Source organism: Thunnus thynnus, chromosome 5, assembly GCF_963924715.1.
Source record: "Thunnus thynnus chromosome 5, fThuThy2.1, whole genome shotgun sequence".
In the NCBI taxonomy this organism is placed as follows: Eukaryota; Metazoa; Chordata; class Actinopteri; order Scombriformes; family Scombridae; genus Thunnus; species Thunnus thynnus.
In genome coordinates this window covers 26426045-26665519 of record NC_089521.1, presented here as the reverse complement: position 1 = coordinate 26665519, position 239475 = coordinate 26426045, and the positions used below count along the sequence as shown (strand labels likewise).

Sequence of the window (239475 nt, the reverse complement as noted above, 5' to 3'; positions counted from 1 at the left end):
CTCGATGCTACATTACAAATACCTTAATATACCTGTAGATAAAGAAAGAAAAGCCTTTTGAGACAGGTAGGCTATTCATTTCTCTGACTTTGAGTGTTTTTGTAAGAGAAGGTCAGAAATTATATGTACATTCACACGCTGTTTATATATCTTTTTTTCCCCCCACAGAAAAACAAGCTCCTACAATAGGGGAACTGTAAATAATGAGGCGTGAGAAAGTCTGGCTTGAAAACCGAGGGAAAAGGGAGTGGACAACAATAGACTTCCTGTCAAACCAGCTGACATCACGTCATTTGGGAAAATGTGATTGGTAAACCCTAAGCCCTGCCCACGTAATGTCAAAAAAAGAGCTTCCTTTAAGTCTTCTGTGTGCATCAAACATTAAAGAGATGAAATGTTGATTTAACTGCACCGTCAGAGAGGAAAATAAAGGTATTTATAGGTACCAGAAAAAGATCAGCTTGTAAGCTGTTGCATAGTATGTGGATGCTGGTTCAACATGAGCAACTCCAGGCCTCATAAATTAAGTCAGAAGTGACTAATGTTCATGCAGAAGCCGCATGAATATCACATTTAACTGGAATTATTAGTAGCACAAATGTACTGAGGAAATCACTGTGGAACCAGGTCTGTGGCTACCAATGATGACACCGAGGTGATGTCTTCAGCAGAGTTTCTGGGAGTTTGGGGGGGTTTTTAATGACCTGAAGAGGAGTTTACTTTCTACAGTTACACACATTATTACATGAGGAGTTTTTAAGGCTGATTCTGATGGTTTTTAGACTAAAGAGCTTTGAATTTGATTAGCTGATTGTTGGTTTGTTTTACTGCAAAAAACATAAAGTTGAATTAAATTATACAATTAAATTATATTCAATTGAATTACTTCTACTCTTCGAATTATACTGCGGCAGTGTGGAGAAAGCTTTGAACCAGCGTTTAGGAAGATACATTTTACAGATGATATAACTGAACAATTAAAGGAATAGTTCTACATTTGGGGAAGTAAGCACATTCGCTTTCTTGCCGAGTTAGATGAGAACATTGATAGTATCAATTTTCACATCTCTCGACAAGATAGGAAATAAGCTTTTTCCTCCAAATGAACTATTCCTTCAAATTAATGAAAAACAAACAAACAAAACAATTTAAATAATCACAAATGTTTTTTGGTGGCTAGTTAAAACTTTCTTCAGGGGTGAAGAGGTGCCTCTGGGGATCTGTATTTGTAAAAACCTGGCTATAACATTGTGTGAACCCACAGATGAATATGCATATTAGCGTCATTTTTTTTCAGACCCTAATACCCAGGAGGTTTTATCAACCACGTAGGGTACCTACTTCCTCAGAGGTCTTGTGACAGGGTTTTCATAGAGATCAGTGTGTGTGTATGTACATACATGTGTGGGAGACCAACAGCGCTCTGAAATGTGTAACTGTGGACTGGCAGGTGCTCAGTTCCTGGAAAGCGATCTGTGCTGCTGACTAATAGCTGAATTCTTGCAGTAACCGCATGCCTGACTTTGCTGTCTTTGACAGACTTCTCGGTTTAGAGGTGACTGAATGTGAAAGAAAAAACATCCGACTGTACTCAAGGCCAGCATCTGTCAAACATTTTGCTCAGAAATACTGAAGAATAGAAGACGAATCCTAAAACAAATTGGAAGCATTGCTTGTGTTCTTGTTCTTTTTTTCTCCTCTGAAGGAAATTCAGACTAGTTTAAAACCCGATTTATCACAAAACATATGGACGCTGTGATAACCTACATAATTATTTATCTCCCTTGTCTCTGTCTCTGATGAGAATTTGTGATACCCAATCTATAACTTTAAAAAAAAAAGTGCTACAACCAAATACTAATATCTACTATCACACTGTTAGAGATGTTGCTTTCCAGGAGTTATTGCATGATCTGGTATTGTGGTATACCAAGTTTCCCTCAGCAGCATCATGCACCTTCCTCCACTTCAGTCAGTGATCTCCTACGTTTCCCAGAATGAGTTATAACGAGCCCCACAGACGGGATGTGAACATGTTATTTTCACCTGTCAGTGTTCCGTGTAGGTGGTGTGATATCATCATAAAAAGCAAGAAAAGGAGAAAATGAGATTTTTTTTTTTTTTTTTCCAGTGTAGAAAAAATGAGTCGTGGCTCAAACACAAGACACATCATGTCTTTTGGCTGCAGTGCGTGTTGGTTAAGTGAAGGAGCAGTTGGTGAAGATATTAGAGCCTTTTCTAGCATTTACTTCTCTCTGTATGATCACAGTTGATTTTTCAACATATTCTTTGATTCTAAAGGGAAAAAACAAAATCCTGTACTCTTTAGATGACTTAAAATTTTATACTTCATCGATAGCAGTCCTGGAAATAGCCTCAAATGTAGTCATGTCTTATTATCGGACATTGAGACACAAAATATACCACCAAATGACCCAATAAACCAAGTAAATGTGTTAAAAAGCTCTGAGTTTAAAAGGAATCACAATGTTTTGGGGTCAACCAAACTACTACCTCAGCTAAAGTTACACTAACAATTAATTTCAAGAGAAACAGACCACAGTTTGTAAAAGTGGGACACAGAGCCAGGAAGTTTAAAAACTTGAACCTGAAACTTTACTTCGAAATTGTCTTTTAACTAGAACAGGAAAACAAAAGTAAAAGGAAAATCATGTCATCTCTCTTTCCAAGAAATTGTGAATTACTTGCCACAGCCAAGATCTGATAACCTGTAGCTATGAACTTAGGTGCTCTTTTACAGAGGATGTGTTGGCATGCATCGCTCAAAGTTCACAACCCCATAGGGCACTTTCACGTCTTTTCCTGTTGATTTCCGCCAAGCTCTTCAGTGTTACGCAAATGGCACGGTAACCTCAGCGCAGAGGGGAAGATGCTCATGAATACTGCTGATGAGCGCTGGTATCAGCAGTATGAGTCATGTCTTACCATACTGGAACATCAGCTACTTGCAGTCATATTGACAGTGCATGTACAGGCAGGTCTGATGTGCTAGCAGGGGGTTTCAAAATTTGAAGCAGTTATAAAATTGAATCCTTGAGCCTTAAAAACATCCTTTTTTTCTATCAAAATTTTATATATTTATATATATAGTCTTTGTTTTATTACAGAGGCAACACTGTCTAGTAATGCACTTGTAAATCAACAACATGAGCAGGGAAATGACTTTCTACAATTTCTGGTAAAGACTTGTCATGCTAGCCCAGTGAGGCTGTACTTGGAACAAACATGCTCATAAAAACAAAATTAACATGCAGATGTTTAGCAGTGCTTGCCATGTTCACCATCTTACAATAGTGTTATTAGCACGCTAACATTTACTACTTAGTGCTAAACACAAAGTACAGCTGAGGCTTGTGAGTCATAGTGGTGTTACTGAAGAAATGAGGAATCATCGTCCACGCACTAAGGAAATCACTAGACTGACTAAAAATTCCTCTATAAAATAAATCATTTCTGGAGAACTGATCTGACTGGAATATTGTGGTTGTGATTAATCACTTTTCTTAATATTGAAGCTTCAAATAATAGATATTAAAATGTAAAAATTAAAAAAACAGAATTAATGTAGAATCAACACCAAGGAAGTATATTTAAATTCAAATACTATTGTTTAATAGCATCATTTTAAGTTTGAACACAGATTCTCTACTGTGAACTACAGATTTCCAGTAAAACCATCAAGGTCATTGACTGTCAGCTTGAAAGGTATATTTCTATTATGCAGTAACAGATATAAGGACAAAGCCCAGGCCTATATGTTAAAGTGCCAGTTGAATTTAAAACCATCAAGGCCATTAAAATTAGATATCAGCTTAGAAGGCAATCATTTCTTATATGCACTATTATAAATAATTAACAACAATAAATGTGTTCCGTGTTCAAGTGCCAGTTGAATTTCAACAAGGTCCACAATAGTCCATGCAAATATGAACAAATTAACAAGGAAAGATTCAGATTCACACATGGAAGACACAGAGAGAGAGAGAGAGAGAGTTCAAAGGGACACCTTTACCCCTCGCTGAAATTTAATCTAACTTTGGAGCGTTATTCAGCTTCCTGAAAAGCTAGCATGACATGGTTGGTACAAATGGATCCATTAGGTTGTCTAGTTTCATATGATATCAGTATCTTCACTCTAGCTTTGAGCTCGCTACAGCCTCTGAAAGACAGTAAAGGTGTTAAATATTTCAAATTAATGTGTTAATTTTGACAGCACTACTTTCAACAAAACTCTATAAATCCAATGACCAATTACTAACACAGGAGCACAGACAGCCAATAAAAAAACATTTATTTAGGAACATACACTTTAAAACACCTTAGAAGCAATTTTAAATTTAACATTAAATGGTAAAAGTCCACGTCTCTGCTGCTGTTCAGCATGACAGCATCTCACAGGGTCTAACCAGTCGCCTCATCTGTCCAAAACACTACGTGAAAATGCAGTCTGATAGTTGTAGAAGAAAACTGCTGACAACAATGAGGATGAGAAGTTTCTTATGTGAAATCTGTTTTAAAAATGCAAAAAAGACAAAGTGCGCAGAGCAGCAAAATAACACATGACCACAAAATGTACCAAGCTGCACCTTGCTCTAGATCTCACACAGTAAACCTCTCGTCAACATTTTTTGATCGTGTGTGACTACTCATGGTGTTGTGAAAGTAATCTGCATGACAGACTGTGACATAATAATCATAGTGGCTAAATATTGTCCAGTCATTCTCAAAGAACTAAATCAGTTTCTGAGTTTATCAGAAGTTTTAAGATGTAATTGGCAGGCTTGAGTTTTAGCCATAGAGGACACATATACAGCATAGCTCTACTAATCTGCACTCTGAGGGCGTCCTGAGCAGTGCCGGATTAGAATTAGCCATGCTTTGCAATTGGTCAGATCTGCAGAACCATTCAGGAGACATTCTAAAGAGCCATATGTGGGCCGCCATCATTCAGAAACACTGAGTTAGCGATTTGCATTTCTTTAAGCCTCCCACTCAGATCTCCATGTGTGCTTCCCTTATTGGCTTTTGATTCAAGAAGTTCATTGCGTCCCCACCGTCCTGGCTCGGGGTGGACAGGTACTCTAACTCATAGCCTCCACTTCTATTGGCGGGGCGGACTTCACTCGATGTTTTTTTGTGCTCCAGGATCTGCTGCAGCTGGTGGCTGGCGTACTCAGGCTTGGTGGTGAGGGCTCCGGTGGGAACCTCGATACCCAAGATGTCGGTGACCATGTAGGGGCGGAGCCAGCCCACCAGAGGGGTGCTGCCAGGGGTGTAATGGGTCTGCCGGTGGTAGAAGAGGAGACCATCCACCTGCAGCCAGAAATACAGAATTAAACTAATCAAAGTCTGATTAGAGGCAAACAAAATGTGTCCGTATCATATAAAGTTAATGAATAATAACACCTAGCATTTCAAGTATTTATATGACTAAAACTATGTGTAATGTTAACTACAGCAGCAGAGAAAAGGATTTGTGGAAAACGGATAAAGGACTGAAGATCTGTTCTTACGCTGAAGCTGTATTCAGCTGCCAGGGCTTTCTGAATCGATTCTGCTGTGCAGTCTGTGTTTTGGAGGCTCACAAACCGGAACTGTTGGACCAAGCAAAAATCAGTGCACCATGTTGTTACTTCCAAACACAATTTGTCTTCATGTCAAATGTGAGAAATTGCTTTTGCAATGGCAAGTTTACTCTACAAGGACTAAGCCAGATTTAGCCCCAACGAGGCTGTACCACACAAACGCTGAGGATTAGGAAGTGGAACTTGAACTCAAAGTTCGCTCAGATTTCCTCAAAGCACCATAATCTTGAATATTTGTGTGCAATAATCACTTCAGTGCACAATTAGTCCTGAAGACGGTAATGAGTTTGCCTTTAATTTTCCTTTTTCCTCGTTTCCCCCTAGGAGTTCAAGGTTCAAGTTCAGGACTCTATTTCTCCCGTATGGGGAATTCAAGTGCAGCTACGCATAAAGCACAACAAATACAAAAAGCAGAAACGATTGAATAAACATGTTACAGTGTCTCAAATAACAATACTAAGGAAAGAAAGAGCATGAAGTGGAGAGGCTCTGATCCTGGTGCTGTTACTCACAGGGTTGCGTTTGGCGATCTCTGATAGCCCGTCCGTCTCCTGGACTTTGGACTGGAGCCAGTAGAAACGGAACTGGGTCTGTTGATGAGAAAACAAGCACTGTAAACAAAAAACTCCTTTCCCAATCCCGAGCCAATGAGATGGCAACGTGGCAAAAAAGCACATCTGTGGCCCAGACTTTGCTACTTAAGCAATTAGACAAGCATTCCTGGATTGCTGGAGGATTAGAAGCCAGTCTTACCGTGCAGTCATAGACCGGGTGGCCTCTCCAGCACATGACGTCCAGGATGTAGTACGTTCTGTCCACCTCACTATAAATGCAGTCCAGGATTGTGTAGTCTGCATGGAGCAAATACAAAGGCCCAAATTTACAGTTATGTAGCATACACAGGTATAAAACATACAGTGCTGATTTCCATGCAAGTCCTAAAACTAGATAAAGGGACACCAATTAAACAAATGAGACAAAAACCTTATACTTGTTTATTATTGAGGAAAATGATCCAATATTACATATTTGTGCGCGGCAAAAGTATGTGAACCTCTAGGATTATAAATTCATTTGAAGGGGAAATTAGAGTCGGGTGTTTCAACCAATGGGATGACAATCAAGTGTGAGACTGGGCAGCTCTGCCTTATTTAAAGAAGAGAAATCTGGGTCTTCACTATCAAAGTCTGAGCTTCACATTACAGGTATGTGGAAGTGTGTCATGGCTTGAACAAAAGGAGATTTCTGAGGAACTTGGAAGAAGAGTTGTTGATGTTCACTAAGCTGGAAAACCATTTCTAAAGAATTTGGACTCCACCAGTCGGCTGTCAGGCAGATCGTGTACAATTGGAAGACATCCAACACCATTGTTACCCTCCCCAGGAGTAGTCAAACAACAAAGATCACACCATGAGTAAGGCGTGTAATAGTCGGGGAGGTCAAAAGGACCCCAGGGTAACATCTAGGAAACTAAAGGCCTCTCTTGCAGTGTCTACAGTCGATGTTAATGAGTCCACCATCAGGAGAACATTGAATATAAATGGTGTGCATGGCAGAGTTGCAAAGAAAAAAGCCACTTCTCTCCAAAAAGAACATTGCTGCCGTCTATGGTTCACTCAAGACCATGTGGACAAGCCAGAAGGTGATTGGAAAAATGTTTTGTGGTTGGTTGAGACCAAAATCGAACCTTCGGTTTAAATGAGAAGCATTATGTTTGGTGATGAGCAAAGACTGCATTCCAGCATAAAACCTTAACCCATCTGTGAAATGGTGGTGGTAGTATCATGGTTTGGGCTGCTTTGCTGCCTCTGAAGCAGGACAGCTTGCAATCATTGATGGAGCTATGACTTCAGAGCTGTACCAGCAAATTCTACAGGAAAATGTCAAGGTATCTGTCTGTGAACTGAAGCTCAACAAAAAAGTGGGTCATGCAGTAAGACAACGATTCTAAACACACAAGTTGCTCTACCAAAGAATGGTCAGAGCAGAGGAAATTTAAGTTTTGGAATGGCCGAGTCAAAGTCCTGACCTTCATCCTATAGAAATAGGCTGTAGAAGGACCTGAAGCAGGCAGTTCATGACTAGAAGCCCACCAACATCTCTGAGTTGAGACTGTTCTGTAAGGAGGAATGGGCTAAAATTCCTCCAAGCCGATGTGCAGGGCTGATAAACAGTTACTGGAAACGTTTGGTTGACGTTGTTGCTGCAAAAGGGGGTCACACCAGTTACTGAAAGCAAGGGTTCACATACTTTTGCCTCCCACAAACATGTAAGATTGGATAATTTTCCTGAACAAATGAATGAATAAGTTTAATGTTGTTGTCTCATTTATTTAATTGGGTTCCCTTTATCTAGTTTTAGGACTTGTGTAAAATTCTGATCACGTTTTAGGTTATAATAATGCAGAAATAGAGAAAATTCTAAAGGGTTTGCAAACTTTCAAGCAGCACTGTACATTATCATTTATAATCTCAACTACTATATCTTCTGGTATATTTGGCTGTGCAAATTACATTCAGGTTCTGTAAGAAGCTTTTGTAACAAAAAATTCCCAAACCATAGGAATTTCAAGACACTCAACAACCCCCACACACCACCCTGAGGACGGTGCAACAATGAACAACCAGTGCCTCGAGACATTTGAGCTACAAAGGCCAAAAAAACCTTCTTAAGTCAACAAACAGCAAATGACAAAACTGTATCTCTGCTCTAATTAACCCTTTAACACCCAGCTTTTAAGGTTGGAAAAATGTTTTGTGCATGACTTTATACACATTTATCAAAAAGTAATCCTGACATATTTGGTACTTTTGGGAAATTTGAGATCTCCACTAGAATTTAAAATAAAGTTTTATGAATAAATCTTCTAAGTTGGAAGTTCTTTCGATGTTGTTCTACATCTGAGGGAATATAACTTGAAACTGAAATAAATTTGTGTGAATGGGAGCCAGTGGGAGATCCTGCTGTTGGTGGAAAACTTTCTTATGTTGCTAAAATACCTATTGTAGGCGTTCATTTTAGTGAATCAGTGAGTTCCAGATAAAGCGGGTCCACCTACCTTTTCCCATGGCAGAGTTGTGTCTGTTCCCACCGGGCAGCAGGGAGGGGAAACGGTTCACACAGTAGCCGCTTTTAGTGTACGCTGCGGTGGAACCCTTAAAAAACCCAAAACAAAACATTAAAAACAGAGACAATATACGAGCAAGAGACAAATGTTACTAAAAGGTCAGATATTTGTGTATGCATAGCATTATGACATTATGGCACCTACTTTTGAAGCAGCAATACTTAGACATTTTGGGAAATATGCTTATTTGGCTTCTTGCTAAGAGTTAGATGAGAAGATCAATACCACTCTCATATCTGTCCAGTAAATATATTTATCTTAGACTGCAAGCACAAACGAAAAGCCTGGCTCTGTCCAAAGGTAACAAACTTTGAGACTGCCAGGCAACCAGCAGCTCTAAGGCCCCTTTACACTGTGCGACTTTGTGCGGCTGTTTGAGACAAAACTTGACAATTGTGAGAAAAACGTGATAAAATCTTTGGTCTTCGATTTAAAATGGTGATCCTGGATCGCACTGTGAGACAAAAACCAAAACAATGGAGGTGAAACTAAAAAGAAGTTTGTGTGACTTTGCCACATTTTCAAAACCTCTGCAAGAGGATGATGTGCCTCTACTTTCATACACTTTTTTCTGTTTACGTCACAGTGCTAAGATTCACCACATATTCAGCGCACAATCTGATAGCCTGAAATTGATATTGTGCAATCTGACACAGATTATGGCCAAGATTTCATTATAGGTGTCTTGCACATGCAATAAATGTACATTAACGCTGCTTATATTTACCGGACAGACATGAAAGGGATATCAATTCTGAGTTTTTATCAATTTAAAACTGATAAACTGATCTGAACTAAACAAACTGAAATTATTATCCCAATATCAATACAAATATCCTTCTAATAGATACAGTTTATATTACAATTAAACTCAGTTTGTTAGTTTTTAATTAAAATCTGCTTGGAATCATCATTTTAAACAACAGAATTAGATAAAACAGTAACACAATATGATCATAATGTCGTGAAACTATTCCACAATAATACTAAATTATCTCCCAGAAATAATTTATGTACATAATAACTTCTGTATATTCTATAGAGCTCCCTCAATGCAATTAAATATGGTATAAGGTGTAACTCATATTCACACGACAAACTGATGACTGTAATTGCTGGGGTCATGAGAATTATGGGACCTAAAAATGAGGTCATGGTTGAGAAAAAGTTTTTTGGTATAGTCCCAACAGGCATCAAGCCCCCACACAGTCCCAACTGAGCTGCACAGGAGCTTTGATAGATAAAAGAGATAAAAAACTTGGCCAACACTGACAAATAAATCTGAGCGCTTGCACGCACATAAAACTTGTCTCATTCAATTTTCGTCAAGCAACGGAAATCATCTGTTGTCTCCGTTTATCGAAGGATCTTCAGTTCTCCTTTTGTAAAGAGTGCAGAGCTGTGATGTTTTACTGATTTGTCGTCAATGAGGTCAAGATCTGAAATAATACATGAGGAACCAGATGACTGTCGGTGCACAGTCAATATGATATTATAGATGGTTGCATCACAGGGTGTGGAATGTGTGACACTGTTACAACAACAGGTTTGTGTGTGCCAATGGAGAGGAAAACTCTTGTCAAGAGCCAGTGCGACAATAGGATAGACAGTTACCAGTAATTGGTATCTAATGCTGATAAGCATTTTCAAGCCTTTTCATTGCTCATAAACCACAAGACTGATATATGGTGCGAGGTTAAAGAGGCACTTGTTTCACACCTAATGCTTCTGCAGAAAAACAAATGTTGCAATGTTGAAACAAAGTAAATTAGAAAAAAACCTCAAATTCTGACTACATTTCTCTCACAAGAACATAGGGCAGTTGTATTTTATGTCTTGGTGACAAGTTAGAAAATACTGTAGTGGATATTAAGGCTTAAAAGGGGGTGTGTTTGATTTGACTGACATGTCTGCCGTGACTCAACACTGAACTGTGGTGATGGCCACTTGCTTGAACCTCCTCAGCTTCAGTCTGGCCCCAACCTGCCTCTAAAATCTGGATTTTCTGCCTACAACTACTGGCAAGTGTAAATCCAAACTCCAGACTCTGAACATTTTCTGTAAATTGGGGGTTCCCAATACTTTTTTGCTTGGTGGACTGTGCAAAAAACCAATGGAAGCAAAAAAAGAAAGTGGTTGGGGGGGCCACAACCAAAATAATAAGTGAAATGTATGGCTATTATAAATATTATAACACACACAGATCTGGTGTTTCCACTAGTAACATTTTGCCATGGTGAGCTGCCACGGGTATCTTAGTGGGTCTCATTCTTCTCCCACTAAAATGGCACAGCTAGCCAACTGAGGCTGGTAGCCAGTTGAGGTGAAGAGATCCAAAATGTGAAGTTTGTATGGAAATACATCTTATCTTTATGGATTATATTGATGCCAAATAGACAAGAAGACTGTTGACATAGGAATCGAAACATAAGGAATCATTAATATGTCATATTTATTGAAGGGAGTTTGGCGTAATATTTTCCCTGGAGAGTGCAGGGGGCTTCAGTTTAATTCAAACTGCTAACGTATATTTTTTATGTTTTGTCACTACAGAAACACTAACTAACTGCTAAAGTATGATAAGGTTGTCTGACCTTGACTAATGTAAGTTATAGGTTTGATTAATGGTTTACAGTGTACTAATGTGTGTTTATATTTATTACTGACAGTATCTGATCAGGCTAATCATCAGCTTATTGTACTCAGTTTCTAACAGCAGTATGCAGTAAATGGTTGCCCTTTGCGTGTGTGTTTTTAAACTACTTTCCTGATTAAACATGATGTCTTTGATGGTGTTATTAATGACTCCTGATGAAACTTAAAAGCTCAGCATTCTCATTGTTAACATTATTCATCCAGAAAAAGCTAATATTTCTCTCTATAATATGACGTTCTCTTTCTGTCAGCTGCTGTGTCTGCAGTGTACTTAACTGTTTTTTCACACATGATTTCAGGCCAGTTAGAGGAGTTAAACCTGTGACTTTCTGCCTTTGTATAATTATCCAGGCTGCTGCTGTTTCTACTACATTTCATATAGTTTGTGGGGTTTCCAAAACAGAAATACTCCAACATCCAGCAGCTGAATGAAAGTGCTGTGTCCAGATAGTTAATGGTTGAAGGTGGTTTCTGTGGGCAGCTGTATAAACTGTGTAGCTGTTTTAATGTTGTAAAAATACCTCGTTTTTCACACACATCCTGGAAAATCTTAAATAAAATTTTTTTTATTTGTTAAAAAAAAATTGCAAAGTCTTGCAAATAGTGATCCCCAGTCTTTGCAACATCTTATAGTTCGTGACTAAACTCAGTGACTTATGACACATTGTCTTTAGATGTGAGAGGATGTTAGACTTAGTATTTTAAAAAGGCCTTTTCAAAGTCTTCCAGTGTACCGTAGGCATAATCCAACGCCTTGGTGACTTGCCTGGGAAGTACCGCCCCCTCCGGTTCACATTGCCCCACGGCAAACCTCTTGTTCCACAGGAAACACTGAGTCCTTTTATCTTCCTTACCTCTACTGAAGAAACTCTCCAGCAATCTCTAAAACTCTTGATGTTTTTGCTTTTTACTCATGTTAGCAAATAGCAAATGTAATAGAAAAACAGCACAGACAGACTGAGTAGCTAAGTGGGTGATGACTGACTGCTGTTGCGGGTTTGACAGGGAGAGATGAGGACAGTTGCAGAACAGACAGACTGTGCCAAGTTCAAGGAGACGGCACAAATATCCTATAAAGTTTTATTAAACGTATCTTTTCCAGGCAGCCCAGTAGCAAATGTTGTGAGGCCCAGTTACCAGTCCACAACCCGGGGACTGGGAATCACTGCTAGCAATGACACACAAAAGACATTGGTATCTTAGCTAAATATAGCCCAAGATGGAGGAAAAATTTAAGAGATAAAAAAATTTTAAAAGATACCCTCCACACATTATTTAAGACATAAAATGCTTTGATGTGAGTAATAATTTGCATATTTTTGCTTGCTATTTCTTAAATTACATCTCCTCTTTGATAAAGCTTATAGTTAAGGCCGGCCAAGGCTTGCCTTGGACCAGCCCATAGTTATGTTACTATAGACCTAGATTGCCAGGGGACTTCCCATGATGCACTGAGTTCCTCTCTCCTCCTTTCACTCGCCATCTGTACGCATTCATGCCCCATTAGTGCATGTTACTAACTTGGCATCTTCCCCGGAGTTTTTGTTTTCTCTACTATTATTAGTCACATTTCTATTAGTATTATTGTTATTATTGTTGTTGCTGTGCTTCTCTGTGTCTCTCTCTCCCCTCTCCCCCTCCCTCTTTCTCTCTAAACCCAACCGGTCAAGGCAGATGACCGCCCACCTAGAGCCCGGTTCTGCTCAAGGTTTTTTCCAGTTTAAGGGGAGTTTTTCCTCGCCACTGTTGCCACGTACTTGCTCATGGGGGAATATTGGGTCTCTGTAAATTAAAGAGTGCGGTCTGGACCTGCTCTATGTGAAAAGTGCACTGAGATAATTTCTGTTGTGATTTGGGCGCTATATAAATAAAACTGACTTGACTTGAGTTGACTTCCTCATTGAAAACACAGAATCTGTGAATATGCAAATATGGTTTGGTTCAAAAGTTTAACTGGCGGGACACAAGATGTCTCCTACTTCTCAGTGAATATGCACTGGAGGCTTCAAGTTTCCAAATCACACTTGTGAAAGGATTGTTTAGGATTGGCTCTAGACTACTACACGTAATGTCACGAATCCTGCTCATAGATACATGCTTTGAATTTGGATTTAAGGTGAGCACAGAGAAACTTTCCACCTTCAGCAGATGAATGTGAAAACAGCCTTCTAGTGTCAAACACTATACATACATCATTCTGCACGGTAAATCTCAGAAATGTAAAGTGCACTAACAGTAAGCCAAACACTTTTTTTTTTAAAAAAGGGGGACTTTTAAAATTAAAACGTTAACTCCCACGTGTCACGAGAGGCCTTTCCAGCACAAAACCAGACTTCACGTCATTTATTCTTGTACCACAATCTAATGACATAATTCAGGTTTAGATGAGAGTAACCATAACTTCTCTTATTTCAAAATAGGTGAAAAGGCGCAGTGGGGCTCAACACAGTCATTGCAAAACCGGTGTGGCTTGTGTACGTGCATTTGTGTGTGTGTGTGTGTGTGTGTCTAGTGCACACAAACACACGTGCTTTTGGTTCTTCTTGTTTTTCAGTTTTCCTCAACAATACCTCAAGGGTGTCAAACCCCTGTTCTTGTTTGTGGTCATGTAGCAGGTTTACAGTAAGTATTGCAGTATTTATTGATGTTTTTTTAAATGAAATGCCAATAACTACATACACAGCTGCATATTTTGTCCCACAGTCACCATTTTGGTAAAAGGGCTTCACATAATGACTCAGGCTTAAAATGATTCAAATTGTATGATTCATACAGTACTCATATCACACCTTAGATACAAGGATCAACATCTTTATAGTACTATGAAATCACTTCAGCTTTACTGCTTTCGTCATAGATTCAGGAAAGTTTTTATTTTTTCTTAACTCTACGCCCACGTTAATTTATTTTGTGTAGGGTTGCTCAGACTGGTTGATTCATCTTACTCACTCATTCTCCCCAATACCAAGAATGCAGAGTTGAATTTACAAGCAATAAAAGTGAAATACAGTAATCCTCTCAAAGTATTTATTCAGTACAGCCATGATAATGCATTCAAATTAGAAAAAGGTCCTGACTGCTGTTAATCATCAAATTTGGAAAGTGGTAAGACTTTCGATCATGACTGGAAGATGACATATCAGAAACAGCAGAGATAAGAAACTAATTCATCAGTTAATAAGAAAACTCTTAGTTGTCTTTGACTGACGTTGCTACATGTGATGAATTCTTAATGTGGTACCTTTAAAATAATTACCTGCCAACTCCTTGAATTCTGAAATTCGGGAAGAGGAATGAGAGCTCAGGTGAAACAAAAGAAAAGCAGTGAAAGGTTCTTACCTTGGAAGCAACAATGAGAGATCTTTTCCCGACAGGACAGACCACCATCATCCAGTCAGTGTCCAGTTCTGATGGCACATCTACCAGCCACTCTGACAGCATGAGCTGAGGAGGAAGAGGAACCTAGTAAACAAGCTCTGCATTTCATCTTCATTGATACTGCATTCAAGAGTCAAAGACTGATTACGGAAAAGTCTGTCAACATCCAAGAAGCTTGTACAAACAGAAGTACGTGATTTATTAGAAAGTCTCATGCCAGGGTCAGAGGACTGTAATTCTAGAGACTCAAGCGCCCTCTGCTGGCAAAACTGAAGAATGCAGCTGTCAGGAACTTGACGTGCTGTCCTTCACACATGAATAAGAGTGACATCTCTGGGTAATAATACGTCAAACGCTAACCTGGTTAGCATAATGTTTTGGCAGCTTCCTCCTCTCGATCTCCATCTCCTCTTCCTCTGCTTTGCCATCTTGCTCCCGTTCCCCCTCTTCTTTTTTCTCCATGTCCTCCTCCCCATCGCTGTCTGCTCCTGTCCAGTCCCCATCAGCCAGACGCCGTGCATGGTTGACATAGTTTAACCTTTTACTGAGATAAAAAGAAAAGTTCATGCAGACGCTTTCATTGTGGCGTTATTTCAGAAATTAATACATCCGTGCAATATGCCTGTACACAAAACCCCCCCCCAAAAAACATGAAATAACTGAAATTTCATCCTGAACTGACACCAGTAAATCTAAACCTCAACTAATCAAACAACAATTAGGGCAACTGCAGCACATTTTTCAATGAAAGTATCATTTGTAACGGACAAATACTGAAATGTTCAGACATTTACCTTTTCTGTAGGTCAAGGAAGCGCCGGCGTCGCTCGCTCTGCTCCAGCACGCTGTACTTGCTCTTGTACTGGGCCAGCCGAGGGTGGGGGCAGGCCGTACTGTTGGGCTCCTTGGACACAGCAAAGCTGGCCGAGAGGGCTTGGGTCAGGTCATCCATGGGGACTCTGCGAAACAACGCAACAATGAATATGTAATGTGCTTTTTAATGTACTTCCCTTCTTCCACCCACTTATACTGAAAGACAAGGTGGCTGATGAATTCATGACTAAGCACTATGCAGATATGAATATTAAAATAATGTCATTATTAGTGTCACACATTTTATACATTCATTCTAGTTGGAGCAGTTTGCAGTAGTACTAGGCTACTTATTTTAAGCATAGCTCTAAACACCTCAGATATATTATAGACAATGTTTCTGTTATGTTATAATGCATTTTGGGTGGGATTATAATACTGGGATGCAGGCATTTTTTGTGTTCATGTCACTGTATTCTTGTTTTGCACCATTTCATCCCAGCTTGCCTAAAACATCTGAAACTGAAAGCTTTTCATAATGTAGCACATACATTGAGAATATAATCCCTTGTTGCTTCTTCCCTTTCAGGTTATGATTTCTGCTTGAACTATCCAGTCTCTTCTAGATTTGGGCTGACAATTATTTTTATTATCGATTAAACTGTTGCTATTTATTTTTTGGACAGCTTAGTCTATAAAATGTTAGTAAATGGTGAATTTCACAATTCTCACACTCTCACAATTTCCCAGGCCCCAAGGTGACATCAAATGGCTGTGATTCAAATGGGGGTTTTTTTCATCCCCAAAATATTCAATTTACCATATCAAAACAGGCAACAGCAACAAATACTTGAATTTGAGAAGCTGAAACCAGCAAATATTACACATTTTTGATTGATAAATGACTTTTGTTTTGGAGATTGGACAAAATAAAATCATTTTAAGTTGGGCTCAACACTTGAGATAGTTGTTTTCCATAGTTTTGACATTTCATAAACCAGATGATCGATTCATTAAGCAAAAATATAAACGACAGACTGATTAGGGTTGCAACTAAAGATGATTTCCATTATCGATTAATCTGTGGACTATTTTCTCAATAAATCATTATGTCTATAAAATGTCAAATTGTGAAAAGTTTCCCAGAGTCAAAGGTGATGTCTTCGAAAGTCTTGTTTTGTCTGATCAACAGTCCAAAACCCCCAAATATTCACTTTACTATCATGTACAACAAAGAGTATGAAATCCTCACATTTGAGAGGCTGAAACCAGCAAAATTTTTTGCCATTGTTGCTTAAAAGAATGACGAAAACGATTATTCGATTATTAAAACAGTTGCCGATTAATTTTCAGTCGATCAACTAATCGACTAATCATTGCAGCTCTAAAATTGATAATGAAAATAATCAGTGGGTGCAGTCCTGCAGATAGTTTCCTGTAGAGGGATGAGTTACAGATCAATATTCTGTGCAAAATATCGTGATAGTATCATGAAGTAAGCACAAAAACATCTAATTTGACAGTCATTGTCAACATCTGGATATGCCTATTTGCTCCTGTCTGTTTATCCTCAACCAGTGGTTCCCTAAATGACTCCCAGTACAATGTAAGACGCTGAGAGGGCCTCACTTGGTTAGTTAATTTCAATACTTTTCCATAAGTCACACACTGAACTGTGACAAAACTTAGCGAACGTTAACTTAACGTATGTTGACAGCAGCTACGTTTCACCCACATCAACCTTCGCACAAGCTATAAACACATACGACAAACACACTGTAAACGGTTAATAAACCTTCATTTATCTCCTAAGGCTCTAACAGGCTTTTACGTTAAAAAAAGCCCGGGGACTGCTAACGATACATCTAGCCAGCCAGTTAGCGGTTAGCATTGTGCTAAAGCTGCTAGCATACACTGGGCCGAAAATCCCTAGCAACAGTGGTTCTAGAACGTTACGTAACTGCTAACATTTCTACTTCCTAACACATAAATATCAGGTGCAAATGAAGCGCTGGACATGAGTTTTGGGCTGATAATAGTTAATAAATTAGATAAATAGATACCTTGGACATGCAGGGAGGTTGAAGCCGAGGCGTCACGCTGTCATCTTTCCCACCAGTGGCGACTTTTAGTTGGCCGACTAATGGCAACAAACTAACCCGGAGTGTTTTGCAGCAGCAAATGGAAACACTGAAAGTGCAAACTATACATAACAATGAAATAGAAATACATTGTACTAATACCACACTATGAAAATACTCAATTAAAAGCCCTGCATTCAACATTTTACTAAAGTAAAAGTACATAAGTAAGCATTAGCAACAAAATGCACTAAAAGTATCAAAACTAAAAGTACTCATTATGCAGAATGGCCTCAGTAAGTGTCCATTACATGTTATCGGATCATTATTATGAATATATTAACATATAAGCTGTATATTGATGTATGCTAGCCGAGTTGATTTGAACAACTTCATGCACTATTTGGTGATATAATGTATCTGTAACAATATATCATGTTTTATAAACTGATTATATGTTTTGTATGTAAAGTCTAAAACTTAAGCATAGCTGTTAAATAAATGTAGTGGAATAACACGTACAATATTTCTCTCTGAAATACAGTTGAGTAGAAGTATGATGTAGCATAAAGTACAAGTATCTCAAAATTAGTGCTCTACTGCATAATTGACCTTTCCTCTGACTCTGTGTTTGTATGCTTTTATATCAAATGGTGCTATAAAAACTACATTTTATCGTAAACTTGAACATCTTGTGGTTAAGAGATATTTGATCAAAGTGTGAACTAGGGAAACATAACAATACAATGACGGGTTTCGTTAAAAAAAAGTCTGATTGCTCTGTTGTCAGATTATCAAGGCTATAATATACTAATGTATTTAGGAAGCCAAAGTCACCAACACATATTACTACTACTAGTAATTCCATGGGCTTACTACTAGGCCTACTAACCTACAACAACAACAACAACTACTACTACTACTACTACAAATAATAATAATAATAATAATGATAATAATAATAATGATGATGATGATGATGATGATGATGATGATACTAGATAATAGCTATCATTATCATTATTAACTTCATTATAATTCCTACCTACTTTAATCCTCATTACCATAATTTGTAGCCTGATTACATTAACTATGCCCTGGAAGTTGTGTCCTGTGTTGTAGGTTATACTCTGTTTCTTCTGTTGGGGGCGGTGTTGAGCCAGTTTCTCCTCTTTGAAAGACTATAAAGGAGCTGATGAAAAAAAGGCGAACTTGCCTTCAATTGTCCAAGCCTAACGTCATGGAAAGTGTTACTTTGTTGCAGCGGGCACAGGAATAAACCCAAAGAAATAACACCGGCCCGTGATGCGTGTTGATACTCTGTAGACTGAGATTGTTTGGTTGCTGATTCTGCTTTTTGTTTTACTTGGAGGGTCGACTGAAGATGCGCAGGAACCTGTTTACAAGGAAAACGCAGCAAGTTTGTGTCTGAGGGAATGCGGAGCAGGCTCAAAATGCACAGGGATACCATTACTCATCCCTCTGCTTTTCTTCACGTCAGGCCACTTTTTCAAGGAAATATTTTCACCCAGGATCATTTCTAGGCTGAGAAACAAGTGTCCGATAAAGTGAACAACGCGAGGTTTGCAGTCCAGTTTCTGGGGATTAAAACCACCGTCGGTGATTTTGCAGGAGCTTTTTTGGTGAAACCAGCTTTGTTTTTGAACCTGTTTGTGATGCGAAAGGAGGTACATTCTTATTCAGCTAGGAGGGAGTTCATGTGTTATAGAGCATTTATATGCTAAAGTTAATGTTCAAACTTCAAATTGAAATAGTTATTAAGACAATAGAGCGATGCCCTCAAGGGGCTGAGGATGCCTGTGGTATTTTAGGACATTTAGATTGTTTTGGCGGATGTCAGTAATTTTCTTATGTAACTGTTGACTTCTCCTTTGTTCACTGAGTATCGGGTCATAAAATTTTAATAGGCTATCTTGTGCTGTTGCACACCTGATCCAACAGCTGCCATGTAATTTGAGAAAAGTTTAAATATTACAGTGAGCTAGTGTCAGATGTTTCCAAAACAGCATGCATCAAGACAGTAGCATCAGTACAATCTAGGCACTATGTGCATGTAGAAGTTTCTGCTTTAGGACCCACTGGAGTATCAAGATGTCAGTGAAAGCCAAAGCCATCTATACGTTTCAAAGTGAAAACAAAGAGGAGATCAGCATTCAGGAGAATGAGGAACTGGTTATCTTTGATGAGAACTCAGTGGACGGCTGGTTTCAGGGGGAGAACAGCCGAGGGGAGAGGGGTCTCTTCCCAGCATCTTATGTGGAAATTATTCGCACTCGTTCAAATTCTAACGTGACTGACTGCTCCATCAGCCCGGCAGGCTCTTTAGGAAATGACTCCTCCTATTTCCCCTCAACTCCAAACACCACTCTTCACATGCAGCAGAGTTACTATGACGACGACGATGATGACTGGGATGACTGGGACGACAGGTCCACCGTTGTGGATGATACCGACCACAGTAGGAGCCCTGGTGCCAATGGACATCCCCATCAGAGCCCACTGTCCAACAACCCCAATGTATACTACCGGGCTAAACCGCATATGGAGAGACAAGACAGCATCTCCAGCTCAAGGAAAGGCAGCATGGTGGGCAGGAACTTGAACCGATTTTCCAGCTTTGTCCGCTCAGGGGTAGAAGCCTTTGTGCTGGGTGATGTACCCATGATGGCAAAGATAGCTGAATCATACACCATCGAGATGGGTGCCCTGGGGCCCCAGTGGAAGGAGAGCCCACAGCCTTTCTCCTGCTCCGTAGAAGACCCCACAAAACAGACAAAGTTCAAAGGCATCAAGACGTACATTTCGTACCGGGTCACGCCAAGCCACACAGGGCGTCCTGTCTACAGGCGCTACAAACACTTTGACTGGCTGTACAACCGCCTACTGCACAAGTTCACTGTGATCTCCGTGCCTCACCTGCCTGAGAAGCAGGCCACGGGGCGATTTGAGGAAGACTTTATCGAGAAGCGGAAGAGACGACTGATACTGTGGATGAACCACATGACCAGTCACCCTGTCCTCTCCCAGTATGAAGGCTTTGAGCACTTTCTGATGTGTGCTGACGACAAGCAGTGGAAGCTGGGCAAAAGACGAGCTGAAAAGGACGAGATGGTGGGCGCCCATTTCATGCTGACCCTCCAGATCCCTAACGAGCACCAGGACCTTCAGGATGTAGAGGAGAGAGTCGACACCTTCAAGGCCTTTGCTAAGAAAATGGACGACAGCGTCATGCAGCTCACACATGTTGCCTCGGAGCTGGTGCGTAAGCACCTGGGTGGATTCAGGAAGGAGTTCCAGCGGCTGGGGAATGCTTTCCAGTCAATTAGCCAGGCATTCATGCTGGACCCTCCCCATAGCTCAGATACCCTCAACAACGCCATCTCCCATACAGGCCGCACCTATGAGAACATTGGAGAGATGTTTGCAGAGCAACCTAAGTATGACCTCTTCCATATGCTGGACAAGCTGTCTCTCTACCAAGGCCTGCTCGCCAACTTCCCAGATATTATTCATCTACAAAAAGGTAATGAACTCAGCAGTTTAAGTGTGTGAGAGATTTCTCTGTTGTCTTTATTCACGCAAACTCCAGTGAAGTGGAATAACACATATAAAATAGTAAAAAATGATAATAACGATAACATCCTTTGTCAACATGGATGTTCAGATGCAATCTTCTGCTTCCACCGTTGGTTCTCCATCTCCAACCTTCAGACCAAATCATTAGGTTGATCAGAATTTAGGTTTTTATTAGAAGATGTTGCGTTGAAAGAAGAATACTAAATACTGAAACAGCCACAAATGTCTGAAATTCTGTATCAAGATGTTGAGTATGGTGCTGTAGCATCCCTACAGTTGAGACAAGAACAACTATATGGGAAAGTGTAGCGAAAGCTTCAGTCAGTCAGTCCTAGTTTAGAAAAATAGAGAACATGTCTGCCAATAGGAACTGTGAACATGTCAATCTGTGCTCATTATTTTGTTATGGATGACTGATTAGGTCAAGCTTTGCTTCCAGCATCTCAGTTCCTCCCCTCCCCTCTCTACAGACACACACCTTTTGAAATCCATAATGAAACATGGTGTTGGCCTGTTTAATGTGTCAGTCTTGGATGAATATTAGGTCAGCATTTTTGCCTGCAGCATCTCAGGTCATTTGCTCCACCTCCTTGACCCCCATCCACCCAAACACGCACAAAAAAACACACATATTGTGGGTGTGTTTTTTGTTGTTGATCGTAAATTCCTCTGGGCTTTGTTCAAAACTTTAATGAGACAAATGGGATCTAGAGCTCTCCTCCAGTATAATATTACAACCAACAACCATGATGTGACAAGGAAACTTGAGTAACATTGGCAGGGAGTGGTGTATGGACTGAGCAGCCAGAATAAGCGCCAGGTTATCAGGTTGCGTTCATAATCTTTCTCATCTTTATTAAGTTTTTGTATTTATCTGTTATATAACCAATAACCAGTTGAACCCATGAATCAATGGTAAAATTACAGCTCATATTTGAGTGAACAAGAGCAGATTGCAGTTTCTCAGGAACAGACAAAGAAGTAATCCTTCAGATTTATTTTCGTCAGCAGTTAACTTTCCAACTTGCAGAGATGATGTCTCAGTCTTTTTCTTCACAGTTAGTCATGGGTAAGGTTTCTGTAGGAAACATTCATTTCTGTGGTTGTCTGATCAATATACAGTACATATCGATACTGACGCCACTACCCAATTCATCTATTATTTACATCAGATGTAGTTTTGTTGATGCTGCCAGAAATGTAAATGACTTCCTGGTCATGTTTGTTTTAATTGTTAGGTATGTCCAACACACCTAGTCTGATCTGAGTGTCCTCCAATGAAGCCTTGAAGCTGTGCAACATTGCCACTGTTGTACATTTTGTTTGGCAAAAATGTACAACAGCAAAATGATATTGAAAAATTGTTGAATAGTGATAGACAGGAGTTTAAAATGAAATCATTATTTTGTGTCATTTAATTCATAATTCAAATAACTTGGTGTTTGCTTTCTTTAAAGTCTTAATGTACTCTGATTTTGTGTGGAACATCAGTGGATAAAAAAATGTCTTATGGAAAAACATCCACTGTGTTTCCTACATTTCACACACGATTAATCAACCATTGATTGTTAAGGTGGTTGTCTATTGATTAAGGAAATCTGCATCCCTATGTGGGCTCAGCAATCACCACCACTTATTATTCACAGCTGTAAATACCAACACGGGCAGGCAATGCTCTGAGCATTTACTGGACATTGTTGTACTAGTACCACCACTGGAATCAGTGACATATTTTACTCTAACGTGTTAGCATGATGATGTTAGATTAGTAACTTTGTCAACCTTAAATCATAAAGCATGCCTTTGTCCTGTAACTGTAACATTCCTGATTTGAATGTGATGTCACGGTTGTGTGTTTGACAGCTTATTTTCATAAACCACAAGGTACGATATTAGTCCTGGTGAGGTCTGCATCTCAGACGTCATCATCTGTTTACCTCGTAAAGTTTTTGCCCAAGACAGTCAGAGCACTGGCATATCGGCATTCTGTATCATCCCCCAAACAAACAACCATATGTGTTGATTGGGGTTTGTTCAGGAGGAAGGAAAAGGCAGCTACCAGTGAAGAAATATTGCTGCAAGTAAATGTTATTATCTCCTTCAAACAGCTGGCATTCATTATCACAGAGGTCATTTGTGATAAAATTCAGTCACATTTAGTCACTCCACCCTGGAATAAATGAGAAAAACAGACCCATCTGAAAGATATTAAAGGGTCAGACCACTCTAGTACAAAAAAATGCAGCATATTTTATTACTCAACCCTAGTGGTGATAGGACATGCACACAGGTTCAGTTCAGATGTGATTTTTCAAAGCACAGAGCACCACAGAGGAAAATCCTTTCCACCCCCATTACATTGGGTTAAGAGAGGTTGATATCTTGAAAACCTCAGCGCATAAAGCTTATCTCCTTGTGAATAAAAGAAGTAATACAATATTACTTTTTTTGGAGTCATTTATTCTGTAGAATTGATGCCAAATAGAAATTGATCAGGTATGTCCTGTGTAAAAGGCCAAACTTTTACTTTTAAATTAAAGTGATGCTAAAAGTACAGATTATAGAGTGACTGTTTGGAACATCTAATATTTCTGAAGATCTTTAGGAGAGCGGACAGCTGACCTTACATGTAATAACCGTGGCTATTTTGCGGAAGATGATGTCAACATACTCTTGCAGGTCATACATTGCTCCATGTAGTTTTGCTTTTTGCAGGTTATCTATACTCTATTCTTACCTTTTTATTTATTTTCCAAGATGGGTTATGTATTGAACCTCGACACTTGCCTGAAAGTTGGTATTCATTCATTAATTTGGTCCTTTTTAGCACCAACTATAATATGTCTGTACCACTGAGTATTGAAAACTCTAATGTCTTGTTAACTTACTATTTAATCAAATAATTCTTGATTTTAATAATTATTTTTGCCAAGTTCGGGCTATTTTAGGTTGGTTAAGTTCTTGAGATAACATCTAAGAAGTTTGTTACTTTATAAAATGCTTTTATTCTTCGAAGCAAGGTATTAAAAACAGTGTAATTTATGAATCTGTACAGAAACTAGCGAAGAGACCACAAATACTGTATAGGAGGAGGTTGAGCAGCGGTGTTTTTGTGCAGGCAAAGACCTTTTCCCTCTGCTGAGTCTTCCCTGTCGGTCCAGACAACTTTCCTTGATGTGACTTGTGTTCTGCTGAACCAGATACAGCTGTGGCAACACGTAGAACACACAGAACTGAGGTCAACCTTTTCCGGTGCTCTTCTCCTCCTCCTCCTCCTCCTCATCTCCTCATTGCTTCTTTCCTGCCTGACTTTCCCCTTCGCTGAGGTCTATAGGAGCTGGCTTTTAAGTGTGATCCTGGTGAGCCTGTGAACTGCAGGAATGTTAACCATGTTTGAGATGTGGTGTTAGGCAACGACTGCATGTGGCCTCGATAAAAGGGATCAAGAGAGGAGAAGGTTTTGGCTAATGTCAAAAAAATGTCAGAGTGTGTGCAGCTTACATCTCTATCTCCTCTTTTCTCTGTCCAGTTTAGGCTTTTCCTCAACTGATGTTTGAGTCTCTTTCCTTTTGGACTCTGCTGTTACTCAATCTGCAAGTCAGTCTATCACAAATGCTCTACCTCTGTTTCATTATCCCCGTCACGTCTGTCTGCTTCTTTTCATCTTTTACCCCGCTGTTTCCCCCTCAAGACACCCATATCAGAACTGTCAAAGTCTGTCTGTGCAGCTGCCCTGGTTTCAATAAGAGCAGAGAAAATCTAGTCTGGTCCATGGGCTTGTATTCCTGAGAGTGCACTGCTTTGAACCTCTGCCAAAACTCCCCCCATAGTTAGACTTTGATCTCATTTGAATACAATTGAAAATCTTGATCTGAAGGGCTAATTGCATTGTTACAGAATAAAGGGCCTCTGATGCTTTTGTGTGAGGGTACATGTGAACATTACCCGCTGCAACCGCGCTGCCTGTTACAATTACTTGTTTGTTGGTTATCCTGGTGTCTGAAATTTATGGTGCTGTCTCCTCTTGAATGATTAGTATTTATTTTGAGTAATTTTACATAATCATAACCTGAGCATGTGTTGGTTTGGTATCAATCTAGTCTCACAAAACAAATGTGTTGTCTAGAAGTTAGGGTCCATCGATAGCAACTGTTACAGGTATTTGCGTGAGTAAAGCAGGTATCATGTTCTGTAGATTTTGTACCTGGCAACAACTGACGCACTAATCTGAGCTAAAGCTTTGATCCAACACAAAAGAGAGCACAATAGAGTGAAACCAACCCAACCCTTTTGTAGGTATGAGACCGACCTGATCTGATCTGATCACATGTTGCCTAAGAGGAAATCTGAGGCGTTGGAGGATCTGTTTCACCTGTGTCCACAGAATGACATGTTGAGGAAAGTAAGGCAATAGTGACTTCAACTATTTTGGACAAACCAAAAAATATGAATTTATATTGTGGGATTGTTAGAAAAGGCCACACTGGAGTCATTATAGTGAAGAATCCCGAAGCAGAAGGTTATAAATATAAAACCAAAGCAAAAGACAACAGCTGTTTCCTTTTAATCTTTTTTTATTTTTAAATTATACTGCTATAAAGCATTGAAAGTATGGGCCTTTTTTTTCCTATCTTTATTCAAGAGTGTGGTCTTTCAATTTGAGAGCATGGTTTTTTTGATTTCACGTTCAGATTTTGTAATTCTTTCCCTCAAACTGCACAGGATGCTCTTAAGAAGTAAAGCGGCGTATGTGCCCGCAAGGAGGAGGGGATCGTTTCATTGGTCAACTCTACACCTGGCATTTTATTGGTCGGGGCATTTTGACAGGGTTATTGCACAAAAAAAATCCAAGACTAGAGCAGAAATCTGTGAGCAGACATTTCACGAGCACACAGAAGCAGCCTGAGGAGGTGCGAGGAGAAGGGCTGAAGCTGGAGCGCAGGAAATCAAGTAACAATGTGTCTGAGTACAAGCGTACAGATTGAGCAGAAGCAGAGCAAATCTAAGCGTAAGCGGGGACTATTTGAGTGGGTTTTGAGGGGGAAGAATGACAAAATCTGAAAGTGAAATCAGTAAATTATGCTCTCAAATCGAAAGCCCACGCTCTTGAGTAAAGATATGGGGGAAAAAAAGCCCCATAAGAAAAGGTGTTGTTTGCCTTTTCTTTCCTCCGCTGTTGCTGATAGTGGGATAAAACCTACTGTGAATCACACCAGAGCAGAGCATTATTCAGTTTAAGAATGACTTAGCTCCCCCTGGGACGCCTCCAGCGTGCCAGTCAGACTTCTAATCTGGACAAGAAGTGAGTTTTCCGCCATATGGCAACACATTACAAAACCACTTGCAGATTCTATCAGTTTTAAGGAAAAGATATTCTGTTGCCAGTTCTGAAGAAATGTGTGTGCCAAATGCCCCCTTGATCTCGCATTGCAACTTAAAGTTTTGGGATTTTGCCTGCATGCACACATGAATGTCTATTTATGTTTTGTCTATTTAGTTCTCCGTATTGTTTCGTTTTTCAAAGTGCTGACCAGGAGCATATGGCGTGTTTATATGGTCTCACAAACATGTTACGGATTAACATTCCATACGCTGGTTGTAACACACAAGAAAATACCACATTGTCAGCAGGTAGACAAAACCTCAATCCGTGGAACCAGGCTTCGGTTTCAGAGGCGTGCAGTGGCCCAGTTAAGGCACCTTTTGAATGTTGATTGTATGTTATTTTGTTGGCTACAGTCCCCTTAGCTGACTGTGGTGACTATGGAGAGCAAATGTTTTCTCTCTCTCCTGTTTGCGTACTCATAAATCTCGACAAAGGCTAGGCCCTCGTCTTCACTGTCTATCCACATGCTTCTACATTCCTGTCTATGTTGGCCCAGTGCACTGCTGTTTCACACTAAAGGAGATTACAGATGTCTCCAAGAACTCACTGCCACCGCCTCCCTCCTCCTCCTCTCAAAGAACCACAGATTTTGTGGCATTAGAAAAAAGGTGGTAAGAGAGGAGGCAGCTGATATCACAAAGACTAGCACCATGATCTGACCTATGTCATTTTTATATTCTGTTCCGTTCACGTAACTTACTTTAAGTGAACATTCCCAGATAGCGAAATTGCTGTGGCCCACACCCGACACTTTTGGCACCTTCGTACGGCCCACATACCGCGTGGAATGATGGCACTTGGGCGGTCCGCTCCTGTTTCCCAGATCTGAGCCACAAGCAAGCCATAGCAATGCCGTATGTCAACCAAGAAAAACCAGATAGACCAAAACTGGTCCACATCCAGAATACACATAGCCAAGAGCACAGTATCTTTGCCAAAAAAGGCCCACATTCTATTTGGGATATTTTGGCCATATTTGCTATTTTTCAGGCTCACATCCATTTTGTCTGGGACAGAAGAAGGCCAGCAGTGCCACATCATTGCCTGGCGCAGCCCACTTCCGTATGCTATCTGGGTTAGAGGCACCTTTCAGTGCAGTCTGCCACAACACCACCATCGAGTGTGACCTCATTTAAAGTAGAGTTTGGTTATGGCGGGTGATTTTCTGTATTTTTCTTGTCAAAGAATCTCATGTGCAGAGCAAACCGACAATTATTATTATTATACTTATTGTTATTAGTCTTTGTAGCCATTTCTAAAAAAAAAACTACTGTCTTTGTCGTGAAGGAACTTGTCACCCATTGCAACAGTGTAGCTCATTGACATGTTTTTAATTGTTTTTGGACAACAACGGAGGTCTATGGCACAGAGGAATAAGATATATCAGGCTCTGCACATGAGATTTGTTGACAATATAGCCATATCCATAACGTCTCTCTGCCAATGTATCAACAGAAACTGGACATAATGCTTTACAAGGGTTCTGTAAGTCAGTATATCATGGATAGCTACCTAGCCTAGCTGACCTCCTATTTTTAAACTAGTCATAATTCAGCCTCCTCACCTATATCAATGAAAACACTTCATTGGCATCGGCTCTGGCCAAAAAGAGAGGGGTTATCATCATGTACGCACTGTGTTAGCCAATCAAACCTTTGATTGACTGTTTGATTTTACTGTTTGACTCGCAATCGTTGAGAAAGGAGATAAAACAATCGTCACTAGGAGAACATGAGACTTGTAAAATTCTATCTCCTAATTTGATAATTTGAAGGTGACGTGAAGTGTTTTCACATCTGATAAGCCTTCAACTTCTTTACTCAAGCTTGATTTCCTGGATTGTCTCACAGATAGCAACACTAATGCAGCCCTTTGCATTTTTTTTAAAAAGCTACTCTAATGAATGTTTTATACTAAAAATGAATGTCTGCTCGTAGGATCCAGCATTTTTTCTTGGTCTATAAAAGTAAGAATATCTTCGCTATTGCTGTCACAGTGTTGACCATTTTCTAAAAATATGCCTCTTGCAATGTTTCCAACTTCGTGGAAGTACAACGCTAAATGGCTGGAGTGCCCCAGTAATTGGAAAACTTGGAAAGTACAATGCATTTGTCTGTATATTTGTTACTATAACCCTGTGATACACTGGCAGCCTGTCCAGTATTTACATACCTCTCATTCAAGCTGAGTATCACAACCCTGAAAAGGATAAGCTTTTTTAGAAAATGGGTAGATGGATTGCTAGTAAGTTAGCCTGTTGATGCTCCAAGTGCTGGCATGGAAAATAGAAGTTATTGCCATCTGCATTTGTTTATGTTTGGTTCTATTCATTCTTTGGCATCAGGTTCACCTGTTAGCTCACTGATAAATTGTTTTCTTGGCTCTTTCTATTGGGAAAATAAGATTTTTACCTCCAGTGCAGCTAAAATAAAGCTAAGCTAGCCCATACTTATTCTGTCTCTGTCTTGCTAGTAAGATGAAAGATTGTAAATGTCTCATTAGTTTTTAATCTTTTCACTCCCACAACAAGAATTAAGCTTTAAGTGTCAGAAAGACTCTGGGTGACTGCCAACTGTAGCTGCAAGTCCTGGTAACGCTAACATGATGCTTGGGGTTGGCATGGAGACATCATCCCTCTCTGGTCTTTTTATTGTGTCATGATGTTGTTGTGTGTGCATTGCCAAGCAATCTTTAAGGTTGAGACAATGGAAAATCCTAAGTAAAATTCTGATCATCCAAACCTCTTCTTTTTTTTTTCTCAAAGGAACATCTGTTGCATAACCCCCCCCCCAAAAAAAGTCTGATGTTGCAAAATGATTTACCATCACACTCAACCAGAGTCAGATTTCAGGACATCCCAGCTTATAAAAGAAATTAAGAGAAATTAAATTTGACTACACAAAGGAATTATGATGTCACAGTGAATGTTGACACAGGTCATTTGTTTTATGTGATTTTTTGATGACAACTGATTATTATTATTTTCTTTTTTCAACGTTTGAACTTTGTGAGGTCGTTGGCTGACTTTGAAAAGCCTATGTTAAAACTTGTAATAAAGCCAGTCGTTTTGTTCCAAATGGCAGCTGAAAATCCCAAATATTTTTTCTCAATGGGGAGTTCAGCTCATGATTTCAAACTGACAAAAAAACCTTTGTTTTCATTCAAATGTAGGAAACCTGAGCGGAAAAGTGGATGATGTAAATCCTTCTGCAGATGAATATTGTGAGATAAACATGAGTCTGTTATCAGTGGTAATGAATTACACTTCCCTTCAAGTTCAGTGCTCAGCATATCCTACAAAAAAACAGACATGTCTTGATAGCAGCATGTCTGACACAAGCGTTGATTTATAACACCATCTGCGGAAACGTGAAATATAAAACAGTTTTAGATCAGATTCTCCCTACACGTAAAATAAAGAACATCTGTCCAACATCTCTTCGCATAGCTTCAGTTAAGAGCTTCGATGTGAGCTTTGGAGCAGGCGGTTATTGTAAGCGTCATGTCTTATTTCTGTGCATAATAGTTCATTAAAGTCATCAAGTAGTGGATGTGTGCAAAGTAGGATAGAGAGTGCAGAGGAAGTTGTCGGGTCACAGGTTAAGTATTTTTGGTAACTAGTTCTCCGTGCATGCTAGAGAGGGTGGTTCTGTTTTGAATATTCTTCATTTCTTAAGTAATGAAAAAACAAAAAAAATGGAAATATTTGGTTTAGTTTACAATAATCAATCTTCAGAGTAAAAATATTGCCAGAAAATAAATGGACAAAGGATATTTGAGATGTCTAAAATTGGTTGTGAGCACATTCCAGCTCAGGACAGTTCTCTTTTTATCTGTATATCTGATTGGCTGCTGTAAACACTATTACTGTTAGCTTACTCAGCAGTGGGGTTTTTTTCATGTTTGTGTATCCTCAAGGCTTTTAGACCCACTTTAAACACTGGCAGAGTCCTCTTGACCCTGTCATGCATTCTTGAAGCCATGTCTCAGTTCCTCTTCTCTTCTCTTCTCTTCTCTTCTCTTCTCTTCTCTCCTGTCCTCTCCTCTCCTCTCCTCTCCTCTCCTCTCCTCTAGCTTTCCTTTCTTCTACTGTCAGCTCTTTTGCACACTGTTGTTTATGTCTTTCCCTTCCTTTTCTTTTCCTTTCCTCCACTCCATCAAGCTTGACCGGTCAAACCAACATTTAAAAAGGGGAAATTTTGTAAAATGAATCACTTTCAAAGAAATCGCAGCCGTCAGCTGATTCATTTTGATACATGAGCTCGCCTTTGAGAGAACGGAGAACCAGAGAGTCCGAAAGCAAGGATGTTATCGAAGCTAATTAGCTGTGTTGCTCCATCCACTTATATTTAACCCCTTCCTTGTCAGAGTATAAACTGCTTCATACACGAGGAATGGTTTGCAGAGTAATTAGACATGAGTCAATGGTACAAGTACATCTTTTTAATAAAATGTGTGAGCTTATTATAGAGACCGAGCTAACTAGTGATGATACTCAGTTAGCAAGCCAGCTAGCTCAGAGAGGATGAATGATTGTACAGTCGCTGCCAGTGGGGAGTAAATAGCACAGTAGAGTGAAAATAGAAAGAAGCTTGGAGAGCTACTGTGACTGACTAGCGCTAGCATGTTCCTGGCTTGTTTGTGTGGTAGCTGTTAGCTCACTAGCTACAGTGGTTCAACTAACCCAGCAGGTAGTTCCCATGGATGTATTATAGGAGATGGATACTGGACTCTGCTTATTCACTTGAATGAATATTGCTCGCTCAGTGCATAAGCCAAAAAACTTTTCTAGCTTTTGGGTTTGCTTCATGTTGTGCGGCTCACTGCACACGCGTATAATAGTGTTTCTCCTGCTGGTCCCATTGACTTTACATAGGGATATCATCACACAATTCAAAACCACTATCCTAGGCATAAATATATATATATAGCTCCTGGGATAAATAGGCAACAAGGCTGAATGGTGCCCATAGACTGTATATAAAGATGGGCATAGTGAAGTGTGACATCACCCATTGTTTGCACTGGAGCCGGTTTGAAGCCCAGAGTTGCTGCTTATAGTCAGTGCCATACTACCTCAGACCAAAGCGAATGATAGCTCACTGGGGTGCACACTTGAGCTAATGTTAGCTACTTTAGCTCACTTGTGCTAACAGATGCAGGTATCATGATCAACTAATGGCAGAAGTGGGCATCTAAAAAAAAAATGACTTAGTACTTCTAGAGTAGTTGAGCCTTTTTGAATGGGAGTCAAATGGAGCCAGCATCTAGCAGCCGTCGGTAGCATTTCACTTCAAGGTACTTCCGCATTGGCTTCAAGCTGTGGTAGTTGTATCCAGCCGTCTTAATATTCCCTGTGTTCCCACGCTTTTAGGCATGCACATATTTATTTTGCTGTTACACTTTCTGGCATGACAGGGACTCGCCTAAGAGAGTACACATCTTCTAATGAGCCTTTTCCTTTGCTATTTAAAATCACATTTTTTTACAGATCACTAGAGAACAAATATCTCTTCAGTTCACTGTGGTGCATGATACAGACGTCAGCCCCTCTGCAAGCACACTCACACACAAACACACACATCAGAGCCTTCTACTAATGGCCACTGTTTTGTGGTGACAATCCTCATTTGTCCTCAGTTGAAAAATGTTACTGTTTACTCGTCTGCAGATCTAATGTAGGATCTACTAATCCGTCACGTTAGTTCTTTGTGCGTTCTAAGTCTTTGAGGCAAATTAAGAGATTTGTTTATTTTACAGTTCACTCAGGAATCTTTTTCTTGTTTCTCAAATTTGAAATTGAACACTACACCACCTTTTCTAATCTGTATTTTGACATGATGAAAACTGTTTTTTTAGACTTACAGTATCTTAACATCTTCTTCTTCTTCTATACATGAGTAATGGCTGTTTTTGTCAGTTAGTTTACCAAACCACGGCACATTATCTTGGATTTGAACTTGTAATGCCATCATCTGCCAAATATTTTCCTTTTTACTTATGAAAGAGAGAAATTTTGCCAAGTCTTAAAGGAAAAATGGGTGGTGTTGTGTGTTTTGTGGTTTGCACTGAAGCAGTGAAGTCATTACATACTAGTGGCTCTGCTTTCACATATTAGCCCTGTACTGTTTCACTCCCACACACATGCACTCATTGACAGGATTGTGAAGCAATAAACGATTTTCTTTCTTAATTGGAGATTTCATTCAATTTAACCTCAAAAGAGGAAGCGAAAAGTATAACTTTTTGAAGAAAGCATATCTTGATTTTGTGCTGGTCATCTCAGTTCATCCCTAATAGTTTCTTCATGTCTGTGTTTTGGAAATATAAATATGATAGCAAGTACGAGTTGAAAGGGCTTATTTTTTTGTAAGAAAAATGAACTGTAAAACGGTGTGATTTGTCATATAAAAAGACATTTTGACTGTTTCTTCAGCTTATTAGTAGTCCTGATGAATTGAGTGATTCTACATAGGTCCTCCTATAGACAGTCCTTACAGTGCATGCCAAACTGTTGAGTGTCAACCCATGTTACGTTATTTTGATAGACTGTACACAGATTGTAGTGGTCAGCAGATTTACATAAATTGGCCTCGACAGAAGAGGCTCCACTCCACTTTAACGACACTTACACTTAAAGAGAAGGTGAAGCATCATTAAACGGGAAGATAAATTTAAAGAGCTGCGACTGGAACCATGGTCCCCGGTGAGACTGAATTAAAATTCGACATATTTGTCCTCAAAAATGCTGTGTGCAAATGTATGTATGTGTGGATCTTGCATGGTCATTGCAAGCCATAAGGAATAGAGAAATGCCATTAACACTATTACATAAATATAACATTATGACATACATAAGCACCCAAGCAACCCATACTGTAAACACTTCCTACTATCTTAAAGAGGCACTTCAAATGTAATGTTTGCTTCAGATGGCCAGAAGATATAGAGAAGAATTTCAACACTTCCTGATTTAGTCCTGCAGTGACCTCAGGACCCCCCTACCCGGGGGGGGGGGGGGGGGGCTGTGGGAATAGGGAATTTAGCAGATGCCTGAGTTCAGTCGCCCAGAGGATTGTGGTCATAGTTAATCTCGACCGTCCTCATTCTTTTACCGTCTGTCTCATACTCACACATACTGGACTGTAAAGCCTTCACTTTCTCTTTGTTGTTAGCTCTCCTGCACACTGTTGTCCTTTTTTTCCCCCTTTCCTTTCCTCTCCTCTCCTCCCACTATCACCGCCCACGCCTTCTTAATCCCCCACGGAGTACTAATATCCACCCAGCACAGACCCATGAAGCTGTCACATGTGAAATAGTTAAATTCTTTCTTTGGCCCCAGCCATGAAACATGCGGTAGCCAGTCTGGTTGGGTAAGATAAACAAATCTGGTAACTTTCCAGACCACTGGCTATGTATCATAGAGCATTTGTTAACCAGGGAAAAAGAGGCAGAAAGCCTATAGTGAGAAGGAGGGAGGTGGTTTGTTAAATAATGGTTAAACTACACATCTTTGCTTTTTATTCTGTCACAACTGTTCTTTTTGTTGCTTGTATTTTGCAGCTTTAATGGTAGAGTTTTGTGTCAAGTTAGAGGGGAGATGTCGCTGCAAGAAAGAGCACATCAACCTTTCTGCTGATTGAAAAATGTTGAGAGAGGAGTTGGATTTTAGAGTAGGAAACCTAAGCAGCTTTGGTTTTTTATTCTGTCACATTTTTACTTTTTGTAACTTGTATTTTGCAGCTTTAATAGTGTAGTTTTGCATCAAGTCAGATAGCAGATTTCACTGCAAGGAAGAGGACATCATGCTTTCTTTATGATGAGATTTTGTGTCGGTTCATCCAAAAAAATGTGGAATCCGCCCCCATTCTTCCCCCTCTCACAGTACACACACACACACACACACACACACACACACACACACACACACAACCACAACCCTCTTTCCTTTATGTCCTACAGACATGCTATCTGGTGATGCACATTCTCCTCTCATGTGGAAAACAGAATACATGAATGTAGGTCAGAGCCACAGACTTCGGTCTACACGCCTCTTCACTGGAACAGACTGGAAGTGCTGTTCATGCTTTCCCAGACTTCTGCCAGGAATTCCATACGAAATCCAGGACGGCATGAACTCACAGATACATTTAACGGATAAGACCTGTACACTGCAGCAGCAACATTAAAAGGCAGGGCAACTAGCTTGTCCGTACTAGTCTGGTGAGATAGATTATCTACACAATGTCCGACTAAAATCTGTCTGCAGACTGGTTTCAGGTTTTATGTGATTGAGACAGACTTACTAATCTGATGGGAAATGCAGTGTGGCGACATGCCATTGGGCTGCTACAGTATGTTCTGCCGATTGGAAAGTGACGTCATGGCAGTCTGGGTAAATGTGGTTACAACTTGTCCTCATCACACTGAAACTAGACGTTTGGTATGCAATGAAACAAAAAGTAATTGTGTGGTGTGTTCCCTGCTAAGGCGTACAGCTTTACAGTAGTTAACTCCTGGGAGGAAAATTACGATGTTGGCCTTTACTGCTTAACTGTTTTTTCATATAGCACAACATACAGTAATACAGACCCACACAAAGAGCAATAAAGATGTATCTGACTACAATTACCTTAAGTTTTGGGGTTTTATTATGAACTTTTTTATCACAAGCACATATTACAGCTTTCCAATTACTCTATACATCAGCTTGTTGTCATTAACATCAAATTGGGAGGTACTTTGCAAGTTTTTACACTGGTTTAGAATAGTATATGTTGAGCTGATGTAGTAAAATTAAAGGGTTAGTTCACCCAAATTCCAAAAAAAACTCATTTTCTCACTTATCTCTAGATAGTTTTGATGCTTAAAATATTCAACATCCAGTATGAGTGTCCCCATTACTCATGATAATCCCCAGAGCACACTCAATGTTTTTCATAGGGACTATTTTTTGGTAGAGAGTAGTTCCAATGGAAGTGATTAATGGTGAGTTCTGCAGTCACTGTTTTAGGGAAGTCATGTTGCTGTTCAATTTTTTTAATGTAATTTTTCAATATATTGACCACAAATAAAAATTCCCTCCTGTTTTATCTACCGGGAGATACGGACAATGAAATAAAACCGAAACTATGCACTCTGGATTGTTTTAAGACAAAGGTGGACAAGGTTGGAGAACGTGCTAGTGCAGTGTATACGGTCTGTGTGTGCACCTTTGGAGTGTCAAATCATGATTTGACAGATAAAAGTGCCCATAGGGATTTAAATTTTATACCAGGATGGAACAAAAAGATGAAAAATAAAGGTTGACGGTGATGGTGATTGTGATGGTGTTGATAATATAGGCCTGGGGCAATATGCTTATCTCCCAGTTCGATACTATCACGATTCTTTGGTGCCGATTCCATTCAGAATTAATTCTCGATTGAATAAATAGAAAAGGGAGCACTATTTTCAGTCTCTTGCTCCAGTATACTGTGTGCCAAACCATTCACTGGTGTCCTTAGTCCACTGAAATACAATATGAAACAGAGCTGACAGATAAGATAAATGGTGCGCAGCCTCTTTATTTTAAAACAGTTAATTTGTTTGAAAGCATTTTACAGTCTCCTGCCTGTATGACAATAACAAAATAAGGGAGAGGTGGAGTGCTCCGCTGTGTTCTTATTAACGTCATGTCTCCAGCAGTGGAGATCAGCCTCTCTGCTGCACTGTTAGCTCCAGGGAAAGCCATCGCAGTCCAACATGCTTTCTTCACCTCAGAGTTGGTTTGTTTAATGCTGCAGCGTGTGTTGGTCTCATCTGTTACTGCTGGAGTTTGCTACTCCGCTCTGCTAACAATAGTCTCTGAGTGACGGCGTAGAAAGTTTGTCTCGCAAAGGTTATTATTCAGTCATTAAATCAAAGCGTGCTCACAATTACTGCATTTTTTGAGCATGAACTACAAGATAACTCTTGCATGTGCGCGCTGTAGACTGTCCGGGTGCTGCGCTGCCCTCGCAGTTCAGTTCCGCCTTTTTCGTTCCGTCAACACCACGTTTTGTTTGCATTGTACAGCACCTTGTAACTGGTTTTGAAAGGTGCTTTATAAATAAAGTTTGCTTACTTACTTACTTACTTGCATGCCGGAATTTTCCACAAAGGCGGTGGCCAGTAATACAAAGGCAGCTCACCTTTGAGTGAGATAGACAGGTAAAACCCTGGCAAGGCTACATTCCAAGTGGTACGTGTTACGCCCTGCTCTAGGGGAGTGAGGGTGCAACTTAAGGACAAGAAGCAGAAAGCAAGATGCAAAAAGTGAGCAATTTATTGCTACATACAGTGAGTAGTATTTACATTCAGTGGGAAAGACCGTTATTTCTCAGTAACTCATTTAACCCTTGGTCAATGACACTGGATTTCAGGGTAAACCAGAGGCCAAAACATTTAACAAAACCAAACTATCTTACCAAAGCAAGGTCTGACTAATCCCTAAACAAATAAAAGGGAATAAACAAACGCCATTTACTAAACCTAATGCCCTAAACTATACAAAAAGATGAACAAGGAGGAACGGGGCTCCGCTGCCAACACCAACCCCTGGCGTCACCTCAAACCCGGACGTTAAATAGACCGGCATCTTGAACCAGCCAATCCGCAGCGGTTGCGGCACTGGAGTACAGCCAATCCGAGCTGGAACCGGCACCTGTCAATAAGCACACAGATCTTCAGAAGAAAAAAGAGCTCTGACTCTCTTAAAAACAATATTACTCAATACTCAGGGTTACACAATACACAGAAACAACATAACTAAGGCCGGGGCCATTCGTACATAAAATAATGTTTTTGTTGTATTTGGGTGGAGGCAGAAACCACATTAGAGCCCGACCAATACTGGATTTTTGGTGCCAATGCCGATATTAGCGAGTAAATAAAAATTCCAATATTGATAATCTTATATATATATATACAGAATATATACATAAACACACATTTTTTGCAATGATTCCTCAAATTTGGTTATCAAACACTTGTGACAATATGTGACATATGTATGTATATATTAAACTTGCATCAAGAAAAAGGATAAAATATTATTATGATATTTATTATATATATCATAAATATTATTATTATTATTATATAAAAAAAAACATTGGCGCATGTCAGACAACATATACGTTGATACCGATATATCTGTGATAGGCCAAGATCAGCCTTTAATGGCTGACTGACGATATATCGGTCGGGCTGTAGACCACATACTGCACCACAGAGGTAAATGTTTTAGGTCATTTGAGTGAACTGACCCCTAAACTGTCAGTGTAGCTTCTAACCTGATTACTGTTGCAATAAATTGTGCAATGACACAATTTACCAAAAGAGTGGCGTTTTGTGTTTAGAATATCACTTTGTTTTTAGAGTAATTAAACTTTTTTTTTTCTGAACCCAGGTGCCTTTGCCAAGGTGAAGGAGAGCCAGCGGATGACTGATGAAGGGAAGATGGACCAGGACGAGGCTGACGGCATTAGGAAACGCTGCAGGACGGTCGGGTTTGCCCTCCAGGCAGAGATGAGCCACTTCCATCAGCAGCGAGAGGTGGACTTCAGAGACATGATGCAGGCCTACCTCAGGGAGCAGATAGCCTTTTACCAGCGTGTTGTCCAGCAACTGGAGCGCACCCTGCGCATGTACGACTGTCTGTAAAGACATCAAACCGCTACCTGGTGCAAGATGCCAAAAAACACACACACAAGACAAAGGAAGGAAGGTCAACGGCTTGACTCTTTTTATCAAGGCCTTTTGTATTGGTCCTGTTGGGTTCAGTTTGAAAAGACTTGCATAGAAATGAAGCAGTAGTTACTGGAAAGACATTCAAAGCCAGTCATTCTTTCACTTTGATGGATTCAAAGACACGTTTCTTGTTATTTTAAAGACCTACTGTACCTTTTTATTTCTAAAATACACATCACGTCATAGGCAGTGTCACAGCATATTGTTTATTTTACATAATTTAAGGCGTTTGTAACGTTAAAATAAGAGTATAGGTTTCAAATTCATAGCGGTTTCTATAGTTGATTGTTCTATAGTGTAACACATTAAAGCCATGAAACGGGTTCTGTTTTGAAATTGTCCCCTTCTCTCCAACATCATGCACTTTGGCTCCTCCAGGGACTGATTCAACTTACTTCCAAAATGTAAAAAAAAATCAGAATATTCTGGTTTATTTAACAACGTCAAAGAAACATTCCATAACTTTTTTAAAGATTTTTTTTTTTTTTTAATTAAAGTCACTGATTTTTCTTGTTAAACGTGAAAAGGTTGTGTCCAAAAAAAAAGTGCAGCGTATACAGCATAGTAAAGAGAACCGTCACCATCGCCTCTTCCGGTTCATGTCGAGGGCTCGATCTGCTCAGGTGAAACACTGACTTAACTTTGCACCATGTGGAGGACTCACTGATACTGAATGTCATTCAGTTTCATTTCCTTACTTTTTGTCATGAAGTAAGTGCCTTAAAGGATCCGAGGCATTCTGAAGATTGAAATGGACCGTTTGTCTGTAGCGTGGCTTGTTTTACCGAGCAAATTGTTGGAATGAGTTGTGTTTAAGAGACAAGTTTGCACACGTTTTTATATACTAGTGGGTCATAGAGTGTATGTGGTTGTGTTGATGTGTGGGTGAGCGAGTGAAATGAGTCAACTACTGTGCTGATCAATTCCCTTTCCTATGGTGGAAAAACAAAAAAATTTGCATCTTTATATGTAGCAGCAGGTTCAGCTATTATGAAAAATAGGGTTTGTGTGAGGCAGAACATCGACTTGGCATTTCGTTGTTTATATTACATCACTTATTTGACTTCCTAATACCAGAGTTTTTGTTTTCATGTAGTCTGGGTCAAAAAGAACAGAATGTTTTGATGTTAATTATCAAGTATTTTTAAACCACATAGTCATGCACAAAGAAAACTACTTTATATCAATCAGATTGTTTCTACTCTGTAGCTGTAATAACTTCGTAATCCGTAATCCATACTCCTTTCTTTGTGTACTCATTTCTCCACACTGAATGAGATTGAATTGAGGATTCAAATCACTCTTGTCAGCGTTTATTACCAAATGAGTTGTTCCAGTAACATTACTCATCCTGTTTAACAAGAGAACAATTTCATGGCAGCGGTTTGACGAGACTATCTTTAGCGTCGTGTCGACCTTAGAGATTTATGTGGAGCCTGCGCTGCGTTTATAAGCATTACCTCAAGAAGTGTAGGGAATGTTTTTTTGTGAGTTCGACATGCTTTTTTTTTTTTCTTCAAGCCATTCCTAGGTGCGAGACACTGATTCTTCACTGGGATGGAAGAGGGTTTGATCTGTCAGTGGTGTATCTGGGTGTGGATGAAAATTGAAATGAAAATTAGTTTTTGTCAAATCTCTGCCTGGTTCCTGTGAATTTCAGTCTGTTTTAAGTCAGAGCCTTATTATGGTTCTCTCATAACAAAGGAGTGCTGATTCAGAGTCCACGTTTCTCAGTAAACAAATGGTCTGTGTGTGTGTGACTCAGATGAGTGTTGTCTCAGTTACTGGTACTGTTCATTCCACATCTGCAGCCTTTTAACTCTTTGCTGTCTATATGTGGTGGTGTTTTTTGTTTGTTTACTTTTGAACAAACCTTTGCTTTTCATACGTAAGCTTTTTTTTTTTTTTCTGTCAGCATTTGCACTTGCAGTTTCTCCAAGACCAAAGAAGTCAGACATTTTCTACTGGGCTTCCTATTTTTTTTTTTTTTTTTTACTCAGTTCGGTTGTAGTGAATTAAATTTGCTCTCTGGTTTTGTAATTGAATCTGTTCTACTCTGAGGAAAATGTGCAGACAGCATTTGGAAAGACTTAAAAAAAAACATTCCACAAAGAAACTATAAAGGACACCAAAGGCAAAGGCAGATTCTGGGCAAAATGAAAAGTGCAAAAGGAAGAGTAAAAATCCATTCAAAGTGCTTGCTGCTCCAAACAGGTTTCGTAATGACACTTTACTCTCATGTTCCAAAGCTGCATGATGAGTTAAATGTAAGGCATTTCACACAGGTGACTGTTTTTAACATGGATGTGTGACCTGGAGAGTTGCAGGGACTTTATAATTTAGTTTCAGTCTCTGAAATAACAGATGGTGATTGTCAGTGAGTAATTTGTCACTTGATTTAAGGGAAGGGGACATAAAAAATTGAATAAAAATGATGGTGATCGCTGTCTGACTTTGTCATCTTTGTGGATTCATGTGTCTGAAATATCAACCAGCAATCAAGTTTTCACACACACATAATATCTGGACTATTTAGGTATTCTGTTTCATAGTTGGAACATGTGTTATTTTATTTACAATAACCCACATCTCAGATTTCGGAAAACACAAACACTCACGTAAATCCGGGACACCGAATGAACATTTATTCATCACGTCAGGATATTTGTGAACAGGATGTGATGACACATACAAACAGTTTGTGTTGAATATATCCAATACGAAGATAGCTGGGAGCTGTTTAACAAATTCCTGTGTGCATGTAAACACATTGACTCGGTGACACCAACAAAATAAATTAATCACAAAGAAATACGTGCACATCTGATCGGAAGCCTGAATAAAGACAGCAGTTTTCGACAGACACTCACAAGATGAATCATACTTACATATTTCCTCCAGCACAGCCATTTTCAATTTGAATTGTTTTTCCATGAAATTTGCTTCAGATATTCAAGGATAAAGTAATCATTCCGTGTACCCTTAACTTCTTATCTAACACCATCATCAGGTCAAAAATACCAAAAACCTGCAAATTTAATGATATTGCCATCATCCTCCTCTTTACTTTGTGTTTAGTGCTAAATACCAAATGTTAGCATGCTAACAGGCGAAACTAAGATGGAAACCATAGTAAACATTACACCTGCTAAACTTAAGCATGCTAAGTTTGTTATTGCAATCATGTTAGCATGCTAAAGTTAGCATTTAGCTCAAAGCTCCGCTGTGCGTAAGTACAGCCTCACAGCGCCAGTAGCATGGCTGTAAAACTCTACTCTTAAAATATTTGTTCTCTTTTCAGTATGCCAATAAGCAAAAATTAGACTTGACACTGATTTTGGTGGATGCAGAGAAAGCCTTCGACCAACTAGAATGGACTTATCTTTTTAAGGTATTAGAAATGTTGAATTCCCAGAAGTGTTATTACCATAATAAAGATGATTTTTAAGTCATCAACAGCACAGGTTTATGTAAATGGAACATTATCTGAATTATTAAGACTAAAATGAGGCACTAGCTAAAGTTGCCCGACATCTCCCTCTTTATTTGTGTTAGTAATCAAACCTTTGATTCAGAAAATTAGACAGTCGAAGTGAGTTGCATAAATGTAGATAAAGAAGAACTCTTTAAACCTAGGAGACATTATATGTTTGTCACTTTTGTCTAAAAGCCAAGACACATGTTCTTTAGCTGTAAGGATCTGGAGGAAAACCCTCCAGTTGACAATCGCTACACAGAGAGCTTTTTGATTAAGTTTACACTCATACTTATAGAACATTTTATTGAAAGTTTCCCAATGTGAATGAGGCTCTATTGCAGCAGGTTTGATTCTTGGAGACAACTGATGAATACCAAACTGGAGCCTAGTGCAATATGCTGAGGTGAAATCCAGGCTTTTCCCTTAAATTGGTTCCAGATGTTTCGGAAGCAAACATTTCGTTTGGACAGCCCAGATCAGCAGCTCTGTTAAAGTGAATGAGGTGTTGGCATAGACCTTAATATATGGAGTTCCCTCTTCTGTTTCACCTTAACAACAGGTGACTTAAGGATACTATTTAGCACCTATATACTAATAATTCCTTTGTGGTGACACATTGTGATTAAATGCTAAAGAAGAATCACTATTGCTCATTGGTCTGACAAGGACTAAACATATCAGTGTACGTTACAGATACATTCAATGACTTGCAATCTTTTTAACTTAAAAGCCAGATGTTTCTATTTGAGCCCAGTGCCTGGGTCTGATGTTAATGTTTCAGACTCGCAGGTTTTGGAATGCAACTCGAGCGGTGGCATGATGTCATTTTTGTGATATGTGCCAGGAGGAGATGTCATCAAGTTTATTTAGAAACCCAAGATTGACAGAATAATGAAAATCTAAATTGGAAGTATAAAACACTGAACTAATTAAAGTGGTGAAAGCTAATTCACAGAAAGTATTTTCATCAATTAAGTTTGTCTGCCACACGCTCCTAGTATTAGTGAAGCAAAAAGACCTCAATGGCTGTAAAATGACACCTTGGAAAAGTTCTAAAACCTTGAGGTATTGCCAAAGTAATGCTAACAGTGCAGTTCTCCAAAGCAACCCACTTTGTGTGAGCAAGGAAGTGGGGGAGATGAAAACCAGTCAACTTTGCCTTCTTTTAGAATTTTTCCATCAGACACAGCTGAAGCCTGGATGAGCTAACTACCTCTTTTCCAGGATAAGGGAACAGTTGTTGAAACGGCTCCAGTGTGGTGCAAAAATGGAAGTTGTATAATAAAAACAAAAAAAAAAAAATCTTGAAGCAGATCAGCCTCAGTTATCACTGGATAACAGACCTGTTGCTACTGGTCTCGTCATGCCTGGGTGTCATGTTGCAAACCAATCACATTTACATTACTTAGCACATTCTTAACGTCTCTGATTTCTCTTAACTCACAAAGAAAATCACTTGGCTCATCTAATGGGAAAAGTGTGGATTTCTTTCAGGTCTGCAGTGCTGCTGCAGGGGCACATGGTAAAAGCGTTATGGCCCAAAGTGCCAGCAGATGTCTATTAAAAAAAAAACACACACACAAAAAAAAACAAGATGCTGAGTGAAGGAAAGGAGCAGTTTCATGTCTGCATAGTCTGGGGAGGAAAAGTGCACCTCCAGCCCCTCTACAGGATACCTCAGAGGACACGACGTACCCAGAGTCCTCATTTGTTTCCCTTAATGAAAAATCAGTCTGACCTCCAAAGTACTGCAACAAATGTGTTTTGATCCCGGCAGCAGTACAGCTGTCTGCATCAACTGGTAGACTGCAGACATGAATCACACATGACTTCTTCAAACATGTCACGATTCCAAGTTTTTAATCTCAAATTTCCCACTCATTTGTGAGTAACTTCTCTTTGATGTATATGGGCTGCATGTACTGTACAGTGTACTGCAGAGTGCTACTTTGTAATTTTTGTTCTTGCTATCACTTGTGTGGGTGACCAGACAGGATTGTTGTCTCGCTCCTAAACTAACTGGAGTGACATGGACTTGACCTCCACGGTGCAGAGGATTACAGCGTCGTCCTCATCGAGCATCTGAAGGAAACAAAGGCAACAGATGGTCAAATCAACACACACACACATGGTAGGTCTGGTAATCCCTCCTCCTGCTCCTCCTTCTTGCTGCTGGGGCCAACATCACAGCAGAGCCAAAAGCCAACATTCAAACCAGATTTGTGGCTTCATTGAGTAAGTTTGGGAGGGTAATCATGGCACTGGATGTCATTGGGGGCTAGTTATTGTCTCTTCACTGAACTACCAAGAAGAAGAAGAAGAAGAAACTATAAGGTCAATATAAGATTTTTTGCACATGTGGTTTATGCGGAAATAGGAATAGAAATGTGGTTCCTGACTTTTCTGGCTTGTGGCCTTTTCAAATGAAAAAATATTTACTTGTGACCTTGTGACTTGTTAAACACAAATCAAAATAGATCAAAGGTCAGAAAAACACAATTTTGTGCAAAAGAAAAGTTTTATTTCCTGTTTTATCCCTCATGTTGTGCCCTCTTAGATCTATCCTGGGACCTCTTGGTGGATACTGACCCCCAAGTTGGGAGCTACTGCCCAACAGCTACTTTGGATTTAAGTATACATGTGAAGTGCCTCTAATAATCTAATCTGTCACTTTGAGAAGCCAATTTTAATCTGCTTGAGAAAATGTAAACATTTATTTATAAACTGCTCTAAAATGGTGCATGTGTGCAGGAACCGAATCTCGCAACAGACGACAGACTCATTTTTTTTTTAGCATGAACATTTATTCTTCATCCTGAATCAAATCCGTGAAAAACAAAGAGTACACAGTGTACAGAAGTAGACAATATAACTCCTAAACAACCTAAATTTAGCCAGTGTTTGACATGACAGCTACTAGTTTAATTTATAGATGACAACAAGAAGTATACAGGGGCAAAATGGATCTGAAGCTGATGAAAACTCAGCCACTGTAGAGCTGAGATGTGTTTTTAAGACATAGTTTATTTTTGAAACTCTGTGCAGCCTTGATACACACAGTAGGAATCATACCAATTACCCATATGCTGTATCCTAAATGTAAACACTAACCATAACTAACACTAATGTAAACTATTCTGTCTCTCTCTGTCTGATTTCCTTCACATCCCGGTCTCATTGCCCTCCACTCACACTTTGATAAGGAGGGGTGACCCAGACTTGAGCCCGACTGGTTCCAGATGTTTCTTACTGGCCAGATGCATCAGAAAAGTACATTTTAGATGGCTAACTATACAATGAGGTAGACACTTTCATCTGAACTGTACTATGGTAAATGTTAAAACATGCTTGGTCATGGTGAAACGTTAGACTGTATATGAAGATGGACATAGTGAGGTGTGATGTCACCCATTGGCTTGCGTTGGAGCTGGTTTGACGCCCAGAGTTGCAGCTTATGGTCTGTGCTGTCTTTTCTGTTTGGAGCCAGGACCTCCCAAATAAGTAGTGCGGGGTGTTGCCTTTCACGCTCTGGAAACACACCCTGCTACCGAAGCAAATGATAGCTTACTGGGAACACCGGGCGGTGCACTCCTGGGCTACCATTAGCTGCTTTAGCTACTTTAGGTATCTTAATCAGGTAACATTAAACTTACTGAAATATAATATCAACGTCCACATTGCAAACATCAAAGCCTACTATAAGTCTTCAAATCTTATAATAATGACTTGTTGAAAAAAACGTTTGACTTAGTATTTCTAGAGAGAAATTTACACTTTTTGAATGGGAGTCAATAGGAGCCAGGAATTTTTTGGAGCCTGATCTAGCAGCCGCCGGTAGCATTGCACTTGAAAGTACTTCCGCATTGGCTTCAGCTTCAAGCTGTGGTAGTTGCTGCTTGGGTGAAACCAAATGGGACTTTAACCTTGGCAATGTCAGTGTAATTTAGCTGCAAAGAACTGTGACTGTTTGATTCTGCTTTAGATAAATGTTTGTATGATTAAAACTCCAGTCCACGTACACTTCACTTCCATTTGTTCTGCGTAGATCAAAGGCGCCAACATTCTGAGGTTAAAGGTCACATCTCCACTGGCTACACAATCAGAATGTTTTCTCTGATGCTCCTGAAAGTCAGTTTTGATAAAAGCATCCATCAGCGGACATGTGTTACCATTTCTTATCTTATACAGAACCAGCGCATGCAATTTATGCCATATTCCAACCCTGAACCAGGCTGGTCTAACACTTTGCCTGGCTATGAGAAAGGACATTCCAGTGGGTTGGACCCAAAAAGCTTCTACATTTTTCCAGAAAGTCCTAACAAAATGATTTTGCTGGTGGAATTTTTGCTAATAGGCCTTCTGACAACTTAATCAGGTCTCAACTACCTCAATATGGCTGTCCCAGCTGGATGACATCAGTAGTGTCCAGAGGGAACAGGATGTATTGTGAATATCTATTTTCTGTTCTCTCTGCCGCACGCTAGACCCAGGCATTTGAACACTGACTCATCAATTTGTTCGGTAGACCACACAGCATTTCACAACATGAACAATTCTTTGGCAAAATGAAAAACCAGAGAGCAAAGACAACCTGGAGTGGTTCCACAGACAACAGATAGGAAACGTATTTCATGGACTTATCTATCAAATACATGAGCCATTATCAGGTTTTATTTGTGCTAACGGTCAAAGATCAAACCCTTTGAAGCAGTATGTCAATGTGACATCAGAATACAGGGTGTGACAAACTCCTCCAACTGGTTTTTGGTTTTGGAAGACAAATAATCATTACATCAGGTGTCCTGGTCTTGACAAATTAGAGTACATTTCAAGTGCTGAGAACATACTTTGTACATAATGTAATCCTTGTGCTTTTGTTTAACTCTTATGACACATTAATCCTGGTAATTTTACACATTTCTAATTTAGCTGTGAATGCATACATGTGTCTGTACTGGTGCTTTAAAATGATCAAATCTTTTCCTTGCCACAGGTCTGGACAGGCAATACAAGTGTTGCGTGTGAATAGTTTCTCTGCTGAGTGTTTTCAGGACGTCACATGGCAAAGACTTGTTTATCCAGAAGTGAAGCGATTGTGAAAATCCTTGTGAAATCCATTATATAGGGAGCGAGTCAGACATGAGGTAGCTGTGGAAATTTCAGGGGCTGCTAGAAAAATAAAGAGGACAGCTCAGGGTTATATCAGAGAAAATACGAGGCCTGTAAACAATTCTGCTGGGACACAAAATGCTGCTGTTACGTCCGGACCACATTCTCTAACAGAGACTGCTGTGTCATCACATTCAAGCTGCAGTGGTGGTAATACATCTGAGCACATCTGTATCTTTATAAACCTTTCATCTGTGTTGCTTCACATTACCCAGTTTCAAGTTCAGCTGCTTTTTCCCAGACGTGTGTGTAGCTGTAGTTGAAAATGAAATTGATATTGAAAATTCATGTATGTTAACTGTTTCTGATGTAGTTCATCTAATGAAGTGTTGAAGTAACAAAGCATTGCAACGACTGCCAACTTGAGTTTAACATGATGTTCCATCCAAAATCCATTCTTTTAATGTAAACCGACCCCCCCCTCACCCCCCACTAAACCAAACACAAAGTACATCTGAGCCTGCCAAGAGTATTGTTAAGCAGATCTTGGGTTCTAAATGAAAGTATTAGACAAATTAAACTTTTGACTCGATGATGGTGCTAAGGGACATGAATGTCTGTATCAAATTATATCACATCCATCCAGCAGTTGTTGAGACATTTCACTCCCAGTAAAACCCCAAATGTCAACATCATAGAGACACTAGAGGAAAAGTCAGAGGATCAACAAAGTAATTAGGAGTCATGGTCGGGAAACCATAAATATCTGTGACAAATTTCATAGCAAACCATCCAATAGTTGTTGAGATATTTCAGTCTGGACCAAATTAAGTGGTGGGCCGACCGGCAGAGAGAATGACATTGCCATCCCCAGAGACATGCCACTAGTTTCATAAAAACTTCTCAAACCACTCATAATTCACCCCTCTACTGTCCATTCATACGTTTTCTATGTTCCAAACAGATTTTTTACTAATATGTAGTTGACGTCCTCAGTATTCGGTCCAGAGTCATCACAATATTCTTTTGTTCTTGCTTGATCAAGTATGAACTAAATGGTGGAAAAATGAGCATGAAAAAACAAAAGATATATGAGTGTTTTGTCTAGAGCAAAGTAGGGTGAGTACAAGAGGGAAATTTGGGATAAAGGATGATGAGATGTTATTGGGAGTGACTGTCATGTTCAGACTGGAGATGAGGGGTCACTTCACTAAGAGGAATCTTAATGATATCCTTCTTTTTAAATGTCTTTTAACTTGTACTTTTGGAATGATATTTGTCTATGCTTGAAAAGATCATGTCAAGTATATTTCAGTGGGAACTGAGATATAAAAGGCACAATAAAACCACCCAAACATTAAATCTGGAATAAATGAAAGCTTGTTTAAAATAGACCTCAATGAAGGGCCTGAAACCATAAAGAGTTTGGAGTTTTGGGCAGTGTTTGTACTTTTCTGTGCCCACTGAGTTAAATTCAGATCAGAAGAAAATGAAGCATCCTCATAGTCTCTCAAGTCGTTAACTACCCATTAGCTTTGATTTTCTGACCACCTGTTCTCCTCTGCACTCCAACGAGAATGATATGAACGACCAAGCCAGTTAACCAGCATCAATCACAACCATCCATCCTTGAGGATCCGCAGCAGGAGGTTGACGACTGTTGAAATGAGAACCACTTGTTTCCATCACAGAAGCTGGCAAAGCCATCCCACAGTTGGCCATGGGTGGATCTAAGTAGGCTGGACAACAAATGATTGACAGTTATCTTCTTCACTAACACATCAACGCCCTTAACCTCACTGGATGATTGGACCACTCACTGGGCTGTCATTGTGCATTGTTTACGATTTTCAAGCTGGTAAAAACATGTGGATGCTAACAATAAATTTCTCTTCAGCTATCCACCAAATCATTTTCTCAATAAATCTGAGGCAAGATGTCGGTAATAAAGTGACAGACTTATTCCCATTTTATTCTTATTCTTGTCAGTGATTTTTGCAAGATCCCAAAGGCAAGTCATGTTATCATTTAAACACTCACTATTGTTAGGTAATTGGTCTGGTTTTCATCAGACTGTGCTCAAATAATTCTCAGAGGATGTTTCTCAGACATAAATATTGTAATGAAAACTGAACTTGTATTCTGGGTGTGTGAGACTATAAACATGTATATTATCATCACATCATCTTTCACACTGAAAAAAATATTTTACTCATCCTACACATAAGGTTCGTCCCTGTCAACCTTTCTCCTCTGTGACTGCAGCCAGGCTGTAGAAGTTCCCTCTGGAGACAACCATTTCCTCTGAACACAGTCTGCATTCCTGAGACGCTGTCCAATCTCTGTAAACAACATTCCTGCTTTGGGAAACAAAAGCCACAGAAAACCATTATCTCACTTTCCGATCCAAAAGCTACCTCTCTGCCATCTTTCTCTGTGCACATAATATCTGTCTTTTTCTCTCTCTTATGCTATTTTATTGGAAACTGTCAGGAAACTTTCAAACTGAGTCTGACCGAAGATCATATATAAGAACACATAGCTTTATCTTCTTCAGTGCATGTTGACCTAGAAAGACCCCAACTCTCAGGAACTTGACCTTCCCATAGGCTGTAATTTGTACAACAATGAATTACATTTTCACAGTAAAGACAATTTAAATTCCAATATAATTCAATTGAGGTGTTAATCTAAGATTTTTGTCCATTATGACTGATGGTCATGAAAACATTGTTTTTGTTGGAGAGATTTGGGAAAAACTGGCGAGATTCCCGTTGATCAGGGCAAGAAATGTGACCATCTATAGCTTTCTGAAAAACTTAAATCCTACATAAACTGGAGTATCTTATAATGGCAGTCCACTGAATTTTTACAATTCAAAAAACTTGACAGACATGAACAGTCCACTTGCATTTATGCATGAAAGTTAAATGGAAAGTGAGCCAGAGTCTCACATTAACAGTGGTTGGATGCAAACAGAGGTGAATTTGTGTCACAAATTGAGATTAGTTTAAAAAAAAAAGCTGCAGCTTTATGACTCATCTTCATAAGGTGCTGAGGTACTAGCAGAGAGAACTGGAGCTGGAGTCCCTGGTAAGTTTTCATATCACATGCAGTCAGTGCGCATATTACTAGCTAGCCACAGCTAACGTTTGTACAGCTGGTAAATTTTGTGGTGAATAAAATGGACTGCACAACCTTTATGCAAATAAAGCCAGCTGAAAATGTGCTTCCTCTTAACTCTGAACATACCTTACAGAAACAAACATGTGCTCATAAATAATTCAGGTAAGTCAGGCAGCAAGTTGACCAGGAAATGGACCTGTTATGCAGTGCAGTTAACTACGCTACACTATGCAGAGCTACAAAAGCTTCAGTGACCTGCAATGATCTTAAACATCAGTGCAAAGATTCAACAGAAAATTGTTCTCAGGAGGTCTCATATCGCAACTCAAAATAATGTGCAACTAACATATTTGCTTTTTTGCTCATACCTTCATAACTTTAATGTTTTGCATCAGATTTCTTGCTTGTAACATTGTGTTCAGTCAGTGGTGTTACAAATGCGAGCAGCACAAGTGAGAAGAATGTTTTGTTTTTAAACAGGGTACAAGCCAAATAAAACAGAAGAAGAGTTTTCAAATCCAAAAATCCAAGCAACTGGCCAAAAATAAGTAAATAAATAATAATAGTAATAAAAAAATCAGGTCACTGATACTGATCAACAAACCCCCGCTGATATGTTATGGTTACACAGGCCAATAGAAATCCTGACATTCACTTTCAATTTACTGTAAGAGGAGGGGACAAATGCCTGTGTGTTACATTAAACAGACACAAGAATGACTGATGATTTTGAAAGTCTCAACCTTCCGCACAATGTGGTCAGACTGCATCATACCAAACTGCTCCCACCATCATCTCCCCCGGGACAGTATAATCTGTCCGTGAAATGTTCAAAGCAAACAACAACATTGGACAACATCAGACACTAGAAAGTATACAGCCAAGCGTGATTAAAACATTTTTATTCCAACAGCACTTACATCCATGCATAATGATTCCCTGCTCCCTGATGTACAGTATGCATTGCTTCCTATTTCCAAAGAATAGATGAGTTCATACAGTATCACTCATGTTCAGTTAATTGATTTTACTCTCACGTTCACAATGTTTTGGTAAGAGTGTGACTCAGTTTTCAAATGTGGATATCTAATGTTCTGATGGAATTCTGGAATTCCCTCATTGTCAAAACATCCATCAATAAACAAAAAGTCTGGGAAAAACAGTGCCAGTCAGCTGACTTCAGGCTGCTTCAAGACTTTGGCATTAACATTGCACAAGAAATTTCTTCTGTTGCATTATTATTGATGATGAAAGAAAGCCCTGATTGATCTGAGAGGGATTTTTTTTTCAGGCAATGCATTGATTTTGAGGTCAACTTCTTATAAGATCTTGACATCAAATATTCCATTAGTAAAATTACTTCACCAGATAGGATTTACACCCAGACACCAATTTTGGAAACACTACTTGATGAGAGGAAAATCAAAAGAGCTAAAGCCAAACCAAAAAAACCCCAAGGGTTACACAGTAAATTATCCAGCAACCCAGCCTGAAACTGTAATGCCTCTTTATCATTTCAGTGAAGCGAACAGAGTTTAATACGTTGGAAAATAAAACTTCAAATGTGAAATTTAAGGTCATAAAAAAAAACGTCCCACATAGTGTTATCAATGCACAAATAAGAATGTGACATACAATGCAGGTGTGTACGCCCTGACACGCTTTATCTGCTCACATCACACCCTGTGCAAATGTCAGAGCTCAAACACAGAGCAAGGGGAAAAAGATAAGAAAAGTAGTATGCCTGTGGAGGCATACTAAGATTTTTCCCCTCTCGTCTGCAGCTCTGTGATTTCTCTGTGGTTCCAAGCACTCTTGGATGGCTGGAAGTCTAAACTGTGAACAGATATTAACAGTAATTATTCAGATCCCAGTGAATCTTTCACACAAATAGAGAAAATATCTGTAAACACTTTGTGTTCTGCTCTGCTCTGATGGAATACTGTATATTCCAATGAATAGGGTTTCTCTGGAAATATTAATGAGGTGAAACAGCTGCAGCAGTTACATCATATTAGAAATGAAGATGGCTGTTTGATAGACACCACAGAAGTTGAATGTGAGTACTTTCTGGATCTGAAGAACATATGATAACACTTAGCTAGTGACCTTGTTCCAGTAAATCAACCTACAGAAGATAATTCTCACCAATCAGTGAAAAACTTTAAACATTAGTGAAACTTTTACTCCATTATTTTGGCGTGCTGTCCACCTACCTTTTGTGCAGTTTTTAGAATAGCTAATGTTCTTGACATTTTGCAATATTAACATCTTTTCCTCTCAATAAAGTGAAAAAACACGTGACAACTGCAACATGACTCAAAGGACTGGGTAGATGAGATCAATCACATGTTTTTTGTCACTTTAAAATGGATATTTGTACACATTTCATTTCACTTATACAGTGTTATATGCATACTGTTTATACTGTAGTATTTAAAGCTACACTCGTTGCTGCACTACTTCTCATTAACCTTATTTCCAGCTGCAGCGGGCAATGAGCTATTGAACATAGTGGAGCATTTAGCACCAGCTAAAGAGCCAAATATTTCACACAGGTGTTGGTGGAAACCAAAAACAGAGTGAGAAGAGAGTGCGATTGTTGTACATTGCCAATACAAGTTTATAAGTTAGTACTTAGAGTGCTTAGTAAAGTAATCCAGTGATTAAAAAAACAATTAAAATAGTCAAACTCATTGTAAATTGCCATAATTCAAACTGGTAGTCTTTCATCAGCCCCTCCCCTCCTGGTTTACACCTACAGCATGTCTACCATTCCAGATGTTTAATAATATTTGTTTAAAATGTGTAGTTTCCAAGCCCAAGCCAAGAGTAATTATCTCAGACTTGATGTTATACAACTGTTTTTCACAGTACTACTTAATAAATTCAATCAATCAAACAAACTTTATTTACATAGCACAAGCCATACATCAACTGCAACTCCAAGTGCTGAACATAAAAAGGGTTAAAAAAGGACATTTTTGATAGTTTTGTGAGGAAGCCTGACCAGAGTGGCTAGGAAGGTGGTAAGAGGCAGATTCAGACTCTTGTTGAATGAGTAAAAACTGATTTATTCAGTCCAGTGTAACAAAAAAAAGGTGTCCCAAAAACTGAAATGAATACAAGCAAATCAAATTTAATTGGCTCAACTCATAATCATGTGCATTCAGCTAAACTGTCATCCTCTAATTTCTGCTCCCCCCTAAACTTACATCTCTCCCCTTAAACAGGCCCACGAATCTACTAGGCAGAACCAAATTTACTGCAAGGGTGTCCTTTCCCTTATACCAACTGGCATATAACAATGCTACTTGTATCAGTCAACATTGTTAACACAAAACACATCCACAGCATAAACCTCAACATGAGTCAAAACAAGCACAAATCATATAGATGCTAAACCAAACATTTAACTAAGTAAAATAAATCTCCCTATATTTGGTCTAACCCAGTGACATCACTGATGATGTCACCCAGTGTATAAATACAGGAAGTGGTTTGGTGCCTCCTCTTTTTGTCTCTGGTAAGTAAGAAAGAAAGAAAATGATTAACTTATGGAACGCAGAACTAAACCAATAAACAATCACTGAACTTAATACTTGTCTGTGTTTTACTTTAACTAAACATCTTGCTGATATGTAAACTGTAGCCAAACATTAAGTTTTCTTTTAAAGATATCCAACTTGACTTTGACTTGTAATTTTGGTGGAGCATCTCTACACAGTTCTTACATTAAGTACTTGTATATTACTTGTCAACCCACAGTGAACTTTAATTGGTAAACTGAGGTTGTACACATAGTAAAGTATAATTAAACATCTTCTGAAGAACCCAGTGTTTTTCCGTCCACTGTATGACTTCACATTGTTATGTGATGGCCTGCAGAGCAACGACAGTGATGAAAAGCAGTGGAGGCAGACAGCTCTGAGTGAATTTCCAGAAGGGCTCTCCCTTAAAATAACTTCCCAGCCGGGTCCTGCATACCACGTCTCTGTGTGTGCCGAACCCTCAGCCCGCCCCGATCTGACCACCACCTCACCCTAGCTCCTATACCTTCAGGACCACCTCTGACACTTCCTCTGGTCATATTACAGTTTGGTGCCTTCATTTTGCCAACATCAACATGGAGAACTTGCACAACCTTTTGCCTTAATGACAAACCGGCCTTTGAAAAATGATGAGGAATTAAACTTTGGTGAGTTGTATAAACAAATGCCTGTCAGTGTACGGAACTTCATCAGTGTGTGGAACATTTTTCATAGTCTCCAATGAGGAAAAGAAACCAAAACTTGTTTTGCATTTTTCATTCATGTGTGCATTCAGACTGATGCAATTTGTTTCCCTGCTTCATGTAATGACACAATAAACCTTGGAGGGAAGGATCCACCCAATCAGCTGGACGGAGCAACGACACTGCACAGATCTGAAGTCATGACCCCACAGTTTTCAGGGAGGGGTGATGGGGTTCCACCCTGGTGATTTCCTGCCTAATCCAGACTCTTGGCCTCTCTTCATGCTTTTGGAGGGCATAAGGATAGATGGAGAAGGGGTGTAGCGAAGAGGGGATTGTGACCGAGGAGAGAGAGATGAGGTGCAACCGAGGAAGGGATGAAAGGAGGGTGGGAGGCAATATTAGACCAGTGCTGTGTTGTTCTTGGCTCTCTCTGTAGTCTATCCCACCCCACTGCAGGGTATTAAACACACGCACATACACATGCAAAACAAAATAGAGATTTCCATGACAATAGTGTTCCAGCCTGTGGGAGTAACAAAGCAGGGCGACCACAGTGCATTCTCACAGAGGAGGAGAGGGTGAAAGTCTCACTCAGAGCTGTACCCGAGTTATCATCTGCTCCGCTGGCCAGGCCACAAAACCAAATAAGCTGTGCGATGACTTCAGAGGCAAGCTGGCGTCTAGGCAGCCCTCAGGGGAAATTTCTCACTAGTGGGGGTCTGTGGAGGAGCCGAGGAATGGATTGTGTTCGTTTAATTAACTTTCATTCATTAGAAATAACTAGGAATCAGCTGCTGTAGTGTTGGGTGTTGGCAAAAGCTCTGTTGATAGTTACGTAATCGTGTTGTTAACAACAGAAAGCTTCCTGAAAGAAGATGACTGAAACTGCAGTTAATGATTGTCCCTTTCTGACATGGTATCGTTAATGTCAGAAAGTTTAGGAGCTACTATTTAAACCCATATGTAACATTAAGGGAGTATTCCAGTTTATTACCACTTGATTCTTATTTTGTAGTTTTGTCTATTGTTTCTATTGGCAATTATAATAGATATATATATATGTTATATATATATGTATATACCATACTCGCCAAGTTATTTGCTGTGAACTGCTGCATCAGCTACATCACTAAAAAGTCAAATGGGGCAAGAAACATGAGCAATCAAACTTAAATGGAGGAGAAAATGAAGGCAAATGGTAAAATGATTACCTAAACTGTCCATTGTACACATCCACCACAGTTAACAGGTAAATCTTGATGACTTACAGTAGGAGACGTAGTTGTTTGTGCAGTTTTCCTGTAAAATGAGGGTGCAATAGAGACAGATTTCCTGTCTGTCCAGCCTTGAAATCACTGTGTCTGCCTAAGAAGTACTTCCAGCATGTAAACTCCCTGTAAAACCACAACTTGTTATTTTTACCTTTCTGCTTGTGTACAGAATAAACAAAGAAGACACAGCATGTTAATTTATGAGATTTATGGTGCTAGTTACAGGATTTGTTTGGACAGAGTCAAGCTTTGCTAAGTGCTAATCGCCTGCTGGCTGTAGCTGCATGTTTAGCATTCAGACATGAAAGTGGCCTTTATCTTTTTATGTAACTCTCAGCAAGAACGCAAACAACTGTATATTTTTCAAAAATGTCTAACTATTCCTTTAATGAATCCAAAATAAATAGTTTTCCAGCAGAAAACAGTTGAGGGAAGTAGAAAGACTAATTAGTACACATTTAAGGAAGTCAAGATAACCCTGAATTACGACAGAAATGATCTTTAGTTGAGATGTGACATCATTAGGCGCTGCCCTGCCAATGTTTTCTCCAACAACAGCTAGTAAACATGTTTCCTAGATGGTCAGGTTGGTGTGTAAGAGCCTTCCTGCGCAGATTTAATGTAAATCTAATTACATGGTGTAAGTAGCCCACTGTGAATGGAATGTAGCTTGGAGATGTTGTGGGGAATAGTTAAAGGGGAAGCACACATTACAGTGTTTACAGTTGTCATAGCACCAAATAACATGTTGCCTTCAAGGGCGCATTAGCTTTGTCATAGTCTATATTATCCTCTCTTTCCCTCCTTTCTTCTTTCTCTACATGCTGTGTTATTAAAGTTGATGAACTTAAAAGATGACAACATCCTGGCAAACTAGAATTAAAAAACAAATGATCAATGGCTGAGGGGTTAAGGAGCCACAAAGTTCCCAGTTCTAATTCGGCCAGGAACCTTTAACGCATGTCATTCCCTATCCTCATCAACTGACATGATTCAGATCTTCCAGTTCCACGATGCAACACTGACCTTTTCTGTTTGTAGTATCAAATACTCACTTCCTGCAGGCTTGAGAGGCTTTAAGAAGGTCATAATTTTGTTTCTAACACAGAACAACAGCTGTGCTCAGCTTGAATGCATGTCAGACATATGGATTGCAATGGTGACAAGTTTTCACAGCTGAAAAAAAAAAGAACGAAAACATCCACAGAAACTTCTCAAATGACTCCAGAAGCATAAACCACTTCTCTGCTGTCCATCTGTATGTATCACTGTCCTGTCATGACCAGCTCATAGGCCATGGCAAAAAAAAAAATGTGGGCGACACAAACGATGCAATGCTTAAATGAATTTAAAAAAAACAAACAAACAGACTAAAATGTAAAAAGAGATGGGATGTGGAATCAATCAGGTGTTATGTAGATGAGCGAACATGTGTATTTTGGCGAGCACAAATAATAAAGAAGCCAAACACAACACATGGACAAAGCCTCTCTGAGGGGACTGAGGTGGCAGCACTTATTGTGCACAAAGGGATTTGGACCCAGGTGCACCCCATTGCACTAATTAACATCCTCACTTAGCAATTGCCTTCAAGACAACATGAATAAACTGGCAAATGTAGCCCAGCAGTTTCCAAATCATGTTTGTTGATCATTTTAATATTTATATATAATTTTAATACTTCCATGAGCTCAAATCATTACTGCAGAAGCTGTAGTTTGATAGATTTAGATTGGTCTTAGTTTTTCTGCCTTTAAGTCATCTTTAAACCTGAAATAATATTTTTTGGCCACTTGGATGCACCAGAAACAAGCTGTAAAAACAACATTTACATATTATCACCTTATAAAGTTGATATGGTTAATGTTTCAGCAAACAGTTGCCTGCTCATACATTAATAACAACATTTGCATTCATTTGGAGTCATATCTCTGATGAATGTCAGTACAATCATCTTGAAACGATGCCAATGAGAGTGGTGAGAGGTAAAGTAGCGGGTTGAAAAACCAAAACAGTGAGCCGAAAGATGCTAAAACACTTTATAGAGCTGAGAGGAACTGCAGAGTCAGGTGATAATTCTCTGTGGATTCATTACAACAAGCGAGCCCTTTCACATACAAGTAATCATGTTATCCATTGTTAATATAAAAATGGTGATTAGATCATTGTTTCACTGCCTTCTCTGGGTGAAAGTTTCCAGCTTGTTGCATATCCGACCACACACCCAGCGTCCCAGATGATTGTGGCTCTAGTCAAAGGGTGCACGGTGCTGCACCTACATTCCCAACAATGATGTCACAGTGTAGTCACAGTCTGGAGGGCATTTTTAACAAATTCACTGCAGCAAGATGAGAGTTTAAACCACTAAAAGCAAGATTTTCAGCAGTTGTCTGGTGCCATAGGATGTGACGTTTTGTATAGTTCTTACTGGCAATTTGATTTATAATTTTACAATCACTTTTTTATTGTATGTTTTCTGAAAGCAATCACACTATTGTTATCCAAAGCTTTAATATTCTTTTTCTTCTGTATGTTTTTTCGTGTACGTGACAAATTAAAGGAAGAACCGGTACGGGCCTGAATGCTTGACCCATACAGTGATTGGATCTGGTGGCTGTCTTATGCTTTGGGGGGAATTTTGCTGGCATGGTTTGGGTCCACTTGTCCCCTTAGAGGGAAGGATCACTGCTAATCAATACAATGTTGTTCTGAGTTATCACCTTCATCCTATGATTTCTATCCTGATGGGAGTGGTCTCTTCCAGGATGACAATGCCCTAATTTACGGGGCATGTTCATTTTCTAGTTTGCGTTACAGTCCTAATTTCTAATTATTCCAGTTAACAAGGACTTCACAATGAAATGCTTAAATGACTTTTAAAATACAAAATGTAACTATTTATCTGACATACCAACACAATAGCTGCTTTCTGGTGAGTCAGGTGATTGAGGCCTCTTTAGTCCTAGATGTGCACCAAACACATGAATATGAACTTTTGATTAATTTACGGCCAAGTAAAAATGTAACATGGGCAGGGTTTGAAGTAGAGCTACAATGGCAGGTGTGTAGATGGGCAAATCAAGCACAGGAACAAAGCAGGGAACACAGCAAAAAATCCACAACCTATAAAACCCAAAACTCTTTGTAATAAACCGACCTGCATAGAACAGAATAAACATAAATATAACAAATACCCAAGCAACACTACAATCTCTCATCTGCAACAAACAAAACCAAAAAAGTCCAGAAATCCCAAAACACAAAAAGTCCAAAAACACAGAGTCCATGACAGAAAGTCTATGGGAAGATTGTTTGCAAGGTGGTATCTCAATGGACAATCTCTTGGAAAGGTGTCCCATGTGGAAATGTTTAACATCCTTAGACATGGGATCAATAGCACCACCATGTGGTCAGTTATTGCATGTTTTAAATAATTCACGAACCACGAGGTGTATCAAAATAATATTTGCGTAGTGTGTTCCTTGGTGGAAATATTTTCCACCATTTAGGATTTTTTTGCTACTGTTGGCACATATTTCATCTACTCTTCACCAAACTTGGCAAATGCCATATTTAGACCCAGACAAAACTTATGAGTTCATTTCTGGGTATCACTTACCGTTTGTCTGTAATTGGTTGCCAAACTTTTGAAGGTGTGGATGACGCCCTTAACGGACCAGAACTCTTCAATGCTAAATTGGATTGCAACCCAATTTGGGAATGTTGTACATAAAGCCACACTGCACAAGTGTGTAACATTTGATATAGTTCTACCCACAGTAAAGTAACATTATAACATGATATTTCTGCAATTCTGCTGTCTTTAATAAAATGAAACTTGGTACACAAGTTCTCCATGAGAATCTGCATGACATACTGAATCATGGCACCAATAGCCCCACCCTATGGTCATGAGTAAAACAACACCATATTACTTAATAACTGCCATATGTCTTAAATATAAAATTCCATGGTAACCAAAGTTGTACAGATGGGAATGCTGAACAAGTATATTGTATTTGCAGCAATGCTTTGCAAGTTATTTCAGCTGGCAGCGTTCACACTCATTTTCCAAAGGAAATGCATTTCTAGTTTAATTGTGATTTTGTGACTAATTTTGTGTCATGATGTTAGTCTTTCATTCATTGTTATATATACTTTCTTGCCCAGGACACTGAAAAACCCCCAAACTTTTTTTTGTGTGTAAATGATGCAAAAGAAGATAGAAGTTATTGTTCTCTTTTGTGATCATGTGCACACACTCACACGGAAACGCACCCACACCCTGTACAGTGGGCAACAGCCTACAAAACACTATCAGTTATCTCTCTTCCAGCTGTCTCTGTGTGTGAGTGTCTGCTTGACTGAAAGGCCTTTCTTTTCTCCAGGACCGACCGCAGCAGCAGGGCTGTGTTTGACTCTCACCCTGGCCTTGGCCCAGCACATTACACTGCTCTCATGACCCCGACATATGGCCAAGGGGACCCACCTCCAATCCTTTCTGACAGCTGCCTTGAGCTCAGACAGAGTGTTACATGTGTTCAGTGTAGGGGATACTTTTACAGTGCATGCAGAAAATCTCAGTTTTTAACTTGGTTACTAAAATAGCCTAGTTTTAGTTTGGTGCATTTTATTTCATAGCTTGGTTTAAGTTCATTGTAATTTTTACTGGTTATTGTAGCTTGCAAACATTTTATTCCTCTCACTTAGTGCCATTTACTCAAACTAAGACTCCACACAATAAGTACATACCGGATATCTCAAAATAATACATTTATGGGTAACATAACAAAAATAGTGGAAATTCAGCCTCTCTCTAATTTGAGTAAAGAGCTAAATACAGCCATTGAATTAGTGAACCGAGCACAGGTGCCAGCTTTGTGGCTGCTCTTGGGCTTGAGCACTATGATATTTTTGCTGTAATTCCGCGTACCAAAATAATAAATCTAAATTTTTTTTTCAATAAATCTCACAAGGGAAGAAATTTGAGAAAAATAACAGAACCTCAGCTGCTCTCCCTACAATGTTTTGACTACACTCATTTCAGCAAAAGGAAAAAATGCACTTATTCTTACAGACACACAACTTTTCCCTTTTAAAACACTGTTTGGAATAGTCTCTTGAATGCTTATTCATAGTGCATGCAGTATTCAACTACACAACATTTGAAGTTGGTTTAAAAGTTTATCCAGGTCACTCAGTGCAAGTTGATGTAACCAGTGAGTGCTTAGAAGCACAAAAGCTTGCAGCTCTGCTTTCTCTTTCCTGGGAAAAATCCTGCAGTACACACCAAATTGACTTGTTTGATACTTTTGACAAGAGCGGTTTGTTTGGAATAAATACATAAACTCTGTCGACAGAAATTAATCCGCTGAAAATGTGAAGAATAAGACATCATAGTACCACCTACGCTGCTGCTTGATTGAGAAGTGATCTGTGAGAAGTGCAGTACAGCAACTCCACAGTTTAACACCAACTTTGTTGCCAAAATGAGAACAAACAGGAACTTGCGGATAACCGCATTAATTAGAGAAAAGTTGAGTCAGTGGAGGTCTAAATTCAAGAGAAGCAATGCACAAATCAGGCTGAGACGTTTTATTTTCAGGTCTTGACTTCTGCACTGATGTGAGAGATTTCTAAGGAAGGAGGGAACAGCGTGCACAGAAACACATCCAGGTTTGGAGGTTTGTCCTGTTACATGCCACTTACTGCATGTGGAGAGCTGATTGAGTCTGTAGATAATGTAGCAGAGTAAAGTCCAAAGCAAACAGACATGTCTCTTCTACTAAAGGCTGACTCAGAGCCTTTCTGCAAGACCTAATGCCAATGTCAACACAACCCTGCTCAGCCTTACATTGAAGGTTAACAAGCACACAAATGTTCTTAAACTTAAAGAGGCTGGAAATAATGCTGACTTAATTGCTTGTTACTTTGCTTGTAAAGACATTCAGGTTACCTAGAAGAGTTTTTGTCAGACAAGGACAAAAACAAGTATCTACTAGTACAAATATATTGCACCATCCCTTGTGATTCTGGCACTCTTTGTTCACTTTACATCTTCAACTGAAAATCTGTAAACCTCTAACACAACTGTACTTGAATGAGTGTGTTCACTGACATGCCAAGAACTCTAGAAAACTTTGACAACAGCTAAAGAACCAACCAAAAACCATAAAATCTGACACATTCTTTCTCTAGTCCTTTAATTTCGCAATTGAAGAGCACAAGCATTTATCATCATGGCATCTCAAGAATTGTTCCCTCCTCCTTGCCTTATGTGTTTTCATTCCCATTAGTCTTTTGAGAGAAAGGAGTTGGTTTCTTCCAAACTTACACTGGATAATATCTGCCAATCAGCTCAGCTTCTCTGACCAGGTCAAAGACATAAAAGAGAATAAATGAAGCCTGCTTCAAGAAACACTCTCCCGTCCAAATCCTGAATCTGGTGAGAGGCCTGTGGCAACAAAGCAACATCCAGCTTCAATATACAGGCACATCTGTGTGAGTAGACAGTGGGAAGTGTCTACTCAGTAATAGGAAAAAGAAATGATTCCTTTCTCAAACACATACACTGTGTCACTACATGGTTTGCATTTTTGTTAGCAGAGTTGAGTCCCACCAAAACACAAACAACCCAGCGTCAGAACATGAAGTCCTCCTCCTTGTTGGCTCTTCTTAATACATGTTTATAAAGGCTTGACAAAAACAAAAATTATAGTGCTGTGTGTCAGAGTTCTGTTTAATGCTTGACCTTCAGGGCAGGGATTCAGATTAGCAGTGACTTCATATGTTTCATAATAGACAATAACTCTCCTCAAATTGTCTCCTTTTCACAGTTTTCTGTCTGTATCTTTTATCTTGATATTTCTGATGAAGTCAAGGAAAACAACATTGTATTTGAGCTTCTACATACCCCAAGTTACTCTGAAACCTTTAGTATGTCCTTGGTGAAGTATATAAGCACTGTTGCTTAATTTTGTAAGTTGATTTCAATTCCAGTTTCAATTTTGCTAGTTTGTGTCATTTTGATTTCTTTAAATGTGCAGCTTTAGTTTCAGTTAAAGTTTAGGTTTTCAACTGGATGTGCACACAGTGTGCCAATACTGAATTAATGGCTGATCAAGGCTCACCTTTCACTGACTTTTTTTTAAAATCTTCAATAACCGCTGAAGGAGGCAAATGGACTTAATTACACATGTAAGAAAACAAAAACAAAGAGAGGACAATCAACATAGTTGTGAGTTACATCCATTGCACAATGACTGCTGAGAGATCATGACATAAGCAGACACAAGCTGCTTATGAAACCTGCAGGATGAGTGCCGGGAGCCGAGGCAGAGGCACACCAACTGCAGGCAAGTGGCACCGGGAGAAGACAAGAGAGCAGGGAAATGTAAAAAACTTAGAGAAACACTGAGAGTAAAGGCCATTCACTGGAAAGAATGACAGCTGGAGAAAGCCTTGTTAAATGCTGACAAATGGCTGCAGGAACAGTTCTGGTTACTCGAGGGTCTGTTTGAACACTAACGCCACCTGGTGGTGTAAAGCACACATAGCATCTTTAAAAAGCAGATGATAAAAGGTTGACGTAAAACATTTTCCTGGGAAAGACACAGCACATCATAAAAAATGAAATCAAAGACACAGCTGTGTCTTTTTCCAAGAAACTGTTTTAATACAGTTCCTTTATTGAAAGGCTCAGTTCGTTGTTGCTGTTTTCCTGTCTCTGATAAAATTGACCCCAGGCCATCACTGTAAATAACAATATTTGTTTACTGCATTTCCACAGTTAATAATAAAAAAAAGAAACAAATTTAAAAACTGAATACTTTAGTCTTTGCTTAATAATGTGGCATGTTAATTGTACTGGAGTGGGATTATACATGCAAAATTTGCATTTGATTAGACAGACATGTTTAAACTTCCTTATTCATTAGGAACATGTATGTTGTGATTATGCTGTGTGAAACACAGACATGCATTGAAAATAACATGCTAGCAAATAGCACCCACCTTGCACAACTTATAAATGAACTCTTTCTGTAATTAAATAAAATATACAGCGCAACTATGAGCACGCTATAATATTGACCACTGCAGCAACCACAATACTAAAAATGAAACACCAGAAAAGTGAATGCAAAAAAGAAAAAAAAAAAGATTTTTCATTTTAGGGCTAAAAGTAAGCACAATAAGTGATGATTACTTATTTATTCAATACTTTTCAAAGCATAACAATAAAAACATTTAGCACAAAAAACAGGCAGAACAGAAACATGCACGAGAGCAACACAAAACAATAAAGACATAATTAACATAAAATTTAAAAAGCATAATTATTAGTTAAGAAAAGCAACGGAATACAAATTAGTCTTAGGATATTTTTTAATGTCAAATGAATTCAAAGATATAATAGTGAGAGGTAAACCATTCCAAAGTTTAGGAGCAAAAACAGTATTTTAAGCCAGGCTCTTCTAGTAAACACTGGTTGGCCAACATGATAGACGTTTAAACTCCTATATGAACAGAACAACTCAGAAATGTAATCAGCGACTGCACATTGTTATGTCTGATGAGCAATAACTAAAATTTTACATTTAATTCTAAACTTCACTGGTGGCCTGTAGAGAGAGGTGGAAGTGAAGTTCTTTGTGTGCTTTGTCCTTGTAGAAGACGGGCTGCAGCATTTAAAACCATCTGAAAACAAGCTACAGTTCCTTGGCAGAGGCAAGAGTATCATGAATTACAGTAATGTCTTAGAAGTATTTCTCATTTGGGCAAAAAAGCCAATTAAGAAATGGTTAAATGATGAAAGTTGCTTTGTTATGTTATAATACATCATACTAGTATGAAGTCAAAAACAACAGTAGAACATTAAAGTCACTGGAAAAAAAAAGAACAACAGGTTTTGTTGCATGAACGTTTTTATTTCCATTAGTGCCGAGAAAAAGCTCAGAGGTATACTGCAGCTTTGATGGACATTTCTCTTGCTCCAGAAACTAAACATCACTTTCAATTACTGTTATTTTAAAAGGCACCTGTTGTTTACAGATTACAGTTCAATCTCTGACAAAGCACATAACTTGAGTATGACTTGATGTACGGGGAATGACAGAAATAATAAATAACGAATGAAAAAAAGACAGGTGGAGATCTCTGCAATGAACTCGAATCATCAGTAAGCAGAAAATGAAAGAGTGACACACGCACATGCACACACACACACACACACACACGAACACACACACACACACACACACACACACACACACACACACACACACACACACACACAAAGACAGGCATACGCATGCACACACATTGTAATTGATCATTCTCATTAAATGCAGTTACTTGTATTTATACCTTCAACACAAAACATGATATATATATATATATATTTCGAGATGTTATTTAGGCCCCAAAATCTTACTCACAAACAGAATATTTACACATAAAACTGGTAATACGTGAATGTGATATCCTGAAGGAGTAACCTGTCTTTTTATTTCAGCTAAAAGTTAATGTCACTGGAAATACACAGTCTCCTTAAACACATCACTTCCTGAGCTCTGTGCTGTCTATAAGATCTATATGTCCTGCTCTCAAAACACTACAAAAATAGAAGATCAATAGAAGATAAAAAAACTGCGAAGAAACAATTGTATATTCAGTACATGACTAAACGAGAATAAGGTCTCATCGGTATACAGTATGAGAAAGGAAATGTACAGCAAATGGTCAAACGCTTTGCAGAAAGATCAGTTGTTTGCATCTTTCTTTTTGTTTAGTGGATAAAAACAAGCTTTTTGAATGTCTCATTATACGTCTTCACCTTAAACCTCCATTCAACATTCAACAATCAGACAACTTAACCATCACAGGTCTGAGTGACAAAAAAAAAGACATCTAAAGATGAACAAGAGAGTTCTGATTTACAGCAATATTTGTAGTAGTTTCAACGTACAAAACAAGTTTAAAGAGTTTTAAAAATCTAATCTCTCTTCAATATATGACTGTCTCTATATTCAGCTTACATATGGAATGCTTAAAATCAAAAATAGCTCTGAAGACATGAAACAAAACTGAAACTGCATCAAGTCAGTGTCTTCATTTTGACCTCACCAGTGGAGCATTTTAATCATTATCCCCACTCCGGCACCAAGCAGCTTTTATGAACCCCAGATTGAGATGACCTCATCCCTGCCTGTCAGCCCATAAGGATGTGTTAAAGACTGATGCTACCGAATAACGTCCTTTCCTGTGGTCTACAAATTGTGCACTGTGTATTTTAGCGGTCAGTGCTGTGCCAGTCCAGTGAATATTCACAAGCACTTTGGAAGCATGCAGAAATAATAACATATGACAGATGATGACATTACTCTGAGCTAAATTCAATCAAACCTGTGCATGTTTTTTGCGACAGGTTTTTTCATTTTTAAAGGTTAGTTTTCAGTATCAATCCATCCGCTTTCCACACAAAACTCAAACTACTGAAATATTTAGTGTGATGACATCAAACTGAATTTAGCCCTGAGAAACAAAACACAACGGTACCTTAAAAACACTGAAAAATAAACAGAAAACACAAAGAGGCAGTTTGTCATCTTCTCGATAATACAGCATATATTTACTTCTTCATTTATATACACGCTTATCAGCTTTCCTGATGAACCAAAAACTAAAATCAAACTACTACCAAAACTTTAAATTACCTATCCACTCAAATGAATAATATTGGCCTATGATATCATATGCAATATAATGACAGAGCACACCCAAAATACTTTCTTTTTGCAAACACAAGGCATGTTTATGTCTTCATTTGTGCCCTTTGACAAAGAGGAATGATAAAACTAAAATAAATAGACATGACATGAGCCTCCTAAGATAAGAAACTGCCTCTTTCTTTGCCAATAAGTATTCAGTGTTTTGTTGCCTGAGAACCTGTCCACAGTTATGTTGAGATAAGAAAATAACCAATGGCATCAAAAAATAATTTTCAATTAAACTGCTGTGGCAAGAGGTCTTTAATACTGAGAGGAATGATTTGAGGAGGCTGTGTTGCAAACTCTTGAGGATCCACCTCTCTCTGTGTCCCGTGTCAAAGTGTCTCAAACCCAGTACTGGTTCTTTTTCAAGGCCGGGTTCGTTGTCCGACAGTGCTGCAACAACTCCGGGTCTGCATCTTTGGAATCCATGTTGGACATGGGGATGTTATTAGCTGGGTCAGTCTTCCGAAAGGTTTCTGCGCTGGCCACCTCTCCGTTTTTGGGCTTGGACGCTGCTGTCTGGACTTCGTGCTTACCTGTCTTGTTTTTACGGATCAGGTAGTAAGCCAAAACTCCTGCCAGGAGCAAGAGGAGAAGGATCACCAGGATGGGGATGAGAATGGACCAGAAGTTGCTGCGCCGTGACACTGCAGGTTTCCTGTGAGAGCCAGTGTCAGAAGAGGCTGTAGTGGGGGCATCTCCATGGGGCCAGTCCATCTTACTCCCCCAGCCGGGACCAGCTGGAGTGGCACGAGGGAACCCACCCACACCAGGGAGGTCATTACCGTCCTTCGATGGGGCTTCTGAAGGTAACCTCAATAGAGTGGCAGGGTAGACTCCAGAGGCGTTATAGGGGCCGGTCTTAAAGGAAAGCACACATTCTGCAGGAGGGACTCCGTGGGCTTTGAGCAGGAAGCGGGCCTCATCCTGAGTGACACCACCTCTGGATCTGGAGGAGCTATTTAGGATTTCCATAGCTACACGACCCTCATCCAGGTCCTGCTGGCTGAATGTGTCCACTGGCTGACCTGCACCAGAACCTCTGGACCTCACAAAACGAGCCCCTTGAGGCTGCTTGGTAACAGTGAACGTGGGGGAGGTCCTAGTCTTGTTTGCCAGGGGAGTTGCATCCAGAAGCTGCCTGTCAAGTTGGACAAGAGTACCTTGGGGTAAGAGAGGATCTTGAGCGATGTTGGCCAGAGGCTGGACTGTGATGTTGAGGACAGAGGACACATTAGCAGCCCGGCTGCGAGCTACAAATGCAACACTGTCTCGAGGTGAAGTCGACTTTACAAAGCGGACACTGACTCTGCCTTCTTTGATCTGTTTCTGGGTGAAGGCGGACGTGGCCTGACGGTCTACCATGACAGCTGCATACTTTGGAGTACTTGTGATCTTATAAAGGACATCTTCCTCAACAGGTCCACCAGTAGTGGCTCTCAACATCTCTTCAGTCACCAGAGTCTCATCATCTCCTTGCTTCACCTTGATCTCAGTGGCTTTGTCGAGAAACAGGGTGCGAGCTAGAATGCCGATGTGGAGTGTGTATGGCTCTGTTTGATGTTCTCCATCTGACAAAATGAATTCCACAAAGCCGTTGGCAAGGCTGCCATCACTCTTAAAGCCCACCTGCCCACGATTGACCATATCTTGTGTGAACTCAGAAATGGGGCCCATTGTGAGTGAGTCAAACAGATGACCGTTTCTGGGGGCTTTGGTTACTTTGAAGTGCACCTCATCTGGGGGACTGTCCTCGTCTTGAGTGTTAAGATGCTTCTGGGTCAAGATGATTTGTGAGCCTTGAAGAACCTCCAACAGCATGTCTATAGTGACCAGCTCGGGAGGATCAGAGCCCCGCCGTTTGATGGAGATGTTAAAGTTCTCCTCCAGGACCACAGACTCAGCAGGGGAGGCCACACCATCACCCTGAGGCTTCAGACGGGCCCTGAAAGAAAAGCTGTCGGAGGAGGCCCCTGAATCATCATGGAGATACTCCACCTCTCCCTGAGTTACATCTTCCTGCAAGAAGAATGGAGCATCACGGGGCAGGTCCTGACCCCTGAGAGTGATACGTCCATGATCAGGGAAACGCTTCATCTCAAAAACCACATCCACTTCACCTCGCTCAGACTCAGGCAGGCTGGCCAGAAGGTTGGAAGCATCAAGAATTGAATCATCAACGGCTTTCCTCTGACCTTGCACAATTTCCAGACCTGAGTAGAAACAATGAACACAAACGAATTTTAAATGTCATTAAATTCAGTTTTCAGAGATACTTTATATTCAGTTTTGGCTGTCCCCTGTCGCTGTTTAATTATGCAGCACAGCAAATTTAGGCTGTTGGCACATTAGGAGAGACAGATGGAGCAGGGTGCTTGTTGTTTTGGCAGTGTTAGAAGCAGGGGTGATAAATCCCTTTATGAATTTGGACTGTTCAGGCGATGAAGAATTACAGTACATAATATGAAAACTATTCTAAAACTCTTCTCAGCAAGGAAAATTTATTAGGAATGTAAGTCAATGTGATTTTGTCCAGAATGGCAACTTTTTTACTATGGAATGAATTGTGCATATTTTAATAAGATTCAATAATTATTCAATTCAAACTCTCACTTGCTTCAGAACGTTTTTATTGAAAGCATACATGATACATTTAAAAAATTATGTTTACAGTTGATGACGCAATGTGATTCTACAGTCACCAATCAGTGTTTTCCACTGAAACGGAGGCACCACATTAAAATGATATTACACCTAAATTCTACTTTATGTTTTGAGTATGAAACACTCACAATAAGCTCACTACAGACTCTGTTCTCCTTGAAGAAACAACAAACTTTTTATAGCTACGTGTCAAGCCTACAGTATTCAGTATTCAATAACAGACTCTGACTCAGCTTTAGAATTACGACACCCCAAAATAAATGCCTTATTAACGACTGTATATGTTTGGTGTTTCTATAAAAGAGCATGTATTCTTAGCCAACCTCCTCTGTATAAATAAAGGAAAAACATAAACTGCTGCAGCTGTTGAAAACAATATTTCCGCAATGACACCCTAGCGCTATTATAATTGGGCTTTACAGACTCATAGCCACTTATCGCTGCACCGCAACATCTGCTGACATTTGTACAGTAATTACAATTATATTAAATTAGTGATAGAGTGGTCATTTATTTAGATACTAATCTATTAGAGTGGTCATTTTGGAAAGCCATCTCACATGAAAATGTTGTGTTCCTTCCTCATCTCATCACTTACCTTTGTTCTTCCACAGCTGCGAGGAGATGTTGCTGTGAGCGGCATAGTAAGAGACAGTGATGGGCAGGATGTGACGGACATCTGGGGCTGGTTGGGATGACAGAATGAGCTCTATGGAGTCCCTCACAACCCAAAAAGGCTTCTCTGGTATCTGGTGCTCATAGAAGACCATGCCTGACTCCAGCTGTGTATCGAGGGAAACAAAATCAGAAATTGGTGAGCCTCAAGATTTCCATACAAAAATTACACACTGGCAGCCAGGTTAAAGCTATTATATCCTCCCATGTGTTGACATAGCTAATTTGAGTATTTTGTTAAAACATGACAGCAACAATAAGATACTTCAATTATGTATATTGTTTCATTCCAACTAACTTTTGTAGATTTGGGCAAGAAAATAAACAATACTACACTAATATAAGCTTCATTTTGATTGATTTGTACACATTCTCAGTCACTTTTTACTTTTCGTGAGTAATCTTGTAAACTATAACTGACATTTTAGTTTGCTCAAATATTTCATCGCTCTTTTCCCCTCTGATGTTTATAAGCACCACAGTAAAATGGGAGCTTAAATGGCTGCAGCAGTGGTTTTGGCTCAGATGAACTGGGATACGGGTTTGAGCATTGGAATGTGACTGTCTTTGTTCGCTCTCTGAGGTCACTGTGTCCTAAACTCAACTCTTCTCTTGCTCTCTCTCTGTCTCTCTTACACACAAACACAAACACACACACACACACACACACACACACACACACACAAACACACACACACACACACACACACACACACGTACACGAATAAATTCATGCATGCGTGCACAAAGACACACTGCTGAATAACTCAAACCATCAAATCATGTTTTCAGCTCAACGTAGTGTTAGATTTTCTGTCACACTCTCAACGGAGCCGTTTGCAGGGAAAGAATTTGTTCTCATACTCATCCAAGCACGGTCAAATGTCAGGAATGGAAATGAGCAGATTGTCTTGAATCAGATGGAGACAAGGAGGAGCAGACTGGGAGACACACTGGGCTTATGGTGCTTGCTCAGTGGGAATATTTACCAGTCGTCTTGCTATTATTTTGCACTACATGATGAAGTTTTCTACTCCATAATCCCCCACCAAACTCATTAAATTCTAAAATATAATCAGTAGTGTTACAGCTATAATAACATGCAATATTTACGTATTTACTTAGGTTAATCATGTCACCTACTGTAGGTAAAGAGAGAAGAACAGGAGTGTGTGCAGCTTTATGGACAATATGTTACACTAAACAAACTAAGGAGGTCTTTGGAGTCAAGAGCCACACCCTGACTTTTTAAATTTTTTTTACATTGTAGCCCGCAAAATCTGGCTTTCTTTTAATTAAACTCAGGACTCCGTGTGGCTGGAATTTTATTTCTTGTTTGCAAGACCTCTGCTGAGTTACTTTTACAACTGTACAATAAACATTAAAATGGTTGTAATTAAATCCCCTAAAGTCATTCATATGTATTATTCTCTGATCTTGGCCCCCAGTGTATATTTAAACTTCTCAAACCCATCCAGTCCTTGACATACAGTATGTATCTTTGAGATATAGATAGAAAGATTTATTTGACTATAATAAAAGTAAATGCAAGGCTGCAATCACCCAGCCCTGACATACAATTAAAATGGTCAAAAAACAAAAAGCTAAACTTTTATTAGCATGAGACATGCTAATGGTGAGCCTGAACAACACAGTGGTACAATGATGTATTCAATGAGACCCCCTGCTGGTGAAGAAGAGGAACATGTTGAGGCCTCATATGAGTTTGAAAGATCACTAAACCTTAACATTCATACACAAAACAGGCTATATCACACAATTACAGTAAACTAATAAGAAAACTTTATTTAGGCAACCCAGTGCTCATAATTAGGTGATGAAGCAGGTCAGTTTTTACTTTAATGTGATTCTCAGTATCACATTAAATGTGGGCTACATATATTCAGAGTTGAGGTTACAGTAGTTGTAGCAATAGGATTAATTATAAGGTCAGAATTGAAACAACAGTGTGTAGATATGCAGTAAATAGCTAAGTACTGACAACTGATAGTTTGTTGAGTGTTAATATTGTCAGATTCAATAGATTTCTGCCAATTAAAACATATATTTTATCCCATTTCACAAAAAGATCCCCCTTGTAAATGTTATAATTCAGCTTCTCATGTTTAAACAACAAAACAGGCTGTTTGTCAATGCCTTCCAAAATGCCCCATACAGTGGTGACTAGAGGGATTCATATCAGTGTTTTCTCATCTGTCACCTCTAAGGTTTGTTTAAATTTAGATAACTCAAACTACTTGTTTAAGGACAGTGAGGCAGACAGTAGGCAATCATTTAAGGAAACCAATGTTGATGGTGTAAGACCACAGGTGACTTCTTTTACTAATGTCATTGTGTGTTTTACTTTCTTTACAATATGTTTTATCTGTTCTATCACTCTTTTCATCTTATTCATATTATTTTATTGTTGGGTATTTTATTATATGCCATTTTCTGTACTTTTAGTGGCCTGATTTTATTTAATTGTATTGTGCTGATTTGTTTTATCTTGATTACTCCATGAAAAACACTTTGTCACTTTGATTTGAAAAGTGCTTTATAAATAAAGTTTATTATTATATATTATTATCATAGTGGGAGATTAGATAGGAATCGCAGTCTATGGTTTCAAAGTCAAACATATTCCACCACAACAAGTTAGTTAGAGAGATGAAATGAGACCATAAAGTAGTTAATTTCCAAGTGTTTGAACAAACATCTAACGTTGTTTTTATGATGAGGCTGCAGTCATCAGTTTTCTGTCTTGTCAACAAAAACTAAGTAATGGCTGCTTGAAGGTGCAGTGTGTAGGATTTAGTGGCATCTAGTGGTGAGGTTGCAGATTGCAACAAACTGAATACCACTTACCCTCCCCTTCCAAGCATGTAGGAGGACATACGGTGGCTGTGAAACTCGTGACATACATGAAAGGCCCTCTCTAGAGCCAGTGTTTGGTTTGTTTGTTCTGGGCTACTGTAGAAACATAGTGGTGCAAGAGGACCCGCTCCATATGTAGATATAAAGGGCTCATTCTAAGGTAACAAAAACACATTGATTCTTATTTTTAGGTGATTATACACTGATTAAAACTTAATATTTAATGCTTATGAATATTATATTCCATTTCTGCCAAGTCCGTTCTGATAGATGCCACTAAATTCTACACACTGCACCTTTAAGTCAAGACTGAACAAGCTTTACTATTGACAGAGTTCACTGCATTGACTTTGGTGACAAAAAATAAAAGTAAGTGTGGAAAATACATGAAATAAAATAATTCAGAGCAGACTTTTAATAGTATTCAGAGTTGTTCTAATTACTTAATTTCCACATTTGGAAGAGCAGTGTGTTCTGCAGCACCGGTTTGTGATGAAAGGAGGATTAGCTTCATTTTTATGCATTAAACTGGCATTATGTCTTCTTATATGTCTGTCTGGTATATGCAGCAGACAACTAGAGTGCCTTCAGCAGCTATGACTGCTCTGTAATGCAAACCTGCTATTAATAGGAATGTTGAGGCTGAAAGTGAAGCAGATTTATTTGAAAAAAGAAAATGAATAATAGTTGAACTTACAATGCCCCTTTAATGCAAGTCATTATTGAAGTAAATCCCATCAAAAGGTGTTTTTTCTTTTAGTTTCCCTTGAAAGTTTTAATCCACAAGTTATTTATCATTTAAGTTGTACTGTTTAACTGCCTTAATATTTACTTTTTACCATAACAAATCATTTATTGTTATTATGATTAAAGAGAAACACATAATTCATTTTATGAGGAGATGAAGGGAAATAAGTTAAATGTCTCCTAAATGAAGCACATTACACAAACACACATTTACCATCACAAACACACAGGAAAAAAAGTAATTACCTGTGTTTGAGAGAAGCTGTTAATTTCCTCATACTGGTTCTTGTCATGGGCCAGAATCAGTCTTCCCAGACGTGGTGGGCGGATAAGTGAGTAACTTATTTCATTTCCATCCTCATTGGTTACAGCACCGAGATTGGCACTCGTGATGGGCTGCCGTGTTCCTGTGAAGACACACACACACACACACACACACACACACACACACACATTTAATTTAACTGCACTTCTGAATTACTGAAAACAGACAAAGTGCCACCATCTTCTTTTTTTTTGACAGAAAAAGCACCAAAACTGCAGTAACTAAAAGTATAATAGTCTGATTTGATAGTTTGCATTCCCTACACTGTGGAAACGTCTCACTATATTGAGATAACACAAAAAGACACCTGCACGTGATGCTATAAACACATCCTACGACTGCTGTCTGGCAACTCTGAGTCCCGTGATTATTCTGTGGAAAACGGCCTCTTGGCAGTGTAGATGAGTTTGTAAAATGAAGCAGTCTAGAGTCATCTCAAACCTCAGCGGTTACGGTAACTCCTGCGCATTACTGTGCAGAGGAGTTTCCTGATGGGAGAAATTTCATTCCAAAATTTTATCCAAGCTTTTAAAAAATGTCCCCAATGTCGTGCATAGAAGTGAGGTTTATTATGAATGAAGCTGAGGTTATTTCCTGTGCTGATTCATCTGGAGAAGGTTTTTTGAACCTCTAGATATAAAGTGCCGTTTTATTTCCAAAGTACACAGATGGATCTGAACCTTCTCCATCACTGGACCCACTCTCTCCCCATGGACATTAAACACCTGATGACCCTCCCCAGTTTAAAAAAAAAAAGCTCTCAAAACTCATCTTTTTAAAGCCAATTTTAAATAATGCTCAGCTCTTCCGATACGTTTAAATGAATACTGTATGTTTCTTTTTGTCTTTTACTCTCCTTTACTGAATTTATTTTCTCCTTTTGTGTATTTCCTGCTCTGTTGTCATTGTGTGTAACTTATTTTTTGCCAATTTGTTTTTCAATGTAAAGTGTCTTTGAGTACCTTTTAAAAGCACTGTATAAATAAAAATGGTTATTATTATTATTATTATTAAACTTTAAATGTAACAAATGTGTACAGTATTGACACCCCGGTTTTGGGGCACTCAAACCATGACATCTACCTCTTATGAATGACAAGTTCAATTAATAAAGAATAAAATGCACCCTTTTTTAATTCAATACACTCTGGGTTATGTTTAGTTGGACATATGTATTTTTTGGCCACCTTTTGTCTGACGTATAGATACAAAACAAAAAAATACAACGGTTAAAAAATAAACGCACTGTAACGACTTGGTTGAACATGTCATCGCACGCCGCTCACTGTGATTATCCTTCCATCTCTGCATCTTACCTGGAAACACCATGAGCTCCTCCTGCGTTACCATGGTGATAGTGAGAGGCCTGGCTGTGATGACAAATCGGAAGAGAGGAGATGTGTGCTCTCCGTCTGTCACGGTGAAACTGAAACCGCCAGACTCCTCACCTGGAGGAAGAGAAGAGTTGTGACCTGACTTATTAGTCATTGAGTTGGCTTTAAGTTCATTTGTTGTATTTCTCTCCTTCTTATACTTTCACTTATATAATTTTCTACACATAACCTGAATAGAAAACCTTTATTTGGTACAATAAAGTGGCAAATAAAAGCTACTTTCAAGTTTTTTTTTTACTACCAAATGACACAAAATGGCCACAATATATTTTTACTTGTAAACAATCTCATAGGCTTGTTTAGAAGGCGGTAACTTTAAGTCACAGATTAATATAGAATACACTTAAAACATAAGATTGAGGAATTATATGTTTTCAAGCTGTGACTTCTTTCACTCTCAACCTCGTGGCCTCACCCTCGTGAATGAAGATGACTTCCCCTCTGTCTATGTGAGCCTGAGTGAAATTTAGGATGCTCTCCTCAGGCGCCTCTTTCAACGCCACTATCCCATTGGTTGGCACCTCAACGTTGTACACCAGTTCCTCTGCAGGGGTATCAGCATCCTCAGCGCTCAGCATGCTGGGGGTAATATCAGCTTCCTCGCCAGCAAGAACCTGTGAAATATCAAAGACGGTAGGAGAGAGAAGGAGAGAAACAAAGATGAAAAGACACTTCAGATCACTCAGTCTGTTTGGAGGAATATAGTTCAAACCAAGGGTCAGTAGTTTATTTGAAAATTATGTGAGGCTGCTCGATGTACAGTGTACAAATACAATATGATGCTGTTTATTAGTGTATGTCTGCAGTAATTTAAAGAAATTACACATTATCTTTACACAAATAAAGTTAGTGGGACAACAGAAATAAACAAATGAAGGAACTCTGAAAAAAATTAAGTACAAAAACAAGACCAAACCAATCCTACAAACAGCCACCCCCAAAAGTAACAATTTAAAAGGTTAATTATTTCACTGTGGCAGTCTAGACGCTCCTGTTATCAGAAGATGGAGCACAGCAGTGCAGGCTGAATGACTCTCCTCGGGTGGAGTGGCTTTAATGGACTTCTAATGGTTGGCTGCCTGAAAGGAGCATTAATTGAAAGAAATGGGCCAGATCCCCAGAAAGTCATTCTTAAATAGCTAGAATCAGTTGGGAAAGTGAGCTGCGGGTGCCCTGCAGTAAGAGGTATGTATCGATCTTGAAAGCCATTCGCCCTCTGATACCTCTCTTGCTGCCTCCGCTCTCAGGATAAAGAGCAAGAAGCCTCCGGCAGAAGGAAGAGGAGAGAAGAAGCCTCAGTCACGGATATTACTGCTTCAGGTGTCACTCACTGAGATTCTGTTATATTTAGCAGTTAATTTATGCTATATGGCACGTACAACCATGTATCGTTCATGTATAACACATATGTTGAGTTACTGAAGCACTAAAGGTGTAATTAACTTTTTTATGACCCAGGTTTTACTGAAGATACTTATATCTACATATATATCCATTACTAATCCCCTTAACTACTTTTGAAGGGCACATATGCATAACTATTTAATATGGAGTGTGGCATATATTGCATTGCTAAATACCTTAAAGGGGACATATTATGCACATTTCCAGGACTTTATTTATATGCTGTGCCTCTGCTGTTATATCTTTGCATGATTTACAGTTAAAAAAACTCCTTATAAGCTGCATCTCGGCAGACTTCAGCCAGCTCTAGAGGCTATGAAAACAAACAATAGTTGTAGGACTTCACTTCTCTTTCTCGTGGTTTACTCAAAATTGAAACTTCTCAAATACGTCTGTACTGTACAAGCCTGAATCCGAGCTGAAATATGTGAGTGGACAAGAACTGATATCTCCCCTTTAATAACTTTCACTGAACCTGAGAGAGTGGGCATGGACCTGTATGATATTCATCTGTAGCTTTTATTTGTTAGTTAAGATTGAAATAACATAGACAAAGCATGTCTATGTTATTTCAGCAAGAGGTTTTCTAGTTGATAAATAGAAAATCAAAACTTTCAGTAAACTCAGCTGACTTCTGCACTGGTGCAAGAATGAAGATGCATTTTAAAAATCCTGAAGTTTATTGTTAAGATTGAAGAAAATCAAGCCTAGGGTGACACTTGCTTGACACTTTTAGCAAAATGTCTGACTAACAGCCCAAAACCCAAAGGTATTCAGTTTACCATCATGTTCCACAAAGAAAAGCAATAAATCATCACATTTGAGAAGCTGAAACCAGCTTATTTTTTACATTTCTGCTTCAAAAATGACCAAAATGATTATTCAATCATCAAAATAGTTGCTGTCAGTTGGCTAATCAATGAATCGACTAACCTTGCAACCTCTAGAAAGAGGACTTATTTTGTTCTATTTGAATAACCTCCAGAGGTTGGAGGAGGTAAAATACAGAAAAAATGCAAAAATTAGAAGAAAGCTTTAAAAAAAGAAAATGCTTAAATTCTCTTGTTCCAGCTTCTCCAATATGAATATTTTCTGGTTTCTTTAGTCCTTTACAATAGTAACTGTTGATCTGGACAAAACAAGACATTTTAGGTTGCATCTTTTTTTTGTTATATGGTGATTGACATTTTAAACAACTAATTGAGAAACAATCAACAGATTCATCCATAATAAAAAAATAATTATTTGCAGCCCTAAAAACAATATAGTGCCAAGACAGCAAGTGCAGAGTCACTAATATGTAAACCAACATTAGCTCCGTTTCCGTTTTTTATTTTTTTAAAACTTTGCACAGTTCATCTCTCTTCCCGCCTTCTGTGTCATTCCTGGTATTTCAGACTCATCTAGACTGGTTCAATATAACAAATGTGTTGTGAAGTGTATAATTTAGTTGCCTTACAGTCCACTGCTCATAACATCACATTCAGTTTGACACTCCATCAAGGCTCTATCACCACGACACACAGTATCAACAGTTCAAAGCCATCATCCATCATTACATTCTTTGTGCTTTTTCTGCTGGTAGATTGTGACTTTCTTCCTCCCAAATGATAACTCTTAGAAACACTGATGAGTACACAGCCAAGTAAATTGAGTTGAAGTAAAATCAACATTACTGTTCATGCTCCTAGAATAAATTCTGCAGCTATACATTTTATTTCAGCAGTATCATTACAGAGTAAGCTCTTATATTCTATCATATCATGTGTTTATGTATCTTTGTTATTGTGATAAATGTAAGAAACTTTGTCTTTAACTTTCAAATGAGTCCTAAAAAACTCAGAAATTGCATTTGTGTGCATAAACAATATGCAAACCAATTAAAACAATAGCCAAACATTATGACATTAAACACATGAGATAATTACTGAGAAGATTCTCAAAGAAGACTTAATTTTACACATTGTGGCCTCTGATTGGATTTGGATTTGCAGAAAATCTGCTGTACTGTTTTGTAGAGAAGAAAGAGGATGATGATTGTGTAATCTGGCTGTTAACCATCTCATCTCTGCATCAGTGAATATTCATGCTCAGTCAAACAGGATGAGTACTAATTTGGTGATTTGGAGGTCAAACAATATCTAGACATCTAGGGTAAAATCAAGCTAAATTTGGAAAATATTTTTAGACATTTCAATTAAATTTCACTGTTTTTTTCCAGCAGCATTCATTGTTTTTAAATGTGCACTTAGCCCTGTTTCACACTGCAATGCAGTCATTTAAATGCTTACTGGGCTGTCTTGGATGGCAGGGTGTGGAGAGTGGAGGTGCCAATGTTGGCAGCCCAGCTTGAAGCCTGGTTCGGCAGTGAGCAGAGAACTAAATCTGGGATTATCCCTGGACTATTTAGCGTCAAGGGGAGTGAGGCCTGCTGCTTGAACTTTCAAACAGCAGTAACCCTGGTGAGCACACCTCAAGTACAGCATCTGCACCTGAGGGGTTCAGCTAAGAACACCTGCTGTTCCACCAGGACTGCTGCAAATGAGTTACCTGCAGAGACTGTTTGCCAGATTGCAATTGGGCCAAATAGTACCTGATGACCATTTAAGGCCCAGTGAGGGACCTGGGCTATTGGAGAAGCCCTGTCTGACAGAACACCTCTGAAGAAGGCAATCTCATGCAATCAGATACATCCCTACAAGATGGAGGTAACCTGACTGCAAGAGCTTGGCAGGATGTGTGTCACCTTCACTGTCACACGGTGGATCTGTTTGCACTACAACACAACACCCATTATCATCCATACACCATGGACACTGTAAGACAGCTGGTCCATGCTTTCCCTCTCCTCTATTTTATCCCTCTCCTTGTAGAATAACAAATTAAAGTGCTTCTGGTGGCCTGGACATTGTATGCAGAGATGACTCAGCTGATAATAGCACTACCCACATCACCAATTCCTCAGCATTAAGGACCATTGTTGCAGGTAAAAACTAGTATTACAATACCTCACTATTATTCTTCCACCATCACTAACAGAGCTGAGGCTGACAACTTTTTAATTCCAAGAAGGGTAGGAACAAGCTCTATTGAGAAAAATTTCAATGTCACTACCAAACTCTTCAGAGTTTGACTGTGGTTTCAGTTGTAACGTTACCAAATTAACTGCCAACTGTAGCTTCCTTAAAAGATTAACAAAGTAAATCAAGCGCTCTATCAGATTCCCTAAAAGGCCCACCACAACCAAGTTTTAATCTTCAGGCTATGCTGCAATTCGTTCCAGGTATGTGAAGCATAAAATCAAAAAGCAAGTGTTTCCCAGGTCAGCGCTAATCCAAGGAAACTGAAGCACCAACCAGCATTGAGCGAGTACATACACAAAAAAATCCAAGTTTCCAGTCAGTAAGACACGTGAGATAAAAGTAGTAATTTCTAAAGATGCACCTCGTAATTCTCCTCATAATCATTCCTCTCTCCTCTCTGGATATAAAGGGACGGTCTGTCTGCTAGAGTTTTTTTTAAAGAGCCACATTTATAACCATCATCAACTGCAGTTAACGATCTCATTTGCTGATTACTGCACAATAGCCTAAATCAGAGAGACATATTTTTAGAATCTTCTTCTAGGACACACGGTAAATTAAATTTATTTCTATTTTGAATAACACATCATTTTTTGATTATGTTTAAGAATCATTTGGACTAATTTACATGCAAGCTGATGGCAAAAAAGCTTAATACCCACTTAGGTAGACAGTAAGTTTAATCAGAGAACAGATAGACATGTTTCAATGCCTGATGAATTAATTGGCTGTTAATTTATTTTCTTGTAGCTTGTTGCCATTGTTTTCTATGTGAAGCTGATGTGAAACATTAATGCTTTCTCATAGTTCTTTTTGACACAAATGATTACACTGGCCTGTGATGGCCATGATGAGGTTGATAATGATCACTGTGTATGCAGCACTGATTACCTATTGTGCTAAAATGCAACTTTGAATACACTGGTTCACTGGTGGGAATATAAAAAAAGCACCACAACAGAAAACAGAGCTTACACTGTAGCAAACAGTTTTCTTGAATAATAAAAAAGGTGTCAATATTTAAAACTAGGTCACATCAACACAGTTCAAGGTACTGTCAGTACTAGTTCAGATGGACATTCAATCCACAATCCCAACACTAGAGGGCCACATCAACTCACCCTACACCGCAGCAAGGCACCAGGCAATCTAGGGCAGGTAATCTGAAAATGGCTCTGCAAATTGATGGTTTATATAACAATCAATGCATTTAGCACTGAAGAGAGTGGGCTATAAATACAATTTGATCGGACACAATGGCTGATATTTCATTAGAAGGCAGTAATGAAGGAGCTGCCATAGGCAAATGACTTAGTTTGCTGTCAACTCAACAGGATACCACAGTCTCTTAAATGTTTGAGACTCTGAGGGGCGCCAGATGTCTGAAGCTGTATCCCACACTTCCTGGGCATCCAAAATGCTGGCTGGTCTAAGTACAGGGTACACCAGTGTGTTCCCAACTCTGTATGGGGAAGTAGGGGGGTAAAGTCGGACAAAATATATTAAAATAATAACAAAAAAAGATGATAGTGTGTTGGCAATGCAGCAGCTATAGTCTATGGCCATGGAGGAAACCATACAGTTTTTTGGTGTTTTGTTTTAATTTCAGCTCACCATCCGCAGCAATGATATTTTTCTCACCTACCTACCCAAATATCTGATGCATTCTCTCTTTTGTTTTATGTTTTTATGAAGGATAAAATGAAATTAAACGAAATTGTATTTCATCTCTATTTTACCAGTCATTTGTACGAATTGCAAGGGGGTTATCCTGGCATTCAAAGCTAAATATGATCCTGCAAATACGTTAAAGACTGTAGTGAGAGAAGGCATCAGTAGAAAGGCTGATAGAAAATCATAGATAGATAGATAGTGAGATAGATAGATATAAAAATAACAAGCTAGACTGTCAAAAAGTCAGACTGACCCTGAGGGACAACTTTTCTGAAATACAACAAAGTCAAGTAGAGCCAGACAGAAACAAAGAGAGACAGAGTGTAAACCCTAATAGAGACCAGCTGTATCCTATAGACGTCTGCCAAATGGGATCAATGGTGAGCTTGAACAGAGCCTGATCATGGCCATGTTAGTCATCATATCTGATCATCTGCTGCAGAGGTCACTACACATATACTTCCTGCTTTAAATCAATCCAAGTGCGGCTGGGCCAGCCCTGGCTCTATGCGGGGAGACATCCACATATTATTATGTTACATTCTGCAGCCGCAGCACAAGAGGCGCAGAGATGGGATGTTGCCCTCACTCTGCCAGAAAGCCGCGGTCTCGTCGACCATCTTGGTTTTCCAAAAATACGGGTTGCCAGGGAGACGCGGAGCCGCAGGCAGAGCAGGGAGGGCTGAATGACACAGTTGTTTTCCAGTTCTGTGAGCTGATTACTGCTGGCTTTTTCCAACCGCCTGCCTACTCTTACAGTAGAATCTATTTCATTGATCCTTCAAAACTTTTCTTTCATGTCTGACGGAAATCAGCTTGAAAGCAAACAGTAAATAACTTTCTATTTACAACAAAAGGGAGGCTAATAATTTGGTGGAATCATCTTGAGGAAAAATACAGATGTGATCTATCCTGAATGTAAGAAATGTAACAGTACAGTGGTACACAGGATAACTCTACCACTACTTGAAAAAACTTATCAGAATTAAATGAAAAAAGCAAATCTATAATTTCAGCATAATTATGAATCATTCTGTTGTAGTTTTATTTGCAAATCAATGACAACTTACCCTTCATTAGCATGATGGCACATAATCCAAACACATAATGTGATGACTAAAAAGCTTGAGTTTCAATGATTTCAATGATCAAATGTGTTCCTTTACATGACTGTATTAGTGGACAATACTTTAAACAGATAAATACTCTCAAGCTAGAGTGATAAACAATAGACATATGTACAGTACCAGTCAAAAGTTTGGACACACTTTCTCATTCAGGGGAAAGGGAAAGTGTGTCCAAACTTTCACTGGTACTGTACACAAGACGGAGATAATGAGAGAATGTCAACTAAAGTCAATTATAGAATTTAATGAGTTTCCTTTCATATTTCATATTTCAGAATGACACTGTTTTATCAAACATGACCATTTAATATGGGGTGTGGCATATACTGCATTACTAAATACCTTAAAGGGGACATATGCACATTTCCAGGTCTTTATTTATATTCTGGGGTTTTACTGGATGCATGATTTACTGTTCAAAAAATTCCTCACTTATCTTATAGCCTCAGTTCAGCCTCTGTCTGAAACAGGCTGTTTTAGCTCATGTCCATTTAAGCCCTCCCTGTTCTGATTTCACTTGTTTTTCTCATTCTTTACTTGAAATGGACACTTTTGAAATACATCCGTACATGTTCGAGCCCAAATCTGATCAAAATAATGCGAGTGGACAATCTGTGGTATAACCTTAGCAACAACCTTAACAACAAAAGAAACAGAACAGACAACTGTTTGTGGGCGCCAAAAATCTGACATCATCATGAGGGGGAAATGAAGATTACACTGAAAATGAAACGGTCAGAGCAGGCTGAAGCCTGAACTTTTGACTTGCAGAGAGCATTTTTACATACCTCAAGTTTTGGACCCTTTCAACCCTTGATGATTAACATCTGACATCATAACAATATTAAAATAACAGAAAATCGCAAAAAGCATTTCCTCCTTAAGGTACGTTGATTATAATACACATAATACATCCTCATTGCATCTTCTAGTGCAAGATGAGATCAGCTGATTTGGAACTCCATTAAAATACATACAGATACCTGAAGTTTTGCTCGACACTGAAGGGAGTGCATGCAGAAGTGAATCACTGCTCTCCTATTGTTATGTGACTGACATGATTCACATTCCACATTTTGGAACAGTCAAGCTGATAATATGCTAATTCACCTCTTTTTTATGGCGTTTTATAAAAACAAATATCCTGTGGAGGCCACTGCTGCACTGCCCCAGCGTGCGTCATCGTCTGAGGTCAGTACCCTTCGGTGTCTAAGTAAAGATTCTCTACATTTACTGTGCTTGCTGCATGACTGAATTGGATTTTTAGTTCATACACGATTCATTACAGCGGCCTGTAACTACAGATGAAAATATCCAGTATAGATATAAGAAAGCAGTGACTACAGAGTTCATTCTGAGTTCAGAGTTCATTCATTCTTAAAACTATAACTTTATATCAACTCAGATTTGTATCATTATGGCACATTTTTACCCTTAAACCTCTAATATAAGATATTCCATACAACACACGATCAGATGTTTGTTTACATCTCATGGGACCTCCAAGTCAGCAGATTCACACTTATTATATTCATGCACTGTTTTGTCAGAAAATCAAACTAAATCAAGATTAAAGACTGAAGCACAAGGAGGTATTTTTTTATAAATTGACTTCCTTTCAACATGTCAGAATCTCATCACCTCTTATAGAGTCATTTATGTGCCTTGCTTTTATAATTTGTGTGACTTGGACATCAGACCAATCATGCAAATTCGGGTGCATGTGGGAAAGCGTACAGCTTGTCAATCACACACGCACAAACCAGACTACTTCTCAGTTCTTGAATATAATGGGAGAGAAAGCAAATATGTCCACAAACATATCATGAAATAAAGTGAACACTGGAACTAACATTTTCTCCACAGTTTCATCTTTTGCGTATAAAATACTATATCATATTTTGAAATAAAACGTTAGTGTCTTCCTCCTTCACACAGAATGCCGGCTGTGGTCAACTTGAATTCTCATCAGTTCGGATGTACTATAGGAAAGAAGTATCCAACTAACTGAAAGTTTGCATTTTATAGGCTTAAAAGATTTTCCTACAAAAGCATTTCTAATCCATTTACCATTGAGTATGTTGAAGAAAAGCTCAAAGTAACAGCAAATGTACTTTCAAAAGAGCAAAACATTACCTCCAGTCCCGTGTTTCGTGTCAGTTTTGGCGGCTCATCGTTGACTGGTATGACTGTCACTGAGATGGTGACAGGGAGGCTCCGGCGCTCAATCTCATAAATTGAGGCAGAGAGTGTAAAACTGTCCTCTGTGCTCTCGGTGCTGTCATGCATGTAGTAGATCTGTCCAAGTTTCATCTGGAGAAGACAAAAAGGATCCAGTTGTCACTCAATTCTGAATCAGACCTGACTGGTAGGAAACATGAAAAAATAGGGGGAGGCTGAGTGAGTGTAAAAGATGGAATGAAATTTTACAGTTTGCACACCAATATTCAAATAACACTCTGCTTTTGAGAAACCATGAAGTTATCAGATCCTGGTTAACCTGGAGAAACTTGGTTACATGATTTTTACATAGTTTCCCTCATCTCCAAGTCTTCAAGAGCTTAAAGGGGGCCTATTATGCTCATTTTCCCTATATTTTTATTTTTGGATTCAACTAGAGTAGCTTTACATGATTCACAGTTGAAAAAACCTCTTAACAGGCAGTCTTAGCTCCTGTCTCTTTAAGGCCCTCCTCCCAATGAGCCCACTCTGTTCTGATTGGCCAGCTGTCAGGGAGCCTGCTAAGGGGCAGCGATATCAGAATCCTGTTAAGTTACTGCCGATGCAAACCCAACATTTCCTGCTTTATTGTGTCAAATTAAAAGCTTTCAAATGACTAGATAACAGGAGATTTTTATTGTTAAGAATTTACAGGAAATTAAATATGTTCCTCACTGAATTAATGGAGCTTTGTTAGCGGTGCTAATAACCTGTCAAAAAAGCAAGATTTCGAGATATTTGGAGCTGTTTCTTGTGTTAGAAATAATGCAGGGAGGAATAGTACAAGCAGAAACAACACAGTGATGATGATGTTTGATGAAGATATGCAGATGACCAGCACAGCTCCAACAGGTAAACAACTTATTTTACTTTGCAGTGCTGTAAAATGGAAAACACTCACCATGCCAGCTGGACTCGAGCCATGGCTTGGTGTGACTACTCCCAAAACAATGGAAAAATGCCATAATGTTAGTGGTGCGGAGCAATGAACTCATGCGCTGTGCATTGAGTAGACGACCATATAAAGAAACCTGTCATGAACTGATGTCAGTTTGGGCTGAATGTACAAAAAAACGTTGGGAACTGAGCATTCAGAGCAGTCTGAAGCTGGTGCTTTTTGCTCACAGGGATTACTTCTACATACGTTTACCTCATTATTTGACACTTGGCCTTGTTTAATATGAACATCCAACATTGTACCATTATATATATGATTGAATATAAGGAAAAGCATAATAGGTCCCTTATAATTTCTTTATATGATTAAAATATTTTGGTGCTCAGTATGATTTTTTTCAAACATTTGTTCATGCCCAGATAAGGGGAACTCCAATAATTGTACACGAGGGTCAGTCTGTTGTTGTGTAATGTCCTCTGTGGCTCTGGAGGACCTTTGTCAAGTCTGAGAAAAGTACCCCAGCTATGGATTGGAGACAGATTTCTAATAGACAAGCTGTGTTACAAATTTGAGTTTAAAAGACGTGGGTGATTACTAGGCTGCATAATGGGAAATTGAGGATCCACTCTGTTTGAAGCTTGACCCATACTGGGGACTAAATGTCAGGATATCGTGGCCTCTCCTACTTTTATTTTGATGATTAAAAAAAGCCCTTGTGAGCCCCCCAACTTTATATGATGCAGTAATAAATTGCTGCAGTACCCCTTACTCTATGTATATTCTCTTCTCTTCCATATCATCTCCATATACAGTACATGGACATTAGCTGTTTGAAACTGAGATATAAGCATGCATAAACATTACACCACACTACCCTGTCTCCCAGAAACTACTTTGATATACGACTAAATTGCGGCAAAAACATGCAGTAAATATGTTTTGCTAGAAATGTGTTGCTGGCTGAATTACTTTTTCTCACAACATAATGAGAAATTGTTGTTAATTTATGTATTTGGCAAGCTGCAAAAATGTTGATACTGAACATGTGAGTGAAATCCATCCACTTTTTAAAAAATCTTTCTTATCCTCTAGAGGGTCGCAGGGGAGCTGGAGCCAATCTCAGCTGACATTGGGTGAGTGGTGGGGTACACCTTGGACAGGTCGCCAGTCAATCACAGGGCTAACATACCGTATAGAGACAGACAACCATTCACACTCACATTCACATCTATAGGTAATTTAGAGTCACCAGAACATGCAAGCTCCTCGCAGAAGGGCCCTAGCTGGCCAGTGGGTTTAAACCCAGAACCCTCTTGCTTTGAGGCTACAGTGCTAACCACTGTACTAGCACTAGCACTAGCACTAGCACTAGCACTATCACTAGCGCTAGCACTAGTACTAGCACTAGCACTAGCACTAGCACTAACACTAGCACTTGGTTAGGATTAGGGAAAGATGGTTTAGGTTCAATACAGAAAAAGTCTGCTTAAAAAAAAAAAGTTGACTGTAAACATAACCAGCCAGTGTTTACGTTTGTCAACACAATGTAATTAGGGAAACAATTTAGTCGTATATGAATGTAATTTCTAGTAGAAAGAGTTGCACTATATCACCCAATATGCAAACAGTGTGCATGTTTCAGTAAATGTAGTCTAATTACACAACAATTTCTGTCACACTTTGTAACTTTAGTTTTGAAAAGTGGTCTGTAAATGAGGCTTATTATTAAGATCAATGTGTCCAGAAGAAGAAAACTATAAACTACACAGTATCTTTGTATAGTACACACTGTATATTTTGTTGTTCTAAGCAAATAATATATCTTTTCAAACTTTTGAGACAAAGGCTATAATCAGATCTTAAAGTCTGGCAACAGCAGGGACAAGGAGAATCTCCCTGGTGGGATGAAACCTTGAGGGAAACCAGATGCACAAAGGAATCAGTCATCCAATGTCAAGTGAGCTAGATGGAAAACAGCACCTGTGGCTAGGCCAAGCCAACTCTGTTGATGTTCTGCATACAGAAGAGGAATCTCAGTAGCCAGAATCTTGTGTTCTTGTTTCTAAATCCTGTAGTCCTCTCTGTATCAAATAATCTTCCTACGTAACCTTTTCCTCTAACACTTTTTGTCACATTTACAGAGCTTCTGAGTCTTTCTCTCTAAGGACAACAGTTGGAACTTTGTCTAGATAAAAGTTGGTGAGCTGCTGTGATGAGAGGACCAGCTTCAGAGAGCAGGAAGTGCCAAATGGATCCCATATGACTGGCATCCTTCTGGAATAACAACCCCAATCATTACTGATCGGGGAAAGTCAGTGAGACAATCAGCCTGCTTGCTGGGACAATAAACAGTGGGTGGTTGCTGGCCATGTGGCCATCACATTTGTTCAGAGAAAGTATGATCTGTGTGTCAACATTTGACGCTAACTGCATAATTTATTTTACTTTGATATTTGATTGATGTACAATCTCAGCCTCAGTATACCTTCTATATTTCGGAAAATTTGTAACATAAACTGTAGAAGCTTGCGCACTTTATTCTGATGTGAAAAATAAAGATGCCTGTTTGGACCTTAATAGGTTTCCACATATGGAAGACCTAATGGAGACCTGATGGAGAGCTGCATCTGATTAAAGTAAAGGTATATTAGAACAAAGTGTTTCGGATTTCCTATATATCCTCAAGTTTGATCCCACTCAGCATAGCATATGTTGCTGAATGTGTACATGACTTTATTGTTTAGAGAGGGAGTAATTCATAGTCAGTGCTGTGGTTAGCAAAATGCCATACATTGTCTGACACAGGTTCTACACTTATGTGACACATCTGGGCCACATGGCACATAAAGTTACTCTACATTCTTGTGGTTACTGTTCATGTTGATGTCCATGTGAGTCACTCTCAGTTTTTCTCACTTCACCCCCGTGTTGCTGTATGCTTACATAACCTCAGTGAACTACCCCAACTAACAGCTTTATTGCTAAATTGCTAGACACACCAGTAAGTCCAGTGTCAATTCACAGGGACAGAAGGACCCAGTAGAACTTGAAACAAAATTGAAAAAAAAAACCCCAAAAAACATTGCAATTCCGAAAAGTACACGCACATCCGACTTTAATTTTGGAACAATTATGGTGTGGTTTAAATGCTGCGCCGACTAAAGCTTGGACATTATTCTTCAATGTGGTACTCATTTTGGAGAACTGACTGTGTTTCATTCTGTGAGTATAACAGTAAAAGAAAACAGAAAAAGTACACACAGTGCACACAAAAAAGTCTCCAGGAAGCAGTATAAAGAAGTCAAAGCTTTGTCTTTTTCTTTGTGACATTTCTATAGTGGCAGATGATGATATCTATGTTCATTTTTGCCTCCCCACCATGAATGCAATCGCTGCTGTGCACTAGACCTATCTGAGTTGCACACTAGGATCTTTGAGAGACAGTATGAGTGAGTCTGGCTGTAGCAAAGCATGGGACGTTTGTGTGCACTCACACATTATTATAGGAATATACCGGGCCAGTTTATTTTGGCTTCAGGCGGTCCAAAGGCATCGTCAGTTTTTCCACAATGGTTCAGCGAAGAGAGAGGAGTAGAGGCAGACCAGGGATAGATATAGGAGCTACAAGAAATGTATCTAACTAGCTCAAACTAAACTATGTGGTCCATTCAGAATGCATGAGGTTTTTCCACCGGTAACTACTCATGCATTTTTAATATTTTCCTAAAGCTGGGGCCTCTGAGCCGCATGAAGAGAGACCAGATAACTGTGCAGCAGTGCCCAGATTCTCCCTCTCTCTCTATCTGGTACAACACAACAAATCCAAAACAGCACTGAATAGTAACTGGGGAAAGTTCCATGGTGACGCCTTGCTGTGGTAATCCTTTTGAATAACTACTATGATGATCTAGTCGTGAGAGGGAGATGTCACTCTCCCTTGAGTCTCCCTTGAGACTTAAAGAAATGACTAGTATTAGTATTTGACATTACATGTGGTACACACATGGTAACCATTTGGTGGAAACAACTGTTGGGTAAATAAAAAGTCTCAAGTTTTATTTTACAAGATGTGTTTTCGACAATAAGCGAGGCAAAAATAAACATCAGAACTTTGAGTGGATCTTTGAAAACAGTGAGGGAAACCAAAAGGGAATGGAAATGATTCTTAAGGATTTAGGATGCTCATATTTCAGGACCTTCTCTATTATAGTACTAGTTTCTGACAATGCTGGTGGGTCAGCAAATATACAAATTTAGTGGAAGCATAGGAACTGGCATATTCATGCACTGGAAATCATGCATATCAAAATAATGTATATACAGGAGTAGAGCTGGTTCATTGGACACCAGGAAATCAGCCAATGAACTTGCTCATTATAGCCAGCGGCTAATTAGCCGATAGCATACAATAGTACACCATAGTGTACTACTGCACACTTGATTGACTTGATTGTTGAGTGAAAAGTCTTTGAGAGTTAGTGAGGGGATCATAAAAAAAAAACCTTTTAAACCAATGGTGGTGCAGTGAAGAAAAGGCTGTATTAGTTGAATGAGCAGGCAGGGAGATAAGATTGTTTAGAGTCTTGTGTAAGTAAATTTATAATGTATGTATGTCTTCCATAATGGCACTACATACCTCATCCCATGTAAAGTAAGTCAATTCATCTCCATCCAGGTATCGGAGGTCCCCATGCTGTGGCGCCTCTTCTACAACAAAGTCGATGTTTGCTGAACTGTAGAAGGGATGTGAAATGTTGACAATCTCTTGATTAATTTGCCTGCTGAGGCCTTCCTTCACGGTAAAGTTGAAGGCCTGAATAGGGATGATCCGGGGCACAATGTTCACAGAAATATGCAGGTCCTCCACTGTGGTAAAACCATTGCTGACATCCACTGTGAAGACATCATTGCCCTGTAAGAAATAGATGTTCTAATAAGTTACTGATATACTAAAAATAAACCTGAGGGGCTGAAGTTTTCTTTTGTCTGATTCCTTTCAGTGTGAATATGAAAGAGAATAAGCTGCCATGTCTGATTTATTGTTAATACAACAAAATAAATTAAATGACAGTAAACCTGGACGGATGCAGACACGTAGAGAATGCGCCCCTGATCGATGTCCTCCTGGGTGAAGGAGTGAATGTAGTCGAGGACAGGGGAGGCCGTGCTGTCTGAGTTGTTTGTCAGCTTTACCACATGACCAAGACGAGGGGGCTCTTTAATGGTGAACACCATTTCTGTGGGCAGAATATCAGCTTGCTCCACCTAAAAGGTAAAATTGTACAGGCAAAAGGTACTGTTAATTTGGTATTCAACATTTCAATATATTCTTACTTCTTTGTAGAATGTCAAACTTGCAAAAAATTATAAAGTTGGCTTGACAAGAACACTGTACACAGTGCAAAAAAATCTAAATATGTTCTGTGACAGTTTTTTGACTTATATTTATTAAATATATCTCAAAATGCCAGCATACAACTTGACAAATTGACTGAACTTTGAAATATTGTGTAGACTGAAAATTATTCTCCCACAATGCAACACAAAATGGAAATTGAGGAACTATTCTCAGCTGACAAAAACAGCAGAAAGTTGTGCAACTGCCCAGCAACAGTTCACATAACAAAGCATATAAACAAATCAAACTCTCGAGATCTCTGGAAAGCAGTTTTCACTTGACATTGGCGGTGGTATTTGCAGTTAGATTGACATCAGGAGTTAGGCACTTTTTAAAAATCATTTGCTGTTAGTGCAAAGGCAGTATAGTTAATTCATGTTAGTACTCTTTATAATATCTTGTATACTAATTACCAAAAAGGTGAACTGTCAACTGTAGTATAAGTTGTTTTCTTACTGGTACTAGCATGATGTATAGTAAGAATTGGGGACATACATTGGGGTACAGTGTTAGACTGCACGGTCAGCAGAAATTTAAAAAAGCCATTGTGACATTGGGCACCCTTTAAAGCTATGTTACAGATTTACACACAAACAGATTTATGGTCATCCTGCTTTGAAGAGTTTTAATCAACTCTCTGGAGCCTGAAGCCTCAGAGTGTTTAGCAGTCATGCTTGCATTTGACAACATTTCATAACATCATACTACTTTCTATTCATAGTAGGACACACATTGGATATGCTCCCAGAAGCCAAGTCAATATTTTACCTCTTGTAAAGGCCATTCTGTCAAGGCTTTGTTCAATACATATTTCAGTAGTATGTGCACTGGGTGTCTAGGTTCAGTCCAGTCAATACTGCAGATATAAAAAGTGTACTCCATTGTGAAGTTAAAATTTAAACGAAAGAATATTTTACCTTCAGAAATGTTCCTCATTGTTCTAAAAGTCAAGATATATGTACAGGGAATGTGTTAGGAATGAACTGACAATTTAGACCCCATTAATTGCTTTCAAGATGAAGTAAGGGGAGGCTCATCTTATAAATTACAGTGGGCTTCAGGAACTTCCTCAGGGGATACTTAGTGCTCTGTTTTCCACACTTAATAGACTGTAATTTAGTACATAAACTAGATTAAAAGCAGCAACTGTACAGCAATATTTAGCCCAGCTTTCATGTGGTTACAATGTAGATTAGAGACAAGGTTACAAAACATGGCAGTATGCTTGAATGAGTCAAGTGAAAGATCTGTCCACAAAGAGAAAATAAACTTGAAAAAGACAAAGATAATGCTCTGCCACATACAGTAAGTGCTTCCAAATTGAATACATATTAAATGCTGTCTTGTTGAATAAAAACAAATAGTGCTGCATGGATTAAATGCCAGCAAAGCAAATTAATTTAAACTGATTTGTTAACTGTAACGCTAGATCTCATCATACTGTAATTACAGAGTCAGTAAACATTACCTTGAGATTGTCCCGATTGATTATGGTGTGTTCTCCCTCATAGGAAATGATGACCTCATTGGTTAACACCCCAGGCTCAGAGAGGTAACCTTGCTTGAATATTTTAATCCTGAATGTGCCCTCCTCAGAATGTCCTCTTGCTTGGACTGTGAAGGTGAAGGAGTCCTTGGACCTCAAGCTCTCGTAATTATGCTCATATGACACAACACCCTTTTTCAGGTCCTCCTGGGTGAAAGCTGAAGCCTCAATTCCACTCACAATAATCCTGCCATCGCTAGGGGGTGATGTCACCTGAAACTTAATTTCACTGTCATCTCTGATGTCCATGTTGGAATCAGCACTCAGCAGAGTGGTGTTAAGGGTCTTGGTGCCTCCATGGTCAATGACAATGATTGTGTTGTTCCCCACTCGCAAGTAGGGCTCACTTGCTTGAATCTGGAGTAGCGCAGTGGTCTTGTGGAAGCCATCTGACACCTGTAGTGAGAATCGTTCCCTGTCTGCTCCATGGTGAATGAAGAGAATGTTCTTATCTCGCAGGTCGGCTTGTGTGAAACGGAAAAGGGACAGTGAGGGATTTGATGTTGAGACGATATTGCCTGAGAGGATTCCCTCACGAGCGTAGACAATTTGGGTGTCATTGAAACCTGAGTCATCATCCTTGAACTGGATAACATCAGTTGTTATCAGACGTTGACCGTGGCGGACCACGTTGAAGACTTTATCCACAACCCGCACTGGAGCATGCTCGTTCTTGGATTGGATAGATATTCTGAAAACACCAATCACTGGTTCCTGACTGTTCTCTGCTCCCTGATCTGTCACTGAGAAATGGAACTCATCACTGCTTGTCTTGGAGCCGTCATGCTTGTAAATAAGCCTGCCAAGCAGGAGATCTTCATTGCTAAATACTCTAATTGCACCCTCAAATCGAGGCTGCCCAGGTGGGGAGTCCCTTATGATTCGCCCATATTTTGGTACTTCTGTGATCTGGTATACAAAATCTGTAGAGCTTGGTGATTGCACCCAAAGAAAATCTTTGCTCAGAGTATGCTCACCACCCTGCAAGACAAAAAGCCTTTCATTGGTCAAAACAGGAGCATCTGAATTCGCGAGGATGTTTATTGGGTAGGTGTACAGGGGTGAGTAGCGATCCTCGGAAAAGACTCTGAACTGGAACAGGTCTATACTATCCACAGCTCTTTGCACCCGAACCCTGTAGCTAATAGAACTGTCCAAAATATCTTTCTGGGTGAAGATGTCACCTTCGGCCAACTCTTTGTCTAACAACTGGAGACTACCCAGTGTTGGAGGCTTGACGAGGATGTATTTTAAAGTTTGTGGATCTCGGTTTTCCCCTTTCACTTCAGCCTGAAGCTCGGTGTGTCTGATAGTTATCTCTTCACCAGCTTGCATCTCCAGTGGACTCAGGGTAGAAAGTTTCACTGGAGATGGCATGATCTTGACTAAAAAGGTATTGTTCCTAAGGGAGAACTGCCCCAGATAGGTGTCAAACTGAATTCGCTCGACCACAAAATCTTCCTGGTTACTTGCGTCTGTGCTGAAGTATCTGAGGCGGTTTTGATCCAGATCGGATTGATGGAACGTTGTAACTTGCTTGTACATCCCATCACTTGTCATAATCTGCAGTTCCCCAAAGATCAGAGGTTGTGTGATGTTATATATAATATCTCCATTACGAGGATGAGCAAGGGCAGCCAAATTTTGAATACTAATGGAAGCATTGCTGCCTTGAGTCAAGAGAAGGCCAGTGTTGGTAACAAGTGTCATATGTGGCTGTGTCACAGAGAACTTAAATGTAGTTGAGTGGCTTACTGACTGTCCATCAGATACTTCCAAGGTAATTTCAGCAGCACTACCCCCTCTGTGCACAAAATAGATATTTCCCTCTTTCAACTCTCTGCAAGTGAACTCTGTGATGCTTCGTCCTGGCTGCTGACCCTTTTCTAAGTAACCAACATCCATGGAAGGCTCTGAGGTTACAGTTACTATTATGTCATCACAGCGGGTGTCAGAATCCATGATTTTGATGAGGCTGGGGCTCAAACGAGTTCTGCCATTTTCTGTTATGGTAATTTCTCCTCCACCAAGTTGTGGTATATCATTAACAGGAATGATTTCAACGGGCAGGATGTAATCGCGAGGAGTTTTTAGACATTCTGGAAGGTAGTCATTACTGTGAGCAGCAACCTCTAGCTGGATTTGATCTGCATACCTTTCATTTCCATCATGCATATACTTAATTTTCTTATTAACCACATCGAGCAGAGTAAACTTTTGTATGCGTTTTGTGCTGATGTTCATGTCAACCAGGCCATACCAGGGATCATTCTTGAGAGTAAAGATTATCTGAGACTGACGCATTCCTGCAGCACTGAGGTCAAATGTAGGTCTTAGGTTGTCAACATCAAGAGAAACTTCCCCGCCTTCAGGCACAAGCAATGGGGTGACATCGAGAAGTTTTGTTACGTTTCTGAATATCTCTGGCATGTCGTCTGTTGGGTAGCAATGCTGCTCATCAAAGTCCATATCAACATATCGGATGCGAACAGGTGGAGAAGTTGTAGTTGCTTCTGAGTCATAATAACTTGAGTAGTCATAGTCCTCTCCTTCACATTTAACATGAACATCTTTGGTCACCAAAGCATCCTGCAGACTTCTATCCTTCTGATTTACTTTGATTTCCCCCAAGCACCCAATGAAGGATTCAGCAGTGATTACCTCCTCTGCACGATTTAAGGACCCACTCTCACGAAACACATCTTTCATTTTGTCTTGGATACCTCCTAAATACAGATTTCCAACCAAGTCCAATTTTTGTGAGGAGTCGAGAGGGAGGGAGGCAGACTGGCTATCTACATTGATTTCAAACGAATCCTGACTGACCTGAACCTTAACTCTATGCCACTGATCATCATCCAGCTGCACCTGGGTGTTGTCCAGCACCTCCATGCCACTGCCGTAGTCCAGCACACCTTTGAGATGGCCTTTCATAATACCAATAGCAATGAAGTCAGACTCTCGGCCAGGGTGAAAAATAAGTAGCGCATCCTCAATGGTGGTTTTCATTAGGAATTCTAAGACCCTTGGAGCACCACTAGCCCCACTCCAGGTGGGGAAGGACATAAAGGAATCAGGAGTACTGAAACTAGTTGCCTCCCCATCACCAGCCTCAAACTCACTGCTGCAGGATTCCTTTGTGTCTTGGCATTGTTGAAACGCTGTGCTGAGAATATCAAACTGATGGGACTCAAATTTGACCTCAGTCATGCAGCCGCGGAAAGGGGGAATGGCATTGCTGAGGTAGGGAGCCTCTAGGTCTCCTGTTCCTCCCAGCCAAATGCCCAGATCAATGTTGAGCTGCTCCCCATCATTGTCCACAGGGACGTATGTTGAGAAGAGCTCATCAATTGTCATGACGAGTTTGCCGTCTTGCAGTGTTAGTGAGACTTTGTGGTCCAGAAGGTTGTTCAGCTGTACCCCTTGAGTTGAGGACAGTGTCACCTCACCAGCTCCCAGATTCATCCGTGCCTAAGGGAAAACAAAAACATTTTATTTAATTCTAATCTTAAATTAAACGTCATCTTTGTAAATGTATGTTGTGGTATAATTGTTTATAATTCTTATGTATATGATTGGTATTATCTACATTTAGGTAGCACTTGGATTGGATCCAGGGCAAATGTTATATACCTTCCCTAAAATTAAGTGAATTCTGTAGAGATACAGGTCTAGATGGGACCTTAACCCAACCCAAATACTTGTGACCATGTCTGCATCTTCTCACTTATCATATAATATTGGAATAATAACATTTAGGATCCAGACAGTATAGCCACAACCTGGAAAATAACTCAAGTATGCTCATAGTGTTGACCAAGCTATATTTCAAAATGAACTCTTTCAAATAAGTTTCACTGATAACATCAGAGATCCAAGTTTTGCTTAAATCAAATTTAACAACATAATTCTTACACATGTATGAAAGATAAGGCAATTTAATTTTTGTAAAGCCTTGAGTATATTTGCTCAGTGCTTCTCATATCACTAGAGCCCTTTTCACAAATGCACTGCAACCCTGAAGTTATCCAGACATTACTCGGAGGAGCTGTATGTGTAAAAGCAAATGTCCAAATCAGTCGGACCAGACATTTAACGAACTTTACACTGCAAGCTCCCTACAAAGTCCATGTAATGTCCGATTGAGCCCATGTGTGAATAACAGTGAATTCTCAGGATGAAAAAGACAGCGAAAGGTAGTACTTCTTTTTTATTACACATACCCTGAGATTTTATCTCTTTGAAAATGCAGACATATTGTTCTTTCTGGGAAAAATCTATATGAATCTCTGAGATGGCACACCTGGCGCTAATTCTGCTTCTTTTTGGAACTGTCATGCAATTAATTATAGATGTAAAATGTCAAGGTTTTCATTCCAGTGAGAATATTGGAGAAGACAGCAGGGAAATCTAATCAATTTAGGTTGTTTTCACAGTGACATGATATAAAATGTGTCATATACATGTCATGAAGTTGAATGACTCTACATTTAAGGTCACACTCTTCCACAACCTATTATACATCTTTGTAATGCATTCACAATTTTGTGGGATATTTTGCAGCAAAGATCCCCCAAATCTTTCTTAATAGAACTCATTTCATATGTGATGTCTTTGAGATTATAGCAGAGAATAAATCAATAGGTTATTATACACCTGAAAAAATAACACTGGTGTCTTTTGTATGTATAAAGCATTTTCAGAGCTTTCAGTTATACTCCACCAAAACAACACAGAACAAGATGCTATACATCTACTGCATTTGTAAGTGAGTACAAAATAATGGAGATGGCTTGCTTTGAAATTTAATTTACATACTGTACATATTTAGAACTCTATTTAAAGATGTAATGTGTATAGCTACATCTATATGTACGCTAACACTATATGTGCTAATTATGCTAATTTTGTGTTTTTCCTCATACCTCTTCTGAGGTGGAAACATCTACTTCAACATCTACTCACTTCCCCCCCCACATTGTATCTGTTAATTCTTACATCCAATATGTTTGAGATATGCAAGTTTGGAAGGAGTTGTTTTAGCACAAAAAACAGACATTTTTTGACTTGCCTCCTCAAATGAGTAAATTTAGCGATCATGTTTAGATTCTATTTTACTTTTATTCAAGTAAATTTAAGTTTTGTTTTTTTATTTTTGGGGACTGACCAACCTATCAACTCAGTGACCTACCTACAGTATCTTACAGTCTCTAAAAATACTTCATTCCACTTTCACCTCCTCCGCACTTTACCTACTCACCTGTATTTTCCCGTTTTGAAGCTCAAGGAACAGGTAGTCCTCCATTCCTGCAGCCAGGAGCAGCAGCCCACTTCTCCGACTCGTCTTGATCTGTAGTGACAAGTGGAAGGTGGAAACATCTTGGAAGACCTGTAAACTGCAGGAGCTGTCCCCAAAGTAGGATACTGTAAAGAATGAAAAGAGGTTATAGCATATAAAGATAAGAAAGAAGCATTATTTTAGCTGAGAAGGGAGAAGAACAATCAGTGATTTTCCCTATATGCCACAACACAGACACACACAGATGCACAGACACACAGACGCACAGACAGACACACACACACACACACACACACATTTCATTTAACACCACTTTTGAATTACTAAATACAGATGAAATGCCACCATCTTCTTTTTTAGACAGAAAAAGCACCAAGATTGCAGTAACTAAAAGTAACATTTGATAATTTGCATTCCCTACACTATGTGGAAACTACATTCAGATAACACAGAAAGACAGCTGCATAATGCTATAAACTCTTCCTACAACTGCTGACTGGCAACTCTGTGAATTCTTATGTGAAAGTGGGGAGAAACCAATTAGATGGGCATTTTTCTGAGTCTCATGTTACAGTGCAACTTGTTTGGGGCTGATTTCTATATTATCAGGTGTCCTCCAGCTGCTTCTGGCTGAAGAGGAGCTCCTCTCGCCTCAAAGGGATTTTCTCACTGAGACATCAGTCATTACCCCTGTGGAGGTTTTCCGGGCATATAGAGTCTTGGGGTGCAGGATTTCCCAGGCTTGAGCTGTCTTGTCTCCAATGATATGCAAATTCAGCCACCTGCCTCGGACTGTGCTCTCCAGGGCCCTCGAGAAAATGTAGACCATGGAGGAAGTCAATTATTTCTCAGTGCACATGCTCTGAAATTAAACTGGACCACCTCCAAGACCCTTTTTTCCTTAGCATGAGTTTTCCATGGCCTTAGCCAAGAGATATAGAAAGGGGGCTTTCCATTAGTCACTCACTCGTCCTTTTAGGGGTGACAGTTCAAGACACAGAAACTTACTGGATCACAGTGAAGAAGGCAGTCACAAAATGCTAATGCTCTGGAATATTTGGAATAGTGAAGCAAAGAGAGGCAGTGCTGTCTCAAAGTTAGAACATTCCTACCAGATCATGAGGGCCAGAACATTCCCTCAAAAATCAACAACAGCATTCAGTAGCCTAGCAGGACGGTGGGCTTGAAGCCACGGTGCAAAATCTCCAAACAATCTCTCAGACATGACTGAGTCAGAAAATACAAGAGTAGAAAAGAAGATACTGAACAGTCACATTCATAGCTATACATGGAAAAAGTATTTTCTCAACACTGTGTTTGAAGTTGACCACGTGAGAGCAAGTATACGTGTGTGTATGTGCTTTAAAGGGGCGCCTGTGTCTGTGTTGCGTCTACATTCATGTCATGCTGCCAACTTCAAAACACTGAAGGGTAAATTTGCCCTTTTGGTTTCTCATCCTTTAAATGAACCCTTCCATCCGAGATCTGCAACAAACACTGGAAATGTGAACAAAGACAATCATTTTGATGTCAGCAAGGACGAAAGCAAAGCTTTTATCATTGCGCCCATGCTTTTGTGATTTCACTAAGAGGCATTTGCTTTTGGTTCCAAGGCTGCTCTGTCATGAAGAAAGTCAGTGATGAACAGTCTCAGCTCAGAGCTTAATACACACAGCAACTTTTGATTATACACTGCTGCACAGCACGGATTTCCTTCAGCCAAAGAAATGCCACGTTGGTGGCTGACTGAAATAAATATCACAGGAAACTTTTTTGATATTATCACATGTTGAACTCTGTAATCGATATTGTGTGAATATTCATTAATGAGCTGAAAGAAATTTAACTTAACTAAAGCAATGAGATCATTCCTGGTAATTCAAAACAAGAATTAGAGTCAAACATGCAAGTATTTGTATAGTATTTGTATTTCTGAATCGAATGAAATGATCACTGTTACAAATCATTCATTTCAAAATGTCACTTTACTTTTTTAGGGGCTATTGTCGTTACTGGCTGTGCCTGAGGCTATTATGGTACAGTTCTGAGAGTTTCTGGGTAAGGCTAAGGTATTCCAATGAAAGACTTGTGCTAATTGCACAGGAGCCTTCAGGCTGAAACTGAAAAATGGGGGAACAGAATCTTTTCTTACAGGCAATTGCATTAACAAAGAAAATCGCAATGAGCTCCATGGTTCTTAAACCCGAGCTTTTGTTGGATTGTTCACTGAGCATGGGGATAAAACGCTAAAGGAGAGAATGATGCCAAGACAATTCTGCCTGGGGATTTTCTGGTTCAAATTCAGCTTGCTGCTGTTGCCTTCAGGAAAAAGAGCATATTTTCTAATGATACACACAATAGCTTTACTTTCTGCTGTGTACCTGGACCTGGAATTCATTAGTTCCCCGGCTAAGCTGTCTACAGCTTTGTATGGAATAGGCTTCATGTAGGAAAAGCACATTTTCAAAATGCTATCTGTAAAAATGTCCTGATCTGTGACACATCCTTTGTCTCTGTGTCCTTTCTTAAATGTTTTCTGTGTTCACATTGTCTAACAGGTATGCAAAGGAGAAATCTACAGGATGAAAGAAAAACATAAAGGCTTTTGAGAATGTTAATGTGCAGCACAAGCCTCCTGTTTTCCACTGCAACATAACACCCAGCTCTTCTCCATCTTCCAGGGACTTGGGGATGTGGGTAGATGGGATCTAGCTGAGGTGATTTTGCTGACAAGGCATCATTATCTGTAAAGGATCATCTCTGCGCCTTAAGAGTGTAAGCTTGAGCTGTGAAGCCACTGCTACACTTGGTGTCAGTCTGCACGTGGAGGTTCAAACACCTAAGAGGCTGATTTAGGGATAGTCTCTGATCCTCTTTAACTACCACACCCCTGCTCACACTACTTTATTGTGCGTCAAGTAGAATCCTGGTCTCAGGCCAATGCAGATGGCTATAATTTGATGACTGACTGCACTTGTATTCATAATGCTTGGAGGAAACTGAGTCTTCCTCTCTTTAACGGACGACCGAATGAATTACCCTGTTGTCTCTCTTTCTCTTTCTTCCTCCTCCTCTTCTCCATCCTCTTTTGGTCTCAATCTAGTGACACATGTCCGGAAAAGCTATGGGGAAGAGAGATGGACTGACCACAAGTGCAGGAAGATTGGAGACATTCAGTCGACTTTGTGTCCTGTGACTTGTCTGTGCCGATGAGTCACTCGCCTTCCAGTCATATTTTAAGTGCTTGTAAAGAAGACAAGATTTCAATCTTGAGGATGCTGATTTTTGCTGTCCCTTAAATCACACACACAATATCCTGAAGCCTAAATTCCTATAAAGTTGTTCAATCTAGATTAACTTGACTAATGTTAGTTTTAACTGAAATAGAACACACAAAGCTATTATCTTAGAAACAGGACAGTCCAGATTTCTTTTAAATAATATATTTTGCTTATTTAAAATGTTATGCAGAGGCAAGAATACCCACTGTGTGTTCCTCTACTACAATTTTGCCATGGTAACACTGCCTGGAATCCAAACAAACCACCTACTTAACGTAGCCCATGGTTAAACCATGGTTAGCTTGACTATAAATAGTGGTTATGTTGGTCATTTGTTTCCTTTGCTGGGCTGTACCTACTACAACAGGGTATAATGGCTTCTGGATATAATTATATAAAGGATAGGGTGTTGTTAACCATAGATAGAATTGGGAAGCTCTTAAGGGAATACCATATGGCAACTCAATCATCTCCATGATAAACAATTATATCTCTCACAAGGCTCAATAGCACTTCTGCTTGTAATAAATGAAGTTTTTCCAGTTATGTCTGCAAATTGCAACACTCATTGATTGATCATCTCACATTTTTTGACTTGAATAATTGTCATTTATTGATATTGTTTCATCTTCTAAGATGGTTTAATTTTTTTTTTTGCCAATTATATGACTGCAAAATGTAATTGGCAAAACAAGTTAGTATTATATACATGTTATGTTTACCAGAGCATTCCTGTGGCCAGTGGCTACTATAGGTCAATGTGTCAATCAAAGATTCAGTGATAATTATTGGAGAACCATTTTGTAATAAATACTTGCCACTTTAGTTTTTGTTTGGTAATCACCTGTGTTTTAATTCAGAAAAATGCAACTGACATGTCTGCTATATTAGGATAATACTGGATATCCAGGAAGAACCCCATTTTTTTTTAAATATTCCAACATAATCATGCACAAGCTGCTCTTAAAGGGAACTGATAATTTTAGTGCAACATGTTCACAGACCTAACACTGAGCACAGCGGTCTGTAAAGGAAAGTACTGCTAACTCCAGCACTGTTAAACAGCAGAGAGCAGAGCCACAACTCTACATACCTTGACAGTGTGGCTTTATATGGGCCCCCCCTTTCCCCACCGACTTTTCAGAAGTCACCAGGGACACACTTTTACAGGCTTTATGGAGCCATTTCTCAGACCAGACTATGTCAGTGTGAAAGCAAACACAACAAATTTTAGCCCCCTTTCAACTTCCCATCTACATCTGCACCCATGTGAGACACTGCAATGCCAGCCGGAGATTGAGGAGGCACAATACATAAAAAAACAGGCTTGTGGAGCCACAGCGGGTGGCCTCCTCCCTGGCAATAATTAAAACTTTTCAGCTCTCTGTCTGTAAAACTTGCACTTACACAACAGAAAAGGAGTGGCAGCAGAAACAAAAAATTATGACCTTTCCCTTTGAAAGGAGAATGGCAGTGCAATGTAATTTCAGCTTAGGAAAGTGGACCTGTGAGAAAAGGGAGGGAAAGTATGGAAAGGAGGATGTGAAAGACTCAGTGTTGTCTGGGTTTGTGCTGTTAATGCAAGAGGGGTCTGAAAGGCTGGGTTTCTATACAAAATGAATAGGAAAAGCCCACTTTCTTTGGAGATATACAGTAAAAGGTGGGGACTTTTTCTTTGTGGACTTGTTTTGTTGAGGAATAATGACATTTGTGAAAAAAGTGACAGACCTGCTTGCATCTGCTGCCATTCTCTTGCTTCATCACTAGATTGAGATCTGTGTGGCTGAGCGGGAAATCAGGATGGATCAGAGAAGTGAAAGGTTATAGGTGAGAAGTTTAAGACCACACAACATCCAACTGAGTGCTACTCATTAGAAAAAAGAAGGGACAGCCTTGTTTTATACTTCGGAAACCCACCATTAACTCTTCTTTAGTAAGACGGTCTGCATGCACTCTTGCAAGGCTGCCAAAAAAAATATTTCTGTCAAATGTTGGCTGCATTTCAGTTTCATGTTAACCTTGCTATATTTTATTTCAAGAAGACAGCAAACAAAGAAATATTGTGCTCGTTCAGATGTACACAATGGGACATTCTCAAATTTTCAAGGCAGGCTTAGGCTACAAAGTAAACATCTTTTCTCAAACCCGTTTCCAGACGAATAAGGCGTGTAACGAATTCACAGTTTGTTGGCTCATCACACTCAACTAAAAGACTCGTTGGTCATAATGACTTTGGACTGATGATCTCACTCACCTAACAACATTGTAAGACAAACACAACCATGAACAGAGCATTGTAGTGACTCAAGGCTCTGCTGTGGTTTATGACTGGCTAATACAAAGCGTGCCTCTGTAAGCTCAGCCGAGCTACGGAAGCCATCAACTGCCAAGGTCCCAGTGGGTGGGTCTTGTTAAAATAATCCCCCCGTGACATCAGAGGACTGACCCGCCTCTTACTATAATTCAACCTATGCTTCTTCAACTGACCCCCTCTACATCCTCACACACACACTTTCTTTTGCCAAATACTCATTTAAAGCAAGAAACGTTCTAACAAGTGATTGTTTATACATATAGCTGTGACTTTCTCTGTTTTACCTCAGCTAGAGAAAGACTGTTTATAGACTGACCTGAAGGACATTTTAACACACCGGTAATGAATTCCAGTGTGAAACCTCACCATGTGAAAAGTGGGTAGAACAGGGTGTCAAGGTAGAGGACAGGAAGGAACAAAGTAGAGCCCAAATAGCGATGAAAATCATGTATATAGACCATTAAACTTAAGACTTTTACAATGATACATTTCTTATCTTGCAGAATAGAAAGTGTCCTGCACCTTTACACCTGACATACCATTATAAATTTAATTAAAGGTCAATAAAGGATTTTCATTATACTATAGTACTTTATTAAAAAAAAAAGCTTAAAGAACAAACTAAGAAGACAGCATGTAATGCATGACTGACTAGACTGCTCTGGCTTTGCTCCACAGCACTGATGGTTCAAGGTAATAGCAGGAGGAAATTAGCTAGCAGTTAAATCCAGCCACTTGAGTTTCTGATATTTACAATGTCAACACAAAATGGGGGAGCAAATAGGCTCTGTGTTCTGTTGCTACATCACTGATTAGTACGGATAATTAAACTAAATTATTTTAATGTCAGTTATTTTAGGCCACCAGTTTGAAGAGAGATAGCCTAATGCGTCATGCCACAGTGTTAAACTCTGGTTTTAATGAATGAATATTATCATCGCCTAATTTTCCTATGATGTGGTTTGATTTAAGGGCTTTCTCCATTTCCCCATGATATGCACTGTGTCCTCTGTAAATATGCTTTACTATTCTGTCAGTGTCCTTGCAACAGTTTTCTTTTTTTTTATTGGCAGGTGAACATTTACAACAACAGTGCTATAAGTGGAAATGAGTCACTGATTTAAGGAATAATCCACTGAAAAGCTGTCTGTAGGCTAGGCTTACAATGGCTTCCAACAGTGGCATATTGGAAGCTATTGTAACAAACTCCAGTTTGTTAGCTATCCGAGCTATCTACAGCTGCTGTTTGCCACGAAGGAGCAAGCTGCAAACTTCTTAAGAAATAGTTCAAAATTTGGGAAATTTTATTTTAGGGTTATTTGTTGATATCACTCTCAATGTTTGTGGAGCAATTAGCTCTGCTTAGCACAGGGGAAAGAGCTAGCCTGGCTCTGTCTAAATATGTACACAAACAGAAATGTAAAAACAACAATGGGTTTTACTGGGTTTACATGTTCTAACTATTATAACTAAACAGTGGCTGTGCAGAGTAAACTAACCTAATCGCTTCCTCTCCAGCTAACGCACAGAAATGAGAGTGGTATTGATCTTCTAATCTAACTGGAAGAAAGCTAATAAGTCATATTTCCCAAAATGTTGAACTTTTCCTTTGAGAGCATTGAAGAGGGCATAAATATTTGATAGCAAAGAGATTTTTCTTGATGTAGCCTGTGTCCGAATGTTGTGACTCAAACACCCCTTGACTGATTTCTGGAACTTCACTTACTGTTAGCAAACTGCACTCTTGTGGTTCTTTACCTCAGTTATTCTGTGGGTTTTAGTGTTTCCATCATACATACCATTAGTTTTCTGTTGCACACTATTGAAAGTGTCTGAGGCATTATTGGAACTGTCACAAATTCAAGTATGAATGAGCAGAGAGCAGTACTATGGTTTCAGCTCATAATTTCCACCATAATGCTTTTTGGGATATTGAAAAGGTAATGACGGCATTTTTGCTCTAATTCTGATTCTTTCTAGACATACCTCATTCACTGTTATTTCTGACATATCAATAGCTCCATTCAGCTTTCACTCAGTGCCCGAGTGCAGGGTTTGAATGTAGGCATCAGTCACTCCACCGCTAATTATCAGCATGACATTGGCTTTTCAGTGGGCTGGAAAACACTTTGCTGAGTAGCAGTTCACTGTCATAAATCATTCCACTTAAATGTCAGCAGAGGGAGAAGAGATTTAAGACCTGGACCCTGAGAAACTTCGCTCAGCTGGGGTCCTGCGCAGGGGAACACTTGATAGAAATGGGGTTGAAGTTGGGCTTGGCTGCTGTACGGTCTCCAAATATTTCCCAGACAGATCTCATAAATTAAGCAACTCTCTCTTGCTTTGCATTCCCTGACTTTAGTATTTATTTCTCATTATGGTCTCTGTAGATTTTAGGCCTTGGTATTGTTTAAATTGTTTCAATACTAGTGCTGATACCTGAATTTTGGTACAAATGCCAAAGTAATACTTTATTCAGTGCTCTGAGGAATGTATTTATTTTTTTATTTACTTTGATTCAGATGGAGCTGGTTGGTGGTTGGCTCCTCTTGTCTTATCCAGATGTCAAAGTGCCCTTGAGCAAGGCACTAAACCCAAAGTTGCTCCCAATGACCAGGCCAGTGCCCTTACATGGCAGCTCTGCCAGCGTTGATGTGTATGTGAATGGGTGAATGAAAGGGAAATTGTAAATGATTTGTCCACCAAGGTAGAAAATAGCTATATAACTCTGGTAAAAAGCCCAGAAAATTGACTGAATTAAGATTTCAATCAGAAAGTGTTTGATAAAACAATACGTATAGAAGAGTATGATGACTAAGCATTTGATACCAGCTTTCAATACTCTGTGCTATTGAAATATTTCAGTTGATTCGACAAAAGTAGTGGGGTTCTTTACTTAGCCCTATAGTTTTATGTTAACTTCAGTGTCTAATTATGCATAAATAAGCAAACAAAAAAATAAATAAAAAGTTTAAAAATAAAAAAGTTACATGTCTTATATTTCTCATCTTACTCAAACTTTATGTTGATATAACATCTAGAGGCAGGACTCTTTACCACATAATTTTTAAGCTTTCACACCTCCACACTTTTCCATGACCAAATCCGATAGTGAGGCCTTTCTGTAAATGAGGCCCCCAGTCTCGCCATGCTCCGAGGAGGGAAACTGTGATACAGAAGCTGCAGTGAAGGGGCCTCCCAAAACCTATATCCGGCTTTAACCTGGGTCTGCAAAGTCAGTGTGTGTTTGAGATCACAGCGTCACATTAGCCCCATAATGAGAACCAGCTGAAGGCACACACCACCAGACTGACCCTCTCCAGCTCAGACTGATCCTCCCCTCACCACCTCACCCTTCCCCTTCCCTAAACCCTGGAGACACCTCTTAGTTGCTTAACCCACTGAATTTAGGCCCAGATAAATGCTTTATCCAGATGCTTGCTCTCAAACCCTTCCATCCAAAACCGGCGTTACTCTAAACCATTCCAGTGCACACACCCAAAGACAGAAGTACATGGTGCAAACATAAACACCCACACTCACTCCTGCACATATTAGTGGCCATGAACACACATACACACACACAGTCTCTCACTCTGTCCTCCATTAGTTAGACGTCTCACAATCTGACAGCCGTTTCTCCTAAGTCTGCTGGCTGAGTCAGCCCACCATCTCCCGCCATTCACACAACTGTTTTCCACCACGTTACCGTTGAGGAGGCCCGCCCTGCTCCACCACATCCAGCTACTATTTTCTTTCCCCAACACCAGCTCAACTCTCATTTGGGAGAAGTTAGGAGTACCCGCCAACCCCCCACCTCTCTTTCCCGTCCGTCTACCCTGCTCTCACTTTTCCTCTACCCGCCTTTTTTAGCCCAAAATAAACTGCGTATAACATGGAAAGCCCGGGAACTCTGTGAAACAACTTAAACAGCACTCTAATGTTCCAGCTCCAACTTATTCATCCATACCATTTTTTTGCGCAATTTGCATGGTTTGGTTTCATGACTGAAGTACTGACTTTCTGGTTTCACTGGAAAATATGGTTGGTAGTGGACATGGGGAGAACATAGGACATGCTCCTTTTTTCTCTTTTGCTCTTTTTGAGCTGTTATCACAACCTAATGTATTCATGTGCTTTTAAAAGCAGGTTTAATTTGTAACATAAAAATAAGCGAGAAACCTTTAATCCTCAGTTTTATTAATTATTATGTGATTTTGTGTCTCATATTAGTTTATTTATTGATGCCAGTGAAATGTGAATTATTATATACTAATGTAAAGTGTGACTCAAACCAAAATAATCAAAACAGTGATGATTATTTGAAAAGGCACTAAGTGGCACAAGTGGGGATTTGGCCCAATGTGAAAATCTGTACCTTGTTTATCTAACCTTTCTTTAAACATAGTGGATTCACTGAGCGTGAATGGGTTTTTCCAGGAACGCCCTGCTCCAGACAGTTGCATACACACACCGATGCAATGGGGGGTAAGTTCCTTGCTCAAGAGTTCCTTGGCTTCGGCACGTCATTTCCACATCTCAACATGTAATTTTTCACAATACAAAAAAGAATTGTGCCGTCAGCCTTGTGGAGTCATTCCTGTCTACATATGGCATAAGAGGCTTCAGCATAGAATACACATTTAACACAAACGCTGGTTTTGTTGGTCTTAAATGCTTGTGCCACATCTGTGGTAATGGTTTAAACATGTGGTGACAAAATTGCCCTAGGGGGACACAAATTCTGCGTCCCTGCCAAATCATTCACTGACAGGGACCACTCTGCACACTGCAGAGGGACTGGAGATACATCGTGGCAACATGCATCCTCTAACACAAACCACTGTTTACTGTACATCACTCACGCCCTTTGGCAGCTGTACTGTGTACAGATGTAGCAACAGACAAAGTCCAACACTATAATCTATGATGGCTGTGGCCTTCACCTTGCTGGTAAAAAAAATGAAACTCTTTCTTAACAGCCATCTGTCATAGTTTTTTAAGACAAAGGCTTTGCGGAGTCAAAAACAACACACAGATCCACTGTATTTTCTGATTTCTATAGAGATGGCCAAGTTCTGTGTTTAGATCAGCTGCTCAAAGCCTCTTACACCCAAGGTCTAAGCAACTTCAATATGGCTGCCAGCCATAGCTTCACCTGGAAGCACTTTATATACTTCTACTTTGCAACAATTGAGACTTGAGACTTGCCTGTCTTGGCCACTGCGGTACTAATGCAAGATAAGGGCAGGGTGGAAAAGTTTAGCTTTGGCTGCCGCTGCGTCCTCTCTGAGATCCAGAGTGTTTTTTGAGACAGGGAGGTGTACTGTATAACAAGCACCTTATCACAGATGTGGTAAATAGCTAAACATTATCTTAATAGCAGTTCTTATTTAGACAATAAGTGTCGTCAAGTAAAATGGAAAAGACAGTGGGAGGGAGTAAAGTAGACCTTTCATTCTCAACTGTTCACTCAAGTTGCTTTGTATTTCCAACTATCCACCCCAACCTAAGAGCTTTTTAGGTGGCAGAAGCACAAGAGATCACTTGTCAGAAAATGTGAACATATTGTTGGTCATCCTAATCATCTTAACAAACAACCAATGCTGTTGAATTTCTGGCGAGGACAGTCTCCGTGGTTTTATGTGGAAAGAAACTTGTGACAAGGGTCATGAGTCAGATTTGAAGCCACAGTGCCACGAGTTCATGTGCTTCATAGCTCGCTGAACCTCAGGGATGCCTCAAAGACAGAAAGCACAAAAAAACTAAAAAAAAAAAGCAATATAATGAAAAAGACACAGAGAAACTGTGAAACATGCTTCTGGGGGGCTGAAAAAAAATCTTGAGAAATAAAAAGAGTGAGCACAAAAAGATTGAGAGCTACATCAGAAAGTCTTTTTCTTTTTGCTAGTTCTGTAAGTTGGCACAGAGCTTCAGCAGACAGACACACAAGGTCCTTATTACATCCAATTTGCATTTAGATGATAAGAGTATGGAGTTTGAATGGGCTGTTGTTCCAACAACTTCTCCGTGTATCCAAAAGATGTAATTACAAGTAATGCACCTCATTGCCTCTGACTGATTACAGCGTTATTTCTTCATTTCATCTGAGGGAATTTGCTCATAATTTTCCTTTGTGTAACCCCCGAATGTGCTCGGCCGATTCAACTAAATGATCATCACTGTGTTTGAAACAACCATATGCATTGCAGACGACTGCAGCAAACTCAAATTCCCTCCCTTACAGTACCACCCAACCCGAGGATGACAGCAGATAAAGGCTGCTATTGTTGGAGGTTGACTGCCTCTCAACCACTTAACTGATCTATGGAGATGTGTGCCCTGAAAGGGAACTTATTGTAACATGGTCAAAGATCTGTCTACATTTCCAGAACACTGGATACAAGGACTAATAGTCTGTGACAGCTGAATGCAGCCTTCAGGTGAATAAGCTATAAAGTGTGTATTCATGATCTTAAAAGGTTAAAAGTTATAATGTACAGTAGATAAGAAGTTGCAAACATCTTGCACCTTTTGTAATGTAAAGACATTGATTAAGCAATAGATTAACAAAGAGGGAAGGTTTATGGAAGTAAAAGTCATGTTAATGTTCTATATAGACAACATTAGGTGGAGTGCTTCCAATGCTTGGATGGACATAAAACTCTAGTGGTTTAATAATAGGAATGAAAGGTGAGTGATTGCATTAGAAAATATCAGATATTTTATTAAAAAAATAAAGCTACAAGCTTGAGAGCATAAAGTCAAGACAATTATTACGTTCAAGGAACATTCCTGTAAGAAATATCCAATCAATGAACTGAAAATTATGTTGCTGAGGTGAAGAAATACATTTTTTTAGAAACTTGATTGGGACCACTTTCTACGAAGGCACCCTTTATAAAGGGTTTTAATTAGTCATTAATGAGTACAATATTTGCCAGGTTGGTTGCCAGGTAGTGAGCAGTCATTTTGGCTGATGTTTATGCTTTCTTTTTGGTAATAATGCAGTTATAAATGTTGATAATCCATTAATAAACTTTTTTTAAATAATTTGTTTATTTGATCCAGATCTTCTGCAGCCTTTTCCAGAGACTAAATGTTGATACAGTCTAATCGGTCAGGGGGCTTTTTCACAATCTGCCCACCCAAAAGTTATTCCTTTTTATGGGCATGACTTATCTATGAAGCATTAGTAAATTATTTAATAAACATTAATAAAGGCATTTGTTACAGCTTTTAAAGCCTTTATGAATGATGTTTTATTGGAAAGTCGAATACCTGGTAAAACATTCAGCAGTTTAAATCAATTCTCCTACAGATTAATGAATTCAACTGCGCTGTGTTGCAACAGCAAAGCATTCTGGATGCTAATAATAATAACAACTAATAATTATAACCAAGATAAACAGACAATAATTTTGTTAGCATTCAGCAACAACATAGTCCATGAATTTTAGCCAATAGTAGGTTTAAAGGGTTAGTGCTAACAATATAATCATTTTATCTTTAAAGAAAATGATGAGATGTTCACATTTTACTACCCAGTGCAGTAGCAGATTCCATTTAGCATATAATACGGGCAGAAAAACAGGAACATGTTTCCACCTTTTGGAAAGACAGCTGAAGAAAACCCTCTATGTGGCTGATATACAGAAGCAAGTTGAACAACTTTGAACTTTTGGCCTCTGCTTTCAGTGGACGAAATACTAAAGAGGTCAAAACTCCAGCAACACTTGTAGTACATAGAATGACTTTATTGTTAGACCAACGCGTTTATAGCCATCAGGGTCATCATGTGGCCTTCATCAGGATGACCCTGATGAAGGCCACAAGCTAAGATGCGTTGGCCTAACAATAAAGTTCTATATATTACAAGTGTTGCTGGAGTTTTGTCCTCTTTAGACTTTTTTTTCTTTCTCCATTCACCTTAGAAGTAGGTGAAGTTGTGCCAGAAACCCCTACTCTGCTTCTACAGTGGACGAAATACTAGAAACTGTCATTGTGCACAATACATGTCTCATCTCTCTAGTGTCTTATAGCTTCCTCCTATATTTATGTACACTCACCTTCTTGACTGAACAAGATTTAGTAGGTGTAATCAATAAGATATCATGGCATCCATTAAGATTTACCCTCAGAGATTTACCCCTCTTTAAACCTGTGTAAACTATGTAAAAATGCATCTGCTAATCCAAATCTGGTTTATCTTGAGAGCCTTTCATCCATCATCAGGTAGACCAATCTTTTATCTTGCCACCGCACAATTACGTGTACTGATGAAAGTGCCACACATGGGTGAGTAATTTGATGGTATATGACATGCCATATGCACAGATGGCATGTGCAGATTTTGTGCGTAATACCCTCATAGCTAAACATAGTTTTACATACAATGGTGACAGCTCCTCGGCTATATTTAGATTTATGAGCGCATTTGTTCATCACATCGAGGTGCTAGATGGCTTTTTGCCCACTTTAGGTGGTGAATATTGACAAAGCTGTCAGAATTTGATGAATCCAGGGTTGGAGGAGTGCAATGTTAAAACACGGTGTCAGTGAGGGAGAGAGAGAGATCCTCAACAGGGGCGAGTAACGGAGCACCGGCGAAAAGGAAAGTGAGGAATGCCTTTTTTATTCACCGCTGGAGGCGAGAACTTCATTGAGACAGAGTCACTGTCTTGACTAAAGACTAAAACAAAGCCCATGACTAAAATCAATGCTCGCCTTCACAAAACCCTGCAGCCGAGAACAGAACCTGATAGAGACGAGCATTGTAAACTTTGACGTGGTGAAGAAAAAAACAACAGCAACAAAAAAACAAACCCTTGAAGGTTTAAAAGTATCCAGACAGCTGATAATTCCAAGTATTGATAGTATGAAAGGTTTTTACTTTCGTCCTTAATGTTGCCTCTTAACTCAGATATATTTTTAGTTTTTTAAACAGTCTCGACCACAATAACAGTTTTATTTCACATACCTATGCGCACACTTAGCCTACAATTTGCACTGCTGATTTATCACGAGAATATCTGAATTATCTAAGATTTCAGTGATTCTGTTTTTCAGCTAAACAGCTGTTGGATCATTCCTTTCTGGCGGAAAACAGTCAACTGCAGTTAAGAAAATATGTAGTAAAACGTAGAGCTACTTCCAATTTAACTACTGCGTATAAAAAGGAATAAAGTGCAAAACCTTTAAAAACATACCTTGTGAAATGTTATTTCAACATACTGTGAAGTGTCATCACCTGTTCAGTTTGTTAGTTTGTTTCATGCACACAGAGTCAGTATATTAGTACCCAACATTTCAACGCTAAGAATATATTGTGTAAAATATGTAAATTAATTTCATTAAAGAGTCTACTTCTCTGCCCCTGCTCCCTGTGGATGAGTGAAAGTATGTCATAATGGTGCTATTACAGATAATGGTCCCTTCTGGAGCAAATGTTCTGTCCTTCACCTTCTTTCTTCTCCATTTCCCTTCTAATGTTTTATGGACATGTGCTCAACACGCTGTCATTTGGCAGACACTGGCATCCGGACAACATGTTTAACAGCCCTGCAGGTCAATTATACAGTGCTGTTTTTGCACCGGATCACCTTTTAGTGGTGAAAAGTAGACTTTTACTATCTGATGGAACATTTCTGCTTCATATTTAAAGCAAGACTAGACTTTGCACATTGCCAAGTAGATAAAAGTGGTAGCAAGGGCTGCTTTAAACTCTAAAAACTCTAAAAATCAGTAAGCTCCACATGGCATTCATCTTTATAAACCAGCCTGCGATCACTTTATATCAAAGGTGGTTGTATGTATTTAATTTCAACTCATTGACTATTTCTGGACTCTTTGTATTTTTCTCTTGAGTTTCAATGAAGTGACAACCACCATAAGTGAATGTTAAAGCCAAAGTGACAGCATCTTAAGATGAGGAAAATGAATTGAGACTCTTCTGTAGAAATACAGAGTCGATACATGTTGACACAAAAAGTTCTGGCCTCGGTTGCTAATCTTATGCCTGCTAGAGTGTGTCAAGATGTTGATTTTGACATATTGTTTAATTAAGGTTATATTCTGATGTAAAGAGGGTAATGAGGTTTGTTGACTTCATTGACAGGTCTCAGATTCAGCAAGGAGTTGTTGCCCAAACACTTAAGATATCAGTATGCTATAAATAACGTACAATGTCCGTACATGTTGTCGCTCACATTCCGCTGTCATATAGGTGTGATCAGAGGGGGGGGGGTCTCAGATGCTGTTAGACATTCTTACAAACACATGGTTTGAAGCGTCACTGTGCCTGATTCCCAAATTTAAACATGGTTCTAAGAAACAGACAAAAAAAATGAGAAGTGAAAACTTGAAAAAGTCCCTTTAGTAAACATGTGGCATCACAGACACTATAGTACATCTAGTGCCAAAAGTGCCACACACCAAATATCAGGATGTCACATCTGCAAATATGGAGAACAACTGTGATGCCTCTCTGTCAGAGCCCCACTTTAGTCACGTTAGTTCAAAGAGAAACTAATATTTTAATATAACACCATGCCTAATGTAGCTTCAAACAATACACAGATTTCACAGTGATTCTCTTTTATCAGCGACTACTGATGTAGGACTGTTTTTTAACTTAACCGGCTCATTCATAACCAGAATGTGTGTAATAAGGAATGTACAGAATAAATTAATGTTAAAATAAACAAAACTAAAATACCTTTAAATTCCTTTTTCCCAGTAGACACAGAGAAGAACTTTAATCTCTAAAAAGAAAACATTGATCTAAATCATGAGGATAAACATCCAAAAGAGAGGAAAATGGTGATAATCCCTTTTTAAGGTTAGATTTTTTTGGGCTTACAAGGCTTCAGGCAGGCTTTCTCTGTTATACTAGCTCTTTGTTTGACCTCCTGCAGAAATCCCTCCTGCACACCTACATTTTGGATGTTCATTGTGATTCATTAGTTGTTGCTTGAATGTTGGCTGTAGAAAACTATTTGAACTTTTTCCAAAAAGGGAATTATCATACATTATGTTCCATCTGGCTCTTCTTGGGGAAGAGGAAGAGTTTTTTAAAATGAAACTTTTCCGTTCTCCCTTTGCCTCATTAAAGTAAAAATGATATACTTTCACCTGTAAAACACAGGGAAAATGAGACAGGAGGCCTCCAAACCCAAACCTAAACCATCTGCAGATGCGTTCACTGGTGCTTTCCCGCTAAATAAGCAAACCTCGCAGTATGTCAATATGTGTGAGAACTGATGCGCCACATCGTCTGAACATGCATATATTACATCTTGTACCTCACAGGGAGATCAAATTCTATGCCAGCGGATATGATAATCATAAATCTGAGGATTAGCTTTGTGAGCATTTCACAGATCTGGATGATCTGTCAAGCTGGCAACATGCTTCCTGTAAAAAGTCACAAGTCTCTCAAAGCTTCTGTTTCAAACATCAGACAAACAAATGATAAAAATGCTCAGTTACTTCATCGTATAAAACACAACAGTCACAAAATTAATAGCTTTGCTGTGGATGTTTTCACAGATTGTTTTTTTTTCTTTGTTTTATTTCAGTGAGTGAAATTTAAATATTTCACTTATTTCACAAAGAGACCTCTGTCAAACACTGCCTTGGGAAACAGAACAAACAGTTGGCCCAATCAACTTATCAGTCAATCAACTGATCGTCAGCAGCGGCAGACACTGATTCCACTGACTTGAATCTGAGCCCGAGACGACTGGAATCTGAAACAGATGTCAATCTTTGTGCAATGGAGACTGGGTTCAAGCACTGAAAGCCCCTTGACTGACTAATATAATAACTTGGATGTTTTTTTTTTTTGACATCACCTGTGATCTTATTGTCTACTTGTTTATTCCTATTTGAGTCTGGGGATGAAATGAAAACAGCTTACAAAACCATTAATTTACAATCCAAACAACACAAGCTAACCCAGTTGAAAGCTTTCTGAGTGTAATTAAAATTCCTCAGGATTTAAATACATTCTCGAGTGCGCATGTTAACGGCCCTTTTGGGAGCTTCTTGGACTAATCGGAGAGACTGAGAAGTGTGTTACTTTTGCTAATGGGTGAACACATGATTTCACAGCTCCCAATGCGATTATACTCTTATTAGGGTCAGACATTCATAAAGACTCATTAGCAATTTTTCCCATCATGTGTGTGGGTGATATCATTTCTATCTCTTTTGGTGTGTGCAGTCTTTTTGCTTTGATTCCAGTGACTCAATCCCTTTGAACCACTTTGTAAGCCACTGAGTGCTTGCACCCAAACTTAACCAAGACCTAATAACAAGCAAAAGTCTAACCAAAAAAGTCAAAACGGGTAAGAGCCTCTCTTGGCTGGTTTGATGTTGCAAAATGTTCAGATGGTTTAGTTTTAACAGACTTTGAGGGATCATGAAATGGTTAGTTTTCTGACGAATTAAAAAGCCTTGATTTGGACAGGCAGCTTGTGCACACTGCTGTTTTGGACCAAGAACATCTTAAGCAACTCATTTTGAGGACAGGAATTAGGAAAAGGTTGAAAAAAGCCAAGTCACACCCCCTCAGTCTGCGAAAAATGATAGTTATTTGTGACAACAACAACAACGTCTCCTTCCATCTAAAGGTAATTCACTGCTGCTTTGTGCTCTCCTCCAAATGAAACTGCTAATAATAAAGAGCCTCACACACTTCTGAATATTGGCAGCCCACCTGCGGAGCTGGTTTACACTCAAGTTAATTGAATAATGTGCAAGTAGTAAGTGATGGCAGTGTAATTAACAGTTAACGAGCCATTGCTACAAATAGTTGGCTTGTGTATGTGGCTGAATTTCTCAGACATACAAGACTCGGAATTTTAAGCACATGTAATGCAGTTAGATTCGCAGTTTTCAAAAAGTTGCATGACATTTTCTTTCCTTCCTGTGAGTCATATGAAGGGTGTGGTGCTGGATTGGGCACAGATAAATATCAGTAAGTTCTTTATTTTTCTATGTTTATTTATTAATTTTGCGTGAAGTCAGTGTAACTTCTAATGTCAACTGCATATTAACATTCTTCACACATTACCTGATATATTGCTGCAGTGGTTTTTGTGGCTTTTAGCAGTTTATGATCTAATGATTATGGTTTGATTTGGTGCAGAGAGCATGACTGCTTTCACCGAGTACATAATGATCGTCAATATTGTGAGAAATCCACATTAAACTTATTCCCAAACCATATTTTTGGCAAACAGATTTGTCAAAAAAAGTTTTTCACAGAGCAACAAAGGACATAAAAGCAGATAAAAATAAAACAACGGAACTGAATGTATTGGCAGCAACACAAGTGAGGAGCTTAAAATGTATGACTCATCCATCTGTCTTCATGCTTGAGATGGCCACACACATGAAAAATCACATATACACACATAACCACACAAGAATCCACGTTTCCTGCTCTCACGGAATCAGCCTGATGAGCCACAGACACGCTCAATTTTATCCACTCAGGCAAAAAACAGACACAAACACACAGCCTTCGATGAAGATAAAGGACTTCCTGATTAGGTGAAGGCATATGCATGTGCTGGTGGCATGAAGGTTGTAGAGAAGGGCTTATGACTACAGGGATGTCAGCTTGAATCCCCAAATGAGCTCAGGGTTGAGTAATGCCGTTTCCTCCCACTAAAAAGGTCCAATGAGGTGCCCTTGAGCAACACATGCCAGCTGCAGTTAACACTGGTGGCTCCCCAATGTGAATACACTTATGACATGAATGTGAAGCTGAATGTTGCTAAATGTTGAAATATTCCTCATCTCTGAAGCACTCATCATCCTCTACACCTGCCATATGGAGAGTATATCCATATTCTTGGTGATCTGCCACAAGCAAAACAAACTGTTGTGAACATGAAGCTCATAAATCTACACAAATTCCCTAAATCATCACACCACTTAGCAGCTGAATGCAAAGTGACAACAAGTGACTGTGTAGCCTCATGCACAACCAGCACTGCTTTGTGAGGCTGATGACATGGAATGTGTTTGTTACGTTTTACTGCGTTCGTCCTTTAACTCTGCCAAGCTTTGGGGTGGTTTTGGATCCAGGAGAAGAAGGCTCTTTTTTAAACATTTATAAGCTACCGGGCGACTGCGTTGCAGAAGGGAGGGGCAATCTAAACCAGCCTGTGGAGGAAACCGCCTCCCCAAAAAAAGCAAACCAAACAAATGGCACAAAAAGTTATTTTTCAGATGGCTACTGTAAAAGGAGTCTTTGTGTCCTCAAAAATCTGTTCCAACCGACACTTGACTAAGTACTGCAAAGGAAAGGACAAATGGAAAGAAAGACTCAAAGAGAAAGTACGCAATGTACCCAGTGGGAGGAGGGGATTTTCTGGTGAGCAGCAAAAAATGTATTTTGGAGCTCCTTCTGGAGGCTTCTGATCTGCTGTTTCACCAGAAGGCCTTGGCGTACTGTCAGGGCGTTGGTCTTGTTTCCAGTAGCGTCACTCTCTCTGCGACAGCAGCTTCATAAGACCTTAATAATGTGTTTCATTTTTAACCGCTTCGGTTATCTGATGTGGCACTGCTAACTGCAACAGTCATGTTCAATGAAAAGCTATAGATAAAGTCAGGCGCACACAAACCACAATAGTGAATTTAGCTTGACAGACAACTCAGTGGAGAAATGTGCTGCACTGTTCGTCCATGGGGAAGAGGCACATGTGTACTGAACACCTCTCTGTTAGCTGCACAGTTGAACAACTGACACTGATGCTCGTGGCTGTTGCCATGCGACTACAGAAAACCCACTTAAAGCATTTCAGCCAGCAACAAAATTATATACATGTAACTTGAAGCCCTTTGTGTTCTCACCACTTAACAACATGTTACACTCCCAGAGCTGTCAAGAACATACAATAAGGCATGATTCCAACTGCAACTGCCTGCTGTGAAGAAAGGCTGAACTACACAATATATCCCAGATCAACTGTGTATAAAATGAAAAAAATGAAGAAAAAAAAAACTTCTATACCTTCATTCAAAACTTATCAAAGCCGCCTCTGCATAATATGTCTCTAGAGTTAGCGTCTTACTGTAGATATTATAATATGATTGAAGCATGTATGTAACACAGCATATGTGGAACCTTTTCAGAATTCATGACATTGGTCCTGTGAATCAGATGTAAATGAATTCTGGCCTTTAGTTATGAATATATTTACAGTTGTTTATTAGAATTTAAATGAGGTTGAGATATCAGATTCTACAGGCCAAATGAAGCAGCCCATATATTTCTGACTCCTAATGAATGCTGCACCGAAATGCACTGATTCTCGATAATCCCGCCAAAGGCATCCAATACCATCCAGCTGGCATTCAGATGTTCTACAGATGCGCTTGATTCACCAAGAAAAAAAAAAAAAAAAGGCCCATGGAAATAAACGCATGAGGAACACTGCACTGCAAAGTGTGGAATGTGTGAATGATGCATTTTCATAAACACGCTTAACTGTGTGTCTTTCAATCCAACGGTTTGGATGAGTAACAGTGTGGAGATACAGTACAATAGTCCATTTATTGTTCGTTGTGGTTCATGCTATGTACTCATAAAGTCAAATAAGGTGACCAGTGTTTTGATTTATGTCCACATATTTGTTATTGTTGCCCACTGTGTATACTATAGCGGAAACTACAGAAAACCATATTTGATCACCTGCATATGTGATCTTTCCAGAAAACATCAAACATACACATGCAAACATATACTGTACATGCTCTGCTACAGTCTCATAAGGATTTGGAGCTGTACACTGACTTAACTGTACACAAAGAAATGTATTCATAAGCAACCCTGTCTCCTAAAATTTATATACGACTAAAAGTGTTTCCCACTTACGTTGCATTGGCAAATGTAATCCCTGCCTGGATTATGTTCACAGGCAACGTTTTTTTCCAAAATCGTTCAAATTGGAGTGAGGTGGTTGGGGTGCGGTTAGGTGCAGGCAGCAAAAGCACTTTGGTTAAGGTTAGTGAAAGATTGTTGCTTCATTTGAATGATAATAAACATGTTGTGCCTCAAGTCACTGTTGACTTTTTTCTTTATTAAACCAAGACCATCTTTCCCTGACCTTAACCAAATGCTGCCAGTGCCTAAACATAACCATAAAAAGTTTAAAATAGCTGTTATTACTACTAGCAGATATTGTGCTGCAAGACTGGATATTTTTGGTGGAGAGAAAAAAAGAACTATGTTGTTACTGATCATTTCACTCTACTTTCAGTATCAACACTTCTGCAACTTGCTGAATACCTTGGCAACCTTTTATCATTATGTTGACAGAAAACATAAATCAGGTAGCATTACGTACTTGCTGTTGCAATTTAGTCTTATATGAGCATCATTTCTAAGGGTTGTCATAAATGTGTTTCACATCTTAAGTAAACACTTCTGGGACAGAGACAGAAATAATTTCTGTTAGTTGAGTGGAATATCACTGGATGAGTTCACAGAACCATAAAATCTGGGCTAAGTAAGATAGACTGAAATGTAGCAAAGAATCCAAGAGCAGAGAGACGAGGTAGCTGTTATTATGAAGTCTGCCTCTCTTGCTTTTAATTGAAAAACTGCCACAGTAGTAGTGAATTAAAATACATACATTCATATTTTCTTTTTACATATTTTTGGACCATATTGTCTTCTTATATTGCCTCTGTTAGCTAAAACTGTGGCTCTATCTACCCTTTAAGATTAATCTCAACAAATTCACCTGTGTCAAATGGCAAAATAAGTGAATGCTGAAGAATCGTGTGTGAAGGAGACGGAGGAGAGCTGAGGGCGCGGCAGGGTGGAGCCGTGCAGCACATAGTCGGTCTTGTTGAATTTGGCAATAAAATGCCCAGTTCTGCATCACCACAGCATCATTCTCACACATCGTGTGTTTCATGTTTTTGAAAGCGGTTCACTAAAATCGTACAGTGTGTGCATAAGAGACCTTGACACTCCAGGGGTTCAGTGGTTTAACATTATTTATCTATATTTCACTCAACAACGCCAGTGGGCCCCTTTTTTTTCTAAACAATATGTTTCTGAAGCTCAGGACTCACAGGAAGGAAATATATTATATCTACAACACAAGACACCTGCTTACAGTTAAAGCCTCATTCATAAATCTGCAGCAGATTTTTTTAAATGTATAACAACGAGTTACATACAATCCAGGCTGCTTCGGGGCTACTAAGTTTGTTTCCAAATGACCTCACTCTGGAGCGATGTGATTCAAGAGTCAGCAGTGTGAGTTCAGACGGAGACCACCATCAATAGTTTATGATCTGCATTTAAAGGAGGCCTGAGCAGGTCTGTTCTGGTCAAGGTCAAACCATTATCGTCTGTGAATGGCGAACATCTGATGGAGAGTGGAGAGTTCACATAATCCACCACACAGGACTGAAACACATGCTTTGGAAAAACAGCTGTCTGATAATGAGGAGGTCACAGTGCATTAGATCAGTATGTGAGGGGCTCGAATGGAACGTTTGACAACATGTACGCACTGCAGTATCGCCCTTTAATGCCCCTTAGTAACAAGACAAAAAGTCGGAAACCCTGCTAAAAGCCCCTATATTGTTTGTGCTATTGTTCACTTATTACACTCCAAAACATTGTAAAGATATTGTATTCTTAGCCTTTCCAATAGTGTGGTTCAAAATGTAATGTTTGACTTGCAATGGTGCTACCAGAAGGCCTGGGTATCGTTTAAAAAATGACGATACAAGTACCAATACCAGTACCCTTAAAGTGATACTGATACCAATCTTTTTTTCTACTTCATTCGATACCCATCATGTGAATGGAAGCATTAAGATGTGTAAACTGCCACCACTCCTCCCCATCCAAATAATTTTTACTCAAATACATTTTGAAAGTGTTCAAATTATTAAAATATTTATTTTTGAGGCATCTCAGCATAATGAACTGCCAACTCCATCAAACAGACTATGCTTGACTTCACCATCAGAGACTGTATGGGTTGTAGCTGCTGTGGTAGTGGGCCAATCACACATTGCATTAAATTGAGGAACGCTTGCAGTGATTGACTGATTTGACTTGAGAAGTTTTGATACTATTTGGTACTTGGCTATTTCAGTTGATACCTTAAAGGTATCAAGTACTGATACCCAGCCCTATCCACTTGTGTGCATGAATGACAATTTGTTAGATTTTGATAATCCTTGTATACAAGTAGACATTGTACTCTGATGGTGACGCTAGTTAAAAGGTCATGGATGTCATTGAGATCCACATCCACGTCAAATTTCATGGAAATTCAGCTATTAGTTCTGCAAATGTCATGGACAAAAGCATCAGTCTGGTGGAAATTTTAACCTGAAGATGGCACTAAAAAGGTCAGAGATCCACAAAAATTGTTAAAAAGCTCTCTTCAGACCTTGACTATCCCTTTAAAAGTTAATGGTGATCTGACCAATAGTCATCAACATCTCTTCCTGTGAAACGTCAAATGTCAAACATGCTGATCTCAACATCCCTTTATATTTTTAGATGTTCTGGCAGAGCAGAAGTTATTAACATTTTTGTTGTAGCTCTAAATAACACAATAATGTTTGGCCAACACATGTTTTAATAGTTTTGTATTTGTCCATTTCCATATCAGGAAAAGCAGCCGTGTTATGTGTTAAACTCTTCAGCCAAGCCAGAACCCTGCACACACTGATGCTTCTGTGCAGCTGTTTTACATTTCATTTCCATTTAAAGGTTTTGAAAAGCTAATTCCCTGCATAAACTCCTAAACTGTATCCCATCAGGCCAACGACAGGCTCAGGAATCCTGACCTGCATACACAAAGACAGATGTCAGGTAATGTCTGTACATTCCCTGGAAGAAACGTGCTATTTCAAATTTCCAGCGAACACCGGATCATGTCTTTGTAAGAATGTGGACTGGATTTCACCTTTCGGCACAGCACTATAGGTGTCATGTTGAAAGCAGCCTCTTCTGCAGTGTTATTTGGAGGTGAATGTTCCCAGTGAAACATTGTGAAGACATTTTTGGCGAGGGAGAGTTGGCTGCTCAGCAGTTATGTTCAGAAAGTCAGTCAGTTATGAGAGAGACTGAATTTTTTCCATTAGAGGAGCAAGGAAGGTTACAGCCATGCCAACATGTATTTAATAAGCATATACTGTAATCTGTTATAGGCTGCAAGCAGAAATAGTCAAATGGGCCTGTTTATGTTTAAATTGCACTGCCACTAATAAGGATGGTCATGATTAGGCCTAATCAATGATCTATTATTCAGACATGTTCTTGATTATGTGCAATTTTAATCAGTGTTATCAAACTGATTAATTTTACTGGCATTAGTTGTTTACCAACATAATTGCAATATCTGCTGTTTACTCATCATGTGAATGTGGCAGGAAAGCAGAATGCACCCTTTAAGATAACACAACAGTCTTCGCTACCTCCAACAAACATGTTCAATTATGTTGAGAAATGAAATCCACAATTTGGCATGGCGGTGAACCCAGTTTATTCCACTTTCAGTTGCCAGGAAAATATTTGTGCTCTCAAGTAGCTGCATGTTGGATGACACTGTGATTTCTCTGCAACAACAGCTGCTGAGTGAGTTAGTGTCGAGGCTTCTACCAGAATACAACAAGCCGTATGACTTACATACATTACAGGAGGGAAATCTTTACTTTGGCGGATATCGGAAAACGTCTCAGTGTATTTTTTTTGGAACTCAACAGTTTTCATATTTCTCTAACTACAATACTGATTGATAGAATCCAATTCCATTTCTGTTCTATCAGTTCTGTGAACCCACCGCCCTTCAACAATCTCATGTGGTATCTGGTTTGATAATATCTGGTAGCAAAGTGGAAAACATTAATTTTGTTTAGAGAAAGTTTGCAGGGGCTGTAAAACTGTGTCTTGGTTGAGACTGAAATCTAATCATGTGGAGATACTTCTATTTTAGACCTAATTTGAACCACGCTTTCCAGGGATCAGATATTTCTATTTTAAACTGCTGACCTCTCTTTCACTGTCTGCTAAAGTAGAGTACAGGCCTGGGAGTGTAAAACTTCAGACCCACCCTCCTAAAACTTGCTTCACCATTTATGATGTCTCAATTGATTCGCAGCTCAAAGGGGACATTTTAATCCACATTTATAGGTCTATATTTCAATCTGGGGCTCTACTGGAATATCTTTGCATGTTTTACAGTTAAATCTTGCAAATGAAATGTTCAGAACATGTTGAAGCCTGGGCTTTTGACTTGCAGGACTTTAACCATGTTTAGGGTAGATATCCGACATTATAATAGTATATAGATAACAGAAAATCACATAAAGTGTTATATCTATCCTTTAAACATGAATAAAAGTGTCCCCTCCTCTTCACCTACACGTGAGAGACTGAACTGAGGTTTATTAGTCTACTCAACAGAGGATCCCAGCTTTCACCTGAGCAGATGATTCTGAGTCTCACCAATGGAAACCAAGTTGGTGTCAGTTAAAGTGTCAACTAAGAAAAAAACACCCACCAAAGGGATCTAAACCATTTCAAGGTGCTTAGGACTTAAATGCCACAGACCAGATTACCCCTCAGTCATCTAGCTACACAACACATCCTGTTTTTACTTGACCATTTCCTCCTTCCATACATCTACAAGATTGGTTTACTGGGAGCTTGCTCATTTTTCTAATAAATTAATGTGTATTAGAGAGTCAGGTAGCGAGAAAATGCAAGTTCAGATTTCAGATTTTTTCCCCTCAGACTGCCCTTAAGCTAATTGCCATCCGATGGTTATTGCTGCTCTTCTTTATAAAATGCTCTCTCAAACTGCAAATTAGCTGTATAGCCTGTGGAGGTTATTAAACAAGGATTGGACCACATTGCTGTTAGATTGGAATACCTGAACAGGCCATGTGTATCATTGGTGTGGTGCAAATGGAAGCTCTCTTGTTATAGTACCTTGTCCATGGTGTTTTAATCTACTGCAGTATCAGATCTTCATTTACACATATCAAGCAGCAGATTAGTGTATGATTAGGAGGGTCTGTTAACTCAAGGGGCTGCTTCTGTGATGCACTAAAAGATTACTTTTCCTTTGGAGGATCAGAGGAGCAAAATCACAGCAGAGCATTGCAATCAAAGTCACTAAGTATAAACTGAATTTGACAATGTTTAAAACATACACGTGTCTCCTGTGTGGTCACTTACACAATGGAGACACATCTTGAGGAGAAGCTTGAGAATGCTTTTTTGGCTGTATAGTGACAGGATGCTCCAGGGTCATGCATGGTCAGATTCTCCTACTCCGTATCGTTTCATTCTCCAGTGGCCTATTCCCATGACCTGGTCTAGCACAATACGGTACAACAGATTGCATAGTTGGCCACAAAAACACCGGTTGTTCTTAGTGTGCAGTGATCTCTTCTGTCATCTGCATTTCTGCTGGTTTGGCAGATCATTTGTTGACTTCAGTGTGCTCAGCTGCTGTTGCCATTTACTCAAAGATTCTCATTCTTTCCCTCCTTTATCACAATTTCCGCTTTTTCACTTGATGAAGTGGCAACGTTTTAAATAAAATGTTTATTTTCCTGTTTGTTAAATCAAGCATGTAATTATTTTGAGCTTGTTTTCCCCAAATATGTGCTCCCCAAATATGTGCTCAGAGGCAAGGTACAAAAAATGAGAGAAAAATGTTTTCACAGCAAGTAAGATTGCATGAGGGAAACATAACAGATACTGTTGAGGTCTGATGATGAGTAGCAGGTGGAAATTTGTTATGTTGTGATGAGAGCGGCGGATTCATGCATATGTTTTACTGTAAATGTTAAAGGAAGGAGGGGGAAGCAGCACGCTGATAATTCTACCCTATTTTTATTGAAAGTAAAAATATTTCACTGGAATATGAGTGTGTGAAATAGTTCAACGTTTTGAGAAATACACATATTCACTTTCTTGCCAAGAGTTAGATGAGGAGATCTCTCACTTTCATGTCTGTCTGTTAAATATGGAGCTCGCGCCAGCAGCTGGGTAGCTTAGTTTAGCACACAGGCTGGAGATGAGGGGACACAGCTAACTTGGCACAAAATATTACTTTTACACAGGGTTTAAAAATGGGATGTCATTTATGAAATACTGTAGTGAGCTTTAGAAGTGCTGGTAGGCTGATTTTGTTACCTTGGATAGCTGTGTCTCCCTGTTTCCAGTCACTGTACTAAGCTAAGCTATCCAGCTACTAGCTGTAGCTTCATATTTATCATACAGACCTGAAAGTGATATCAATCTTCTGATCTAACTCTTGGCAAGAAAGTGAAAGTGTATTTCCTAAAATGTCAAACTAATCCTTTAATGTCTACCTGTGAGCCAGCACATCACAAGAATAGGTGTGCAGTTTTACTTTATCTTACATTCGCCTTCACCTCATTCTTATTCAATTCCCAACCTGTGAAGAAACTGGCCATTATGTCCATACCATAAATTAGGCCATTTAACCCCAACTCCAGTTACGTTAAAACCTAATATTTAACCACGATCAGTGCTTTATTTTTACTTGAACAAAACCTTTAGATTCCTGCCTCAACCACATCTATTCTACTTTCCTAAACCAACATATGAACTAAAAAATGATGTGGCAAAGAAAATGGAATCATGCTTTAACATGTAATCTGAGTTTGTGCTCACTTCAGAATATTTTCTGAAACTATGTTGAACTTTTTAGTTTTGGTTTTGCCACAACTGTGTAAAAGATTCAACACATGATTGCACAAGGAGCTTAGTTGTCTGGCTTGGCAAACCAGTGACGTGTGCTTCAGCTCCACTGTGCAGCTGTTCGCTGCTTCATGCTACTGCAGGCGGGTGTACAGTCAGTCAAACCAAACTTCATGGGACACATCATTTCCTTTGGTTATTTTAAGCCTTCATAACTGACAGGATGACGACATTTGCTATGGCCTCCTAACACTGGGATCTGTGTGAACCACAACACATAAAGAAAATACACCCTCATGCACGCACACACACACACACATAAAAACAAACACATGTGCAACCCCAACCCATTCCTCCCCCCTTCTCTCTTTCGTCAAACCCATGTGAAGCAACATATTCTTGTTGGTTCTCCCGTCTAGCTATATTTATCTGGTGCAAGCTATTCCAGACTGTGATCTGCCAGATCCCAGGCTTGGTGCTATCCCCAGCCCCCTTGATTCTGTCTGAACCGTGCCTGTAATGAAGCCGTCTGGCTTCAAATTACTCAGAACACTTCATGGTCCCTTGGCGGTGCTGATGAAGATTTTCAGCAGGATGGGAGCTGGCGCTGATATGCCTCCATGTCAGCATGCTGTGAAAGTGGCCCTCCTAACTGCAGTTTCCCGTTGACATGTTGTAAGAAAGACAGAGAGGGAGACTCACTATTTGGATGAAAAAGGGGATGTTCATGTTTTACATATTTTAAAAGCACCCTTATAGAAAATAAAAGAAATTATGTTACAGTCTTGCTGAAGTAATCATCAGCCAGAATCTTAAAACTTTGTCAAAGTGTCAAAACTTTGTCTGTAATGTAATGCTCAGAGTAGAAACACTTCATTCTTCTCATCTGATACACATACCATTGTACCTTCTGGCTAAAGCTGAAGACCATCATATGCGAGCATAAGCTAATAACGTCTCAGAGTCGAGAACTAATTAGAAGCACAAAAAACTATTAGTTTGGAGTCGGGTGTCTCATGATTAACCACTGTGCCCTTGTGCTTATGAGTCATACACCCTCTGGGGTGGAGGGAGTCCCCGTGCTGGCAGTGGAATTCTCTATATTTAAAATAGTGAGTCATTCATGTGTGAGCTACCACACTGTCCCTGCTGGACCTGTAAAAATAGCAGACTTGAGCCTCTAAGGGCTAGCGCTATGTAAAACTATACATAACATATGTGAAATGCAACATACAACACATGAATATTATATAACTTTTCCAACTTTGCTCTCCTTTTTTCATTTGATCTATTTAATATTTGAGTTACAGTGTGTGGTTTATATAGACTGTGCCCTAAATGGTTTAAGTTCCCAGGAGTCAGAGAGTTGGTGTGAGAACAAACATGAAAGACATCTGATAAAAAAAACAGTCTCTCCATTCTTGTTTCAAGACTTACTTTAGATCTAACACTAGACATACTTCATGAGTTGGCTAATTGCGGCACACTTACATTCTTTCATTGCGTTGTTTTGTCTATATTAGGTAAGAGAAGCACAGGGACAATTTGATTAAAGCCTTCAGCTCTGGCTTGCTACTAACTGACCAAGCCAGCTCCAGATGTTGGAGTGGAAACCTCAGGATGAATCAGCCCTATACTGGGAACATTTCCCATGATTCATGCAGCTTTTCCAGCGCCTTAGTAACTTTTTGTTACCCCATTGGCCACATCAGTCTGATTCCAGTGATCAGAGCATGTGAATTACACGCGATGCAGTGTTTATGAAAGCCATTATTGTTCTGAAATTTTATTTAGCCATTAATTTGAATCATAAGATGATGTAAAATAACAATCTGACTATATTAGCAGTTGAGAACATTCGTGATAAAGAATTAGATCTTGAGTATTGATGTTGGGGGGTCAACTGAATAATTTCATGAACACTCTTTGGGGTAAGAAGACATTATACTTTTCCTTTTTCCTTTTCATTTATTTCCAATGGATAAGAGAGACAATGGCAGTCAAAATAGAACTGAATTGTCTTATTCAACCAGAAAATCATAATACAGACTATTCTTTAGAAAAAACAGAATAGAAAAAAGGAAAAACCCATAGAGGCCACTCGTATCGAGACATCTGGTCATGCATAATTCTTGCTTATTGAAAACTTGGCAGTTCTGTGATGATGAGAATTTTCTCTAGAGTTTTCATTTTGGGCACTTCCCAACAGCTCTTATCAGAAATGAACATGCAGAGTTCAGTCTCTGCAGTGGGAGGAAGAATACAGTATAAATCCTCCCTTTCTAAGTGGCCGTAACACACATACTTTGGCACCGTTGTGGTCCTACAGGTGAACCAAGGTGCATGACTTTATCAGTGTAGCATCTATAGCAAGGTTTGTCTTTTTTGCTTTTTTGCAGCGTGTTAGTTTGGTTATCTTTTTTTTTTAATTTATGTTTTTAAAAATTATATTCCGTAATAAATATTTTTCTTATCCTGCTGTCTTTAAATCTGACTGTCTACTGCTGAATAATCCTTACAAGTATCATGAATAAAATCTAATCTAGTACATCAGATTTATGACAACTGTATGTCAAGCTTTGAGCCAAGGAAAACAAATTTAGTCCAAAACATTTTTCCTGTGTCTACTGTTGGATTTTAGCCATGGCATGGTTCTATGAATGGAAGCTCGTCTGCTGAATGGTCCACCACTATGGCTCTGACTGAAATATCTCAAAAGTGGCACTGTGCATTAGTATAGCCTCACAAAGCCACTAGCTCAGCTGCTTAGTCTTTGTCTTTTGGTAGTGAGTAGGCCGACAAAATAAATCTAGTATCTAAGTGAGACCTATGATGGGCGTAGATATTTTTGTAACATGTCCTCACTTTGTAGCTTCTAGTGAATGAAAATTACAGCTGTTAAACTTTATCATGTTCCATGAGCCAACACATAAAACTCTGCCCTGTAGCCCTGTAGCTGTAAAACTCTTTGGTTCATAAGTATAAACAAACGTGAAGAGAATGATAAACTGTCCAAACTCCTTTAATGGCAGGTTTGGTGTGCTCTTAAGCAAGGCATACTGTGTAACTTCTTTTACAGCTGTGGTCCCCTGGAGTAAGTATTGAATGATTTTCCTCCTACACCCAAATAGCTAGAGCCCCACGCTGCTGCTGCTGCTGCTGTAGGTAAAACTGTGCCCTTAGAATTGCCTAAAATTGCATGGCGACAAGGTAATCACAGTTAAACAACAATTTGAAATCCCAAATTGCCACTTACAGATCTGAAATCTGGGTGTAGACCAGCCGTTACTAAACTGCTGCAAAAAAGCCCCTTCCACCAACCTATCTGATTGACGTGGAAGGGGTTAAAACAACACAGGAGTCAACCATGAGATGGCCTTTGACCTTCCACCTAGGGGCAGAATCTGGGCTTGTGTTTATGTACAGAAACTCTTTTGTGTACACACCCAGGGTTAAATGAGGTCTGTGTGTGGGCTGTCTGCCTGCTCTAAGCAGATCATGGCCCTAAAATATAATCGGAGCAGCCTGCCGTTGACAGCCAGCAACCTCAAAGAGAGCAATGTGGGAAAGATCATCTGCCAAGAGAGTATAGAGTCCTCAAGGCGAGGGACATGTCTTTTTTTTCAGTGTTCTTGCATCAGAATGAGAATAAACTCAACTATGATATGTGCTTTTGAAGTCTCTGAGTCCACTGCTTTAAGTGTAACAACAATGCCAGTGATATATTCAGGGGGAAGTCAGAATTTCTCTCTTGTTTTGAATGGGGTAGTGCATCTGGCACATCTGTAGCCTTGTGAAGGGCGATGTAGCTTGATCGCTTCACACGTGTTTATCCTGATGGACAGGATAATTCTGATTTATAACAGCTTTGGTTTTATCTTAATATAGTCTTGGCCATAATTCCTGTCAGTAATTATAACCTACTCACCGAGTTAATAACTGAGATCTGGAACAGGGTGACATCGCTAAAAAGAAGTCCTATGGGGGAAGAAATGTGAGCAATCAGATGATCAGACAGGCTTTAAAGAAATACCCAGGCAGGGCTGGATTAACCCACTATGGGGCCCTGGGGTAAAAATGATTCTGATGCCCCTGTTTATTCCAATATCTTTGCATGTATGTATTTATGTATTAGTTTGTGCATCATATAAGCACAGTATAAACTGAAATAATTAACGCAGAGGATTCTACAAGACCAGGTTTTGAGATTAGGTTATAATACAGGTATCATATTGTGTTTAAGTCGTGCATACAGTATTACCATATCTATTTGCAATCAATCAAATTATCACAATGTAATCACCACACAGCGAACCTGGAGTGTTCAGGCAGTTGTCTGTTTTGCCTGGTTGGTAATCCAGCCTTGCCTCCAGGTTAGCCAAACTTATTTAGAAGAGAAAACAAATATAAAGGGTAAAATGAATGAATGCTGTCAGTTGCAAACATCCTTCACAGTTTATAGAACAAATAGGTTCTACTTTGACCCAACATAATTGCCTGCATACAGTTTTCCTGTGAAACGAGTAATTATAACTTTATCATTTTTAGAGTTTTCAACCTCCTAATAAAGTGTTTTAAATAAATCTCGCTAAACTGTTGGCTCGTTTGCAACCTTGCTGATCATCTGACTGCTCATGTCTTTTGTCATGTTGAGCTTGCAGCGATGTCACTGTGTTCCCAGATCTCAGTAGTTACTTTGGTGACTAAAATGTCATCATCACAAATAGAAACAATGGCCCAAACCATGAAAATAAGACCCGTGTTGTAATGAACAAGAATTATTATTTATGCATGAATCTGTAGTTCAGCTAAATACAACGGTACACACTGGCTTTTCCGAGGGACTCTTTAAATTTACATTTCTGGCATTTAGCTGGCATACACGTCAAACTACAGCAACTAACTGTGAATGAGCAGCAGTAGCCCATGTCTTGTTCAAGGACACCTTGACAACAGTTATTGCTGTTACAGGAATCAAACATCTAACATGTCCATTATGGGACAGACACTGTAATTACTGGGCAGACATGCTGTCCCCTCTGTTGCTGCAGGTCAGATGAAAAAATTCTACCTGTAGTAACAAGATGAAGTTATACACAGGAAAGGAGCGGGGTAAGGCGGGTTACTAATACAGCTAACTTTAGATTCTTGCAATGATGTTAGCCTCAGGCCAAAATCCCAAAAAATACTCAATAAACCATGACTCACTGAAACTTTTTCTCTGAAAGTGCCAGGATAAAACATCAGGCAGACAGATGTGAGTGAGGTTATATCATATGAGAAACATGATCAGTATTGATTGCCTCCAATACTCTGCGATATTATGAGGGTCTCATTTTCATGCAGCCTAAAGGACGAGCTTATCAATTAGCAGAATATCTTCTGAAGTACAAGAGTGAGTTATGTACGACATGGGTTTTAGAGGATATGTCTTGTTTTCATTCTCTCCTAAAGATGACATGTTAAGATGAAAAAGTGAATTACATCTGTGCACATTTTGTCCAATAAAACAGTCCTTTATACTGAAAATGTAAAAGCTCACTCCTCAGACATGTCTCACAAAGTTAGTGAACACCACATCACACATTTTTGGGACGTTTAGTCCTTCAGTCACATGTGGAGGGATTTCCATAGAGAGCAGGCGCAGGGCTGTGTATTCTGCTCTGGATTTATAAACACTTTTTTCTCATATTTTCTTCTTTGGATTTAATCCAAAAACCACATTTCTATTTTGTCCTAACATTACCTTGTGTTTAAAGGTGCAGTGTGTGGAATTTAGTGTCATCTAGCAGAATGGACTTGGCAGAAATAGAGTATAATATTCATAAGTATATTTTAATTATTGTACAATCACCTGAAAATAAGATATGTCGTGTTTTTGTTACCTTAGAATGAGCACTTTATATCTACATAGTGAGCAGGTCCTCTTCCACGGAGCCCGCCATGTTGCACTGCCATGTTTCTACAGTAGCTCAGAATAGTCAAACGAAACACTGGCTCTAGAGAGGGCCTTTCATGTTTTTTGCAAGTTTTGCAACCACTGTAAGTTCTCCTACACACTTGAAAGGGGAAGGTAAGGGGAGAAGTATGCAGTTGGTTGCAATTTGCAACCTCACTGCTAGCGCTAGATGCCACTAAATCCTACACACTGCACCTTTAAACTAAGAGGTAAGGGGAGGGTAACAAAGTGTGTCTGTGGGACCAGCATGACCAGCAGAAGACTAATCTCATCAATTTCCCAATGCAAATATTGGTTTTATTAATCGTCTGTGCAGACACTTGTAGTCACACCATTCTCCCCGCCAACTCTCAAGGAACACATGGAGGCCTTGTATACAGACACTTCACAAAGCCCAGGCAAATTCCATATTTATTTCTTCTTGTTACCATAGTGACATTATACTCTTGGGGAGATAGCAGGCTCATATGCAGTCTCTGGATGCAAATCCCCTTGTTAAGCTTCACAATTGAAAATGCAAACTCATTCAGGAGCAAGACATCTCTAAAACACTCAAAATTGTGCATAAACCATCAGATCGTGTTTGTACTTGATGTTGTTGTCTTATTATATGTAATTTAAGCAATTTAAGAAAAGAATCCACAATGGTATGAGGTAATTCTATCAATTCTCTTGCAATGTTAGTTCTGCCAATAAAATTGGACAGGAATTTTGTTTTTCCCCATTTCGCCCCTTATCTGCCTGTTCATTTATCTATTTGTATTTCAGAAAATGCCAAAAAAGTTATAAATGGATTTTAAGATGACAAAACAAATGATGAGCACCATACGGAAGCAAAATATTTCATAGAAAGGTTGGTAATAGGACAAGAAAGAAGTCGTTAACTATTCACAACAGAGGGGAGTGGCCGTGGACGTGGCTTCCTTAGGAAAGCATAATTTCCAAACAGATTTGCATAACAACATCAAACATTTTGTGACTATCAATAGACAGAAAAACAGGGGAAAAACTTTATTACCCTGCCAACCAAACAACATTTGAGCTCTGGAGAGCAATTTATGGTTTGGACATAACTGCCCTGCCTATTTCCCAAACCTTAGTACTGTGGTGGTTAAAGGACAGCCTTAATAGCCACTGACGAGATACAGAGCTGTAGGGTGTTTTAAAGATTCTGAACAGGGATATGTCATGTCCAATTTCAGATATAGTCACGGTAAACTGTGCATCCCTTGATTTAAAAAAACAGTCTGTCCTATGGCTGCTGAATACAGAAGCATACTGGCAGTTTTGCTTCCAATGCCAAAAGAGATGTGTCTCCATTCAATTCAATGGTGAAATAATATAAAGGATCTGAAGGGGTTAGCAAGTATTTAGTAAGCTTTATGAGTGAAAGCTGGTGTTATCAACAGGTGAAATTTTAAATTGGGTGATATCACAAGAAGGTGAAACAAGAACAAATATATTGACTCTGAAACACTTAATCTCACATCTTAGTTTTCTTACATTTTCTGCATGAATTCTGCAAGCAGAGCAAATTATAGAATTGATCTGTTGAGCTACCGCTTATGCTCACACTCCACACACACTCTGTTCCTGTGGCTGCTATGTGGGCGAAGCACAATGGTGTAAGACTATGGGAAAATGGTAGGTTGCTCCACTGCAGAAAAACTCATGGAAAATGTTATTATACATAGGGGGAGGCTCACTGTGCTTTGTTCATGATTTGTCAATGCACAAATCACTTCTGCTACCGAGTAAGAAGCTCCTATAAAAATACAGCGTGGGTGCAGGTAAACCACTTCCATACTTCAAGAAAGCCTGTAGTGCTTCTTTAAGGAAAGGTGCCAATGACTACAGGAATGCCCAGGCATCTGGACGTCATGTGGCGCATGGCCTGTGACATTTGAAGGTGTAAACACAGGGAAGAAACTAAACCTTCTGTAAGCCTTCTAGGTAGTTGGTAGAAGAGTCCCCCGACAGCTTGTGGCAGGCATTTTGTGAAGCGAAGGGGGGCCAGAATCTAATCAGTGACTCTGTACATCTGGTCAACATTAGCATTCAGTTCTCCAGGGTCAGTGGGTGAGTACTGTTCACACTGAGGCAGTGAGGATAGTGCCAGCAGATAATTAGATGAGGAGAAATTGTTCCCTCATACAGTTTTTCCTGTTTTATTCTGCCATCATTTTGATTAGGGAAACATTTGGTCTTGGACAAGTAGAAAATTATATCCATTGCACCATTTAACCAGTCATTGCTAACTGTAATTCTAACTATGTATATCTGTATGAGGATACTGCACACTGATAATGATTTTCTGCCAGTATTCATGCAAAAGGTGCAAAGTTTCTGCAAAGTGCCAACAAATGCAATGTCAACAGTCACTGTTCGCTAAATTCATCAGTGGAGGTATTGCCATTACGCCAGTCAGCGGGTTTTATCTATAAATGAGCAAACAGAAGGGCAGATGACTCTTTTCATGCTTGTGGTGAGCAGATCACAGTGCAGAAGAACTGAATCCAGCTCTCCAGCTGAGCTTTGATTCACTGCCATTGAAACAAAGCGATACTCCTCCGTTCAGATCAAGAGCCACTTTTTCACTTTAGCTGCCAATGAGACACTCACAGAGAGGTTTGCCCGGACTTAATTGGAGTGGAATTTGCAGTGAGAGTTTGAAGATCTGACAGCCGGCAGAAGACAATGGGCTCAACAGCTGCTCTAAGTCCAAGGCTGATCCTGCCAACTCGCCATATGTACAATTTTGCACTGAGGTGAGTTAGTTAAGCTGTTTAAAGACACTATTTCAAGTTTCCATCCACATACCGGATTTGCCTCACCCAAACACTGTACATCCCACACAAACCGTACTTGAACTCAAGAAGAATAAGAAGAGCTGCTGCATCATATCACATTGAGAAAGGTACACCTGTAGCTGACTTTGCCCGTGCACTATGGGACCATTGTATGGGCCTTGGCCTTCCAGCACCCCCCCTCCCCAACAAGCTCACACTACCTCTCTCACTCCCTTACAAGTCCCTCTCTCTCTCTCTTGCTTTCATCTCTCCTCTCTGGGTGGATAAGGAGCAGCTCTGCCTGCCACTGTGCACTTCCTTCTGAAAGATCCATTCATTGCTGCCGGCAGAGGGACCTCATCTCACCTCCTAACCACAGAGGGCTTCAGCTTCACTACCTCCTGCCTTTTGGCAACACGCTTTGAATGCAAACATTCTCAAGGTAAATGCGCTCACACACAGGCACAGAAAAAAATGCATTAGAAGAGAAACCGACAGATGTTGTCTCAGACCTTGGACCAGGGTCAAACCCTTGGTACATCTTTTCCCTCATGTATTGAGTTTCATCCAAGGAAAGGAAGGTTTCACTGCTGAGCAATGAATGGCATGAGGACTGGGAGAGGAGACAGCAACAAAAAAGAAAAGAAAGGAAAAAAAAAAAACAAAAACCTGATGTGGAGTTCACTTAGAAACTTCTGGCTAAGTGCAATATTGGTGCAGTTTCAGTTTAGAGTTTAGTTTAAGTTTGAGAATTCATCAGCTTGTCATATGTTGATTTATGCATCTGGGAAGCCTCAGACAGTGATCTGATCTCCCTCAGTGCATCTCTGACAGAGGGGAGCAGAAGGAGGGAACGGGACACTGACAGAATGATTTGCAGTGGTACTTACCTCCATGACCGGGGCTGGGGAGGCAGAGCAGGGTCAGGAAGGCACCGACCAGGATCGAATGCAGGGCTTTCATATTTTCGTGCTGAAAGTTAAGTCCTCCACTCTCACGTTAAAGACACTCCATTCAGAAGGGACTGAATGAGTTTCCAGTTTTGGGACCTGCTACAGGATACTCCTCTATGTGAAGGGGCAGGGCTGGGGAGGGACCATGGGAGAGACGCCCTCTTTCAACTCCCCCCCCCCCCTCCAGCACGCTCACACACATGTTCAAAGATTGGATAATCATATCCTGCCTCTCTCTTCTGCCCCTGCACTCAATCATTCATAAGTGCAAGACAAGTACGTGCAAAAAATCACACATACAAACACATAAACACACACACACACATACAGTATATACATTCACATATGTAAGTTTACCAACATACTTCTTGTAACACCCTCAAATCAAACATCCCCATAGCAACACTTCTCTTCCTCTCTCTCAGTCTAGCAGTCTGGCCATTCCTGGATTTGTAAGACTCCCTCCTTTTGTCTCACTCAGTAATTGGAGTGGCCTTTGGAGACCAGTGGCTGCCTTCTGCAAGGATAAACCTTTTATTTTTAATTAAAGACAAATCAGGTTGGCCAACTCTCTTGGCGCTTTATCTTACTAGCCTTTCCCTTGATCAATGTCTCGTTCTTTATTTTTTTTGTTTAAGAAACCTGCTCCCGAAGCTAATTAAGCTCACATTTAAGTGTGCAGGAGAGGCAGGTTGTGTTGGATTTGAATTCACTATCTCTCCTCTATTGATAGGGCAGGTACAATGACAAAGTTTGACTGCTCAAGTTATCTAAAGCACTCAGAGAGAGACTTTAATCGTGGTGAGTACTGTCACTGATTGTTCCCCATTTGGCTTTTACTTTTTTTTTTTCTTTGGTAATGAACATGCACACTCTCCTCACAAGGATTAGTATTTTCAGGTTGGATGCTGAGATTAAACCTCAAGTTCACTTTCAAAGCCTGAACGTTCAATTTCACCTGTCTCACAGTCAGCTGGTTGGCAAATTATTCCTCGTTCTCTCTGACAGCTGAAATGGGAATACAATTAGAATTTCTAAACTCTTCCTCTCAGGTGTGGAATAACTTTACAACATTGATTTACTGTTGACTGCTGCCCATGCAGTTCAATTAGACTTTTATTGTTAAACTGGACAAACAATTCCTCAGAAATTATCCTCGAATTAGCTGGGACATGAAATATGATTCCACAACATGAGAATGAGAGGGGCATTTTACATAAATGGTGATGAAGTTTTTATTCTGCAATTTGTGTGTGAATGCACATTATAACAGAGAGCTTCAACATGTCAAGATGAAATAATCCATACATCCATACAGGAATATGGCTGCAGGATTCCTCTGATTAGTGCAAAAGAGAACAAGTTCTCCCTTAAACAAAATCTCAATTTCTTTTCTTTGGTTCAACAGCACCTCCAGTGGCAAACAACAGCTCCACAATGAGGTGGCATTAATTTATTGTGAAAACAACAGACACAATGAAGATGAAGTGGACCTCTCATCTCTTTACAGAAGGGCGTGAGAGATTGTGGCCGTAAGAAAACCTGCTAAATAACACATGGCACCTGTAACACCACACTATTTATTGCAGGCAACCTTTTCTGACACCACAGCCTCCCTGATTATTTCAGCATGACATGAGATACAATTAAAATGCTCCCTCTGAGCCTCAGCCAACCGTTTGCACCGATGACATGCTCTCGCCTCCCTAGGGATGCATAATTTGCCCTGGAGGGATGTCACCCACTGATATGAGTGGGCTCCTGCAGTATGCGAGAGCACAGGCAGTCTTATGTAATCCGCAACACCAGTGGCCCCCTTAGCATAAGCACTTCAGATGATGCAAGTAGATGTGTGTGAACCCGCCTTTATCAAAGTCAGTTGATGCAATTCAAGGGATTTAATTAAAGTTACGGATATGGCTTAATAATGCATGGGTGTGTTGGTGTCCTGTGGAGTCTTTATTGTAAACAAACAGGGTTTTGTTTATGTTCAGCTATTCACACCAAAATATATTATACGTATCCTCAAGGCCTAAAAACATGTTGAATGCATTTCCCACCTCATAAAAGCCTTTTTTCATGTTTTAAAACCTGTGTTGTTTATGTTGACATGTGCTCTTCTTCTTCTTCTTCTCATCTTTTATAGCTGTACTGCTGCATTTTACAATGAAATTTTCTATCACGTTAGCCTCCTGTTCATGTTGTGCATGTGAATCCTTGTGGTGGTGGAACACAAGATAAAAACAATATAAAACCCTCTCATGGAAACATTTCACTAGAGCACCACTAGTGGTCACTGGGTACCTTTAAAGCTACATTAATTCATTTTTTGGGCCACTTTGGAACAGCAGTGCTAGTTGAAAACACATCTGACGTGTAAAGTTGTTGTGGCAAACCTGTTAGGAAACTGTTGACTACAGTATTCACAGAAGCTACATCCAGCACACATGGAGAAACATAAGCATTGATTTGGAATCACATTTCTGGGCACCTGACGCATGTACTGTTACTTCTACTTTCTTAGCTCTATTTTGGTCTCCAACTGAGGGAAAAATCTGCTCAACTGTGTTCACTAGTTGCTAACTGCCCATCTGTTGTTTGGTGCTTGGTGAGTAGTGAACCCAATTGCCAGAACAAAACGTTGACATTGAACGTTTCTGCAAACCACAGAAACGTTGAATATATATGTTTCAACATGTGTAATACGTATCATATCAACATTTTTACAAACGTAGCATATTAACATATCTATCCGTTGAATAATGATGTTTTATGGTGTGACAGCGCTGTGGTTAAGATCTGGTTAGGTTTAGGCACCACTTGGTTAGGGTTAGAGAAAGATCATGGTTTGGGTTAAAATAAAATTAAAAATGGCTGCAAATGTCCCGATGTCTCACTAAAAACACTCATCCGCTTTTGTCAGTTGAAACTGGAAGCAGGTATTGGTTTCGAGGTGGTCTCAAACCGTGCTCTGGTGATTTCCAACTTGCTGCCAAGAAACTTATTAACGATCCACCGACCCCTCTTCCTCCTAATAGGAAAGTCAGCTCATATAGATCGTATGTGAACTACGTCACTTTAGAAATATTGATATGATATGTTTTGTTGAAATATTAATATGCTATGTTTTGTAGAAATGTTAATATGCTATGTATTACATGTGTTGAAACATAGATATTCAATGTTTCTGTGGTTTGAAGAAACGTACAATGCCAATGTTTTATTCTGGTGACCAGGCTGATTTATCAGCGCTTTTTGCTGCAATGAACTGCCTTTTGTTTTTGGAAATAAGGTTGATGAAAACTGAGTCTGCAGGACAGAAAAATTAAACAATGAGCTAAAAGAGGCTAAAGAGTAATTGGATGCTGTTATTATTTCTCCTCTTCTTGTTGGCAATGAAGTGATCCATTTCTAGTAAATCCAGTGTAAGGGATACAGGGCACATTTCTCAGTCTTCATGCAAAAACGGCTTCTAAAGTTCAGCTGCAGCTAGAACACAAGGCTTCTTTAGCCTCAGTCAGATAAATCACAGCGGTATCCTCCAAAATTTAGTAAGACATTTCCTCTTTGTCTTACCATCCCTCCCCCACAGCTCTAAACACTTTCTAGGGAATCCCAAAGTGGGAATTTCATACAAACACCCACTTGGCTAACTCGGACTGCAGTTGCATATCATCTTAGACGGGACTTTTGGATGTTTTTTTGCAGTTTGAGGACAGTAGATTTAGACTTTTACTGTTAAACTGGACAAATAATTCCTCAGAAATGATCTTTCTTATCTTATCCCAATTAGCTGGGATATGAAATATGATTCTAAAACATGAGAATGAGAGGGGCATTTTATGTAAATGGTGATGAAGTTTTTATTCTCAAATTTGTGTGTGAGCTTCAAAATGTCAAGAGGAAATAATCCATACATCCATACAGGAATATGGCTGCAAGATTCCTCTGATTAGTGCAAAAGAGAACAAGTTCTCCCTTAAACAAAATCTCAATTTCTTTTCTTTGGTTCAACACCACCTCCAAAATTTCAGTCATTTAGTAAGACATTCCCTCTAACCCTGACCCTAACCCTAACCCTCTTATCATCCCTCCCCCACAAGTCTATAAGGAAACACTTTCTAGGGAAACCCAAAGTGGGAATTTCATATAAACACCCACTTGGACTGCAGCTGCATATTATCTTAGGCAGGACTTTTGGATGTTTTTTTTGCAGCTTGAGGACAGTAGATTTAGTCCCCCTCCAGATTCTACTATCTCACCATATTACCTTCCTGTTATTTTTCAGTAACTTTCCTGAGCTCGGAGTCCGTTTAGCAAGTTTTATCAGATCTCATTTCTTTCCCAGCGAGTGTAATCTTCAGACAGAGCAGTTAAATTGGGACATTTTGCCAAAATATTACCTCTCAATTCATCCTGGGCAGAGGGAAGAAGCTCAGCTTTCACCACTTGGGCTCAAATATCATCTTCGTGTGTTGCTGCAGCCGTCTGGCCAGACCACCGCTATGCTCTCAAAGCTGCAGACTTGATTAAACCGCAGCAAGTATTTCCATGTTATTCTAAACCTTTTTTTTCCACTGTCAGGATAAGGAGTTGAGCCAAATGCCAGATAATCACAGCGGTCTGTTTTGATCACCATGATTTACTGCTTTTAAAATGCACTGTAATAATCAAGTGGCCAATGAACAAAGAGACTTAGTGGCATTGGCAACTGCAAGGACCCTACTGTGGGAAAAGAACTGTTTCATAATAAGAAGTCCCTAATATTGTCCAGAAGATACCATTTTTGTGAACCTTTTCATCTAATGCGAGCCCACTTATAATAGCTCACTGTCCATTAGCTAATTAATCATTAATTGTTTGACTAATGTTCGCTTTTCCTTTCATCTGTCTTTCTGCTATTGTTGTAGCTTTGAGGGCCATTCAAAGAGGAATTAAATGAAAAATAATCCAAACTGTAGGTTCATAATTTTATTCATAACTCCGAAGTATATTTTTCCTTCCATGTCCACCAAAAATTGAGAATAAACTGAAACCACCTGCATAACATCACTGCTCCCCATGCGGTATGCCTCAAGCATGTTGGATAGAATTTTATGAGAGGAAAAGTTTTGCAGGGGTTGTAGGTTGCAACCCCTGTCAGCTCCGCAGCACAGGTAATCACTTTGATGAGTAGCTGTGAAAGAAAGCAGCACACGCAGAGGAGAAGCTTATGGTGACCTTAATTCTATACAGGGAAAAGAAGGTCACTTTCAAAAGAAATGTAATTGGTTATAGACCAATGATTATTACAGAATACGCTTAAGAGAGGTTTTTACTGGTATCTACAGGAGAGTAGTTATGTCCTTTTCTGTTTTCCAAATTACCACTACTGAGTTAAAAGTTTATGTAGAAGCATTGGGTCTCCTGCAAAAATTATTTTTTAAGGTTTTATAATGAAAAAATGAGAAGTTACAGGTTATCAAGATTGATTCCTCTTGTCTCAAGATGTTATAAATAGGAATGAAGGAGCATTTCAAAATTGTAAAACTGAAATAATTTAACTTTAACTAATACAATATTTAGAGATTTGGAGAAAATGCTCCTTAAGAAGGAGGTATTCTTGATTTCTAGGACTTGAAGCCTGAGAGGGTTAAATGAGATACTACACTTGAAGCTGTTTTCTAGATTTTACTGGGTCATATTTGTTTTCAACTGAAAAAAAATGTTTCTTTGGAACAATTAGAGATTTTGTCCACAGATGGATGAATTAACTTCAGTGTTCAGATGAACTTTTGAACTTCACTGTGCTTCAAATTAGAAATTAGAAAGGGAAGATGAACATTTAACTTTTTTATTGATTGATGGATTGAGGTGGAGAATCTCAATAGTAGGATCATTTCAAAGAAGAAAAATTATTATGATGTTTGGCATATATGATATTTATTTAGTTGGTCACATGATGAATCGGTGAAATGTACAGTATATACGTAAGGGAAATGGAAGCGGCCTCGGGCATCACTCTGATGAAGGCAAGATAGCTGAAAATGTTTGATGAATAAAGCATCTGCTGAGGAAGAGTTGTGTGATGTGTTAACAATGATTATTTAAAACTCTTTTTTCTAGAACACAAAGATTTTTAAATGTTGTATAATATAATATTATATCATAATGCAACATATGTATATCTGCACACTACTTTTGTTATTATGGCTCTTACAAACAGGCTTGTCACATTACAAAATGTGCTGAATAAATAAATAAATAAATTATAATAAATAAATAAAATGAATAAATGACTTTATCGTGACTAAATCATTATGCTTGATTCTGAATCTATTCACTAACTCTCACCACTTGTGGCTGATGCATGGCAGATATTTTTTTAATAAGGTTTATGTTAAGTTACACAGTAAGTTCTATGGATATATATTTTTTAAATCAAAACAACTAGCTCACCTCTCCTAGTTCTGACTATACGGTGTCTTTGTCCATGTCTATGTCTGTGTCATAGTGTGGAGTATAATGGAAATATGTCTGTGATCATCACATTCTTTTGAACATTTGTAACAGAGATTTAAGATAGGAGAAATACTGGCTGGGATAGCTAAATAAGCTGAATGAGCTTGGTCTGCTATGCCTAGTGGACCCAAGGGAGACCATGGCCTTGCCTGGAGCTGCACCAGAGAGAAAACAGAGTGAAAGTGGTACGATAGGACCAAGAAGCGTGGCAAGCGTGGAGGAGTGCAAGCTAGACTAACTGCTAACCCATACAATCCAGCAGTTTCAACAATCATGCTGCCTAATGTTTGTTCTCTGGATAGCAAACTGGATTATATAACCCCCCTACTGGTCACTGCTGGTCACTCATTGACATGTACCAGTTGTTAAAATCAAACTGAAACATGCATTTCTCTCTGAATGCACTTTAATGCACTGTGGTGCTCTTTTAAGGGATTTTTTAGATATATATCTTTATCCTTTCTGTTGCACTGTTGCAGGCTGGGAGTGTATGCAAGTACACAAGAAAATGACGATGAACTAAATCTTGAATCTTGTATCCAGGACCAAGTGAGGCCCCAAAAAGGAATTTGTCATATATGGTATTAAGATAAGATTAGCATTCCAGCGTCTGTACATAATTCTGCATGTTGGCTCACTGGAAAGTAGCTAAATATATCCTGTACTGGAGATGGATAGAGAGTGAGTATGGATAACTCATTGGAATTAAATAGAATATTAATTAAAATACATCTATTTTAGGCTGTGAGACGAAAATCTACTGTATGTCTGCCTAACCGTCAAAGGTAGAGGTGTTATTGTGTGATTAACACGCCTAACGCTGCGAGAGAGGTGTTGACTGAACTCAGATTTTGAGGTTGCAGCCTGATGTTTACGTCAAGCTGGCAAAATGAAGCTCTAAGAATTACTGAAGGGATTTTAATCAATAAATAATCCAGGCTGAACATTCTGTATCCGCAGTGAATTTCTATTTTCTGACTGACAGTCACTGATAAAGTCAGTTCACTCACAGGACACGTTTTCAACTTTCAAAGGACTCCAAACCACCAACAGCCAACATTTTCAGATTATAAAAAAGCATGGCAAATATAATTTTTCAGGCTTCTATTTTGTGCTGGAACATTAGCAGACACTAGTTGTCAGAGTTACTTTCTTCCAGCTGTAAGCCTATTACACTCCTTTTTTTTGACAATCCATCAGCAGTGTCAACTTAATTTGCTTTTCTCACCTCAGCTAACGCATGACACCACTGGAAAATGGTTGACTCATTTGCAGCATATACACATGTAATGTTGTATCTCCCACATTTATTAACCTTAATCCTACTGACTGGGGTACCCACAGACACCAGAGGTAGACTTTTTGTCATATCTCACAGGTGCAGTTTTATCATTCCAGTTCTTCATGACTTTGTCAATCAATTTGTTCCTAATGACTTAATATCATTGTTTTCTATTTCTGTTTTTGCGTTTTTAAAATACCAATGTATTGTTGTATGTATAGCCTATGCAGTTTTAATAGAACTATTTATTGAGTTCATGTTTGCCATGGGTCCTAACTTAAAGTATCACATACTATCAGGGGGGATAGGGGCACTCTGTCAGTCATTCTGAAGGCTTTGTAGAAAGATGTGCTCGGGATAAAATCTGAAATTTGTATTAAAGAAAAGTATATATCTTCATTTTACACATTATGCAAATTAACTGTAACTTTCCTAACATAATAATCTGTTTTTTTGTTTTGTTTTGTTTTTCAGATGACATTGATTACATAACTAATAATGTTTTGAGAAGAAATAAGTTTTGCTATGATGGTTGTTTATTCCTGTTGTCCTCAGAGACCCCAGTCAGTAGTCCTTGATGTTAAATATGTTGGTAGGATGAGGGTTAATGATGCTAATTCCTATGACAATATTTGCATCACCTCCAATTTTTTTTTTTTTTAACTTCAACAACCACTTTGAGGAGAGGATTTAGCTTGCCAATCAAATCATTTTGCAGTTTGTAAAGTAATATAACTTTGGACAATAAGTGATTGCAGCCTAAACTGTGTTTTGGCATGTGCTGTAAACTTAATTTGAGTACATGCTAATCTCTATTAGCATGTACTTTTCAAACTCCCTGGCTAAATCCTCACCACATCCAGTTTGTTTATCTTTTCCCTAACAGCCTTCACAGCTACCTGCCAAGTGCCAAACGCGGGTAGATTTTCCATTTGGCGAGTAAATCTCGGAAGGCTATGTGCCACACTGGCGGGTAAATGTTTGTACCAAAATAGTCATGTAATAAAATATTTGGCTTGATGGCTCGGAGGAAATTACTCATGTTTGTCCCTCTGCAGTGTAGACACGCGCACACCATATGTGTTTTTTAAAGCTGGGCTCAGACTACAGGAGTTCTGGGATGATTTATCCCTGATTCACCCCTCCCAACATTCAGAGAAATCTGGTCTGGGACCTTGGTCGTTACTGATGTTCAGCCCAGATTATCTAGTAATGTGAGGGGTTAAGAGATCCATTCTTAAACCTCCAGAACTGCCCGCAGACTCATCGGGGCCACCCTGATAATTTCAAACACGTTTGATATTTAGGATTTAAAATCTGGATGATTACGTCACTACTTTCTAAGTGGGACCACAATAGCCAATGAGAGAGACAAGTCTACAAGGTGATAGAAGTGAATGAGAGGACTTCTGAAATGGCGACCGCGAAGAAACAACAACAAGCTGTTGTACATGTGCCTCGGACAGCTGAGATGAAAGAAAGGCTTGTCGATATGTGGCAAGAACACAACTGCCTATAAAACATGTCTTCCAAGACGTATCATAACTGTACGGTTAAAGGAAAGAGCTTTACTAAAGTAAAGTTGTTGTATTGCTCTATTTTGTTTACATCTACTTCCTCATGAGATCATGTGAAATCATATGAAGTGGTGCATTGCTCCCTCTGGCACAATCATCTTAATAATATCCTGCGGTGTGTGATGCGCCATTATTTTCAAAGCTTGTAGTGTGAGCATATTTGAGATTAGAGAGAGGAACATCTGTGAAGCTTCTCCTTACGCGTGTGATGCATCTTGATTTCAAAATCAGTTTTTGATCAGATTTTAAAACTCCTGTAGTCTGAGCCCGGCTTTAACAGTGCTGTGAAACTGTAGGAGTGCTTGAGATAGTATGGGGTGAAGGAGCGCCAGCCGTAGATCATCTCAAGCTCCTAGTTTTACAGCACTGTTAAACATACTACGGCACATCAGCTACTCAACATCGCAGCTGTCTGCTAAACTGTCATTTCTGCAGTATATGTGACACAAATAAGGCAATTTAATATTTTAGCTGGTAAAAAATATGGTTGGCTGGTGGATTTTTTCATCTACCTGTCCCCTTGGCGGATGAGACAAAATGTTAATTTCAGACACTGTTTGTGACTTTGAGTCTCCATCCTTAATGCAATGCTCTGGGGCACATTGTCCGCAGATAGATGAGGATCCTCAGGTATTAAATGATGCTTCTGGAGAAAAAAAAACACCCAAAAACATTTAATTACATAAAACCAAAAGATGCATGAAAAATGGAGGATAAATAACTAAGCAGAAGTGTAAATGAAAGCAGATACGGAAGACTTCCTCCGTTTCAGTAAAATAATAGCTGATTAGCCTCACACTTCAAACGGTACTAATTTGTTCAAATTTCAAGGTTAAATTCTAACAAATACGCTTGCTTTTGTACAAAGAACTTTCTCCAAATCTTATTTCTTGATACACGTGTAATAGGCTACTGTGAGGCATAACATCACAGCTGATCGTCTAAAACTGGATTTTCCCACCATCAAAGCCAACAGATCATCAGTGTGACAGAGTGGGACAGAAATCTTTCTAACAATCAATTGGGTGCAGGAGTCAGCATGTACACAAAACTAAATCCAGAATTTCATGCGCTGCTTCACTTGATAAAGAGAGGAATGTCAGCCGTTCAACTGCTCACATGAACTTGCTAAATGGTAAGACGGGAGGGTGACAAAGATTGTAACACTGAGTCCCCCTGGTGTGCTCTGAGCATCACAGTGCTTTAAAGCAGCAAACATGCAACATAATGTAGACTGAACATGATTTTCTTAGCAGAGAAAACATGGCAGTAATTAAACAAGAGGTGTCACTGCACATTAGTCTGCAGGGCTTTTTTTTTATTTGAAGTAAAACAGCTTTTGTTTTCTCACCTGAAATCAATAAGTAATGCGTTGCAGCATATTTATGATACTGCATAAACAGGAGAGGACTGCAAGCTGCACATGAAACCTTTGTTTCTAAAAACTGAATGCACACAATACACGGATACAGTGCGGTACAGATACAGTGTGACTAATTTCTTTATATTAATAAATTTATCTCACAAGGGTTTTTCTTACAAGGTTGTGAGGGATTGGTGGGATAAATTAATGTGAGTACGGGCTAATGTACTAAATAAGTCATGGAAATTTAATTCATTAATAATCAACAGGTGTGGACATTCCACATGAGTGGGAATACAAAAACAGCAAAGTCAAGGTTAGTGTTAGAAGCAAACAAGACTTCATTTTGTCAGTATGCACTGCGGCTTAACAAGTAAACAAGTCATAAACAAAAGAAAAATAAAGTCATGTGTTCTACTGTGGTTTACTTTTGCCAGTTCCCTCCTATATTTCAATAACCAATGTTAAAATGAGGTACAAAGATGGATGTTCAGTGGTATCCATGATCATGTAGTCTGCTGATGCGCACATCATGCTCTTGGCAAGAAATCAAACTTTATATAAATGGACATATTTGCCCTCCAAAGCATAGTCACGTCTTCTCAATGCTATCCTTTCATCCTTGTGAAACATGTGTCTCTCACATTGACCATTGTTGTTACAGCATTTAGACAGGGACAACATTAATGTTATAGAAGGATGTTCTTTTTTATTTCTTCACCAGAAAGACTCAACAAAACTTGCAAACTAGTCAGTACAGCAGCACTGGGCACACACTCATCAGTGCTCAAACTATCAACTGAAACTAGTCTTCTTCTATATAGCCTACACTAATGTACCAGAAACAGCTTATTCTGCTACCTGCTGACAAATGCAGTATATGAAACCTAACTTTAAACAAGAAATGAACATTTTGTTAAATAAAAAGGTTTCAGGCAGGTATCATGAAATAATATCTCCTTAAAGGTGCCACAAAGACATCATTCCAACTTCACAGAGTGTCATTTTATTAGCTACTGAATTGGAATATATTTATATCACATAATGTGAAATGATGGCATTGTTTGAATGCCAAAGAGTGGGCGGTGAAACGCTCGTCTTTGCGGAGGTCAGTACTCAGCCTTGGCGGTGGTGAGTTCTGGTGAATACACAGGCGGAACAAGAAGACTTGGCTCATGGTTATACTGTAATATTTAAAAAGAAACTATTGACAAATGTGTTATTTTTCAATAATGTAAAGTGCTAAAGTAGAACAAACAATGCATTTATGGAAAAGGCTGCAGGCTAAGGAGATATATTTAACTTTTATGATTTTCTAATACTGTCAGTAACACTACTACAGCACCTCGTAACAGGAGCCTTGTAATATCTTGAGCTTGTCATTGGTCCAGGCTTTTCTGTCAAGAGCAGAAATTAGCTTGATAGTTCACATAGGAGACTTAAAGTACTTAATTAGCTTCTATTCTGTAGCCTTGATTGAGGACGCCATGTGGAGACTGAGTATCACTCTTTTTCTTAACATTTAAAGAAACCTGCTGGGAGCCTAAAATGTTTGACTGCCTTTTGTGTTTGCACTGGGCTTGTTCAGACACAAAAGACACAGTCAGATACAAAGCTAAGCACAGTGCGACGAGGCGATTATTTTTAAAAAAAAGCTCTCTTTCAACATGCTTAAAGATTCTGTGCATCTTCTGTTCTTGTACTCTTCTTCTGAGAGCTGTTGGAACAGATCCAAAGCACCTCCCATCTATACTTTGTGAAAAAAGGAATGCCGTGTAGAGTCAAGGAAAGAAAAGTTTTATCACACACCGTCTGAAAGTTAAAGCTGTACCATGCCTACTAAACAGTACCATACGCCGCAGGAATACAGAAAATACCATCAATCTACTCGACAGCATCAACATCTAAAGCAATTAGTTGCTGTTTTTTCAGTTGATCTTATCAAAATGTGCTCAGTAAAGATAAACACAGCTCTGAGGTACAGTAGTAGGTGGGATGAGATGCAGCCACTGCACCACCAGGGAATCTAGCAGAGCTCTGAGGTCAAGAGAGCACTTAGCACTGCCCTCTGGTGGAGGATCAAATGAGCTTTGATGACCACCCATAAAGCCCTTGCCTGTATCAAGCCCTTATATTCTCTGTACACAATTGAATGGGCAATTAAAATGATTGCAATGAATAGACTGCTGCAAAGGGCATAGGGATTTCCTTTAAAAGAGTCTGATAGATGCATTACTCATAACAATCTATTCTGTGGGAACATTTTTCATATTAAATGCTTCTGGTTTATGAGTTTTTAGTGTACGGAACTCAAACTACCAACCATGTAAACAATCATTGCTGTAAATAAACAGTCATTTCCGTTGTGCTGGTATATTCAAGTACAGGTCAAACTGTGATGGTAAGAAATGCAGGGTCAGCCTCGGGGTCCCTGGGAACAAGGCAGTGCAGGATGCTTTCAAAATTAATTCATGCATGTGAATGTAATTTCATTAGTTGGCTGCGGTCAGAGGTTGTCATCACTAAATGGCAACTGAATGAATCAGAGAAAATGATAATGTCTCTCATGAGCAGTACAAGTGCTGTCTTTGAAACTGTATGTTCCCATGCTAAATTAAATGTTTTTAGTTAATGTTGATTTCTCAGTATTTGCAAAGGATAGCTGGTTTCATCCTTAAAATACTGTTCTTTTATTAATAAAAAATCTTACCACAGCTAATTATTTCATTGACATTTAACAGTGAATTGTATTTTCATGCCAGCAATCAATCTGCAAAAGGTGTCCAATTTTTCAAAAGCTGCCTTTCTTATTTTATGAGCTGCATAAAACCATGTGGCAGTCCATTGGCATTTCAACAAGGCAACATCTCAGACTGATGAGAGGAAGTTCTGGTAAGTACCATAGCAAGATTATGCATAATGCAGCATGAATGGTTTCTAAATCACTGTTTTAAAATGAACAAGATGGCCTACTGTGGGCTTCTGTCAGACCCTGATGCCTTGAATGATATCGATGCTGAAGTTTGAAAGGCTGTTTTGTTCACAAGAATGCTCCCCTGTGTCATCCAGATACAAATGCATCGGTGTGATGCAGACGCACTATGTGGAGAAGTGTATATATGTTTGTAGGCGTTGTGTGAAATCAACACCCACTCCTGTGCCCCGCCAGCCTTGTAACTCAGCTCTATGAATACACCAATGTTGAGCCAATTTTTTATGTGTTTGTGAGTTACGGTGTTTTTTTCCCCAGTGGACCATAGCTGTCTCTGTCTCTATCTCAATCGCTACATCTCTCTCTTTCCTTTCTCCCTCTCTGTGTCTTCCTCTCATTCTTTCTCTGCCTCTTCCGCTCTTTCTCCTCAGTGCACCAGGGCCATTATAAAACACTGGCCCGAGTCCCAAACCCTCAGGAGGCTCAGGGGCTCAGGGTTGACTGATCGCTGGATTTCACCACAGGCTCCCAGAACGGGGATTGTTCAAGAAGCTTTTCCTTCCCACTGAGACCCCTGTGGATTAAGGATTCCTGGCTTCTGTTGCAATAATAAGGCCTCACACACTGCCAAAAGAAAATACTGCAGTAAAGCTCTGCAGTGCTTCAACTGTAGATGCTGTGTATCACCACATTTTGCACTCACATATTTAGTTTGCTCGTTTTTTCAGCAAGCTAAGGTGCAACACAAGACATGCCTCCATGCTCATAAGAGAAGACATCAGCTAGAGAGCTGGTCATTCAAAGTCTGTATCTCATGTTGTGTTTTGTTGTGGCTGTAGTCTGGCTGTAAGTCAAGTGTCACTGTCAGCCTATGACAGAACTTAAATAAGTTTAAAATTAATTAAGAGGATTGGCTGCATGCAAAGAATTTCTCAGTTTAAGTCAATAAAAAAAGAGCACAAAAAAGCTAAATAAAACCCTCACAGCACTGACTGGTATTTGCACAGAGGGGGTGTTGTCATAGAAGAAAAAAAAACCTTTAATATAGTTTACAGAACAGATCGGTATGCTGCAGCAGAAAAAAAACATGCAATTTGATTTCAGTTTTACTTCATTTCAACGTCAATACTAAGAGTTAGAGTTGGAGTTTAGTAGGAAGTCAGGAACAAAGATGTGACACAGGGAAAGAGATGGAGCAACCAAGACTGAGATGGGGACCGAGTCACTGCCAGGTCTTCTGCATCCTGCCAGCCGCCCCCACACGATGGACTCCTTATGTGACGTTGATTGGCTTAGGTACAGTAGCAGTATTCATTCCTAATGGCATATCCAGGCGGCTGCCATTGGGCTGTGGTTCCAGATGGCTCTCTGTGGTGTTTTTGACGCCACAGCCTTCTCGATGCAAATTAGTGGCTGAGGCTGACCAACATTAGCTCTTTATGGAAGTCAGATTCCATTAACGCCATTGATTACGTTATTGTAGAGTGCCTCAAACACCCATTGCCCCCTCATCATCATGCTGTCCTTCTAGCCTCACAGTAAATCTGAAAAGATTATCTGTGTTTTGGGCACAGTTGTGAATGGTCAAATGGAGCCAGCATTTTGAGTCTGAAATAACCAGTTAATACAAGAAGGTGTAATTTAATATGGAAGAAGAATAAACTAAGTGGACAGTAATGAAAAAGTTGGACTTGGACACTAGTTCAATAGCACAACTGACATGACCAGATACTAAACCCTTCAGACACTTGGGAATTGACATGCTGCCAGTTAATTAAATGTAGTCTTCGATGACTAAATAACACCAATAAAGCGACTGAGATTCTCTATGCTGAGGCTTTCAGGATGGATTGATCTTACTGGCCTCTATCAACATGAGCAGTGAATTCAAATGTAAGCTGTCGCGAATATAACGAGACACCACTTTCATCGCACAATAACAAGGATTACAGAAGCCTACTTTCCTGATCTCCCTAAGGTCAGAGGAAAAGTAATTGCTGGACTTTTGCACTTGATAAAACCAAGCCAGAGACAAATGGACAGCCTCCGTGGTTTTGCCTCAAAGTAAAACTAGTCAATAATTCCTCTGTTAATCCTTTCTCCTTGCTTTGAGATCTCTAAAGAAGGACTTGAAAGACATTTAAGGGGAGGTGGAGAGGGAAAGAGGCGGATCGTTATTTTTCTGTCGAGAACAGACAGAAAGAAAATGGATCCGTAATTGCTTTGTGTGTGTGTGTGGTTTTTTTTTATTATTTGGATGATGATTTATTAGGCATTCTGCTTTCTACTGTAGACATGTCAAATATTAAACAGCCCTACACAAGTCTACTATTTCAATACCTATCCAGAGTCTATGAGCTACTGTGGAGAACTTGTTTTACTTTCTAATGACTCCAAAGTAGTATTGATTGTTCAGTTTTTCTCTAAGCACTGCCATATTGACTAGACTAATTTAACCATCCCTCAAAAGAAGATCTTGTTTGCAGATATAGATAAAATAGCTGCAGATGTGAATATTTGGTGTGTCTGTGCAGGTGTATGTGGCTCATACATACACAAACAGGCAGGCAGATGAACAGTTTTTTTTTTTTTTTTTTACAGATACTAATGTGTAAAACAAATGCACTTAAGTAATAACAATAAAAATGAAAGAAAACAAAATTAGCAGTTATAAAAGGGATTGCTTGTGACAAACCCACAGATAATTAAAACTTTTCCTCAGCTCTACAGAGCATTTTAGCATATTTTAGCTCATTGATTATGGCCTGCAAATGTACTGTTTTGATTTACTCTCACCAATTGACATTGTGGGTGTATGTGATGTGCTGTTGTATGTAGCTTTGTATTTTGTATTTTGTATGGTGTGTTCTGTGTGTTTTTTTGCTTTGTACTGTTTGTTGTTGTGCTGTTGAATGTTTTGATTGTGGGAGACTACAGATGCAAATTAGCTTTGAGCCAACTCCGGTGCAGTGCATCTTTAATGTTTAAAAACTGCACACTGTCCCAATCAATAAATCAAATCAAATCACTCTCGTCGGTATTGTGTGTTTTCAGTAAAAAACCTCTAAAAACCTGCTGTATGCTCACTGCCAGGCACCAATTGGCAGACAAGCAAAGTTAGTGACTAGCTGGTGACCATAGTGGAGCATTTAGCAGCTAAAGAGCCAGTTATGTCCCTCAGGAGTTAGTGGAGACCAAAACAGACCTAAAGGAGAGTGGATATCAGACTTACATTCATCAGGAGGAGACAAACACAACTATAAAAGAATTCTTATGCTGCTCTGTGTCTGCTGGATGTGTAAACAAGCAACTGTTTGCTAAAAAGTACACCATATTAACTTAGATAATATGTCAATGTTGTGTTCACAGCATATTTCTACTGCCCCCCCCACCACCACCAAAAAAACCCCACATACTGTATATTCCTTTAAATACTCAGTTTTGCTCATTTTGAAATCAGTTTTTTCTAGAACAGAAAGCAAACAGTAACCTCAGTGATATACAGTAACCTGAAAGTTTAAGGTACTTAAAATAGTCTGGCATCTGATTTTGACAAAAATATCAGCTTCAGGTAACAGGTTTTCAGACTAGAGGGGGCATCTTAAGTTGACTTGGAATTGATTGATGATAACTGATAACTGCCCTACAACTTTTTTAAGCTTAAAGGGGACATATCATGCACCTTTCTAGGTCTATACTTTTATTCTTGGGCTCTACTGGAATATCTTTGCATGATTTACAGTTTATGTAAATCATGTCAAACTCATCCACCCCAATGAGGCTACTCTGTTCTGACCTGCTCAGGAGGCTACGTAAACAAACTCTAAAAGTAGGATTTCACTTCTTTTTCTCGTTCTTAACTCGAAATGTCAACTTTTCAAATACGTCCGTACATGTTTTAGCCCAAATGCGATCCAAAATATGCGAGTGGACAATGCAAACAACACTATGGAACAACCTTAGCAACAAAGGCTATAGAACAGACAGACATTAACAGACACAAACAAAGCATTCAGACCAGGCGAAAGCTTGGGCTTTTGTCTCGCAGAGAACATTTTTACATATGTTCATCTCAAGTTTTGGAACTTTGACTATGTTTAGCATAGACATCCAACATGATAACAGCATGTGAAAAACAGAAAGTCACCAAAAGCATAATATATTCCCTTGAACACCAACCCTAACTGACTAACTTTGACTTTTTTGTCGGCTACACCTGCTCATATTTCTGTAAACGGAGTGTTAGTGGACTCCACTGGTCTTAGAAACTGAGAACCTCAATCTGTACTGAGCAGCATCTCATGTTCTTCATACCAAACGCACCTCACCTCCTCCAAATGAAACACACATAGAAAAAAACACAGCCAAACAAAAGAATATTCTGAGATCCTCTTTCTGAGTCATCTCATCAAATATCTATGAATGAAACAAGGGTGTGGGACCATCACAGGAGGGTAAAGCAAAGGCCCTGTTTCAACTTGCCTAAGGCTCTCCCGAACGAGGATTTTGCACTCAGTGACCAGCATTGACTCTGCCCGTGAGCCAACACCTGCAACATGAGCAAGCAAACAGCATACTGTAGTGGTCCTAGGTGGGGTCGCATTAGCAATGCATCTCAGTGCTACCAGTTAAGTTACTGTAAGTGTTCTTGTGCCTACTGCACCAGTTGCATGTTAATGTGTTGTAAAGGGTGTTTAGCCAATACCACAATGGTTTGTTTTCTATTTGGTATTCCTCAGTTGATGTAAGAGTCAGCAGAGATGTCAAACCATGCCCCAATAATGGCATTCCCCTCCCTCTTAGACAGAAAGTGTTGCAAAACTGTTGTGCTATGCTGCTGCTGTAGCGACAAACAAAGATGGCTGTGAAGGAAAGAAGTCAGCTGGTAACTGGTTGCATCATCAGAGAACTGTGTGGGAAAAATAAATAATTAGACAATGCCATGGCACTGTCCAATGAGCTTTGAAGACAGTAATTAGTCATTTTAAGTATGTGGGCAAAGATTAGCTAGAATTCTTGCTTTCTAGTGGTGGACATTTACTAAGTACATTTACTAAAGCAGAGTGTAATAGATTTGGCTGGTGATCTTCTATATTTAATTTTTTTTGCTATCAACAAATCTCATGTACACAGCCAAACCAAAAATGAATTGATCTACTTAAAAGTATTATATGTATAACCAAAGCCTGAGATATCTTTTTCCATTGCTTTTGTCCAAAAACTATTAAAAACACATCAGTAAGCCACACCGTTGCACTGGGCGAAATGATCCTTCAACCCGAAGATTACGGTCGCGGTAGTTTGTGTAGAAACGGCTCCAAAGACTAATAACAGCGTTCACATTTTCAGTCTCCAGAGAGTAGTTCCGTGTAAGGCAGACGCCACTGCACATGGGCGGGAATGAGATTCCTTTCATAGAGCTTTGATAGCTCGTTGTGCTACATATCACAACCTCTTGACTTTGTACTGCATTGTAAAATTCTCAAAGAAATTCTGTTCAGAATTTCAGACAACAACAAAGGTCTGTAGCACAGAGGAATACAATATATCAGGCTTTGGATACACACACAATACTAGCATCAATTCATTGTTAGTTTGGCTTTCAACATGAGTTTTGTTGACAATAAGAGAAACATAGTTTTGAGGTACTTTAATTTACTTGTATTTCCACTTTGTTACTTTATATTTTTACCCAAGGCAAATGTAAGTACTTTTTAATCTATTAAATTTATTTGACAACTACAGTTACCAGTCATTATGATTTATTGTCATAAATTAAATATTAAACTAACAGTAATGTATCGGTGTCTGTCTCTATATGGAAAACTTAAAATCTAAAAGCTTTAAGTACATGTTACTGATACTACTTCTGTGCTTATACTTGAGTAAAATTTTGAATGCAGGACTTTTACTAGTAATGTAAGTACACATTTCACATTGTTGTATTTTCTAAAGGCTCTACATCCTCCACCACTGCCTTCTTCTCTGACACACATTCATGCAAACTCATGCACACATCATCTTCATCTTTACCTCCACCCCTCCTGTGCCCTTATACTTAGGACTGTTATGCTCTACAGCATCTTGGTACGACCCCACTGTGGTGCTTTGCCTCTAGCAGTGACAGCAGCAAGTGAGCTGACCTGAAGGTACAGCATCAGCAGCTTATTATTCTTGCAAGAGGTAAAAGTGAGGGTACATCTTTCATAGGTAGTGTATCTATAGAATAGGCCTCTATGACAGATAAATCCTTTTGTGTTACAGTGGTGCCAAGAGTGAATAAATACCAATGCCTCATAAGTGTATTTTGACATTTTGACGAGATACTGATATTCAGGGTCAAGGTGCCTACGTTTCAATCTTGTATGAAAAGCAAAAGGACCAACTCACAGAGATGGGAGAATTATTATGTTGGAGCAGTGTTCAGAGAGACACAAAACATTCTCCGCCTCAAGCTGGAGCGAGCGAGAGAGACAGGGAGAGACACATAAAGAGACAGACAGAAGAAGAGGACATATGAGTGGAGGCAGCGTGGGAGACTAAGCATAACAAGTATCTCAAGAGGAGAGGCTCATGTCTCTGAACTGCTCTGATATTAGTAACAAAAATGCTGGTTTGATATTTACAGCTGTTGGGATATAAAATCCATTTGGGTCTTCCTTAGCTCATCAAGGAAGAAAACAACGACAGTCTCAGTTAATATTGAATATTAAACGTACTCTATATTTCATATGTATAGTCTAAAATATATAAACTGAATTATCCTGAGAAGCCTTGCCAACCTTTCATTCTCTTATGTTTAGTAATTTATTGTATTTCAATGTTAAAGTGATTCCATTTCTGCTTCAAATACCTCTGAAATGCTCTAATAATTTATTGCACATGCTATGAAGTTAACACATGAAAGGGAAACATATATATAATAGATAAGAAAGGCACAGAGAAAGTTTTATTTCCAAGAACATCAAAATGACATCTGTAGTTTTCATATAACAGAAAGACAACATTAAAACTGAATGACCCTCTTCTATTCTCAGACAGTTTGCAAAACATCTCCGTAAAAGTTTGGGAAAAAAACATGGTCCACGTCAAAAGCACATATCCCATTTCACTCAAATGCATCTGAACTTTAGAATACCAAATTGCAATTTAAAAACCACATGTCAAACCAGTCTTACTGAAAGAATGTAATTCCAAAATGAGGTAGTAATCATAAAAATGCAACTTTCTTCATCACTTTTTAAAGATTTATTTAGATATTTATATGTATGTATCAATGTATTCATTACTTATTATTGCATTGTATTGTGTATTTGTTGACTTAGATGGCGAGCTGCTGCATATAATTGAATATATCTGTATTGAATTGAATTCTCTTTAAAAATATTTAATATGGGATGTAGTTCTGTAGTTTACAAGTTCCAGATTTAAGGGAATGACACAACTAGATTAACTAGTTTGGGCTCTAAGTTAGGAAACCTAAACACATAAAAACTCACATGAATTCTAAAATCACATGAATTTGAACATAAATATAGTAAAAAAAACCAACAACAACAAAAAAAAAAAACATTAAAAAAACAAACAAAAAATGGCCCACAACAAGCAAAAGACCACAGACTCAGCCTTCCATCTGTCTAACCCAGTGTGGTCAGTATAAAGATGTATGCGTTCAGCTCTCCACAGCTGTCTGCTTATGTTTCAGGATGGAGAGAAGAAAGTGGAGACAGTCCAAATTCCCCCTCAGGGCACATCTGGACTGTGGAGTTCAATAGACGTAACACTAATTGGCCTTACTTCCTCCTACATTCTTTGTGACACAAATTTCGGAGCTGGCCATGCTCTAAAGGGGGAGCTGTTGCTTAAAGCTCAACATCTGCCAACCTCGTGATCAGCAGATCACCAGGCAGCAGTGTAGGCCAGTTATAGTCTGCTGAGAAACAGCTTGTCACACCACAGCTCATGGGAGCTTGCAGACCTCCTTTGCAATCAGACTGTCAGGAGTTTAAGCACTTAACCTGATGGAGATTGCTCAACAGCGTGACTACGGCTTCCGTTTTTTCCTCTCCTTTCCTAACCTCTTTTCCTGTCGCCTCTTCAAAGCTGCAGGCTCACCAATTTCATTTGTAGCTGTCTCTCACAATAATAGTAATTGTTTTAATCTCCAGGGCTCACTGTTTCCACTAGTTATCATCATTTGCATGATAATGAAACAGACAGGCATTCAGCCAAATCATCCAATTTTTCTGAAATGATTTTTTTATTATGAAAAGGTTGGGGAGTGTCATTTTAATGGAGTCTACATACAGCACAAGATCCACGCCCTCTGTGAGACCTCATGGCATTTCAGAATGTACATTCAATGCCTTGTCGCTTCCACAAATGCTAAACTGGTCGTCTGACAACTGTGACATTTTCCAAACTTTCAGAAAAAACATGTATCTCATTGCGTAAAGGAAAACTGTTGATGTAAGGCAAGGCCCCAGGAAGAGCAGTGGGCTGTACGCTGATTTTGACATAGTGGCCTCAGTCTGAATTGCAGCTTGAGCCAAAAATACTTACCCCCCATATAGCTGTAAAACAATGAAAAAAAGAAATGTACTGACCATCACACTTTGAAATTATTATTTGTCTTATCACAATTGATATGCTCTGAGAAAAACTAAAAACAACATGAAAAGAAGTACTCTAATGTGAATGTGCTATGGGCCTGAAGCTGGTGCTTTCTGCACACAGGGATTACTTCTACATATGTTCACCCCATTATTTGACACTTTGGCCACATTTAATATGAACATCTGACAGTATAACATTATATATATCACAGTGTCCTAAGAGCAAGCGAGGGTCTGACTATCTCGTCCCATTGCGTCACATCAGATGTTCTCTTCCCACACTGAATTCATTAAATATGCACTTCTGTTATGTCATGTAAACAAACCAGGTACCTATCAGCTGTGCACTCAAGATCAGACCGGAGACGAAAGCACTCCAGTAAAAGATGAGTACTGGCTATTCCATGTTTGTACTTTATAAACAGAAAATACATATTATATTGTGATATTTAGTCAACAGCAACCTAACCAGAAACTTCCAGCTCCCTGGCGATGTACCTCCAGCCAGCTGCTACCTTATTTAGGTTTTTGTAGTGAAATGAGGAGGTGTCGTGGAGGTAACTCCTCATTTCAACTAAATGAATTGGCTATTCCCTGTCCACTGATGTGCATTCAACGTGAGCAACAAGAAGTAAATAGAAACGGGCATCCGACAATAGTTCAGTTCAAAACGACACGCCACATTGTGCTGCTCAGCGCTGCGTTGCTTGCGGCCAGTTAGGACATTCCAACAGAAAACAAAGCAATCAAACTGATTTTGTCGCTGACACTGGCTCAGTTAGGACATGGTATATGACTGAAAATAAGGAAAAGCATAATAGGTCCCCTTTTAATAAATCCATGATGTCAGATTAGCTGCATGAATTCATTTTGGCCACTAAGTGGCAGAATAGCTTTTCGCTGCGAATCTTAACAGACATAGGGGGCAGAATAACTCCATAAGGAGCTGACAGACACATAGCCCTGATACTGTGTGTGACTGCACCTGTAAAGTTAGCGGCTAATGTGTTAGCAAAAAACTGGCAATCTATATACGGTCAATATTCAATGGCCTTTTACCTCTGGTTTGCTCTCCACCAACTCCTGAGAAAAATATGTGGATCTTTAGCTTCTTCACCATCTAGTTGCTTGCTGTGTCTGGTTGCCATTGGATTCTGAGCAGGTAGAGAACAGTGGGTGTATCAGAACTCGCTTATTTAAAAACAGCTGCCTATTGTTGCTGGAAACAGGGTTGATGAAAGCAGTCAGAGTGAACCATACAGTAAAGCTCCATAGAGTTGCTGAGGCGGGTAATAATCCTCTGTGGACCTGTTACACCTTTTACATCACAAATAGTCATTTAATTCAGTGCTTATACAGTATGTAACATATTATTCATTATAACACATATAAGTGTACCACATTGGAAGAAAATATTGTACACACCTGCTCTTAATTCTGTGATCACAGCAGGTTGAAGCTTGAGTGACAGCACGCATCTGCCCTGCTGAAGTGTGCTTGAGCTCCCCAGGGGCTGCCTCTGACCTCCATGAGGAAGTTGAATATTTCTAAAGGAGGCAAATAAATGAATGAATAAATTAACAAACATTTAAACCAATAAACAAGAAAAACACATACACATTGCTGCTGAATTGAACCAATGATGGAACCGATTTTGTGAAGGACCTTTTTCCAACAGCCAGTGACATTCACATTTAACAATGTATGCAGAGACACCAGAGACACTTCAGCCTAACAAAATCACACTGAAACAGATCTACTGTGACATGCAAATGAATATGTAAATGACAAATTTTCGAACCTCACATCCACTCAGCTGAATTAAATATCTGGTTCAAAAGCATGACGAGTGACTTTTCCTACATGGACCTGGGTCTTTCTTTGAAGAAATGCTACACAGAGAACAGATGTTTGCCTGGATTGTAATATCTTTTGTTTTCTTACATTTAGTTTATTGGTTTAGGAAGCATACTTGGTTCAGTAGTTGTTGATGGAATTATTTTCTAAGGAATACACCGAATCATGCTGTTGTAAGATGTCAGCATGAAGTGTTTGAAGAAGGAAGCTGTCAAAGTTGGAATTGATTTTAAAAATAAATTCATATGAGGGTGTGTTATGTGCAGCCCGTCCTCAAAAGAAAAACGACAGTATAGGTCGAAACTTCAGCTGGCAAGTATGACATATAGTTACATCTGATTGACAGATGCCATCTAGTGGCTGCAGTAATTATAACCTGGGGAAGTGACGCAGTTTAGATGGCGATATAAGGTGACAAATTTTCGTAATTGGAGGTGGCGGGTTGGGTGGATGGCTAGATAGATTGGATGGATGGTTACGTAGATAAGCTGCAAAAAGTGGACTTAGCTGCAGGAGACCGCTGTTTGCTTCCCATTTCCAACCCAGAGTTGGGATAGTTCTTTAAAAACCATAACTATGATTGTTGTGGTGTTTACTGTTGCCATGACAACGAAGGTTGTCTAACTTTAAGAAAGTAGTAACTTTAACCCACACCACGTTTCAAGTGATCATTTTAACCCAAATCATGACCTTTCCCAAACCCTAACCACATAGTTTTTGTGCCTAAACCTAACCAGAACTTAACCACAGCGTTGTCACGTCATAAAACATAATTATTTTTTAACAGTGATTTGTAACAGTTTCGGAAAGCACCAATAGGGATGGCATATTAGAAAATGCTCCCGTGGGTCATTCTGGAGTGCATGGTACAATCGACCTATGTGGCCATTTAATTATGAGGATATGTGTGTTATGTGCATGAGAATGAATCAAGAAGCCACAGGTTTGTTGTTTTACTGACATGACAGGTGATTTCATTTAACAAACCATAAGGCATCTCATTCCTGCAGCTCATGTAAATGTTATTGAGTTGTGTCGTGGCAGGAAGATCAGTTTTAGAGTATTAAATTACCATCTTTATGTACTGCAATAGACAAAAAGTTCTGTCCCAAAACACACCTGGGCTGACTCAGAATGGTTTCTTTTTCTACGTTTAAAGATGCCACAAGACATTTTGTAGGAAGGGCTCCTGTAAAATGACACCACTTGCACTTCAGTGTTGCCGGTTTGTTGTGAGTCAGCCGGTAATCACTGAAACAGATTGCACTTTTCTTTCACAGCTCAAAGAGGCTGAGAAAATGAGTGAAAGAAAAACTGGAGCTGTTGTCTGTTAGTCTCAAGGAGATTGTCCTTCTGAGTGAAACCCTGATTCTAGTCAGAAAACAAGTGAACGAACAACAATGACATGCTGCATCTCCATATTCATCTTCGCATAAAACAGAAATAAACAATTTGAGACACATTACCATCATATCACTTCTCCATGATAGGAATTGGATGTGCAGGGGTTTACTTAAAACGGTCTTGGAACCTCACTTGGGAAATATCATGAATGAATGAATGAAAGTGAAACAACGATGAGCAATAAAGATTTGAATGTCTGAATGACAAAGTAATAATTATATGTCTGCTGGGGCTTGATAGGATTCTTGATTTTAAAACTCATTATCAGACCTTTACTTACACATATGACAATGCAGTAATTTGCATTACATTATATTTTTCCACTAAATAGTTATGTTGTATTTCTGCTCCAATAAGATAGCATTTTTATTACATTGTCACATTATAATCAATAACAATTGCCACCACATGGCTGGAGAATTTTTCACCAACAGATGGTCATAAAGGATCACGTAAAGGGCATGCAGGATCATTCAGATTTATTACAATGTGTGTCTTAATTTTGTCGTTTTTGGCCATCATTTATAGTAGTTATAGCATCACTACAACAAAGTCCAAAGAAACACGAGCATTCACACAGTGCGATTGTTGTAAAGTTGTAAATATGCCAGGTTTAGCCAGATTAACTACTTTGTTTGGCGATAAAACCAAAAGTGAGTTCACACAAAGTGTCAGTAATAATCCCTCATTGCACAAGAAAACTAGAACAAGTATGTTAGATCAATGAAAGTGAAATAACGATGAGCAATAAAGATTTGAATGTCTGAATGACAAAGTAATAATTATATTTCTGCTGGGACTTGATAGGATTCTTGATTTTAAAACTCATTATCAGACCTTTACTTACACATATGACAATGCAGTAATTTGCATTACATTATATTTTTCCACTAAATAGTTATGTTGTATTTCTGATCCAATAAGATAGCATTTTTATTACATTGTCACATTATAATCAATAACAATTGCCACCACATGGTTGGAGAATTTTTCACCAACAGATGGTCATAAAGGATCACGTAAAGGGCATGCAGGATCATTCAGATTTATTACAATGTGTGTCTTAATTTTGTCGTTTTTGGCCATCATTTATAGTAGTTATAGCATCACTACAACAAAGTCCAAAGAAACACAAGCATTCACACAGTGCGATTGTTGTAAAGTTGTAAATATGCCAGGTTTAGCCAGATTAACTACTTTGTTTGGCGATAAAACCAAAAGTGAGTTCACACAAAGTGTCAGTACTAATCCCTCATTGCACAAGAAAACTAGAGCAAGTATGTTAGATCAATGGTGCCGTTTTCCTCATCCAAATAAATATGCTTTATCCTTAAATGCTGTTTTTAATAGTAACTATAAAGAGCTTGAACACCTTCTTGACTGTGAATGGGATTGAAAGTGAAATAACGATGAGCAATAAAGATTTGAATGTCTGAATGACAAAGTAATAATTATATTTCTGCTGGGACTTGATAGGATTCTTGATTTTAAAACTCATTATCAGACCTTTACTTACACATATGACAATGCAGTAATTTGCATTACATTATATTTTCCCACTATTTTTGATCCAATAAGATAGCATTTTTATTAAATTGTCAAATTAATTTTGTCGTTTTTGGCCATCATTTATAGTAGTTATAACATCACTACACCAAAGTCCAAAGAAACACGAGCATTCACACAGTGCGATTGTTGTAAAGTTGTAAATATGCCAGGTTCAGCCAGATTAACTACTTTGTTTGGCGATAAAACCAAAAGTGAGTTCACACAAAGTGTCAGTAATAATCCCTCATTGCACAAGAAAACGAGAACAAGTATGTTAGATCAATGGTGCCGGTTTCCTCATCCAAATAAATATGCTTTATCCTTAAATGCTGTTTTTAATAGTAACTATAAAGAGCTTGAACACCTTCTTGACTGTGAATGGGATTGAATGGGATCAAGAACCTAAAAACTGTGAGATTATCGTCCAAATTTCAGTATTTTGCCAATATGAATGAAATCTAACATGGAAGCCTGGCACTATATTATCAGCGTTAAAGCCAGAAGAAGATCCTCACACACTCACACACACACACACACATACACACACACACACACAGTCTTGGAGCATGTGACTTAATTGACCATAATGTGAACGTGATCATGGATAATCCAATTTTATATGCAGGGTTTTAATGTGAGATGGTTGTTTTGGATGTTGCAGACTATGCTGTCATATGTATATGGCTGACAGCCCTGCTGGAGACCTCGCTATCATATACACCCGCTGTCATTTCAGTGTCTTTTTAACAGGGGGAAATGGTCGTAAAATACCGCCATATGAATAATTTTGCTTAATGTCTGTATTTACTGTGTGACACAAATTACAACCCTTACTCTTGTATCTATTGGTGCCACAGACTACACTCTGTTCAGTTTTGCCTCCATTATGGGCTGTCTTTTGGCTTTTTCTTATATATATAGAACATTTTGTCAATTACAATTCAATACATACATCATTAGTAGAGTGCGATACTCTCCTTCATTACTTGATGGTATTTGATTCTAATACATCCTCAACAACTGTAGAGAGACTTTTCATCTACATCATCAACACTAATGTGTCAACTGCGTACTGTAGCTGCCGCATTCAAACAAACCATGATCAAATAGATTTCTGAAAGGTACACAGAGAATATTCCTGATGGATGATTATAAGCATACTTTATTATATATTACAATGAATCTCAAACCAACTATGAATTGATCCTACAGTGTGCAGCCTTATCTATATTATTTCTCTGTGCTGTGGACCTCATTTGTTGTTAGTAGGAGTTTTTAGTAGTAGTTATACTTGTTAGTAAGATCAATTCATTGTTGATTTGGCTCTGAACATGAGATTTGTTGACAATATTAAAAATAAAGAAATTTTCAGCCATATCCTTTAAACTTTCACCATTTTTAAGTACACATTCTGTTGTGAGAAAAAAAAAATCAGGCTATTGCAAACCATGCCAGGTGCTTTGGGGGATTCTTGTGGTGTTATATGTCGGGCTGCTTTTCTGTCCCAGTCCATCCCTGGATATACCTTATCGTCTGTCGGCTAGGCTACAATAAATAATTCCTTCTGTGATTGCTGCCACTATGACCTTCTTTGCAGTGTCTAAGAATGCTATGAGTCTATTCTCACCAATGTTAGAAAACCTCAGTTAAATGAAATATGTAAAAACAGGGTACATAAAACATATCTGCAATTATTGAGATTATAAGTCTATCAAACTCTGGGAAGCAGTTCATTTTTAATCTTACAATAAGACCTGCAAAATTAAACAAAAATTAAAAAAAAAAAAAATACAGTGGCAAGACAGAACAACATCCTTTAAAAAAATGCAGGGAAATAACAATGTTTAACATTTATTTGCAAATGAAATCAATAAGAAACAGTTGTTGCTGTTGTTTTGCACACATATTGTTCTGCTCAGTAGGTTCAGGTTTTAATAATGTCATATGCTGTATTTGAATAGTCATTATTATGCATCGTTTCCACTCTTATTCTGTTTCTCTTTATATATCCTTTTACAACAGTGTTACTATTACCATTACTATGATACTAGGTTTGTGTGAGGCTGCCCCTGCCCTCATTATCCCTGGTGTTGTCTGCATATATTCATCTGGATGTAGCAGAGCTTGTTTTCTCCCCCTCAGATGAAGCCAATTGCTGCCATTCGTTTCCATACAGTATGGACAACATCCACTAGAGTGAGATATTCCATCATAGCAAACACCAAACCTAAATTTGGGTTTGTCGCTGTTCGCTTGTGTTATTTTATTGTGCTTGAGTGTTTTTACATCAGTACACGCATTACGTTACGCTCTACTTCCTGTCAATCACCTGATACCCACAGGAAGAAGTAGAAGTCTCTGCAAACATGTGGTCTTAACATATTTTATTGACACATTTTCTTATGTGGGACACAGTCATTAGCAGTGGCAGTAGTTAATTTTAAACTAGGTTTAATAGCGTAAAGTTTGTGGTTTATCAGTTACACAAATAAAACATGTTAAAAATAGATATATATATGATTTCATTTAGCATGCATCACAAAATGAAGTTATGGGTTACAAGTCTACAAATAAAACTGTTGAATAAAATAATTTAACTGTGTCTGGTTATAATTTGAGGCCTGTTTGACACACGAGAACTGAAGCAAACACTCGCAAAGGCACATGGTAAGTATATGCTGGGCTGTGAATGTGCATGAGTGATGAAAAAAATTCCATAGGTGGATCCCTTAGGGTGCCACCAGTGACAGGGAATGTGGAAACTAAAATGAAGAAAGAGAAGTGTATGTTAACCTTAATGTAACTCAGGTTATTACTGTATGGCTAAGCCTGATGTAGTTATTTCTGCAAAGCCTGCAGCTGCTCCTCTGACAATGAAGGGCAGACTGGCTTTTGGGACACACAGAGGGTTTATTTGAGGTTTTTTACACTTGAATGAGCTTTATTTCCTTGTTCCACACTGTATGTCATGCCATGCTGCCTCAGTACACACAGTGGTGGCATAGCGGTGTGCACTGCCTATTGTGTGTCATATGTTGTCCTCTAGAACAGCACATGGGGCTCGGCTTTTACATATTTATATGTAAAATATGACAATATTTCTTATTTACTAAGGGAATGCAATAAGCCATATGCATGTACATCTTCTATATGTGGACAGTGAAGTATATTCTGATTCTCATTTCTTTTTAATAAAATATATCCATGTAGTCAGAAAATTATACAAGAAGGTGTCACATGGTGTCATGTTTTCTATCCAAACACAAGTGAACACTGACATAACAGACGTGTCAAAATGATAAAATCTTATTGCAGAAAAGCAGAAACTATAATCATACTGCATGTCTATTTGGTAGCGGCATCAAACTGAAGAGGGTGCCATAAGAAAAGAGAACTTTTCTCCCTTCGTTGTTGCAACGCTGTTCAACAAGGAAGTTCACTATTAAGTTTTAACAGAGTCAATACAGGACTTCATTGGGGCATCAACAGAGGTGATCAAACCAGGTGTCAAAATAAGATATGTCGTTTAATCGGTTGTGGCAGAATGAGGACTGATCAATGTAAGTGGTACCTGACTCCACTTTAATCAGAGTCATTGTGGAGTGAGGGCGAGCCAGCGAGATGTAAGACCGAGCAGGAAGGTACTGTAAGGGAGAACGGAGCGGGAGAGATGTGTCTGATGCCTCTTGAGAGAGACAGATAGAGAGATGGTCAGAATGTTGGAGAGAGACTGAGAAAGCAGAGTAGACACGCAGCCAGAGGAAACCAATTAGGACAGTGATGGGCACTTAAATCAGGCTGTTATTCAATACTGCACAGTCTGTGTGGGAGTATTACAATTCCCTGAAGCTTGATGGAGTATTTCTTGTCTGTAGTTGACAACAGCTTAAAAGGGGGATAATACTGATTTTTAGCTTTGTGTGTTGCTCTTATGCTCCAAGAAAACTGTCTGTATTAGTGAACATATTCTGCAGCCTCTTACAGCCAGAAACAAGAACAAAGCTAGTCCTGGCTTGTAAGCTGTAATGTGACACCTTCTGTATATCTCCTCTCTGTACAACACATTTTTAGAAGATTAGCTCTACAATAATTTTTTTTTTCTGAATTGTAAACTGCTTCTATTTAGCACTATTTAGCCATGAAATACAACAATAGTGGTTTGAGCGTATGCTGGTGCTGTATTTATCCCAGCAGGCATTTTCAGCAAGCCCTCAAGTATTTAAAGCTGCATTCATTTATTGTTTGGCTACTCCGGGGCAGAAGGACAAACTGAAATCACAACTTGTGACACATTATCACCTTATAAAATTAGTATGTCAGCAAACGACTGACAATGAGCTAAATGAGTCTAAAAGGCTCTGTAAATCTGAGGGGATTGGCAGAGTTTGGTGACAATTCTCATGGAGTTTATCAAATTACAATGTGTAATGAGGCGTCACTCATAGTGATGAACCTACAGAGAATTATCACCTGACTCTGCAGCTCCTCTCACCGTTACGGAACTGTGTAGCGAGTTTTAGCTCATTGGTAGGCAGCTGTTTTCAGATGAAGAGCTCTAAAACCTACTGTACACTATCTGCTCAACACCAAACGTCAAATAGACTCAGTTAGCGACTAGCTGGTGAAGACAGTGGAACATTTTAGCAGCTAAAGAGCCAGATATTTCCCTCAGGGCACTAGAGACTAAAAACAGAGCTAAAGAGTGAATATTGGACTTAAATTCACCAGGAGGACAGAAACACGACTCCAAGAAATCACATGATGCACATTTAAAGCATTCTCAGAATTGCACACTACACAGAACCTTTTACATTCTTCACTAGTTGGGACGACTCCCAACTCCCTAAAAACTCATATTAATTTTGAATCCAGACTTAATTTGAATTCAAACCATAATAAGAAAAAAAAACCTGATTCAAGAGATGGCTGCATTAGCATTTCTGTGCATTAGAGTTTGATACCTTTTGTAGTAAACTATCTTTTCAGTTAGATTTAAAAAAAAAAGAATGAATTCCCTCAGATTTGATGATGAGATTAAATATTTACTTTATTGCTCCCTGTGCAGAAATTTCCTGTCATATCATAGCTTAAAGTAAAAACACCCACATATACCAAGAACACCACACCAAATATGATCTAACTACTAGCTAAAAAATTAACTGCCTGCACTTGTTATCAATTTATTATACAAAGGATGTCAGTTGAGGAGTTTTAGTCTGTAAACTGATGCAGTGCAATGTAAGACCGGGGCCTTTTCTATTTAAAGAAAGGTGTTTGTTCATCTTTACAAAAACTGATTAGATTGTCCGATGCAAACAACAACTTAGATTAATTTAGGAACAGAAGTGCTTCCTCCTTTTAATAGGTGTATTTGGCATAATAATTGAACACTATTTATTGTAACTGAGACAGAGGCAAACAATCAAATGCTATAAAAGAACTGCTAACTTCGCCAGAATAAACTCTGTGATATGTTGCAGTTGTAATTACCTCAAACACTGACTTACCCATTGATTACTGCACTGCAGCCTTTGTGATAATATGTCTAATCCAAACTCATACTAATATCAGCTTTAATATTTACTGCCATTAAAGCTGATGCACCTAATTAAACGTGTGCAGCGTTCTGTCTTTGTTCCACTGGCACTTAAATCCCCACAAGCAAACACACCCTCAAACACACACAGCAACCCTCCCTTCCTCCTGCCTCTAGAGATCTAATAGAATTACTGAGTGTAAATAACAAGGTATAAAGAGGGAAGGGTTTATGTCCAATCACCTAAGATCTGTGAGGGAGGGTGCTATAAAATGGACAAATCCCTGGGATGGAACACAGCCAGCGTAACTTTTTATGCTTAAGTGACTTGGGCTTGTGGATCTGCCTCGCATACAACCCCTTAAGATTGATCTGTTAGCAGAGCCAAAACAGGAAGGAACTGGGGCCTGTTGCCCTATTTCAAAACGACATCTCCATTGACAAAAGCTCTCTGTATCTCCTGTCATGCATTCTTAGTCTTGTCCTCAACAAACCCATATTTGTGCACCGGGCTCTTTACTGCATGCTTAGCGTGCACTTCTCACTAATCAGCAGTCGGGGAAACCGTAGAAACTGAAGCAGGAATTTCATCCATCTTGCCACTCAGATGCGCAGTAGTTGCTATGTTAGCAGATGGCTCTTCACAGACACTCACATACAAACAAATCATCAGCTTTGGTTTCCATAATCCAAGTCAAAAATAGCCTGTTGCTAAGTGAACAAGTAGCATGAGCTGAGCCAAAGCATAAAGACATAAAACATACAGTTAAAGAAATGCACAAAATATTCTGTGCTGCTTGCTGTATTCTCTCTCCTGCCATATTCAATTGATCATACCTGTCGTGGAGGGAAGATTTATTCAAAATTATCATTCAGTGTTGCGCAGACCTCCAGGCTAAATTGGCCAGGATAGTTCAAATCGAAGGCTACAGTGATTCACCTGAAGGCACCATGATGCTTGAGATCAGCCTGCTGATGCTTTTCATCTCCAACTACAAGACATGAAAATGATCATTTCAGCTGGAAAAAACAAAACAAACAAACAAAGTTTTCACACCCTATTTAAATATTTTTTCTATAGCTAATAATCTAGTTTTCAGTAAATCAAACATGGCTGTGATATGTATAAAGCAACTTGACACTATAAATGGTTGCACAGTAATGCTGTGTATTGGGCTGTAATATGGTTTCAGATATTCCTCTGAACCTCGTGTTAGCATGGTTAGCCATTGTTGAAACTGAATATCACACTCTTTAAACTATGTTTACGAGGTAATCAATCTCGGGTTGCTGTAGCGTTATGATCACACTGTAATAGGGTTTATGATTCCAGCCTCTGATGACTCCGACAGTGTTGCACAGACAGATCAGACATGGTAATCCCGCTGGGCAAAGCCGTCATTATTTCCGTTTTAATAGCCATTATTGTCATTGTCAAGGTTACAGCTGCAGCTATGCTTGCTGACATTTTGTGTTTGCGAGGTGTAGATGATGCATATTCTCCCTTCACTGCACACGGTTATTGGATTCCCCCACCATATTTATGTTTTTAATCCCCTGCGACAAAAGTCACCAGAAGGAACACGCGCATATAACCAGCCATATCTGCTGCTAACAACCGAGTCCAGTGAGAATCTGTATCATTTTACCCTCAGATATATAGAGCATTATGGCTGGAGGCCAGAGATAAATAGCTAGGAGTTTGTTTTGACTTTCTGAAATGAAGATACACTCTCTGTTAATCCCAAATGGCCCTGAGTATGATTGTTACGCTTCACAGGAAATACTGTCACTATCTTTAACTCTTAACTGTGCACGACACTGACAAACTTTCAGATATGAAGATTTTTAATAATCATTCATCTGGAAATTGAAGATCGAAAGTCTACAGTTTTTCTCCTCAGGGCCTTGCCTTTCATGATGTGTTGATAAATTCAGTGTAGTTCAGAAAACACATCTACAGTATAAATAACTGATATAAATTTTATTGATACTGATAAATGTAAAGCTACACAAATTCAAACACAGTGTTTGCTCCTGAGGTAAGCAAGATGTTTGATGTTTGATGTTTTACAACTTCATCCGTTATTAAACTAAATTTCTAGTAACAGGCAGGTGTCCAACTTTCTTTAAAGAAGCAACCGAGTTATAACTTACTCCTCCATGTGCATGCGATTCATTTCCTGCCAGTATCCATGGGATTCAATTTGGAAAAATAGAGCCAATCTACTCTGTCTAAATCAATAGGGATAGGCGTATTCTCTGTTGCTGTGTTTTTGATGATTTGTGCTGATAAAGTCTATTTTTTCATATGAATATCTTTCCTAGCACAGCTTTGAGCTTTTATTATAGAGTAAAAAGAGCAAAGATATAAACAGTATATACCAACAGTATGCTAGCAGCTCAAATTGATAAAAAAAAAATGCAAATACACCACACACAGCATACAGTGCTTCTGCATTTATTCAACTATAGCACATTTGATCCCTACAATAGTTAATAATTAATAAATGAATAAGCAGTATGTGACATCCTCCTTTTTTGATCTACTCGAGAAAAACCATGCAAATAAATTATATGTTAGGTTTGCTTTATGTTATGTGAAAACATAAAAGTATTGATTGTAGAACTTGTTGGAAGGTCATGAGTTATTGATAGACTGGTAGATTAATCACAATGCCGTCTGTCCCTGTAACTGTCTGTTAGGATGGAGTATATCGAGATATTTTATGGATTTAATCAATCATCAATTTCATGAATCATCAAGTTCATTGAAGCATCACTGTTATGAGCAACAACACTTCTGAGTGACACAGTACACTGATACCTTAATAGCAATGCTCTTATATGGTTGTTTTATGCTCTTAAGAAAAGTTCCTGTAGAAAGCATCCGTATTTCTGTTGTGTTCAGCAGCATAGCCTCTATGATACAGTAGGTTAATCTAAAGTAGGTTGTCATACTGTTTATAATAGTGTATCTATGGCTCTCAGCCAATGGGCAGCTGGCAGCCAAAGGAGTGGTATGGTTGATGAGGTCGATGTGGGTACAAAACAGATGGGTAAACCAAGCACCATGATTCATACCAGCAAAAATTTTAAAGGTATGTGATAAAGATTGTTATTAGAAAGAGCATATGTCATTTCCTACTGGGAATGCAAATGCTGAGGAAATTAAATATATATATATATATATAAAATCCTGGATAAGCAAAAACCTCCTGAGTCATATAAATGTAAAAAGTCTACCCTCATTTAACGCCCAAACAGATGTTTTCCTTTTTTATGTTTACCATCCAGCAGGTCAGCAATGATTTCACTAGTCTGGTGCCTGATTAAAAATGCACTGTAGTGCATCTTTAACCCATAAAAAAACTTCGCGTCTTGATATGTGGCCAAAATGTCTGTGTCTTTCTCTAATTCCCTTGTATGTGCAAGCTCCTATGCTTCAGTGGGCACCTGTTTTCACTCCACTAGCAGGGAAGTGTTACCCTTCCACACTGCTGCATCCTGCTCGCCCGCGCTGCTGACAAAATGAAAGTAAAGCTACATTCTTTGATGTAGATCTTGAGTCCTGTGATCTTACTTAGACTAATTAATTAATGACATTCAAAGCCTTTCACTTGTCATTCTGGCAGGTTTACTTACAGCCAAACCACATTTGTAGTGTAATGATCAGCGACCCTGGTTTTAAGTTGCTTGCTTCCTTTTCTCTTTTCCCCTGTCTCACCATCGATCCTTAAGATCCAGCAGCTAAACCACAACTCATTCAATTTGTTGCTTGCTTCTCTCAACAGTGTGGTGACTGTTAAGGCAAGTCTGAATGTCCAAATGCCGTTCTTGTCCTAGAAAACTGATCACACTTCAATCAGAATATCACATTGCCCACATCATTCTTGCTAGCCTCCATGCCTAGTTTTTCTGGCATGGGGGTTTTTGAAAGGAAAGACAGGACAGCTGTTGTTGACTGGGTGGATGAGACCTAGTTTCGATGTGGCTCTACTCTGTCAAACCTGCCAGGAGAGGGAGATGGACTCTTACCGTGGCAGAAGTGGCATCCGGCGGGGGTGACGAGGTGGAGCGGATAGCAGACTGACAGCTGTCATCAATCACTTGCCCCGCCAGCCAGATGCAGGTTGACAGGAAGGGGCACGCCGGCTAGAATGGCGATTCGTACACAGTTTACCGGAGATGTCTTTTTGCCAGCCAGTCTCTGGTGGAATGCTGTCTGTCATTAATCCATCCGACCATCTATCAATCAATTACTCTTCCAGGGTCAAGCCTGTATGTGACATGCTCCATTTCACAGTGATGTTACGCAGCTTTGGCACTGCTTCATTGATATTTTCTAAGCCAATGGGCCGTATTTGCCAGAGGAAGAAAATCTGCAAATGTCCAACACACATTACAACACCACAGAAAACAGATCATATTCATAAGACCTTTCCTCATGCTATAAATGGAGGAAAACTTTGAGAAACTTTTGAAACTTTGTCTATTCTCAAGCCTCTACCTTGCGAATTTGGAGACAAGGCAGCAGAAATGTGGAGGAATGAATTACAAAAGGCTGGTGAGGAGTTGAGACAGGAGAGACTGAGAAGACCAGAAGCTAAATAATGCCAGTCCGGGTCAGTTGGATAGACAGGAGAGAGATACTGCTTTGTCTCTGAGGAGTTTCCATTGGTTGAAGCTCACTGATGCTGAACACTCCAGACAGCTTGAGCTAACTCTCAACAAATCTCGTTTTCGCAGCCTCCACTATAGGTAATTCTTCCATTTCCCCAGACGACGTGTATTCATGTTTACAGTCTGGCAAACAGAGAAATGAAATAAATGCATTCAGGGCATGAGAATATTAAATGTGAAGGCCTACAGTGTGCAGAATAATGCAAAGTTGCAAAGTAAACATTCATAATTGAACATTTAATATCATAGAACATCCAGAAAACATTCTTAAATAATTAATCATTTAGTTTAGACCTACTTAACTGCATGCACATCAAAGACTCATTCCCTTGTGCACTGTGTATGCACACTTGTTTGTTTTAACCCACACAATAAACAAGTTGTTTTCTTATGGTGGTCATGACGTTACCGACGGGGGCGGTCACAAGATGATGTTTAGAGGAAGGTGGAGGTTGAAGTGGAGCTATGGCATGGTGTCATGTTTATGATTTTTGTCACAGACCCATGATGCTCCCCTCTTAAAAACAACATCTTTAACATGCATGTGTTTATACTGTAAGGTAGAGAACTACTGCTCTGAACAAGGCAATGGTTTCTTACAGGCCTGTCTCACCCCATGACATTATGATGCAAACATTCCTGCTCCCACTCCCTGCTCACTGCAGGTGCTTAAAGGGGTCATGACTGTTCAAGATACCCTCAAATATGCTGCTGATTACTTTGCCTTTCTTGCCGGTGCTGTGAGAAAAAAAATATGTGAAGTCTGCCAGTTGCTACTTATCCACAAGCCACCACTACTATCCTTACATTTACCAGACCAGGCCAGGTTTGTTCCATGCTATCAGTGAGAGTTAGTGGTGTAATACATGGCATTAACAAGCACTCCACAGTGCCGGGGTGAAACAACATCTCATTTAGAGGGCGCTGGAGCTTGTAGTGTACCTGAAGAGAAGAAGGTCATCTTCCATTTTACAAGTTGGGGGTGTGTATATTGGGTTTAAGTGTCACAAAACACTGAGGTGACAAGCTCTTTGGGATGTGATCAAGCGCAAATATGATTGGAGTGCAGTGGAGCAGTGACGGCGCTGCCTCTGGGATGGGCTTTGATTATGCCAGGAGCTGGCTGCTAAATCAATAGACCCTGACGCTATCACTGTCTGCACAACAAACACCCGAGCTTTCATGTACCTGTCTTGTCTGGAAGCAGCAGACAATCTGTCCAAACTGACTCACACTTCTCTGAGATGAAATGTCTTTTTTATTTGTACCATCGAATTTCCTCTTTTTCATGCTGATTGGATTCCGTTTGGGCATTTTGTCATAGGCAGCTATTGACCGAATCATTTTCATCTTAAATGTTGCATCTACTGAAGTGGAGGAAGCACAATGAGGAAACAGACTTTAAATGTGCTGCGATTCTGCACAGGCGTTCAGCCATGACCAGGTTCATCAGTTGCCCCGGTGTGTTTGAGCAAAATTTTAATAACACTGTCTGTTCACAGCTGAATGACGACTTTGGGGGCCCTTGGGCAAAACAGCGCAGAACACAGAGCGAGAGCACGACACAAATCTTTATTACTTTGTCCTCAGGGCAATTAGGAATATTTACTGACTTTTTCATTTTCTCAGTTCAACTTGCGCTTCTGACAGAAAAAGACAAAAGACAATGTGATGCTGACCAGAAAAGAAAAAAAGAAGCGCTGTTGTGCTGTGTATTAAAGGAAAAGTCACAATTTTTTCACAACTTTTATGATATTTTTCATAGTTTTTGCAATTATTACTACTGGCTATGATATGTTTTTTTAGTTAATTGCTGAGATCCTCACAATAATAGTGTTCCTTGCCATGTTGTCCCATTGGACTCTAGTACAGACATCCCCAGACAACCCCAGACATCAGCTAAAAAAAATAATTCTTCAGTTACTGTGCTTCACTTGATTTTTGTATTGAAAAAAGAAAAAAAGTTCATGCAAACACAATACATTTACTGTGAGACTTGTTTTATACATGTATACACATGAGAATGTTTTAATGATATATCACCATCATAGTTTTGCTCTGCAAGAGACATATTGTAGAGATATAGATGTAGAGATACATACAGTGCAAAAGTAAGAGAAGTCACTGTTATCTACCAGTGTGTGAAATAAAAGGAAGCAGAAAGCAATTAAAACAAGACAAGGAGAAGAAGAATTTCAGTGTCTTTCAGACCGGGGCGGCTCTTCTTTTCTGCTCCCACCCTCTGTTTTCTTTCTTTGCTGACAAATTCAATTTTTACTTCAATCTCTTCTATTTCAGCTGTGCTTCCTGTACATTGTGAGTATTATGCATATTTGTGTTGTGTGTTTGTGTGTGAGACAGATTTCTGCAATATACTTGCTGCTTTCTGAGATCCTTTTACAGAGTCCACAGAGCAAAAAGATTAACTGCAATAGCAAACATTTTAACTTGATACTCCTGCATCTCCCAGGTGCCTTTAGACTTGTGAGGAGCTTTTCTGAGAAGCTATGTTAACTTGTTTACACAGCTAAATCCTTTAAGAGCACCACATGGCATTGCAGACCGTGATGAAAGTTGGGTATGCATTTTCAATAAATGTATGTCAAGGGGATTTTACTTTGACATTTTTCATCTCTCTATACAACTATAAAGAAAGGAATCTCTGTCTGTCTGTCTGTCTGTATGCATGTATGTATGTATGTATGTATGTATGTATGTTTGTCCTTCGCATATCTCAAGAATCATTCATCTGCTGTACCTCATACCTGGTGAGTGCATTGCTGAGGACCCAAGAAAGTGCAGTGTCGAGTGTCAAGTTTAATTAACTTTAAATAAAGAAGTGAACTGTGAGGGGGCTGTTTGATATAAACACCATCGCATCACAGCAGGGTGGGGCTTCTGGGCTCTGATTTGCTAAGCAGAACAAAGGCATGTGCCCCGTTCAGTTAAACTGCCTGAGAGAGAAGAATGAGTGTACACAGGGGAGAGGAGAGAGGCGGAGGCAGTAAAACTAGCCAATAGGAGCGCAGACACATTTGATTGGCAGCAGAATCAAACAATGGAAGACTGTAGACTGCTTCTACGGTTCAACCTCAGTTTAATCTCACTGGTGAAGTTTCTGTCTGGATTAAAACCATTTAATTTATTAATTCCTTATTGTTGTAATTGATTCGTTTGTCAATTGATACATACATATGCAGTTCTCGAGAAATAATAAGGAAACAGCCTGTTCTGGACAGGCATGTTTTGAACAGGCACTGCACTAGTAATAATGAATATCAGTGAATTCACAATAATGAAACCAGCAGTGCCATCCTTGTGTCCATTTTGTAAGTGATGATGAATTTTTGACCGGCTACTTAGCTGCTGATTTTAGCCTACATCTGTTATATGGAGAGATTTGTGGGCAGATTCATCACTGTGCCCAGTTTGAAGCTCAGTCATAAACGACAGGCACAGTGTCTGAGAACTGTGAATAACGAGTTGTCATTTCTTCCTTTTTTACCGGCAATATCTCCTCTCCTTCATGGCGCTGTTTTATAGAATGAGTGGCTCCACTGTGTTTAACGCATCATTTCCCTCCTTATTGTGAGTGGGGAGGGGAGAGCAGGATGATGGGTGAGTAGTGGTGGTGGGGAGGGGCACCAATGTCCTTGCTTTTTATTGCCCCACTCTTGTCCTTCCAGCATGGCTGGTCAGAGCAGTGCCCTGGGTATTACAAATAAGCAAATGCCCTTTTCATGCTAACAGTCAACTGGCATGAGTCTTTCATTTCCTATATGACCTAAGAGATGGATGGGGTCCACTCTGTTAACAACATTTTTAATATTTTATCATTAAGAAATGGCTCCGAGGGATAAGCAGTCAGTGATTCATGAGAAACAGAAATTTGAGAAATTAAGAGTGCAGGATTAGATGTCGTTACTAGAGAGCATGAAAGGAATTAAACACAGTTTCACGCTTTCTTAGAGAAAGAAAATCATGAAGCTACTTAGCCAGGTCTGCATCAAGATCACAGCAAATCATCTTCACTTAGACTGATCAAAAACTGGTACTTGAAAACATGGCGATGCCCTCTCCGGTGCCTATATTTAGTATTTAGACACTCACATCTGCACTGAACCCATGAACCCTCCTTGAACTAAAGTTTCAAGCGGGTTTTTTGCCTTTAATGAGCCATGACTAACTGGTTTTACATTTCACTTTAATTACAGATCGCTAATATGCAACTGCCTCAAATTGTTCATAGCTGGGTAATTTTAATTTTGCCTTCCTAAATTGATTTATTTAAGCTTAATGAAAGTGTTATCTTTAAATGCACCATCATCACTATGGCATCTCATTATGGCCACACATCGGTGCAGACCAACTGCCTTTCCTGGGAGGGAAAGAAGTCTTTAACGACTAAGAATGAAAATGTATTCATTTTACGGCTCTGTTTTCTCCAAGATATGTTCAATACATGTTCTCTGCACGTTTACAGTCATGATGTGTTGGAAAACATTATGTTACTGTATGTTTAGAAGATTGTTAAGTCAACCCTCTCTATGTAATCATTTGATCACAAATCAATTCCTAACCACACCATTAATTACAAGACTAACAACCACAAAATTAAGTGTGGTTGAAAAAGGTGGAGCTTAATTTGACAACTTAATTAAATAGAGTTATGTTAATGAAGTCATGTCATCTACTGACCACAGTTTGTCACCTGCAATAAAAGCAAAAGGTTTTCCTTTGCATTTTATTCATTTGATTACACAATTATGTTATTTGTAAATATATGTTTTAATGAAAGGTCTATTCAAATGACAATTACAATGGTTTGGCTGATTTTTTTTATAAAGCAATAAGTGTCCACAAAACCCTGATTCAATATAGTACTATGAGGTTTAAAATACAATGACAGGAACCACTGCTTTCAAAGCGCATATCCACAGAAGCTTAGTTATGAGCTATTGTATTTCATAGACACTGAGAAGCACTCGCTAACAATGGTGCTAAAAGAACAATTCATGTTGCACGGCATGAAGGGATTACCAGACAATGTCTGCCCTTAGCAAAATTATAGTAGCTAACTGAAGGCCGGGCGTCTATGTCTTCATCTGAGGTAATCAATGTCACTTCATCATGGTGAGGACAACTAAGTCATCCTGAACACTCCCATCGACTTTCCATTTCCCTTCTTCCTCGCTCTCCCTCCAGTATGACGGACAACTGTGACCTAGTACATAAGGCAGTTTAATGGTCTTCAGTAAGATTAGGCTGAACAACACAGGCCATATGTTCTGCCAGTTAGCTTATGTAAGGCAAGAGCTGTTCAGTGTGAAAAAGATTGAAGGATTTTTCGGACAGAATTCATAAATTCATGATCAGTGCTTACAGGACATGTGCACAGATATTTGTACAGTTTTTGTAAATGGACTATATGAGGAATATAGGTTATAACAAGGCCCAAACAAAAGATCATCTATATTTTTTTAAGGTTTAGTTTCCTTGACAATTGATTATTTCAAATACACAGAGAATGCGCAACGTTATCTGTTGTATGCGCAAAGGAAATGGGCGAACACAGTCAGATACATTGTTTACCAATTTTTCCTGTGGACATCTTTCAAAAAAAGTATGCCAAAATCCACAACAACAACAACAACAACAACAACAACAACAACAACAGAACAGCCCTCTCATGTATCTGCCTACCATAAATTTTAAGGCAAAAACAGGTGCTGTCAAATAAGTCTTTGGGAAAATAACCCCATCAGAAATCCAACGGCTTGTGTCAAGCACTCATCTGACACCTTTGATACAGTGCAGCTCAGCCTTGCTGGCGTCATGGTGGAATTGCTTTTAGTGGAGCTGAAATTCTGAAGGCTACTTTGTATTGAGATGTTTTTCCTCCCCCCGTCGTTCCCACCCTCTCTGACAGCAAACACATTGATAAGGACAGTCAGATGGAGAGACACTGGGGCAGAGCAAAGAAGGAGGTGCGTGTGTATGTCGGGGGGGTGACGAGGTGGTAATAACTCCATACCTTGTCTGCGGGAGGAGACATCAAAAGACCCTTGACTTAAATGAATTCTGACAGACTCTGGGTACCAGCGTAATATCCTCCGCGGCCATTAAATCAACATCCAAAAGCCGAGCTGGATACCTGCATAAAGCCACGGTCCTCAGACAAAGGATTTGGACCCTAACGAGAAAGCAGGTGAGGGATGCTCAAATCCTGAGACGGGTTACTAAGTGACAAGCAGAATCACTAATTAAAGGGAAGACTTTTAAATCCCATGCTGCTGCTTGCCAGAGCAGCATTCAAACAGACAGACAAATTGAATACGGGTGCCAGAGATGTACTGATTAGAAGATTACACAGTAAACATCTAAAAGATCAGTGCTACTTGGCGGCGCTGAAGGACATCGCTGTCCTTATCGTTCAGTCCCTGCATCACAAATTCAACTGTTAAGACAACACAAAAGGACTTTAAATGTTTAGATACAATACCAAAAGCGTGTATCATAGTATTTCATTGATTGCTTAGAGGGAGTTTATCTCTAAAAAGATGCTGTCTCCAAGATTTCACTCCATAATTGATGAAGTTTCACAGACGAGTAAAAGAATCTTCATAAACAAAAGTTGTGGGTTATTGTCTTCACTGTAGCACATTACTGCACTGCCATCCTTTCGAAAACTTTACAAGAACTCGGAGTTCTGCCCTTGTGAAGAGAGGAGGAGGGGCACGCTCAGAATCAGTCATATAGACAGCCTATGCAGGACCAAGTCTGTAATGTAGATCTATGATGCTGGACAGGGTCAGTGGAGGCAGTGGAGTGTGTTTTAGTGCACCATAACCTCAGACAAATGGGCAAGGTGGGGTAGTGCTACAAAAAAAAAGAAAAAAAAGGGAGTGAAGAAAAAAAACCCCACTATGTGCCATGTGACTTTCAGTTGGAGATTAGTATCTAAGACCAACTCTGGTATTTTTTGTTCTTGAGTGGTTGTCTTTCATTTGTAAAAGCTTTTATTATACTGTAATACCCTGCATTGTAATCTATATTTAACTAAAAAAGAAACTGATCAGTAGTCATATTGAGAGGATTACTTGCAGATCAGAATATATAGACGGATTCTAATTGCTTGCATGTTGTCAGTCAATAGGCTATCAATTTCTTCTTCCCAGTGCATTCAGTGTAATTTGGATCACAGCTCATCACGCAGACTTCCCGCAGTGGAATGGAGGATTTAAACTCTCCAATACATTCAGCTCTCAAATAAAGGCCTCACGCCTGCAAGCGTATCATTTAGATTGACAACAGGGGCAGAAGCAATTGAAGTGAACTTAAGTCTACCCCCTGCCCTATAAATAATATTTAATCCCTCTTTGGAAGGGAGAATTGGTAATGAGTCCCAGAGCTTTTTTGATGCATCACATTGCCTTCAGCTACTGCTGACACCAATAGGATATAAACTAGACAGCTTTCTGTGGCCTACAATGGTAAAATACGACAGAATTTTCAAGATCAGATCAATCAAATAAAGTCTTGTTAAATCTGGATGTTCAGACACACATAGTCCTTTGTCTGAATTGTGAGAAGATGTGGAAAAGAAAGTGAAAGTGTGGGAAACACATAAGCATAATCGTCTTTGAGGTATTGTTAAAAACCTAAGAGGTATTAATTCAAATATTTGAACTTTCAGCCAGAAGAAACAGCAGCTAAATATGAACAATACTTACTGTGCAGAAATCCAATAAAGAGAAGACTAAGTATGGAAGTTGATAGTGTTGCATACAAATGCCTTTGAAGGCAGTGGTTTCTCAGAGCATTTCCTTTATTTCTTGATGCATTTGATGTTCTCTATGTCTCTTTTTCATGTAAATGTCTATACAGATTCCCAGCCAGTTGAACTCACAGAAATCAATGATAGTACTGCTCTAACAAAACATGTCGGCTGCCCGCTTCACCTGATTTGAACCAGAGTCCAGACATCCAGTGCATTACTATGTACTGGAACCGAAATGGTAATATTTGTTTTTAATCACTCAAAGTGTTTTGCATTTTACTGCATAATTCCTCATTTATAGCCTCCAGGAATGTACAAGCCAATCTATCCAGTCCAGTAACATGCTTATCTGCTATCCTGCTATTAAAACATTGCCAGGGTTAATATACTATCTTGCTGCTTCATACAGATACAGAGTGAGTGTAATGTTACCTAAATGGTAAGTAAATAGATTCCATGGGGAATAATAGCCGTCAGCAGTCTGATCCAATAAAGAAGTAACCAGAGAGAGCATGAAGGGAAGATGAATGAATCTTATTAAAGAGTACTGATGCCTGGTCAGCAGGAAAATGAAGAAATAGCCAGACTGGACCACACCTGCAAGCTCACTGAGCCTCACAGAGCCTTTGTGCTGTCTCGCTCCAGTTTGCATTTCACCTGGTTATCAGCAAAGGTTTTACAGATAAGATGTCTGATTAATTCAAGTTCAAGATCAAATATAAAATCGGCTTATCGACAGAAAATGCTCACCTTTTTCCCCAGCAGCAGGCAGAATTAAAATAATTTTAATGTTATATTAAAAGCTTAGTTTTTAAAAAGAAGGTGATTGGGCAACAAATGAAGTCTCCTTGCACCAGTGTTGGGCTGTTACAGTAATGTAATTACTTTTTTCAGTAACGACTACTGTAAGGGATTACAATTTGAAATTTAGTAATTACATTACAGTTACTAATCCCAGTAACAGTCCGTTACTTTTACACTTGGGGGTCAACATGCTTGCTGTTTTACTGGGATTAATTGGAGGGTTGATATCAGTGTTGTCTCTGCATTCAGCTTACAGACGACTCTGGAGGAGGAGAAATGTGACTTGTGGTAATTCCACTGTTGTCTTATTTACATGTTGCGTGTTCTTAGCTGGCTTGCTAAAATTAGCCACACCTGACACTAGCTTAGTTTGGAATTGGAGGGTGTATGAATCATGCAGCTGAGGATGGGACTCCTGAGTGCTGTATAAAGTCACTGAGGCTATGCTTACGCTAGCTGTTGGACAGTCATTAATCCTTCCAAACGGTTTTCTGCCTGCTTGTTAAACCACAAAAGTCTCATTTTCTATTTCTACATGTGTCTAATACAAAAGATGCAGCGTGTGGGTGTGGAGGATTTTGAGTTGTTAAAGACAACTTTGTCGAAGCTGATGGCTGACTAACGAAAGTAACATGTAATGTAAAGTGTTACTTTTGCTGCTGAGTATTAAGGAAAGTAATTATTTTTTACAATGAGTAATGTATAAGGAATAATTAAGTGCAATTCTCAAGTAACTTCCCCAACACTGCCTTTCACAACAGATAACGCACAAAACAACCTCAATAATGTATTTCTAGGTACTGACAATGACCACTGGAACTGTTATTAAGTGGAGAATCCAGCCTAAAACTCTTTATGATGTAGTTTATCCACTATATAACTATGATTATTCAAGTACTAAATGGAATTTGATAATGTGCATTCACTTTTGGGTTCTTTTGTTGGGGATGTTGTGTCTGCTGTCTTTCTTTCAGATGTCAACATGATTATTTCCAGCATTTTTACAAAGGGGTTCTGTAAAAGAAAAACTGACTGAACTACAACATCATCGTGAGCTTAAATGTCAGGTTTTGTCGCCAGTCCCTCAGAATCACAGAGAAAGAGCGTCTTTATAGACTCACTATTGTGCACTCATGTTCACCACACAAGTAGAAATCCATCATAGAAGATACAAATTCCTACACTGACAGGATCCTCAGTAGACCAGAATGCAATGCAGCCACAAGACATGTTTTGTGTGAGTCGCGTGGCTTCCACCCGAGTGAAAATACTCATGCTCTCTTGCTTTTCTAATGCTTCTGCTATAAGTCTTGCTCTCCCCACCTACGTACATAACCCACAGCTGAATGCAATACGTTCCCGGCTGTTCTCTTGGGATTTTCAAGTCATTCCGGGCAATGTGGGAAATTGCCTGAAGTAAAAGTGGACGAGGGAGGTTGAGGGAAAACGCATGCAACAAAGTAAATGACACTATTTCCACAGGAAATAACACCTGGACTGCAATGAACATCACAGACTGTGATATGCAATGTACCAAATGCAAAAGTACCAGAGGGTGGATATTTCCTTTGAAGAGCCTTGCCCAAAGGAAAGCGCTCGTTGAAAGTTGAATAGACAAATCTATCTTGTTCACTTTCCTTAATAAACTTATTCAGGTTTACAGTCAGTCTGTAGATTTGAACTGGCCACTGGCTGTCTAATCATTAAACTACTTCTGTCTCCATATGAAGGATGTATTCCCATATCAAGGATATCTCCACTCTGATGTTCCCTGTGTTTTCTCATTAGATTAGTATACTGTAAAGGTCAGAAGAGATTCACACATTGAAATGACACTATACATCCAAGGCAGAGCCAACAATCCCATCAAATGAGCTTCATTATGTCACTGCCAAGTTGCTGAAGCTGAAAATGCATCTTTACACCTAGCTACTGATTTCGACCTCTGGGACACAATGTTTATAGAACTGTGTTGCTCCTTTGTAAAGAGCAGCAGAGTTTCATTTGTGCTTGCATTTTCCAGTGAATTCAAGCTGTGTAGAAATTCAACATTGCACCAATATGTGCAAACTTCCATGAGAAAAAGTGTCATTTTAGTCAAAATGCCTTTCCCATCTAAACATGATGTAGTAGGTGGCAGGAAGTGGCTGCGGCTCTTTCAGTTTAGTTGGCGTGCTCTTTTTAATGCCTGCCAGCAGACATGCAGGGTGTCCAGGTGCACAGTGTGCAGACAACCCTCTGAGAAATCAAACCTTCATTATTTATTAGGCTACAAAATGAAGCGGCGAGAGGGGGTCAGTCAGCCGTGAAGCTGGCAGAAGGGGATGTTGCTTCCTTGTTTGCCAGGGACGCAGGTTGGAACGCTGGGCATGTGCTGCTACTAGCTGCACGAGTGGAAGATGAGAGATGTGGGATTCAATTCCACCTACTGCGTATGACAGGCCAAATATAGACTATCAGATGGAGTTGTTAATTTCAAGATGGCATGCCATCCTTTACCCCCCACCCCTCTCAGAATCGACCATTTCAGGTCCCATAATCTTTAATCGTGCCCACTCATTTTTTCGCCCTACATTCTTTCTCCTCTTTCTGCTTCTACACTATTGTAATGGCTTAGAGCTGAATCCAGCCTTGATTTTTTTTTTCTTCTATTCAAGGCATTTTCTTCGCTTTCATGAGCAATTTTCCATTATCCCTGGCCTAGCCTTATAGACTCAATAAATGCCATTTGACTTCCTTTCCTGTGGATGGTGAAAAATGGGAAAATAGAAAGCTGTTTTCAATAATCCCGCCAATACGATGATTCAGTTGATTTTCATCCTGTTGCACTTGCAGTGAATTTACATTGTTCCCAAACTCTCAATCTTTCCATCTAACAATGCATACCAATAGATGCCAACAATGTAGTCCTGACTTGGGACTTCATGTAAGACTTTTCATTTTCAACATTGAACAAGTACAAAATCTCCTCCAAAGTCACTGTATTATAGTACATCATGGCACCAGTTCATTTGCTCTTTTTGGCCAGAATGATTTAAAAATACATTATAATCTCCCAAGAGCTCAAGGTGTCATTCGCACATTGCTTGTTTTGTCCAACCCAAAGATGCTGGAACAAGCAAATGACATCTTATCAAAACTGTGATTAATGTTCTGTCAACTGACTAATCAAATAATTATTTCAGCAATAAAGGAAACTAACTTTATTCACAATAGTGTTTTAAGGCAATTTAACAAATACTTGTTAAACCATTTTGTGCTGTCTTTGATTCTTTTTCACAAAATGTACTCACAACACTGGCAGCTTTACTTGCTGATTGCAGAAATCACAGGGCTCACATTCACATATTGTGCCTCTGAAACTCTTGAAACTCATTAGCTACCATGACCCTTTACCCTGTCCACACTTTCCTTCTGAAAGCTTTTTCACTGTTGCAATTTTTGTACTGTGTATCAAGGTTGACCTTGGTGAAGGTCAGGTATTCTTAGCGAAAAAAGTGCAAACAGTAAAATAACTTTAAAATAAATTCTACAAAATACTTGTTTTCTCTTTTCTCTGCTACAGCTGTTTATATCATTCATGCTGATCGTCCACTACAGCCTTGGTGCCCTAAGAGATTGGAGTCAGTTTATGTTAAACTTATCTGTGTGGTACTGCTGTGGTCAAAAATCCACTGATTAGATAAGACTTAAAGCTCTGGATATCTGGTTTAGTAGACATTTGGGTGTTTGACCCAACTAAATAAGGTTAAAACAAAATTAGAGACCCGGGATTCATTCAATAAAATCTAGAGCAGTACACGGTGGCAGTTATTTAACATGCAAGGGCTTTATAAGGTAACACTGAAAAGGAACACTGACTACAGAAAATCTCAGGGCAAGATATGTTCCTTTAGTTCAATGTCACCTGTTGTATGTTTTTGTGTGCCCTTCTCTGAGCACCAACCTATTTGCGCCAAAGGACATATGCTCATATCAAAAAATCTCAAGAGAATGCTGAAAAGGAACCACCACAACACACAAAAAAGCTAGCAGCCTCCAAGGGAAACATGTTCTTGGAGAGGTCCTTGGTGATGGTCTGGCCTCCGGTAATAGAGCCATTGTGGCAAAAAATGGACAATCCTAAGCACTTCTAACCTTTATCCCTCATGTCCTCTCAGGCTTCTTTTGTCCCCACTCCCTCGCTTTCTCATCCTCTCTGTCCTGATGTTCACTTTTCCCGTTCTCCCACACTCTTCTCGCTGATGCACTCCCATCCTGTATCCTTACCTCGATCCTCCCTCACAACTTCTGACTTCATTACTCACTCTCACCTCCCTCACACGCTCTCGTCCTCTTTCTATCTCATTCCGTCTCTTTCTTTCTCTCTCTCCCTTTTCAGCCGTCAGCGTGGGAGTAAAAAGGATTAGTTGAACCAAGAGAGGGAGCAAAGCACTAAATGACGGTATCGAATTCTGGCAAAATAAATTTGGGCTTCTCACGCCAAGTGAGAAGTTAAGTCTCAGGCATTGCCATTTCTACCACATCTAACATGATAAGAGTGTATAATGAACTCATTTCAGAATGACAGTTTATTATCAAAAGCCTGCTGCTATTTAGACTTAGAACATTGAAGCTGCAAAAAAAAGAGGACATGAGGGAGCAAAAATCTTTTAAACTGCTCACTGCAAAGTATCAGGCTCAGTTTCTTATCTAATAAACACATCTCTATTCTCATTTTAAAACATTTGTTTGTTGCACTGTCTTCAGTCAGTAGAATACAGTGAGGACAGTTGATTATGTTCAATATGGAAGAGGATGAGGGCCACACGTAAAAAATTTATTTGAGTTCTGAGTTTAAAGTCAGAATTTTGAGATCAAAGTCAGAATTCTGACATTTCTAAAATAAAACTGTGTAAATTGTTTAGAAGGTCAGTAGTTCAGCAGCAGAAGATGAGGCTGAGAGGCCAAACCTATATAAATCTTAGATAAACACAGTGCGGACAGCTCCTTATTGAGTTGGCCTCAAGATCCCCCATAGTTAGTTTTAATTTACCAAGGGATGCCAGTTCTGTCAGTTATATCAGACTACTGAGGTGAATGACAGTCAACAGTCAGAACTCACAGCCAGTACTCTTTCAGTGTAAGGTCTTGTGCCCAGGTATGACAGGCGTGTAATGAAATTCCTCTCCTCTTAACACTCAGCATCAGTGTTGCTGTGCAAGTTCTGATTGCATCTGCACCAAAGAAACACTGTTCTGTGAGAGACTTGTTGCCTTAGTTGTAGAGATTTAATGGTTAGTACCTGCAATGCTACTCATTCACTCATATACCATTACACAGCACGGCAAAGTAAAATAAGTAGTTTACCGGTTTAAGGTGTGCTGGTCGTCTGCAGCTCCTCATCAAACATCTCACTGTGGCTGTTTCTGCTTGTACTATTCCTCCCTGCATTATTTCTAACTGATCCGTTGAAGAAATAACTCCAAATTTCTCCATATCTTGTTGTTTCGACAGGTTTTTAGTCCCGCTAATGAAGCTCCGCTAATTCAGTGAGGAACATTTCCTGTAAATAAAAGTCTTCCATTATTTACTCCTTGAAAAGCTTTTACTTTGAAGCAGTAAAGCACTTAGCAAACTTAACATGACTCTGATACAGTTGCCCCTCGGCAGGCTTCTGGAAAGCTGGCCAATCAGAACAGAGTGAGCTCATCGGGAGGGGGGTCTTAAAGAGACAGGAGCTAAGACTGCCTGTTAAGAGGCAGAGGCTGAACTGAGGGGCTGCATAAAAGGCCAGTATAACATAAGTAAGGATCTTTTTGAACTGTGAGTCATGTAAAGTTACTCTATTGGAGTCGAAACATAAAAATATAGAGCTGGAAATGAGCATGATAGGTCCCCTTTAAATATGTTTAACTTCAGGTCGAGTGGAATTGGTTCATATGGTGAATATGTTAACACAATTGCCTATCCAGCAGATGTGGAGCAACATTAGCATCCATTTGATGTCATGTTTCAGTCCACCTGATGAATCTAAATTCAATATTCACTCTCTTTTTAGCTCCTTTTTCGTCTCCACCAAATATGAAGAGAAATATCTAAGCAAACATGCTAAATGCCCCACTATGTTCACAAGCTAGTCACTAGCTTTTTCTGTCTGGTTTGCTGCTGGGAAGGTAGTGTACAATGGACTTTTAGAGCCTTTTCACTGAAAACAGCTGCCCACTACAGCTGAAAATGAAGCTAATCAGAGTGGTGAGAGTGAACCAAAAAAATGGAAAACCAAATCAATGATTTGGTCTTTGGGTTCATCACAAGAGACGCCTTTTACATACATGCAATCCATTATTATATAAAAATATTGACTACAGCCACAAGATTATTGTTTGAGATTGCTTTGCAAATGTTTTAAAACAAGCCCATAAGCTAATGCAGCTCAGCTATGTGTAGAATATTTTGTGTCAGCATGTAAGATTTTTCACATATGGAGGACTGACTTTTGTCACAAAGGATATGCAAAAACAGGAAGGGAACTACTTCATCGTGGATGAACAGTGTGTACCTGTATCAAAATGGCAGATGGTGGACCCATCAGAGGAACACTCTCCTAACAGCTGTACCTTCTTCAACAGAATGCAAAAAGCCCTCAATGAAGGGGGCAAAATAACTGAAGAAAGTCCATGGGACAACAAGAACAAGTCATACAACAATAAGTATATCATATTTTGTCACCAAAACTTTTTCCGCCCCATTTTCATACCTTTTATACAGTCACCTGAAACCACTGTGATAGTCTGAGGCAGCCAGTCTGTGGTATGTCTGTTGTGTTTGATGAGATGTTGAAATCATTGGCTCACTAGATAGAGAGGTAAGTTGCCGCCTCTTGTTCTGATTTCACTTATATTCTTCAAGCCTCTTGGCAGCATAAAGGACAATTTGGTTATAGTTAAGAAAAAAAAAAAGATTAACGAAGATGTAAAATGATTGATATCTTTGACCAGATATATTTGAAAATGTGTAAATTAGGCCTATGCTCAGTGAAATTAAGTATTCTGTGGAGTTGTTCCCTCTGTACTTCAACTCTCCCATCTGTAGCGCCCATGGCAAGATCAGAAGACACACTCAATATGATGCATGTCAAATTCACCCTTAACGAGTTTTAGCCTTATGTCAGACTCTGATTTAAAGTCATACAGTCTGTTCCTCCTAAAAGCATCATTTACAAACAATTAACAGAAAACATCCTAGAGCAGGGAGCAGGAGGGTTACATAACACACTGTTTGCAAGCGAAAGCTTTTTAGCAATCTCCAATTATTTCCACCATTAATGATCACTGGATTGTGGATATTTTTAAATGGTAAATGGTAATTTATTCCACTCAATAGCTCCACTGTACAAGAATTTATTCCACCACATAGCTCCAGCATACAGGAATTAAACCCAACCCGTTATGGGATTGAACCACAAAGGCTCGAGTTTGCAACGCTTGCTCCAGTGTGTCCACCGTGCACCATTTAGAGTATGAGCTGCTGATTCTTGTCACGACTATTTTAATTGCGTGACCATCTGAGTAGTGTTTTGGAAGGTACCCAGTCCACATAAATTAAAATGTGCTTGCATGTATGTTTCTCCGTCTGTTGAACTGACTCACTTAACAAAGCCTGTCTGTGTGTGCGACTGTACTGCAGAGGATGGTACAGAAACTAACAAGTGCCACAGGGCCTCTTGCTGCGCCAGAAACAAGTGAAAGCGAGGCGAGGCTGTGAACAGCTTGCACGGAGGTTGTGAAGGTTGTGGGGGTACAAGGTGGGGTGTGTGGGTGTGGAAAAGGGTGGTTGGTGGGTGGTAGGTCACGGGTGGTACGATGGGTGCTTACAGGTAGGACAGGTTCCTCACTGAGCTTTCCAACTGCCAGGAATATGCAACCTATGAAAAGCAAAGTGGCAGCCAAATGAGCGTTTTCATAATTTATTGATTGTCACATATTTACTTCAAGCTGAAAAAAACAGCAATTAGCTGTTTTCTTAATCAACCAGCCTGTACTTCTTTCCTTTTCCGACTGCTCTGTGTACAGTGGTCCCTGGGTGATGAATCATGCTCATGTGTTGTGCAATGCTGCTGCACTAACTGGCAGATGTTATTGGAACTATGTAGAATGATATGATGTTTTTACATTAAACATGGAAACTTCCACTTCATGCAATAATGATGTAGACCTTCTTGGGTTTTTTATGATATTCATAAGGATGAGTTCAGAGGTAAGAGGTGATAAGATCAAGGATTTAACTCCTCATTATGGCATTGTTATGGCATTATTATGGCATGTACATTTACTTTTATAGTATGTGTAAGTGTGCATATGTTCTTGCATGCATTGTTCATCAGGTGCATGCTCCTCTGTGTGTGTACAATTACCTCGTCCTCATTAATGCTCTGTGTGCTATCTGTATAATGACGTGCCATGCTCTCTCAGGTCTCTTTCACTCTGTCACCTCCCAGAGATTAGATCTCACGTTGACAGAGAACCTGCTATCCAGCTTCAGCATCTGAGGAAGGAGAAAAACAACACATGGAAATAGCACAGGCAGTGTGAACATGTCTGCCTCGCTACCTCTGTGGATGTATTATTTTCATTATGTGGCTGCAGCTTAAAAATGCAATCTGGAATTTATTTGGCCATTGAAGCTTTAGCTGTATTCAAATTTGACTTTGGCTGAATAATAAGCTTATAAGGATTTTATTTTAAATCATAACAGGAGGGAACCAGAAATTCCAAATGTCAAAAAGCTGTTAGACACCTAATACATGTCATATCAGTTCTGTATATACTTACCAAAAAATTCAGACAGTGAACTGAACACTGAACCACTTGTTTAAATGTATTACACGTGGACTGATACTAAAATCATGCAATGGAATCATTTTCAACAATAAATTGAAAGTACGTGGGATATTTTGACCATTACAAAATCCTACATTTGCTTTGGAATGTATGGCTAGTCATTTACTAGCTTTCATAGAGACTATTTCATTGGTAGAAAGTAGTTGCAGTGAAGATTTTTTTTGCCATGCTAGCAGCCAATGTTTTGTCTGCTTTTGTTCAGACTAAAATATCTCAACAACTATTCCATGAATTGACTTTCATGGTCCCTAGAGGATGAATTCTACTGACTTATGTTCATCCCTTACTTTTCTTCAAATGCTACCATAAATGACAAATGACACTGATAAATTGACCTTTTTTAAAATGCCGTTATACGGATTACCATTAAATTTGGAACAGATACTACACATGTTCACTACAGAGTAAATTGTGATTACCTTGACAATCCCTGTTATTTCATCCAGCTCCATCTTCAGGTCTGTAGTTCACTTTGTTCGTTGCTTTTGTTTAAGACAAAACTAGTGACATTCCCATCAGCATCAACTGTACTTTGACTTCAGTGCTAATGAGCAAATGTTAGCATGCTCACATATTAAATTAAGAAAGTGACCATTGTAAATATTACCTGCTAAACATTAGCAATGGTGAATTTGGCATTGTGCTGTCTCCACTGAACCACAAGGTCATGATTTGGACTGAAACTATTAACGACATAAACACACAATTGTTCTTACCCACTGAGAGGCTCACTAACATTGTAAACCATCTGCACTTCCACATAGAACTCTGCAGCCTTTCAGTGTGCAGTATCTTCCTTAAATCAGCTGCAGATTTGCAGCCCAGACTGTGTGTGAACAGAATGAGAGCACAGCACCGGGCAGCAGGCTAAGAGAGGAAAACCTCTGCAGAGTATATGCACTACCCTTGCCTGTCACCAGGGGGCCACATTGTGCTTCAATAAATCCCCTTGTTTTTTTTCTTCCTTCCCATAAGTCAGATAAACACACCATGAAAACAGAGCTCACCTCCCATCGACTGCTCTGTAAATGTATAGCTTTGTAAGTGGCATTGAGAACGCGCGTTGGGAAGTGTGTGGGGTGGAAGAGATTTGGATGTATACATTTCTAAGAGTAGTCTGAGATCTAACTGGCCTCTTTGCAGACGGAGAGACACACGCCTCTGCTGCCTCAAAACACTCATTCTCTAACATGGCATCTCTGGTAATGGGAGATTAGCGTGGAGAAAAGGAAGACAGAAAGAGAGAGGAGGAGAATGACAGGAGGAGTGAGTGGAAAAGTGCAAGCCTGATGGAAACAGGCAGCAGGAGGTTTTACTGAGAGAGGGAAGTTAAGGAGATTAAGAGAGAAGAAGGAGAAATATTTACATCTAAGTGTCAATGTCTAATCTATGCCCTTCTATTGTAGACTAATTACAGTAGATGCTACACTATATGGCCAAAAGTATGTGGACATCGCCCCTGTCATGTTTTGGGCTAGGCCCGTCCAATTCAGGAAAATGTTAATGCAATATCTTAGACAGTTAGCCAGAAGATGTACTGGATCAATACTACAAATACTATAAATAAAATTATACTCTCATTTATATATCTTTTGGCCATTAGTATATTGCTGGGCAGCAATTTGTGAGCAAAGATGAAATTCTACAATACTTTTTATTTCTACATGGTTTGTACAGACTTTAATGGAATAGTTTGGCGTTTTGGGAAATATGATGAGAGTTAGATGAAAATGAATCTAACTTCTTGTTTGTAGTTTTTATGCTAAGCTAACTTCCAGCTTCAAATTGAATGGACATATACCAGACATGGTAGCAATCTTGTTGTCTAGCTCTGGTAAATCGTGTTTTTTTTTTTTGTCACATTGCACCTGGTTGACATCTTTAAAGTAGCTGAAAAAATTGCCTAGATTTAGATGAAATTGAATTTTTAACATTCTTTCCATGGCAAATTTTATGAGCCATTGAATAACCAATGGTTATTGGTCTTCCAGGACAGGACTGGGTCAGGGGTCCATCAAGAAATGGTTTTCATGTGGAAGAATGTGACTGCTGTGCACAGAACCATGACCTTAACTTAATCCAACACCTTTGGGATGAACTGGAACATACGAGCCAGGCTTTATCACCCAACATCAGCGCCTGAACTCACTAACACTCCTATGGCTGAATGGGGGAAAATGCAGCCAGGTTCCAAAATCTTGTGGAATTCTTCCTAGAAGAATTGAGTATGTTATAGCAGCATATTAATGCTCATGGTGTTGGAATGACATGTTTAACAATCACATGACTGTGATATCTAAGCGTCCACATACTTTTGGCAATGCATTGTACCTGCCATATCATCTTATGTAATAAAATATTTTAACACTTAGTGAAGAAATATATTTTTTCTATAATTTTTGAAAAGTGCTTCATATTAAAAGTAGCTAAAATTCGAATGTGATTTATAGGAAGTCGCCGACCGAAACAGACGGGTGTTTTTTGGGACACTGATAATTCCTGCACTGCAGTTCACCAGAGAAGTGCAGAGTGTATCCGATTCCACTTAGCTTGGTGCTCCTTGCGCCAGTCAAATGCCAACATCAGTGCCAGCTCTCACTCTCCTCCTGCTAACACCCTCCTCCTTCATCCTCCTCCTTCTCCTGATGCTGCAGGGATGCAAAAGCTTTAGCAACTCCAGCCTGTGATAGTGGGAAAGAAAGGTGAGAAAGAAAGGAAGCAAGGGGGGAGAAACTGAAGAAAGTAAGAGGAAGGGAAGGAGTGAAGTGGGAGTTAGCCGAGGGAAAGAGACAGAGAGGGAGGAGGATGGAAGAGAGAAAGAGAGGAAGAGACACAAAGAAAACATTATTTGCTTACCCTCCCTGGTAATGAGACATCGCAAAAGACAGACAGAATGACAAACAGACAGCGAGAGAGTAAAAGAGGACAGTGGCTGGGAGGGAAACGAGGATGACAAAGGCGGAGAGGAAGAGTGAGAGAGAGGGAAACAGAGAGACAGTGACAGAGGAAGAAAGATCTACAGGAGCGAGACAGCTGTTGTTTAAAACTACAGAATTAAAAAAAAGGAGGCACAGACACTGAAAAGCAGGTCGGCTGCACAGCTCTAGCAGAACCTCTGTTTATACAAATAAAGCCTGGAGGGCTGTTTGTGCGTCTGTGTCTATGTGTGTTTTGGTGCGTACACACTTCTGTGTTCGTTTGCATTTGTGGATGCACATGTGCTGTGTTTTCTTGCTTGTGTTTGCATGTGTGTGTGCATGGCAAACATTAATATAATTGTCATAAACATGCAGCCAGAGGTGGGTGGGTGTGATATGTGAGGGAGAGCAGCTGTGTATATGAAGGCTGACCGCATGTTGCAATCATGTTAGCCAGACAACTGTGCTGCAGTTTGCCTTCCGAGGCCTAAGACAAGGAAACACAACAGCAGCTTGTGTGTCTGTAAATGGATATTTGTGCACTGAGCGCGAGCAAAGAAGTATACAGATTTTGTGTTAGTGAATGCAAGTGTGATTCCGGGGAATAATGCTGCTCTTTTTTGGACGTTGTGTTTAAGCATCACTTCCTCTTGTTTATGCCACAGGCAATGTGTTGTCCATGGACAGGATCCCCAGCAAACTTTGCTGACGCAAGGTCAAACACACAGGCATGGGCCCCAGGTTGCTTTGAAACAGATGTTACCCCTGCACACTGACACCCCACCTCCTTCTCCCTTACACCCAAACTCCCACACAATTCTATTGCCTGTGACACCACTGTGAAGGGTAGGGGTCTGATCACATTCATATGACAGACTACACATATTTCAGTCTCTGACCAAAGTGCATGCCTCTGGGTGTAGAACCATTCTCTGCATCTTAAAACATGACAGGCCCTGGACCCTCGCATGCCCTCCTCTCATTCGTCGGACTGAGTTCAAACAAGAACAGAAAATCTGTTTTTTGAACTGTTTGGTCAGATCTTTTCATGGTTGTCTAAATAGGGCAAAATCAGATTCTGTGTGTGCAGGGACAATGGAGAGCATTTTGAGTTGGGGGTCACTGGCATACATACAATGTATAGCACGTCATACTACATGTTGTACTTGTACCCTATTGAACTAAACAAACAGGATAATATATATCTAATGATTCAAGCCAAAGAACCTCACACAAGGCAGAAAGCCAAAATGATTATATAATTGCACAATGCACACCAAAAGACATGAAAATTGTGAGACCCGGCTTGGCATATGAGTGATATAGGCTTATGCAAATCATAAGAAATCATCTCTCAGTTATCAAAAACTGCATTAACAATACATTAGAGCTGACATGGTATTGATTATTCTTTACTGCACAAATTAGCGTAGCCATTCAAACCGTCAAGGTAACCACCATAATAAAAAGTAAATAAACTTTTCAAATGCATTAATTCCTGTAGTAGTCTATTTTTTATAGCTCCTATAGTCTAAATGTCTATCTTTATTCCACTGTTGTCATTAAGAGGCCAACTTTGCAGCAGGAATATTGGACGGCAATCGGCAGGCATGTCATTCGTTATTGAAACACAGACAACATAGGCTACTGGACACTGTTTATTGACAGTAACATGCTTGCAAGAATAAAGAACAAATTGTTCATGAAACTAAATGTGCAAATAACAGAAAGAGTTGATAGGCCATTACACATTTATTGAGGCTTTGCACTGCAAAGTTAAGAAGTCAATTAAAATCCTAAACCACACATTTGTTGTGCTAATTTCTTGAATAAAGGCCACTTATTTAAAAAAAACAATAATGAAATAATACAAGGTCTAATAAATTAATAAACCATTTCTGCTTTTATTTTCTCACTTTTAGCTGCTGTATGCATGGAATAAACATTTGAATGCCTTGAACACAGCTTTTAAATTAACATGAGGCCACTTCTTTGTATTGCAAAGTTAAGAAATAAATAAAAAATCTAAAGTGCATGTTTGTTGCAGTAATTGCTTGGATAAAAAAAACAATAATGAAATAATAGAAGGCCTTATAAATTAAAGGCCATGTTTCTGCTTTAGTTTAGCCCACTCTCTCCCCCGCTCTCTCAAAAGGCCTTTGAAGTGACTCGTCATATTACGAGTTGGTATTCCTCGCAAGAAAAACCAACATATTAACCCTGTAGGGTTTGAGAAATGCCCTCGGTGGAGTGATGATATTCGCTGCACTGAACATCCGCTCAGATGCACTGCTGGTGGCATATATTGCCATGTTTTTCTGGTAACCTTTAGAACCATACAAGAGGATCAGGATGTATGTTGCATTTATTTCAGATCACATAACTTTTACAAGCAAAAATGGAACATAAACCATAGACCTAAAATAAATGAAAAAACCCAGCGGTAAAGCGGTGGGCATGACGTGATTGTGTTACCGCGGTAACTCTACATAACATGCATCAGTTCAATAACTTAACTCTTACTACTGCTAAATTAATAGGCAGTGGTAAATGCTTTGAAGAGCAGATATAGAAAAACAGCCAAATTAAACTACTTGGTAAACATTGTAAACATCAGAGCAACTACAGAAATAACGCATGGGAGAGGAGTGAAATAAGGACAGAGAGTGCAGACCGAGTGCCAGACTACAACAACCTGGTTTGACATCAGTGACAAATACAGCAGCTGCTGACACAAGCTAAACCAGGTTAAACCACTAAACCAGGATACAGTCATAAACACAAACACAACTGGAGCAGCTTTTCCACCTCCTTGAAGAGTCCTCTTGTTTGTGGATGAAGGTTTGACATGTAAAGTCCAAGTTCCTGGACTGTGTGGAGTGTTTCTTGTTTGGTGAGGCCATCCAGTATCCTCAGTTGCAGGTGTAGAGACGCTCTGTCCGTGTTACTGTGAAGCTGAAGGGAAGTCAGGTCAGAATCTGTTAACACTGTCCCCTTTGTGGAATCCATGAGAATTTCCTCCCTCTGTGCAGCAATTGTCATCAGAGCTTGATTGAACTTGCACTTAATTTCTGATCTCACTAGATCAAATGCTTCATAAAATTCACATTGCCACAGTATTTCACCCTTTTCTGACAAAACATCCTCCACTGCTGTCATGCTGCGAAAACAAGACAGCATCGTGGTTATCCTGCTAGAGTCCAGCAACCTTAAGTTGTGTGCTGATGCACATGCCTTTGTTTTAGCCAAAATGTCATCCATGGCTCTCAACTTTCTTAGTGCGTGTATGTGTTCTTAGAGCATATGTATGCACTGTGCACCAGAAACATTTGCATGTGCACTCTGCAGACTTCTTGCCATGGCCTTACAAGGCCCAAAGACTGCCTCACAACAGAGAAGCCCAAAGACCGTTTTCCCCTTTATAGCTTGCTTGTGAAGCCCTGCTATTTTTGCCACAAATATCTTGATCCTGCTGGAGTGTACGTTGTGTCTCCAAAAGTGGGCCATAGACATGGCATATCCTTGATATTGCTTTTATCCTCACACACCACCTTGTTGGACACAACCCAAGAATGTGGCGATGCTCTGCACAAAGTTTAGTACATCCTTTACAAGACACATAACCCATGCTACCTCTTGCAGCACCAGATCCAGAGCATGGTTGCAGCAGTGTACAAATACTGAACCAGAGCAAATCTCCTTAAGTTGTGCTTGTAGCCAAGAGAAGCGATCAAACATGTTACTGGCACCATCAAAGTAACCTTGTAGTTTTTCTAAAGGAAGCTTCAGTCACAAGAAGATGTAGTTGATGCAGTGAAAGAGGGTTTCTGATGTTGTGTCAGGTGCATTATAAAATCCCAAAAATACACTCTACTGCTAAAGGTTTGGATCCACATAGTGCAAATGACAAGAAAACTGCTCAGATGACCCAATGTCTGTAGATCCTTCGGTGGTCAGCCCATAGTAATGAGAGTCAGATGTCCCAGCAAATATCTCTTTCCTGAGCAGTCACTCGCGAGCTGCTGGTAGTGAATATGTGTGCTCAAGCATAAGTTGCCATAACACTCCGTCACAATGACACTGGCCTCTCAGAGATATCCCTTTACGATCTAAAAATTTGATTACCTTAAAGCCAGCTCCAGCACCATCTTAACAGTGTTTTGTTCTTTTGTCACCATATCTGACAGAAGAGCATTGATTGGTGTGCTCCTTAACGCAGCAATCTTGTTTAGAGCCTCAAGATGAAAACATGATTTTCCATGCTCTTCCATTTTTGCACAGCCTTTCACCGATTTGAAAAGCCTCCTTTCACAAATATGGCGTCAGCTCTTGTCCGGCCCTCATTAATTAGCTTCTTTGCTACAGCAGAGCACAAGGCTTTATCCGTCTCTTTCACATAATGAAGCTATTTCCACTGTTGAACCCAAAATATCCCAGTGGAAAAAATATTTGAATAATATATATATTTTTTATTGCCATTGCAGTTAAACAATACAGAAAAAGCAGGGGGCGCTGCAGCATCCTCAGCATCCCCACTTGCCGTGCCCATGCGTGTGTGTGTGTCCTGCATGGTTTAAAGCAACATAAAATGAGTTTAAAGTGAAGTTTTAGCCATATTTTTTTTATTCCAGTGCTTTTGTCAGTCCAGATAGACTAAAATCAAACAAAACAGAGACACGTACATACATGGGTTTGTAATGAGGACAAATATTAAAGTGAGATTTCATTCAAGGTTTTCAGCCTTGGGTTGCTCTTCAGAATCAAAATCAGAACAAAGACACAAGGACACATTAAGTGGTTATTCTAATTAACTGTCATGTGGTGCAACTAACGAGACTGGTGCAGGACTGTTCTGGTATTAGTTTTGATTCTTCCCCTGAACATACAGATCTGTTTTTGTAGCAGCTTCTTGTCTCCTGGGGAGTTTCCCTCCAAGCAAGATTGGTATGTTAGCCAGCTATCTTCGGGCTTAACTCAAGTTTTCTGGTATCACGAAGCTGGCTCACTTTTAACGGGGTTAACTCAACATGGTAACTTACATTGAACATCGGATCACAACCTGTCAACACCCTGACCACTGACCAATCAGATCACTAGAAAAAAAAGAGTCCTCATTCCTAGGACCCCGATATGGACAAAAGTCCAGAATTTACAATAAAGTGACAAGTAAAAAAGAGCAATATAGCTTACTGTTGGCCTATACAGTATATTTTTATGAGTCAGTAGAATCATTTTAATGCTCCAGGCTTCCATTTCCACTCTGGTTTTAAAATGGACCTTCTAACTAACAAAGATATTGTTTACAACACTAAACAAATGATGATTTTAGCTGCATTTTAATTGTGCAAAGTTTATTTCATCCCTGGAGTGATAGCTTACAGTTTTGATGATTTTACACCCTGGTTACACCACTGCAGCTGAGAATAAAGTGTGATGGTAACTGGAAATGAAAACAAAAGCTGTTGTCTTTTATTAGAAAAGCTTCCAAGATTATAAATGCAACATTTCAGTCAGATTGACCTCATCAGACATTAAGTACTTTTCCTCCCTTTACTTTGGAAGCAGAAACTTCTTATTTCTAGTGTTTCTATATCTTCTTATTCTGTTGAATGATTGTATTGTTCACATTTCACTTTGTTGTATATGACTTTTTGCTATTGCTAAAACAGAACATTCCCGCAGGTATTTGTTATCATTGTTTCATGGTTCTGATGATGTCACCCATAATCAATAATCCTGCCTCTTTCACATGAATGCAGTCGTAGCTGGATAGGACAACACAGAGTTGACTGAGCTACTTGATGGCCAGCTTCCTCATACCAGTTATCCGGGATAGCCGATGTTAGGCTCGGTGAGGCCAGCTTAACCCAAAGAGAGCCAGACTAATTTGAACTTGCTTCATGATAAAGGCCTCTGTTCCACTCCCTCTTTGAGCTTTGGATGCCTTAGGCTGTATTCAGGCCAATTAGGTGGTGCGGCGAAAACGCCAGTTCTCCCATTCATTTGAAAGGAGGTAGTGCGTTTCGGCTGCGGCTGTTTTGGCTGCTGTGGCGCCGCACCGGACTGTGGCCAGAAAGTTGAGCCAGAGTCAACTTTTGGAGAAACGCAACCTGACGTCACTGCGGCTGAGGGCCGCGGTGGCCGATCACAGCCGGAGATCAGACTCATCAGAGCTGTAAACTCTGCCATGAGGGAGTACAAAGACATTACTAGGAGGAGGGGAGGACATTTCTCTTCATTTGATAACGTTAAAAGTAAAGTTAGACTTTGCTGTCGGCTAAGAGAGAGAGAGAGAGAGAGAGAGAGAGAGGGCAAGAGAGAGAGAGAGAGAGAGAGAGAGTGCAGCTGTGGTTGAGCGAGCTAGAGAGTGAATGAAGAGGGGGAGCGCTGGTAGTGAGAAAGCCGATGAATCAGAACAATAAAACGTCATTTTCTGATTGTTTCACAGTGGTTATGTTCTAGAGCACAAATAAACACGCCCACACCCCCACATACCTCTGCTCGACCCTGTGGTGGTGGGCCGCACCGCCTGATTTAGTCTGAATATGGCCTTACACATAAACAAAACCACTAAAAACAAGCTACAGATTCTGCTTTTGACTGTATTCATTCACTGATAAGTACATTCACTTGGCAGCAGGTACCTAAACACACATTTGACTTCGAGCAATTAAAACAGTGTCGATCATTTGAATTAGCTAAGTCAATGCCAATGTTGTCCTCCATGATCATTCAGCCACAGAACATGTAGATAGCAGGTTCAACACTGATGAATTCAGCCTCTGCAGCAACACAGTGTCCATTTAATAGCCACGAATTCTGCTGAAATGTCCCTGTGCAAGACATTGACCTTGTACCTGCACATTCATTATACCAAGGCTAAAACTGAAGGCAATGTAAGCAGAGCAGTCTTTGAGAAAACTGCAAATGCAGGGTATGTATAATTGTCCAGTATTTTGAAATGAAGTATGTCTGCATCTGAAGAATGTCACTTTATAACTTTATGTCACTTTATTCATTTTAAATTGTTTTAATTCTGCTCAAAGCATCAACAAAATTCATGATACTCAGACAGCAATGAGGATGTAAGAAATTATACAATGCAGATGTGGAAGCTGGAAAACAAATACTTAGATTTAGTGCTTCAACTGACTGGTCTGAGAACAACTAATGGCAAAGGCAGCAAAATGTTACATACTTTGGGTTATTATTAATTCCCTTCATGCAAGTGAACATATGTTAGATTTTAATTAGGTACAAATTCAGCTCTCTCACCGGGCGTGTGCTACCAATTTTGGTAAAGTAACTTTACTTTGCCATTAATTTACATTTCAGCTTCTGCGACATTATTCAGATGATACAAATCACAAAGGAGGTGGAATTCTAGGCCAGCCTTTCATCTTACAAAAAAACATCATTTCATCACTCATAAAAAATCAATACATCAAGATCAATGAGATGAAGTGGAGAGGGGTGAATGAGATATGGGCTTTGAGGGACAAAAATTAAATGAGCTTCTGCTTTTAAACCACGGCAGAAATAAAAATTGATGGATAAAATCCCTGCCAAAAGTTTGCCATTCCCACCAAATTGACTCAAATTCAATCCCCCTTCGATCACTTGTAATACCAACTGACATTTTCTGATGATGATTATCAATGAAGCTGGCATGGGTACTGTCACACACACACACACACACACACACACACACACACACACACACACGCACACACACACTATTTCAAAGAGTAAAAGGAATGTATATTATATACACATTAGTAACTTGATACAGTCACATGGCTGTGTCTCACTACAGTATGTAAAGCAAACAAACAGTAAACTTTGTTTCTCATTTAACTAAATTTTAGAAAGGGTAATGCCTGTTATCTAAATGACATTGAAAGTAGTGAAATCATTGGTGCCAGACACTGTAAGCAGCCATCTCAGAGTCAGTCGACCTTATGGGACTTGCGTGCACTACAGTGTTTACTGTGAATGGTAAGAACAACAACAACTGTGTGATGTTATTGAGTCAGCGAGGACTAAGATCACCGTGGAACATTTTCAGCACCTTGTTGATTGCATGCTTCAAAGAACCGAGAAGGTCGTAAAAGCATAAATGGGCCCTTCCAGGTGGTTAACAGTTTATCGTCCTGGTCACATAGTTTCCTTGTAATTAGCAAGACTCATATAGTAGAAGGAAACTGATACAACTGTAAAGAGATTCCAAGAGAGGACTGTGTAATTTGGTACTAATTATAGGGGAAATGGAGACAGTATTCAATTGTTACTCTTATAATTAATTCCAATTAATATCTAGCATAGCCTGGAGAGGCTTACTCTGAACAGCAGGTCAGCTGAACATGCAAAAATTCCTGTATGTCGGTACAAAAAAGTACAGGAGATATAATTCAGAATTAACTCTTTAATTATAATTTGAAGCCTCTCTATTTACAAATGTTTATTATGATTATAGCTTTCAAATTAGCATCTTTCATTTTTTGCTCTCAGCTGTATTTTTTGAAGGTACCAGTAGGAGTCACAAGTCAGAAATTTTCTCATCCTATACATAGGAGCTTTAATATTCACTTGGATTTACATGGGTCTCTTTAAATTATATAAAGATCACATCATTTTTTCTAGAATATTCCTCCAAATATTCTCTTCTGTTTCTAATGTATCATTCCTTGGTTATTTCTTACAAACTCAAATAAGCAGGTGCTTACCAAGTGGACTGTCACCTAACACTGCCTCCTGTTACCATATGATTAGTACCAAATTACACAGTCCTCTCCAGGAAACTTCCAAGGAAATGATCAAAAAATTACAGGGGGTAATACAAAACCTAACCCCACAAGTAAGCCAATTCTAAGTGTGAAAAGACTATCCTATCTGACATCAATATAACAGATTAAAGTGCAGACTTGATTTCAAAAATGTGTTTTTGTTCAGAATGCTAACAGAATACTATATTTGAAGCAAAAAATATTGGTTACCATCACGGTTTAAACATTATTTTTCCAGAGTCTCAGTTTCTAATATAAGCTTTTTATTGTGTTATGTACTGCTCTCTGAAAAAAGTGTTGGTATTCACTGAATTGCATATAGGATAAAATACACAAATACAAATACATATATACATACATAAATATGCCTGATACATAGACAAGAAAAAAGCACATGACCAAGATAATCAGAACTAAAGGCGAACAGAGAGTAATTATAAAAAGGCTAACCTATAGAAATGAGTTTTCAGAAGCCACTTATAACAAATCACAGATTCAGCAGATCTGATGGAATGGGGAAGGCTGTTCTATAGTTTAGGCGCAATAACCATAAAAGCACAGTCACCTCTGGATTCAAAATAGGAACGGGGAACAGAAAAAAGGCCTTGATCAGATGGTCAGAGTGGCTGAGAGCTAGAATAGGGCTCAACAACTCTGCTTGTATGCAGGGGCATGCAGGCCTTGTACGTAATTGGTAGAATTTTCAAGTCAATTCTATGTTCTATTGGAAGTCAATAAAGGGAGGCAAGAATAAGGGGTAATGTGAAACTGACTACTAGTTTTTGCAGCCTTGCAGCTGCATTTTGTACCAAGTGAAGATGAGCTAGAGAGGACTGAATAATGCAAGTAAAGAGGGAGGTGCAGTAGTCTAAGCGAGAAAAGATTAGGGTATGCACTCGAAGTTCCACATTTTTGGCTGATAGTATAGGTTTGATTTTTGCAATATTTCGTAGTTAGTAATATGTAATATGCTGTTCAAAGTTCAAATGTTGGTCAAATAGGATACCAAGATTCTTAGAGGTGGTCTTGATGTTACTAGCAAGGGGGCCAATATAGCGACTGACCTCCTTAGTAAAATCGGGGCCAATCACAAGTACCTCAGTTTTGACAGAATTGAGATGGAGGAAATTTTGAGACATCTAATGTGTAACAGAAGCTAGGCAGTTATGAAAGGGTAATAAGGTTATTGAGGTTATTAGGTTTAATTGACAAATAAAGCTGTGTGTCATTGGCATAGCAATGGTAAGAGATACCACTGGAGGAGTTAAGCAGAGAGGCCCAGAGGTAGCATATATAATGAAAACAGAATAGGTCCAAAGATCGTGCCTTGTGGGACCTCACATAAGAAAGGATCGGAGGAAGGCACCTTATTGTTAATTTGAACATTGAAATGTCTGTCAGACAAGTATGAGGAAAACTGTTTAAGTGCAGTACATGAGATACCAACCTAGTTCTGTAGACTATCAATTAAAATGGCATGATCAATGGTGTGAAAGGCGGCAGATAAGTACGTTTGGAAATGGGTTTGTAGTTAACTAATCCAAAATAGTCAGGTATGCAGCCAGAGGAGAGAGACTGATTAATAGAGAGAAAGCAGGGGGCAATGACTGGTAGGACCTCTTTAAGAAATTTGGATGGAATTATATCAGCAGGGCAGGATGATGGATGGACATGAGAAACTATATCTAAGAGATCTTGCATGGAAATATCGTTGAACTCAGACAGCAGAACAGGGTATATAACTCGAACAGAGTAATAAACTCCAAGAAATTGGGACATGAGACCATTGATCTTGTTAATAAAAACTTAGAAACTCATCAGTCCTCAGAGGAGGTGGCAGAAAATCCAGAATGAGCAGGATTCAGAAGTTGGTTAATAGTACAGAAACCAAGGGTTATGCTTGTTATTATTAAGCAGACCAGAGAAATATGCCGCTCTTGCATCATTGATGAATTGATTGAGCATGGTTAGTAGCTCCTTCGTGTGAAGGTAGTGAACATTTGATTTTTTCCATTTATGCTTAGCCTTTCTATAATCTCTTCTTTGGCGTTGAATTGAATCATCTATCCAAGGGGACGGATTAACAACTGGGGCTAGTCTGATCTTATTTGGAGCAACAGTATCAAGAGCTAAGGAGCACAATTCATTAAACAAGTTAACAGGGTCATTAATATTGAAAAACTTAGGAATTGTCTTATATATCAGAGAAGAGAGCTGAAAACCTAGCTGCAGAATGCTCATTAAAGATGCAAGACTGTATAGTTTGTTTCTGAGAAGTTAACATTGACTGTCGAACCATGTAAAAAATTATACATTTGTGATCAGAAACTAAATCAGACATATGCAGGGAGTTCAAAGTCAGGCCAAGCGTAAAAACAAGATGAGGAATCATCAATGTGAATTTTAAAATCACCTACAATAAAGATCCTGTCAAATCTGAGTGCAACATAAGAAAGCAGATTGGAGAAATCAATCATAAAATTTGTACAAGATCCAGGGGGTCCGTAGATAATAATACAACACATTTGGATGTCACACTCAATTTTTAAAAGTTAATAGCTCCAAACTATGAAAAAATACAGCAATAAATGGGACACATTTGTAGTGCATGGACCTCAGGGCTTTCAAAAAGTTATAGTTAGGCAGGCAAAGCTCCACCAGTGGGCAGCGGTCCCCTGATTTGAGACAAGTCTCATTAAAGCCCTTTTCACACCTGCAGTCTATCCCTGAAATATTCAGGAACATTTTCTGCATGGGGTCATGTGTGAATGGGAGCAGGGATCAATATTCAGAGAAATCTGTAAAGCCAATTTCCCACCTCAATACCTAGTAACATTTCAATGAAAATGCTGGTAGGGCTGTGTTGTGAATGAAACCTGTAAAATTGCAAGGACAAGCATGTAAAGGGTTACGTCCATCTGATGAAAGACGCGTTCATGTGGGGTGAGCAAACCAATCACAAGACTCTGATGATGATGTATTATAAAGTAATCGGCTTTAGGACCCAGGAGAGTAGCCTGGCATAGAACCATTGCAGACAGCGCGTTTGGGAGGTGTGGTGGAAGAAATGCGAGAGAAAGAGAGTAAATGAGATTTTGAATATGTCCAGATTGTTGTTGAAAGACTTATCAACTTAAAATTACACCGAAACAGCTCACTATAATGAGATTGACACATGACACTGGCAGCCTCCTACTTCTCCTGTGAATATGTGAATTTAAATCCATGACTTGTTTACAGTTGCCTTGCGAATTAGGAACTAAAAAGCAATACTCATAAGTTCTTTTGTTTGCAAACAAGCTCTTTTTTTTGGCTGGAAACTTCAGAAAATTCAGAAATAAGGGAGCTCAGGAAACTAAGGGAACTCTCGGTCTGTGCACATTACATGTACAACTGGCCTTGCCCCATCTATTCTGGCATTGCCATGGTATATGAGAAAAGGTGCAAAATGGCAATGTTCCTGAATGTGGCTGCATGTGTGTATAGTGAAAATCACCACATGCTGGACCCCTGGCAGTAGGGGGGTCTGTGTGGCCATCAACAATGACATCCAGTCTGGATTGGGCAAAGGCATGAGAATAAAGGCACTGGTTGGTGAGGCTAGGGTCCAGGCTCCCCTCTGCTGCCATTGGGCAATGGTGGCACCACCAGCAACAGGGCCAGCAGGGAGCAGCGTGGTACTCGCTGCAGTAGAGGAGGCAGGCGGACCAGGAGCTGCAGCACCAGCCACAACAGCAGCAGCAGCAGCAACAACATCCCCAGAGCCACCACAGTATCCGATGCATCTGAGGAGCGAAGAGGATCGGTAGCAGCAAGAGCGGTAGCATCCCATACAGCAGAGCCAGTGGACGACAGAGTCACGGCTGCAGCAGGGGAGCCGGGCAGACCAGGAGAGGCAGGGGCAGCAAGAGTAGAGGAGAGATGGCCATTTGGCAGGTGTCACACTGGGGAGCATGGACAATCTGCCTCATCCAAGGCGTGGAACTTATTGCTCAGCTCTAGAGCCACTAGCGATGATGACTGAACGGAGCGTCTACTGTGGTTTGTGGTGTTCCTGAGCAGGACCCACAGCTATGGGAGGCAGGGAGTGGAGCAGGGTCAGGACTTGGGTTTAGCTCCAATGATTGGCCACTCTTCATCCTTTATAGTCAGGAGGTTGGCAGAAGGAATCGGCTCACCTCCTGTACTGAAGGAGCCAGACCAAGGGAAAGTGGCATAGACATTTGTCTATCACACATTTAATTTGAAGCAATGATGGTAATAAACATTTATTATACTGCTCTTTGAGCAGCTTTCTCTAGATGAAAGGTCCCTATTACTTTTAATAGGACTAGTAGGGCAAATAGTATAGGCTTATTTTTACTTTGGTTAAAATTTGTTTAATCAAACTTGTTTTGCATTTACATTTTGCTAACATACATGGCCTTATTTCAGACTTTAGTCATCTTCTACTTCATCATCCTCATCACCATCATCCATAGCCAGATCTTTTAGGGCTCGGTTGATCTGGCCGATCTGATCTGGACTCCTTCCTCCTCGTGATCTGTCAGGCGAAATAAAAATACATGGGTTTTACCGATTTAGGAGGCTTCAACGCACAATATGTAATTTTCTGCCACTATGGGGTCTCTCAATCAAAATAATAACAAAACGAAGTTTGATGATGTTTTGGAGTAGCGTGGGATCATGGGAGTTGTTGTCTTCGTTGTTAAACAACTACCATTACTGTTTTATTTTTAGGTTAGGATTCCTTCAGTGTTCATTGTTCAGGAGGTTTTTACCGGGAGCTGAATTATCCACAGAGGTTTCCTCCTCTCCTAAACAAATGGACCAGATAATTAAAACCAGTAAAAAAACTGAATAAAGCAGTTTTCACATTGTTGTAAACATTTGGGATAATATAAATGCGACCTGCCCAACTGGAGGATAAGGCATGACTAACCACACCTTAACACAGGTCCACCAAAGACTAGCTTCTGTATACTGTATCTGATGTTAAAAACAATATAGAGTAGATGGGCAAGAGTTATAAAATAACTCCCCACATCAATAAATAAGAGTGATAAAATCAGTGTGAAAAGCAGCTCAGAATAATAAAAAGCCATGTGTCTATTTTGTTTGCTAGAAAGAAACAGAAAATCATTTGGACTTAAGTTGGCAAACCCCACAAATCTGTGGCCTCATTACCTGTCCTGCCTACTCCTCATGCGACTGACAAGCACATACACACAAACAAGCAGTGAGTGACAGTTTAGCTTTCGCTTTCATGATGTAGACACCGCTCAATCGGATGCAAGGCACCTTACATCAATAGGGTGAGAAGCAACTCACTATATAAAAAAAAAACCCAAAACAAAACAGTAAGAAAGTAGTTGGCTGGAAATGTAGTAATGTCTGGCCATCCGGCCGACAGCCAGCGCTTATGGAAAACTCTGCAAAAGCCTCTGCAAAAGCCTCACTGAGCCTGATTCCAAAATGAGGAGCAGCTGGATAGACAAGACATTAGGTCAGGTGATGTACCTTTTCTGGAATTTGCTGCATATTCAGTACCAGGCAGAAGTACAGTTTGAAAATATATTATTGGAATCAATTGCTCTATTTTTTCTCACCAAACTCCACACTAAGTGGAGACAATATGATTCATAAAGGGAATGACTCATCTCCCAAGTGTATGTGTGTGCACTTGCTTGTTGTCAGATGTGGCTGCATATGAAATGCACCAAATAACTGTATATGGGAATAAAACCTTAATCCACACAGAGGGAACAGCCATGCCTGTCTCTTTGCCTACTACTAACCTGAGCTTTGATTAGTGAAGGACACTAAACCAGTAGCCCCATTATGTCACTTATTTTCTCAGTATAATGTATTCATGCTACACTATGTTTCCTACTTCCAAACACCTATGTGATATCTAGTACAACACCTACAGCACTTATATCTTACACAGAGATTGATGCAAAAGCCTGTAGCATAAAATAAAAGGATGAATTGAATAGGGACGATTCTGAATCCCAAGTCCAGTTAACACTTGTTACTGTCACAAGTGATATATTTGTTTTTGTTTTTAGTATTTTCTTATAGCAGAACAGTGTGGATCCGTCATAGTGTTTCCCCTATAATTGTTCAGGTGAGAACACAAGACCCCCGCCAGGCCAAAAGAATCTTTGTTTTACTGCTAAAAATAATGCCAAATATCCATTCATTCAGAAATCAATAGCATTTAGGAACCTCTGTGTAGTGCTGTTCAGAAACGTAAGTCAACCTCTGTGTCGTTGCCTGGGAAACGCTTGGTAATGTGTGTTTGAGCAAGTGCGAGTGACAGAAAAATGACATGAATGCGAACGGAGCAGAGGAAAAGTTTACCAGCAAGTTGTCAGTCTGGCAATACAGGCTACAGTCTGTCAGTAAATAAATGCTGCAGCTTCTCAACTTCCCCAACTGCTGGAAGGAGTTAGCCCTGAAGTTAGCAATAATGGGTAGCCTAACATGAACAGGCTCATTTAAGGTGGATTGACCTTTAAAGCCACACTCTAGCTGTGTTACTTCCTGTTTAATGGCTAACGTTCTTTCTCAAACAGAGAATGGGGATGTGACTAATAGTCAGATGTAATCCATTACCATGGCAACCAGATTGCCATCCTAGTGCACTGGTGATGATGAATGGTAGTGATATTATAGCCTAACCTTACTACAGCATTAGCTATTTAGGCTAGGTTACTTGTCAGTAACAGAGATATGTGAAATCCATAGGTGAAATCAGACAATGGCTTCTTTATTGATGGATCATCTATCCTAAGCAATCTTGCTTTATTTTATAGTAAATGTCTGTGAATTTTCCTCCTCATCGGCCAAGCCTGGTTCTATGAGGGTGCAAAAGCATGCATTGCACCCTCAGTTTAATATTTTGCACCCTCACCCTCAATCTCAGCCTCCTAAACAGAGAACAGAGAAATGTTTAGCTGCTGAGTCAGTGCACAACCAATTTACCAATTTACAACCAATTTATGCAAAGCACTATCAGAAATGAAACAACCAACAGAAGAGGGAGAAAAAGGGACACATTCAACATAGTTTTAATCTCTGTCTATTGCCTACTCAAAACCAACAACAATTCCCTCAGCTGAGGGTTTGCAGGAGACTGAAGTCTGTATTTCCATCTTTTGTGCCCAGATTTATTTGTGCAGCATGTAATTCAAAATGCTGCCTATCCATGCTTCTCCCATGCATGTATCCCGATGTGAAATGCTGTATTGAATTGGCTCAGTTTTGATGCTGTTAATATTAACCTTTCAGTCATGTATTTGGCTCTTTGCCTTTACAACTCAACACTTTTATGCCTGTCCACAATAGCAGTTTTTGGGCCTATTTTCCTGCAAGGCGCAAGGCCCTCGCTGATGCAAACTCAGTCTTTATGCAATTTTCCCGAGGCACAAAGCTACTTTTTGTGCATCTGTGCCTATTTGGTAATTTCTGAGCACCAAAGGAGCACACTTGCGCCAACGTGGGAGGAGAGGCGTAGCTGAGGCTTATGCAGATTAGGCGGCACAGTGCAATATCGGTGCTCATTTTGTCATGAAATTGTGTTTGCGATAAAACCTGCTCATTCCACCTCTTATCACGCACACAGAAGCAGGGCAATTTTCATGGCTTCAGTTGGCAGAGGTGCATGCACACAGATGTCTCCAAAATCACAAAACACCTTTCATCTATGTTAAGTTTTGCGCTTCTCAGTTTGCTACACCTTTTTTCATTCATGACATGGGAATCAAAACACAATTTTATTTTTAAGGAATATTCTTACCAATAATATCATTTACATGAGCATAATCCGGTGACCCAGAGTTAAGAAATATGTTCTGTTGGATTCTGTTTCCCTAAACAACTTGTAGAATGTTGGATCTTTTCCATGTTTATTAAACAGCTGTAGTCATCACACAGCAACAAAAATGATACGTGTGTTTCATATACAGTCTCTGATTTGTGAGAGAGACTGTGCATCAGTTTATATGCAGATGACACAGCAGAGGAAATTTCATTTATTTTTTAAATCTTCCAACATGACGATAGGATTGGTCAGGATCAACGGTAATTAATGTTCTACATTTTCTAAACATCAGACTGTAAAGCTGTTACTCACAGATTCCAAGTTTAACAATAAAATAATCCTCAGGATGTGTCCTGAGCTCCATCAAATCTGTATCGACATTTTTATTAAATAGAAGTTCAAATTCAGTTTAGACAATCAAAATACTTTTTCTGTCATGTCACGAGGATCATTACAATAACTAACTTGGTTAGCACGGTTAATTTACAATCTATGGTTAACAGTGATAACGCTAATGCTAATGCTAATTTCCGCTATTGCAAAACAGGCCTAAAACCATTAAAACAAAACATACTCACTGAAAAAACTGAACATCTTACTCCTTAATGGATATTTTATCGCAACCAAATGCTGGCCAAGACTTTTTTTAGGTGACCAAAATGTTACAGTTAACTTTCATGAACTGAAAACACACTGTTAACTAGCAGCAGCTATGCCTATACTCAATCATAACTTCGCCACACCATACAGTATACACTACTTTATTGTCCAATTTACTCTAAATGGGACCATAATTTACAAAATGAACATCATGATGCATTGAAGACTTGATACTAGCGATTGATACCATAAACTCATTAGGAAATAGTTTACTGAGGTAATAAATCAAGTGAGAAGTAGGGTCATTTTCTCATTGACTTCCATACAATTGGACTTCTTTTTGCAGCCAGTAGAGTCGCCCCCTGCAGGCCATTACAACCCACTTGTTTCAAACATAACATTGTATGGTGATTATGTAAAACCATCAGAAACACATGTATAAAAATAGCTCTTGTTTCAGCATAAATCATTCACGTGAAATGCCTGAAATTTATGACTAATAACTTGTTGAGATGCTGCTCTCATAGATGCATCGAGTTAGACAACAGTAAACTGACTACACAATAAAAATAAAAGAACAATTGCAGTCTTAGACAACATGATATTCTTAAAATGCAATTTTGATTGTCTTCAGACAAGCTCACAAATCTGAACTCCATTTCAGAGTTCAGATTCTGTGTTCCCTTTGATCTGGCTGCACCTGGCAGGGGGTCCAGGGTATTTGTGTGTGTATGTGGATGTTTGTGTAAGAGAGAGAGAGAGAGAGGGGGGAGGAAGAGAAGAGGGGTTGTTTATTTAGCCTCCTTGATCTCTGGTTAAAATAACCAAAGGAGTCATTTTATTGTCTTCACATCTAGCTCTTACTCCATTATCTCGCTTGCCATCTGTCTTTCAGGGACGTTTTGAGGGACAATGTTTGGTCTGTTCAGTGTCATTCTGTCAACCCCGACTGGGAGGATGAAAGGGTCAGTTTATGCAGATCTGCCTGTGTAGCCTCTTTCACACAGAGTTCCCAGTAAATTACTGGGATAACTTTGCAGGCACCGCTAGTGATTTTCACTATTCATACATGCAGCTACATTCAGGAACATTTCTGTCTTGTGTCCTTTCACAAATGCCATGGCAATGCCGTAATAGATGGGGCAAGGGACAGTCCAGCACATGGCGGTCATGCAACACTTGTGGTCTCCAGTTTGCTCTGCAGAACTCCCTTATTTCTGAATCTGTCCAGTTTCCTGCCATTCTTAAGAACTTGTACTGCTCGTTAGATATCAAATCAACCGCAAAAGCATTGGCAAGGCAACTGTAAATAAGTCACGGATTCAAATGCATCATCAGCGGAGTTTTGTGATTGGTTTGGTCACTCCACGTGAAAGCGTCTTTCGTCAGATGGATGTAATCCTTTACGTGCTTGTGCCTGCAATGTTACAGATTTCCCTGAATATCAATCCCTGCTCTCATTCACACATAACCCCATGCAGGAAATCCTCCTGAAGATTTCAGGGATAGACTGCATGTGTGAAAGGGGCATCTATCTGCTGTCTCTTTTGTAGAATTAAAGAAAGGTTTTGTCCTGTGGAATTAAAAAAAGAAAACAAAGCTGTCCTTCTACACGTGCAACATCTAAGAAAACTCTAAACTAAACACTAATATTAAAACATTTAAAATAATATGCTGTGTCCTCCAAGCAAGCCCTTGTACAGTACCAGGCAAAGTCTGTCCCCCCCTTAACTTTACATCTAGTGCTATTATCAGGTCAAAATTTGAATTTGTCCAATCAATGGTTTAGGACTAACTCTTTTCAAAGCTGACATTCCACTCAGCCTCTGCTGTACTGTGTGCTAATTAGCAAATGTTAGCATGCCAACACGCTAAACTAAGATGCTGAAAATGGTAAACATTAAAACAGTTTTTTTAGCACTCTCATTGTGACCATGTTAGCTGATATCAGCTTTTAGCTCAAAGCACTAATATGAAGCATATAGCCTCGAGCGTGCCTGCAAACTCTTGATATTGAAATGAACCTGAACACCAAACTTCACACAGGCTATTAAAAGGCTAAAGAAAAATGATCCTTAATGAGGTATGTTAAAAAGGTTGCTTGTGATATGGCTACACGTGTGTCTTTATCAAGAGCTGGAATTCTGCCTAGTAACTTTACGGTCAACCAGCAAATACTTAGGACCATTTTACTAGTTTACTCTTGTGTTTGATAATAAAATTGCCCAACAGTTGTTTTACCAAACTGATTCCGATTCTGCAGGGAAGCTTGACATCTGAACCTGGCTGTCATTGAAAGGTGTAAAAGTGGCCCATTTTCTCTCTTGATTGACAAGTTCATTGACACAAGAAATGACAAGCAGCAGCTCTCATTCTAAGTTTTGAGGAGCAGAGAGAAGCGACTTGTTAATGCTGATATGTTACAGAGTGAGCGGGGGCATCTGTGAAACAGTTGGTACTTCACTGCTGTAAGCCGTCTGCTTATGTGTGCTATTCAAATTAGCTGTGGGGTATATACATATTACTATGCGTGTATGTGCAGTTTGTTGTTGTGGGGAAGTAATGAAGCATCCAGGGCTGTTTTGACTTCCACTCAGTAAAGTAGGTTGCGAGAAGAATTTTTTTGCTGGTCAGGAAAATAGTGAGTGATCAGAGTGAGAGCATGGGGACTGACACACTCACTGCACTGCTGAAATGTAAATTGAACACTAACAACCGATGCCACAGTACAATTTGAGAGAGTGTAAAGCAGACTGCATACGCCGGGCAGAAGCACAGCACTGAGGGCTAATTGAAACAAACACACACATAAACTAAATTCTGAATATCAAATAGATGCCTTCTTCTTGTCATATAGAATATGAGCCTAACCCTGTGGAGTCCAGGTTAATTTTGGTTATTTTTTGCAATTTGTCCATACATTCAGTTTCGTCTCTATTTAGCCCCTTTTAAACTATCCTTACCCCACATGCATGGTATCCTTTTTTAAGCAAAAACTCATAATTTATCATTATGTCTAAAGTATAAAGCTACCAGGAACCGTCATTAGTGATAAATGCTCAAAATATTGTTATCAAACAGTTTGAGGTTGTAAAAAACATTGCTTTATTATTCATACAAATATGGCAGAAAAATGTAAGACATAAAACTAGAATTGTCAATTTACAAGTAAAGTAGTTTCATTCCAACTCATCCTTGTGCCTTTTTCATTGAAAATATTTATAATCACTGAAATTATTAATAATTTACAGTCTAAAAAATGTCTTTCAAAGAAAATGTTTATGGTCAACAAACATAAATAAGATATTGAGCCCCACATCAGCACTTTCAGCTGTTTTTTTTCACTTGTCCCTACATGATATACAGTATAGATAAAGTTTTGTTACTACAGATCCACTGTAGGGGAAACAGTGTGTTTATAGTCACTAGCGTGCTACAACCAGATATTCCTAGCCTCTGTCAGAAGATTTAGGAAACTAATTCCAATGAATAAAGGGCTTCCACAGTTGGTATTTTTTCACACAGTCAGAATTCTTTAATCAGAGGTTGTTTGTGGATAACATCAACATGTGAAATGTGGTATCTGAAATCAACAATGAAAAAAAAAGAATAACAATCCAAGAAAAACTGCTTCCCATTATATACATAATGGGAAACAGACATTGACTATAAGGAGAAAATACTCCACAGTAAAGTAATGGTTCCCACTAGTGGCTAAACACACTAAGATTAAATGCACCAGTTGAATTACCCAATACACAATTAGTAGTAATAAATTGGAAATATATATGCCATGAATGTGAGAGTAAAAAATATTATAAAGGTTAGTATGACATTAGGTGCAATAACAATAAAATTCACAAATCAACAAGAGATAATTTACACAAGGCTCATAACCATATAACATGGCCAGATGCTTCTTCAACATTGCTTAAGAGATAATATACAGAATATTAAGTATGTCACATATACAACATAACACAGGAACACATCAATTATCTCCCTGGTTGCATCAGCTTTAATCTGCACGAGGGCTGAGTGCTGCCTCGTGTCCTCCTGTGCTAGCATAAACCCACAAGGCTACATATTATGGCATCATCCACCTGCTCCTGCAAATATTACCCTCTTTTAGTGAGAATTTTTCCTGCACACAATCATGGGAAAAGGAGCAGCTTTAAAATGGTGGATGCATTTTTTTGAGTGTCAAAACCCCCGCAAAATGAATTTGAATTTGATCCATTCGGTCCTATCACATTTAGAAAATCTAGATAAGCTGCATGATTGAATTGTTTTATCCCTATTCAAGTTAGTCAGAGGGCTAAACTGAAAGATAGCTGTATCAGCTAGTGGAAGTTTCTAGTGAGCATGCTCTATGGGTGCATGGGGCCCATAGAGTGTGTGCAGTATGTTTTCATATGGGTAATTTCTTATAGCAGGAAGTGGCTTTTTTGGCTTCATGCACCACTGAGAAACTTTCATAGGAATGAATGGAGCCCTGCCTCCAACGTTGTATCCGGTTGTCTTTATACATCCGTGCTTTTGAGTCCCCCTAGTTTTTTTTTTTTTTAAATCATACTGAAATTGTCAATTTTGTCTATTACAATTTAGATATATTTATTTTGTTTTGTTTTAATTCTTCAACTGTATTTTTTACATTTTTCTGTAAAAAAAAAACTACCTCCTGTTGTTTTTAAATGTGCTCTATAAATAAATTTAACTTTACTTTGACTATTGAAAAAAAAAAGCTCAATATATTCATTGATTAATAGACAGACTCCAGAAAGACAAGAATTTTGATCATGTTCACCTTACATTACATAGTCCAAATTTACAGTATGAATTAGTGTTTCCATATAGAGCGCAAAATTATTGAGCCACTGACAGCACTGCTATAAAACTAGACAAAAGCTGTGGAGTGAGCAGCAAATAAGTATAATGTTATGGCCCCTAGTACCACCTTGCTGATTTATGTGCTTGTTTTAGGACCCAGCTCATGATAGATGAATAACATTTCATCTAAAACCTAAAGTTCCACCAAAAACTATAAAAGACTGAATTAATGTCATGGAGGAAAAAACTTTACCTCAAGTTGGATACCATTTATTTCTTATATCCTAGTTTCACCAGACTAGTCACTGTGTAGTCTCACTACAAGAAAGATAGTTTTGACTTAAGCCCAAAATATCTTACCCAGGTAACACATGCTGAGGTAAAACTGAAACTTTTAAACAGCAAAGGGTCTGGATTGCTTTGTCCAAAATAGAGAGTAAGGGTAATAGCATCTTTTGAAAGCCAGAATTTTCACCATATAGCAAAATAAAAAAAAAACAAATGTTCTAAAGAATACTGTGTTAAAGCAGATACATTCATGTTATTGTTCCTTTTGCCCTTAACTAATGCATCTTTAACATGTTCAATTGGCACTGTATTCTTGGCAACCCAGAGGAGACTGAACTAATTAGTTGTTTCTTGAAAATGCTTAAAATGTCTTGACAAGCAGCCTCTTGCAAAAGGACCATTTACTCTGACATCAGAGTTCGGAGTTTACATCCCTATTAACCATGAAGATGACTTTGCCTGACTTTCACCAAGTAGCTGCAATTGCCAACATCCTGCAGATCTGGAAAAAGCCCATAAAATGTGTTTTTGAACCCTCACATGGTTTGTTTTGGAAATGACTGACAGGCAACTTATTTTTTTTGTTCAGGTATTAGGATATGTTTTCAGGTCTTACGGCAGTTCAGGTGGAAAAATAGTTTGGGAAAGTGCGGAGAGAAGTGGAGCCCAAAGGTTTGGAATGTGACAGGGATGTCTACCTGACATGATGGAGAACACTACTCAAAACATCCCCTGCCTAGTTGTTTATACCTTTTTATACCTCGGGAACAGCTTTCTGTGTACGTGCAGACTTTTACTCTATGTCTTTTATTCTATCACCAGAAAGACTATTATTGTACACAGTCCATTTATTTCTGTCCAGAAGCATTTCAAGCTGCATTTACAACTTACAAACTTTGAAGCAGAAGCTTGCATGTAGCATTTGATGATAGTAATATTGTTAGATGTGTTTCCTGTCCTTCTGACTTTCAAGCAACCTCATGCACTTTCACTTGCCATTTTGAAGTCTGAAGGCGAGTGTACTGACTCTAATGCCATCTGCAAATTTAGTTTTGTTGGCTGTTATTACAACACCTTCATAAGGAGATTAGGATGTCTTTAACTCAAATTAATTCATCCCTGTTCAGAGAAAAAAGGAGCCTCAAATCGTCACTGTGTCATTTTGAATGCAACACCGATTAACTGTTTCTCATATGACCTCTAGGACAAGGCTTGAAATAGATGATAGTGGCTGGTTTAGTATTAGACATTTTATATAGCACACAAGGCATTGTCATTGCTTGTATAGTACTCACAGTAGTTGGCATGTAACCTGTGTCCTTTGCTTAGAAAATCTTGCCATGATACATCTTCTTTTTTAGTATTCCCTATTAGAGTTGATGACTGCATTTTGGGAGTGATTTGAAGTTCAGTTTCTTGCCCAAGGATCCTTGTCATGCGGGTGTTGATTGAATCACCAACCCAACAAGTAATGGACGAACCGCTCTCCCACCTGAGCCACAGCCACCCCTTTAGGCGCTATCTGTGTTTATTTGTACTCAATGTGTTGTATTATGTTTTCCCTCTAAACTTCCCGCTAAATTCTACCTGGCTGATTGACATGTGTCAAAGCCTGGTGAAGTGTCAAAGTGCATAATCCTTTATGAGCCCCCCCTCATTTGTCAGCGGTGCTCTTTTGAAAGACCAGACAGGAGTAATTAAGAGTGGCTGTTTGGTGTCTACCCAGACTGACATAATGTAACCAACACTAAGAGGGTAAATGCTCTGGAGGTTGTATTCAACTATTTTAGCCTAAGGCGTTAATTTAACATAAAGGTAGTGCATGTAGAACTCCACATTTTGGTGTTTTTTTTTCTGGTAAATATAGATGCATTAAATTAGGCACAGACACAGTCACATTCTTATTCAATTTATCATAGTTAAGAGGAAGTTCATTAGCTGAACAGAGTAACCCGGTAATGTTGTTTCCCAATTTGCATCTCTTTTAGAGGAAGTCACTCATAATCAAGTCAAAGCCAAGGGCATGCATAATTTGTTAATACGTAGCTCCAAAATCATTCTGATGGCAATATTTTTTTCCTGACTGGGCACAGAAAAAAACATACTTTTTCTATTATTAATGATTACACCTGTTTTTGGCATGCAAAGGAAATGCAACATCTCAAAAGGGTGAGTCACTATTTGAGCAGTGGATCGGAAAATGCAGTGATCTGTGATTATGACTTTTATAGCCTCATATGGTAAACAGTGGCAATTGAGGCGGCTGTGATTGTAAATGGAGACAGAAAGTCATGTGGACATAAATAGATCACATTCAATGTCACATTGATGAGGAAATGAAAGCACAAAGCGCTCTCAGTGGTCACTACAGTGAAATAATTGACAATATATTAGTCATGTCTCAGTTATGGTTTATAAAATGTCAAAGTTCAAACTGTTTCTCATGGCTAGAGTGATTCAAAGGGACATTATTTCTCACATTTGGCCCGCTGTAGAGAGTATGTCACTATCAGCTGCGGGTGAATCATCTGCGCTTGGTTTTGCATAACCTGACATGCCTTCTCGAGAGTTTACTGTCGGCCCAGATCAGGACCTGACATTTAAAGCGTGACATCCACTTACAGATTGGACATATCTGCTGCTCTTGGCTCTGGCCTTCTTGTTCACTATCATCTTTTTTGACGATGTCACTGAATCCATTGCTTCAATCTATTGCTGTTCTGCTTTGGGTTGATGAAAAACTTGCCGTGCCTTTGAGTTGTCTTGACCATAAGAGCCTCATAAGACAGGCGGCAACAGTAATAGTCTCAACATGCATGGGAACCCAGGGCAAGTTGCACACACTGGCCTTTTCATATGGAAACACTGCTGACTTGTTCTTGCACTGTCAGGCCAGATAACTTCATTGTCGACGTCATGCAGAGCTGCTCATTTCTGTTTGCTTCCCATCTAGTCTGACATTGGGAGGGGGACAGAGGGTTCTTTTTTGGTATTATAAGGTCAGACTAAAATTCTGTTTTTTTGTTGGTTTTGCATTCTCCATTATGGAAGAGTTCAAATTATAAATAGATCAGGTGCATTAAACCGTAATTTATAATTCAATGCAGATTAACTGTAACACTTATAGGCAGAAGGAGAAGAAATCACCTGAGGAAGTTCACTGAATTACAGCTGCACAACAGGTTCTTCCGCAGCTCCGGAGGTGCCATTCGGCTCTGTGGCCAGGCCTAATCTAATTTAACTCCGCCTGCTCCTTACGTTCGGTGTGTCTGCCACCGGTTGCCTGTCGAGAACATGTATCACACTGAGCAAGAAACAAGTCGAGTCACTGACACGATGCCATCTGCACATGCAGGTAGCAATCTGTGCTGTCCCTTTCCTGTCCTGGACTGCAATCAGTGTCTTCACCACGCTGCTTATTGATTCAAATCTGCTGTGGTTTCTAAAGAAGGCCAGTAGCACTTAGATGGCTGGAGACTGGCTATCTTGTTTCTTCTGATAAATTGCAGTGAGTGGTGCTAAGGAAAAGGTGAAGGTAAAGAAGGAGAGAAAATGCAATTATCTGCAGAGATGGATGTTTACGATTTAAAGTAGGGCAACGGGATATGGCTACAATCAGTATCAAAATAATAATAAGGGCATTTTTCAATATCGATATACAGTATAGTGACACTATTTGGAAAATGTATACAAAATCATGAAAAATAATCTCAAACTCTTGTGTAAAACAAAAACTTACATCATTATTTTTTAGTAATTGCAACTGGCTTAGAATCAATTTAGACAATTTAATTTTTTATAAATGATAACATGATATGATTATATCATCATGATATGGTTCCAGCTAAAGTCCACAAAGAAAAAAATTGAATGAACGTCCTGCCCCAAATAAAAGTATTAGGTGTGATTATGAAAATAAGTTTATAAATTCAGGTATCAAGTGTTTAGAGTATGACTCTAAACACTTGATACCTACCTTACCTACTCTTGCTTTTAAATGTAATAAATGTTATATTTGTCATTTTACAGTTTTGTCTTTGTCTTTTCGAACTTCCAGTTGCTATTGCTAGCTATAATAAGTACAAGTAAAAAGTCCTGATCAGTTCACACAGCCTGCTATGCATTATTGGACACATATGTCTACATTTTTGAGGAGGTCACTGGCCTGACACGACCACATCCACCTCAGATATCGGATTAAAAAGACCATCTTTGGTGCAAAATAAATTTATTAATTTTACAATTAACTCTAGCTTACATTCTCATGCTAACTCATCAGTACGATGATGCAGTCAAATAAGTTATTACCATTTTTTTCATTCCTCACCAACAATCACTAAATAAGATGGCTTTTAGTTTGTTGGTTTGGAATCTGATTTATCAACATAAATTATAACACATCTTTTCACCCAGCTAAGCAATATAACATATATGTTATTTTTAAATATTCAGCTCTGGAAAATTGGACAGTGCAGTGTAATAGTGCAGCTAACTCAATGACTCTTCACTTCACACCCTGTGTTTTGGATGACGAATTATTGTAGTAGCAGGTTTCAAAGCCACGCTCGGACAACTACTGTTATGATGTCATACCATTATAAACACATAATAAATGACAAATACCAAAATATTCTGACCAATCACCATGACTATTATAACAATAACATGTCCAGCTGATCCCAATGCTGTGTAGGATAAATTATGAAATTAGTGCTGCCATGAAAATAGAGGTTGATGTTTGTCAGACTGCTGTAGAAAAATGTCTCTTTCAGCTATGTCAATCCTTCTAATCTTATGCTACAGTATAAAAGTGGTCAGATACTTGCTGAAACGTTGGCACAAAGGTGATCATAAGCAGCAGATTTGATGTACACGGGATGCCTGCTCCAACATTAATTGCTGGCACCTGGGTGGGACAAAAGAGCCTTTATTTCAGTTGTTATCAAAGACAACAGATGTAAACCAAGGAGGAGGCCATCTGAGAGGCTTCATGTGTGACTGGCATGCATTACACGGATCCTCGTCGCTTCCCCAGGAGATGCGGTTCAAATGGCCTCAGTGAGCAAGTTCTGCACGACTGCCCAGCACAACACAGCCAGAGTGCATGAAAGTGGTGTGAGATGGGGAACTTAATATCTTTCGCTCTGGCGAGCTGCTTTAATAGAAGCTGTCCATCCCGAAGAGAATACGAGACAGAAAACAACAAAACATGCCCTGTGATCTAATTTAACTGTTGTCACGTTTTGTCTGTTTATGTTTACAAATACATGTAAACTGAAGTAGGACTTGAATGCTTTGCCGGGGGCAAGCAAAGGTCACCAAACTAAGACATGTCATCACGCAAGACTAAATTGACTCTGGTGAATCAAATTTCCATAGAAGCAGAAATTGCTTCGGTAATGGATGGGGTTATACTGTAAGTGTCCAACGAAATCCCCTGTTGGATTTGCTCTAAAATATGAATGACTTTTCAAATGTGCAATACAATTTCATGTTATAGGGTGCACAAAGTGAAATAAATGATTATTGTTTTAACTTAAGACAGTTCTTCTGACATTCACAGCAATAAATTAAACATCATGGCTGGGTAAGAGATAAACAGAGGTGACAGCACAACACATCATCCAGGCTGGCACCATCACTCCATCTTTGGCTGTTTCACTGAGGAGATCAAAGACATGGCGTGCATTCAGTTTTATCTTGGCAACCATGGCTCTGTGGGAAAGACGGGGCATTATTGCAGTTTGTACAGCCCTGTTTTATGTGTACACTGACAAAAAAGTCACTGCACTTGTGTGAAACACAAGGTTCAAGACATAGCAGCATTAATATGTTATATGGCATCTATACAGAGTATTAATATTTGAAATTCTCAAGGCAGCTCAGATTTTGTTGCTTTAAATAAGGGAGGATGAACATGAACATACCTACTTTTAAAAAGTCAGTAAGACCTTGAATATTTAACATTCTCTCTATACATATTTTCTATCTAAACCACCACAGGCAGAACCATGAAGTAACAATTACAGAGAAAAAAGGAGGCAGTTTGTTAGAGATTGCCAAACTACAGTTGGTATACAGCAACTATTTGCCTGAGCTGTCCCATGATAGTTGAGTCTACATGATCCATATTCCAATGCACGTAGACCATGTAGACTCAACTGTAATGTGCTGGTTGGGTCATAAACTCATGATTGTAACTTGTAAGCAGCACAATTTAAAGAGTGAGATGCTGTTACAATGGACTGACATATCTGTCACTGCTGATATATTTTTCAAACAACAACATTGGTCATTTGTTCAAACACATTAAATAACTTTACCAATGGAGAAATTGGTGTAGGTCAGCAAAAAACAAAAGGAAATTACTTTGTAATATGGCCGCCATCTTACTTTACCCTTAAACAAGTTCTTGCTTGTTTTTTTGCCAATATGGAGTGCCTGTTTCTTATGTGGTACTGTGTCGGTCAATGACTATGTTTACATGCAACAAATATTCAGTTTTTTGCCCTTATTCTGAAAAAGACAGCGGGTCTCATTCGCTAATATGTGCATAGAAATGTCCTTACTTTGCACACAAAATAAGTGTGAATGCAAAATTACCGTTGGATTCATGACACGTGTACACCAACCAGTTTTGTTCTTACCAATGTGCGTATGTTCGTGAATCAGAATCATTCAAAATTGACAGGCGCATGCCCATAATTAGCATACTTCCATGCCCCCATTTCTTTATATAAGGAAAGCTATGTTAGAGCGGTGCAGCAGTGGAGAGAGCTTTCACTCACTGCAAAGAGGGCAATGACTGAGATGGTAAAAATGTAGAAAAACTTTACTGCTAGTGAAATTCAAACAATAGTTTCAGAAGTAGAAGCCAGAAAAGGCTGCTAAACATGTCATTGGCACGACTGCTCAGAGCCTGATTGTGAATCCTGTATACAGCCCTGATATCTGTTGCACTACTACCATGCAGTATTTCCATAGCAAAATAAAAAGTTGTGTAGATGTGTGGGATTGATCTGAATAAATCTCTGATGCTGCGCCAGGTGCGCATCATGTTTCGTCTCTGTCCACAACAGGCAGTGATGTACTGAAAGCAGAGCGTCCCTCCCTGTGTCACCACTGGACTGTCAGGCTGTGAGGACACTGAACAGGCTGCTGCTTAACCAGCTACATATATCACAGTCAAATCTGATGGGGGGAAATTAATAGCTGTCACATTCCAATATGGAAATGCCGATATATAAGCTATTGTCATCTAAAAGTGGGAACAGGACAATCTTAATACATTAATAATTTCATTACATTTATGATGATGATTTATGGATTACAACGTCTTAGCTATTCATTTTATAATTAGTAAATAAATTGTGTAATATTAGCAATTTCACACTTTTAAATGTAGTTAATATTTAGGCCCAATCATTTTTTAAAAAATAATTGTGGTTCTAATATAGTGTTTACATTGAATAAATATTGACCATATCATTTATTAAGACTGTGGGATGTTTATGATTTGTGTGTATGCATGGTCTAAGGCAGTTCTAAATTTATTTGCAGAGTTAGAACAAATTCAGGTAAGAACATATTGATGAATCCCGGATTTGTGCTCAAAACGTTCGTACGCATGGTTTAAGCACAGATTTGTGTGTATGCACTGTTTGTGAATGAGGCCCAATATTTCTACTAGGCTGTTTACATGGCTAATAAAAAATAATATTCCACTAATATATTACTGTTTACATGCAGAGGATTTTCAGGGTTTCCCTCTGCTCCGGTGGGAACGGGAATCACAAGATCTCCACAGGCATTGAAGTAAACCAGCGAGGTGAAAAATATGAGCGAACTGCTGCTTGATATTTCTATTTCTATTTCTATTTTATAAATTTACAGTTACAGGAACATCCAGTACCTATGTTGCTCCATGATGTTTACTACACTGCTGAGTGTTTTTGGTGCATCACACCGAGTCGTCACCGTCAGTCCATAGCTACGTCAAGATAACAACCAATACCCTCCGTCCCCATCGTGGAGAAGGCATGCTCTGTTTTTCCAGCCCACCCTGAACAGCTCTCCACTCTCCTCATTCTTCTCCTCTGTCTGAACCCCAATTGAGACGCATATTCTGAAAGTGCTGTATACGTGTCCAAAGAATGCTTCCAAAACCCAAATAATATTGGCATATCCCACATGTCTTAATTGGAAGATGCTACATTTGGAATAAGGCCTAATTTGGAATATCCAAATGGTATATGTTGTTTACATGACCCATATCAAATTCGGAATATTGTTATTTTTGGAATAATAGTAGAATATTTGTGTGCATGTAAACATAGTCATTATTCACTGTTGGCCTACAGAGGCTTCAACTAGAGGATGTGAAATGTTTGTTGTTCCACTCCCCACTGTGCAGGTGCCCCAACGAGTCGGAGTCAGTAGTACAACGACATGGATGGGAGCCCTCGCCGGCTTTCTAGAGAGCCAGAGACACCAACCTACTTTAGTTGCCTAAAGTTAATCATACCTTAACAGTCAGATCAGCAGATCGGAAAATGTTTATATCATTTATATCTCCTGAAACGCTCTTAGCATCAGTTTGGAGTACACTGACAACCTTTTGTCTAGGTTTAGGACTCATCACCCATGCTTCAATGGGCTTAGCATTTTCTAATCCTCTCAGTGAGGCAATTTAAACTTGCTTTCCATTGTCTTGCTCTGGAGGTAACATCCACTCTGATTTACCTCCACATTGATCCAATCTCTTTTCCTGTTGGTTGCCAGTGATCCTATGGATTGTCACGCTGGCCTGTTTTAAAACCGCCTCTTCAGGACAGTTAAGGTGAGTCTAATGTATTGTGGAGTCTGTGCCATTTGAGATTGTATCTGTGTCAAAGTCTTTAAGCATACTATTCTGTTTATCTCTGCCCTGAGAACAAAAAAAAAAGTGCAAAGTCATGAGAGTCAGGGAGAGACAGAGGGAGAGACATGCAGTACAAATGCTGAGGGGTTTTGGCCACGATTCACTTTGATTCAGTTTGAGTATTTTGAAGTGACACATGCCTGTATCTATCAGACATCTCTATTTCTATGCAGACAGACCAGTGTTCAGACTGGCTGTAGACATAGAGACAGGTTGCAGTGTCAAACGGGTTTCAGAGAAAGACAGTGAGTTATGACCTGTGTAGTTTTGTGACTGCACTTTAAAATGACTTGATGAGACTTCTTGCATCAAATACCACTATATGTCATGATTGTTTGCATTGTTATTCACAATGTCAAAAGGATTTTAAAGTGATTTTTCTCTTGGTGGGCCATTTTGTATTTTACTGAGTACACACAGAAAAGTTCAGGTTAAGTCAACTCAAACATAAGCTTCCTTCCCTCTTTTTATTATATCTGACATTCAGAAATTCTTTCTCAGCTCTTAAAATTGGTATATGTCAAAAAGTGAAATTACTTATTGAACAGGTGCGATTCAGGGGACTGAATTAAATAATATTGACTGGATGTGCTTTTTGTACAGACTGCAAGTCTTCAGAATGGACAGCCTTTGGAAAAATATTCCTGACTATGAAGTTAGTTTTGTCAAGACAGCTGGTCTGAAACTGTCTCCTAGAAATGATGTTTATATATTGCTAATTGTTTAGTCAAGTAAGCATACAATAGCAGGACATGGAGACAGCAATTTGCATCCTAAATCCTGTGTGTAGTTAGGTTTAGGTTAGCAAAAAAAGCACTTTGGTTAATGAAAGATTGTGACTTTGCACTTTGATTAGTGAAAGATTGTGATTTCTGTTAAATACTCAGTTAAATACAGTAAACATGCTGTTTCTCATTATGAAGGTCACTATGGATTTTTTCAATATTTAACCAAAGACTACATTCTCTAGTTTCTTTGGGCAGATGTTACAGGGAAAACTGCCAATCAAAATGCCAGTGAGAATTTCTGATACATCCATTATCAACATTTTTATGACTTGGTAGAAATCTGTGCTGTAGCACTATATAACTGCAATTTCTATGAGACAAGATTGGATTTTTGGATTTGAATCAAATTTATTTAAATTTCACATTTTAGCTTTTTGTCAGATTTTGTATTGATAATAACTTTAAGTTGCTGTCTTACATTTCCTATTTGGACAAAATGACCCCGCTCCCCCCCTAAAAAATCCAAAGTGGCCTATTACTGTGATGACATTGCCGCGAACACGGTATTTTTCCTGTTATTTGAATACTCAGTTCTGTGCGACAGATTGTCTCCCCCAGTAAGGGGACCCAGTTGGACCGCCTTGAGAAAATATATTAACACAGAGTCACTCTATGGCACAAAACAGAATGATGGATGGGCAGTGAGACAGCAGCCTATAAATGAGCAGATAGGCTGTGGTAAATGGAAAGAGAAAGAGTATGAGACCAAAGTGAATAAAGATGGCAACGCAAAGTATGTGGGTCATCCAGCCCGCAGTGAGCTGTCCCTCCGGCATGCACCCCGATAGAAGACTTTGAAGAACTTTAAAGATGGATGTCGCAATGAAGACAGCAGACTTGGCTCACACAGAATATTGAGGGATCTATTTCAGATAGTTCAGAAAGAATTAAGATGGAAGCAGGGAGGTCCTGGCCAAACTTATCATCTGTTGAAAGAGCGCTGATCCAAGATTATTGGCCAGGTCTCCTCAACACAACATTTATAGTATCCCAAAAGCAACAGGTGATTGTGAATTAAATCACATGTTAAACAACCTTTGATTCAGAGATCCACATACAGTAGAAAGTATGTACATGAAAGGTGAAGTAGCCAACCAATCACAATGTCACATAATTTGTCTTCTTGGTTTCCAATTTTTTTGTGTGAAATAGTGTAATGCATGAAATAGAGAGCTACATTTTGTAATCAGCTCTTGTGATTGCCAAACTTCCAAGAGAAGTTTCGTAAGAGTTATGATGTATAATACATTACTATCAACATTTAGGGATAATTGTGTTTTGGGTCTTATTTTCACAGTTTTGCCATCATTCCTATCATCTAGGAACTAGTAAAATTGGTTAAGTGCAGACATATTAGCTCATGTGGACTCTGCTTGAGACAGTTTTAGAACTGAGCCCATGGGGAATAAATATTGCACCTGTGATCAGACAGGTTTGCACAACTAAATCATCTAAAGCACTTATTTGGACTCAACCCAAAACTCAGCTCTATCAAGGGACAGTAAGTTGATATTGGATGAAACTCTAGTTCAAGAGAATTTGTTTAAATTATTCATTTTGGCTCATGGCAACAGTATGGTTGAGGTAAAACTAAATCCTTGGTTAAAATTAAGGAAAAACTGTGGTTATGGCTACAAAAAAGCCAACATTTATAGTGGAATTGAGTGGAATTGTCCTTTAATTAATCCATGATCTGAATTCTGATAACTAGTATGCATTTAGGCATTGATAGAGCTGATAACATTCATTTGAGTTGTGCTGGCCTGTTGAACAAAGTCACTCAGGTCACATTTTCACAACAAAATACAAAACAAGACTGAAACAAAGTTTAGAGATGTGACAAATCCCCATGTAAAGTATTATATGTTGTATTTACTATACTGTGTTGTTCATCACACTGAGCCTGTGTTAAAACAAAAGCTGCACTGATAGCTGCTTTTGGATTCAGGATGTGTCAACATCTCCTGAGATGTGGCAGCTTGTGAAAGGTACAGCTTGTCACACAGTTGAACAAAAAGTCAAATTCAGAATTCAGGGCGTGTTCACTGAAACTGATAAGGTTTTTGGCTCCATGACAAAATCCTAATGGAAAGTCATGCCTGTCAACTTGCAGATGGTGAATGTGTTACACCTGTCCCTTTTCCATATTAACTACTATTGTTAACAGAGCTGGCTTCAGTGTAAAGCAGTCAATTCACTTTCCAATGTCTTAAAAACAGAATAGAATTTCTTTTGCTGGAAACATTTTTTTTTCCTCATTTACTCTGAAGAATTAAAAAGAATGATGATAAAGTCATTAAAATTTGAGAAGCTTAAAAAAAACAAAACAAAACAATAAAACCAGAGACCATCAATCAACTGCATTTGATTCCCATCATAAGGAAAGTATTATTCTTACCCAACTTATGAGGACAAAATGGGAAGGTATACCAACACAAAATCACATGTAAAGCTCCCATTTATATTAATCTCAAGGTAATCACAGAACATTAACTAGGCGTCTAATTACAGAGAGCCTGAAGGACTTTTTAAATGACCTTCTCTCTAGAGGTTGAGCCAACCTGCAGTAAACCATCCCTATCACAATCTCAATACATTACACGGGTATCCCACGATAATACAACCATTAATAGCTGGAGAATCATTAATCAAGGTGTTTGTGCTCCTAGGGGAACCTTGAAGGCTTTTCATAATTGTTACTCCATATCAGCGAAGCACAGAATTGAGGCCACGTTTTTTTGTTGTTTTTTTTTTTTTGTATTTGAGAGTTTGTGAGAATGGCAATCACAGTTATAGTACATAATGTTATAACTAGGGCCGTCAAAGTTAACGCAATAATGCATTCACACACATTTGTTTTAATGCCACTATTTCTTTTGATTCTTTTAACACATGTTCTGTTATGATGACCCCTTGTCTCACCTGTACTTAAGCCCTCTAGCATTAAGTCGGATAGCAAGGAGCAAGGAACAAGGGATAAAGAAAAAGGTATTTTGAATGGCAAGTCCAGCTTCAAGGCTCTGTCAGATGGGTCTGTCAAACCAAGGTTATTTGTTGTCACTGTCAGTGTTACCACTGGAGTACATCTAGCCTTAAATACCATTTTCCAGTGAAGCACACAACTAATGCTCATGCAGGCAGCCTTGTTAGTCCCGAACCATCCCACTTGCAGCAAACTGTGCTTGGTAGTGTGTTAGGGAAACCCTACAAGCAGCAGGCTTTCAATAGCAATCGCCAAATGGTTGGCTAGAACTTCCAGGCCAGATAATGTTGTGGAAGACGAGGGTCTGCGTGAAATAAATTGGATAGCATTCAAGTGCACTTGAATTACCATCAAGAGCCACCACTGTCAAAGATACACAACTTGTATGATGACCAAAGAGCAAAAGTCATTTTCTTTTTTGTACTGCCTTTCCACTGTTTTCCTGCTCACTTTATTTATTGTTTGTTTTATTTTATAGTATCCTATTTTTATCCCATAGCAGAAGGGGATGTTTTTGTGAGCCTTAATTTTTCCCATATGGGGTTGGACACAATTATATTGTGTGATTTTGAAGTGAATGATCCAGGGAGTGATCTTTAATTAGTACTGAAGTAATGGAAACTTCAGCTGGCCAATGTGCCCATCTCTTGCCTGTTGATCTTGAGTTTGCCGTAAGTTATGATTTGAACATATTTTTAAAAAGCTAAATGCTTTACCTGTGAGAGTTTCTGACAATCTTTGTCATTGTTTTGTGTTGTTAATTGATTTCCAACAATAAATGCATACATTTGCATAAAGCAAGCATATCTTGTCTACTCCAATGTTGGTTAGCGTCAAAATCTGCTCCTCAGTCCCTTTCTCATCTCCAGCCCTCCACATTGCTCTGTCTCTGGGCCTTTTCCAAAGTAGCCCCTACCCATTCCCACTTCGTCACGGAGTGCATTCTGTTTGTAGTCACACTCACAGCTGAATGAAGTTCCCTTCATTAAGGTGTAGGGTATAAATAGAGCAGCAAGCTTTGGGACGAACTTCACTCTCTCTGGCAGAAACAGGAACTGTCGTAACTTTTCGTCACCATGGTTTCCAGTGAGCATCTGTTGGGATCTTTGACTTTATATAAATATTTATATACTTATAATAAATCTTTATATACATATCTTGGGTATAGACCACATCACTACACTCCTTGCATAGTGATCCTTTTGTACAAGTGGCGATGAACCATTTTTCAGACATGCCATTGAAAGATCCATTTTTAAAAACCACTTGCTATGATGCAATTCAAAAATGTTTTCCTTCTAGCTTCATTATTCACATCAAATATCCTGGGTTATATTGTCATTTGCTAAATTTCACATGTAAATGGCAATACAATGGCACAGTAACACTGCAAGTATTACTGAAAGCCTGTTGTGCATTAATATAATTAATCTATGGTAATTACATTTGTGCACAAACATTAATGAATGTTTTCCCCCTGAAACAATAAATCTGTTTACCTTTTCCTTTATACATTTGTAGTCAGAAGTATATTTAGCTCATGCCACTAATGGATATAACAACTAGAGGTGGTGAACATCATTGTCTCTGGAGATATGAAGGATACACAATGGGACTGTTAAACTTTTGAAAAATGTATTAATGTTCCATTGGAAATAAATTAAACAACTTACAGAAGTTCCTGCTCAAACCAGTTTTGTTTGAATAAAAAATTACACTAATTTCAAAAATATAGGTAGACTTCATCATATATAGTACTACATATACATATATTATAATACCAAAATTACTCCCAAGACTCTTTGGTTGCATTTCTTTTCTTTGTAAACATCTTCTCCTTTTGCATTCTTATGTTTATGAGCTGCTTGTTTTTAGCAACAGTCCCTGTAAATATACAACACGTTACATCTACATCTACCGTTTTCTATACTAGAGAATGGTATATTTGATCCTAAATACAATGTATCCTTTAAGTTTTTAACATCTGTGTGGCAATATTAAATGTCTATGTTAGTTTGAGCAGTTTACTAGTAAATGTTTGTGAAGGTTGTTGCACGGAACTTAACATTTGTACGCAGCACCTCCATGAAGAAACACAATAGGCTCAGTAAGTCAGCATCGGTGCATGATGGTTTTATGACCCACTTCCACTCCCCCGTTGGTTTGGGATGGCACTTAATATGGCTGACCCTCCACATGAATGAGCAAATGGAGTGGAAGTAGGTAGGGAGAGGGTGTAGGGGGTACTTTGGAAAAGGCCCTCTGTCTCCAGCCGTGCTCACTTCTCCCAGGCCATGTACTTTCCTCCAAGTCCCCAGACCTGCCATCCTCAAGCTGTCCACCAGATGCCCTCGGATGTTACCTGCTTTCCCCATCTACACACCTGTTCCCACTTCAGTCCTGCAGTTACCTGGCTTACTGCACCCACGCCTCACCTGCAACTCATTCCTTTGTCAGTCTCTCACTTCATATACTAGCCTTGATCCTTTGTTTCCATGTCAGATCGTTGTAGTTGTCATGTTGCTTTTGTCATTGCTTTCAAGCTTCTGTTTTCTGAATCCTGTTACCTAAACCTGTATCATATCTGCACCTGCTTGCCGGTCTGTCTAGACTTCTCCCTGTTTCATCCCTGAAACCCTGTGGACGTTATGCAACTGCTGTCTGGACTGTTTGGATTTGCCACCCATGCCTGTGAGCTTTTGAATCTTCTCTTTTCATAATAAACTCAGTGAACCATCCCTGCCTGCCTCCACTGTCTGCACTTGGGTCAACCTGCCTGCAGTACATCGTGGCGGTTTAATTTTATAGGAACATAAATTGTGCATTTTAATGAAGTGACAAATTTTTTATTAAAGTTGTTCTGAGATGAAGGACAAGTGAAGATGTGCGCAATGAGCAGAGTCAACTTTACCCATCTGACCTTACATTTCTGTCATGGCTTTCAATTACAACACTCTATTCACTGGCCTACAACATTTTTCTTATGTTTTTAATTTTCATTGCTTTTTTCAGATGTTTGCAGAAGAATGTTTCAGTTGATAATGAATTAAACTCAAAAATGATATTTTCTCAGCTACATAGGTGTGGATTAAGAACATTTTATTTTCAAATTCTAGTGACAAACTTGTGGAATGCATTTAATAGCAATTGACTGAATAGCAGCAAATTCAAGCTTCCAGTAATCTCTGAAAGCAAGGCAAAAATGTTGCCGGACATAAATTACAAATTTCAATTAACTGTGTTAAGGAAAATACAATGCTTTTTGACAAATTAAGTGTGCCAGAGAAAGCATTTTCCAGAATTAATTAGCATTGGATACATTGTTATTCTGATGTCAGCTAACTTTTGTCATATTTCTTGCTGCCAAAAGACCAAAATAACAAAGAAAACTGACTAATGGACAAACAACCGTGAAAACAAACAACCAGCCTGCTGTGAAACACGCCACAAGTGAGCAGTTTATTTTCATGCCCCCCTAGTGATTGCTGCAGGTCCATACTGCAAAAATCAGTCCTGCAAACAGATCCAAAGAGGGACACTAATGATGTCAGCTTTGGCTATACAGTGCCAGTTTCAAAGGCAATTTTTGCATTATTGTAATGCTGTATAAAATGAGACGTTAAACATAAGGAACCCATTAAATTGTTTCAAAACACACAGTCCATACTATAATTCCAACTGCATTTGTTCTGAATTAAGACAAGACTAAGAGCCCATTTACTTGCATTAACATGGTATCTGTATCTGGATATTCTTTCTGATAACAAAAAAAGGCAAGTTAGTGCCAAGTGTAAATGCACACAGAATGCACTGTGATTGCATTGTAATTGGATCTCAACCAGAAAGTAGTAGCAGTAGCGGCCAATTCTTCCCTTTCAAAAAGTGATTCAGAAATGAATGTCACCCATCCATGGCATTGCTTTCTGGTACCTGGTACAACGCCATGTTTGTTGACAAGTCCACCAGCCCAGCCTCAAATCACGATAACAAGAATACTGGGTGGTTTGGATGTCATTATCTAGATAACATATCCAGATACAGATCACATTAATACAAGGTGTAAATGGGCCCTAGAAGACCACCCACAATACCAAAGTTTTTGATGAAACCCTAACGCTTGCTAGTAGTGAAGCTAAAAATGTAGAAAATTCAACCTCAAAATTCGACCCAGGTTGCAGTTAAGTTAGATTGAGGGTGCTATGAAAACCAGGAATGCATCAGGAACAGTATATAATTGGGTGGATCAGGACAGGAAATGAGAATGGCTATTTCATTATTATTTATTAGTATTTATTATTCAACATCATTAATTATGAATTTGTTTTTCATTGTGTGAGAAAATGGACGTGTGGCATGAGAGCGTGTGAAAAGTGTTAATTGACACTGAGTCTCTCAGTCAATGCGTGAGAGTTGGCAGCCTTGTTAATAGCCACATAACACTTAAAAGAGCCGACTCTGATTCAGCTCATTTGTGAACGTCCCATCTCCGTAGCTGAATCCTGTCTGATCAGCAAGCTAATGTTAGGCGGGTAAAGGTAGCTAACGTTGACTCACAAGTAGGTTCGACATTTCGAGCTTTCGCATTTTCGCGAGTTTTGCAGCCACTATAGGTTGTCCTACATGCTTGGAAGGAGACAGTGAGGGGAGGGGGAATCATTTGGCTGCAATTTACAGCCTCACCACTAAATGCCACTAAATCCTACACACTGTGCCTTTAAAGGTTTTAAAGTCTTGTTTTAGGAGGAGATCTTTGCTGTACATTGGTGTGGAGTTCACAGGTGACATTTTGACTTACTGAGTACACAATCTATGCAACTCCCGTTTTTTTTATTTTCTAGAATATATTCTGTTCATCTGAATCTGTCATATAATCATTTATAATTTATCACTGATCATGTCTCTCTCTCTCTCTCTCTCTCTCTCCTACAGGGTACTTTGTCTACTGTACCTATGAAGTATATGTATCTTATTTTATTTCTTTTATGTAAGACTTTTACCCTTTGTATTTTAATGGAAAATCATTGTACAGTGAATTTGTGTACTTGTACACTTAAACTTCTATAAATATTTTGAAATGATACCTTGACTTTTAGCAGAGCTTTTTCTTTGACTATTACTTCTTTACTTCTATTAAATCTTTACTTCCACTTGAGTATGGATATTGTGTACTCCACAGCTGCCTCTGATCACCAGGGAGTCAGTCAAGAGTGAGTGAGTGCACTGTTCCACTTGATCTGGTACACTTGTCCACAGCACTTACTACTCAGCTTTGTAGTGGTTTGGTGGAATAGTACAGTATGCATATTAAAGTGGACCACAAGGATGGTGTACTCGTGGGTGGTGTTCAACCGATTGTAGTAACCTGGTCTGGGGCAAAAATGCCAGGGCTGATTTTTTATTTTTATTTTTTTCCCTAGTCTATCAGTACCACCAGAAATGAGGAGAAAAACGGCAGGAGAGGATAGCACCAACCAATCTGTCTTGCCCTTAAGTCCTCGCCGGTCCCTGCTGATGAATTTAGCTATTATCAAAGGTGAGAGGTCTGCTGAGAGAGGTCTTAAATGAGGGAGGGGGGAGGAGAGATTGGGGGTTTGGTGTCCAATAAAACAGGAGGGAAATAAAATGCTGACAGAGCTACCACGCCCAGATAATCTTATTCCAATAACTGGATCTCCTTGAGAGTTCTTAGTGATGTTTGGGGTTGAAAAAAAAAACACAAGTAGAAAGTAAAAAATCTGTAAGCCCTGATCCTTTCTCAGTGCAAGCTAATTATTTCCAGTTAATTAAGACATCACTTTTAACATTTCAAGCTTCCTGGAACATGGCAGATTTTTTCCTTTGCAATCATTGTCCTTCCTCACAGAGCTTTGTTTTGTCAATAATATGCAAAACTTAAAGCCACTATGTGTAGGGTTTGAAAATTTCAGACAATGGTGCCCTCCAAGGGTTGTGTAAAAAAAACAACAACAAAAAAACACCCTGCCAGACAGTAATCCACGCTGATAACCAACCCCATCCTTACCGCCATTTAAACTGACAAGGGAACACTGAGTACGTCTACACTAAGCCAGTTAAATTTGTAAACGTATCTTTTTCTCTGCATATCAGCCCTCTGTCCAAACTAAAACAGCATTTTGGAGGTTTTGAGGTTTAATGGGCTGGCACTTGGCAGAGTAATAGACTGTCTATAGCCTGCCCAGTCACAGTTGGCTGTGGGGCAGTGAAATTGAGACAATTTTCTTTAATGTCTAACTTGTGATGTCTGTGATCATTAATTGTAAAAGTCAATATAGCCAATCACACAGCTGTTACACCTGTATTTATGTAGATTTTGTCAGACGACGTCACAACCATAACATGAAAATTTGGTCAGCTGGACTGTGTGTCCAACTCCTTATCAGATGTAGGCTATGATACACAGTTTTGATATTTGCTGAATGAAAATAAGACAAAGATGAGGAGATTTAGGCATTTTGTTGTTGTCTAGGTGTTTCACTGTGAGCAGAGTTCTTTAGGGAAACACCCTGGAAATGCTAGTATGGACTTTAGAAATTTTCATACAAAAATGTTAAATGTTTAAAAATGAGACAGTTTGGTGTAAACATGTTTTGAGATGATGGGCTGAAAACACAAATTTCCTCCTGGATTTGCAAATCTCTCTACAAACAAAAACTTATGCCATCAGAATGAGATCAAAATTAATACATCTTATAATCTCATAAAAAATCTACATACAACAGCTTTGAGATTCAGAAAGATTAGTAAGTACATGATTTCAACTAAAAATAATAGTCTATTAGAGACTGAAGAGAAAATAAATCTCAAATTTTCCCACCCACAGGCACAAATTCATCTAGACATAAACACTTACACAGACATCAACCTCACAGACACACACACACTCACAGACCTGAGTAAATCCTTCCCACACCTACACAGGTGATAGCACGGCTCTGCTAACTTAATCCTACTAAAGATATGGACGGCTAATCAGTGTGTGTCTGTGTGTGTTTCATCAAATCAACAGTTAATATTGTGGGTGGCTGCTGCATCTGTGCTGTCCTAATTCACAGGATGCAGGCATTGGCTACTCTCCCGATGCAGGTTGGCCCATACAGATCTGTAGTGGGGTCCAGTCCTCAGCACTCATTTTAGGAAACTTCTCTAATGTATACCTTTAGTAAAGTAATTAGGGTAATATTCTGTTTTAAAATATTTATTGAATGATTTAGATCTACCATTGTTTTGTAGGATAAAATTAGTCATCCAGTATCTTCTGTAAATAAATATGATTCCAGCAGTTACAAAAATTTTATTACTAAACTAACCATTTACTTACACAGTGTGTGCTTGTTTAATTTGCTGATCCAAAAAGCTGAAATAAAAAAAGAGACTTTTGAACACTGCATAGTGTTGCATCATTTGACACCTGTGTCACATGCAGGGGCTTACAATAGAGAGAAAAGAAGTGGTCAAGGTATTTTAGACAGGACTTTTCAATTCAGGGAGCAAAGAAGAAAAGAATGCTGCTTTTATGGAGCATTGATGCATGTGTCACCACCACCAGCATGTGGGCTTACATGGTAACCAACACGTTTGGGTGTTTTGACATGTGTCATATGCAACCGGGGAGTATTTCTCTTATGTCATGTGGAATTGACATTTACAGCAGCAAGGAAGATGATATGGATAATCTGTGTTTTTCATATGTCCTAAATTTTATGCACTTTTAAGTACTCCAGTTTTTTAAAACCTTTACTTAAACAAACCTTTTCTCACACAGTCACACCTGGAAGCGGCCCAGTATAACCACAGGTCTGATGTGCTTGTCACCGAGCATCTCCATGGAGCAGGTGGGGGTTAAGGGCATTACTCAAGGGCACCTCAATGGTGGGAACTAGGGAGGGGTAAGTACTCTTTCACTTCCCCTACATGGATTTATCCTGCTTGTCTGGGGATTCAAACAGCTGAAACCACCTTTAGGTCAACTAAAAATGACATCCCAGTCTGTCTGATGCGCCAAATGAATGTAGATTACAGTACATGTTTACACACAAGGTGTCTGACTTAACTTAGTTTTTGGTGAAGGCATGAGAGCTTTTTAACTTTACATTTATATCCGGTAGACTATGTTGTGACACATATGGATACAGTGCTGTGTTTGCTTGCTTACTTTGTACTTTCTCTTTCTCCTTTATATGTAAAGTATGTAAGCCCTGTGTTGTTGGGTATATCACATCTGAAGAAATCTATTCATTGAATTCACTCTTTATCAGTTATCAGTCAAACACATCAGTATTCTTCACAGTGAAATTCAAAGTGTTAGGCCATTACGGAAGTCTGAAAATGAGAGCATTGACAGAAAATAATATTTTTGTTGGCTTACATTTGATGTTAACTGTTGAACGAAATCACTGTGTCTGTGCATGTTGAGTTAATGAACGTGATCAAGCAACAGGGGCCACACAGGTATAAAGACACTGATGCACAGAGATACAGTAATTTATTCAGCACAAGTCACAGCTAACTAATCCGGCAGCTGACATTCATGGCATGCTGTTATCCAAACACAGGCATCCCAAAGGATGTGCTAAACTGCCACCCAACACTTAGACATGAAAGCAAATGCCTGAGTAATAGCACTTATAACAGACACACTAGGCCTCTGACTTATCATGAGGCATGAAGTGAAGGAGGGTGTTGCTGCTGCTAATTATTGCATGTTGACTTAATTAAACTGCTGTCGCACCGAGTTGAAAAATAGATTGAACACATCACATAATTGTAAGACATTTCCATGTAGAAATAAATAAGAAATAAAGAATAATTGTGTTTGACGATGAAATTCACCGACTTCATGAGGTATAAACATTTTTGGCAAGTATCTACTTTGCTCTGTATGACTTTTCAAAAATGTGTTTTCATTGGGGAAAGGTTTTTGGTGTAAAGTAACCAATCAGATCATCCCCAAGGAGCAAATCCTGCCAATCTCACACACCAGACAGTCTAAAGCAGCACTCAACATAATTGCAAGGAAGTCAATTAGTAACTGACCCAGCTCTGATAAGCTGGCCATGGTTTCTGATGCTTATTTCATCCAGCTGCCTCTGTGATCTTTCACGATGACATGACTCTACAGGGTGTCAGTGCTTATGATCAGTTGGTGGGTTTCAGTTTCACCTGTAGAGTCACTAATAGCTTTGTAATGTTCCCATCATTTTCCCGTGAATGGAATAGGTCAACTTGACAATGTCCTTACAATTCATGTACAGGGCTCTGTGTAGGATAACAGCATTGAAGACTTTGATACTATGCTGGTGAATGAGATGGTGGCAGAATCTAAAGCCCTTGCTTGACATTCCTTACAATCACCTCTATCACTCTGCCCCTCCTCTCCAATCCCACTCGCAGTTGATGGAGAGCTCCTCTCTACCTCTTCAGCAACCTCAATGGCTGTTTCTAATTCTGCTCAGGCTAGTGTAAAGCCATGGTTCAGTATTTCAGTGTGCCTTTCCAAGACAGATGTCGGCTCCTGGTATTCCCTGAGGTGCAGTTCAAAATCGCATTCCTGAAATCTAGAGTTACCCCACCCACAACTTCTCAGATGGGCTATATCTGCAATTATTCTCAAACTCCCACCAGTCCCCCAGCTGTGTCATAGAAACTAGGCGGGTTGGGTGGCATTCTTGGGTGAAGAGAGGCTTATTTTTGGGGGCAGCCAGACGTAGTAGCTAGGACAAGCCTTCATGGTGAATCTGCTGATTTCTCAGTGCTCATGGCATCCATGAATATATTCTGTGAATATGAGCACCTTGCTTCAATGCTGTGGCACACCACCACAATCCCATGGCTATAAGATCTGATGATCTCTCAAGAGAGTAACTCTGTCACAGAGTAACTTTGACAATTACTCAGAGAGACAACTGAATAGATACAATATGAAATGGTAGCTACAGACAATGACCTTGAGGAAAAAAATTGATAAAATCAATATAATTCTTCCTTTTGGGAGCATGCACAATATACCGAATATTGTTGACTAACTTGGAATTTACATCAGATGCAAGGCATGAGCTGTATTTAAGCACCATGGAAGCGTCAATCCATTCAACACACACTGACTCTAACATCCATTACAGCCTTACTGTCCTCAGAACCAGCTGTCCAGTTGGCTGCACAACTGCAGTAGTGCTGACAGGAGAGTATCCAGACAAACTATCTGTATTGGACTGAGTAACAAATTTACTGGACAAAAGTTGTCTTCAAATAGGTCCCATAATAAATAGTATGTAAAATACAAATAATACAGGAAGTGTGGTGTAATTTCATGAAGACTCATGACACCTGTCATGACCACCGTGTGCCATTGAGATCTTTTCCATTTTGCATCTCATAAGCAATAAGTAGTAGTGTGTTAAATTGTCATTATAATAAATATATAACCTCACAGATCACATACAATCAATGAAAGGGCACATAATGTTAAAAGAATCTCACTTAATGCACTGGATAAACTAGAGGGCATATTTATGTTAAACATCACTTTAAGTGTGTGTGTGTAACTTCACTTTGAATGTGTATGCATTAAACTTCATATTTAAAAAAAAAAAAATCTCTGAGGAGGATCAAGAAATAAGGGTGTAAAATGACAAGAGTGAGCTGTAAAAAAAATAGAGCCAGGGGAAGATCTGGCAGTAATGGTGTAATATGATCCTTAGCAGTTACAAAAAAAATAAAAAGAACATAATTGGATGGAACTGGTCATGCCAGATATGACCAGTTCAGGCCAAAAGCTATTTTAGAGATTTTGGGCCAATAACAGGTGATGTAAAGAAATGACAATGGTGTAATTGGCCAAGAACAAAGAGGATGGACACTAGGCGTGACCTATTCCGACCCAATGGTATTTAAGACAATGCCCTGAGTTGCGAAACTCGGAGCATTAGGGTGGTCTACATATGAACACTGTACTGCTCTCCTTTATTACCTGGCATTAAAGT

The 239475-nt window shown here is 39.2% G+C and overlaps 3 protein-coding genes across 3 annotated transcripts; 1 reads left to right on the top strand and 2 right to left on the bottom strand.

Annotated features, from left to right (window-relative positions):
• Window positions 1-4295: 4295 nt before the first annotated feature.
• On the bottom strand, window positions 4296-17769 carry snupn (snurportin 1). The gene is made up of 9 exons (XM_067590403.1): window positions 17643-17769; window positions 15561-15725; window positions 15127-15310; window positions 14728-14832; window positions 8665-8761; window positions 6360-6457; window positions 6119-6196; window positions 5535-5615; window positions 4296-5334 (listed from the first exon to the last, which is right to left on the bottom strand). The coding sequence occupies exons 2-9, from the start codon at window positions 15716-15718 to the stop codon at window positions 5014-5016; spliced, it is 1122 nt and encodes a 373-aa protein (XP_067446504.1). The 5' UTR covers window positions 15719-15725; window positions 17643-17769; the 3' UTR covers window positions 4296-5013.
• Window positions 17770-18836: 1067 nt separating this feature from the next.
• On the top strand, window positions 18837-40862 carry snx33 (sorting nexin 33). The gene is made up of 2 exons (XM_067590402.1): window positions 18837-21204; window positions 38075-40862. Exons 1-2 carry the CDS (start codon window positions 19773-19775, stop codon window positions 38326-38328), a joined length of 1686 nt encoding a protein of 561 aa, XP_067446503.1. The 5' UTR covers window positions 18837-19772; the 3' UTR covers window positions 38329-40862.
• A 24902-nt stretch (window positions 40863-65764) lies between these two features.
• Window positions 65765-135870, bottom strand: cspg4 (chondroitin sulfate proteoglycan 4). Its single transcript, XM_067590401.1, has 11 exons — window positions 135708-135870; window positions 97701-97864; window positions 92363-95911; window positions 90573-90761; window positions 90133-90408; window positions 84515-84691; window positions 75506-75704; window positions 75013-75144; window positions 73618-73778; window positions 69671-69854; window positions 65765-68621 (listed from the first exon to the last, which is right to left on the bottom strand). The coding sequence occupies exons 1-11, from the start codon at window positions 135778-135780 to the stop codon at window positions 66751-66753; spliced, it is 6975 nt and encodes a 2324-aa protein (XP_067446502.1). The 5' UTR covers window positions 135781-135870; the 3' UTR covers window positions 65765-66750.
• Window positions 135871-239475: the final 103605 nt, after the last annotated feature.

Coding starts and splice junctions, on each gene's coding strand:
- snupn (XM_067590403.1), bottom strand. CDS start 15,718: ATGGATGACCTGACCCAAGCCCTCTCGGCCAGCTTTGCTGTGTCCAAG. Junction 15,311..15,560: donor TTCCTTGACCTACAGAAAAG/GTAAATGTCTGA, acceptor TTTTTATCTCAG/TAAAAGGTTAAACTATGTCA. Junction 8,762..14,727: donor CTCTCATTGTTGCTTCCAAG/GTAAGAACCTTT, acceptor GGGTTTTTTAAG/GGTTCCACCGCAGCGTACAC.
- snx33 (XM_067590402.1), top strand. CDS start 19,773: ATGTCAGTGAAAGCCAAAGCCATCTATACGTTTCAAAGTGAAAACAAA. Junction 21,205..38,074: donor TATTATTCATCTACAAAAAG/GTAATGAACTCA, acceptor TTCTGAACCCAG/GTGCCTTTGCCAAGGTGAAG.
- cspg4 (XM_067590401.1), bottom strand. CDS start 135,780: ATGAAAGCCCTGCATTCGATCCTGGTCGGTGCCTTCCTGACCCTGCTC. Junction 90,762..92,362: donor TCAATCGGGACAATCTCAAG/GTAATGTTTACT, acceptor TTTACCTTTTAG/GTGGAGCAAGCTGATATTCT. Junction 75,705..84,514: donor CACGAAACACGGGACTGGAG/GTAATGTTTTGC, acceptor GATATTTCACAG/GTTCTTGCTGGCGAGGAAGC.